This window comes from Cololabis saira, chromosome 18 (assembly GCF_033807715.1).
Source record: "Cololabis saira isolate AMF1-May2022 chromosome 18, fColSai1.1, whole genome shotgun sequence".
NCBI classification, from domain to species: domain Eukaryota; kingdom Metazoa; phylum Chordata; class Actinopteri; order Beloniformes; family Belonidae; genus Cololabis; species Cololabis saira.
The window spans coordinates 32,582,988-32,857,316 of record NC_084604.1 but is presented as its reverse complement, the minus strand read 5'-3'; the positions used below and the strand labels follow the sequence as shown (position 1 = coordinate 32,857,316).

Below are 274,329 nucleotides of genomic sequence, written 5' to 3'. Positions count from 1 at the left end.
ATGTATACAAATAAACATAATTAATGTTAATTTTTTCTATTAAAGATTTGTAACGAATCACTTTAATCTTTTGAGGGGGGGCTGGTCTAAGACACAAGTAGGGGGGGCTCCAAGGAAAAAAGGTTGGGAACCACTGAGTTAAAGCGTGCAGGAAGGCAGTCCCACCTCCCCTCAGGTAAAGTTTAAGGAAAATAAAACTCACTTCACCTTTTCACCACCTTTTTTTTTTTTTTTTTTTAGTTTACTTTTAAATTCCTTGTGGCAGTCATGGATTATGTTGTTTGGTTTAACCCCACACTAGATAGTGAGCCAAGATAACCACATTCAGGGGCGGAGCAGTGATTTTCAAAGTGTGGGGGTTATAGGAGACCACCACAACCTCCGGTAGGCACCAAAAAAGTTGATGAAGCAGCTATTCTGATTTACTAACAAATCTGATGTTCTTATACATTTTCTCAACTAAAAATTGAAAATCTATTACCACTCCATAATGTACAAAAGAACACGATTATTGTTTTGTATTTTTCTGGGTAAATGTATGTATGGCTTCGGTGGAGGTTGTAGCATACGGCTGCAGACTTCCCCACTTTCCCACATCTCCTGAGTTAGAAGAAAATCATGAAGAGTCTTGCTCCAGTTGGAATGCACAATCACAATATCAGTAGCAACCACAGCAAATCAGTCTTTACATATTGCCGTATGTAAAACGAAACAATCGGCATTATAAATAAGAACGAGTATCCAGGTACTTGGTATGTCCGATGTGCACGGCCCCTTTTAGATGAAAACAACGGATTAAATTTGAAGGCACATTTTGAAGTGTTTGCTTATGTAGAGGTATTTAATGAGAATAAAGTGTTGTTTTTGTAGTTTAAATCTTCAGGGTCCAAATCTGAGTATTGAACTGAAGCGTGCATTTAAATGGAAAAACTCATATTTATTGTGACAGAGGAATGTCATTCGGTCTTCTTCTATCAAACAGGACAATCAAATGGTCAGACATGTCACATCCTGACATTGGCAATTACTTTATTGAACTTTTTAGTAAGTGCGGTTACATGCACATCTAAATCAAGCTATTGGCAACAATCCATCTAAGGATTAAACTAGAGAAATCCAAGTAAACATGCGCGAGAAGACAATCGATTATTGAGTGAGGTGCGATCGACTCCGCGATGCTAGGTGGTGCCACACACAGGCGCGTCATTTCCGCCGGGGACGGTGGGGACGCGTCCCTACCACTTTGTCTGACGAGCAGATTTGTCCCCACCACTTAAAAAAAAAATTAAAATTAAGTAGAGAAAGTGCAAACGCCGCTTTTGGTGCAGAAGCTGAATTTTGGTTCAGAAGCTGCTCAACAACGCCCCTCCCCTAGCCAGGCCTCGCCCTCCTAGTGACGCAACACCTTCAGCAAGTCTTGAACAGAAGTGACTGGAAGTGGATGATAATCAGGCTACCCCTCTCCCCTCCACACCGAGTTTGGAAAACACGACACACGCAGTGAGAGTATGGACACACGTGAACATTTGATTTGAGGGCAGGAGCGCGGTGCTACTGGAACTGGAATGTGCGCGAATGTCTTGAAGAGTGATGCCGACGCTTTATGACACGACAGGAGCCTTAACAGGTAGGTGGGTTGTTTAATTTTGGAAACAATATTTGTGATTTGTGAAAATTGTAACGGTTAAACATGGGCGAAGCCTGTAGACGTTACAATTATGTTAAAAAGGTGCAGGTGGTTAGTTTCCCAGCTAGCAAAGTGCGCTAGGTAGCAAGGTTAACACGCTAACTATTTACGGTTCGCTAGCTAGATGTTGGAATATAAGATTTCATGTGTATTCAGGTGATGTATTTATGTATGTCAGTTGCAGCTGGTTATTGTTCCAGCTTCTTAAGGGCTTCTTAAGGGCTCTCAAGGGCTGTGCAATTACCGAAATCGTGTCTTGTACTGAAATGCGGATTTTGAAATACGAATAGGGCCTACCCATGACGAATTGTCCCAACCCATGATGATGTTTCCGACGACCTAAATAAGACCGCGCAGATGGCTTTTAATATGGGGACAATATCGCGTCAATACGCATCATCTAATGCAATGCCTATTATTTATCATGAAACCTCAATTCGGAAGTAATGGGCCTAGCTCGTACCCAGCACTTTTCAAACCTTACTCAGGTTTATGGTAAATGTCCCCAGCACTTCTGAAATCAAACTGACGCCCATGGCCACACACACTTTTGCGTTGGCGTTCTTCCGGTTCCTTCTTTGTTGTTGTTCTTCTTCTTCTCCTACTGTGTTGATATTCTGGCTTTCGTGGTGTCGTCACTTCCGGAAGGGGGAGTCCCGGGGCAGTCAGTAGCTCGGCTAAGTGTGGGTTGACATGCCGGAATAACTCGGATTAGGACGTATTATCTGGCACTAAAAGCTTGATCCCAAGAGCTTCAGTTCGGTTCGACTACAGTCTGGCTAAGGTGTATACATCGGTTTTAAAAATTCAATATCGGTCAGATTAAGACAACAATTCGACTTTCTGTTAGTGGATGTAAACATACTGAGTGACTTGTTTCAGAAATAGTTCTTTGAATGCAGCATCACATTTGAACACTATAAATTACCTTTGATAAAGTGATGAAACATGCTGCTATGAAATGCAAACCAGAATGTATCTTATTTTCATAATTTGATGAGCAAAAAGCCATGCAGCAGAAACATGATAGCACTCATGTTTCCAACTCGCCTTTTGTTTCTAAGCTTTTGGAGCGGCATACTTAGTCAATGTCTGGACTTCAATTCCATGGAGAATCTGTGGCGTGACGTGAAACAGACCGTTCATGCTGGAAAACCCTCCAATGTGGCTGAAATAAAACAATTCACCAAAGTGGGGCAGTGATGTAAAAGACTCATTACCAGTTTTGGCATTGGCTTGATTACTGCTCCCACCAAGAGTAGCACAACAAAGTTTTTAGCTTTTCCGCCTTAAGGAATGTGGGCTGGATCTTCTGAAGTCAGTATTCAGTATTCATCACGTTATGGGCTCGTCTCTCTTAAACCATTTAAACAAGAGTCATAACATGAAACATGATTTTTTCACATCAACTATAGCTCCTTTTAAATGTGCGTAATTATCCCTTTCTGTATCATTTTTACATTCTGTGTTGTCATTTAAAGAGTCAGCACTTGATGCAAACAATACATGTGGAAAAACACTTAATTTTGACGCAAAGAAGCCCTGGGTCATCCTTTTATTCATTTTTTTTAAATTAATTGCAGTTTAGTATTGTAGTATTCATTACATTTTAGAATGTTTTTTATAAAACAATCAATTGATATAAAGAGAAAATGATAGGCAGATGAAAAATTACAAACCTAGTAATGATACCGAGTAGTAATGATATTATATTATACATAGTATTCCAGCCACAGGCCATATTTTTCTGCGTTGACCATATTCACCTTAAATTAATTTATCTATTTGATAATTAGTAGCGTAATATACTTGTTGTTTAAGTGTTATTTTCAGTGCAGAACTTTTATTTTCTTGTTTAGGCTGTAGTGAAGTTTATTTCTTCTGTTTTCAGGTTTTTTTGTCACACTCATATGTTTCAGGCCATCAAACACATTTTATTATCAGACAAAGATGACCTGAATAAATACAAAAATGCGGTTTTTAAATGATTATTTCATGTAAAAAAAAAAAAGACCATAAATTGATCAATAAATAAATCCCAATGCATAAGGTTGGTCCTTTTAATATCACCGATGAAACCTAAATAACAGACCAGAAACACTGATCACTGCATTTAAATTTTGTTAGACCATCCGTGCAGCCTGTGCTGCACTGCCAACCACGCCATCAGGCTGACTTGTAGATTTGTAGATTTTCAAATGTAGTTGGGTTTCTATTGTCCTTTTGTGCTGAGGGGAGTCCACGTGTGCAGCCTGCCACCTTCTGGCTTTTCTTGGTAAAACTATATAAAAGCTTTTTTTTTGTCTGTATGTGTTTTGCTTTGGCTGATTCTTGAGAGCATAGCCTTATGTATGATAATTTGCCACATATATATGAGATTACTTCATTTAGAGTTAATTAGTCAGCTTCAAAATGAAGTTCAAGATCAAGTTTGATTTGTAAATAAACTCACAACATTCTTAATGAGAAAATAAATCCTGCTCTATGCCATGTGAGACCGTTTTTGTGTCTCACACAAGCCTTTTCTAGAAACTATTCACCAAACACAAATAGCTTTGTCTTTTATAAAAAGATTTTCCATGTACCTCTCCATTAGGTGTATATATTGTACAGCAATTACATCAAATTCAATGTTGTAGAATTGAAAATAAAAAAGACAGAGAAATAAAAGTTAAATATTCTTCTAATTACAGCTGCACTTTCATGTTACTGTCACAGAAAACAACAACAACATTTTGTCTGTGCTCGAGAACATGTATATGGATATCTGGAGTGACTATTGGCTTAAAAACTTAATGCAACCCCACAGTATTGTTTGGGGCCTCAATCTGAAAATGTCTATTTCAGTGAGACGTTCAGGTTTTCACGGTTTCGTTAGCTGTGCAGTGAATTATCCAATCTCCCTATCTCTATCGCCCCTCAAAGTGTCAAATATTTCTAAATGTGCTGCAACTTGGAAGTCAAAACTCTTCTGTTCAAATGTTTTTGTCTTTTACATTAACACGTTATTGCTACTTACTTCACTGAGCTTCAGAAAGAAATCAGGTCTATCAGTAATTTGGGTAACGTCTCATATCCTGACTTGGAAACCTGGATTCTCGTTGGCATTTCATTGCTTTTTTTTTGTGGTCAAAGTTAGAAATTCAGATTTTTTTCATTGTCGTTGAATGTGGCATCAATCCTTTCATGCAACAGTTTTCAAATTTAGACTAAAAATGTAAACAAAACTAAAACACAGACTGACTGTGAAGCCAGCGTGTGACAGAAGAAGTACGATGTGATTTGACTGGTTTTGTACCTCCTCTGGCTTGTCGTTATGTTAACTCTGTGTTTCTGTCTGCAAGGCATCGTTCTAACATCTTGGGTCAGTTCAATGCAGAACTTGTAACAACATTTTACTGAACAGTGTCTGTGGCTGATCCACAGATGCTATGAATCTCTGCAGTTAAATATATCAGTTTGTGGTGTACTGTGGTGTATCAAGGGCTACTGAGGGCAATTTGTGCACTGATTTATTATTTTTCCCATGTAAGAGAGTGATGAATTAGAGTTGAACAGGTCACTCCTCCCACTATAACTAAATACAACAAACAGAGCCCTGAAAATGTTGGAAAAATGGAGCTGCTGTACGATATTACGTTTTTCGGATCAAAGCATCCCACAAATATTTTGTAAAAACCTCAGAAAATTATCTGAACTTGAGAAAAAAGTCTTAAAACAGGGGCGCATATATTAATAAAAAATGTTTGATTGTTGTCCTTGGACTTTTACTTCAGTCTTAGCAAACTTATTACTCTTCAAGTGCCACATGGTGGCGCCATTTGCCTATACCAGAGTTGGAGGAGAGTGACATGAACCAGTGAATGCTCGCTTCAAATTTGTCTCTCGACACTGACGAAAGAAAGCTAAACTGACGCTTGTTGGTTAAGATCCTTCGTTCTTGACCGGTGAGCACTTTCCATGAACGTTATTTAGTACTCACATTCCTACACGTAAGGTAGTCTTCGTCCACGCTGCTGTCATTTGTGGTTATGGTAGGGGCACAAGTTACCAAATGCTATTACAGCAGGGGTGTCCATCCTTCCAGACTCTTCTGAAAACTAGTTTCTTCCTAGAATACCTCCTCTGCTAAGATGCCTAACACCCAACATGCCCAGCCCGAACTCGGTTTGCATTTCTAGCACTTAATGTGTATGTCAGGGTTTGCTGCTGTCCTGTGGTTTGAATACTCTTCCTCGCGTCAGTCTCTTTGGGTGAAAGCATCTGCTATATTCCCAAATTTAAACATAAATGGAAAAACAAACTAGCTGGTACCATAATAGTCGTCATAGTGTTTACCAATCTGCCCCAAACTTGTGACCTTCGGTGATGACTCATTTTTAATCAAATATTTGTTGATAAAATAAATTGGCCTCTTTATTTTCCTCGTCCAGAGAGAGAGAGAGGGCTGGTTTCTAACCGAGCTGCAGAAGAACCCGGCCTAAAAGTGGTAGGTTTTTAGGGACACCTCAGCTCGGTGGGTGCTTGCCAACACACTCAGACTAAAACACTCCAGTTCAAGGACACTTTCTCTGACCGTTTGTCCATTTTGACCACACCCTACAGAGAGGGAGTAGCAAATGTGCCTGTGAGTCTGTCTAAGCTCTCTGTCCCATCGGTGTGTTTAGTGCTGGCACATGGGGATGTCTTGAGCGCTTGCGTAAGAGAGGAAATGTAAATTCCATGACAAAAACAAACAAATAAACCCTGAACCCCATAAACTGTGACACTGGTGTAACAGCGCATGGAAAATAACATAATTTGGAACTGTCAGAACCTGGACACCCTGTCCACGTCATCGTGACACCTGTGATTGAAATGGCTTCTTGGTGCACGCAGTTCAAACTTGAGGGAAAAATGCAAACATGAACTTTTACTGCGGTGCCTGGGAGAATGATAAAATGCTGTCTTCAGAGTGATGATGAAGAGAGGGAGAGAAGGAAAACTCTTGGACTGTGGTTTTAGACACAATAAATTACATCTACTATCTGAAGCTGGTTTGAACGCACTTGGAAGAAGGTGGGAAACAACATCTGTAGAAGCCTTTGTCGGCGCTCTGTATTTATGGAAAGAGAAACCTCCTGGTGACCTGGGTACACGCTTACCCAATTAGCAGCCTCGTCGACGGATCAAATGGAAGTGAAAACATTCACTGCCGTGACGGAGACGCATCACAATGCTCCATTCATGCTGCCGAGCCCTAAGCTTTGGGGGTGAGATGAAGTTTGGGGGGGGGGGGCTGTTCTTTTAGAGATGTAGTGGTAGGTGGGATAGTTGTGGGGGGGAAATAGCTATAACATGAAACTGACTTTGCTACCTTCACTGCGGTCTTTGCTGTTCAAAAGTGCTGTTTAGTTCAGGCTACATGCACTTCTCATCTCTAGACTCCATATTTTGTTCACGTTAATTCCTGCATCCCCTTCGGATGCTGCAATCCAACACAAACATGTGTTTTTATTCCCCAGGGACGAGGGCTGAGGGAGTACAAAAAACCTTGAGAAACCATGCTAGGAGTGAATATTTGGACAGCACAGGACTTACAGGCTGGAAGGTGTCGCAGGTCTTATATACAGTTTCTTTCTTTCAAGCTGTTATACTCATGGCACATTGTTTTCCTCCAGTCTTTTCATGAAAATAGTTTTATTTTTATACCATAGACCTCCATAGCTATTATGGAGTTCCATGCCAAGTCATAAAAACTGGAGAAGAAGAAGAACCTGCACCTGGCAAGTTATTTGTTTTCCAAATGTCAGCATACCAGTAATTTGCAATTTGGCCATGTTGAGAGTCAAGACAACCCAGATGCACGAGCGCAGCGCTTGACTAAGTACTGGCCTGATGATAAAAGTGCATTCATTTGCCTGAACTATGTTTACTTCTCCTCGGACAGCGTATGTCGCCCTTGTATTCTAGTGAAGTCTGTAGAAATGTTTGTTTTTTAATGAAAATGAACAGATCCAACGCTATCTGAATTCTAAATAGTTTCATAAAAAGACTTCAAACACATAGGTTCATGCAATCATCTGAATTTTCCATTATATGTATTTTTTTTATTCACCTCTTGTTGCATGGAAACATCTGATAGAAATAAAACTTTTCACGGTGTCAGGTCAGATAGCCATAAATACAGGTTGTCAGTGCAGTGTGACCCTCACATCTAGAGGAGAGGCTGCTCTAAAGTGTGGTTTGGAACAGGATATCATGTGTTTAAATATTGTGCTTCTTTCTGAAAAGTGGCTACTGTAAAACAACTTCCATCAGAGTATCCCTTTACCTGTCACTGGCAGTATTTCATCTCCTTGCTGCCCAAAGGATAAACGGTCTGAACGAACACAGCCATATGGATAGTCGGTGATCACTTGCCTCAGACAGATACCACGCTCATCCAAAATTGAAAGGCGCACAGACAGATGACATTTCCAGATAATAAGCCTGATGAGCTCAGTGTCCTTTTGGCTGAAAACTCTGTCTGTACTTCTGCGTCAGTTTCAGCAGGTGTGCATGAAACCTTGAAACAGCTGACATTTCTGTCCATATGTGGAATAAAACTATATGCACTGTTCTGATGGTTATTAGGATTGACAGGGCGTGCAGACACACGATAGGAGCACAGCTCTTACTTTGTTTAAGACTTTTGTTGCAGGTTCTGTATAGGTAGGACTTTTGGAGGGAAGCCACATGTGCACGGAGGCATTTAGATCATGCCACCCATTCAAGTCCTCCGCTATAGAGCCACATGGCAGAAACAGCCGTTGACACTGGCCTTGAAGTTCCCATGACTGATCTCACAGGTACGGTGCAAGAGGAAGCAGGGTGTTGTGTTCCTTTCCTCACCACATCAATTTGCCAGCTAGTTGTGAATGGGTGCCATTTTGAAACATGCAAATATGGGTAGCCTCTACCTGTATCAGCTGATGCAGGCCGGTGTTGTTCTTGGCCAGACCTTAAAAGCCTGAGGGGGAGAAAGTCGTACTGAGAGTTAGAAAAGGTCGCGCAAACTCTAGCGGGATTACTTTACCAACACTTTCCATGGCTGAGATCCTGTGAATAGATCCATTGTGGGGTGGGTCTCTGCTCGTGGAAAGCAAACCCTGTCAGGATCCAGTTCATTAACACCTAGTTTGCTGTTTGAAGTTACTTATTTATCTAGAATCTAAAGGTCTATCCCATTCACGTGCGTGCAACTGTGCTCAATTGTTCTGGGTATGCATATTTTTGCATGTGGAGGCATTTAATACGTGTGATTGTACAAGACTCGTAGGATCCACGGGGGGTTTTTCCAGAGCAAATGGCTCAAGAGCAAATAAAACTTTCCATGGTGCAATGAAATGTATAGCGGACAAACAGGAGGTATATTGGTGCGGCTCTGAAGGTGGGAAACAACCCTGAGAATTTGCTGAAAAAATATGTACATAAGAGCTTGATATATTTATGATCCGACAGTCACTGACCTTGACTCTGTAAACAAAATAAATGTATTGCAAGGAAAAGAAGTTAAAAATGTTCAACAGGATGTATTTGTGTTGTTTTACTCAAAACTCGCTCAGGTGATGTGATGGAGTTTTATCTACTCAAAATGTAAAGAAATTAGTGTCTGTAAACACTACTACGATGGAATATCACCATAGCGGCAGAAATTGGTCTTCAAGTCATTCTATTGTATTTCTAACTATCATGGGAGATTACATGTGTGTGTTTTCTCTTTGCTGTTCTTTTGTGATCTGTTTTTGTGTTGGAAGGCGTCCCTGTGCCTTTGGTCAGACAAAAGTGCCGCGTTGAGCAAAACCTCCACTCCACTTTTATGGTCTGTGTGGGCTGTCCTATTTGTACATGCTTAGAGCAAATTAGACCAGCAGCTGCGCATGGCCGTCCTATTTCACGTTGGCTTTTCATGACAAAAATATGCTACGGTAAACCTCGCCGTCTGAATCCAGAAATATGCTGCCCGTTTCTTCTGGCACTGACACTTTTTCATATTTACAATCAGCACTTCCCTACGCTGGCCTTAAATGATACAGAGACGCACGCGGAATACAGTGCTTGGGATAAATAGAGAAGAGTGGAAAGAAAGGGACCTAGGGAGGTGGAAAGAGAGGGACCACCTATGCAGATGTTTTCCACATGTAGAGGAAAATTCAAGTGGCAGAGAGATACTTATGAGGAGATGGAGAAGAGAAAAGTGAGCTGCACCTGTTGTGAGGTGATGACCTGGCTATGAGAGGTGGCAGCCCTTAATATGTTAAGCTGCTCGAATCATTAACCAGCTACCGTCCTAGAAAGATGTTTTATCCAGATTTCAGAGTATAAATCTGGATGAATCCAGATGAATCCAAATGATAGTCCATTGAACACCATTACAAACTTTTTTGACAGTTTCACTCTGCAAATAATACAATAAATGACCATTCCTATGCTCTTACCTAAGAAAGCTAGCCATTGCATTTTTCAAAAGCCCGCATTCAAATCTAAAACCTCACATCATCTCTTGAGTACTAAAATGTTGTACTTTGTGAGACGAAGTGCTTTTTTTTTTTTTAAGTACATGAAATAGATATTGCACACCTGCTTGGCTTCCATTGATCAGTACAGCCTCCCTTCATGTATTGAGACAGTTTGGTAAAGTGGTAGGTAAATATATTTTCTGACAGTGTGACAGGAATAAGGAATAGCCGCCGCTCGGAATTGAGTTCTTAAGCTAATCATCCATGATTATACCGTTTGGAAGCCAAAATACACTTCATGTGAAAGAGGTTGTTTTCATCCGTGTGCTGCAGCTGAGCGAGCGGCTGACAGTGCTACCTATTCTCCTGAGGGCTCTCACTCTCCTTCTGCGTCCATTCGACTGGCCTTGCAGCAGGTCTCGTGGCCCCTAGGGACTGTCCTGGGAAACCTGGACAACATTGGCAGCGGGCTGCATAGTTGTGTCATTTCGCCATGGTAAGCTGAACAAAAGCATCTCTTGTTGTTGCAAGCTGTTTGTGGTACTGCTTTCCCAGCCCTGTGGAAAGGAGAGGACGGCCAACGACCAATGCAAAACAAACCTGCTCCAGCTCACCTGTGCAGTGAATGTAGAACCGAGTGACCCAGATCTGGATGGAAACCATTGCAAATATTTCCCAGCAAGGTCTGTGGAAGAAACATTTACCAGGGCCTCTCAGCAGGGAATTTAACTAACTGTAAATGACTTTGACTCCTTCTAGTTTGTGTCATCTGTTCCTAAGAAGCAGTAAACAGTTGCACTGCCATCAAATTCAGCAAATAAATCAGAGCATTGAATGGTGTGAATTTAGGTGTGATAAAACATCTTGGTTTATCTTATCACCTGTTTTAAAAATATATTGCCCAATTGAGCAAACAATGAGAAAGTCATTACATTTAGAAATGATATTGTAATTGGTGGACAGTGAATTTGTTTATTGCCATCTCTGTCCAGTGCTGGTGGCAAAACAAACCTCTTTCACCCAAACTACAGCTCCGTTTAGAGGCATAAGCCAAGCTGCAAATATTTGGCTTGGCCACAGAAATTGAATTATATTGGCTCAGAAAGCCTAGAAATGAAAAACAGCAACCTTGGGAACAATTATGCATGAAGTGAAACACGGTTAAACCAAGTGCTACTGGTTTTCCATTCCATCCAACCAGGAAAAAAGGAAAAAGCTGTTATAACAGAGTTTATCCACCTTGATAAATATGTAGAAGCATTTATCCATGACACTGCAGTTACATAGCTCATTCTTGCCATTTCTGTATAGCTTCTTTGTGTTGCACACAGCTGCGAAAGTGAACATATCTTCTGTTGAGTTCATTCATCTGAGCCCAAAGTTGTGGTGACTTGATGGTCCATTTCAGCCACAAATGAAACCATAGAAAAGATAACGCTAATAAATGCTCCCTCTGTTTCCTGAAAACCTTTCCCGCTCTGACAACACAACCAGACTACAAAATACAAAAACACTTCAGGAATGCTGCATGCATTGTTTGTCATTTCTCAACGTTAAGAATAAACAGAGGCCTGCTGCATGATAACGGCTCATCGCTCACTAAAGGCCCACCTGCAGAAGCGAGGAGGCACACGCTCCTCTGCTCTCGCTGACACAAACACTAAGGGGTTAGCCAGCTACCTAGCTAACGGTCATGCAAATCTTAAAGCCAGCTTGCTTTGCTCACAGCTGAGGGCTCGAAAGAAAGGCAGGACTGGTGCAGAAAAGGACCAGCTTGGACAATTTTCACACAAAGAGAGCACTGTTGGCTAACAGTGAGCGGCCTGTTTCTGGGAGGTTTGCACTGTTCCTGGGGCCCATTTCATGGAACAGTTAGCAAGGCCAAAGGCAACCTGTGGACTGGAGTGATAGTAACGGCTTTCAGGGCCAAACCTGGGTCTGGCCCTCTTGCTCTCTCCACCTCCCCCACCCCCAGCCCCCCCCAGCCGTTGCCCAAGCCTTCACAAAGCTGACTGGGGGGGCTGCAGGTGTTCTCTCATAAAGGCCCACATCACATGGCCTCAGTGAACGGACTCAGCTGGCATGGTTGTCTTTTTCTTTCCTACATCACAGGTGTCAGGAAAATCAAGCCACTGCTGAGATTTCTTTTATCATCTACAACACTAGAATGACTGTTGGTCGTATTATTCAGGTTTTTTTTTCTTTTTAGTGCTGTTAAAATATGTAAAAAATGAAAAAACAAACTCTCTGTAAAGGCACATTTTTGTGTCAGACTCATGCAATCGTGTCTGTAGATCTATAAATTAATTAAAAATATATTTGACTTAAGTAGTCAACACTGTAAATGAGTGTCATTGATTTATTTAGTTTAAACTAAGAGTTCAATGTACAGATTAAAACCCGGAGCCAAACATCCGAGTGAACTGCCAAGTTACGGGGGGTAATTGTTCCAGATACCATCCAGCTGCAGAAACTGTGTTTGGGGAGACGCTTCCTCCAGCTGCAATTGCGATTGCAGCAGCTATAGAAGGAACATTCTCCGCCTACATTTGATGTAGATTAAATGGGATTGAAACGCCAGATATACAGTTTGCGTGGTGAGAAAGGGGGAAGAGGAAGAAAACATGAGAGTAAAGACGAGAAAGAGATTAATATCCAGGCTTCCCTCCTTCTGACCACAGAGTGGGCATAAAGAGCCCGGCGCCTTATTGATGTCAGCCATAGCCGTGCCTGTCCTGTAGTTTTCAGTTTGGTTTGGACAGAACAGACGGCCTGGCCTACAGGAGTTGGGAGGACATGGCAAAGTCTTTCCCACATCACTCAAGGGCCTCTGATAGGCGGTCACACGAGCCGATAATGACAGGGTGAGAGATTTAGTATTAAAGTCTCCTCTGCTGCCTCCTCTGCTCCTGTCTGACGTCAGACTGTTAAATACGGAGATGAGAGCATGGCATGGCCTACAGGGTAGGGAGTAAGACCTGTCTTAAGTATAGAGTTTTGTGTGAGAGAAGTCTGGCTGGGTTCCCCCGGACTGTTTCTAAGGAATTGGGGAATTGGGGATCTCAGTTAATCATAAAAGGATTAGCATTTGCCATAAATATAAATTCAGTCAAGGTAAATGGTGATAAAGCTGAAAGATGGGAGACTTCCTACTAACATAATAACTCATTCAAAGTGGTACAAATTTAATGGTCGACTCTAGGTTAAAAACACAATAATACGGGCCAAGACTACCAGTAAAATGATTCTGCTCAGTCTTACGTTTTTTAAGTCAGATGTCTTGGCTTGTCATTTTTTCAGTTTTCTAACCACTATTCCACATACAATACTGAGGGGTTTTCCCTGGTTATTTGTGGACCATTATAAATTTTGAGTTTATGACTAATGAATCTGGAAGGCCTGGGAAAGAAAAACTCGGATGGCTGGAGGTTGGGTTTTCAAAAATGTCATATACTCACAAGTAAAAGACCTCTTTGTCTTTGCCAGTTTGCTGCTCAACCGTACAACCCAACATCCAAAGCAGCTCGGAAACATTAAAGCGGCCGAACGCTGCACCTGCGTCCACAGATCATCACACCATTGTGGCATTTAAAGAAAAGGCCTCCGTCAAACACGCCCCCTGACCTTCTCCAGCTAACATAAACTAATTAGGGTGGCTCTGAAAGGAATGGCCTACCATTGGATTAATCAGCCCCCACGTATTTAGACCACGCAATTCTGCTTGGGCCCGTTCTCCCCACTAGAACCTCATTATCACACGTTTTCAAAGGAGCACCATGGCAAATGGAAGGGAGCTGAAGGGATGCAGAAACAGAGGAGGTGGTCGTCCAGGAAGGGGCTTCCCCAGTTCCTCTTTTCTCACATTGGCCTCAGAAAGGAAATGTCAAGCGTGAAGTTCCAAGAGTGGTCAGTGCTGCTCAGTCCAGCAGGCAGCACAGAGGGGGCCTTTGTCCGCCATCACTTAGCGCCAATTACAGCCCGTCAAAATAGTTTTTCTGCAGTGGGGCGACGTGTTAATGGGCCCGGTTGGGTGTGAGGAGCGACCTTGTCCACACACACCAAACAGGGGTCAAGGGTTAATAGGGCCCCTCTGATGTGGCGGATGAGATTTTGGCAACCTTTAGCTGGCAAGGGAATGCCAGGACAAAGCTGCAGAATGTGATACAATTAGGCGGACAACTAGCCATCCTGAATGGAGTTGCTCCGTGGAAGTGGGATGGCTGCGTCAACTTGGTGCGGATTGGCAGCCAAGCATTGGCCAAGCAGGTGCCTTGGAAGGTCAAAGCCCTTCCTAAATGTGAAAGAGGACCCAGGTGAGGACGCAAATACCAGCCAAACAAGGCCTTTGCTCGAAATGAGCGGCAATTAAAAATCCTGTTGAACAAATGACTGCCTTTCTGGACACAAAGAAGGTCCTTTTGTACTTGTGAAAAGGTCAGAGACCATCCAGTCTTCCGCAGCGTTTCCCATCCCAATCCTTAGCTAAAGCTTGGCCCAAGCAGAGTACTGGGCCGGCAAGCCTGTAGGTTGCCTTCAGCCAAACTTGGAAACTGTCTGAGAAAGTGAACTTGGCATGATTGGCGTCTGACCTATACTGTGTTTCCTGAGTTTAAGTAATCAGTGATTATCTGATTTAAGATGAAAAAACTTAGTCTTGGCAAAATGAAATGTTCATAACACTGAACTGTGCTACGTGTGTTTGGTCTGGGCATACGAGCTCAAAGCCAAGCCTCCATATACACATTAAGTGTGGGAACCGCACAAATGCCGTACTGCTGATGGTCCTTTAAAGAGGTCATACCACCGCCTGGGAGTGCTGCAGAAATGTTTAAAAATATGGTGTACGATACGAGGCAAATCCAAGCGACTACAAGCCGGTGGAAACCAGCAGATGACATCTGTCCACATATAAATACTATCAAAATATGCTTGGGACTCATTGGTGTACAGTTCATTCCCCTCGCCCAATCCTCTTGGAAATTGTGACGGTGATTTGGCCCCCGGCTTCATCTTCTTAATGTTGAAATAAAAGGGGGGATTGAACTCAGTCTCCAAATTGGATTTGTGTAATCTGCATCAAGTTTGAACATCCTGTGTAAACACAAGCGTGTGCAGATGCCGGAAACACCGCGGCTGGAAACATAAATGCCCGTGGTCGACTTTGGCAGGGAATCAGAAGAGCAGAGGAGGGAATGAGGCCCGAACGCAGGCTGGAGTATGTCCATTGTTGCGAGATGGTCTTCAGTATACAAAAGATTGCATTGAGATTATATAAATTAACGGTAAATGATAAAGTAGAAAAGATTAAAAGGATGTTTCACAGTTTCATATGAAGCTGAAATACATGATTGCACAATTTTACTATCATTCATATGTGTTTGAGGGCTGGGACGTGTAAATCCTATTAGACTCCCAACCTCTGGGAACAGAATCTGCATCCTCCCCTCATAACCTTTACACCAAATTCTACTTGGCACAATGATGTGGAAGCAAAATTGAATAAACACAAACATCATTAGGAGTTCATGTGTTTCAGTTAGGCAACCCTTTCGTTAGACTCTCATTTCCTTAATGGCTTTGCAGTTGTATTTCATCCCTGCGCTAAGTCAAAAATCATTGGCAGCGAATGTGGTTTCTTTTGTTTTCTTTCTCCTCAGAGATAAGTGAGAATATGACTTAGCCTTGATAGGATTTATTTGCCTTACAGCAAAGACTGCACCCCTTCAAGCCCTACTCATTAGAGAGTGTGTTTTGGGGAAGGGGGGAGTAGTGAAGGTCACTAGAGGTTAATTCCAATCGCAGTGCCTCCTTGAAGCAGCATGACAACATGTCTCCTCTGCTCACAGGTTGGATGAGTGTTTGGTATCGGACTGATCTGATGACAATGTGTGCAAGATTAAGACTCTTGGTCTTACACACACACAGACACGCGTGCATTTCTTTCCTCTTGCATATATTTATGCCATGTACTCATTATTGAGGGGATTTGCACTGTGTGCACACATTTGTCAATTGCGTAAGTAACATTTGTTCATGGTAATAACGGTTGAGGCTGCATGACTGCTTCTGCCAGAACAAAGGCAAGTTCAGTGAACTAAATTCTAAAACTAATTTAGATGTTTTGACACTTTTATGTGATTTATCTTATCAGAGCTCTGGAACGTGTTGATATCTCATTCCGCTGCCCTTGTTCTCTCTATTGTCTTCTGCTGTTTTCATCACCCACGAGCTGCGGCTTTTGTGATTTATCAGAGTGTACACCTTGATCTCGCAAAAGGCGAATACAGCAAAGGAGAAGAATAGTAGAGAGAGAGAGAGAGAGAGATGAAGGAGACAAAAGAGCGAGTGGTGAAGACATAACTGCTAAAGAAAGACAGAAAGTATTTGGAAAAGAGAGGAAGAATGTGAGACAGAATGAAAAATAAGAATGAAAGGGAGAAAAAAGAAAACAAAGACAGGCGAGAAAGAGCGAGATGTGGGCCATTCATAAGCAGACTTCTCCAAAGGATCTCGGGCCAGCACACCTGCTACTATTCACTTCAGAGGAAATAGACACTCTGTGGAAGAGAGGCTCTTGGCCTCGGGACAAAACCGCTGCAGCGCCAAATTAGAAACAGGAAGGACTGTGGGTAAGGCTCAGATTAAAAACGTACTCCCCACATGGACTCAATATACTGCAGCCCTGATCCAGCTCTGGAAAACCAAAACCCAACAGCACTATTTTATGTCCCAGTACACAGAACGTCCGCTGTTTGCACAGTGACAGTATGGAGATTTAGTCCAATGTCAACCCTTGAATGTTGGTAAACTGTGGCCCTCTAAATGCAGCCCATTCTAATAAGAAAAAAATAGGTTTTAAGTCAACTTGGCGTACACTTTCTGCAGTCACAACTGTGGACAACTAATAGTGTTGCATCACAAATGAATTTTCACAATGGCTACTTTGTAATACAAGTGGTGTACAAACTATTAGTACGTGGGTTTTAAAGAAAACCAGGCGTTGCTTTTCTCTTGAACTCACCTTTTTCTGGATGATGTCATGTGTATGAACAAAAATGAGGACATAGACCTCAGTTTCCTATAGTTGATCATTAGGATAGCCAGCAGCAAGCAAGGACTGATGACCAATAACATATTTATACAAAGAAACTCCTCGACTTGGAGATCTGGAAATTATAAGACATTTTTTATATATTCACACAAATATAAGTTCAATCCGAGGGAACAAAAAAAAAGAAGGAAAGAAGAAAGAAAAGAAAACTTTTTTTCAGCCCAGGATGAGGGAAAAAATGTTCACTCATTCGCATCTAATATTTCCAGTTACTCCAGGCCTGTCCAAGTTGTGTGTTCCCCTCAATCTATCATTTTCAGTGTGGTCAGCGATGGGAGAGAGGCCTCCTGTAATTATTACAGCAGATACTGAGGACATCTAGAGGTTCTCTTGCCCATTGGAAAACAGAATTACTAGTCTCTTCAAAAGGACAAGTTTTCATTACGTAATGCTCAGTCAAAATCCCCAGGACAGTTTTGAGAAGCAACAAATACTCTGATGCAATGATGAAACAAAAGGGCAAATTTATTTCCAAGTTTAAAAACAAGCAAAAGAGAAAAAATATATATAATTATCCGGGTTTGGGAGTGTTTCCATGTTCCATCTACTACTGTCCTCCTCCTCCCATGTCTGTTTGATGTGCTTCTTTGCAAAATCTGGCCTCAAAGAGGAGCTCATCACCCAAGTTATGAAGGCCTGCATTCAGCACAGGCCTCCTGATTAATGTCTGTGCCAGGCACATGCTGATGTACACACATAAACACATGCATATGCACGCATTGACTGATGGGGAGTGTGCTCGGTAGTTTGACTCGAAGAGGAAAACCTAGTATGACATCACCCAGGGGAGTGCAGGTGCAGGGCCAGGACAGGAAGTGAGTCACAGGAAGCTTAGTGAGGCAGACTTTGCCATGCCAGTGACAGACTGTGGGAGTGCGATGTGAAGGACTGTGAGCTGCACTTTGTGGTCAAACTGGTTGGGGCCCCCTGGTTGTGGATTTGCTCCCATAAACAGACATCTTTCCCTCTAAAATCAGATGGCCGAGGCCTGCTCTCAAAATAACTGACAGGTGTGTGTACACTTTTTTTTCTTCACTCTGTACAACTGTGCAGGAAGTGGTGGAACAAAATTTTCCAGTGACCTTTTAAGAATTGCGTGGCATCTTGCGTTTCACCCATGAAGTGGGTGTGTAGATATGGCATCTGTGGACACAGCATCTGATCAGCAGGTTGCAATTTACGTGAAGAGAATGTTTATAAAAAAAAAACACTTCTTAGATGCTCCGTGTTTCAAAAAAGTGTTTTCTGTATTGAATTTAAATATTTTCGAACCAGCAATGCACCATCCATGATATGTGCAACAGATGGGATGGGTGTTATAGTTAGTAATCTTTATTTGTCAGGATACATCTCACAAAACGCCAAAATTAGTCCTTTTGCTTTTAACCCATCACTAGTGAGTGACACTAGGAGAAGCGGGGCTGCCACTTTTACCACACCTGGGGAACGGTTGGGGTTCACCTCTGCAGTCAACCTGGGGGTTTGTCCCACCGTTGTAGGCCACCACTCTGGACGGATGGCCAAACAGATGGATGGATGGACGGCTGGTATTGTGCGTGTCTCCTTGACAATGGCGGTCCAGCGGTTTATACAAAGCTTATTACACTAATGAGAAAAGTGTGGGGAATGGGTTGGTCCCATACCACCCAGGGAAGTAAAGTCTGTTTACCCTGGTGTACTGCATCTGGAAGCGGCCTCCTGGTAATCTGTTCTAAGTACAAAAGTTTCAGCCCCAGCTTGTTCTCATAGACCACCAAGCGAGACCCTGAACTCCATAACGGGTCGCTCTTTTTATAACTGGTATCAACTGATGTTTGGAGGATTGCGGTTCCTGGACTTTCCAAAATGCTGCATGAAACCTATAAAAATGACACTAATGGTATTGACTATCACATTATTCAATCCCATAATGCAGAGACGGTTATCAACGATGGCAGTACCCATTGCTGATAATCTATTATGATAGAATATCCAAAGTTATTGCAACACAAAATAAATGTTTTTATGTAGCATGAACCCCAAAATAAGGAGAAGATGTTTTAAAAAATATATATATATATTCTTTTGCATTTCAGGTTTATATTAAATTGCATTAATAAAAAGTTGCTATGGAGGCAATTTAGTGTTAGTAAGGAGGTGAAAGAGAAAAACATGTTTTTAGTCTAAAATGCCAATTTAGTGATTCTGTACAAAAGCAGCATTGATGAAAGGTCGAGTCTTTAGGAGCAGAGATAGGCAGAGGATCTATTCTCTGTTGGCAAATGTGTTTAAAAACAATGTTCCTCAAAGGCAGATTGGAAGGAATTTCTTCATTTACTTTTTAAATAATTTTTTAGGGGATTAAAATATCTATGTCATCTTAGCTTGAAGGAATATTCTAATTAAAGGCTGAAATATGGTTCTGCGTCAAAACGACTGCGCCGTCACTGACGTGCACCTCCCGAAAATTGTAAAGGCTGAATTAAGGTTCTGCGTCACACCAACGCAGAGCACACACCGCAGCCGTGACGCCGTCGTGAACCCTTCGGACTTCTCCGTCACTCCATTTCGTTGCGGTGCAGTATCCCCCGCGGCCGCTAGTTAGTGATCTTTTTCTGAATGGAAATGCGTTGCTTCCAAGTGAACTAATCACAGCCCTCTCTGTCTGCGTGTGGTCTGCGTCGCCTTGACGCGTAGTTACAATTTTTGAGAGGTGCACGTCAGTGACGGCGCAGGTGACGGCGCAGGTGACGGCGCAGGTGACGGCGTGTGGTCTGTGTGGACGAAAACCACATGCCGTAGGCACGGCGCCGTTTTGACGCAGAACCATACCTCAGCCTTAACTACGCGTCGAGGCGACGCAGACCACACGCAGACAGAGAGGGCTGTGATTAGTTCACTTGGAAGCAACGCATTTCCGGTTTCCGGTTTGAAGCAGTAGTGAACTTTCAGCGCTCTTTTCTTCGTTTATGTGTGATTTTTTTTTTGTTTTTGTTTTTTGCACAATAGTTGTCCTTATCTCTTTGATTCACTCTGACCGCAAAAAGTTGGATAAACCATTCAGAAAAAGATCGCTAACTAGCGGTCGCGGGGGGTACTGCACCACGACCAAATGGAGTGACGGAGAAGTCCGAAGGGTTCACGACGGCGTCACGGCTGCGGCGTGTGCTCTGCGTTGGTCTGACGCAGAACCTTAATTCAGCCTTAAGAAGAATAACCCAGTTCTCAAGGCCTCCCATCTTTATTATCGACAAAAGAACAATCCTCAAGGTAACTCTGGACTCCTATCCCAGTTGTCCCTCACAACAACTGCATTTGGTTTTATGACACTAACTCACACGTTAACAACGATGGTCACGGACGGCTTCAAATGAAGCAAGTACACAAGCTTTAGTGGACATGATGGCTTCGTGGAGTTGACTACGGGAGTCAAGAAAGTAATGACAAATGCAACAGAGGTAACAGCTGTCACGGTTTGGTTTCAGTTTTATTTTGAAACCCGTGTCTGTGTTTCAGTTCTGTCTTGACTTCCCTGGTTCCCATCTTCCCTGATTGTTTTCAACTGTGCCTCGTCAACCCTTCTGTGTATATCTGGTCTTGTCTTTCCCTTGCTCCCTGCTGGTCCATACTGTTTCTTCCCTCTAAGTTTCTGGTCTGGTTTTGTGCAATTCGGATTTTTTGCAATCCTGCTCAGCAGCGCTTTGGGTTTTGTTTAAGTTAATAAAACTCCTGGAACTCCTGCCTCCTGGTCTCCTGCATCTGGGTCCTATCCACGGCATTTGTGACAAACAGCTAGTTATCTTTCAGGTGGCCACCTTAGCTATTTACTTTACAAGTTCCTTTGAGTGGATTTAAAACTTGACCATGCAAAAAAAAAAAAAGCCAGTCTCTACTATGGTATATAGTTGTATTAGTGCCCTTGTCAAAGGTAGCTTACAGTTCTGGCGGCAACATTTAACAGAAAAATGCATCAAGATTTCTGGACAACATATGCCACCTACCTTTTATGATATTTACACAAATGTTAAACAATACACAACCACATAATGGACACACTGAAGGGCATAGCTGAGCAATAAGAGGCTGCGTTACTGGACTGGCTTTGCTGCAGAGAGGAAATGGTAACATTACAAAGTGGTGAAAGCTTTACTGTCCCAACTTTTCTTGGAATGTATTTAATGAATGAAAAGTATGAATGAATGCACTTTTTTTGTGTGCGTGTCTTCCCCATATCCCCCCCAATTTCACTAATTTGAGGTTGTAATTAATATGTGCACTGAACACAACTCTTGGCACCCTTGTTATGCAGGGACCAATAAATTAATATTGAATTAATGAACAATGTTTTGCTGTGTAAACAGGCTCCGGTTTAACTCTCCCCTCTCAATTGAGCACACTGCAAATACATGGACCAACAGAACAGAAGAGAGCAGCAGTGGGTCCTAAACTCTGTGCTGTGACACACCACTATCCCCTTGTACAAGTTCAAGAGTGGAATGGGATTTTATGTGATTATTGCAGTGTACAAGTACACAAAGAAGTCTATGCAACATGCTACATTCCCAAAACAAATGTGGTGAAATTATTTCTGAAAACTCTCCTCAACTGGAGCCTCCTTCTGTCCAAAAGTTCCTGAATGGTGGGATTTTAATTTTTTTTTTTTTAAACGTCTCAGGTTAACATCCTGGAGGAAACAAAGTCTTAGGGGAGAGAGAAAAAAAACGTCACTTTCTGATGGAGAATAAAACACAACTAATCACCAGTGGAGAGAATTTTCAAAGACAGATTCATGAGTTTTACCTGTTTTATGGCTTTGGACAGATTTAGTCAAAGTCAACAGCCCCTGAGCACGATTGTGTAATCGGTTTGCTGATGCTAAATCGGTGTCTTGCAAACAGAAAGGGGAGGCACAAGCGCTGGGAAAACCGATGCCTTTTCGGAGGAACTGGAGATCTTAGATGTAGCAAGAACGTTTGCTGAATTGTATGAAAATGTCTGATAAGGAAATCTCTGAAATAAAAGGTGCATCCTGGAAGATAATATTGCTAAGTGAAAACAATTTGATGCATGTAATATAATGTGCATTTACTCAAAAATACAATCATAGCAAGCATCAATAACTTGTCAGATGAATTTGAAACATCACAACACTGACAAAGAAATGACTCTTAACTCAACAACCTTGACCAAGTTCAGCAATGTCACATTATACCGGTAGTACCGCCCCCACTGGCACCAGGCATCATCAGTGACTCTTTTGACCATGATGTCCCTTTTTTGTTTTACTTTCCCGATTAGCCACAATGTGTTTTTTTTTTCTAAAGCTTCACAACTGTTTCGTCGCATTAACTTTCATTCTTCTTACATTGTTTGGTTGGAAATCCACTTACTGTATTTTCTGGACTATAAGCCGCACCTGCATACAATCCGCACCCGCTCTATTTAAAAAAAAAAAGATATGCAAACCACAGATATTTATGTTGTTAGATTAGATATTTACCTAAATAGATCCTTTCCTAAAAGTGTCTTTTAACACGGCAGCAACTTTGCTGATTAAAACGGGACAGAACCAAGAGAAAATAACCGCTATTTATTTATCTATTTATCTGTTTTAAATCTGCTTATACCTACTTCTATCTGCTAAAGAAGAAGTAGCGTATTCTTCTTTGCATTTATTTTGTCTTAGTTTTGATTCTAATTTCGGTTAGGGCGCCCCGAGCGGTGAAAGAAAAATCCACCTTTGTATAACCCACATGGTTCAAAACCTATGAAAAAAGTAGCGGCTTATGGTCCAGAAAATACGGTATATTTATTCTTTCTACCCTTTGATTTTCCTCGGTTAGATTCCACCCAACTTTCAAAATCTCCTGATCAATCAAAATTTCTTTCTGACCACTTTTCTGTCTTGAAGATGATGGTCTGGCGTTAACCTTCCAGTTTTTATTGATGGATAAAACCCAAGTTTAGTTTCATCGGTCTCCTTAGTTGTTTTGCTTGCTTGATGCAAAAAAGTAGCTAATTTTGGCTGGCTAACATTTTTCCATGAGTTATAAAGGGAGAAGCTGGATCATTCAATGTCAAATAACTTCCCTGCACTACTATTCCAATGGGAGGCTCTTACCTGTTGCATTTTCTCACTTAAATCCATAATTGTAAATATATAAATGGACGCGCTGGTTCAATTCAGAAATCAAGTCATCTTTTCTGTATTACGTGTTATGAGTCTCTACCGTGCTGTCATCAGACGAGACATCTGAGTTTAAACTTCTCTTTTCGTTGCCAGCTTTGAATATGAACACTGTCTTAAAGCCATATCCGTGGCGATGCTTGAGATTTACTGTGTCTGAGATTGACATTTATATAACAGGCATGCTGGGGGATGTCATGTAGCTCCCTTTGATTGATCTCTTCACTTCCTGTTACAAAGATGGAGGCTGCTCGCTTAACCGCACAAAGCCTTTCAAGCTCGGTGTGTAGGAGACGCCCTTCGGCAACGCTCCAGGATCAGTCGGGTTTACCCTTTACCCCAAACCTAACTGTAACCATCAGAGACGTAAACACGACACTGACCTTAGATCAGCGAGCGGAGGCGAATCTATCCTCGAACCTGTTTGCCCATATGTGGCCCATATGCTACTGCTTCCTGTATCCTCTGAGGAAATGTGTGAGTTCTCCATGTGCAATGTTCACATCTTGAACTCCATTCCTCTTTGATCATCGAGCTGAATAAATAAAAGTAATGGGAATTAATGTTATCAGTTATCTCTAATCAATCACTATCTTTTTCTTTATTTAAGTATTGGACACCCTACTAAGATATATCGCAACATGCATTAGTTATTCAATAAGAAATTAGGAACTCGTGTAGAAATGTTGCTGCTGGACCTCATAATTAATTAATGAAAAGTGTCTGGCCTAAGTTATTGTCCAGTCTGTAAAATTTCATTGCTTTGTTCTCAAGTGTATCATAATGGCAGACAGGCTTTTAATTCTCTGCTATAGTTTAACTGCAATATTTGTCTTCAGTAAGTATAAGACCATATAATGGCCTATTTCACCAAGTCCCAGCCGGAGGTAATGACTTCAGGATGTCCCTACATGCCAACTGCACTGTAATTGCATGGATGATTATCTCAGAAATGGCAGTAGCAGAACATAGTTTAGGCGTAAGTTGGTGATATTTCTTGGTGATGCTGTAATAATTTGTTACATGCCTTTTTTATAATGTGCGGATGCCTGCGATTACACGGCACACGCTCACAGGTTTTATTCCACACATGTGCTCGTCGTAGTACATATGGGGAAGAATGTATATTTGTAAAGGTACCATCATCCATGCAGTCATTCTGGAAAAGTCATTTCCATATTTTCTCTGCTCTGGAATCTGCGGACGCCCCTCTGTTTGATGTGTTCAGAGCTGCAGCACAGATGCCACAGTCCCAGCTATGCTGGACGTCATCTCACTGACTGTTCTCGGAAAACAAAAAAAAAAAACACCATGTAAACCACCTCTAAAATTAGAATGTGCAGCACACGATAAAGAAAACTTAAAAAAAGAAACTAAAGCGGCCACTGTCTCTCTTCACCTCTCCTAATTTTCATGGCCCACCTTGGCTCGGAGCTCGTCGAGATCTCTCGTGGCCTCTGTTTCATCAAAGTCACACAGCAAAACCACATACTTTCCAATTCTGGCCCAGCCAGAAATCTGGAAATCTGATTTTTCTTTTTTTCTTTTTTTTTTCTTTTTTTTTTTTTATAACCCTTATGATTTGGGTTGTTGCGAGCTGCACAGAGTTTCGGTGTGGTTTGCTGTCCAACAAAATGAATGAGCTCTGCCACGCTAGTAGGTCCCGGCTCCCAGTGTTATGTTTATCAGTTGTGCGGCTGTTCTGTTGTGCGTTTGCACATAAACAAACAGAACGAAGAATACCTTTACCAGATTTACCAGATGTTCATGGAGAAAGAAGAGGTTGTTTTTTTTTAAGAGCGTATTTAATGAAGTCTGTGTAGCAGGTGAAGAAAAATCTTGCCAAACACACGTATCTCATATGTTGGTAGCTCTTTAATAATGAAATCATGAAATTCACACACTCTATCCTTTTATTTTAGGTCATTATCATCTCCTTATGGTCCTTTCCATATAACAGATTACTTTAGAATACAGCGTATGACTGAGTTTAATAGAAATGAAACATAAACATGGTCTCTGTCTCATCCAGTGGCTGACCACACTTGAAGCCGCTAGTCCATGTTGACGTGATGAGCCTGGAAGTCAGTCAGTCAGTGAGGGTAGAGATAATGGGTCCTTATTACTTTGACCCCTGACCCTCTCCTCCTCAGTGAAAAGTTTAGAAGTGGTCCCTTAGGAGCTGTCTCATGCTAACACTGCTCTAAAACGAAAGAAAAAAAACCCCCAGGAGGTGGAGGAACAGTGGCCGACTCAGTAACAACTGGATCCGAATTCAGCCAAGACCGGGTGCAGGAGTTGAGCACTGGGAGTGTTGCCCATGTGTCACCCGCTCTGGGAGCAGTATTTCCACCCAACCCAATGAAAGCTTTATAGACTTGAACTATAAAGGTACTAAATCCAACACTTTTTTTTCCTGACACATAATTCCCCCTTATCCCTGCTCCGGACACTCCTACTGGAATTTGTAGCAGTAACTCCTTTTTTGTTTTAATTTGAAGTTACGCATTTTTTTTTTACGTGTTGATTTTTATCAAGAGTTTATAAAGTGTGCCAACAAAGTGACTTCCTCTTAAAGTCCATTAAAACTGTGCACCGCAACTGGATGAGGTATGTGCAGCTCATGTGCAGGGTTGCGGTATGGTGGGATCCACAAAGACAGAAATTGGCACCAGATGGGACTGAGGGGGGTGGAGATGCAAGGTAGAATAAAAACATGTGCAGAAAATTGTAGCTAAAATATGGGAGGAAGTGTGTGTGTGTGTGTGTGCTTGTGTGTTCTTGTTGGGAGGCTACAACGAAATTAAACAGTGGCATCATCCACGGTAGATGGACATCTTTTGAGGAGAAGAATAGGACAATTTTAACTTTTCTGACCTTGACATGTTTCAAAGTATCTGAGTAAAGTATCTGGGCTCCTTTAAATATTTTCATGCACACTTTATGTGTGTATATATGAGATATATATATATATATATATATATATATATATATATATATATATATATATATATATATATTTAAGGGAGAAGCATATCTTTGTTTGCTTTTAAAGAGAAAAAGCCCCTCAGGATAGTGAAGAAAAGAAAAAAAAGGAGGAAAAAAAAAGAAACAACCACGTTGGTTTTCCATGCAAGTGTATGCATGTGTCTGAGATTGAAAACCAACATTCCACGGTCCCAATGCGCACTCACATAAAAACATTCTATTTAGAGCATTTGGAGCTGCCTTGTGATCCCTCCAAACCCTTTCTAATGCAAACACAGCAGAAAGCAGAGTCACACAAGATCCGCAAAAAACTCGATGTTTCTCCCTTCTCTCGTGTTGCCTGATCTGCTGCTGTGGCAACACTGGAATCTCGTCGTTGTTTTTCGGACCGATTTCTAGCCGTTTAACTTTGATCTTGACTTTGAGCGTGCTGATTCCAATATGCAACAAATATCGGCAACTGGAAGACTCAGTCGAATCAGTTTCATACGTCAGACTTCCTGTGATGTATTACATTGTCTTGATGAATAACAACAGGGCTACATTGGCACTGTCTCGGCTACGCCTCACTATCTGCTGCTGGGTTTTCTACTTTTTTTGAGACAATTCTGTATTCTATTTCCTTAAGTGGTTAAAACAGATTGGAGCCTTAAGATTCAGATGGCAAGAAGGAGGGAGCTTAATTGTAAGCTGAGAAAAACCTCTCTGAGCATGTGCAGTATGCAGACAGGGCGTTTGTGTTTATTAATTAAAAGTGCTGCTAAACTCTTTCTTTCTCAGGGACTGTTGTCTCTATCTCTCACTGAAATGAAGCCCTCAGAAGAAGCGCTGCAGTTCTACCTTTTTTTCTCTCCATCTGCAGTAAGAGTTGGGAACACAGCAAACGTAGGAGGTGGTAGTTTGAAGCGTCTTCCCAGAAATCCTTGCAGTGACATGTATTGCATGAAAACATGCTTGGCTATTTTTCCAGTCCTCCCATGGGAGTCTGTAACGTTCATGTAAACTGTCCCGTGACCCTGCGCCGTCCCGCAGTTCATCACACCAGTGGTCCCGTCCTGTCACTTTGCTCTCCAAACTTCTATTGTTTTTTGGTTTCCAATTACATTTAACAAAATAGTGCATTGCTTGATTTGCAATTAGTGTGGTGTTATGTTTTTGCTGGTAATTACTGTCAGAACTTGAAACTCACGTTTATATCAACCACATATGTTGTCATACCCCCCCATCCATCCATCCACCCCCCTCCACCCCATCCATCCCCCCTCTCTGACACGGGCTGGATCTTGGAAAACTGGAGTCACCATATGTTTTTTTTTCTTTTTTTTTTCACGATAAATACACATTATTTATTTACAAATAAAGTGGTTATAATAGAAATAAATACAAAATAAAAATCTGAGCATTATACTTCATGTGGTATTGCACCCATTTCAAAATGTACATCAGAAATACATTTTCAAAACCAGTAAAGGAATATTCCTTTGATTAAAATATTTATTATTCCCAACTTTACGTAGACATAAATATATTTATATATATTTTTTCTTCTTCTTTCTTCCGCAATAGCTCTGTTTTTGAGTTTCTTTCATATAAATAAGCGTCTTCATTGGGAAACTGGGTGTCCGTAACAACTTGTTAGCACTTTCAGTCTCTGTTGCCCACTCTGTCCTCCGTACCAACGGTTTCTCACCGGCAGCCGCAGCCCTCCACCACCATGTCCTGGTAGTTTTTCAGAATGACCTTCTCATATTCGTCCAGGTAGAGCAAGGAAATGGGGCTGAGTTCAGTGGGCACACAGCAGGCTCTGGGGATGTTTGAGTTGACTGAGTTGACAAGAGTCTGCACAATAGCATGATTAGTTGCATTGAGGTGGTCTGCAAGGGGGAAAGGACATTCCCCGTGACAATAAAAGGCATGGTAGCCAGGGGGTGCCACTATCCACTCATTCCATCCCACATCACTGAAGTCCACATACAAGGCATGCCTCTTGCAGCTCGCCTTGTGCTGGTGCTTCCTGCGTTGTTTGCGGAGCGTCGCCTGCCGTTTTTCCCTCGTGTGGAGCACGGAGTCTCCGCGGCCGTCGTGGCCGTACGTCACCAACAAGGGCCGTGCCTGAGGCCATGAGTCCTGGTTTTGGTGCAGGGACCGGCTTACCCTGACGTGCCTATGTCTCTGGTCCCCATCCTTCTCCCCTCTCTCCGGGTGAAGCACCTCCACCATGAAGCCGTGATTGTGGCCTTTTCCTGAAGTCCACTTCGACACGGCGGGGCTCACGTCGAAGCTTTCCCAGCGGTTCAAAGAGTCCTGCACTAGCCGAGTGTCCAGCAGACGCACCAGAGGGTCCGCGCTGTCGGTGGCAGGAACTCCAAACATCTCGTAAATGTTGATGCGGTGGAGGCCGCCAGCAGGAGCACCATCACTAGTGCTGCTGTTGTTTGGGGCTGCATCTCTCATGACCTGATCCCTGTAGACGCGTAGTTCTGCAGAGGTGATGAGCTCCTCGTCGGGGATAGAAGTGAGGTTGAAGTAGAACTGCTGGGTTGTTTTGCCTTTCAGGCTGGCCAGGGCCTCTCTAGACTCTACAGAGGACAGCAGAGACAAGCACAGTGTAAGATGACAGCCCTCTGAAATACATGCCAAAGGCGGAAGCAAAGAATTTGTGCACGATACAAGTCCGGGAAACGTCACCTATGATTAAAGTCTATGCTTAATGGAGAAGGTTGCTTTTACTTCATCTAACGCCCCTGTACACTCTCACATCCTTTTTTTCTGTTTGGTCAGCCAAGTTGCTGCATGGTCATAGAGAGTGGGTGTAGGCCACTGTTAAAAAGGTATAAAACAAACCCTTTGCATGTAAAAACTCAGGCAAATGCTCATTGCAAACCGATGCCGTCATTAATGTCATGCTCTTAAAATCATCCGGTTAAATGTCAGGATGAAAGCGGTCCGCTTCCATCTACTGATTAGATCCAACAGATCAGCCAGCCTGCTTTTATATGGCTCATTTGAATTAAGAATTGGCTGCTGCACCCAATTTCCTTCAGTGTATACACTAACGTTTCATCAAAGAGGAGAATGAGCAGTGGAGGAATATGGAAGCCAATAAAAAGATGTCAAATTGTCAGATTATTTGCAAATTTTGCAATGTGAAATTGAATTAAACCCTACAAATCTTTACAAACTCATGGTACACAACTGATGTCTAGATTCTTGGGAGAATATTAAAAGAAAACGGAAGCTGATCACTATATACTATATATATATATATATATATATATATATATATATATATATATATATATATATATATATATATATATATATATATATATATATATATACAGTATATATTTGTATTTTTCAGCCATACAGCTCCTATAACTGTCATTGGCCACATAAAAATCACACATATACTTAAATTCATTGGCATTCCCCCCTATATGCTAAATTACAGAAGTGATAGTAACAGCTTCAATTTTCTTTGAGGTACTTTGAACTCTTACTTTATGATGATCATAGACAACGTATAGACACACCTTTTAATCTGTTTGGTGCGGCAAAGTAAACACAAACTTTGAACTCTTTGCTTTTCAAAGGAGGCATTTAGGAAATTCCACCATCTCATCCTAAACCTCCCTCCAGAGGCACAAAGACCTCAATTAGACCCATCACTCCTCATTTGATGTGGGAAAGCCCCATGTCTCTCATTCCCTCTCCTTGGTCCCCAATCCTTCTCTTTCTTTCCTTCCTCAGCACCCAAATCCCCTTTTCCCTCTGTTCTCTTTAACCCCAAATCCTCTTTTCTTTCTTTTATACTTCTCCTTCATCCTTTTCTCTGTTTCTCTCCGCAACAGTATTCTCAACTCTGTGTCTTTCGTTCCTTTAAGGGACTACTGTGTGAGCAAGTGTGGGCTTGTCAAAAACGTGTGAACCACAGATATGAGTGCATCAACATTCCTAATTTCTTTTTGTGCGGCATGCCAAAACAAAAGATAAAGGCTAATGTCAGGTCATTCATCAGGGACCTGTCTCTGGCAGCTACTTCCTGTGTAATGGTGGAATTGTTCCATTTGGCACGGGTAATGGTAATTTTTTGAAAACTGATAGCAGTGAAACTAATGAATGGGAGAGAAATGAATATCAAACAGCAGATGAGATGGACGATTAGAGATGTTTGCTTTGATGTGCTGTATTTACATCTGTAGACACATGCTTTAGTATATGGAGCTGCAATCAGGTACACGATATGAGAATGCTAATCACCCTGCAGCGCTGTTAGCGTGGGATGAAAGAGCCGGGGGGTTCGTGTAAACACAGTCTGAACACATCGGTAATAGCCGGTGGTGTAAAGGTGTGTTGGCTGGGTGCAGAGGTTTCCAGCAGTGGGCTCGGAGCGGCCGCTCAGCCCTGCTGCTCCGGCCAGGCTTGTTTGTAGTGTGTCAGTGTAGCCACTTGGTGTCATTGCACTAGGCCTTTGGAGAGCACCCAAGCAACCACTCAGCCACCCCTCTGACTCACCCCTGATGGAAACTTCTCCAGTCAAACACTTAGGACTCTGTGTAGAGCCCCTATGGACTCAGTCACTTGTATGCTGTAAAAACTACTTGCTCCTTGGATCATAGGAAGTTTTATGGCAGACACAGAGCTGCTATAGACTGTTTGTGAGTTGCAGTCTTTTTTATGATATAATACAAAAAAAATTGCATCACTATCATGCTGGTATATGAAGGAGTTATAATTTTGTCAAAATTTCAAAGGTTCGACTTCTAGAAATATAGATTGAAATAACCAGAGGTGGACAGAGTACTCGACCCCAGTACTTGAGTAAGAGTACAAATACTACTGGTCAAAATTTACTCCGTTACAAGTAAAAGTAGCTCAGTCAAAATATTACTCGAGTAAGAGTAGAAAAGTACTTGCTTTTAAAGGTACTTAAGTATCCAAAAGTAAATGCTTTTAAATTTACTTTAAGTAAGAGTAAGAGTAAGAGTAAATTTCTAATTTTCCACATCAGTAAATTACTATATTTTTTCTAAATTAATTTAAGGATCTTTTAACTCTTGTTTCTGAGAATTAACTCTTTGAAACCAGCTGCACTGATGTGCTGCTTTTAGAACCACAATGTTATATAAAACCTGAAGAAGAAAAAAGAGCAGACCTGAAAGTAACGAGTACTTTTCAGCCTTCCTAGAAATTTACTCGAGTAAAAGTAAAAATATTTGTCTTGGAAATGTATTCAAGTAAGAGCAATAAGTACCAAAGAAATCTAATACTCAAGTAAAGTACAAATCCTCCGGATATGTACTTAAGTACAGTACTCAAGTAAATTTACTCCGTTACTGTCCACCTGTGGAAATAACCTACTTTAATATTGTTAAAACATACTGCTTTTCATATTTTAACTATTTGCATGCCTTAACTTGAGTAAATGAACTATTCATCCTAACTGGATGGGTTATAAAATGGAGTTAAACTCACTTAAACGATCCGACAAAGTAAGTGAGCAATTACGGTGTATCTTGGACGTGCGTAATGGCGCACGGCGCGGCGAGAGGGATGATCTGGAAAGAATAAGGAAGCACCTCCTCCTCCTCCCCGCAGTTACCAAGACCTAATTTCAGCCTTGTTAAAAATGACTCAGTCTGACATGATGACTTTGTCATAATGCGCGTCGCTATAATGTCGCGTGTTCTTGGAGCAGGCTGATGTCTATCACCTGCGCAAAAAGGCGCAACACCGCCCTTTATCCTGCTCCGGTGGTGCGTGTCTGGAAAAACTGTTTTCAGAGCCCACGCAAACACCATCAATTATTAAGAAACAAATTACCCCAGGGATGCCGCCGGCTCTTGATGTTTTTGAAGCCCGTGACAGCTGCGCCAGAGGGATGTTTGCGTAAAGGTTGCATCATGTGCGAGAGTTAATTTAATTGTGCGTGCAGATGTTTGTTTATAAATCGTGTCACTGAGTTTTTAACCAACCCCAAACTTTTTTGGAGAGTCACAAATAGCTTTGGACGCGTGTCACCTGTGAATGACTAAACCTTCATAAAACAGTGAAGGGCTCTTAGGTTCAGTCTGGACGCACTGAGTCATGTTTAAATATAGGTTGGAGTATGTCTGAGCGAGCCGAGGAGCTCTCCGGCTGACAGGTAAAGGTATGTCACTAATACATACCTTCATGGTGAAAGCTTCTAATCGTGTTGGCCTTGCTGGCGGCTCTCTCTGCGTGTTTCCCCATGCTCTTGGGGCGTTTAGTGCTGTGGTCTCCGTTTGCAGAGTGCATGCGGTAAAGGTCCACCATGTACTGCGGCACCACGGCCTGCTTGCTGGGGGTCGGCCTGCGCCCCAGCCCGAACATATTGAGAAGCCGCAGCTCAAACTCGTTGAGGAAGCTCTCCGACTGCTCCGGGGTCTGCTTTCCAGACTCGCTGTATTTCCTCCGGCCGACCTCGGGGATAAGTCCCGCAGCACCTTCCAGCAACACCTGAGCGAGCAGCAGTACCATGAGAGAGCGGACCACGGCGACCATGATCAGTCAGTCCCTGTGGAGAAAGTTGTTTTGTGTCAATACGCTGGCGCTGAGGTATTGACATGAGGTAGACACTGCAAGGAGCTTCACTCCGGCATTTCCCAAATTGCGGTGTGACCTCCTCATATAGAGTCAAAGAGTCAGAGTGACTGAAAGAGAGCAGATTAAAAAGAGACGACACCTCTTCACTTTGAGGCAGAACACACACACTCTCTCTCTCTCTCTCTCTCTCTCCCCCTCTCTCTCTCTCTCACACACACACACACACACACACACACACACACACACACACACACACACACACACACACACACACACACACACACACCCTATACCAGCAATATTGAACTTCAAAACTAAATCAGAAGTTTGGGCTTAACATGAACCCAAACATGAAAATATCAAGGTGAGAGCGTTATGAACATGAGGTGGATAAGAAGAGGGACTGACGTGGAAAAGAGAAAAATCAAAGGATTTGAGGGGGTTGAGTGCAGACATTAAGTCTCCAGTTAGAGGAGATAAGAAATCGTGGTGATGTGAGAAAAAAAAAAAAAAAAAGAAAAGAAACGTGGGTCTCTCTCTGCAGAAGGAAAGATCACACGGAGCATTGAAGAATGCAGAGGAGAAAAGAGGCTAGAAAACAAAGTGAGACGGTGCTACGAGCGTCTGTTTGCAGAGGCTTTGACGGTCATGTATAATCATAAGGGATAGAGTTACTTCAAGAGACTCGCAGGTGTTAGATCTGACGTGCGTACCAGGGCCAGATGTAGCCTGGAACAACACACCAGTAACATCAAACAGCTAAATATCATCTGAGTGCTGCAACTTTTACCCGATTCTCCTTATTGCGCCTGACGCGTCTTTACGCACACACCCTATAATAACATATCCGAAAATAAACGCTGAATTCCGCTTGTAGAAAAACATTTTCGTTTTAAATGTTATTTTACAAGTATACAAATAAGGGCAAGTTCATTAGTGAGCATCTTGTGTTTTCACATATTAACAAAATCCATCAGTTTTTTTACCTGACGAGGAAGCGCTGTGTCCGGTCGTCGTTCCACCTTTGAGCTCCGATAAATTCCACATTAATTCGCCTTATATCCACTTTGCCTCTGCTTGGGGTACCAAAGACAGCCCATACTCTTCTCCGATCGCCCCTCACACATATTCTCACCAGCTGCAAGTCGGGTTAGAGCTTGATCAGTGCGGAAAGAAAGAGGGGGGTGAAATAGCCTATGTTAAGTCTATGAGGAAACGGCTTCGCGTAGGCATAACCGAACGAAGTGTAAAGATTCTTGACTGCACATTTTAAAAAAGAGAGAGGGAGAAAAACGAGCTCTGTCTGTTGGGAGGAAAGTGTAGCAGCGGTGTCTCCTCGGGAGAGATAAGCGCACTGCCGCTCCGGCTGCTGTGGCTGAGTGGCAGAGCGCGTCTGTGCTCCGAGCGCCGCGCACAACTTCAATTGATTGCTGCCTTCTCTTCTCACAGCGCCTTTTTTTTCGTCGTACAGTGATGTCACAAAAGGGGGGCTGTCAATCATTCCTCCACTGTAAAGCACCTCCTGCACATCTTTAACCGAGGAGCTCCAAAAGATTAACGATTCCAAATAAACGCGCGTTAAGTCACCCTCCTCTACTTTTGATAAAGTTTTCTCCGAGCCCTCCTTTGAAGCATATTGTTTGTAACTTATAGTTTACATCTAGTTGTTATTAAAAAAAACTATATTTCCAAGAGGGGCGTCAATTGGGTATGGCAAGGTATGGCAGCCGCCACACCTTGGCTTCAAGGGAAAATGTAAATGTTTGTTTTTTAAATACATTTATGGAATTACTCTGTCTATTTGTATTGATTATTCTATTACTCAATACATATAGAATAACTACAAATGCAAATCAGAACAACATGATCGATTTCACTAGTTATTTTACACTGTAAAAACTCAAAATCTTAAGAACATTTGTCTTATTTCTAGTTAAAATGTCTAATTTTTAGTAAAAAAAAAATCTCATTACATTTAGGACAAGACTCAAAAACAACCATTTTCACCTGTTTCAAGTAGACTTTCACTTAAAATAAGTGGAAAAATCTGCCAGTGGAACAAGATTTTTTTGCTTGTAATGAGAAGATAAATCTTGTCCCACTGGCAGATTTTTCTACTTATTTCAAGTGAAAATTTACTTGAAACAGGTGAAAATGGTCAAATAAGTTATTTTTCTGGTAATGACTCTTGTTTTAAGTGTAAAAAGATTTTTTGGCTAAAAATTAGACATTTTAACTAGAAATAAGACAAATATTCCTGGTAAGATTTTGAGTTTTTTGCAGTGAGCGGCTCTGCATTTGAAAAAGTTCCAATTTTCTTGACCACACAGATAAGCTACATAGCAGACTTCTGTGATGAGTATTCGCTGGACGTGTTGATTGATATTCTAGTGAAGTTCTGTGACTCAAAACCTTGCCATACCTTAGCTTCGACTGAATTGACGCCACTGCAAGAAGGCAACGTTTTTTGACTTGCTTTGGGTAAAATTTGCATTTTAACTCTGAATTTTAGATGAATTTTCATGAATCAAATGTGAAACTGGCAGGGAAAGCACTATGTACAGTACATGACCAGAGGCACAGTTAGGTTGAAAGTTTTCTGTATTGTTTTCAGCCTGTGGGGTGTAGTTGACAGCAATAATGTTTGGCCATCTCCATAAGAAAAGCTCTCATTGATTCCATCTAGTGACTTCCATTAGGGTGATGATGGCAGCGCAGGCGCCTGTGTTTAGGCAAAAGCACTGGGCCTGTTTTCTTTCTAAGATAAATTGATCAAATCCCACAGAGATCACAAGATATCATTGTCTCCTTTCAGTACAATAACATTTTATGAGGGATAATCCCAGATCATCCAGCCAGCAATTAAATACAGAGCAGCCCAAGGGTGCATGCCATTGCCTGAGTGACAGTGTGCATTATTTGCCGGCCTTCCCCCTAGGACTTTTAATTCTGTAGGTACATCCCAAATCCAGAATGCTTCTTTGTTTTTTCAGTTACCTATCCTCTTCATTTATCTTCCAGTCTTTTAAGGCTGAACCAAGTTTAAAATGCAATCTTTAAACTCAGTTCCGATGCGGTTCATCCATTGATAAAAGATTTTCTTTGTTTTCATGTTAATCTGTTGGCAGTGACAGTCGGGGCTGCCCTGTTGCCAAAACACCACTTGGCGAACCAGGTGCTCTCAACCCAAACCCAGGTAAAAGCTGCTTGGCATTTAGATGCTGCAGATTTGAGGATAAGGCCTCACGCAGCAAGCTGTGAGCATCTTTAATTACCCAAGTGAGAGGTTTAGACAAATAGTGTTATTTTTAATTTGTTTATCTATACACCCTCGCCTTCTTTTCATTTTCTTTCGGTATCCTTAAGTGTGTACAGGATTGCAGTGAATGAGCATGTAAACGTGGGTGTACTTTGAGAGACATGCATATAATGTGTGTTTTGTTTTAGTCCAGCAGTGAAGGATATGTCTGGCTAAGGCTGCTGAGGGACTTCATCAGCAATGCCCAGAGTGGTTTGAGAAGATCACGCAGCCCTGATACTGCATGTATCATTGTTTTGAGTCAGAGGCTTATCAAACCGCTTCCGCTGATCCAATTACCTTCTGATTGAAAGGACAGCATGTCAGAGCGATATCCCCTTGGCCAGAGAGGGCAGATAGAGATATGCTATCAGAGGCATAAATGAACGACCTGTGGGGGGGTGAGGCTCTGTGACAGGTTAAACTGTGACTCAGCTGTGACAGTTTTAATCCAGCGCAGCCACCAACACTACACGCCTCATTATTCCCATTTAAGTAAATAGTCTCTGAATTTTATGGCATGAAGCTGGATAAATAAAATTGGACAAACTTTCTGTGATATCACACATAGGTTTTCTGAAGAGTCAGTTTGAAGTCTTTTTTTTATATCGCTCTGGACAATGCCATATTGACAAGATGTGACCCTGTCATACTAATCTGAAAATGGACAATTAGACAGGAGCAACAAGCCCGGCAACTGCTTGGATCAAGGCCACCTGACCTCAGTGACCATACAGGGTATTTTAGTTTAGTATTGCGTGTTAGTCTTATACAGAGGTGTCAAAAGTATTCACATTCATTACTCAGGTAGAAGTATAGATACTAGAGTTTAAAAATACTCCTGTAGAAGTTGAAGTATCAACTCAAGTTTTTTACTCAAGTAAAAGTATAAAAGTACTGGTTTCAAAACTACTTAAAGTATAAAAGTAAAAGTAATGTAAGGGGGAAAAAGCCATTAAAGACAAAAGCCATTGAAAATGAATGCATCTTAGTATAATGCAAATATATTAAAGACCCATATATGTGTACTATTGAGCATTAACATGTGTTTCAGGGAGCAGGAGATATGATGACTACTTGCCTATAAGTATTGTAATGGTGCAAAAAGTCAAACTTCAGAGGCATGTTATCATTTATCCTAACCTTTATTGGAATGTACATCCAAGTTTAGTTGCAGGAATCTGAGGGAACGGATGTAAGAACAAAACTGGACAAGAACATCTGAAACAACCACAACCAAATTCACTCTATCCGGTTGGAGCAATTTAACTGGATAGTTTTTTTTTAAAGGCCGAAATGAAATAGAGTAACAAGGCTGTTTTTAAAATGTAAGGAGTAAAAAGTACAGATAATTGCGTGAAAATGTAAGGAGTAAAAGTAAAAAGTCGTCTGAAAAATAATTACTCCAGTGAAGTATAGATAACCAAAATTTATTTAAAAGTATTTGTACTTTGTTACTTGACACCTCTGGTCTTATATTCATTGTGAGTGAATCTGTCATTACAAAAATGATATCTGAAAAGAGGACAGAAAACAGCCCAAATGAGGCAATGAGAACAACGTCCACCAGATCTACCACAGCCAGTCGCTGGTATCCTAGCCTCAACTCAGCTAAAGAGGCTCAGGTAGAAATCCTGACAGCAGTGGGAGATGGACTGCAACCACCACCTGGACCCTTCCAGATCTGTCCTGAATGGTCTGTGGGTGAAGATGGTTCACCTGGAGCCGGCAGCTGAACCAGTGATCGGCTGGCCAGCCAGTTGTCTGTAGTAACCCCCAGCAGAAGGCAGATCCAACTGCAACCTCGGCTCTTGGACGTTTGTTGGTGTTTACCCCCAAAGTGCTTAGAGACCAACCCAGAGCGAACTGCAGAGGTCTGTTCGTAAGATTAATAGCACAACCAGCCATATTGTCTTTAGAATAAGAATGATTATACCAAGGTCTGTGTGAATACTCGATTCTGATTGGCTGGCAGGTGTCCATTAAAAGTGTTAATGGACACCATTAAAAGTGTTAATGGACACCTAGAAAACAAGTTTGGTCAAATTGCCTGATATCTTTAATACCATTGCGCTGGATCAACTGCCAGGTGGTAACCACGGCAACAGAGATTCAGAGAAGAAGAGCCGGCTACCGCAGGACGGCGACATGAGCGATTTTGTAATTTCTTTTAATTTATTTGGTGAATTTAACAATTTTGATGACTGGGATGCAGAAGAGGAGAGAAAAGAAAATGTTTATTTATTTGAATGATTGATAATATTTGTAGCTTAATGAAACGTTTATTTTTTTGAATGATTGATCATATATGTGTCACGGGTGTGGTTTGTTGAGGACCCAAACGCAGGAGAGCAGGAGGCAGGAATTGCAAAAAAGCAGGATTTATTGAAAAAAAAAACAAAAACCAAAAGCGCTGCTGGCAGGATCAAGAAACTGAACAAAAACAGGAATCCGAAAAACCAGAGGAGGGAACAAACAGTACGGACCGACAGGGAGAAGGGGAATGACAAGACCAGATATACTGTACACAGGGGATAACGAGACACAGGTGCAGACAATCAGGGCAGATGGGAAACAGGAGGGACAGAACTGGAACTCAAAAACTGGGGGGAAGTGTCAAACCCTGACAATATGTAGCTTAATAAAACGATTTAGGAAACTATCTGTGGTCTTAGATTGTTTGAAACAAATATATTTACTGTTTGTTACTGTACCATAGCCGAGCGGAGCTGAGCGGACTAGAATATCTCCCGTAGCTAAGTCGTATCTCAGGTCCGTCCTAGTTACTGGAGAAGTCAACACTCTGTCCATTGCATAAGGACCTTATGAGACGGTAGTGATTGTTCCAGGTATTAGTCAGACCCTCAGGTGTTACCAAGGGAACTGAGTTATGGCTTGTTAAAAAACTTTGTAATTTACCAGGTTGTAACAGCTGCAGACGAGAGATTAAATAGTCTGCTCAGTCGCTCAGCTGTGGTTTTTATAAAACTAATGATTTCAACTGAAAACACATTAAAGCATGAAAAACTGATTTAATATTTATGTTTTTTGGTAAGTGACCTTGGGATAAGCGGGATAATGCCCTTCGAGGTGTACATTAACATAAATATCTGGACGACGCGGGGTATTTATTTAATGGACACCTCGTCGGGCATTATCCATTACTTATGCAGTAACATCTTTATTTACAGTTCAGATAGCAAGTTAAAAACAAATGTTAAGCACTAAGTAGCTGAAGTGATGACAACTAACGGTGAACACTGCACACTGCAGTGCAGCAGCCGTTCAAAATAACATGCCTGTAATTGAGCTCTAATTTGTGACTGTGTACATTTTTAATTGATGAGCTAGAATAAGATGCACCAGGTTGGCTTGGGTGACCCTGGGTGACCCGTTAGTTATGCTGCTAGACTAAGACTACTGGGCGACTTCCCATAATACACTTGGCTCTTTACTCTCCATGTGTGAATACTTCACAGTTACTGCCATTTTCTTTCTATGCCTTTTTTTTAATCTTGAAGCAGATATCCCTGGCCGTACATCTTTGTGGTTGTTGGCGTTTCTTTCCTGTTCTCTCACCTTCCCAGTTACTTACTTACTTAAACGGGACCTATTATGGCATCTAATACCTATTTTAAACAGGCCTTGAATTTCTTGAAAACAAACTTTTGATTGTTTTTGCTAAATGAATTAGAAATTCAGCCTCTGAGCCATGTCTTTATCTTCTCATTCTCTAACCTCATTATCTATGCAGGATTCTGAGTGGGCGGGGCTATGATAATGAGGCACTGTGCTGATTGGCTGCCTGAATGACGAGATGCACCACTACGAAAAAATGGCGGAAGCTCCGGCCGGCGGAGTTAGTTGTGGGCGTGGTTTCACGCATCGCAGGCCAACATATGTAAATCGCATTTTTCGTTACGTAACGGCAGGAGCAGAATCTGAACGGCTCGTAGAAGTCACAGCACACTTGATGGCTCATCCGGGCAGCTGTAAAGACCCTGCAGAATTTGGTTGCTTTCCTCCTTCTCTGAGTTGGCAGGCTGAGGGGAGACCACTTTATATATGTTAAAGCAAGAGAAAACGTGTTTTTCATAATAGGTCCCCTTTAAATTTTATTTGAGAGGGACCATGTTCAATTAAAAACATAAATGTAAACATTTGATGCATTGCACCAGAGTTAGCCTTAGGCTAATTTGCATCTGCAGTCCCTTGGTACATACTGTAGTTAGTCAGCTGACAGTTAGTCAGGGAAATTAAAGTTAAAGTCTTGTGAACGGGGAGTTCTTATTTTCCTCTGTTGTCCCAATGGCTCCAGCATGCTCAAGCCTGAACCTAAAGCCCCTTTCACACAGCCAGTTCGAGGCGGGAACGTTGCGCCTTTAAGCCGCCTCGCTGTTCTGTGTGAAAGTCACGGAGGCGGAATGGGGGGGCCAAGTGGCCCCACCAATAAGCCGGCAGCGGAGGTAGTCACAGAGCCGAAACGGGGTCTGTGTGAATGACACAGCCGGCATGCCGGCATGCCACTAGACGCTGACGCTGTCGTCACGCCTCTGATTGCGGAACGCCGGCATGCTGTGTGAATTTACAGACGGGAGCGGCGTTATGCCGGCGTTGTATGGTTCTGTGTGAACCAACAAAGGCGGCGTATTGGCAGGACTTCTTTACACCAATATTGCGGAATCTCTGTGTGAAAGGGGCTTAAGTGAAAAATGTATGCAATAGCTGATTTTTCTCAGCTAGTTGGCTTAAAAAAAAAGAAAAAAACCATCTAAAAAGCCATGTATATGAACAAAAGAGTAGTGAAATTGATTATAAATGGATTTGATTTAATGAAAGTACAAGATGTAGCTTTGTGTGCATGCTCAGGAGTATGCGTATGCGCACGCACCCACGCACGCACATTGCAATCATTTTTGTAAATTTGATGGTGTATTTAGCTATTTATTTACTTTTTTTTTTTCCTTTTTTTTCCTTCTCTCTTCATGTGCTGCTTTTGTAAAGTTTGATTACCTTGTTTACTTATTTGTATTTATCTCTGGTGAGAATCCTTCATAAGCCCACCTTGGGTTTCTTTTTTCTCACCTGCACTGCAGTAATTATTGTATTGTCACTATTTCTTTGTATTCCTTTAATATGTGCGAATAAATAAAACTAAAAAAACTAAAACTACAATTTGATGGAATTTAGTTTAAAATGGACATGCATCTCTCTGTAAAGTGTCCTGAGATGACTTTTGTTGTGAATTCCCTATTTAAATACAGCTCATATAAAAAGTACACACACACTTATGAAATTGCAGGTTTTTTCAAAACATAAAGACAGAACAAACAATAAAAAAATAAACTTTAATTCAATATTTCAAGAAACAGAAATCCATATATATATATATATTTGAAATAAAAGAAAACCTACCACAGCTTGATTACACAAATCTAAACGCCCTTCTCATCTAATGATTTGAGGAAGCATTTTTTGTCTTTATTACAGCATCAAGTCTTTTTTGAATACGTATCTGCTAACTTCACACATCTAGACTTTTGATTTTTATCCCAGTCTCTTTTGCACAAGAAACGAATTTCAGTTCCTCTGAACTTTGAGGGGATCTCCTGTGTACGACTCTTTTTGGGTCATTCCACAGGTTTTCGGTGGGATTAAGGTCCAGGCTCAGACTGGGATGTTCCAAGACTTTGATTTTCCTTTTCGGTGTTCATGTCACGGACGACTTTGACGTGTGCTTTGGGTCGTTGTCTTGTTGGAATGTAAAAATTCTCTTTATTTTCAGCTATTCGAAAGAGGACAGTAGTGTTTTGCAACAAAAACTATTCACTCTCATCTACCTTGACAACTGCCCCTGGCCCAGTTGAAGAAGAGCTGCCCCAACCCCCCCGCCCCCCAAGCAATACTACAAACAACAGCTGGTTTTTATCTGGTTTTGATTTAATTGTTGGCACGTGTATGCCATTAACCCACAGGCCTAATTATAAATGTGATGGTTAACGCGGGGAACAGTTAGCGCCCCCATTATGAAAGGGCGTTCAGACTTATGCATTAAAAGTATTTTAAGGGTTTTTTTAAGGTATTTCTGTAAATTGAACTGAATTAGATCATATACAATATAAAAGGAGGGGATTTTGCTTTAGAAATAACATTTTTATGTTGCAGGGGGAAACATTGAAGCAATTTCTGTCAAAATGTACTTCTGAAACCGAGCTTAGTGTTTGGTTATTTCTTTGTAACGCTTTCAAAGCTTCCCTGGTCACACAGGTGGCTCGAAAAACAACACTGTGCAGCATCTGGAGATCCTCATAACAATCATTTAGCTATAGTGTGCTGTTATCAGATTAAACTGCTGTTCTTGGAAATCCTTTTGTCCCTCCACTGAGGAACAATACGGCCGGTCTCTGATCCGACCCCTGAGGCCTCAGCTATATACTTAGGCACAGCAAAACTGAACATTTTCAGACCGACAAGCCGTTATAGTCATTCTGCGTTGTACCTTCTTTGCATCGTCTTTTCTTCATTTCTTTCTTCATTTCTTCATTTACTATAGCACCTTTTTGACGTCATCTAGGTTTTAAAAGGCGCTTTATAGTGTATTTTTCATTCACCCTACGGTCAAACCATGGTGAACATGTCAGTGGCAACAAAGGGTTAAATGGGTTGATCTACCATACTATGTCATCTGACAGCAGGATTTACTGCTGTCTCTGAGACAATATAACGGTAAGACGGAGGTGACCTTTATGAAAAACACAGAACATCTATTGTCAGTATATCCTCCATTAATTCAAAAGTCAGATTTTCCTTTCATTCTTCTCTTTTAATGAAATCACCTGCAAGAGCCAAGAGAATGATATTCAGCAAAAGCATTATCATGAACCCATGCTTCGTCTAATGCAAGTATCCTTTTCTTGTACGGAAACTCCCCAGAGGAAGAACAATGTGTAATACATGAAGACATGACACTTACAACAGAAAATATAATGAATCTATTGAACTGGTTTGAGGTTATTTGAGGGAGATTTGGATAGAGAGCATTGTTTTGTTTGAGCCCATTGATGCTGATGTGGAGCTGAAGACGGCTCATTGTCCTCTGCAGGGGGTCGGACATGCACCTCGCTGAATTTTTCTTTTTTTTTCTTTTCTTTTAAGCTAACACAGTATGTGCTCTGTGTTTGTGTACCTGTTGTGGTGGACGTCGATGGCAATGCCCTGTCTTGTCATCGCGTACATTCCACGAGTCAGCGGGCAGAGAAAGCCCTGAGATGACACTGCAGATCCAATCATTAGCCTTTCACCTGTCGTTAACAGTTGCTTGGCTAGACACACAGGCTGCATTCCTCTGCTTTCAGACAGATGTAGTCCTAACATACGACAACATGCCAACAAGGGAGATCATCTCCAGAGATATTGCCCAAAAACCGGGAAGCAATTTGTTGCTGCGACGCCCTTCTTATTCAGCCCGTTAAACAATATTGTCTTCTTTAATTTGGGAACCAGTAAAGTCTTCATCAATCCACATGTGTTTGACAGCAGAAGCACGACTGCTGGAATAAGCCGAGCACGTGCTCGCGGTGCATGAAAGAAATTGCGGCCAAATGGGACACATTTTGTATAGGTCTGTCCCAAAATGGAAACCCACCAAGGTCAGAGATGGCCAACTGGAAAGCCAGAGTCAATATTTATGGTCCTGAACATGTGGCACACTTCTCTACCCACTAATTTGAGCAACAAGTCCACATCGAGATTATACGGGCTCTCGCAGATCACAAGAGAGGGTCCAAACCTGGTTTGCATGGTTCAAATATTGAGAGCTGCGCTGAGGTTGGTCGCTGACGAGAAGCCGTGCGTAATTTGGGAAATGGGCTTACTGTTTGATTGTACGTGTTTTTAATTTCCTGTGTAAATACAGATTTTTTTTTTCTTTTTGAGGCACAAAAAACCTTTGGATCAGACAGATTTATTTCCTTTTTTTTTTTTACCCTGGGCTGAAGTACGTAATTGTTTGTCGCATGGTTATAATGAAAAGAAAAAAGACGTTGCTCCCCGCTATCGTACACAGCAAAATAAACTCTAGTGCCTCCTGTGACTCTATGAAAGCAAGAAGACACATTCAATACATCAAAATATAAATACATAATCTGCAGTTAGCAGGCAAGTTGGGATGAGATGCATTCACTTCAATTTCAAAGAGGGAGTGAAAGAAAGACTTAAACATGGGGATCTGCTCTTTTGACTGCTCCTCCACTCGTAAAGACATCACATGTCGCTCAATTATACGTCTGCATGATTAGAAGCCTGGACTACGTAAACAGCCAGCGTCAAGATTTACATTTTACCGCTTAAGCACAAGCAGCTGTTTACAGGCTAAGGAGAGGAAGGAAAACACTCGGTAAGCATCCGTACATGAGACGGGATCATGGCTCGGGAACTCCGGCGAAGATGGTTTCAATTAATAGTAGTTTATGTGAACCTAATGTCGGACTGGATTGGAGTTGCAAATTGCTTTTTAAATCCTCGGCGCTGCTGCTTCTGGGTCTCAAAAATGTCAATATGAGCATGCAGCTTCGTCACACTGCAGATCGAGGGCATATTGATTCTCCTCTAATGTTTGGAGAAAAAGGACAAATAGAAACTTTTTGATTGCAGCGTAGTGTCCTTCACTGTCAAACACACACTGACAGCCTGCTTTTTAATCACATACTGCATAAGATGAAAGAGCAAGACTTCATCTGGGCTGTGAAGCGATAACACGCTGCAGCTTCGAATGCTCCTCACTTTCATGCAAACCACTCCAGCTACACCAGATGAGATTAGCCCAACTGCTGACGTGGGATATTGCTTTATTTGAGATATGAAGAATGTTAGACAAAGCTCAGCATCTCATATCGTACGGAGCAAGGTCAGTACACAAGCAATAAATATAATAAGGTTCATATTCATAATTAAACTGTGAAGAGTTTGTTTTCTCTTTGTTTTGTTTTTTTGGTGTTCAAATAATAGATAAATCAGTATTGTGGTTATATTTTCATTCTGTGATACCCCGTTGAAATTACAAGTTGTTCTTTACATCAACGGTCAGACAACCTGATAACAGTTTTTCATACTTTTCATTTGCTGCTACTTTCCAAATGTGTCTGGAAATATGTAATCTGTTGTTTAAAGTACAGTTATGTGAGGAGAAAATATCCATCACTGTGCAAATTCTTTAACTTTACAATCAAAGACATCTCCCGTATCGATTACATATTATTCTCAGTTCACTCATTTACACTTTAAACTTTGATTTAAGTATTCACACTGAGAGGTTACAGTTTCAACAGATTACTCTGCAGTTATTAAGTCAAACACAGCAGCAAGCAGAAATTACCTTACCTTAGGTGGCAGTCGGCTTCTTGCAAGATTTGCAAGACTTCATGAGATAATTCTCCTTACCGGGCTTCAAACTGTGTGTGTGTGTGGTCAAGCCCCAGTAGTTTGGATTGATTCATTATCTTATGTATATGCAGTAGCTGTGGTCATGATTTCAACATGTCAAAAAAACACGAATGATTAAAAAAAACTGCTTTAATAAAAACCATATTGAAGAGTGTAAGAAAATTGTAACACTTTCTTTAGTTTTTTCCGGGTTATGCAAAAAAATAAAAGAATATACGGACTGCTCGAGGTCGTAGAAATCACAATGTGCTCCTTTATTATGAAAAACAAACAAAAATGGAAACTTCAACTGTTGACTTCTGTGTCACACATGACAGCAAGCTCCAATCCACCCAAAAACCATGTTACTGAAGCAAAAAAAAAAGAATAATGCACAAAAGTAAAGCGCTATCACAAATGCTGCTCCGTGCCCACGAGAGAAAACGCGGCAGGCACTGCCTGATGACATCACTCACCAATCATATGGTTGTTACAGAATGTAAATAAGGAATGTTTGCTCAGGCATTTATCTGTGCAAAAAGTTTGATTTCACTGTTACCATACTGTCATTACATAATATTAGAAAAGTGAAATTATTACACTACTTCAACTGAAAATTTTGTTTTGAAATGTGTCGTCAGATAATGTTGTCAATGTTGATAATGGGTCTGAAGTCATGCAGGGACTGTGACTGCCGCAGTTTCCACCCAGAACTTTAACACAGAAGTACTGGAAGAAGCAATGATGCTGTGATACACAGTGTGCTAATGCTCCAATATGCAACTACCAGTTAAACCAAGTGGATGGATTAAAAACCGGATTTATGCTTCTCCATCAGTTCGATGCAAAGGGAGCGACTTCATGCCGATGGCGTCATGTACCTTTCGAAGTTCTGAATGAGGTTGTAAAAGTGGCACAAAGCTATTCACTGTCGAAACACTAGGGGTTGTCGGGTTTCGGAAGAATCTGTTGTGAACTCTCATTGAGTCTTTACCTTACAGCTTTGCTGCTCCTGTCACAGCAGACAATGGTGACTGAGCGAGAGAGCGTTGTTAGAGTTACTCGCTCTTCCACGTGATCCATTTCTGTTTACGCCGCCACTTACACTCCGAGTCCAACCATTTAAAAATGTTTTTCTAGCAGAAGGGACAAACCAGAAAAGGGAAGGGAAAGCGGACCAATCACAGGACTTGCGGTCTGCATCCCCTCGGTGCTTACCGAGTGCGATGCTCAGATGCTGCGGAGGGGGTTTATGTTGTTTTACGGAGGATCTAACTCTGTCCGATCTGCAGGATCTGTACCTACTTTTAAGAGCATGCTAAAGACTCAGCTCTTTAAGGAGCACTTCGGCATCTAGTAAGATGCATGCACTTACATCAAGATGGTGTCTTCTTAGACGTAGTTTTCTTAGATATATATATATTCTAGCACTGAAGTGACAGCACCTCTGTCCAACTGGACTCTCAGCAGTCTGACCAGCACTGATCCAGCTGGACCCTCCTATGTGATTTTGTGCTTGTGTTGTTCTCTCATATGTAAGTCGCTTTGGATAAAAGCGTCTACTAAATGACAGTAGTAGTAGTATTAGTAGTATGATCTGTGTCTCAACAGTGTCGATTCGACGAAGAAGCATAAATTGGCCATGAATAGGTCAACCAGAAAAACCTGATGCTAGCAAGCTGAAGGTGAGCACTAAAACCCCCTATTGTGGCACACTTTGGTCCGTAAATTGATTCCTTTTTATTTGCATGTAAACTGGGACAAAGAAAAAAGTCCAATTAAGCAGCCTAGCCAAGCTATAGCCATAACTCAAGGATACTGTTGGCGACCTGAATGGTTTGAAACTCTCCATGACGTTTTCGTATCTTCATTGTGACATAGCTAGTGGTGTGTCAGACCAGTTGTCCCCTACTAAACAGCAAATGGAGCAGTTTTAGCAAGTACCTGAGTCTCCTCCTTCTGCAACGGTTGGTTAGCTTGTTTGGGCTACTCTGTGATTGCTGTTGATGCATCTGACCTCTGCATTTTGCAGCCGATCACGCTCACACTGCAGGCTACTTAGCCTGCAGTGTGAGCGTGATCGGTAGCTGGAACTACTGTGTATTTTTTATAACCCAGGTCGTCCCAGCTGTTATCTGCTGTTGATAGCTCACTGTGAATGAGTAGATTATACAACCCCACTTAAAAATACACACATCGGAAATCTCTATCACAAACAGCGCACTTCCAAGGAAACACTGAGTTAGAAAGGTTAGAAACCTCCAGGCGCGTATGTAGGGGGGGGGGCATGGGGGCCGAGGCCCCGCCTGTAATCTGATAGGCCCCACCTGTAATCTGATAGGCCCGTGAAGTGCCCCTGTTCTGTCAATCAACGGGCAAGATGAGAATTTGATGATCACTGCTGCAGTTCCACCCCCAAACTGTTGGTGGCGCCTGTTGCCTCAATACAACTGAATAGACGAAGAAACAGCTCGGTGCACTCTAGGTGGGACAAACAGATTATGGTAGACGTTATTGGACAGTTTGAATTGGAGGGAGGGTTCACTTCCTTTTAAAGGAGCATGAGGCTCCTTTTAAGAAATGAGACTCATTAGCGCCACCCTTCACCACGACGGCCGCCGGGGGTACTGCAGCCAACAGTGAAGCCGGCACGGGAGAACGGGGAGAACGTGCATGCAGCGTCATGTGACGTCACATCCGCAGCCCAGCGCGGGAAATTCGGAGTCTGAATTGCAGCACATTTTGCAGCACACAGCCTGTTCAAGGCAACAGAGAGATACACTAGAGGGCTCATTCGTTTTGGTTTGGAACGCTTCACCTGACATTATTACTAGAAAACTTAAAAGGTATACTAATTTTTTTCATAAATCCTGCCTCAATCCTGCCTCATGCTCCTTTTAAGTGGTGAAAATGTGAACAAAAAGCAATGGACAACAAATTCAGACCTTTTTACTATAGAAATGTTACAATAGTCAGCAGCTGCTTGAACTGGTTTCTTTCGTCAGAAAAAGTTAAAAGAAAGTAAAAAAAAAGTTTTTCCGATCTGGCGCCCTTTTCCCACTCGTTTGGACGTACAGTAGCCTACAGCTCGGTTTGCAAAAGCTTTCTACCACTACCAAAAGTTTTCTACCACTTTTAAACATACCTGGTATGTCCAAATTGTGGGAGACTTCCGTCCACTTTTGTCCCTTTTTATTGAGGTCACGATAGGCCTGCAGTCTTGTATCCCACAGCTCCTCACACAGACTCACAGCCATAATAATTTTTTCTTCCATGTTGATCGTCTCTGATCTACAACCTGCAAGTTTTTTTTCACCCTCCATCACCTTCTCTTCTATTGGACGCGCCGAGATGTCGTCACAGCACGGCACGGACGGTGAAATTAAAAAATGTTCAATTTGGGCGCAGGCTGGCGCTGCAGGCGCCCTCTCGCGCCTCCGAGCTTGGCAGCTGAGCAGTCCGCTCTTGCGCCGCGGTAGCATATACATACACAATGAATGGGAAAGCCGGTGTTCTGTCGATCCATGCTACCCCTCGAGATCTGCTACTTTGTGGTTCTGCACACAGTCGATTTTCAAAGTCTGATTGCCACGGCCAGAATTTTTTACATCCCTTCAGTCCATGCTGCGGTTAACGGCGAGAAACAAAAGATATTTTAAGATATTTAGATAATTTTAGATATTTTGTGGCGCAGTATCAGGCCAGCAGAGATCATTTTAGATGCTTCCCGTGCCCTGAATGCATGAAGTGACTGGAGCATTATTTGATAGGATGTTACTGGACTATCAAATGATGCTACCCCTGATATATTGATTTAAAATGGATGAATTGAGGTATAAGAATGCTGAGATTCATCCTGCAGTGGCAGTGAGGTGATCAATATCTTACCTGAGTGCATTAAGTGACGAGAGCATTGTTTGATAGGATGTTACTGGATTATCAAATTATGCTACCCCTGAAATATTGATTTAAAATGAATAACATGGGATGTTGAGTATTTGATCCTTCAAAATAAACTACCCATGACATGAATTGCATTACACTTTGTGAACATTATACAATAAAGAGAAGAAAAAAAACAATTCTACCGCTTTATTTGATATTCATTCAGTCATTGGCCTTTATTTAACCAGGCAGGTCATTATGAACATTCTTATTTACAATGACGGCCTGGCAAGAGACAAGGATCACTTGGGGGGAAAAGGGCGTGGGCTAGGGAGTAAAACACAGTAAAATTGTAGCTCTACAAAGGTAGAAAACCATTAGGTAGCATTTTTGATAGGGTAGCAAAAAATCGACAGATAGACGCTATCGGTTTATGCGGTGGTAGCATTTTTCGACGAGGCAGCAGAACTCGACCGAACACCGGCTCGGTCTGCGCTCTGCGCCCAGAGCGACCGCTTCCCCATCGAGCTCGGCGGCGCGAGAGACGGCACCTGCCGCGGTGTTTGCGCCCCAATTGAACATTTAGACCAGGCGATTTTTTTTTTTGTTTGTTTTGTTTTTTCAGATCCGGGGCTTTTGGAAAAACATTCGGGGCTTGAGCCCAAGTAGCCACCCCCTAGATCCGCCTCTGGTGACCTCCCACATGGGGCACAAGTAGAGGTCTCTGTATTCTGCATATACGTATCTTAAATTATTATTTGCAGCAGTTGCTGAACAATATCCCTGGCTGTAAATGGTTGTAAACGGACTCCTTTATCCTGCTTAACTATGAATTTAAGACGAATTTAAGTGCGTCCACAGGGCAACATCCGGCAATGTTAAGTGAAACGACAACCTACATAGGCATTCCTGCATCTTCCAACTATCTACAACATTCCTGTATTACATAAACAATTGATTTATGTAAACAAGTATGTAAACAAGTCAGTAACCGTGGCTACAATCAGGCTCTACTAAAACAGAGTCAAAGTGAGTGAACTTTTCCAGGAGCTATAAACACCAAGTAAATGCTGATGTGTGTGAACAAGCAAATGTTTGCCAACAAGTTTGCAATTTCAAAATACTTCATCCGAAAGGAAAACGAGAGGTTATTAAATGTCGCCTGTGCTGCTGCTAATGTTGTAGCCCAACAGTTTGAAGTTATTGTCAAGTCCATTTTATATATTTTTTTTCCTTACTATGTAAACAAATCAAATTTGAAGCAGAAAATTTACTTTTGACCCCCCCCCCCCCTCCTCCTCGAGCTGAGTATTGGTCAAAGGCATCTGCTACTTCTTTATACAAAAATATGCAGTTGTAGGAAAATACACACAGTAGCTGAAGTTGGAGCGGCACGAACCCATTTCACTGTCACATCTGATTATTGTGGTGTCGTGCCGTGTCCAATCCCAACGATACAGCCTTGAGGGAGCAGAACAGCAGGCAGAGGGAGAAAGAAGGCTAGTAGGCTATAGGGAGGATCTGATTGTACTTTGGCATCCACAGAATGACATTATAGCTGTGTGGTTTCATGATAATAATAATCTTCAGTGCAGCTGTATAAACATTTAACTGACATCCACTCCTTGGGCATGCAGTATGTATCTTTAACTTCTACTTGGGCCAGTCTGATGCAACTATTCATATCTCCGCCCATTCCTGTCTCCCCTTTTTTTTTCGGTCTCTGCTTGTGATACATGGTCCATGTTAGAATTTGCTGCAGATGTCAATGGGAAATAAATGTCGATATCACATTAAGCTCTTGAGATCTGAGAGAAAATGTCATCGTGTTAGGAGAAGGAACTTAGTAAAATGAATTACCACTTGTAGCACAAGAGCTATAACAGTTGTCTTGTTCCATCTCGCGTAAAAGACAGGTTTAAAGCTCAACGCAGGTCAATAAATTTCGACAAACCCATTCTATGGCCTCTCACAATGTAGACTATTTCCTGGTAACATTTGTCTTAATTCGTGGCAGTTTGTGTAAATATTTATGCCACTAAACTAACTCTTCTGTATACAGTAAGCCCCCCAATCTCCACTGGAATGTGATTTAATTGGCGGTTTCCTCTGTTTATCCTGTTTTATACTGTTATGAGCAAGCTTACTGTAATGAATAATCAGGTCGACAAAATGTAGCCTTAAATTAAATGTTCTTGTTACAGAAAATCAAATGAAGGTTAATACCTGTTTCATGCCCCCTGTCTCTAATTCATGCTCTCTCATCACATGCCAGATTACCATTATGTGTCATTTGTAATACGATAAACAGACTCCAGATGGTTCGGATTCTGTTGAATATACACGGAGCAACAGAAGCTATGGGAGAGCTGCTGTATTTTACTGCGAAAGTCGCTTTACCTCAGACGGCCGGTCCAGCTCTCTTTCAGCCGGCATCTCGCGTCCTTAACTCCTGCTTCCGCAATACGTTTAAAGTGAGACAAGGGAATGACGACAATGAATGAATAATGTTCACAGACATTGGTGATTACTGTGTGTTTTTTCTCGGTTAAAATAAGATGAAATGACTAAGCTTTGAGCAGACATTTTTGAGGTACATAGGAGCAGTTTTCCTGAGCTTCTGATCTCCCAGGTCATCATTAGTCCTGCCTCGCCATCGCACACTGTGCTTTTTATATCCACAGCGTGGAGTTTTTGCCACAGCGCCACAAGCAGACGTGTGTGAAGCCTGGTTCATTTCCAAAAACACGCTGAAACACATGCATGACATATGAGATGTGAGCTGCAGACCGACCTAAGAACCTATGTTATGATGGCTATCTCACATCCGACAGTGATTTATCTGTGATTATTTGGCCTCTCCGCGTTCGGGGCAAGGGACAGGGGAAAAAAAAAAACCACTCGCCTGGTTTACGCGTGGATCACAGAGGAACACTAGGCCTCTTGTCAGCATGTCAAATTTTATACCCCAGAATGAAACATTGTATTTTCCTAACCTGGTTAAATAATCAAATTACCTAAGACTTCATAAAGTGGAACAAACAGTAGCATATAACCCTGGCTTCTTTTTATGTGCCTTGAGTGACAGATTGGCTTTCATCAAAGGGGCAAGCAAAGGAGTTATATAGTCATTTTGCCATGCTAAGAACACTAAATTGATCCTCATATGTAGAACATCTGGTGAAAAGCAATTTCCACCCAAGTGTTTTAGTATTTCCTCTTAATTAATTTCACATGTACATGACAAGAGGGAACAGTCTCCCAGAACCGAGGCACAAAAGCCAGCTTTGTTTCTCCATTAGAGAAGTCATCTGTGGTTCCCGGTTGAAAACTGGCCGACGCTTTGACACTTGAAATCAATGCTGTGAAAGCAGCGTTTTTTTGGGGGGGAGAGAAGTCACGTCCCCCCCCCCCCCCAACATCCACCCCTCCCCAAGTGACACAGTCGGCTCAAAGTTTACATTTGGGTTCAGGCGAGAAGGGTGACTCTTGGAGCGAGCGGGACATGTCAGCAGGAGCTGCGTTGGAACAGCCAGAGGTGGACAGAGTACTCGACCCCAGTACTTGAGTAAGAGTACAAATACTACTGGTCAAAATTTACTCCGCTACAAGTAAAAGTAGCTCAGTCAAAATATTACTCGAGTAAGAGTAGAAAAGTACTTGCTTTTAAAGGTACTTAAGTATCCAAAAGTAAATGCTTTTACATTTACTTTAAGTAAAAGTAAGAGTAAGAGTAAGAGTAAATTTCTTATTTTCCACATCAGTAAATTACTATATTTTTTAATTTTAATTTAATTAAATTTTTTTATTTTGTCTGTGGTTTGTCTGTGCCCTCGTTTTTTACTCGGTCGAACTCAAACATTGAGTTAAGATACGGCCAAGGATTTTGTGAAAGTCCCTGCTCCGAGTCCGGCTCATTATCAGACTCAGACGACTCAGCGGATTGTCTTTCTTCTCCTGACGCAGGCGTAGCCATTGTTGCGGCTCTGTCTTGACTTGTTGCAGCTCTGTCTTGACAAACGCAGGCTACTTTGGCGGTATCGTTTTGAGGAGGCTTGACGTATTTCCGCTTTACGTACATCCCAGTGGAGAGCGTGCACTGTGATAGGTTTCCTCCTTTGACAAAAACAGCTTGTGTCCAATAGGATTTTAGGGAAGAAGAAAAAAGAGCAGACCTGAAAGTAACGAGTACTTTTCAGCCTTCCTAGAAATTTACTCGAGTAAAAGTAAAAATATTTGTCTTGGAAATGTATTCAAGTAAGAGTAATAAGTACCAAAGAAATCTAATACTCAAGTAAAGTACAAATCCTCTGGATATGTACTTAAGTACAGTACTCAAGTAAATTCACTCTGTTACTGTCCACCACTGGGAACAGCCAAAGGTGAGGGAGCGAGTCAGACCAGAGCATGCACAGGAATGAGTAAGAAAGTGAGCGCAAAGCTGCCAGTCCAAGCCATAATGAAGGAGTGTGTGTTAAAATGCAGTCTATTAGAGGCAGGCCTTGGATCTGTGCATTTTGGAAAAAATGTCTGTCTTGCCTCACAGCACCTTAAAGTAACAATTATGTCAAAAGCGCCCGAGCAGAGGATTCCCCAATAAAACATAAACTTAACTTTTAATTGTGGCTTGCAGCACCTTTTCAGGGCAGAGCTGCAGAACATAAGAGAAGCTGATCGTGGGGGAAGATTAGGCATGGGTGCCATGAGGAGGCCTACTGTATATCACAACTGTCTCAGGGAGCCAGGCGGCTCAGCTTGTGAAGCTGATTTCAAGAACCGCTGTGAGACACAACACATCTTGTTATTACTTGTCCAGGTGACTCGTCAAAAGAGCTCGGAGAACACTGGCGTCAACAGATGAAAAGTTGGCGTGATCAGATTAACCATTGAAGTGGGAGATATGAGTCTGCTCCGGCATTGTTTTTAACACAGTCTTGATGCCACTCAATCTGAGACCTCTGTTGTGATAGGGCGTCTGGGACCACCTGCATGAATGTAACTTTTGTTTTCCCAAAAACCGCACACTTCTCACCTTAAGGTCTCCTCTGTACTCCTCCTTAAGGTCCCCCCCTCCCACACCCTCCTGAAAAGAGAGTCAGAGTCTGCGTTTCATCTCTTCAAGCTCTTCAACTTGAGAGATGATGTGATGACTACAGAAGAAACGACTGTCCAGAGGTTTTGCCAGTGGAGGTCTTGTCTGCACACAGGCAAACGGGGTGGTATTTACACGCACAGATGCAGAGTGGAGATACAAGCAGGTGTTTGCAGGAATGTTTGAAGCTGAGGGAGGAGATGGCGTGTTCCGGTTTTGGAGCCTCGAGGAAAAGGCTGACACTGTAGGTGTTTCTGCTGACACAGAATGAAAAGTCCTCATCCCTCCTCATCCTTTCATTTCTCCCCTTCATCCGTTACATGTTTTTACAGCTAATCGGGGACTTTCAACTCAATTGGGCACCGGGAAAGCTTGACATATTGCAATTCCAAACATGCTTCACCTTTTGTATGATTCCGGTGACAGCAAAAACAGCATCTGTTTGCCTTCTCTGCAAGGAATCCATAACAATAACCTCCAGGTCTGTGTTTCTTTTGTATGAAAAGGGATTTTTTTTTCCACTTTTTTTTCTTTTTTCTTCTTTCATTGTTTTTTCAAGATTGCTCTTGGTGAAACGTTGCCGCTGCAGCGAGCGCTGCACTGGCTGCACTGAAGAAGAAGAAGTCGTCCTCCTTTCTGGTGCGGCTTCAAAGCATTTTTCTCCGCGCAGCAGAGTTACAGGCTCTTTGTGGCATAGGTTATTTGACAAGAGGGTTTGCAGAGTGACTCGTTTCACTCTTTTCTCCGGAAAAAAAAAAAAAAAAAAGGCCAGTGCGGGAGTGCTTGCGCAGTCTTAAGTTACAGCCATGAGCCCCGGTATTACAACCTGATGACTGACAGGAAAAATGGGGTGAGCTCTTTTGCTGCGCTCTAACAAAAACACCAATAAGAAAGGAGAGGGAAACAACAGATTAGACTACTGATCTCAATCTGCTCTCCTTTGGTTATTGGGAAATAATAGCTCTGAAAAGGAAGTCATTTAAAAAAAGGGCCTTTAATCAATTCTGCTTTGACGAGCGAGCGGCATGAAAGGCTCCAGTGAGAGGGAGAGCGTGCTGCTGTTGCTCTGAACATTTCGGTGTGGGGGGAAGTAAAGGAGAGATGAGCTCTAATTTGTGTTCTCATGGTGTCCAGGCATCTCCAAGCACTTGATCACCACCACAGCAGGCCTTGATGCCATGTGTGAGTATAAATGGTTCCAAGGCTCCTTGGTGGTAAAATCACATTGCCAGAATGACCACCAACTCTAAATGAAACACTACCCTCTTTTTAAAAGGTCCCATTCAAAACCCTGTGGGTTTTTTTTTTTTTTTTTTTTTTTTTTAAAGGCACATAAGGTAGCAATTTCCCTCAAATATGGCGTTGCCCAATAACTGTCGGAGTAACTGACACCATGTCAGGGTGAATGAAAGAATTTTTTTATTTTTTTTTTAACGTTATGTGTGAAGCTAGATTTTAAAAAGATAATAAAAAATATGTTAAGTGCCACATTGTAAGTGTAAGTACACATAAGCAAGCCTCGAGAGCGGCGGTGTCCAACATTCCTGCCATCTCTTCGTTTCTTTACCTCTTTTTGTTTTCCCGTTGCAGCCGGAGAAGAAAAGGTCTGTGAACAGAGCGAGTACTTTCATCGTTCCAAAGCATGCACAAATCTGTTTTCAGTTCAAGAGAGGAGGAACCCTTTAATTTAAACCCTGAAATGAAGTCATTCATTCCCTGCTAAACTGCACTGTGACCCATAAGGTTAGGTAAACAAGTGTCCCTTGCATTACTGTCAAAAAAGACCCAGCCCCTCGCTCTGCTGTGATGTAAACTCCCACTATCTTGTTAGAGCTGCATGAGGAGGAAGCTGCCCCGGCTAGGATGGAAAGCCATTTATTCATATGTGCGTGTGTGCGTTTTTATTTTTTTAGATGACATAGGGAGGGGAAAGTTGCTGTCTGAGGCTGTTCTCAGGAAGGTGTCCTACAAGGAAAGACACTGTCTTGTTCTAAAGCAGAAAAAAGGAGTAAAGCAGGACAGGCCACAATGTGCTGAGCCCAGCAGGCCTGCTCAGATCTATTACCGGCTCCAGCTCCAGCACGGCCTGGAATGTGAAGAATCCTACTGGGCTGGGGTTCTGGTGCAGGGGTCCAAACCTCACATTACTGTTTATACTCGCTTTCCCATCTCTCTCGGAATTGTATTTGGATAGGTGATTGTACTGTAGGATAACAGTTTTGGGGGGAGAGCTGTGGAGGCTTGAGTCAAAATTTGTGCAAGGGATTTCTTTTCTTATAGAGCCTGATTATTACACAAACAATTAGGATTTAAAAATGTTAAAAAAATCTGACAAACTGACTTTGTTCAAAACCATATATACATACAGGAGTAGTAGCTTTGGCATGAATTTTGAAGTCTGGATGTCACTGTTGTGACACTAATTGCCTCTTAGTCTGTCAGAGGACACGAGAGAGAAGAGACGGAGAGACAGAAGATGAGAAAAGGGGGGGAGTACCAGGTGCTGAAAGAGGGCAGTAATGACTGCCAATGGAATGCCTACACCCATAATCCTCTCTGTCACTGCTGACAGATCCTCTTGACCTCTGAACTTCTGATGTAAGGAAGGAAAAGAAAGGAAGTCGCAACTTAATAAAACTACCTGGTGGTTAACACTTTTTTCCGTTATCTCTGGCTGCTGGACCACTGGTGACATTTCCCCAATATTCTACATAAAAAGCTGCAAGATAGCGTTTAACCCCCCTGCTGTTTTGGATATGCCCTTTGGCTGTTGCTTTTGCACATGCGTGCACTCCAACAAGTAAGGTGAAAGGGCAAGGATTTCAAAACGGCGGCAACGAGTGTAAAAACTGAGATTCACAAGATCTGACATACCGTATTTTCTGGACTATAAGCCGCACCTGCATATAAGCCGCACCCGCTCTATTTTTAAAAAAAATAATTAAAAAAAGATATACAAGCCGCAGATATTTATGTTGTTAGATTAGATATTTACTACATGTACAGAAGGATTTTGAACTGTAAATGATCTACATGTTTGTACCTAAATAGATCCTTTCCTACCAGTGTCTTTTAACACGGCAGCAACTTTGCTGATTAAAACAGGACAGAACCAAGAGAAAATAACTGGTATTTATTTATCTATTTATCTGTTTGAAATCTGCTTCTACTTCTATCTGCTAAAGAAGAAGTAACTTATTCTTCTTTGCATTTATTATTATTGTCTTAGTTTTGATTCTAATTCCGGTTAGAGCGCCCCGAGCGGTGGAAGAAAAATCCACAAAATAGCCGCACCTTTGTATAAGCTGCATGGTTCAAAACCCATGAAAAAAGTAGCGGCTTCTTGTCCAGAAAATATGGTATTATCTTTGTGTATCTCGGATAAAAATCCAGATATTCCTGCTCTGCCGGCCTGTGGTCAGCCGGGTTAATGGCTCAAATATTACCTGAGTATCTGCAGACTCTTGACAGTGGATTTGTGTGTTTTTGAGGTACACTGCGATCTATATGTCAGCAAGGAGGCTCGGTCTGAAGACGTGGGCCAAAGCTGTCAAAAGTTTGTCATCGATTCCCTCTGCCTTGTCATCAGTCTTATCTGATCCCGCTGTGTCGCTCGCTCCGCGCACTCCTCCCTCACGGCTAATGCAAACAGACTGTACAACACAGACTTGCTGTGTTTAAAACATCTAATGGAGGGTCTCCAGAGGGCTTTTAAAATGATTCATTCTTTTTATTTAGCTCTGTGCTCCACACACCAGCTTGAACTGTGTTAGTCTGACATAGTGTTTGCCTCTTCAGTTCCATATCAGTGTAAAATATACTTTTAACAGGATGGACTCGCCGTGCCGTACGGTTTCAGATAAAAATGATAATATTCAGTTTTTATGTTCATCAAATTACACATAACATAAAAAGAAAGTGGTTACGCATCATTTTAATATGATATTTATTAGGAATGGGCGATATTTTACCGTTCACGATATACCGTCAAAAAAATTCCTCACAATAAGAATTTATCTCACGGTAAAAACAATAAATTCCCTTTGATGAAGTTTTTGTGTAAAGCTGATTTATGGTTCTGCGTTAAATCCATGCACAATGTACGGGAAGGAAGGAAGGAAGGAAGGAAGGAAGGAAGGAAGGAAGGAAGGAAGGAAGGAAGGAAGGAAGGAAGGAAGGAAGGAAGGAAGGAAGGAAGGAAGGAAGGAAGGAAGGAAGGAAGGAAGGAAGGAAGGAAGGAAGGAAGGAAGGAAGGAAGGAAGGAAGGAAGGAAGGAAGGAAGGGAGGGAGGGAGGGAGGGAGGGAGGGAGGGAGGAAGGAAGGAAATGAGCCTGAAAGAAAGAAAGAAAGAAAGAAAGAAAGAAAGAAAGAAAGAAAGAAAGAAAGAAAGAAAGAAAGAAAGAAAGAAAGAAAGAAAGAAAGAAAGAAAGAAAGAAAGAAAGAAAGAAAGAAAGAAAGAAAGAAAGAAAGAAAGAAAGAAAGAAAGAAAGAAAGATAAATTCCCATTGATTACGTTTTTGTGAAACAAACATGGGCGAGATAGATTTAGTTAAAAAGATGGAGTTGAATTGGTATTTTTTTATCGTAATTTTTATTGTTATCGGGATAAATGCCGGAAATTATCGTGATACATTTTTTTAGTCCATACCGCCCATCCCTAATATTTATCATCTGACAGTATTTTTTGCAAAACTACAACTGGAAATAGATTTTTTTTTTTAACCCTTCCCTTTTAAATTCAGTTTTCTCTATTAAACTGTCAAGTTTCCAGCAGCAGTTTGGTTGTTTTCAGTGTCCCGGTGTAGTTTTTTTTTTTTGTGTCATTGTTCTTTTTATCAGATCACACAGATCCAACAAGAAGGTGAAACTGTTGTTCATGCTCCTTCTTTAAGTATGAGTGCGTCATCATCATGTTTCTGATCCCACTCCCTTCCTCCTCCTGAGTCCGCTCTGACAATTCGTTTGACAAACATGCAATCACCCAAGTCACAGACAGCCCCTTTAGTTAGGGTAGAGTCCAGCGTGAATTATGGTTGAGATGGAAACCTTTGAATTATGGGTGAGCTCTGACGTGCCTTTCATCCAGGGAAAGAAGAAGAAGCAGAAGAAGCAGAAGAAGAAGAAGATTAGGTAGAGGGATCTTTACAGACTTGTGCCACAGATGAGTGCTGACAAGAGGCCTGGCTCGGTAAACTGCTGCAGAACCAGAACAACAAGAGGCTAACCCGAACAAGGACTGACCGAACCGGAGAAACCCGGCCTGGCCGGGCTCGGATGCAGCGTCTTACCGCGGAACAGTGAAGGAGGTTAACGGCATGTAACCTCCTGCTATTCAAACCTCCATTTGCTCAAGCCAGCGCTGCGAACATAGGCTTGGAAAACAGCATTGCAGGCATTCCTGCCTAATTGTACATTTGTCCTCTTTCAAAGGGAAGAAGTGTTAGGCCAGATACAAAGAATCTTGGGATAGGGCGATAGCGCCAGCATCCGTCCCTTGCCTCCTGAGGGCTATTTAAAGGTACAGTAGGCTGTATTTTCCGCCGCACAGTGAGGCACCCACCCTTCCGCCTAGCTCCATATTGGAACCAGATGCTGCTTGATGCGAGGCCCCACTAATTTAAGTGGACAGGGCAGATGGAAGCGACTCGCCCTGAATGCATACCACCCCCTGTTGGCTTTCATGCTATGAAAAATCTCTGCAATATGGCAGGGGAGGCCCTTTTCGGTGATGCACACATGCACCATACTGGCTCAGGTTAATGCAGGGGGAACAAACATTGTCACATGCACATGTACTTGTATTTTAAGTAACTTTTGTACATAGCTGCAGAGACATAGCAATGGGACACTGTACACACTCTTGAAAGATAAGCTGGGGTTTTTCTGCTCGAGACAAGGGCATTTATGCACGAGGAAATAGCAGTGAAGTTCATTTCTGGACTTTTTTTTTAAATGTGCAAACTGACAGCAAAGTTTTTCACAATCTCAGAGAATGTGATATTGTTGGCAAGCACTTTGCCAGTAGTTTGGCAGGTTTCGGCTCACAATTTTTATTATTATTCCATTCAAATTCTGAATATATCCAGAAAAGCGTAGGCTGATCTCAAAAGAAAAACACCAGCCTCTCACATACTAGTAAAATCTCTTTTTCTTCCATAAAGGTAAAAAAGACAGAGGAAATGCTGAAGCCTCATTTGTTAACTTTGTATAATATTAGCAAAGGAGTCTTGCAACATAGTCACTCATCACCCGGCCGGGAGATAGTGGTGCGGCCTTGCAACAAGCCTGCAACCCTATCCTGCCATAAATTACAAAGGCACCTAGCAACCATAAGAACTATTGTATTGTTCCTCGTTGTGAGTAAGTCTATGCGTCATGTGCAAGTGTGCATGTGTGTGTGTGTGTGTGTGCGTGTGTGTGTGTGCATGCATATACATATGTGCATGTCTGCATAAGAAAGAGCTCTCCATAGTATGTTCTTTGTCTAGTGAGGTGACAGGTAATTGAGTCAAAGAGGATGGAGGAATTATGGCTGGGAAGCAATTTGAAACGTTGCAAGGGTTTACAGCCAAAACCTCACTGGTGGTTATTTGCTGTGTGACAAAGCTGCATGCAGCCCTTTTTTTGCTGGGTCTAGCTCAGCAGGAAATGAAAATAAAATGTTTATTTATATTGAAATACACTTTTTAAAAGCTCCACATCAAATCTTGTAATAAAAAGGCTCTAACTGATCTTTAAAGAGCTGAAAACTGTACATAGGGACTTTTTTTCTTTTCTTTTTTTTTTGTCATATGATTTCTTTTGGGGTTTTTTTCCAATCAGCAGAAATTTCCCTCCATAGACATGGACAGTAATTTGCACAAATCCTCTGGGATCATGTGTTGAATGTACACTGCTGTGAAGTGAAAACCTGCAGATTGGACAGGAAATTTCCTTTTTGATAGTGCATGTTTGTTTAGCTGGACTCGGTTGACCTGTGTTGACCTGTCTTCTCAAGTTCAGCAGTCCACCGCCAGAGACCTGCCCTGCACCGACAGCAGTCCTGCACCAACTAGCAAATATTACTACATTTCCTAACGCAGAGCCGTAAAACAATAGTATTATTAAAAGAGCATAATAAAAAAACTGCATTTATCTGAATTTGTAAATAATGGCAGTGTTTATTGTCGTGCAATATTGTCTTTAAATTATGACATGGTTAACTGAACAACATGCTTACAGTAATTCTCAGCATATCAGATAATCATGTGTTGAGTGAATACCCCCTCCAGGAATGCTTTAAATGCACCCAATCTGTGTGGATTCCTGCCCGAGCCTGATGCTGAGTCTGAGAAAATGAATAAGGTGACGTTTTCCGAATGAGCGGTCGTTGAATCCCAGCGTTAAGAATAAGGATGCCTTCGCGGAGATCCGCCTGCTGCAACAATGGGACACACACACATGCAGGTGCATACTTACATTAATGTGTATACACAAACGCGGGGGCTGCATTGTTATCGTGGGGGAGCCTCTGGCTGTGATTAAGCGCTGTTTTCACTATCCCTCCAGTATCCTAAAGCTTAGTAAGATGTCACAGCTATGGCAGGAATGCTTGAGCGAAGAGGCCAAGATGGGGTCACATCTAGGATGTAAACATCAACATTTTCTTTCTTAAAAGGATTTAGTCCCACTTGAAGGGAAAAAGCTCTACCACAGCACAGAGATTGATCCTTAGCACCTGGCCCTAGACACACACCTATGAGCAGTTTACCCCCCCTCACCCCCCCACACACCTAATCCTCATTTAAAACCGTTTCTGGGGCAAAAAACTGACCTGAGCTCAGCCTCTTAGTTTGGCCTAGATTTAGTCGGGATTGGTGGAGAAGATTTAGCTACAGATTTCAATCAGAGCAGACAAGAGTTTCACACCCTCCCTGGAAATCTGCCACAGCGGCCGTGGACAATACCCCCTTTATGCATTGCTGATTGGCAGATCTGATCATAACAAACAGGATAAATAGTAAAGTCACTGTGGGTGGAGAAATTATGACTTTTGCTTTGTCTTAAGATGTCAGTTTTGAAATGACAATTGAACATTGTGCAACTGAAAGATGACCAGGGGAATACCGTAAAGGCAAGCCATGACTTAAAAACAATGAACTGTTGTAAAGTGATGTAAAACATGTTTCTTTCTTCGGTTTATATCTCACCAAAAAAAAAAAAAAAAAATTGCATTCTTTTATTTCAGCTTTGTGGATTTGAATAATCCTCACCTTCTCTCTGCAGGCTCAGTTGTACTGATGCAAAACTAACGAGAATTTGAACAGCTCTTAGTTTGATGCTGGGTTTAATGCTTCGTGGATACTGTCAACTCACACAGGTGGAAAGAAGAAGAGAAGATAAAGGAAAGTAAGACACTTTCATAGTGGTACAGAGCTGTAGCCCCATCTGCTGTTGCATCACACAACAGGAGCAAAAAGACACCCAGAGGCACAGATGTCTGTCTTTTTATCAAAACAATACCACGCAGGAAGGGAGAAGTCAAACAAAATCACTAATGATTTTGTCCGGACATTTCCTTCTTGTTTAGTGTGTTGGGTTTATTTTTTCGTTATTATTTCACGGTAAAAAGTAGATTTCAGTAGCTACATCTCTTTTTTCCCCTTTTTCTCCCTCTGTCTCAGCCTCTGGCTGGAACACGTGACCGTGGTTATGCTAACGCAGCATGGGATGTGAACCATTTTTAGGCTGCGGCCACAACCATGGCATCTGCAGCCCTTCCGCTGGCCTCTTCTCTGGAAGTTGCAAAATCTGGATTCATGCGACGGACGGATAACGTTAGGCAAATATCAAGTCAAACACGGGAAAGCTGGACATTTGTTTGCAAACCACCAGTTTGCTGTGCTGATTGTAGTTCTTTGCATGCATGCACCGTTATGTAAATAAAACAATGAACATGACATCTTGTGACATCCTCGCTATCAGTGTGGTGAATGTTGAACCAAATCACTTCTCCTGAGTCCCTGCTGAGGGTTTGCAGACTTTATACCCAGGCCAGCTGACAGTCTTGCCGGGGCCCCGGACAAAATAATCTAAGATGGGCCCCCCTGTACCCGGATCTCTCCTTCTCCTCTTCCTCTCCTCTCCCTCTGCTCTTCAGGTTTTTATACAAGCTAATGGACGTTAACATTAGAGATAGCCAGTTAGGTTAAGTTACAAGGTTGGTAAACGTTGGCTGCGCTGTTTCTTACCTTGCTCTACCCTGACTTTATTAATTCCAGCTTCACCGTCACCACCTTTTTAAAATATTTGTGTAGAGAATCTCTGAGGCCTCTATTTTCTTCTTCTCTTCTTCTCTTTTATCTTCTTTTCTGAGCACCAGACTGGTGCTGACCGGACATGTTGACCATTCTAATGGTTGAATTAAATGATAACATCAAATTTTGATCAGCAGCCAAACCATTTTTGTGTTGGGGGTTCTTGACCACAAGGACAATTAGGAAGAAAACAAATAACAAGATTTTATGTAACTCAAATACTACATATTTTTTCCACAAATAGGCATATTTTGAAACATTTTGAAAAATGCTCTATATATATATATATGTATATATATATATATATATATATATATATATATATATATATATATATATATATATTTTTTTTTTTTTTTTTTTTTTTTTTTTTTTTTTTTTTTTTCAGTTCTGGGCCCCCACCCTACTCTGGGCCCGGGACAACAGACCCGTTTGTCCCCCCCTATCGGCGGGCGTGGTTATACCTGCGTAGTTACCTCAAAATCTGCATGGGTGCAAACTGAACAATCACTGGTGTTCGTCACTGGTTCGGAGAGGCTGTGTTTTTTTCTTTCTGTGATCATTTTGACATGCAGGTAATGAGTTCTTTCTGACGGAGTGAAACTGGCCCAGCTGCAGCTCTGCAGGTGAGTGATGTCTTCTACTTCCTGGCTCTGAAAGGACTCTGTGTGGTCCCCGCTTTCTTTACATCATACCAAAATGTGCACAGATTGAAAAGCTGTCATCCATGTTGCTATTTGATATGCAGTAATACTTAGCTGATTGTTGACATTACCATCTGACCTTTTTTTTTTTTTTTTTTTTTTTTCCGGTACTGCGAGTGTGCGTCTGTGTGAGCACGGTGTGTAAAGCTCCTGTAGAGGTGTATAGTATCCACAGTTGTAAGGAAACTGTGCCTAGCCTATAATCTGTCTCACCAGAACTGTGTAACCTGAGTTAGAGTGAGGTTAAGGGTCAGTTATTGAACTTGAATTACACTGGGAGAGGCCTCCCCTCAGCCGCTCACCACCCGTCTTCAACCACCCTGTGGGGTTTGTTTGTTTTCTCTCCCAGTCTCTCCCAGAGCTTACCCAGTCCTCTGTAATGAGTATTTAATGCACACCCTCAGACATGTTTACACTGCATGTAACAGCACAGGTTGTGTGATCTTGCACCACACTCAGAGGTGTGTCAGAGTTTACGCATGTGCATATATGTGCGCGCATGCACATTTGCATGGGTGCTCCCTTTCATCAGACACGCACTCTCTATTTTCCTCATTTCTGAAGTCTGTACCCTGAGGGGATGAACACCTGCCAGATTTTTTTTTTTTCTCTTTTCAATCTCAGATAAGACAACAGCAGTGGTAGAGGTGTTTGGTTACCGGCATAAACAGACCATGAAGGTATATTAAAACTTCCCATGACTCACACGGTTGCTGCACAACTCTAGGTGTGAAAGATTACCCCCCCCTAAAAAAGTAAATAATAATACCATCTATGCACGTTTCTGTGAGCAAGAGACACACTGGTTAAGAAAAGCGCTTCAGCATTTTTCTTTAATCTCATAATTTGAGCCGAGCCGCAAGCCCTGGGCCCCCCTCTGCAAGCTGTTAGATATTTTTAACGTATCATTTTTCACAGTACGTTCTGTGTTAAGTTAGTTACCAGGAATTCTGATTGAATGGACAATGGCGTTCTTGAACCTTGCGAGAAGGATCCCTCATAATCACTAGCAGAGGACGACCAGCCTTTACAGGTTACTGTAAAGTTATGCCACAGCACTCTCTGTTGGCGAACTCAACTCACTGCCCCATTAAAATCTTGAAAGTTCCAGTACGGCTTTGGTCTTTTTATAGGCAAAAAACCACATCCATGGTGTCTTTGAAGAGCTTGTGTTCGCTAAGTAGTAGCTAGGGCTGCCAGTACTTACTCACTATTTTATAAGCATGAGTGGTAGAGGAACCCTTTGAAGCGCACCCATTTATAATCCCAAAGTTGATGGCTTTATAATACAGAAGTAAATAAACTATAGTCACATAATTAGCAGGGATGATCATGAATTACTGTGTAGTGTTTTCCCTTGCACAGATGGGTAGAAATGGTCAAAATCACTTGGTTTCATCATGTTAATTATACGTCTTTGTAATTGGTACCTCACATACGAAATCCTGACTGCACACAAAGCAGATATATGCACGGATCCAAATTCTGCTCCTGACACACACGCCAAAGTCAGGATGCCAATGTGCAAAAGACGTTGTAGACACGTCTGAGCAGAAATGTCGGCGGACACATTCAGGGTTATGTTTCCCACATTAAAGCATTTAAATAATGAGAACTTTTAGACTTAAATGTGACTTTGGAAAGAAAATAGGATCTCATGTTTGAACACATTAAAATTCAGAGCTTTGGATGAATGAATAAATCAAACAGAGAACCCAGTAATGAATTGTCTTTGAGAGCACAATAATGTTTGCAGTGGGTTTTATGAGACCAAACACCTGCCTGAACTTTAGTCTGTAACAAATCCTCCCTGCAGAAGATTATCACTTTCCTTTTTTCTTTTATCCTGTGATCAAATGTTTAATCCTCCAAACTCCACAGCTGCTCTGTCAGCGCTCTGATTTAAATGTCAGAGAGCTCTAAACTGTGATGATGGAACAGACAAATGTCAACAGGGAGTAACAGCAAGACAGAAACTGAAGCTTTGAAGATTAAATGAATACAACTGACATCATACAAGATGGTAACTATTATCCGTCAAGGACAGACAGGCATTAAAAAAAAAACTATGCACAAGCAGGCTGACATCAGTCAGCCGTAAAACAGCGACTGCAGAACTCCAGCTCTGTTCAGCCTCCGGATGGTTGTCCTCTCCCAGCTCAGAGGTCACAGCTCCAAGTACACCAGCTTCCTCCAGTGTTGTCTTCACCTTCCACATCTTCTCTCTTTCTTCCTTCAACCTTTGGTATTTCTCTAGCTTCTCATGTCCTTTCTTCTGCCACCTGGGATTGCTACCATCACTTCTGCATACTGAGGCTGGTTGGCGCAGCGCCACTGTCACAGGTGACATACGGGAGTTTAGTTTAGTTTAGTTTAGTTTAGTTTTATTTAGCACATAACATAAAAAGTAACATCACACAAATAAGTGCAGTTACAAGAAACTGTGCAGGGAGGAGCGAGCAAGCCAGTAGGCTTATGAGGAGCCCCCGCCTAATATCAGTTAACAAAATAGTTATGAGGATATCATAAAATCATAAAAATAAAAATAAATAATATATCATAAAAATTGCATGCAGAACATGAATGAAAATAAAAGAAAAAAAGAAAATAAAAAAATTACTGTAGACATGATCATGAAAATATGAGTATTATGCTGAACAAATGGCAACACAGAATATGAAGTGCAAAAGAACATTAACAGGGGGAAAAGCAAGAGCTTTCTTGACTACATTGTTGAATTAAATGCTCTCTTGAGCGACTTTTGAAAATGGATAGGGACCTACAATTGTTTGCAATATGGTACCAACTATTCCAGACTTTGACACCGCTAAACCTAAACAAAAACTGGCTTCTAGATTCCAGACATTTAGGCGGATGTAGGGCGAGGGCCTGCCGAGTTGAGTAGGAATGAAATTGAGAGTTTGTAGCGAAGTATGACCTAAAGTGCTCAGGAACATTTCCTTCTGAGGAAAATATCTTGTAAAGAAAAATGCATATTTGGTAACTGTTGATGTCATTAATAGTAAGGATCTGTAGATTTTTAAATAAAGGAGCAGCAGTAGCATCCCAGACAGATCGAGATGCCATTAGATGATGACATACGGGAGAGCCAGGTGTTTGTACCGGTGTCAAAGCCAGGTTCCAGTCACATGCTTCAGCTACAAACCAAGCATGAGGGAGATACTAACACCACCCTGCTTTGGACTAAGTCCACATCGGTTGTGGGGCGGACCAGGTCTGGCTACATGAAGGCACAGATCACAAATATGTGAAATGGGAATCCTGGGCAATATTGGACACGCAACTTGAGGAAAGGTGTCCAGCATGGTCAGTAAAAAAAAATCTAGAATTTTCTGTCCAAAAGGCTGCACTTCACCAGAGTTTGTTTATGATATTACAAACCTGGAAAAAGTAGTGACTTTAGAACACAGGCAGGGTCCTATTCTGTTGACTCCACTTTGAAGACATGAGTCTGCACCATCTTATCAGCGGGACAACGCCTCCCTGTGACAGAGATGGGAACTGCATTCTCAGAATATAACTCAAAACCAAATCCACAGGCCTTTAGTGTGCTTCTATACAAAAATGGACTAAACAAAATTAGATAACCAAGTGTGAGCATGCTAGTCCCTGGGCAGAGACCCTGGGCATCCAGCCTCACCCACGTTTGCATAAAATCTGATCTGTTGATATTTTTTTTTCCCCCAACTGGTTAGTCAAAGATTATTATGCCCTTCACGCTGCATCGCTCCTGTGAAACAAACTGGGGGCAGCTCATGCTGTTGAAGGATGAAAAGAAACTTGAGAAGAATAAGGACGTGGAGGAGAAGAAAGTCGGAATCAGCCAGAAGTAGGAAATGCGAGAGGAGAGGTAGCCTCAGGGATGGATGTGACAAACACTTGAGAAGGTGATGAAAAAACATGAAAATAATGGAGGAGAAGTACCAGGATTTAAGAGAAGAGCAGAGAGGAAGTTGAAGAGAAGGACAGAGAGCTCCAGGGAGACGAGGAACAACTGGCCATGAAATAAATAAGATGCTGGAAGTGAAAAAAGAGACACTGGAGAAACAAAAATGTGAAGGAGGAGAAGAATTTGGTGGAGCAGAAGGAAAAGATAAAAGACAGAACAACAGAATGGAGGCAAAGCCAGAAGCTGGTAAGAACATCATCGGGAATGAAGAAAAGAAAGATGCAACTAATGAAGATAACAAATTGAGGAAAAATATTTTTAAAAACTGCAGACAGAGAAAAAGAGCGTCCAGCAGGAGATGACTGGAAGAGGGTTGTAAAAATGCAGAGATGGAAAGAAAAGATGGAAACACGAAAAAAGAGATGAAGAACCCAGTGGCGTCAATTCAGTCAAAGCTAAGGTATGGCAAGGTTACGAGTCACAGAACTTAACTAGAGTATCAATCAACACGTCCAGCAAATACTCATTACAGAAGTCTGATATGTAGCTTATCTGTGTGGTCAAGAAAATTGGAACTTTTTCAAATGCAGTCTCGCTCACTGCAAAAACTCAAAATCTTACCAGGAATATTTGTCTTATTTCTAGTAAAAATGTCTAATTTTTAGTCATAAAATCTCATTACACTTAAAACAAGAGTCATCAACAGAAAAATAACTTGTTATTTGACCATTTTCACCTGTTTCAAGTAAATTTTTACTTGAAATAAGTAGAAAAATCTGCCAGTGGGACAAGATTTATCTTCTCATTACAAGCAAAAAAATCTTGTTCCACTGGCAGATTTTTCCACTTAGTGAAAATCTACTTGAAACAGATGAAAATGGTTGTTTTTGAGTCTTGTCTTAAATGTAATGAGATTTTTTTTACTAAAAATTAGACATTTTAACTAGAAATAAGACAAATATTCTTGTTAAGATTTTGAGTTTTTGCAGTGTATAATAACTAGTGAAATCGATCATGTTGTTCTGATTTGCATTTGTAGTTATTCTATATGTATCAAATAATAGAATAATCAATACAAATAGACACAGAGTAATTCCATAAATGTATTTAAAAAACAAACATTTACATTTTCCCTTGAAGCCGAGGTGTGGCAGCTGCCATACCTTCATACCCAATTGACGCCCCTGGAAGAACCTGCAGTAGAAGATGAGAACTGTAGAGGAAGACAAGGTTTTATCAAAGTTTGACTAGCTTCCTAACTCGTGGTTACTGAACTGATGCCCTTATTCTCCAACCTAAAGTCCTGCCTTGTTTCTATAAAAAACTAAAAAGAAAGCATTAGTGAAAAGAGCGTTAATAAATGCTATCCACGTTGACATCGTCACGGCTGTTGGGAACCATAAGCAGGTGAGAGGTTTGTGTGTTTATCAAATGGTTCCTTGAGACTTCTTATGAATCAGCTTTGGGTCATTTTTCATGTTGGCAGACATTTTTATTGATTTCTTGCTTTATCCTTCTCATGCCCTTGCTGTATTTTCAAGCTCTCATATTTCCCCTCCACCCATCTCCCTCCATCTTCTCCTCTTAACAGCAGGGACACAGACGATGATTTGAACCATCATCTTCATCACTCTTTTTGTGGTCGACATGGTAATAAAGCTTCTGGCTCCCAGATGGATGCACTTTCGGGATGGAGCCATCGTTGACTCTGTCACTATAACCGTCCGATTCGATCTCATGCTTCTTGACTTGATTTAGCTTATTGCCTCATCCCTTAAAGTTATATCACACACAAGTTAAACTTAATTCTCACTGCGCTCTGCTTTCTCTTTGCAGCAAATTGGTTCATAAATCTTTTTGGGTGTAGGTTTTTCTGCAGCTTACTTTTCTGATCCACATTTTTTTTATGTTCTGGGTTAATTGGCCTCTTAAATTGTGCCGTCATCTTATTTTACCATTGCACGCTTTTTGGTGTGATGTATAAATATTTTGTCTGTGATACTGTTTCCTCCAGCTATTAAATTCAGCACTTTGGATGCACTGTTGATCATCATCTTTCTGTTCTTTTGTAACTATTGCAATAAACTATTGTAGCTGAACCTTTACTTGTAGTTGCTCATGCTGTTTTTTTATTGTTTTGTTCATGTTTTTAATAAAGCGAGGTGACTCATGTGTAAACCCAGTGAAGTAAAGTGGGGTTGAAAAGACTGACGGCCATCTTCATGTGGTCTCCAAAGACCAGAGGAGTCTGTTTTGTCCAGTGCCATGGTCCCACTGTGCCATGCCGAGATTTATAAATGTGTATAAAAGGAGAGGGAAATATCCAACTTGTATGTATTTCGCACATTCGCTATACCTCAGAGTACACTTATTTTTGGCCTCCATATCTCCTCAGACTTGAGCTTCTCACTACTCTCAGTCATTTGAAGACATAATGTGCAGCTGCAGATTCAATAATTCCCTAGTTTCTGCCTCCTGGAATTGGAATAGGAATAAATGTGAATGACTTAAAGGAGCATGAGGCTCCTTTTAAGAAATGAGACTCATTAGCGCCACCCTTCGCCACGACGGCCGTCGGGGGTACTGCAGCCAACAGTGAAGCCGGCACGGTAGAACGGGGAGAACGTGCATGCAGCGTCATGTGACGTCACATCCGCAGGACAGCGCGGGAAATTCGGGACCGAATTGCAGCACATTTTGCAGCACACAGCCTGTTCAAGGCAACGGAGAGATACACTAGAGGGCTCATTCTTTTTGGTTTGTAACGCTTCATCTGACATTATTACTAGAAAACTTAAAACGTATACAAATTTTTTTCATAAATCCTGCCTCAATCCTGCCTCATGCTCCTTTAATGGAAATAGTAGCTGAAATTGCTTATGGATTTGATCTGGACTGGACTGCAAACATCTTTACCCGCTGAGATGTTTAATGATGCAACAAAACTGACATACATGAAAAAAAGCAAAGCTTGACATGATTGGATAGTGGGACGTACACATTCCTTATACTAAGTTGTGAGGTGTTATAAACATTGAAACAATGAAAAATGAAAATTTCACAAAAGAGAAAACACAAGAAGCCAGCCCAGTGGGAGGAAGTCAAAGCACAGATGAAGAAGAGAGATTTAAAAAAACTAATTTTGCTCTTTTACATAAACAATAATGGGATTTCACCTTGACAGGGGTTATTTTCAGCTCCCATGATGCAGCTACAGTATGTATCAAGAACCAGGTCTATGCAGACATTTGAGCACTCTCCATCATCACAGGTGGCCCTGTCGAGTTTCTTATCTCTGGAGAAGGTGTTAGAGTGCTTATGGTTGGGACCTGCCAGCTTTTATAAGGATTTATGGGCATAAGTTGATTAAGTGCTGGTATTTTATCATTTTAGAAAGAGCGGTCTCTGGTAAATTAAAATCTTCCTCCTGTCTTTGCAGCAATGCTATACACACACACACACACACACACACACACACACACACACACACACACACACACATATATATATATATATATATATATATATATATATATATATATATATATATATATATATATATATATATATATATATATCAATATGTATATATATATATATATATATATACACATATGTATATATATATATGTGTATATATATATATATACACATATGTATGTATATATATACATACATACATACATACATACATACATACATACATACATATATACATACATACATATGTATGTATGTATGTATGTATGTATGTATATATATACATACATATGTGTGTGTATATATATATATATATATATATATATATATATATATATATATATATATATATATATATATATATATATATATGTATATATATATATATTTCTCTCATTTGAGCATCCAAATCATCATCCACAACCTGTCTGATGGAAGTTTAAGATTGCCCATAGCATTCTTGATTGGGTGAGACAAGAAACATTTTACGCTCTTCTAAGGGACATTATTATTTTATTTGGGTGATTCTGGTCTGAAGGTAAATGTAATCTTGTACTCCAGACGACCCCCTTTGTTTAAGGCCTTGAATATGACCATAAGCCTCCCTAGAGGCTGAAGGACATATATTTTACATTTTGTTGGTGCAAGATAAAGAATTAAACTATAAAACCCAAGGCTTCATGTCCTGCAACTAATTTCTCCCACAAGCAAACTAGTCTAGTTTGTGTTTGCAACACAACAAGTGACGTCCTGATTGTGGACTTTTGTATTGCTATATGGTAGATGCTGGGTTAAATACCTTAATACCCACTGACATTTGTGATCTACATGTGACAAAGCTTTTTAAACAATTTGTAGTGTGTTATGCTTAATTAATAGGATGTTAACAAATGATGATAAAATGTGCATTATGGTCCTTTTAATTGGGTAACTGATGTGGGATCTAACTTACATATTTTATCTTAATTGTCAATTAACTGGTTTTGATTATTTTTGTATCACATACTTATACAACTTCGCCTGACAACACTCTTTGGGTTGTATCTTGTGATTTAATAACTCAAAGTTATTGATATTTGGTATTTACAGACAGGACAGCATTCGTTAAAAGCAAACGAAATTTCATGACATTTTATCAATGTGTCAAAATGTCACAGAGCCAACTCCAACCACGAACCCAGAGATCGTCACAGATCATTGTTCTTCACGTTGGTGTTCTGGCCTGTTTGAAATTGTACATTAATATGTAAACTGAAACTCTTATAGGAGCTGACCTTCGAGGGTCCGAGTCATAGTCAGTTATACATCAGATGAGATACAAACATTTGTTCGGAATTAGAAATCAGTCTTAACTTGGTAATAAGCTGTGAAGGTGACTGTAACTTCAGGTCGAGGTCCGAGTTGATTTTGGTCGTAAACTTTATGATCATCTTCATCTGTGGTTTCCACAAACGTGTAAGTATTCCTAAAGATGTGTCCAAGGTAAGGTAATAAAGGGATAAAGAAAAGCTTCCCTTCTTAAGTGTCAGAACAGAGTTTTTCCCACCCTGTAGAAGGGCTTTGTGTTTTTTCTTAAAGATTTTCAAACCAACTGACGGAGACAAGACTGCTGAATATTTTCTAAGTAGAAAAAAAATTAAAAAAGTCTGCAGAGCCCAGTCTGGTTCTTGGTTTGATCTCATCCAATTTTATTTGTGAAATTACAACAATTACTTATACGGTAATCCTGTAAGGGATGGGTCTTCGGACATGACACAAAAATAAAACTCATTAGTTTGTTTGTTCGTTTGTTCATTTGTTCGTTCGTTCGTTCGTTCGTTCGTTCGTTCGTTCGTTCGTTCGCTCGTTCGTTCGTTCGTTCGTTCGTTCGTTCGTTCGTTCGTTCGTTCGTTCGTTCGTTCGTTCATACAACCAATTGAGACAAAGAGACTCCAAAAGAGCCAGAGGACAATCCAAAAGGGGCCCAAAAAAACGTAAATGTCCACAGACAGGATTAAATATCCAAAACAAGACCTTGTGTCATCTTGGACGGGTGACCCTGATTTTCTAGGAATGGCGCGCTGAAGAAGAAATAAAAGATTTCGAACTGGTGAAGCAGCGCTGAAGATCCAGATCAGGACTGAACACTCATTTCTGACCTGTGGATCACCTCATATCAACTCAGGAGCTTTTGAAGTTTCACCTGGCAGCGTTTGAGTTCAAAGACAAGGGCTTCGTTGATAACATCATGGGATCGTTAAAGGAAAGCAAGCAAGAAATCAGGAAAAGAGCCACGGACTGTCACAAGTCTGCTTCATCCTCAGGTCTAATTATAGATGCCAGAAAATAACACAAACAAAATAAATCCAAAAACTGTTTAGCAACGGTAAAAGAAGAGGGAAATATCCAACTCGTATGTATTTCGCACATTCGCTATACCTCAGAGTGCACTTATTTTTGGCCTCCATATCTCCTCAGACTTGAGCTTCTCACTACTCTCAGTCATTTGAAGGCATAATGTGCAGCTGCAGATTCAATAATTCCCTAGTTTCTGCCTCCTGGAAGCCAAAGACAATCAACCGATGGGGCAGGAGCAGGTTGTGAACAACTGTAATGGCATGATTGTAAAGCATGTAAGTGGGAGTGTAATGATATGGTGCTGCATGGTTGCTAAATGTGCTGGTGGGGAGATGTTTATAGATGCCACCTAAATGTTGGCTCTACAGAAGAGGCCTCTTCTGATGGCGATAAATCCAAAGTACGCCATAAAGCTACACAAAAGTGTCTAAAGAAATAAAAAAGATTCAAAGTACGATCTCGCCAAGTATGTGTCCTGACTTGTATCCTGTAAAATACCCAAAGTTGATTACATTTTGTTGCATTACTGTGACTGTCGTGACATTTTTGTTGTTTGTAATTGACTGAATAGTAATAAAACTTTAAATTTAAGGAGAAAATCAGAGCAACTGTATGGAAGAAACATCCACACACGTTGCATATGGATATGCCAAAGTCAGTATTGTTTCTGCATGAGGGTGCACTGGCAGGTACAATCCTGAAGATGGTGCTGATGTACCATCTTCGTATAATTTGACAGCGGCGTTGCTCCAGGCCATGTAGGACCTTTGTCAATCCCAGAGGTCTCACACATTTCTTCTTATCTTGCCCCAGCAGATCTGAAGGGCCATATGGGTTGCCATCAAACTTTTATTTCTAGTTGAAACGTTAAAACATGCCAAAGTGATTTAGATTGGTGCAGATGCTTGTGTGATGTTTAGTACTGCTGCCTCACAAAAAGACGTTTTGATGCTTTAACATGGTGGTTGGCGTCACTAACCCTGCACAAGTCTTCTGTAGTCGCTTCTTCCTTTAATACTAATGCATTACATTAATTTGTTCATTCTGCATTGACTGGAGGCGTGACTGTGGGCATGATTTACAGACTCTCCCTTTGACAGGCCAACCATCTATCCCCATAGTGGCCTGCCCCGCCTCCTGCCCAGAGTCAGCTAGGATCTGCAGAGTAAATCAAACATGGCAGCAGAACTAAAGGATTTTGATTGATTTTTTTAATGTGTGTCTGACAGAAAAACATTTCTTTCCTGTCAGGTTCAGAAAGCTGAGTAAAAAAATAACCACGGCTTGTCCCAACAGATGGCTTCTGGTATGCTAAAGTGTGGGTTGGGATAGCTCTTGGGCTAATATTGATTTTTAAAAGCACCAGGAGGCAGTCGTTTCAGAACACCTGTTTCTCACTCTGCATGTGTAGAAATTGTAGAACAGCTCTTCATTCTCTTGTTTGCAGATATGAAGTAAATTACTCATCTCACCAGCTTGTCAATACTGTTGCATGGCCCCGTGGAGGGCAATGAAGTAAATGTTCATATTTCCGACTCAGTATGCAGATAACACAATTCCCATCAGGTTCAAGTAAATGTTGATTTGTTTAGTGCAGGGGTCTGCAACCCAAAATGTTGAAAGAGCCATATTGGACCAAAAACACAAAAAACAAATATGTCTGGAGCCGCAAAAAATGAAGTCATGTATAATCCTTAGAATGAAAGCAAACACATGCTGCATGTATCTATATTAGTTATTACTGGGGGAAGATTTTCTTTTCATTATGCACTTCAAGAAAAAAGTCGAAATGTCGAGAAAAAAGTTGAAATGTCAAGAAAAAAGTCAAAATTTAGAGAAAAAAGTCGAAATGTCGAGAAAAAAGTCGAAATGTTGAGAAAAAAGTTGAAATGTCGAGAAAAAAGTCAAAATTTAGAGAAAAAAGTCGAAATGTCGAGGAAATAGTCAAAGTTTCGTAAAAAAAAGTCCAAATCTGGAGAAAAAAGTCGAAATCTCGAGAAAAAAGTTGAAATGTTGAGATTAAAATGGAAAGAAAAAAGGAAGAAAAAAATAGAAAAAAAAGGAAAAAAATAAGAAAAAACGAAAAATGAAAAAAAGAAGAGAAAAAAGAGGAAAAAAAGAGAAAAAAGGAAGAAAAAAAGGAAAAAAAAAGAAAAAAGGAAAAAAAAGGTCAAATATCTTTGAAAAAGCTCCAGGGAGCCACTAGGGCTGCACTAAAGAGCCGCATGCGGCTCTAGAGCCGCGGGTTGCCGACCCCTGGTTTAGAGCCCTAGATGTTGCCTTGAAGGCAACACAGTTACTCCATCTTCACTGTTCCAGACCTGCCTCCCAACATGGTCAAATTTGTAATTTGCAGTCTGATTCTCCTCTTTGATACCAATATGTGAACTTTATTTGCAGATCAAGCTCCAAAATTTGTGAAGTCTTTGTGACTTTTTCTTCGGTCAGCACTTTAGTTTGAATAGTGCAGCGACAGACAGTTTTAGATCGCTTCATACCAAATAAAGATAATGATCTTGACAGATTACTGTTTCAAAATGACTGAACAAGAGACAGAAAAGCATCTTTTATGAAGCAGTTTTATTGTGCAGAGAAGAAAGATGAACATCTCTTGACAGCCTCTTGACAGAACTGAAACCCCACCTTGAACAGGCCATCACATTTGTCTGTCTAACTCTGCAAAAAACTTGTTTGCTCAGATAAATGAGAAGCTTTATCGTGAAGATGAAACCAAAATCGATATGAAAATAGCTGCCTTCCAAATACAAAACTGACTAAAGGCTGGCTTGGTAAAGATAATCATCCCCTAAATCTATTAGATTATACGTAGATTGTGATGATTGTGTCTCACTGAGTATAAGATAAATGTCTTCCTACTTTTTTTTCCACTTTAAATCTTCCTAATATAGCAGTGATTTCTCTTACTACAGGAACAACCACAGTCATAGTTTCAACAAAAAGGATAAGTTGGATGTCTTAAAGGACATTCCAGAGCTAAAACATCCCTAGATCTATCATTATGGATCATAGACTTTTGTCAGGAATCAAAAAGATGTGAATCAAAGCATTTTTGAGTTTGAATGGAAAATGTGTTTGCCGGAAAAAGGAATTAATGTTAGGGCAGAGGGAAAATGAATTGCTTTTTAAAACCTCTGACAAGAGAGAAAGATAATTCCACTTAAGTTATAGTGTGGATAGAGTCTGTATAGGTAAACAGACCCAACTTTAACTTTGTTAGGGTACAAAAAATATGTATAAATATTTTATATATATTTTTTATATATTTTTTATTTCTGACTTTTTAGTCTTTTTACCCCTCCCCTGCATGTGTGTGCTAAGTGTACTGCTGCCAACAAAAATAAGTTTCCCCACTGAGGGAGAAAATAAAGGATATCTTATCTTATCTTATCTTATATGAAAAGAAAGGACTGTTACTTCAGGCCTCACTGTTTGGTTGCTGACGTTAGTTGGTACAAGTCGAATACCGATGTCATGCAAATTACTGCCAATAGATGCAAAAGAGGAGTTCATGACCTCTGCTTCTGACTCTCGTCGGTTATGTCATTAATACATACTGATCCAGTTCTGCGGAAACAGAAGCCACGAACTCTCCTTCTACTGACAGCTTTGCAATGTTTCGTGCACAAAGTAAAAAAAAATACATTTCCAAGTCTTGTCAGAAGCTTAAATGGCTACTTATTCTGGCCTAGGTGGATTGGTCCTTGTGCTACCATTTACTGGCATTTTGCTGCACACATATTCACTGAAAACTATGTAAATTAATCTAAAAATGGATCCACTTTCACATCTAAATAGCGTTCTTTTAAAATCAGACATTTTCCTTTGAAAGCATAAAACAAAGGTAGGCTAAACTTGTGGTCCCCGTGCTTTTATGTACTAGCAGTCCAATTATTTCTCCTTTTGTGTTTGAGGTGAGTCCTGTGGGTGATTTTGAGAGCTTGCTGAAACTTCAGGGCTGAATAAAGCTGGTGACTTTCAGATATGTTTTTTTTACCTTGGAATTCAGACTCATTAGAAAATATTCCTCTGTACTGTGGTTTCCTGTCCTCTCTGTTTCTGTCTCACACACACCTCTCTCTCCGATTTCCCTGAGCCGTCATTAGCCGCCGTGACTCATTTCAGGGCCTGCTCCTTAAACTGTCACAGTTAATTAGTCTTTAACAACCAGAGGCAATTTCAAACAAACTACAATTACAGCTGGCATGAAAAGTGGCAGCCAGAAGTTAACAAGTTTGTCTCCTTCGATAACTCGGTAACTGGCAAAGCTGACCTCGGAGAGACACAAAGACTCAACGGTGACTCGTACGACAAACAACCTCAATTTTTTCTCATGTTGGAAATTAAAGAAAATGCACAATGTGAGTGGTACAAAGCCCCAAGGAGGTGAATGTTTTATTAAATAAGAAGTACACTTTGGGGGAGGGGGGTTGCTGGATGTGGTTAGGCACTCTTGAATCACAACTTTGAAGTAGTCACGAGGAAATAAGATGCTCGGGGGCTTGTGAGGGCTCTGAAACACCAAGTTATTCTGGGCTCTGTTTAATGGATGTCAATTTTAAATGAACAGGTAGCAACTTATAATTGTACCAAGCACAATCAAGAGTTTTGAAATACTGAGGTCATGCCATCGGATATACATCACCTCCCCTTAACAATTGACATGGAAAAAATATATAGTTTTGTGCCACTTCATTTAATATTATTGTTCTTATAGTCTTACAACCACTTAAATAACATTGCTAGAATCAAGGGGATTCTGTCTAAACAGGACATGGAAAAACGTATTCATGCATTCATTTTCAGTAGGTTGGATTATTGTAATGGCATCTTTACAGGCCTTAACAAGAAATCTATCAGGCAGCTGCCGCTGATCCAGAACACTGCCAGAGTCCTTACAAACACCAGGAAACTGGACCATATTATGTCATATTAGGTCATGAAATCACTACACTGGCTTCCAGTGAGTCAAAGGATAGAGTTTAAAATCTTACTGCTGGTCTACAAAGACCTGAATGGTCTTAGACCAAAATACATGCTGGATCTGTTAGTTCCTATGAAGCTCCCAGACCCCTGAGGTTCATCTGGATCTGGTTTGTTGTGGTTCCCAAGAACCAGAACCAAGCAAGGTGAGGCAGCGTTCAGTTGTTCTGCTCCTCACCGGTGGAACAAACTTCCTGTAGACCTGAGGTCTGCTCCAACTGTCAGCTCCTTTAAATCAGGGCTAAAAACATTACTGTTTACTGAAGCGTACTCCTAAATTAAATACTTACCTGCTGTATTCTACTGCCCTTATTTTTAACAGCTTGTGCTTTTTATTATTTTACCTATTTTCTAATCACTTTATTACATTTATTTGTAATTTAAGCATACTCTTAAATGAGCAACTTGTGCTTTTTATTACATTACCTTCTTTTCTTATAATTTTATTTCATTTTATTTGTTATTTACTGTCTAATTATGTCTTGCCGCTTTTAATGTCGATGTAGGGCTGGGCGATATATCGAGATTTTAATATATATCGATATATTTTCAAATGCGATATGGTACGAGACAATATCGTTTATATCGATTTAAAAAAAAAAATATGATTTTGATATAGCTTATTTTGTGACAAATTGACTTGAATGCTTTATTTGAGATTTGCACAAATTTTTTGTTATTTGCACAACTGTCAACCTCAGTGGAAAAGTCTTCCTGTTACTACATTGTATTTTAATTTAATTGTTATGCAGGAAAGGGATGTTTGTTTTATTTTATTCAAGAAGCATTTTTATTCTATATATATGCAGGCAGTTTATTTTTATTTCATTTGTTTTATACATTTTGATATTGTGCAGACCTCTGTTAATAAAGGTACCTGTGTGACATTTGGCACGAGGCTTTGTATTAAAACTGACTGTTTTTTTAATGGTTTGCCTCAGAAAAAAATGAAGCTAACAGAGATGCTATGCTATAATGCTTTGGGGGAAACCCCAATTATGTCACAGAAAAAATATCGATATATATCGAGTATCGCCATTCAGCTAGAAAATATCGAGATATGACTTTTGGTCCATATCGCCCAGCCCTATGTCGATGTAAAGCACTTTGAATTACCTTGTGTTGAATTGTGCCATATAAATAAACTTGCCTTGCCTTGCCTTAAAAAAATAAGCCAGAGTTTTTAACACATGTGTTGCTTGCACCTGCTACAACAAACCTCGTTATTTAATGTTTCTTTGGCGTGTCATTTGTCAGCTTGCTTGGGGCACTGCATGCCCATCGCATTGGTACGGACGCACGGAGGCGCCAGATCACTTAAAGCATCGATCCTGTCCCTGTATTGACTTGTAGCTCCAATTTGAAACCAGACGTGCAACTCATTCAGATGCCCCCCCGCCTCTCTCTCCCCCTCTCCCCGTGTCTTGGCTGTACAGCACTCAGCCAGCAGTCAGTCAGTGGCTCGCTCCGCTGCGCAGCGTCCGTCTCCACAGCCTCTCCACAGCCGAGACGCGCCACCGCCGCGGTCCACGCAGCAGGCATGACACACTGGCAGCAGTAGTAGTAGTAGTAGTGCGCCTCCGTCCGCCCGCTTTCTGCCACATTACCGGGGAGAACAAGACACAGGAGAGAGGAAGAGAGTGAAGCCACTCGTCTCCTTCCAGCCCTGCCGTGCGTCGAGAAGAGTAGATGAGTCAATGGCCGGGGCACAGCCTGGAGTTCATGCGCTGCAGCTCAAGCCGGTGTCCGTGCCCGAGTGCCTCCGAAGGGGCAGTAAATTTATGAAATGGGATGATGTAAGTAATTGCCACACAGGCCAGCAATTATTATTATTTTCTTGTGTCATTGTCGGGTGACTTGTGCACGCGTTGTTTTGCATGCAAATGCCACCAGAATGCAGCCTGTTACACAATCTCATGTGACAATACCAGTCGATAGGTGAAATTTTCCGTAGAGACTCGTGGAAGGGGGGGGTGACAGCCTCCTTTGCCTCCCTGCTTACCGGGTTCAACAAATGCTTCAGCTCTCATGTGCACTGGCGTGTGCTTTGTTTACATTTTCCAATATAAAGTCTGAAAAATCTGTGCGCGAGCCGGCGAGTGCACGTGCGTTTTCTGCTGCTGCGCGCGTGAGAAAATTTGCTCTTCGATCATTAAATCTAATCAACCATTTGTACTAATCTTCCTCCTCTCTGGAAGCGTTTATCAATTAACTACAATTAGTAAATCAAGAGGAAAACGCGTTCATTGAGATGCGAGCCACCAGCCAGCTCCAGAGCCACTTTTGTTTGTTTACTTGAACATAACATGAGGTTTTTAGCCGAGGAGAAGTGACCTTGATTAAAACTGATTACACAAAGCCGGTGGGTATAACATAAGCCTTTCACAGAGAGCTATGGCTGCAGTGTACATTTTGTCAAGGAACACATCAACACACCCCTTTTAAAAAATCCTGTTGCGAATCCACTAAAAGCAGGTGGATTTCAAATTGAGTTTAAATCCAGACATTACTGTACATGGCATTTCCTTTCATCTTGTTCACAGTTGTGATTTTAGCTCTTAGGATCCTGCAAAAGTCTTTCTGTGGTGTTTGTTTCAGATCCAATCTAGTTTGAATAACTGGATGCTTTTCCTCTGGTCTTGACGTAGGTCTACTTTTATTTTGAAAGTATTCGAAAATGAACAGGTATTATTTCTTCACTGCTGAAAACAATTGTCTAGTTTTATAGATGATTGTTTCAAGGCTGGTCATATACAGTATATAGATCATACAGGTGCAGTCAGTAAAGTAGGTTTCCATGCTGCTCTTATGTGCACTGAAACCTGAATTCATAAGATGATCCTTGCAGATAAACGTTCAGATTCACTGAGTCCAGGTGAGCCGAGCAGAGCACAGATGGCTCTGGTGGATGAGCCTTACAGAAGTGTGAATGTGGTCAGTACAGAGAGCAGAGAGGCACACTCGCACACCTACCACTGTCAGTCATCTGGGAGCATGAGTAATTCGTTAACCACCACTCACTAATGAGTCTTAGGTCTGTTGCTAGAAGACCAGTGTTTATGCACTGCAGTTTGCACACGTGGGCCTATTTGCTGAACCAAATGCCCACCATCCTGCAAAATGCTCAGACACTTTCTCTTTGTCATTTCTCATGCGCTTCCTTCCTTTTTCCTTTCTGTATCATTTCATGGAAAGAATCACAGAGGGACACGGAGCCAGACTGAAAGAGATAAGCAATAATGAACCAGCGGTGGAAAAAGGATTACGTTAAATCATTTTCTTCTTATCCTAACTTTGGAGGCTGCGCCACTTTCCAACCTTTCAACACAAAAATTGTTTACCCTACAAAAGCGTACTGATATGTAAATTCCTGCTTGATTTATTGCTTTTTGTGATGTTTTTTTTTTTGTGTTGAAAAATCCATGAGACAAAAAAAGAAGCACTTCTTTGAACAAGTAGTGCTTCAATATGTTGCAGCTAAGAATAAGTTAATTAAAGTGGACATAGCGTGCTTTCCCGTGACTTTTCCAGACTTATCTAGAGTGCTGCAACAGGTACATTTTACCAAATACATCATTGTAGGCTCAAGAAAGAGATACCTAAGCAGATCTATCACAGATTAAAGTGGTGATGCACGTTAGTGAGAAGGACAGCTTCTGGCTTCGCATCATGATGTCACCGGCCCAGCCAAGGAGACGCGCAGATATTGCTGTTTTGATAGTCTTAAGATATCAGCGGGCAACTTACACGAGCAAAGGGGTTTGAAGTATTTGGTTACGAGGAAGCGACAAATGTTTTCCAGCTGAGCTTTTTGCGGCAGTGATAATCTTTGTTGTTTCAGTCCCGCAAGTTAATTGCTTCTGGTTCAAACATGTACGGATTCATAAAACACGGGATATGATGTTATCCAAAGTGCCGTGGACTCTGCATGGCGTGGGGCGCCCTCCTCCCTGAGCCAAGCTTGCGCCTGACCACATACCTTATCTGAGTGGGATGTTGGTACTCGAATCACCACTGTAGGGTGTTCAGGCGAGGCGAGCAATGGCACTCTAGGATCATCAGGTGGGCTTCCCTCCCTCATAGGTGTTTTGCTGATTTTTGGCACACGACACCACAGGAGGGTTCAGCAGCGAACCCAGCGCTTCAGGTTCGCCACCTAGCTGCCATCACCTCACCTGAAGGCCCACGTGGAGTCCTTTGTCTTTATCCACACCCACTTACTCCCCTGTTCGGCAGCCCTGGAGAGGTCTTTGACTGCCTGTCAATGGGCCTTCCCTCGCACTCCCATCTTTCTGAGTAGCCTCGTTGTTGAGGTGGCTACGAATCCTCTGCAACCTACTTCCACTGGGCAGACCTTTGCTTTCCAGCCTTGTTGTTGAGCATCTGCTGCGAGTTCTGCGTACGTTCGGTGTCCAGGTCTGCCAGCATCTTCCAGTCCTGTGCTCTGCCCAGCTGCCCAAAATCTGTTCTTGCGGTGGTGAGGCTGGCTTGCCTCTTGCCCTTTCGAACAAATGGTGTTGGCTTCCAACAGGAAGACGGGGGAGGAAGGGAGTTTGCACTTGTCCGGCGACTTTCCAGCACTGCTGCAACACACTTTAGCACCTGGTTGTGTACCGCCAGGTGTAGCGGCCTTGGGTGAGACTGGTTTTGCATCCCACTAAGATGTGCTTCAGTGTTGCTGGGCTTGGACATAGAGGACACGTGGGGTCTTCGCCATACCACGGGCTTAAGTTTGAAGGAGAAGGTAGGACATCGTAGGTAGCCCTGATGGTAAAGCTTGCTCTAAATGTCTCCATCTCCCACAGCTCTTTCCAGGAGATCTTCCTCTTCTCCACTCCTTCCCATGCCATCCACTGCCCTTGCTTTGGCTGCGCCACCGCTTTTGCGCGCCTTCCTGCTTCCTCTTCCCGACATACCTCCTGAACCACCAGCTTGCGTCTCTCAGATGGTTTCGCCTTGCTCCAGGCTGGTGTACTGGCCCCAAGGCCAAGACCACCCCCCCCCCCCCCTCCTGCACTCGGCCCACGATGTCCCTGTGCCTGCCTTTTGCTTGTTTAGTTGCAACCAGTTGGGTCCACTTCCTCCCAGTGGCCAGGATGGGGGCAGCTTGGGCCACAAATAGACGGCTGGATTTTTGAACTTGTCATTTTTGACAACATGATCATATCCTGGTTTGGAGCTTTGTGCTCTGTACCTGACTAGAGGCAGTTGTGCACCCTCATGATGCACCCCTACCCCACATGGAAAACCAGCAGAAGACATTTGAGAGCCTCCAGACATTCAGCCTATGAGAAAACATTAAGGACAACATTATCTTGTTTAATAAAGTAGCACTAACTTGGCTTGGAGGTATGATGGGTGCAAATCTAATGTGGAAGTTCTCTAGATTAGACAAAAATGATTAAAAATTGCCATCCGATGTCCACTTTAACCCTAACATATACAGCGTGTAGCTTCTTATTTCTTAAACGGCCACATCCTCATGTCATGGAAAACAAATCCCATTTCAGAAGGTTCAAGTTATTAATCCCGATCCTGCAAACAAATCAAGTCATGTGATTGTTGAAACCACAGAAATGGTGTGAACAGCTGTCCAGCACATTATCAGAAGTAGCAGTAGTGCACCATTATCCTTTAGGAAGAAATGTGGCTGGAAAAAAACTATCTTGAATTACTGTGAAAGATGATCACTTTGTTAAGTTGGCTTAAGAACGACACAATTAGACTACGGAGCAGTGGAAGAGTCTCATCCGGCGACTCACATTGCCTGATGAGTCCAGACTGACTGCATCAGGGTAAAAAAGAGCAGCAGATGAGCTGATGCACCATCCTGTCTCGTTCCTGCAGTGCAAGCTTGCGGAGGCAGCATCACCGGTATCAGTTGGTCAGGTCTCGGTTCAGCTGCGTTGTGCTGACCTTACACTTAATGATTTTACAAGTGATTTCAAGGTTGCAGACACATTTCTACTGCTGGAAGAAAATCACGAAGAGTCTTGCTTGCGTTAGGGTGCACTCCTATTATTTCAGCCTTATAAAGTTTAAGGTGGCAAACAGAGGAGGTACCCGCAGGGGGGAAAAAAGAAAAAACATATTTAATCTGTTTACAAGTCTTTAGTCCACAGTTTATGTTTGGGAAGCATCCCAAAGCAGTCTAGTTATAGTCGTGTAAACAGTGACAGTAAATAGTTTTTGCAGAATCGTCCACAAAATGGTCAGCAATACATTCTTACAGAATGAGGCCAGCTCTTTTCCTGAATGGCCAGGTGTTTTCATCCATATATCTACAGTATGCTTCTCTTCCCTGATGGCACAGGCATGTTTCAAAAGGACTATGCTCAGATTTGTTGGGCTCAAAGTGGGGAGCATGAGGCAGGAGGTTTTGTATTTTTTACACATACTCTGTCCTCCACAGAGTCCAAACCTTAACCTCTTTGAGAACCTTTGGGACCCTGGAGAAGACTACACATTTGTTCGACTCTAACCTCGGCTAAAGAAAATAAAATGAAATTCTGGGGGAAATAAACGTCATTGCATAAGCTTATCGTACAATGTTTTAGTGAATGTAATCTCAGACGAACGTGGTCCAACAAAATATGAGAGTACATGACTTTTGTCCAGCCAGTGTATTTGTTCACTCTGTAATAACGCTATACAGTATTCTAATAGAAGAACACAAAGTGCAAATTTTGGGGAAGCAAGGAGTTTGAAAAGCTGAGGAAAAGATTTGTACACTTCAGCACACAATGCTCGTTGGCTGGCTGCTGAAAAAGAATAGAAGAGCAATCACTACACACTTGAAATGTTTACAAAAGGTCCAGACCTCCCCAGCTGCCGTCATACAGACATGCAAAAGGGATGTGTGCGTGCGTGCGTGCGTGCGTGCGTGCGTGCGTGCGTGCGTGCGTGCGTGCGTGCGTGCGTGCGTGCGTGCGTGCGTGCGTGCGTGCGTGCGTGCTTGCTTGCGTGCGTGCTCAGGAAATTCCTAGTTCCATGTTAAAATATCACCTTTACTGTATCAGCCCATTCAAATGGCACATTTGGCATACACACATATATATATATTATATTACTGTTTTCATTGAGGATAGAATGGCAGTTAAAAAGTAACCCAAATCATTTACGTAAGGATCCCTACTCTTAAGAATCGCTAACAAGAGTGCTGAGATATTTCATATAAAAGATGAAACTGTCTCTTTGTAAACAGACATTTGCGTCAGATTAAAATGTGCCATGCGCCTTTGGTCTGATGCACATTCAATAAGATATTATCAAGCTCTGCCGGGGAGCTCGAAATCCCTTAAAAGTAGCAGAATATGTCATTAGTATACACAACCGAAATGTGCTGAGCTCAAATCTCCTCTGTAGCATACCCCCTTAGGTGGTGGCTAATGGTTCAGGCGCTTCACTTAAAAATAATGGTAATGTCTCTTGCCTGGCACCAGTTTCCCCAGGGCGCTTGTACTTTTACAGGTCAGTCACTAATCTCGTGCTCACTCTTCAAAAAGCAGACCATTTCTTCTGCGAGAAAATCTCCAAATAAGCGAATTGACAATTAGGAAAAAAAAGAAAAATCTGTAGTAGGTAACATAACACGGAGGTCTTCTTCTGTGTGGAGTTTGCATGTTCTCCCCGTGATTGCGTGGGTTCCCTCCGGGTACTCCGGCTTCCTCCCACAGTCCAAAAACTTGCGTAGTAGGTTAAATGGTGATTCTAAATTGCCCGTAGGTGTGAGTGTGAGTATGTCTGGTTGTCTGTATATACTGTATGTGGCCCTGCGATGGACTGGTGACCTGTCCAGGGTGTAACCCCTGCCTTTCGCCTGTAATGAGCTGGTATAGGCTCCAGCAGACCCCCGTGACCCTGCAAAGGATAAAGCGGGTATAGAAAATGGATGGATGGTAACATAACCTCAGCAGGCTACTCGTATTTGTTATACACAGTACTACAAACTGTTTAGTATCATTATTATTATTTGTTTTGTAAATGCGGAGACCCATGGAAATATGTTTGCCAAGAATCTGTAGCAGCTCATGTCGTGGTGGCTGTGGACATTAGGAGCCGGTGAAAACGATTCCTCTCTCAACATTAGGCAAATCCTCTGATACTGATACTGAACTGATAGAGCAGAGGGTGCATCTGCAACATCTTGCCAGCTGTAAATGTAAATATAAGCATGCAAATGTAGACATCTTTCTAGGAAAAGCAAATGTGTTCACAGAGAGCAAGAAGCAATTATTCATATTTGTATGCTAACTTGGAGAAATTGGACGGTGGACTGTGGATTAAGTGAGTATCAGAGATGAGAATCATTCGTGATAAAAGGCTAAATCCAAAAACCATTATAATACACTTAAGACTTTCTTTCTTTTCTATTTTTTTCTTGCTTTCAGGCTACCGTATGAACACTGCTTGTATGCTGCATGCTCTCGGTGGTATGAGCCACGTCTTTTGTCATTCAGTCAAGCCTGCAAAGATTGTGCAGTCATGTGAACGCAGCCAAAACGATTCCTTTTGAGTCTCTAATAGATTTCACAGGAATTCTGGGTTGCCATAGCAAACGTCACCGCAGCAAATTGCCTGTGATATGGCACTTGTCAGTCATTTACTTTCCCCTCACTTCCTTTCAGTTCGTTTTTTTTTACTCATGAATTTTGATGATTGTCTTTTTCCAACAGAGACCAGTGTGATGTACAACATTCCCCTGTGTCTTAGTTCAGTCTGGTCTTTCCTTTTCCATCTCCCAGCCCGACGTTTTCATGATGCGCAAGTCTCATGAGGTGGCTCCCAAATATGATGAGTGTGTAGCTGATGCAGACCATTAGCTCTGACTCCAAATGCTATGATAGGGACATCATTAGCAGTCTAATGAAGACACTTTGAAGATTTTGTTGCTCTGCAGCAAGTGCGGTTTCCGTCTCTGATCTTGCAGCTATAGCCGATTGAAGAGGACAATGTGCCACTGTTCAGCTGATCCTCCGCCACCGTGCACGCAGACAAAAAGGCATCGGCTCCTGCTTTTTATAGAAGCATCCAATAATATCTGGTGTTGCCATGTGTGCCTTGGAGGTCAACGTGAGTGTTATGCCTGTATGTAGAAAGGGTGGGAAAGGATTTTTGTTACAAGAAAATGGAAAAATCAGCTTTGAAACGACCTAAAGCTGTGACTACATGCATTGCAAATACTCTCTCCCCAGCTCGTACACATGCACACACACATACACCCACACACTCTCCAGACTCCTTGGTCATTTGTGGTGACGCCTCATCATGGCTTGAAAAGAAGTACCCTAAAAGGAAAGGATTGTGTGCACGCTACAGCATAAACAGCACTTTTAATGTCAAATTGGGGTTTGGAATGCAAGTGGTATTACAAAACTATGCTTTGATGCTGACAGATACATTAATTGGTTTACCCAGAGAATATTCTGCGCACTAAAGTGCACACTCACGGCGAAACCCAGACAGGTCAGGCCGCCGCACACATTGACTCTGGCTCTCTTTTCTTTATTACAGGACTCTACCGCCGTGACCCCAGTGACTCTAACAGTTGATCCAAAAGGCTACTTCCTGTATTGGACTGACCAGAACAAGGTAGGCCACTTGTTTGGTCTGAAGTTAGGCATGCAGCATCTATGGAAGAAAAATAAAAAAGATTCAGTCCATAATGAAAGTTTAACAAGGAGGAAGAAATCCTGCAGTGTTACTCTACATTGTTCTCAGACTTCATTTAACGTTATCACAGGAGTTGTAATTGTTTCTTTCATCTGTATTTTCAAATCTTACAATTTTTCTGGGAAGCTTTGATTTTTGTTTGTTGCACTATTATCATTTTTAAATGCTCTTCGTGACTGGTGAAGGATATAAACTCAGAGTTTAGACAGTCTGAGTTATCTGTTGTTAACAACCAGGTGATTCGCAAAGGGAAAGTACCAGTTTGTTTTGTATTTTCTTTTAGTGAAAGCCAAAACTGAGATGCAAATCTGAGCGGTTATTTGAAAAGCTGCGAGGTCAGGTACACATCGGCAGGCGCAGTTTAAAAATAGATTAGACCTTTGCGTTTCAAAACTGTAAACATTAGCATATCGAAGTTATCATCTGCTGCCAACTGTCTAAGGTTATAGTGAAGGTCACAACAAGCATTCCAGTTTTAATGTTCATGGTACACCTGGGATTATTACAGAGGGATCTCGATTCACACCCATTCACACAGACAGTTCGGGAACTGCCACTGTCGCACCTTTATTTTCCCCTTCTGTGCTGTGTGAACAACATGGAGGTGGAACAGTGTAACATTTCCTTCTGCTGTGACACCACTGTACCACCTTAGGAGGTAGTAATGAGGGTGAAACAAGTGCCGTGTGAGGGTGGGGTTGTGGAAAGGAGTAACAGTGGCATGAGAAGCAGAGACAGGCTGGACCGGCGACAACACGGATTTTGTCACTCAGCTTGCGGCACTAGCTACTTGCCATGCTTAGCAATCTGAAGGAGCCTCCACTAGCTGAGTTTGGCGGGCGCTTCCCTCCTGCAGTGGTGGTTACCAGGCCGTGATGTCCACCTTAGCTCTACGAGCTGATTTTATTCCTTTTTAATTGATGGTGACACAGAAAGCAATATGCCCTCATTGCGAAGAGACAACCAGGTCCAAATTATTTTGGATGGTTTTTGCTGCTGGTTCGGGCTCTGCATCCTTAAAGTAGGGCTGGGCGATATGGACCAAAAGTCATATCTCGATATTTTCTAGCTGAATGGCGATACTCGATATATATCGATATTTTTTCTGTGCCATAATTGGGGTTTCCCCCAAAGCATTATAGCATAACATCTCTGTTAGCTTCATTTTTTCTGAGGCAAACCCTTAAAAAAACAGTCAGTTTTAATACAAAGCCTCGTGCCAAATGTCACACAGGTACCTTTATTAACAGAGGTCTGCACAATATCAAAATGTATAAAACAAATGAAATAAAAATAAACTGCCTGCATATATAGAATAAAAATGCTTCTTGAATAAAATAAAACAAATATCCCTTTCCTGCATAACAATTAAATTAAAATACACTGTGCAATTAATACAATGTAGACAGTAACAGGCAGACTTTTCCACTGAGGTTGACACTTGCAAATAACAAAACATTTGTGCAAATCTCAAATAAAACATTCAAGTCAATTTGTCACAAAATAAGCTATATCAAAATCATAAAAAAAAAAATATATATATATTTTAAATCGATATAAACGATATTGTCTCATACCATATCGCGTTTGAAAATATATCGATATATATTAAAATCTCGATATATCGCCCAGCCCTACCTTTAAAGTAAGGAAACAATCGCTCAAATGAAATTGATATTTTAACTTTGAAAAACACCTTTGTAAGGCTTTGAACCTGTAAGAGAAGGATTGCTGGAAATGAGATGGAAGTCTAAACCGCTGCACCTGCAGCGACTAACTCTGTTTCACTGTGTGTGTGAGTGCGTATATGTGTGTGTAGTTTAATTTACAGCAGAGTTTCGTCAGGAAATACAGTCAAATCCAGTAAGCTCACCAAAATGTCCTCTTGGTTTGTAATTGAAAGTAAGAAAAAAACATTTCGGAGATGATTCCAGTTAGGTACCGTCTGTTTATTTGTTGTGTATGTAGACCTGAGTGCAGGTTGCTTATCCAGCGCCTCCTGACAGGTCAATAGGTATAATGTCCTCCTGCTCTATTTATGTGCATGACTGTCTCAGCAGTGGTAGTCTGAGTAGACTAATTAATAGCTACCATTGATTAGATGTTTTCCTGGATAAGAATCTGCAGTTATGCTAGAACAAAGACAGGGGTGCTGACCGAGACGTTACCTCTGCACACACTCCACTCCACTCCACGTGCATGTGTCTCCTGCTGCTCCTGCTTTGTACAATGAAAGGGCTCCATTATATTTCCAGCTCATGGAAAAATGATGGACTTTAAGTGGACAAAGGATGATGTCTACAGGACATGTAGACGGATGAACTAATAAATCTCCAAGGGAAGGTCCTTTTCCTTAGAAAGAGTATACAAGCACTAAGAGTGGCTTGCAATTAAGAGAATTGGCTTGGTTGACATCAATTTGTCATTATTTCCTGTGTCTCTGTCATGAGGAAGGGATGTTGAATGATGAGACTGTGTGTGTGTGCGCATGTGTGTGTTTATGCATGTGGGTGTCTGCTCTGTCTCCCAGCAGTGAGAACAGTCCTGCCACACATATAATAACTCAAATTGATACCAACCACAGCCTGGACAAAACTCTATTAGGGCATACAGAAAGGCTCTTACTATACTCCTCTGTGCCCCTGTGTGCACGTGTGTGTTTATAAAGATGTCTTGTCTTGTATTTTTGCTGGCACTTATTCACAATGTGATTGCACATCTGTTCAACAGACCAACTTAAACAAGCCGCGATGCTCTGGCCCATCGTCGCATGTGTTTGTGAGGTTCAATGCGATGGCCTGCAGAGTAAAAGCATTCCTCAGATTCTTCAGAAGCACAGCAGAACTGCACTCAGAGTGCCAACTGCGCAGACTTTTAAACACTCATTGCTAGTGATGGATAGAGTTATTTCCTGTATTTTATGTTCTTTTACTGTATGTACTGAAGACCTTGAGCTGAAGACTCATTGACCACCGCTGGAGACTTAGTTTTTTCTCTTCCTGATGGCTTCTTGAAGAGGAAAGCCCAGGCTTTTTTATGGAGACATGCTGAAACGATAAAACCTACAGGCTATCAGTATGTGTGAAATGTGGCATAAATCGCATTACTTATGCACCCACATCACTGCTCCATCCACCAACCATCCCCACCTCCACCTTGGTGGATAAACATTCAACACTGCTGCTTGTGAGTATTACAAGTACACAGAAGCAGGTGGAGATGAAGCATACGGTTGTCATGACTTGACGAAATGTAACCCTCATTGACTTTGTTGACCAAAACAAACACGGTTAGAGGTTGTTTTCTTTTTTTTTCTTTTTAGGTCATGGTTTCCCAAAATATTACACATTAAAATACCTGTATCACAGATGTCTATGAATAAAGGGAATCTTTATTCTATGGAGACCTATAAAAAGAAAAGAGCATTCAAGTGTATCTTTGAGGTTCTGGTTCCCTTACAGGACCTGAAGACATCATAAGAGTTTGATTCATGATTCAGCTCCCACCGTGTGATCAGTTTGAAGCATAAAGACATAGTTTTATGCTTTGAACATGTGACCAGATGATCACAAAAACTCCTCCTTTTCTTGAACTCTTTGGTTAACATTACTATTTAATTTATTTATTTTTCTTTAAAAAAAAACACATATTTTCTGCACATAAGAGATACTCCTTACGCTGCAGAAGCTTGAACAAAGGCAGACTTGTTTCATAGTTTTTTGTTTTTTTTTAATATTGGGCTTTCATGTTTCCAGCCTCCAGGATTCTGCTGCCTTTTGTTGTAGTCCCAGTTTGTGACAACCCCAAGCAAATAGTATTCGGTGAAAGAAATATAAGAAGCGTAATAAGATACTTTTATTGAGTTTTCATATGGTCTGTCGGGGAAATGCTGAGGAAATGGAGGTGACTTAACAATGGCAGCAGCTCAGGATATGAGCTAAAACAGTCTGGATTCAATGATAAGCTTAATTTAATTTTTCACTTCCTCCTTCTAGTAGTGGACCTTTGCCAAAACAAGAGCTCAAACAATGCTGCTCTTGTTGATATGATGCTGTACAGTAATCTGATGTAGCCGATGTAAACTCTCCCTGCTTTTCCTCTGGAGATACAAACAGGTGCACGCTGTGTCAAGTCCAGCGTGATGCGAGCCGTATTGGCCCGCCTGCAAACTGCTGAATTTTCAGCCAGGGCACTGCAATGTTAGTGTGTGTGTTAGCCTCAAAGTCCATTCTGTTTCTATTTGCTCCTTATTTCACATTAAAGAATCTTGCTCGTCATCAAACTGACGGGTGGAACAAAGACGATTGTCACAGTGCTGTTTATGGAAATAACGGCATGCTTGGCAGTGTTATCAACAATAAGATAAGAGGAAACTCAGATGGATGGTTTGATCTGTCCGGCTTACATTGAAATACATAAACAAGATTCTCATAAATGTTGAATTTGCCGTAGTTTCAACGATTTTTTTTACAATTAACCAACAATTTTGCAAAAATGGTAATACTGTAATTCCTTTTGTCTTTTAGACGTTCATGGGATGAGGTGGGGAGGACACAAATGCAGGAGAATGGGAGGTGGTAGGAGTATATTAAAAAAAAAGGTCCTGTATTTTAACAAAAAGAGCCGCATAGGCAGAAATCTAAAATAAAGACTAAAAGCTTATACTACAGATAAAATAAAATAAAAAACAATGGACACAACAGAGTCGCAAAGCAGGGGAAAGAGGAGAGACAAGACAATATGCTCACACCAGGGTGGTCAATCAGGAACGACTGGAACAAGGAAAGACAAAACAAAACTTAACACTCAAAGAAACATACTTTCAAAATAAAATAGGAAGCAAAACAAACCAGAAGATCAAGGAAAAATCTAAAAGAAAAGGGAAACAAAAACCCCACAAAAAGGTGAGATGCTTCCTGCTACACAAAAGGAAAGTATGCTCAAGGAACAAGGAACATCAATGTATTTATAGCTTTCTTAATGAAAACCTACAACACTTCCTTGTTGGTGTTATAAAAACAGGTTGGCAAACGTTTACAAGTTCTATGTGGAGTTTTGTGATTGTTTGGTTTCATTTTGAAGTGAATTTGCTTATGAATGGGAGAGGTGACGACAATGTCATCCCCTATGAGTTACTTTGCCTTACTGCCATGTTGTAACTCGCCGTCTTCACCATGCTGTACTGGGCGATTTTGGACAAAAATAAAATCCCGATTCTTTTTTTTTTTTTTTTTTTTTTTCTTTTTTCCTCTGAAAACCAGATTTTTCGATTTTTTTGGTAAAACTACAAAAGACAATTGAATAAATTGTTTCAAATATTTTATCTTTTATTTTTAAAGAAAAATAGCAAACAAATTTCCCTATTGGGAATGAAGTGCAATTGAAAAAGACTGTAAATCCTCCTTGAGTTTAGTAAAGTGACAACATTTACAATTTTCTTGACCAAACAAAGATGACTAGACGAGCTGTGTCTGTAATGCAGTCAGCTGCAAAAAAGGAAAAACGATTTTCGATCGTCTTAATAAATCCGATTTAGATTTAGAATCGATTAATCGCACAGCCCTATGCTCTACCTTACTCAATTAAAAAAGCTCTTTCCAAAAAGATAAAGTTTATGTAGAATTTTTTTTTTTTTTTTTTTTTTTTTTTTTTTTTTTCCCAAGTAACAATTCAATTTCTTCTTATTTAAATCTTTTTTTCCCTCCTGCTGGTTGAGTCCACTTCTGCAGTGGTGAGCTATGAAGCACCGTGAGGTGGAGTGACAATTGAGGTGAAATTAACAGCTTTTTAGCTCATTTGCCTCGGTTGCCATGCAACAGCACACACCTTCACAAAGCCACATTCTCTCGGTCCGCTCTCATATTCTGAGAAGCTGTTATTGCTTCCTTGTGAGTGTGCGTGAGTTTGTGTGACCGTTCGTGCGTGCGTATCCCCGTGAGCAAGTTGCAGTTATAACAAAAGGTTAAATGCTTTCTCTCAGGAGATTTATATTTCTGCAGTGTGCCAATTTCAGGACATTTGCTGGACAAGCACTCAGCATATGGCATTGAATGATGTTCAGAGGTGACGCACTGCCCCCCCCGAGCCAAAACCAGACTCACACAGCCGGCAGCGGCGATGTGAGAGTGTTTCTGAATGAAGCTCACGCTGGGCCGATGCACAGCAGGCGTAGTAAGCGCTTGAACAGCACACACCCTCTTCCCTCTGCTCTGCCGTAGCATGCTTCACACATCTGCCTTTTTTTTCCACCCCACACAGCAATTTTCTGTGATTACTGAGGTTGTTGCTCCTACACCTCCGTCAGCACTATATGGGATTGAGAGAACGAGCATAAATCCTCAGCCAATCTTCCGAAAGAGAATCGCGACCTCTGCCAAGTTATAGCCTGGCACACAGAGGCCGTATCTCATCCGCCTCAGTAGTCAAAGAAAGAGACTGAGCGAGAAGAAAAATAATGAGCCGAATATGATGACACTCCTGGTAAAAAATTATCACACAGCTCACATTTGGGTGACACAGTTTAGGCTGACTGTTCATTTTGTGAGAGATTGGAGCAAGTATATAAAATTACTGTGCCAATTAAAATTCAAAGGTTTGCCTCTGAACCCCAACTCGGCAGGTGATGCAAGGCTTGGGAAACTTTTTTTTTTTAAATCATTTAACCTTCCAGTCATGGTTGCGTATCCTATTTTATTAATTATAATTACATTGTTGATCTCATTTATTGTTGGCTATCGATTTAGTGCTAATCATCATTTACTGTAGCTGTGGTTTGCCAGGAGTGCCTCTTTGCCAAATAAGCTAACAATCAGAGCCAACAATGAATCAAAGTATTGTCCTGAAAGTTTTATGAAACTGTCATTGAACCATGAGAAGAATATTGACATTTAGAGCCGGAATTGTCACCTTATCTTTTGTTGCTGCTAATCAACATGCAGAGTGTTGGCGAGTTCTTCATTATAGTCACACATATCTTAAGGGCGTAGTGAGTGTATAATGTGTGCTGAATCTTATAATTTTCATTTGAACTCTAAATGAGATATTTTTAGGTAACAGGGTCCCCCTGCAGAGCTCGAGCCTGATGTTCATCTCCCCAGAAAATGTAACTCTGTGTCGTCATGGTTGATGCACACCTCTACAATTGAGACTGGACTTGCTTGGCAGCAGTTAGCATTGTATTTATTTCAATGTATTTCCCACTGCAACTCCATCTTTGCCATTCTCAACCTGAGTAGAAAGACACGTTTGTTTGTTATTCCTCATTCATGACCTCCAACTTGCATAATATGGGGTTTGTTTGCTTCTTTGCTATATCTGAGCTAACGGAAGGAAGGAAACTCTACACTGCAAGCTACGGTGATGCAGAAAAGAGTCAGCACCGCCACCTAGCGCTCGGTGGTGTAATTACAGCAGAGCTCAAACAACAACGGACAAGTACAATGCCGCCGCCGCCGGTCCCTTACATAGTCTAAATGCATAGAAGCTATATGGAACCTTAAATCACGCTTTACTTATTGTGGTTTTAGCTGATACTAGAGATACTGTAAGAACTACACAATTCCTAAAAATGAAACTCAAGCTGAAATTTGAACATGAAAATACTTCCTGGAGTTGATTTAACTGATTAGACTAAAGTTATAGTGGCCGCGTGACACACAGGTCTTACCTGCACTGCAATCTTGGGCCATCCAGACTCTTGGTATGTAGCCTGCTGTCACGCTTCACACAAATGTCAGGGAAGTGGGTCAAAACACCATACCTGCCAACATTGGGCTGCGAAAAAGAGGGAGATTTTCTGGGGTAGCGGTTGGAATGCTCCACTCACAACATCCCCGCCCTGATATAAACAAGACGACTTTTAATGAGCTTTAAATCCATAGCTACAATGAAATGTTCTAAAATGTACCTCCCAAAATGACTCCACAGCCTTATTGGAGCCAAATGTGTTTAATATTAATAACAATAAAATACAATATACAATTGTACATACAATAATAACAAAAAACAGACTTTGCAGCTTCAATCACTTTCTTGGAGGGTACATACTTGTGGCCAGGGCTGGTATGGTTTATCCTGCAAGAAAGGAGTGCGCAAAGAGTAGAATTATCCATACTCATTCTGTTTTCTGTGAGGATCTATTTCACCATGCTGAATGACCTCTCTGAGCTTGCATTGCTGTGAGGGATGCAGAGCATTGCCTTCATCAGTGATGTCAGATTTGTAAAGCTCTCCTCTTTCCCTAGAATGCCCCAGAACCTTCAACTCTCTCTTCCTGTGGGAGATCCTTGCTATGACTTGATACTCCACCAACTCTTCCCTCAGATTTTTTTCAAAGCATTTTCTCAAACAAAACAAATTTTAGATTTTTCAAATAACAAAATAACATATTTGAACCATTTTCCAGACAATAAAATAACACTTGAACCATTTTTCAGACAATAAAATAACTGAAAAAATCTGAAAAAGTTATTTTGTTAATTGAAAATTTTAAAATATGTTTATGTAAAATATGCTTTGCTGATGAGAAAATATGTTTCTCTATTTTTCTTTTTGTGAGGGGGGATATAAATTGTTTTTCGGCACTACCTTGTTCTCTATAGCTGATATAACATGAATTACTCCTATGTGGGATCAATAAAGTTCTTATTTTTGCCATCTGAGAAAATTAAATATATTATATTTGGTGCCTAACTGTTTCCCAAGTATATTAGTGCGTGTTTGAATGAATAAATGAGACGTAAAACGTAAATTTCTTTGTAGAAAGGCGCTTTATGAAAATAAGTCCATTTACTTGTATTAGTTTACAGCGCAGTCTTGCCACATCCAATATGGCGGCGACGTTGACCTATCGCAGTAGCTCTCTGGGGCGGATACGGATATCCCACTCATGTAGCCCAGGAATGGACGTGAGCTTAGACGTAGGCAGTGACGTATGGCACGCAAGGCATGTAGGGCGGGTGCTTTTGAGTTGGGTTGCCAGGTTGTCAGGTACCACGACACATGAAACACCATTGACTCATTTCACTTTAAAATCGGGAGATAAGCGCGAGAAATTACAAATCCGGAGCAGGGCGGGAGAAATGGTTGAAAATCAGGAGACTCCCGCATAAATCGGGAGTGTTGGCAGGTATGCTCAAAACACACAGCCCAAAATGTGACATTATCTTGACCTCATGGAAGCAATAATACACTTAACTATACTATTGTTTTGTAAAAAGTATGCCAGACTTTAAAATTATGTGATTTCTACCTGTTTATGAAGATTTGGTTTAATTAAAAAGACCAAAAATATTTCACGTCTTTTCCAGTTGTATCAATCAGGGAATACACACTGCAAGGCCAGGCCAGTTTATTTGTGTAGCACATTTCACATACAAGACAATTCAAAGTGCTTTACATAAAACCATTTTTTAAAAATGCATTAAAGGACAGACACAAGTTGTAAAGAATAAAACAAATGAGATGCAAGGAATGAAGGTTGTAGTGGATTGTGGGAGATTACTGAATTGCAGCAGTGAATGAAAAGGTTTTCATGACTTAAACCGATTGAGAGTTTCAGCTACCCTGATGCATTCTGGGATATTGTTCCACAGGTGAGGAGCATAAAAGTTGAACGGTGCCTCACCGTGTTTGCTTCTAACTCTGGGTGCAGAAAGTAGGCGTGACCCTGACGACCTGAGGGTTCTGGTTGGTTCATAATAGACCAAGAGATCAGAGATGTATTTCGGCCCAAGACTATTCAGAGATTTATAAACCAACAGCAGGATTTTAAAATCTATTCTGTGACAGACAGGAAGTCAGTGTAGAGATCTAAGAACTGGGGTTATATGGTCAACTCTCTTGGTCTCAGTGAGGACTCGGGCAGCAGCGTTCTGCAGCTTTTTGATGGAGGTTCTAGGGAGACCCGTGAGAACAGCGTTACAGTATTCCAGTCCACTGAAGATAGAGAATAAGATAGACTGGACAAGTTTTTGTTAAGTCCTGGTGAGACATAGATGCTTTAATCCTCAATATGGCATCCGTATTAACGGTGCCATCGGTGTGAACCAGAGTCAAGTTCTCTCGTCTGATTTATGTCTGACTTGGCAATAAAGCTTATTCTGATTCTGATTCTGATGTTCGTTAGGTGATAATAGGCTGACTTCACTACTGTTTTAATGTGGCTTTTAAAATTCAGGTCCGAGTCCAGAACCCCTCCCTGATTTCTGGCTTGGCTCTTGGATTTTAACTTCACTGCTTGAAGCTGAGTGCTGACTTTTCATATTTCTTCCTTGGCTCCAAACACTATTATTTCTGTTTTGTCTTCATTTATCTGAAGAGAATTCTGGCACATCCACTCTTTTTAATTCGAGCAATGCATTTGATCATTTGTATTTGATTATAGTTTCCTGGTGATATGGTTATATAGATTTCTTTGTCATCTGCGTAGTTATAACACTTTTTTTTTTTCATGTTTTGAGCGAGTGGGACCATATAGATGTTGAACAACAGAAGGCCAGAATTGAACCTTGGGGAAATCCACATGCTATCTTTGTTAGCTCCAATTTGTAGTTACCTAAAGACACAACCTGTCTTTTAGATAGTACTCCTACCATGGAAGTGCTGTGTCAGAAAATGTAAAAAATCCTTAAGGTTACATTTCTCAACCAGTCTATCCAGATCTTAAGCTCGACTGGGTCGAGCACTGAGACCCAGTAAGACCAAGACTGAAATGTTGCCACTATCTCTATTGGAGCAGATGTATTTAATTAAAGACCTTTACTAGAACTGTCTCAGTATTATGATGTGGCCGGAAACCTGACTGGAATACATTAAAACAGCCATTTAGTGTCAGGAGGTTATACAGCTGTTGAAAAACTCAAAGACAACTTTTTCCACGATTAGAAAGGGGAGGTTTGATATTGATATGGGCCTATCGATGTTGATGAGTGACCTGTCTAGAATATTCTTTTTTTTTTTTTTTTTTTTTTAAGTGGCAATGATGACTGTTTTCAGGCACAGAGGATAGATACCTGTGGAAAACAGAAACACGGTGTAATGTACTGTACATGGCCAGTAACCAAACGCTTGGCTGTGAAGAAGGATTGTGGAGGCAGCAGCTGCAGTGCTGCAACATAAAGCCCTGTGGTGTGGATATAAACACGGATCTGTGACGCAGCATTTTAGCAATGCACATGCAACACCTCCACCTTTTTAATATACAGAATACTGACATTTTCTTTTGTACCAAACTCGGATAAACAGGGTTAAGTTGTGGAACACAGCAATCTGCTTTTGCAATCCCTAAAGATTGCTTTGTTGCTTGGTTTGAATTTATTAAAGTTGGTGTAGAAATCAGGACAGAATGCTTAAGTTTTAAACCTAAGTCTGCGCACAATTTCACAATGTGTGAAAGTAACTACAGTTATCTAATTTAACAGCACGATGGTTTGAAAATCCTATCGTTTTCTTTTATTATTATATATCTTGGTTTGTTGTAAAGCTGGACCTACATTTAAGACTTGAACGTTTCTTTTCCTCTCGTGCATCTTCAAATCAGATGTCAACTTATAAACAGGTAAAATGGTAATTGATGAACTTGTTAGTGAAGACTGTTTATACTGGCAATTTTTTTTTATCTTTATTTTTCCATGAATGCTGAGGCAGGTTTTTCCACAAAGCACCTAAGACAAGGTGTTCAGACAATTCCACAGCAGATATGAGTCACCCGGAGAGGCTTAGGTCTTGTAATAAACTCTAAATGGCATCGGCTCACTGCAAAAGGTCAAGGTAGTGTAAACAGTTGCGACTGTAGTACATAAATATTATGACAGGAAAACCAACCACTCTATGCTATTTTATCAGGGAACAGCAAATGCTCTTATGGCACCAGATTAAAGAGGCATTGTTTGTTTTGTTTTTTTTTCATCTTAAAGTTTATATTGGCCTACATTTACTGTTTTTTTTTGTTTTTTTTTTATAAACTGTCTTCAATAAGGGCTTCAACTACTGAAGTGAGAGAATTTAAATGACAAAGCTGTCTGCTTTTCTGGGTACTGTAGAGGATCTTTGGTCATGATGTGGATATAGTTTTGGGACTCCAAAGTTGATACCTCTTGAGAAAAGCTGTGCATCAAAAGCAGAAAAAAGGAAGCCCTTAAACAACGAGAGACGCTGCCAGACTATTTAGGATTTGCAGTTCCGGGGGAGACTTCGACAGACTCTGTTTGATTCTGACTCTGTCGTGTGTTTCGTTCTGAATTCTGATTAGGACGTCTCTTTGCTGCCGGTTTGGTGAATACATGCTCCACAAACACAGACACACACACACACACACACACACACACACACACACACACACACACACACACACACACACACACACACACACATACTAAGGGAGAGGCGGAGGAGGGCCATTGCTCTTTTCATTTCCTTTACTGAATTACTGGAGCCCCTTCACTAAACTTGAAGGCACAGATCCGGAAAGAGGACTCTTTTTCTAGCTATTTTAGAGCCCCTTTGGCTTATTTAAGGTTTCCCAGTGCCAAAGCTGTTCAGCGTGAATCCCAAAGCCTCGGCAGAGTCTGCCAGGGTAACAGAAACACAGGCGCTGCAACAATAACAGCAGCTCTGATTGGGCAGCTCAGAAAAGGAGTTTAGACATTGAATTCAGGTGATAACCTTCACCAATCACATCACTGGAAGTAAATGATGATGCTATGGCAATTAAAGGGTAAAAGTTTTGGTTGAGTCATAGAAATAAAGAAGGCGAATGGCCTCATATATCATAAATAACTACAGCCTGGTCTTGGTGGATTTTTATTACTGTAGGTGAGGATAATGTGGCAACTTTAAAGGTAGGATAAGGGATTCTATGCAATCTTTAGCATAGAGCCTTTTTCGTGACCTTCATTGAAAATCTTCTCATCGTCCTCAAGCTGCTTATCTAATGACTGTAGTGTCACAAAAAAAACACTTTTCATACTCAGTATGGGCTGCATGAAACAAACAGAGGGCGGGGGGGAGGTTGCTCCAGCCAACCACAGACAGAGGGGGGGTTTGTGCTAATAACCTGAAGTAGGGGAAAGGGAAGGCTTTGAAAAGTCCACAAGGGGCTGTGTTGTCTCGGGGAGTGCCGTGACCTCATCCAGAGAATGCTTACCCTGCCTTTAAAGGGGACCTATTATGGCATTTAATGTATATTTTAAATAGGCCTTGAATGTCTTAAAAACAATCTAAAGCTTGTTTTTTCTACATAAATCAGAAATTCTGTGGCCCATGTCTCTATTTTTACCGCTTCTAAAGCCTTTTTTTGTGCTTCATTCTAAGGGGGGGCGAGGCTATGATAATGAGGCTCTGCGCTGATTGGCTCCCTTAATGACGTGTAGGAGGGGAGGAGAATAAGCGTTGCTCCGGCCAGAGCAGCCGGCTGCGTCGTACACAAACTGTGCCCCATGCGAGAAGCTTCTGCGACAAAATAAATTCCATTGCTTTATTTTTTTTGTATTGGACTGTCCTAACTGGCCGTGAGTTTAACGGTTTCAGTGTGGACAGAGAGCGTCCCATGTCACGCAGCTCGACACGATAGTCGGACGCTCTCATTCAGGTACACGCTGTAAACTGATCTTAAAGCCTGAATTACGGTTCTGCGTTAAATCGACGCGTACCCTACGCCGTTGGTGTAACGCAGAACCATAAATCAGCCTTTAGTCACCTCGTCTTCACACTAATTCACACAGGAAGATTTAATTTTTAATTCTAAACAGGTACACCACAGTTACTCAGATTCCTCATCATTTCATATGTTACAAGAAATCACAACACTGAATTTTCACAAATGGCAACTTTATTGTTAAAAAAATAACATAAGTTGTATATAAATAACATTTATGCACTATTGTTTGCTCAAGGAAGGACAGTGCGTCTTCTGAAGGTGTCGTTGAACAGCTCCAGGTGCTTGGAAGATCTGAAACCATAAATAAAAGAAAAATGTATTACGGTACTAATAGAGCCGCCGGCGCTCCGGGCCCGGGGCTCCTCACCGGTCCGGTCCGGCGTGTGGCCTCCGGAGCTAAGCTAAATACTTGTAGACAAATATAAATAACATAAAAATATAACGTCACTTACTGCTGACTCGTGTGCAGTTGTCGGGTCCTTACTGTGGGAACTGATCCATTTATGAGGGTAAATGTCGATGCAAAACCTCATTTTAACTGTCCCTCGTTGTTGAAACAGCCACCGCTGCTGAACAATGGCAGAGCTCCAGCCGGCGGAGCTGGTTGTGGGCGTGGTTTCAGCAGCGGAGGTGACCGAGGGCGTGGTTTGCATTTTGGTGACATAACGAAAATGCACAAATCTGAACGGCCCGTAGAAAGTCACATGACACTGGAATATTCAGCAAGGCGGGGGTACAGACCCTGCAGAAATTCATGGGATTTCATCTTTCCTGTGTTGGCAGGGTGAGGGGAGACCACTTTATATATGTTAAAACAAGAAAAAACGTGTTTTTCATAATAGGTCCCCTTTAACACATTAAATGCACACTGTGCCCTGCCTGCAGCTGACAGGACACAACCTTTTGTTAGTAAAAATTATTCTCACCGACTCGGGGGCAAGTACACTGCTCGTGTGTTGGCTCGTCTTCTTCCCAGTGCTGTCAAATTACAATCACTGTTTGTTAGCTGTGCACAATGTTGGCTTTAAACTGTGCAGGAGTGATGTTAGTTTTCAAACTCAGGAACAAGTCTATGAGCCGACCGGTAATGGCTTCGTTGGCTTCTTAGAAAATTAAGATTTTGATTGACAAAAGAGGTAAAATAATAATTAATAGTCTCATCCTTTTTTTGCCAGCAGGTGATCACAGCATAAGCAGGTGGTTAATGGCCTTTCATGGGTTCATGATCAGAAATAAATGCAACCATCCTCCAAGTCCTCCATTAATTCCTGATAATTAACATGTTTTTTTTAATGTACAAAAAATATGTAATTAGTCACAGAACATATAATTGATTTAATTAGAAAAAAACGATGATATTGTTTGATTGAGAGCGTGTGTGCAGTAAAACAACAGCTTGTGTTGATCTAATGAGCGAGGGTATGCCTGGCAGCCCGTTTAAAAATAAAAAAATGATTGTAGCACAAAAAGGATGATTGAGCTTCTCATCGTCTCGTGGGTTTAGGTATTTTTAACGTGAATCCTGGCCTGTTTTTATGCCACTTACTCAGCGCTGATCTCTGTTGTGTCGACTCCATTCGTTTGGCACAGTTCACACAGACTACAGTTTGATTTTTTTTTTTTTTTGCCTGCTAAGTATTTGTTCTGTACGACGGCGGTGCAGCAACGCCGTCGCAGGGGAACACGAACAGAGTGGGAGAGGATGAAGAAAGATAGAAAATGACTCTAATAATTACAGTCGTACTCTTTCGTTGTCTTATTTCAAACGTAATTCAAACATTTCTCTGGACCTTTTGGTGGCAGCAAAAGGGCTTAATGAAATTTTGATGCAGCGCACTCAAAAATACTGTTAAGAGTCTTTCCAGTAAATTGCATCGGTTGAAAGTGAAAGGTCTGTTTCACTCTCCCATTCGGTGTGTGCTTCTGTGAGGCTTTAACTCTGCAGGGACCTGCTGTCATCACTGATTGTGCTGGTCACCTCTTCAACCACTGTTCCTGTAGGTGTTTTGCAGCACTAATAAGATGCAATGCTCAGGCAAAATCATTCCACATCAGTATTATTTTTTCCCCTGTGAAATAGAAGTCTGTTATATATAACAGCAGCTAGTGTAAATATTTGCAGGAACCCAAGCAAATTGCTTCCTTTTTTTTTCTCGATGTTTTTTTCCCAAGACTAAAAAAATCCAATATTTATATGTTACATGTACCTCCCATTATCTTGCTGAGGTGTTGTCAGGCTGACTTGAACCCTGACCATTTGAACTTTGCTCATGGAAATTCGGGCTCTGTCGCCCATAGACGGGTCACGGGTCAGATTCTCCTGGAGTTCAGAGCTGTCATTCAGATGCAGCCAGCATTTCACTACATTCAAATGTGCAACGGAGCCCAGCTGCTTGTGATACACTTGCCCATTAGATATTTGCATGACTGAATCAGTCTGTGTCTGCCTGTTTATGTTTCTTCCTTTTGTTGTCTTCTTTTAACTATGCATGTCTAGCAAAAAGAAAAGAAAGACCTCAGCTGGACTCAGCTGGATTATTTTTTTAATTTAACATTTCTTCCATTTATGTGTTGAAGCATTCATTATAAAAGAAAAGAAAGACCTCCTCCGTGTGATAACACGTCAAGCATGATGTCAAGTGAACTTCAAGCACACAGATGGTGACCCCATCTCTGCAGCTCTCAACAAAGGATTGTTGTTTGCATTCAGCTGTAGCTCATTTATAAAATGTTTTAAGTTGGACATATTTTATATTTTCATATTTATACAAATAGGAGTTTATGTCCATAAAATGCCAGAACAAAACCTAATTTAAATTAAGCAGCCATCTGTTATGGAGGACTCAGTGCAGTGATCATAAACTGTAAATGCAACAAATGACAACTTATCCATACATCTATTAATGGGGACCTATTATGAAAAACACATTTTCTCTTGCTTTAACATACGGTATATAAAGTGGTCCCCTCAGCCTGACAACTCAGAGAAGGAGGAAAGCAACCAAATTCTGCAGTGTCTGTACAGCCGCCCGGATGATCCATCCAGTGTGATGTGGATCTACGAGCCGTTCAGATTCTGCTCCCTTTCGTCACGTAACGACGGGAGTGATTTACAGAGATTGGCCTCCGATGCGTGAAACCACGCCCACAACTAACTCTGGCCGGAACAACAACAACAACTCTCCCGGCTGGAGCTTCCGCCATTTTCTACGCGTCATTCAGGCAGCCAATCAGCACAGAGCCTCATTATCATAGCCTCCCCGCCCACTCAGAATCCCGCATAGATAAGGAGGTTAGAGACTGGGAAGATAAAGACATGGCTCAGAGGCTGAATTTCTAACTTATTTAGCAAAAAAATCAAAAGCTTGTTTTTAAGACATTCTAGGCCTGTTTAAGGCCTTCACTTGACACTTCAAACCTGGAACCGTCGCCCTGTTTTCCGACTGAGAAACATGGTCTCAGTTTTTAAAAGGTCCTGATTCTAATCTCCGCCTCTTCCCAGACGGCTATGAACCAGCTAGAGCTAAAGTCCTTGGTTTGATTACGCCCGCAGGACCACACCATCGGCAAAAAGCAGTGTTGGAGTCCTGAGACCATAACACTCTCCCCTCCTTGCTGATTCTTTTTGTCGTACAAGAATATTTAGGTTTTTAAATACCTGACATGTTTCGGCGATTACTTCCGCCTTTATCAGAGTAACCGCACTCTGACTCTGATGGAGGCGGAAGTAACCGCTGAAACATGTCAGGTATTTAAAAACCTAAATATTCTATCCGATGAAACGAGTATTAGGGCCAAACTAAGACAAAAAAAATGGAAATTACGAGAATAAAGTCATAATAATATGAGAATAAAGTCATAAAATTACGAAAATAAAGTCATAATATTACGAGAATAAAGTCGTAATATTTTGAGAATAAAGTCGTAATATTACGAGAATAAAGTCGTAATATTAAATATATTATGAATATAACTTCATAAGATGCTCAATATTCCTCATTTTAACACAGGGAGAAGACTGTTGAGTTCTCATGAATTATATTCTCATAATATTATGACTTTATTCTCATAATGTTACGACTTTATTCTCGTAATATTACGAATTTATTCTATTACGACTTTATTCTCGCAACATTATGACTTTATTTTCGTAATTTTACGACTTTATTCTCATAATATTATGACTTTATTCTCGTAATTTCCTATTATTATTTTGTCTTAGTTTGGCCCTAATACTCCGTCGTATCAAAGTATAATGCTTTCCACCTGATTTCTGTTTCTAAATCGTGTTAGTACTGAGGTCTCCAGGGTTAGAAATCAGATGTTCCCGGACCGGGACTGCTTGTCTGAGAAAGAAAATATGAACACTGTAGTTATTTTGATCATGTCTAAATAATTAATTTAGCAATTATTATCACTTAGAGACATAACACCGGGAGATTATATTTTAATTTTCTGAGGCCTGTGTTTTCTCCATCTTCTTCCAAGCTCTGCCTTCCACTTAAAGCACGAACCTAGCCCGGTTGCCATGACAATCCATAGTGCAAAGTACTCTAAGCCCCTCCCCTGCGCCCGCTGCTGTGATTCGACTGTCATCGCTGTGCCAAGCCAGGTGGCGGCTTTCCTCAGGGAGCCCTTTCAAAGAAAGGCATTCAGCCAAAAGACTTTGAAGTCCCACTGTAGATAAGCTCTCGGTAAGAGAACACACTTCCTCTCTGTTTCATCCCAAAGCTTTGACAGAAGATCCTAAATGCCTCGTGTCTGTTGTGGTGTTAATGCCGGCTCCAAAAAAAAAGAAAATTAAAAGCATCAAAAGCACAGTTCATTTCATGATGCAACAGGTATTTCCTTCCTCTCCTGTCTACACAGGGATTTGATCCAAATGGAGGAGAGCATCTAATTTTTGTTCAGCAGTTTAGTTTCACATTATTTTTTTAAATTTTTCGACTACGCAGCGAAGGCCAGACATTGCTCCCTGAAGTAATGAATGTCTGCCTCTCTCTCTCTTTCTTTTTCATCTGCGCTGTCACCAAGAAAGGAAAGATGAGAAATTAAATTGAAAGAATATTGAAGTCAGAACTTCACGGTTTAAATGATCCATGTTTCCCCTGAGGGATGTCTCATGGTATTAACTTTGAAGGTAGATTCATCATTAGTGGAATACCTTTTGTTAGTCTTACAGCAGCATCACTATTTTTCATCCTCCTGACAATTTGAAGCATCAAATAAAAAGTGACTAACTCCATCTTTAAAACCATTAAAAAACCAACACAAAGGAGTGAAGGAGTCGTGGTGTCTCTATGGGCAATTTCAAGAAGTGAAACAGTCTTCAGAGTTAAACTGAGCAGATCATATTCTCGCTGAGAAGACACTGGGATTTAAAGTCGGGGTTCAGATCAGCTTGAACTTCCTTACAAGACTTTATTCTCACTGCTCGTCTCAACCATGTATCACACACATAAGCGCTTTGTGTTAATTCATTAACCTCGTGTTATGTAAAGAGTTGTATTTTTCTCTCTTTTCCACTCCCCCGCCGTTGTCCCTGTCTCTCTCCCACGACTCGTGTTTCAGGCTGGTTTTTCCACCTTCATTAAAAAGGCCTCGGTAAGCTCTATTCTGCTGGAGGAATCAGGGCACTGGATGGATAACACTCAAGCCCCCATTTTTTTTTTAATAAGGTAATTACAGGCTTTTTGCTTTCAAACAATTTTCAGTGTTTCCTGTCCATAAATGAATTGCTCAAGTGAGGAACTGGGGAAAAAAAAGAGCTTTCAAAGACACCGAGCGGTCAATAAGCCGTAAAGTACTGATAACCGCGACAAGTTTTCTTTTTCTGCCACCTGCTCTTGTTAATCATTTGCGAGCAAGTTGGGAAGGGCTTGCGTGTCTTGTTTGTTCCCAGAAGCCCAGAATGTCTTCTTCTTGGAGTAACCCTGCTTTCCTGAGCAGTTTTTATTTTCTCTTATTCATTGCCTTGATTCAGACAAATTGCATGATTACATTCGGCGACTTTAAGGGGAGCCATAATTCCCAGCAGTTAAGGATCACTGGGTTTTCTCGCTGCTTTTCATTTTAAGATGAATTCCTAAGTACTTTGCAGCAATTATCCAGCTGCAGTGTTTCCATTTTCAAATGCTACACCAGAAATACTTTTAACAGCTTTGTGACCAACCAATTTTGACCTTTTCATGCCAATTATTGACATTTCTGCATAGACGTGGGTTAGCCACGGCTCGCTGGGTAGAGCAGGTCATCTTTTGATCAGGTTGATGGTTTTTTTTTGCTTATTTTCCATCTGCTTTCGCAGATTTGTCGTGAATCTTACTTTGCAGAGCTGATCTATATGCACAGTAGTAGTTCTTGGAGAATAAATAATCAAGTTGATCAAGCGTTCTGCCGAGTAATCAGTCTGTTGTCCACCCCCCAAATTTCCTTTGGCCTCCCCTCTTTCCTCTCAGTGCTCCACTTCTGCTGGAGCTACTAAGTGTGTCACAAATATGGGTCATGCATCTCGTCTCACTGCTGAGGTCTGTTCAGTTTGGTGGAATGATATGAAGGTATGAAATGTAAACAGGTTGGAGGTGCTCAGAGTCACGGCAAGAAGCACAACCGACTGCCAGACCTAAGACACCAGCTCCTCCCTGAGCGCCTTCCTTGAGATAGTAACGGGAGGGAGGGGAATGACATCCGTCCTGTTGGAGGAGAGTGATTTTTGAAGTGTATAGAAGCAGACAAGCTGAATTATGGACAGCAGTGAAACCTTTCAAGCATGTTTCGTATTCTTTACAGCCCCGTGGAGCTCAGATGATGATTACTGTCAATTCGTCTGTGGTTTTATTTACATGTGGTTTCACTGACAGGAAGGAGGATGAGATCCATCCAGCGTCTGACTGACAGTGAAATGAGAGGAAAGCACCATTCATCAGGGAATGGTGTTCATTTACATTCCAACTGATATGTTGCAGATTGTTCCGTATAGGGCTGTTCGATTTTGCCCAAAAATATAATCTCGATTTTTTTTTTCTCTCAAAATCCGATTTTCGATTACGATTAAGATTATTTTGTGAATTGACAAAAGGCAAAGAAATTATTTCAAATATGCTGTTTTTTTATTGAACATTTGCCCCATTGGGCTTTAAGGGCAAACTTTGCTCTTATTAAACCAAAAATGAATGAATAAAGTGCAAAACTCTGTAAAATAAGTTGAAAAAAAGTTTTAAAAAATATAATAAAATATAAAGTTTTATCTCTGAAAAAAAAAAATCAGCAAATCAGCACTTGCAAACATACAGTAAGTTATATTTCCAATTAAATAAAACAAGACATTTTCTAATTAAACTAAACTGGGTCTTTGCATGCTAAATAATAATGCAACCCATGAAGGAGGTAGAGGTGTGTAATGTCAGTCATTACATTTGCTATTCACATTTGCAAGTTTTTTGCAAGGAACACGAGCCGGTCTGTTACAACGCCCCCTCCTACACTAAAGAGCCTCTCTGATGGGGCACTTGTCGCAGGTATTGAGAGGTATTTCCATCAATCATTAATATGTGTGCAGACAAGGTAAAAAAAAAAATAAAAAATAAAAAAAAAAGTGAAAAATCGATTTTACGATTTTCAAGTTTTAACATCGTTCTAATTACATAATCGCGATTACGATTTAAAATCGATTAATCGAACAGCCCTAGTTCCGTAGTAAAAGTGCTGAAATTGTTCAACAAAACACAAATTACACTGACATTAATTTTGATTTTAATAAGAATTATACCTTACAAGTGATGTGGAAGTTGAATAGAATACAATTAAAAGTGGTTTTAAGGGAGTTTTTTCGACCAGGGGTGTGGAACTCCAGTCCTTGAGGGCTGCTGTCCTGGATGTTTGAGATGTCTCCGTGCTTCAGCACACCCTGTGCTGTACACCAGGACCAGAGTAGCAGTGATCCTTAAGGCGATAGGCAGAACTAACAGACCAGAACTTACTCTCTGAACATAACCTTGTCGAGAGCAGCTTTTGATCCACCAACCCTGAGATTCTCTCCCTCTCCTCCCTTTCATGAAGCTGAAACTGTTTTGATTTTATCAGGCAATCTATCTTGTGACGCACATTTTGGAGATGTCCTTTTATTGATTGATGCACTGGTTAGACGGGAGAGAATAAAGATGATCCAAATAGATAGTTTGGCCTAGACTACCCTGATGATTTTTGTTGGAGCATTACCTTTTTTCGGCACAGTTACTTATAGATGATCTCATTCATCTGTGAATCACAAATATCCATCTTATCTTCATCGTTGTGGGAATAAGATATCATCCATCATGCCTTTTTTCTCCATGAGCAGGACTTCACCTGCATGAAAAGTCAGTCTTATAATACACCTCCGTTCCACTACTTGTCACTCATACCATATTATAAGTCATTAAATATTTAAACTGTGTTTTTACTCGCAATCTTCCCCTCGTCACTGCAGCCATCTTGCTTTTCTGCAGAAAAATGTGCTTAAAGTTACCGTGTGATTGAGAAAAACAAAAGATCTAATTCAACAGAGAAAGTTCGAGGATTTTGTCCATTTACTGCCGTTGCTATGGTGATTCACAGAATCGGACCTCCATTGATGATTGCTTTTTATGGCTGTGGTGCATGCTCCCAAGCTCAGAGGTTCTTTTTTCAGGTTCTGTGAACTCTTGGTTAGATTTTTTTAAACATTTTTCTAACCTCCTTTTTGAAATAGACCCCAAGTGAAATTCAGTGAAACTGAAAATGTATGCCTAAATAGAGGCAGGTGTGTTTGTACTTTTTATGAGTGACAGCTGCATCACAGCTCGCCGTCATCACATCAGCTACTTGTTGAGCATTTTCAAGAAACTTCAGATGTGAATTAAAAGTTAAGAGACCATAATCACTCTTAGTTTAAAACAAATAAATCAGCTCAGTTGTCCTCAACGAAGTAGTTGACTGGCTCTGGGTAGCCAGTGCCAGTGGTTAGCCGACTCCTCCACTGGGACCGGGACGGCAAAGCGACCTGGAAACCAAGCAGAGCTCCATCTTTCACTTTTTAAAAAATTGTATGTGTTAAGAGCTTTCATTTGTCTTTTTACTGTACAGTGAGCGAAAATAACCGAGTCAAATTCCCTGTCTCGTTTGACCTGACTTGGCCAAATAAACCTGATTCTGATCAGAGCTGCCAGCGCTTATGTCGGATGTTGTTTGGATATTAACATCCGAAATTAGGATTGATGAACAAGTTAGTTCACACTAGGGCTTTGCGATTAATCGATTTTAAATCTAAATCGGATTTATTAATCAAAATCGATGTTAAAAATGGAAAATCGATTTTCCTTTTTTGCAGCTGGCTGCATTACAGACAGAGCTCGTCTAGTCATCTTTGTTTGGTCAAGAAAATTGTAAATGTTGTCACTTTACTAAACTCAAGGAGGATTTACAGTATCTTTCAATTGCACTTCATTCCCAATAGGGAAATTTGTTTGCTATTTTTCTTTAAAAATAAAGATAAAATATTTTAAACAATTTATTCCATCTTTTGTAGTTTTACCAAAAAAATCGAAATCGAAAATCAGGTTTTCAGAGAGAAAAATCAGGATTTTATTTTTGTCCAAAATCGCCCAGCCCTAGTTCACACCATAGATTACTTTGATTGGTGTTGGTCAGAAAACCAATGAACGGGTCACCAGCCTACCACAAAAAGAACAGGACAGCTTAAAAAAAAAATCACTATTTATTGAGATTTTTACATTTAGCACCTGTTTGGCACAGTATTCTGTCCTCCACTGCCCATCATCTTCCTACTGTAGTATTTATTTGTACATGTTCCACTCAAATTGCTCCTGGCAAAAAAAAACCCCAAAAAACAATGTGAAGAGGAAAAGAAAAATAAGGTTTTAAGGGAGCGCCACAGACAGCGAATGAGAGACAGAGTTGCCTGTAGAAAGAAAAATAAGAAATGTGTTTCTGCTTTTGTCCCGACTTCAAAGGTCCTGTAGTTCACACTTACGAGGTGTCTAAATGAGCTGATGTGAAAGATGAGAGCCAGAACTGAACTGTACATGCCACTGGCAGTCGTTCTCAAAGGACTTCAGTGCAGCGAAGACTCCCAGACGCACTGATTACTTTCAGCCCAAATACCTTTTAGTCAGTGCAGGAATACCAAGAATGAGTGCTGGAGCTGGATGTTCAGGCAGAGGTGGGAAACTGAGGAACAATGCAGATACGCTGTGCAGAAGCCGAAAGGAGACTGTATTTTTATGATTGAAAGAAACCAAGGTAAAAAAAAAGTCAAGCATTTTGTCGTTGTTAAAGTGCTCTGTAATGTGAAGGTGGCATTTAGACAACATTTGCACGTACCGTAGTATCTGTTTGTATCTTAACTGGCCTTAAATCACGTTAATTAATCCTCTCTGGGGATTTCATGCAGGTATTTTACACTTTATGCATCCCTGCACGCGTCACCCACGCCTTATCTATTGGGGATCGCAGACGTCCGTTCCACTGTGGCAGATAAGACCCTGAAAGCCTGAAAGATGCCAAACAGGCAGAGGAGCAGAAATAAATGGTGTGTTGGAAGGAGACGGCTAGAAGAAGATGGAGGAAAGAATGTGGGTGGCGTGTTAGCGTCTGTGTGTGTCGGTGGTGCTGGATCAGACGAGACAAGATGTGACCTGTCATCTTCAGAGCTGGCGTGAAGATGCGAGCAGACAGGAGGAAATACAGGTGGGAGAGAGGATGAGAAGAAACAGAGGAGGAAGATGTCCAGGGAGAGGAAAGATTAGACCAGCGAGAGAGAGCGGCACAGGTCCAAAACAGCAGAGATGGACAGGAGAGAACAGTGAAAGCGGACAGAATAATGGATCGAGTAAAGTGCCTTTTATTGTCTTCATAATCCTTCTTTGTTCTAGGGATGGGCGGTATGGACTAAAAAATGTATCACGATAAATTCTGGCATTTATCCCGATAACGATAGAAAAAATACCAATACAAAAACGTCATCAACGGGAATCAATCTTTCTTTCTTTCTTTCTTTCTTTCTTTCTTTCTTTCTTTCTTTCTTTCTTTCTTTCTTTCTTTCTTTCTTTCTTTCTTTCTTTCTTTCTTTCTTTCTTTCTTTCTTTCTTTCTTTCAGGCTCATTTCTTTTCTTTCAGGCTCATTTCTTTTCTTTCAGGCTCATTTCTTTTCTTTCTTTCTTTCTTTCAGGCTCATTTCTTTTCTTTCTTTCTTTCTTTCAGGCTCATTTCTTTTCTTTCTTTCTTTCTTTCTTTCTTTCTTTCTTTCTTTCTTTCTTTCTTTCTTTCTTTCCGGCTCATTCCTTCCTTCCTTCCTTCCTTCCTTCCATCCATAATCCAGCTTTACACAAAAACATCAACGGGAATTTATCATTTTTACCGCGAGATGACAAATTCTTACCGTGGGGAATTTTTTTGACGGTTTATCGTGAACGGTAAAATATCACCCATTCCTACTTTGTTCCACTACCACTAAGAAGTCCACTACTTCCAGGATCCTTCTCTGCACTTCGTCTGTCACTGTGTAGACAAGTGTCTGTCCAACATTTGATTGGTCAAGCAGGCTCCAATAAACGATGTGACCAGTGTGGGCTGAAGCCGGTCACGCCACCGCTCTCTGTCCTCGAGTGTTTAACAATGACTGACCGCTGTAGACACTGCAGATTGATTTTAGAGATCAGATGGAGTTTTCTTGAGTTTGTGTGCAGGAGAAGCCCTCATAGCTGTGTTTTTTGAACATGCACATGATTTGTGTAAACAGGAATGCATGTGCCAATTACAAAATAAAGATGCCTTCAGCCTTTATCTGTGCTCCGGTTGGTTTAAAGCAGCATGTTGGCTGCTGATAGCCATTATCAGCCAGAGCCACGCTCCTGTGTTGCTCAGCGTCAGTGAGATTTCTCGGAGCCATTCATCTCTTCTTCTCTGGCTTTCACCTTATTTGGGTTCTCGTTTTTCTTCTCGCTATGGATTTCAGTCTTGTTTTAGTCTGTCTGAGCACGACAACATCGTGTGTGTGTGTGTGTATTTATTTATGTATATGTGTGTGTGTGTGTGTGTGTGTATATATATATATATATATATATATATATATATATATATATATATATATATATATATATATACGTTATGTGACAATATGGGTATAATAGAATTGAATATGCTGTAATTTCAGTAACATGAGTTATTTTTATATTCGTACCAAAGCTTGAGGCTTCATGAAAGTGTAAATTAAAGAAATTAGTTTGATATTTGATCTGCATGCATAGTCCACATCTGTGATACGTTGTACTGTATGAATCTCTCCTGCACACTCCTGTTTTACCTCCAACGAAGAAAAAGTAGCTGTCTCATAATTCAAATGAATAAAATGGCGGAAAAACGACTTTGTTTCTGAGGAATGACTGAGCTTAAAGGGGACCTATTATGAAAAACATGTTTTCTCTTGCTTTAAAGGCCCTGACACACCAAGCCGAAAATCGGCCGTCGGGCCGTCGTTGAGCGTCGGTGCGTGTCTGTCGGCATAGTTTCCCCGGTGTGTCCCGCACGCCGCCTCAGGTCGCCCGCCCACCAGGAGCTTTTCAGTCGGGACGTCGGTCATCAGCTCACTCTGTTATTGGCTGTTCCCAGAATTTCCCAGAATGCTTTTCGTCGTCATTTGTGGACTGAATAAAAAAAAACACGGCGGACATTTCTTATGAATAAAATCAATATTTTGAGTTAGTTTCTGCATAAAAATGCGTTTTGATTACATTTCTAGCGAGAAATAAATATTTTACTTTCATAATATTCACCCAAGTGAATGTATATAATCACTCGCTTGTCTTTTTCAAACTGCGCCAGAATAAAGGCTGATTTATGGTTCTGCGTTACACCAACGCAAAGATTACGGCGTAGGTTACACGGCGACGCGCACCCTACGCCGTACCCTACGCCGTACCTTATGCCGTAGGCTCTGCGTCGATTTAACGCGGAACCATAAATCAGCTCCGGAGCCGGCAGGCAGGCAGAAATCCCGAAATGTTCGGAGCAAATTTCTTAACAGGCGTAGCTACAACTGTTAGATTTCATCTATTAAACCAACATTTATCTTCCTAAGTTATTTATTTCAGCCAGCCATTTATTTTAATTCTCCACAGAGCTGCAGGTGGTTGTGCCGTCTGGCCGTCGGGTGTCGTCTTTGCAGTGAGTTCAAAGAGCCCGACACAGGCGATGCGAGCCGATACAGCAGTCGGCTTAGAGCGGGGGAAGTCGGGTTGGTGTGTCAGGGCCTTAACATATATAAAGTGGTCTCCCCTCAGCCTGCCAACTCAGAGAAGGAGGAAAGAAACCAAATTCTGCAGTGTCTGTGCAGCCGCCCGGATGAGCCATCCAGTGTGATGTGGCTTCTACGAGCCGCTCAGATTCGATTTACATAGGTTGGCCTCCGATGCGTGAAACCACGCCCACAACTAACTCTGGCCGGAACAAACAACAACAACTCCGTCGGCCGGAGCTTCTGCCATTTTCTACGTGTCATTCAGGCAGCCAATCAGCACAGAGCCTCATCATCATAGCCTCCCCGGCCACTCAGAATCCCTCATAGATAATGAGGTTAGAGAATGGGAAGATAAAGACATGGCTCGGAGGCTGAATTTCTAATTTATTTAGCAAAAAAAATCAAAAGCTTGTTTTTAAGACATTCAAGGCCTGTTTAAAATATTTATTAGATGCCATAATAGGTCCCCTTTAAGTTCAGTTCAGACAGTTAAAATCAAATTGGGAAAGACAAAATGTCTGACTTGCACTTGCAAGATGAGATGAGATAAAGTGGTGACTCATACAGAAAATACATTACTCCTATCCATATATGATTCTTAAGGCTGCGTAAGAGCACGTCAGCAGTATTTTCTTTTAACCACCCTTGTGACAGACTGACAACTGCATTCAAATCTTTTCGATGTAACAGTGGAAGCAGAGCCAGATAAAGCTGCAGGGATGTGTCATGGCTTTGATATGCTCAGCGGCGTATCTATTGATAAGGATGTATATAAAGCACGTGGCAGTTCCGTGATGGGCATTTTTGCCACTTGTATCTTCATTTGGACTTATAAAGATGGAAAAAATTCAAACAGCATTTTTTTTGTCCTTTCATGACTGACATTTTTGCTGTTTTATGTAACACATGAAGAAGTGGAAAGGTGAATGATGTATGTAATGAATTTTTCAGTAATTGATGGAAATGCAGCCTTTAATTTGGCTTGAGAACATTATTACGTCATCCCCGATTTCTATTTTACTTTATAATACAAATAGATGTCAAATAATGTAATGCCCGAATCTTCTCAGTTTACTGAAATGGTAGGAACAAGTGGGTAAACTGTTGGTGTTATGTGCAATGTTGTCTGTTTTCTGTGTGCAGCTCTCTTTGCTCTGTCCTCCCAGCTGAAGAGTTTTGTGACTTTGTCGCCGCCACATTTTTAGAGCTGCTCTGCAGGAACCGGCGCGTGGCGCGGCAGAGAGCTTGTGATACATGTCCAGGCACAGCTCTCCATAAAGCACTTCCCCTTGTAGCAGGATTTTTCCAGGCAGCCGAGTGACACTAGAGGTCCACTCACAGACAGACACAGCACCGCCGCTGCTTCAGCGCGTTTTGAACTTTATAATGATGAACAGGTCACAGCATTTGCATAATTTTCAACCCAGATTCTGTGGCTCTGTAAAAACTTTTTTGCAGAGATAATAGAAATATCTTTCATTTACGCATCTATCCTTTCATCCATCTGTTCTTCTTATCTATCTTCTCGCCGATCTGTCCTCCAACCATCCATCTTTGCATCCATCTGTCAGTCATCTATCCATCCTTCCATCCATCCAATATGTCAATAAGTTCTTCCGTTCATCCATCCATCTATCCCTGTTTTCACCTGTCGCTCCTTTCTGCCCCAGCGTTTTTGCTCCCTGTTTGTTTTTTTTTCACCTCAGACCTTGAGCCCACTCGATTGTAACGTGAGCCTGGAGGCTGTACAGCATGCGGCTGGTAAATGATCATGCCAGCCTTTGGTTGTCATTTTCTCCCCACTTCCTTTTATCCTTATCTCAATCTTTGCTTTCCATTTCGTCTTACCTTGACCTTCAGCCCCCGCCCCCCTTTGTTTTTCTCTCATCAGCACATCCCTTCACCACTTGTATCAGTAAAGCTGCGAATGCTTGTTGCTTCAAAGGGCAGCAGGACTGTTATACAACCGCCCAGCCTGTTCTGCACCATTAGTTTCTCTGGAAAGACCGTTTTATTTAAAGCACCTAGCTGTATTTTTTTTTTCTCCATTGCTGCAAGTAAAACATTGCAGCCATTAAAATTAAAGGATGTCAAAGAATCCTCTAACATCCAAACATGTTCGTCGTGTTTGAAACAAGGGCAACACCTGTATCAACTCAGGTCAGTGATACATTGTGTTGATGCTTGCAGTGCTTTTTTTTGTTTTTTTTTCAAAAAGGAAGCACATTACAGATAATGCGCAAACTGTAGCACCACAGTAGAAACAAACAGGCACAGAAAACAGGGCCTTGGGCCAGTGCAGGTTAAGCATGTTCATTAATTTCTGTTCTTTCTTCCCCACTGGCCCTGCTTGCTTCCTGGACGTGCCGTGGATCTTAATAGGCTTTAGATGCATGCCCACTGTTTTGAGGCACACAGAAAGGCCGTGAGAGCTGGAGGAGAAGAGAAGAGAGCAAAGTAATGACTGGAGAGGTGAATGTGACCAGATAAATAACATATGTAATTTAAAACAAAAAGAATATGAAATTAAACATGAGGAATAATGGCTGGATTGATGGCTTGAAAGAAAGTCATTTAATTAACTTCTATACTTTTTGCAATTAAAACTCCAACTCGGCTAATAAAATGTCAGCAGTATTACCGTATTTTATGGACTATAAGCCGCTACTTTTTTCATAGGTTTTCAACCATGCGGCTTATACAAAGGTGCGGCTATTCTGTGGATTTTTCTTCCACTGCTTGGGCGCTCTAACAGGAATTAGAATCAAAACTAAGACAAAATAAATGCAAAGAAGAATAGGCTATTTCTTCTTTAGCAGATAGAAGTAGGTAGAAGCAGATTTCAAACAGATAAATAGATAATAAATACTGGTTATTTTCTCTTGGTTCTGTCCCCTTTTAATCAGCAAAGTTGCTGCCGTGTTAAAAGACACTGTTAGGAAAGGATCTATTTAGGTACAAACATGTACATCATTTACAGTTCAAAATCCTTCTGTACATGTAGTAAATATCTAATCTAACAACATAAATATCTGTGGCTTGCATATCTTTTTTTTTAAATAGAGCGGATGTGGCTTATAGTCCAGAAAATACGGTATATTTTATTTATTGTGGACAAGGAGTAAATAATCTACACCCTGGACGCAGCTACACATGGTGTGAGCAGCTTGCCAGATATGAGGAAGTTTACTTTTTTTTACGGGTTAAATAACTTTAAAGTTAAACTTCAGATTCTTTGAGTTTAGTTGACTGTATAAGACCAGAGGGCACAAAAAAGGACCCCACCGGCGAGCTGCTTCCTGAAGCCCCACTGCTCCACCAGGGCCCCATGTGGAGCTCCGGCTCTCTAAAGAGACTTCAAAGTCCTGGCCTGATGTAGGCGTTAACCTTTGACTCGGAGGCTCCCCGTGCAAACAGGGACAGCCTAATTGATGCTGCAGAAAAGGAATAACATAAAGTTGTAAATTACAGAACACAGCTGCTGTGCATTTTATTTTATATTTGCAGTCCAGGTACATTTATATAGCCTATGTGTGTGTGTGTGCCTGCGTTTTAAATCGATTCTCATATTAATTCCTAAAAATCGATTCATATGTCTAAAAGATCGATTCTCCGATTTTAAATCGATTCTCATTAATTCCTAAAAATCGATTCATATGTTTAAAGATCGATTTAAAAAAAAAAAAAAATGTTTTTGTTTTTTTTCATCATTACATTACAACTTTTGGTACTTTTTTGTTTATGCCCAAAAAAGGAATATTTTGTTGGACACGAGAATAACTGGTGCCATGTTTTTGCCTTTAAATATGTTTAAAGGAAGTTTTCAGTTATAATTGCATAAATTGTCTATATTTCTTTGCTTTATATACTGTCTTGGGGTTACATTTGCATAAATGTTAAAAACCAAATTCTCATGAATGGGTAAAAAATAAAAGCGATTTCTTTCGTCCTCTGTTTGCTGCCCTGGATCTGTTTGGTAATTCTGACCCACATGATGTTTCTGAAAGCAGTTCTATCAGCATTCTGGGAGCTGATTGGTCCTTACAGCATCATTAGCTGCCAATACTTGCTGTTGAATCTCAATATAATACTAGTAGTAATATGTTGCATAACTAGACAGTCATATAATTCATGCAACAGCTGAAAAAACAGTTTTAATAACACTAACCCAAATCAATATCGGATCGAATCGGATCGTGATAATCGATTCTGAATCTTAAGAATCGGAATCGAATCTATTCTTGATATTTGAATCGATCGCCAGCCCTAGCCTATACTAATTTGCATCAGTCTTAAAGATGCCTTAAATCCTGATATATATGAAACTAGTCAATATTCCTGCAGCTTGAGTCCTCTTCATTATGTGGAGAGAAGAAAAAACTGTTTTTATAAGTAAGGAGGGACACAAATAATACAAGTAATAAATCTGGGGAGAGAGGAGCGCTGAGGTAGATAAGGAAGACTGGTCATGTGCAATGTCCCAGCAACTTCATAGATGGTTAGATAGCGATGTTGTGGCTGGAGATTGAGTCACCCCGCTGCCTCTTGTCTCCCCAGATAATGGTGGGAGGACTTGCGGTTCACTCTGGTTAATTTTCCACCTCGTGCCCTGGCTCTCTTTCAGAGAGACGGAGGCTGTGGCAATTCGGACTGATAAGGGGTGTAGTGACTGAAAGAAGGTGCCGATAGCAGCCTGTGCTGTTGCATGTATGTTTATTGCCTACTAAATCACATATTGCGTAAAGGGTAATACATTTCCAAGTAAGCATGAAGGTGGATGGATTCTGAGATGCACAAAGGGACAGAACTGTTGATGGATGTATCACGGTACTGTGACACGAGACTATTAATGGATGGCCCAGCTGGTTAGTTTGTTGCTTTGGAGTAATGTCTTTTTTTAGGTTCATATTAAAGCGGTGTGTGAGTGCTGGCCACCTCCACTCTGTTTGTTTCCATATTATGGAGCCAGGGCTGTCAATGAAAATTAGATCCTCTTTCTTCTAGGGCTGGGCGATTTTGGACAAAAATAAAATCCAGATTTTTTTTTTTCTCTGAAAACCCGATTTTCGATTTCGATTTCGATTTTTTTGGTAAAACTACAAAAGACAATGGAATAAATTGTTTCAAATATTTTATCTTTATTTTTAAGGAAAAATAGCAAACAAATGTCCCTATTGGGAATGAAGTGCAATTGAAAGATACTGTAAACTCTGTCTGTAATGCAGCCAGCTGCAAAAAAGGAAAATCGATATTACGATTTTCAGATTTTCCTTTTTTTAACATCGATTGTGATTAATAAATCCGATTTAGATTTAAAATTGATTAATCGCACAGCCCTACTTTCTTCTTTATTTTCCTTTTTTCCTTAACATTGGACTTAAAACTTGTTTTGGGTTAGAAATTGAGCAGAATCTCAGACTATAACATGAGATGAGACGCTCTTAACAAGGTTTCTCTCCTCTACTGCAGTGGTGGTGCCACTTGTAGTTTAACAAAGATGGTTAAAATGCTGCTGCAGAGACCATTGCCTAACTATAATTTAATAATAATGTCAACATTTAATGTTAATGTAATTAGGATTTCTTATCTAATGCAACTCATACAGCTGAGACTAACCAAATGTGGCAAGATGCCTTTGCAGAGCATCATACGGCAGCTGCATTTCTTTTTCTATACAGTAGGGATGGGCGGTATGCACTAAAAAATGTATCACGATAATTTCTGGTATTTATCCCGATAACGATAAAAATGACGATAAAAAAAAATACCAATTAAACTCCACCTTTGTAACTATAAATCTATCTCGCTCTCAGATCCGCCATGTTTGTTACACAAAAACGTCAACAGCGGGAATTTATTCTTCTTTCTTTCTTTCTTTCTTTCTTTCTTTCTTTCTTTCTTTCTTTCTTTCTTTCTTTCTTTCTTTCTTTCTTTCTTTCTTTCTTTCTTTCTTTCTTTCTTTCTTTCTTTCTTTCTTTCTTTCTTTCTTTCTTTCTTTCTTTCTTTCTTTCTTTCTTTCTTTCTTTCTTTCTTTCTTTCTTTCTTTCTTTCTTTCTTTCTTTCTTTCTTTCTTTCTTTCTTTCTTTCTTTCTTTCTTTCTTTCTTTCTTTCTTTCTTTCTTTCTTTCTTTCCTCCTGCGTCGATTTAACGCAGAACCATAAATCTAGCTTTACAGAAAAACGGGAATTTATCATTTTTATCGCGAGATGACATTCTTACCGTGGGGAATTTTTTTGACGGTTTATCGTGAACGGTAAAATATCGCCCATTCCTACTATACAGCATCTGTAACATGTCAGTACTTTCTCTTTTTTTTTGGTTTCTGATATGTTGTCCCATAACAGTTTTCACTGGGTAACTATAACTCAAGGGTATTTATTGTGTTCCTGTGTGGTCATTAATCAGTGCTTTCATCATCGTGATTTGGCGCATTTGCAAAGCAGAGTATCACTTGAGATGCATTTGTCTTCACTGAATGGCTGCATGTCATTCAGAGAAGAAAGTGTGCGTGGCAGGCATGAAAATGGAAAGGGTCCATCACATTTTTACCATCACCATGCATCCAGGTAGCCTTCATGTGCATAAAATGCCTTTGTGCTTTCAAGAGTAGTTGGATCCTTTGAAGCAACACGTCGGTAACACTTCTAGTGATTGTTTTTGACTGACTGTGTTTCTTCCTCTTCTTCTTTGTAGGAGACGGACCTCCTGGATATAGCGTACATAAAAGATGCCAGGAATGGAAAGTGCACTAAAACACCCAAGGTAAGTCTACGATCACAAGTTCGGCTTGTTCGCCATGTCCGTGTAGTGGTAACGTCTACCACATACAACACCGTTTTTATTAAATCTAGGGCTGGCAATTGATGACATTTTTATTTGGGATCAATCAAATGATTTTCATAGTTAACTCACACTTTATTGAAATTAATTGAAAAAAGATTATATCTTTAATGTTCTGTCTACTTTACCAAGAAATAATAGAGGATCAGAAAATGATCCTTCAAAAGTATTTCAACAACAGAATAATCTCCAATTAACCATCGCCTGTTTTTTATAAAAACGTTTATAAACATATTTACAGTCTGTTTCAAAAAAGGTTTTGGTTTTTATTGTTTAAATAGAAAGAAATACACTTATTTATAATATGAAGCGTCACTTTTTGATTGACAGTCGGCTCAGCCAATGGTGAGCCATCATCACTTCGCAGCCAGCAGTTTATACTCCCCAGGTGTCGCTTAAGTGCAGCGGTAACTTCTTATTTCACCACCCAAATAGTGTGTGAAACGGGATATTCTGCTATAATTGTTCGCCGGCATCTCTGCAGCCCCTTAAACGTGGGTCGGCTGAAAGACCTGGTAGCTACATCTAACTGTGATTGACATGCCGTGGGCTTGTTCCTGTCAGGTTCCAGAGCAACATGATATGTCTTAAAATTGGTTGTTTTTGCACAGAAAAGAAAGTCATGCGTGGGTGTGAACCTGACTATGAATCACTCTGTATATATGCATTAAAACAAAAACTCCATGAAGAAGAGACTTAAATTGGTTCAGGTGGCTGTAATGTTGCATGCTCTGAGATGGCACTTGTTTGCACAGATGTAATTAAATGTGTCTTTAAAATAACCTTTACAAAAGTAGGTTCAAGCTTTATAGCTGTACTGTATGTAAAGCACGATGTGTGACTCATAGTGCTGAAAACATTCTGGTTGAGTCACTGTGGACGTAAATATCTGAGTAATATCAAGTCTGCATTTATTGTAAGCTGTTTTCTCGGGGGAAAGATATTTGAATGTACATCTTGGATCACAAGTTTTTGATGTCCTGAAATCCACACAATATATCATAAAAACTGCATCTGCAGTTACTTCTTACAATTCATTTAGTGGTTCTGAAAGTGTCTTACCAAGGCCTTATTACTTCACCTCCAGGTGAAGTAGGAATAACATTTACAGATGGAGGCTTCCAGGTTCCAATATAAAAAGCTGTGGAAAGACCCAGAGAACAGGTTTGGATGGTCGGGAACGACTCAAGTATCACCAGAGTACAGGTCTGCCATGAATGAAAAGCTACTGGAACAACTGTGTCACTGTTTATAGCAAAAAAGAAAGCATTACATCACCTCTGACTAGAAGGCTGCTGTTGGTGAATAAAGCCCCCGATTCAAATCAACAGTTTAAAACCCAAACCGCAAGTACAAACTGTTAAGCATGGTAGTGGCAGGATGATGCTCTGGGGTTCCTTTGTTGAATAGAATGATGAAGTGTGAAGGCTGTGGCAGAACCTCAAGCCATCAGACAAAAGAAACACAGACATATGTAGTGGACAAAGCTGTGCTGCAATAACATAAAGAGTATATAGAATTTAGTGGAATTTAGTAAATATTTTTTCAAGGGAGGCCAGACTGCTGCATTTTTGTAAATGCATGTTTGAAATAAAAGATAAAAGATATGCATTTATGAAAATATGAATTGCTCATATGAAGGTGATGAAGCAGAGGAAGCTTGTTTAGGCAGTCGACTGCGGCAACGTACTGCATTCACATACACTTTACATTTATTCTGATTACACCATCGTCTGTTTAAAGAGGAAAACTGGTGTCAGTCTGCCAACTGATGCACAGTTCCTTCATCCCCCCATCATCCACCTGTAGGCTCTGAATCTATGAATAAGAACTGGGATTAAGTTGCTGCTCATCACTCCAAATTATCCATAGTTGGAGCATTGTTGCCAAATTACAAGTATTTGAATAATAATAATTTGTTATGAAATGTTTGTTTCGACCATTGTGTGACTGGAGTGACAAATTCTTATATTCTGCCTGATTTTATGCTACTTTAAACATAATTATGGCTTATTAAACTTCTGCTTGTAGTTGGTATTGCCTGTCTTCATGCTGCTTGTGGTAAACTGGTGGTATCAATGTTTCTCTTGAGCGATTAAAGCCAGGATATGGCTCCTGCCTCCCTGTGACCCTAAACAAGAGGAAATAGAAAACTGATCAATGGATGATTCACACTATATGTTGCACACTTGAATGTCAAGCCTTTGGAGCTGCCTTCCTAAAGGTCTGCCTTCAATGACATCGCTGTACTTAAAAGCTGGCTCTGTGGTTGAAAATCCAACAGAATTAATGAAAGTAGCAATTCTGCAAAGTGGAACAATGAGAAATCCAACTTTGGTATCCATAAGCTGCTTCTTATGGAGGCTTGTTGAGTGAAGCTCTTTCTCTAAATGCTCTGTTACAGTAATAGAGAGAGGGTTCATGCATTTCTAAACAGCCTACAAAGTGATGTTGCACAAGTATGGGGAGGCATGACCACGTGACACGTTAGATGGTCGAAGCATTGGAAATCCATTACTGGATGATGGAATGGTGATGCACCCTGGGTGATGTAATGGAGGGACCAGTTACACTCAGCATCTGAGGAGTTGATGGGATGAGGAGAGGAAGACGGAAAAGGAAAGAGGGGGATTTGAAAAACGCTGTGTAAAAGGACATAAAAGATGACGGTGTCAAAGCAAATGCAAGGAAAGTTTTCTATGTCCATTCAGTTGACGTCCAAGGACGGGATTAGAGGATTAGAGGACAGATGAGCTGAGGTCGAAGAGAGATGCCAGTTGAGAATAACACAACCTACTTGTCATGGCTTGCCACTTAAGCACTTCTCCTTCACACCTTTTAAAGGGTTTTGTAAAAATGAAGGCTGTGTGAAGATCACGGCAACTTGAGCTTGAAAGAAATGAACAAAAGCAGGAAGATCTTTTTACACACCAGCTTTCTGAAACTGGAGGTATTGGTTATACTGTATTCTATAACTGAAGTGAAACTAAACATGAGGACCACAGTGCACATATAAATAACTGCATACATGTTATGTTGTGAACCTATTGGTTGAGTATGTGGCTGTCCGATGAAAAGTCATTGAAACAGAGCACTGACCCGTGCATGATATTGATCGGTGTCCAGGGATGCGTGAGGAAGTCAAAATGAGGAGAAATCGAATTATGAGAGGAATCCTATTTTTTTGCATGACATACCAATCTGAATTTTATTTTTACTGTGCTGTTGTTATGTCTGTTGATTTTTATATTTATTAGCTCTCCACTTTAAATCTCTCGCTGCTGCCTCCGCCTCTGTTATCCCTCAAGGATTCCGTTTGCAACATTCGTTCATTCATGTAAATTGCAGCAAAGAGCCCCGTGTCTCAGCTGAATATCATCAAAATCAAACACAATGGCCACGGTTATATGATGTTTTTTAATACGGAATTAATTATTCCGAATTAAATAATTCCGAATTAAACTATTTTCCTTCGAGTTTACATGGAAATAGTCATTCCAAATTGAGGTTTACATGGAAAACACGTTTGATCGGCTTTATCCAATTCCGCTTAAAGGAGCTTGAGGCAAGATTTATGAAAAAAATTTGTATACGTTTTAAGTTTTCTAGTAATAATGTCAGATGAAGCGTTCCAAACCAAAATAATGAGCCCTGTAGCGTATCTCTCCGTTGCCTTGAACAGGCTGTGTGCTGCAAAATGTGCTGCAATTCGGAAGCCGAATTTCCTGCGCTGTCTTGCGGATGTGACGTCACATGACGCTGCATGTACGTTCTCCCCGTTCTCCCGTGCCGGCTTCGCTGTTGGCTGCAGTACCCCCAACGGCCATCGTGGTGAAGGGTGGCGCTATAGAGTCTCATTTCTTAAAAGGAGCTTCATGCTCCTTTAAGGTCTGGGGGTTGGGAAGGGTTCTGATTGGATAGGGGGGCGTCTACCGGAAGTTATGTCTACCGGAAATGACAAATACCAGAAGAAAAACAAACTTAGCCGCTTTGCCGCTACAACTTTGAAAAGCTAAACATTTTTTAATGTTTCCTGCCATCTGTTCTTTTAATTATTTCCAGGTCGTCCAAGCTATTTATTAAATAAATCGTATCTGCTCTTGACCACTGTTTACTGCGTGCTGCCAAACTTGAAAACCAGCCCAGCGCGGAACATAAGCGTCATGGCGACAGACGGGCGAGGGAACGAGCAGCGCAGAAAGACCGGAATTAATTTAAAGCGGAATGAGTGTAAACATGATCGCGGAATTATTCTTTTGGGATTTAAAATTGGAATAAACCAGCCACTTACATTCGGAATTAGGTGTTTACATGGTAATTTTTAATCATTTTAAATCGGATTTAATTTTAATTCTGAATTAAAGAGGAATTAAACTTCCCATGTAAACGCACTCAGTTAATAGCAACATACTGATTTGAAAAATGTTCCAGATAGAAAAACCAGGTTTCACTCTGCTTCTTTTGAGTTTTTGTTCCCACAACAGGCGGACTCAGTTTGTGCTGTCGTTGAGCAGCTTCTGAATGTCCGTCTGATTGTCATTATGACGTGGAGCGCACTGCTGTGTTCGTCGCAATGTTCATCCTCTGATGAACCTTCGCCACCCTGCCCACAGGCTGGAGTCGCTCCGTTATGATTCATGCTTTTGCTGCACGGGGAACAAAACGCACACAAACACGGACGATGCAAATACATCACATGGCGAGGACTGCACGCTTTCATCCTTACACACGTGTTCACATGTACAGACTAAAACAACAAAGCCTGACAAAAACGGCACCCTTCATTTTACAATGCTGAGACTGATGATGCTAATTAGCATGTGTCCCCTTCCCATCACCACTGAGGGCGATTAGACTGGTCGCTTGTCAATAACATAAGAGGTGAGCTTGTTTGATTGTCAGCTTCTGGTTGGATGAGCAGGGCGTAGTGCCGCTAATCATCCAGTGTTCATGTAAACAGTAGCTGGGAGATTATCCAGCAGCAATGCAGAACATAGAGGACATAGAAACCAGAGGTGTCAAGTAACAAAGTACAAATACTTCGTTACCTTACTTAAGCAGAAATTTTGGTTATATATACTTCACTGGAGTAATTACTTTTCAGACGGCTTTTTACTTTTACTCCTTACATTTTCACGCAATTATCTGTACTTTTTACTCCTTACATTTTAAAAACAGCCTCGTTACTCCATTTCATTTCGGCCTTTAAAAAAAAAAAACTATCCAGTTAAATTGCTCCATCCGGATAGAGTGAATTTGGTTGTGGTTGTGGCACAGATGTTCTTTTCCAGTTTTGTTCTTACATCAGATTCCTGCAACTAAACTTGGATGTACATTCCAATAAAGGTTAGGATAAATGATAACATGCCTCTGAAGTTTGACTTTTTGCACCATTACAATACTTATAGGCAACTAGTCATCATATCTCCTGCTCTCTGAAACACATGTTAATGCTCAATAGTACACATATATGGTTCTTTAATATATTAAAGAACCATATATATATTATTATACTAAGATACATTCATTTTCAATGGCTTTTGTCCTTAATGACTTTTTTCCCCCTTACATTACTTTTACTTTTATACTTTAAGTAGTTTTGAAACCAGTACTTTTATACCTTTACTTGAGTAAAAAGTGATGTTCAACTTCTACAGGAGTATTTTTAAACTGTAGTATCTATACTTCTACCCAAGTGATGAATGTGAATACTTTTGACACCTCTGATAGAAACCATCTCAGATTGTTGGTGTAAAAAAAAAAAAAAATGTCAAAGGGGTGATTAATTGACTTTGTCTCTGAAAAGCTCGAGCCATATATTTGCCTGACTAGTGCTTGTGCAAATACCAAATTTATGGACGACGGAGCTTTGGTGGAAGTATGCAACAACAAATATTTGGAGCTTCATTTGGGGTGGGGTGGTGAGAGGGATGGAGGGGGCAACTCGTCTTACACCACAGCCGTGTGGCAGAGGACCATGGCGAGACCAACATACTGTTCTAAAGTTGACTTTCCGACAGGGTTGGACTCTAGCCCTCTGAGCATGTTGCTTCGGGTGGGGCACCCACTGCCAACGGATGGCGGACTAGATGCCCAGGCCGTGGCAGTTGCTACTCGGGGACCTTGGGGAGACTGTTGCTAGAAGACCAGCCGGAGGCAAGATAACTGCTGACTGTCTTATAAAGTTATTACTATAACACTCACATATTTGTATTTATTGTTGAGTGTTTACTAGGAATGGGCGATATTTTACCATTCACGATATACAGTACCGTCAAAAAAATTCCTCACAATAAGAATTTGTCATCTCGCGGTAAAAACGATAAATTCCCCTTGATGACGTTTTTGTGTAAAGCTGATTTATCGTTCTGTGGGAGGGAGGGAGGAAGGAAGGAAGGGAGGGAGGAAGGAAGGAAGGAAGGAAGGAAGGAAGGAAGGAAGGAAGGAAGGAAGGAAGGAAGGAAGGAAGGAAGGAAGGAAGGAAGGAAGGAAGGAAGGAAGGAAGGAAGGAAGGAAGGAAGGAAGGAAGGAAGGAAGGAAGGAAGGAAGGAAGGAAGGAAGGAAGGAAGGAAGGAAGGAAGGAAGGAAGGAAGGAAGGAAGGAAGGAAGGAAGGAAGGAAGGAAGGAAGGAAGGAAGGAAGGAAGGAAGGAAGGAAGGAAGGAAGGAAGGAAGGAAGGAAGGAAGGAAGGAAGGAAGGAAGGAAGGAAGGAAGGAAGGAAGGAAGGAAGGAAGGAAGGAAGGAAGGAAGGAAGGAAGGAAGGAAGGAAGGAAGGAAGGAAGGAAGGAAGGAAGGAAGGAAGGAAGGAAGGAAGGAAGGAAGGAAGGAAGGAAGGAAGGAAGGAAGGAAGGAAGGAAGGAAGGAAGGAAGGAAGGAAGGAAGGAAGGAAGGAAGGAAGGAAGGAAGGAAGGAAGGAAGGAAGGAAGGAAGGAAGGAAGGAAGGAAGGAAGGAAGGAAGGAAGGAAGGAAGGAAGGAAGGAAGGAAGGAAGGAAGGAAGGAAGGAAGGAAGGAAGGAAGGAAGGAAGGAAGGAAGGAAGGAAGGAAGGTTCCCATTGATGACGTTTAGTATTCTTTTAGAGCAGTGTTTTGGGGGCTCCAAAGACTGAATGTGGTAATAGATTTATAGTTACAAAGGTGGAGTTGAATTGGTATTTTTTTAATCGTCATTTTTATCGTTATCGGGATAAATGCCAGAAATTATCGTGATACATTTTTTAGTCCTTACCGCCCATCCCTAGTGTTTACCCTGAAAAAAAAACAACACATCCCCATCATATCAGTATCAGGAACGTTACCTAAATGTGTTTGCGACAGCTGCTTGTTCATACCATGACAGCTAAATAAGATCAACAACTAAAAGCATCCCGATGGCTTTAGTTCCACTGTAGCAGGTCAGACTGCACCACATACGTGTGTGGTCAGAAGATCCTGAAACATGATTCATGCACATGTATAGGAACTAAACATGTGGAACCATAAATCTGGTATTTGCGTTTCCACTAACACGAGTTCAGGATAAACCCGCCGGACAGGAACGTAAACTGTATAAAACAAGGGACCAAGCTTTTGGTCATGTGATAAGGAAGGGATAATGGCTAGCCGTTGTGCTACAAAGGGAGTGATATAACAGTGGAGGAAGGAGGAAATGTGTATAAAATAAACACAAACAACTTATCTCATTCAAATGAATCAGAATTTATTTACACAAGTGTTAAAAGATAATGAAACAACACTTGGAATAGATTCCGATCCGACTTGGTGAATGAGATTCCGTCTTATCTTGAGAGAACTAAAGAACTCAGAAGCTTTATGGCCAAGATAAGATGACTAAATAAGAAAGTAGAACCCAAGACAGTAGAATAACTTCTCACCACCAGAAGACCGAGCTTTCCCACACAGAGACGCACCAATGTGAAACTAACTTCACATGTGCGCTCTGGTCATTCAACTGGGAAATGAGGAAGGGCTTTGTTTTCTGGTGTGGAAGAACACGTCATCAAGATCCAGCTACGTGGATGCAACAGTAGACAAACGATAAAATAAACAAACACACTTAAGCTAATAAACACAGTTGTGATGGGATCAGCGGTCCGGCCCACAACGTAAAACTAAACTAGTTAAATGTATAAACTATGTGTTTCTGCCCAGACACAAAACAGCCTCTTACGTGGATCTTTGTAATTGAAGAAAAAGGTGGTTTGGTCTGGCTGGCCAGCATTCCTTGGTGAACAGTTGGATGGTTACGCTCTGCAGGTGACCCTGGTGAAGAGCGTCTCTCTCTCTCTCTCTCCTGCTCTCCTCATCTCAGTGTGGATGAGGGGATTCAGCATTGTCACAGCAGCTGGGCCTCCTTCAGCTCCAGGTCGGTCCGAAGGCGTTCACTTCATCGGGGCACGCAAGGGACCCTCGTTCGGCTCATCTGGGGCTCGGAACGTTTGCGGTCACTCGTTGCAGCGCTGCAGACTATGGTTACCATTTCAAGGCAACCAGACCAGACGTTTCTTCAGGCGCGATAATGGAGAAGGCCGGTCCATACCACTGAAGTCCAACTGTTGAGTGTGTGATCAAATTTAACTCACTATTCAAAGTTTATGTTAAATAACAGGTAATTGTTCAATAAAACACAAGGCCACAACATCACTTCTGGGATCAGCATCGATTTTGTTTCCAGTTATTTTATACAGATTGGATTTAAATAAAACATTTTCTTCCTTGTTTTGAGGCTCTTGGCCGCTATTCCAAACAATATATTCATAGTCTCTTTATTAAATCAGCACATTACTTTGTTCCTGCACAGCATGTTCCCTCCCCTCAGCACCAGCCGTACAGCTAATCACATCTCAGAGCTTTTATGTACACCACACTATATAATTACCTTCTACCTCTTGACAGCCAGGTAACTTTTTCAATCTGTTGTGCCATTTTGAATACTGTTAGGGGCATATTTCAAAGCTTCCTCTGTCCTTGTGCTATCTAAGTTGAGGGAGAAAATGTAATCAACATCTCACCATGCTGCTTACAGTAGATGTCAGATGGGCAAAATTACATCCTTCCTCCCCGTGTTTATTTCAAAATTACCAGTATCAGCTGTTAAATGAGCTGCCGCAGGTACAAAATGTAATATACATCTTAAAAATTGAAGACCTAAAGGATTTCATGTCACGTTCTGCAGAGTTCATTCTCAGCTCTTTTTATTTTAAGACAAGAGGCACGACCGCAGCCGGGCTGTGAGAGGGCAGACTGAATGTGGTCTGATAATTCTGATGTACTGTACGCTTGTGATTATTTAGTTTCCCTGCCAGACAGGATATAATGATCACATACTGTCATGTGCAAAAGAAAGTACAGGGTAATTAGGATGTGGTCTGTACTTTGGGCTGTCGCAGTACTTTAATATTTTAGTTTTTTCGGCCATTCTGTCGTACACTTGCTGGTGTGTTTGAGAACATGTTGCGTGAACCGGTTTTAGCTCTCAGAGCTAAAAGCTTCACATTTGACTGTATATCCCTGTTAAACATCCCCACCTTGTTATTCTCATCGGATTACCCAGTTCAGTGGGGACACTTGAGCATATACTTGCTGCATTTTTGTTAAACAAATACTGTATTAGTGTAATGCACCATATGAGGTTGCTGACGTTTTTAACTGTTATTGAATGTATCTTACATCTTTTTGATGGAGGGATGATCAAACTCATATTCACATGACAGACTAGATGACTAAATAGCATCTCCATATAGTTACACACGAGAAGAAACTGCAAAAGTATTATTTTTGGCCGTGATATCAGTCAATTTCACACATGAAGGTTTAGGCTTCGCCAAAAGGAGTAATCACAATCAGAGAAGCGAACAAACTGATAACTAGAAGGTGATGGATGATCTGGTTGGAGGCCATGGTGGAGAAACACATCTGTCAGCTTCAAAATAATTCTCAAAAAAATAACCAGAATCCTTGAGCTAAGGCTCACATTTGAAATCTACAGCAGTACTAATATCTTTTTCTTTTTTCATACGTTGATTTTCTCCACATTTATCTGCAGTGGGGACGAGGCCTTCCTTAAAAGCTGCTTGTTCTCTGATTTTGTTTGCGACTTGGAAGGAAGTAGTCACCAGCACTGCCGCTGTCAGAGCTAGCAGCAGGGAGGACTGCAGCTATATACGGCGCAGCTTGTGTGTCTCCAGACGTGTAACAGGATCCGGGAGAGGCCAGCAGGCCATTATTACCACTGTTCTTTTTGCCCAGTCAAGTTGACTAAAGCGCCGTCACCCACAGCAACAGCGAGGTCCTGTAGATGACACTTTATACATTTGTTTATGAAAGCAAACCCAGAGCAGATAATGATTACAACATTCGGACAGCAATTATGAAGAAGGGACGATTACTATCCTATCTTTAGGAAGCATTTCATGTTCTTAATCTAGGTTCTATCATAATCTTTGAGGTGCACAAAGTGTCTGTGTTTGTTCTGTGATCCATACAGTCTGATATGTGTTGATGAGAAGCAGCGTCACAACATGAGCACCAGCTGCAACAGTCGCAGTTCCCACATCCACTGATATTAAGACTCGGCAAGGCCTCTGTGTGACCCTGGACACTGTAAATAGGTGAGACAGCATGGAAATTTGAGATAACATGAGCCTGTTGGGCTTGGGAGGCTCTGTGTGCCCGAGTAATACAAGTGTCTGGAGTATTAAAAGAAAAAAAAACATAAGAAAGTGACGGATTATTAACATATTTTGTTGACAAGTGGAATTTTTCACATCAGTCTGGAGCACCAAGTCGTTTGCAGTGGCTGGATGTAAATGTTTAGAATTAAAAAATGAGCTTAAATTCTCAGAACATGTACAGGACTGTCTCAGAAAATTTCTTTATTTTCTGTAATGCAATTAAAAAGACAAAAATGTCATACATTCTGGATTTATTATAAATCAACTGAAATATTGCACGCCTTTTATTATTTTAATATTGCTGATCATGTTTTACAGCTTAAGATTAAGATTTCCAGAATATTCTAATTTTTTGAGATAGGATATTTGAGTTTTCTTAAGCTGTAAGCCATGATCAGCAATATTAAAATAATAAAAGGCTTGCAATATTTCAGTTGATTTGTAATGAATCCAGAATGTATGACATTTTTGTTTTTGTGATTGCATTACAGAAAATCACAATATTCTAATTTTCTGAGACAGTCCTGTATATAATCATTCTTCTGCTCGTGGTGGCCAAGGGGCAACCTTCGGTCAGAAGGCCACAATTTCTATTGATACCTAAATGCTGCCACAAAAATCAATATGTAGATCTTGGTGGTGGATTTAGGGGGCATTTACCTCCATTAGGAAAAACTCGTGAAACATAACGGGCTGGATGTTTTTTTTGACTGGCAGCCGCATTGTCGTCATCACTTTAACATCAAACAGCTTGCTGTCATCACTTAAGCTACTTAGCGCTTTTGATGAACTCGACCTCTGAGCTGTCAGTTAAGACATAATCATTCCTATTTTAAAGATAATATGCATACCCCCATACTTGTGAAGATTTACCCATTCCAACAGAGTGGTTCTCAAGTTGGCATCCGGATGAAAAGATAATTTACACGTGTGACCCAGGTAGTTTATTCATGTTGCTGTTTAATCCTACGATCAACAAAAAGGACGATAATCTCGTTAAGGCGGTTGCTATAACAGTCAGATTAGGGTGTTCTCAAACTGTGTTTGATGGTTATGATTTATAAACATGTAAATAATTGAAAACCACCCCCCCTCCCAAAAAAAAACACTGTTTCGACGCTCAGATCGAGAGCTGTCTGAAACTTAGATTACTACACTACAGATATCAAAGTTTTTTTTTTTTTTAGTTCAGTTTATTTTGTTTTGGTCATTTACATTTTAAGATGTTTGCATATACACCCTGTATATGTATACACACAGGTATAAATATATATATTATATATATGTACACATTTCCTTTTTTTTTCTTTTTTGACCAAAAAGATATAGGCTGAAGCCTCATGGCTTATTTTGCCTATCCTTTTCAACAGAAGACAGACTTCAGAAACAAAAGATACTAATAAGAAAACGAAACGAATGAACAAAACAAAGAAAATGAACAAAGAAGAGAAGAAAACAAATGTGGTCACTCACGATTGAGGACAGCTGCAGGAGGAAAGTTGCATAATTTAGACAGTTTAATATGAAGATAATTTATATTATTCTATATTTATCTATTATTTTAGATTTATAATTTTTTTAAAATTTGTAAATTGAGCTACTTTTTTTTTAGTTCCTCATCCAGGCGGTTCCATAGTTTCACCCCTTCGACACTAATACACCTTGACATTCTTTTTGTTCTTGGCCATTTCTGCTCAAAAATGCCATAGCCCCTTAGGTCGTGCCTGCTTTCCCTCACCTGGAACAACTCCAGTGTGGGAGCATCTGGTTGTGTGCCTTGTACATTGTTATTGCTGTCTTGAATTTGATTAAATCGTATAATTTTATGGTGTTTGACCGGATGAAAAGTGGATTTGTTGGTGCGTAGTATTCTGCATGGTTGACAATTCTGATTGCTTTTTTTTGGAGTAGAAATATTGGATTTATATTTGTTTGATAGTTGTTCCCCCATATTTCCACACAGTAACTGATGTGTGGAAGTATGAGGGAACAATACAGTAGATACAGTGAGTTCTGGTCCAAATTTGCTTGAAGTGAAGTTAAGATATTAGACTTGGGAACAAAAAGAACTGATGTACAGCTTTTTGGTACATGATAGTAAATCTAAAACATAAGCTATTGGAACAGATTTCCACATATTTTTATTTTTTTTACCTTGTCTGCACACATATTAATGGTTGATACCATGCCGGTAAAAACCTGAGGCATATATATGTGCATTATTACTGTATTTAGTATATATACATATATATATGCATACACACGCATACACATTTCCACATCTTTTAAACTCACAATTGTTCTGAGCTTGAAAATATGAACCCATTCAGAGGAATATCGGTGCGGTCCATACAGGGGATTCTGTCAGGGTTCGGATGAGTAGGACTTAGATGCAGGAGACGGAGGAGGCAGGAGTTCCAAAAAAAAAAACAAGGTTCATTAAACAAACAAAACCAAAGCTCTGCTGAGCAGGATTTCAAAAGATAAGAGCCTCAGCATGACCAAAAATCTGACATGACACATGGAGGAGAGAACGGTATGGATCTGCAGGGAGGAAGGGAACGACAGGACAAGACCAGATATACACAGAAGGCTTGACGTGGTGCAAACGATCAGGGCAGATGGGAACAAGGGAAATAAAGACAAAACTAAAGCAGAATGACATGGGCTTTCAAAATAAAACATGATATAAATACAAAAATGACAAAACTGTGACAGATTCAGCTGAGTGGGATAAGGATTGGATCACGTTACGGCTCTTTCCACATCTAATAGTCCAGTAGACTCTGTGCGATTGGGGACTTTGCTCGATAGTGATTCCAACTTTTACCTAGTTCAAATTTACTTCCCACTAGCCGTTGTGAAACAAACCGAACCCTTTAAATAACTATTCCCGTCCTCAGCTGTTGTGGTGCTGCACCAAGACAAACAACAAAGAAGAAAACTCGCTCATCTTTCGGGTTAATGCAGCGCTATTTCCTCGCTAGTTAGTTTGAAAACTTCCTTGCACTTGTGAAGGTTTGCCAGCAATTGCGATATATTTTCATCTAACCATAATTAAGAGCTTTTTCCTCATCCTCACTCGACGAGGCCAGTAGGCCATCTGACGGTGCAACATTTCATTTTAGTCAGGGGTGTCCAATTCCAGTCCTCTGGAATGTAGAACAGCTCTGTCCCGCATGTTCTACATATTTCCTCGAATCAACACACCTGAGTAAAAAAAAAAGCCCCACATCAGCTCGTCATCAAGGTCTGTGAAAGTCTGTTAATGACATTCTTTTGTATCAGGGTGTGTTTAAGCCGGGAAACGTCTAAAACATGCTGGACAGCAGTCCTAGAGCAGTGGTCCTCAACCTTTTTTCAGTGATGTTCCCCCTGTGAAATATTTTTTCAGCCAAGTACCCACTAACCAGCGCAAAGCACTTTTGGTTGTAAAAAAAAAGACCTAAAACAGAGCACTGTGCCATCAGTAACTGATTTATTAAACATAAAAATATTGCTGCTACGCTTCAACCACGACTCCATCGTTGGTCCAACTGATTGACAGGTGAAGCCAGGTGGCATTTGACAGGTTAGGTGGAACCATCCTGGTCTCTGGGGTTTTAGGATAATAAGTTGAATAGCCTACTCCTGAAGATAAAATTCATTTTATGAATTTAGACTTATATTTTCCTCAATTATTTATGAAATAATTATTTTTAAAGGATTTTTGCATGGATGCTACTTTTTAAATATAGTTGGGTTTTTTTTATAGTTTAGCTTAGTTTATTTTCGGTCATGACACAAAAAAAATAAAAAACCAAGAATAAAAATGACAACAAAAAAACGAATACACTGTTCAAAGAAAACATAACAAAAAAGTTACCAATATACAAATAAACAAATAACATCTAGTAGGTTGAAGCAAAGCTTATTATTTGCCTACCCTCAAAAAGATTAATTCAATTAATGAAATAAAAGCAAAAAGTAAGAGAAAGACTGCCAGTAAAACAAATTGCCTCTGTGGGGATAACAAACATTCCTCAAAAATTAAAAAAGATTTTAAAAATAAAGGTGCATCTACATGTTACCTTCATCCTTAAAAATCAAAGCAAATCACCAATTAAATAAATACCAAAAATATATGTATATTTTAAAATCTCACGTACCCCCTGCAGTGTCTTCACATACCCCCAGGGGTACGCGTACCCCCATTTGAGAACCACGGTCCTAGAGGACCGGTGTTGGACACCCCTGAGCTAAGTAGTTAAGGCACCTGCTTGAGGTAACCAACCAACTAACTGCCAAGCTTGTCCGTTAATACCATTTGCCTGTTTGGATTAACAGTGGGTTGGTTGGAGTCAGCTCGTGACAGGAGGGAAATTGTCCTCAGAAAAATTATGGGTGAGGTCAGAGACTGGTTTATCTGGGGCTTTTAGTGGTAGCACATGGTGTGTCTGTGTGTGTTTCGTCTATGAACACGTGTGTCTTTTCGGAAAGTTATCTGGTGGTATTTAGAAGGCGTCTCAGTGATGCCATGCCACGAGCCCGCGCTGCAGACGTAGCACAGTCATTTCCATGCAAATCCTCCCAAGCATGCACCCACACCACAGACTGTAATTCAAACCCCTCTGTCATCCGCACCACTGCCAGAGTCATCTTTCAGTCAAGTAGAAACAACTGTGATTTGTGCTTGCAGGCTGACATGAAGAGATTGCTAACACATAAAATTTAATCACATGGATCCAGGCAGCACATCCTCTACCGCTTATAGGCTATAGATAATCACCACGTGGCAGTATGTTGAAATAGGGGACTGGAGGGCAATATTATTTTGAAGCGTATTAATGATTAAATGGAAAAGAATGACTTTTGTTCCAATGTACACTGACTGGTTTGAGAGGTGAAAAGCTGGTCCTAAAACGAAATGTTAGGAAGGCAATTAATGGTAATGAGCCTCCTCGGAGGCTTGTCATAGAAAGGTTAGGAGGGTAGTGTGTGAGAGTCTGGGAGACAAAATGAGACAGTGAAGGCACACAGCAAGTCACCAGAACCTCCTCAAACCACAATTGCAAAATCCATTTCTGCAGGACAACTTTCAAACAGTCAGCCTTCTCCTATAAGAGCTGTAAACTCAGGAACTCACTGCCATCACTGCTCACTGCCAGAGTTGAATATGTTCATCACCAAAACCTGGTTAAAGAAAAATCAAAACTGTACTCCTCTGTAAATGGTGTGTATATTTGTGTGGAGAGTGAATGAGAACCTAGTAAAATTGTAAGCATGTTTAAAATAAGGGTAAGTAGATATGAGCTTCGAAGGAAACATATGATTGAAAAACCAAAGTCTAGGACTAAATTAAAGATCAATGTATTACTGTAAGGGTTGTAAATATATGGAATGCACTTGATGAAAAATTGAAGATGTGCCAGTCGATTCATTCATTCAAACGTTTGTTTAAGTTTAATGTGTTTGAAAAATATGAGGGATCCAGTAGATGATACTATTACGGAATTATGTTCGGGATTGTGTAAACAATATGATTTTTTTGTATGATGTTTTGTATGTTGCGATCTGAATAAGTTGATCATGTGAGAAGGGTAGGCGTAAATAAGCAATAGCTTCAGCCTATTCCTTTTCGGTTATGTCTCTTTATTATGTGAACTAATGCTTTCTGTTGGTGTCTACATTCTGAATGACCTGGCCGAAATAAATATATTTTCATTCATTCATTCATTCATTCATTCATTCATTCATTCATTCATTCATTCATTCATTCATTCATTCAATGAGGGAAAGTTTTATATCGTGTAAATGCAATATTGCATTATTGTATTATTGAATTATATGGTCTTTTTAATTGATGCATATTCATTTTATATTGTACTGCAATGTTGTGGAAGAGCCCAACTGGGGACTGGAGTTGAGAATTAGCACTAGCTATAAACTCTACATGCATTACATCAGCTGCAAGCTTGTGTCTATGTTTGACTGCATTGTCCATGTCAAATAAATAAATAAAATAAATAGATGACAGTTATTGTTATATGGAGTGAGAGTAAACCCACAGCTGACACGCTCCAAAGTCAAGTTTAAGAAGTAGTTTGCCACTAATTCGTTTTTCTATCATTCATATTCCCCCTCCATGTTTTTCTTTTGTATTTATCAACAAAAAATAATTCTGTAATAATGCATTTGGGTACGTTTAAATATGCTGTGAGTATCCTGAGCGCCCACGCCATGATGAATCAGTTTTTGTTTGTCATGTATGAGCTGCATATCTACCCCAAATTATCTGCAAAAGGAGAAAGCAATCCAACCCCTGCAAGTTTTGAATCAAACCATGAACTATCTGATCAAGAAATAAACACAACTGCAAGTGTGAAGGATGCAAGCGTTCAGTAGTCGTCACAGTTTTCAAGGACACTTATGCTCTTTTGTTGTTGTTTTTGTGTTTTTTTGACAAATTGTCCTGAAGCATAAAGATATGCAGTTTGAGAAGCTGGGTTCAGTTAGTAAATTCATTTTCACAAGAGATGCACCGATCAATCGGCAACCGATCGGTATCGGCCGATAATGCCCTTATCGGTTTTGATCGGCGTTCTCAAAACAATAGTTCAAAGCTGGCTGATCTGATGACGTCGCCGGTATGGGAGTTTTACAATGTCCGAATAGGACAACAAATTTGCAATTTGCAAAGTGTGTGCAAAGGAAATACCCCGAGGAGGAATGTTATAAAAGAATTCCAACACAAGGAAGCTGATAGGACAGGTTTCTCACATCAAGGAATATAGGCTACTGAGTTTTCAAAGTTGCCGCTAAGGCAGAGACAGAAAAAGAGCGTGCAGCAACGCCACTAACTCAGCTGAACGTAACAGACCTATAAACGACAGCAACCCTACAGCAAGAAAAATAAAGAAGTACATCGTAAGGTAATGAATTCATAAGCCTTGATCATCAGCTGCTTTCTGTTGTAGAAGACATCAGGTTTAAACGCGTCGTTAGCTGCTCGTATCCCCGGTACGCGCTGCCGCATCGTAAATATTTCACTGATGAAATCCCGCCGGAGTTATACCAGACTACAGTCACATCCAAATCCTTACGCAGGACGACAGACGTGTCAGTCGGTTTCACGAGTGACATTTGGAGCTCTAGTGTGAAGAGTTTTGCTTCACTCACAAGGGTTTCCTCACACGCGGCGGATGCTATCGCTAAAGCTCTCGCAAAGCTTAATAATTAATAATTCATTTTTTATTTTAAGATTTAATTCCTTTTTCCACAGGATGACTAAGATTTAAATACAACTTTTATCAACTCTAAGAGAGTGACATGTCTACTGTTGTGTGTGTTGGTGTACATGTTGTACATAATTATTAGCATAAGAAAGCTTAAACTAGTAAGCTACACTTACTCTTTGTAAGCGAGTCTGAGTCGTCTCTTAAGAGTCTCTAGAGGGGTAAATATTGCATATTGCCTCAGCCTGAAATAAAACAGTCAATTCATGATACTTTCTCATCTCCTAATTTTTATACCTAATTATACAATGTCAGTGTTGTGTACAGGAGACAACAATATTGAAGAATGTATGGATTTCACACTGTGATCGGTGATCGGCAATATCGGGATCGGCAGATACTGATTTTGGAGATCGGCGATCGGCCCTCAAAATCCTGATTGGTGCATCTCTAATTTTCACAATAGTTGCTGAATAACTTATTGTTGAAAGACTTTTAGATTGTACAAAACAATACTTTAAATGTACAAAACACATTATCCAGATACTATTTCTTTTCCAATTTCAACCTCAAAACGCATTATTTTGAGACTTTGAGACCCATACAATACGATTTAATGGTGAAAGGATAAAGAAATAGAAAATGTGAATGAATTGAATAAACCATAAGTCATCTTTTTTCTCAAGGGACGCTGTTCTGAGACAGTTTAGTTTACAAAAGCATGAAATGTCTGCGAGTTGACAGATCCTGGAGAAAAAACTCTTACGTATTCTCATTTTGCATAGTTCACACACATTCACACTTGCGCACACACACATGCATTCATTCATGCTTTTGACAGCCCTTGATAGAGGTCACTGAAATAAACATGCTTCACTCTATCCGAGCGTGCATGTTCCCCTCCCGTATGACTCTCTATCTCTTCATATTTGGTCTGTCTCTTCCCATCAGATACTCCAGTTATTTCAGTCAGTGCCAGTATGTGCAGAAGAGATTGGAAACGATTGTTCATGTCTGTCATTTTCATCAGGCCCTTTGGCCACAGGGCAAATGGCGGCTTGTAGCAAAAGGTGATTAGAGTAAACGGGCATATTGACTTTTTTGGTTTTCATGAAAGAAACTGGAGCACCATTTGTCATCAGATTGGTGATTGATCAGCGACATGCATTGTTGGAACCTCCTGGCGAGGGAACGACAATGGGTGCAGCGTTACACAAAAGAATGGGCGGGAAGGGGGAAAAAAGGCTGGTGTGATGAACTCTGATGGGTCTTGGTTCGATTCTTTAGTCAATGTCCTAGGCAGAGATGGGAAGTAACGAAGTACAAGTAACGAAGTACTGTAACGAAGTACACATTTTTAGTATCTGTACTTTACTGAGTATTTATTTTTCGGAGTACTTTTTACTTGTATCCGTTACATTTTTAACACAAGTATCTGTACTTTTACTTCTTACATTTGCAAAACAAGCTGGTCGTTACTCGTTACTTTTGTGTTAATGCACGACAACGATTAAATCATTAAAATAATATTTAGACCGGAATAAAAACATCTGTAGCCTAGCCTTTCTATGCTCCGCCAATCGTATGAAACATTACACAGGGTTCCCTACATCCCGGCTTGTGATTGGCTCTCTGTCCGTGTTCCTTCTTTTCATTGGCTATAAACCCGGACACTACCACCTCGCACACGGCACAACAACAAAGGCAACAGTTGTTCGCGTTGTAGTTTTCTATTGTCGCTACTCGCTAATTCGCTTTACAAACTTTAATAACTTGAACGAGAGATCCATTGATGTTAGCGAGAGCTATGGAACCGAACCAGGCAGCAGCATGTCCGACACGGAGGAGCAGGAGATTAGTGTTAGTGACGCTGCAACACTACCTGCAGAGAACACTACCTTCTCTCACCTTTGTTTCAGACAGAAAGTGTACAGTTACTTTCCTGTGCTGTTTTTTTTTGTTCCCCTTTCCATCTCTCCCCTATATTTGAAAGGAATGTTTTTGGTACTAAACATTTGCAGTAAGTAGACTATAAGCTACATCTTGTATGATGCTACATTCCTGTAGGCTACTTGCTCTGTTGTGGTTTTGTTCTCGGTTCCACTTATTTTGTTGTCTCTCCCTGAGTGAACCAAAGCAAATTTCAATCAACTGTTGTTGAGAAACTATGTTGAAATGGCAATAAATTCTTGAATATTGAATCTTGTTTTGCTTTTGTTTTAACAGGTCTACTTTTCCTAAACATCGATGTTTTAATTTTGCACAGAATGCATTATAGGCTACGGACCCCCATTTAATGGCATTTCTATCTCACTTTATATCGTGAGATCAATGTTAATTTAACTCTCAGACGTGTACAAATTACACTCTTGAGTTACATGTGCTTTCTACTGACTGCAGTTTGTGCTTTGTTTTCTTTTTGGTGTGGAGTCAAGTTTAAATGGTATAAGTGTTTAATCTAAATTGAGACTGATCAGGTCTTAACGGATGTTTGTTATGAGGTAAAATACTTTGTACTTTTACTTTAAAAGTACATTTCACAGCCTGTACTTTTTACTTTTTACTTGAGTAATTATTTCAATGAGTACTTTTATTTTTACCAAAGTCGTTTTTTTTCACAAGTACTTGTACTTTTACTGAGTACAGAATGTTAGTACTTTTCCCATCTCTGGTCCTAGGTAACTCCTGCACACAGATGAATTCCCTAAGTGTGAAGCAAGTCATCTCATTATCGGTCACTAAGAAATCGAAGTGGACATCGAAGTAGACCTCTCTTCGGACCTGCTCGGGAGCTGTCCTGCTCTTAGCCAATGTGGGACTGAGCTGCCGTATCAGGATGAATGAGAGGAAAACATCACTGAATGAATGAACAGATGAAACTGAGACTGTCAGGATGAACACAGAGGCCCGTGTAAGCGAGGAGGGAAAGCTTCCCATGTGGAGCCAGAGATTACTATCTTTGTGAAAAGGCCAAGGTGGGCACAATGGTGCACCTGTGCAGGTGAAATTTCCATCTTTAGCAGAGCCTTACCTGGAATCTCTTAAACATGTCATCGAAGGAAAGGGAATCCTTTCTAGATGTCGCCTTTGTTGATCTTCCAAGTGGGAATATAATCTCACACCAAGCTGTGACGTACAGTATTTAAAGACATTTACACTGTTTTCTTTGTTGCACATTTTCCAAAGTTGAAACCATTTCCTGCTCTAATAATACACCAATATAAGTAAATTCACAATAAACAACATATAAACCAAACGTCCTTGATATTTTGATGTGTCTGTTTATAACAGCCAGTTTCAGAGGGTGGAGAGAGCCACTAGAATGTGCCGTTGACTTCTGGAGCGTCTCAGATACGGAGCAACAGGGAGAAAAAGAAGCAGCAGGGTAGAAAAAAAATAAATGAGTGAAACAAAAGAAGCAAAATGATGAGAACTATCAAAGCGGAAGCAAATTAATTACAGCTCTGCTGGCATGCGATGAGCCTTTTCTTCATTCACCATGCTGGCGTCAGTCTGTTCCAGTGGGACAAGTCACTTGATGCCCACAGTGAAATCAGATGTGACATTTTGTTAACCCAGCAAAAGGTCGTCCTAGAGGAACTGGAGCTGATCAAATAAGAACCAGCCGGTACGGGAGCTTTCAGACGAGGGAGCGAGGCTCGCTGCCAGGAGAAAGTCAGTGTTTTAGCTGGTGAATAAAAAAAACTGTGTTTGAACAGATAGGTGTTCATCTTTCATTTAAATTCTCAAGGCTCACTTAGCGCCTGTATGCAACAGATCAACCTGAATACCTGTTCACTGACTACAGGAGTGATTTTTCAGCAAGAGGCTGCATCCAGGTAGATATGCCAACTAGGAAGGAAAGAAAATTGCGGTTCTGACCACAAGGATGAGCCTTTAAAAGAAAGCCAATCACTATTGAACCCAATGTGAAATTGTTTAAATTGTTGAGGAATTAACATATTTACAACCTCGTTACAGCTAGCTATGGCTGGAAGTGGTAAATGACTAGCTATCATCGCTTAAGCTGCTTAGACTTGACTTGTGAGCGGTAAATAAAGATCTAACAGTCACTCTTAATTTAAAGATATGTTTTATGAGCTGTGAACTCTACACCACTGCCACCAGCTGTGAGGTCCACTTTACCTGGACCAAAGACCAGCTAAAGTGACTGAAGTGACTGAAGTCAGTTAGCTGAGTGACGACTATCCTTTCGGTAGAGACATCTGAAATGAGTATGTTATATATGGATTTGATCTGATTTGATTGACTGTGAGTAGGGCTGGGGATCGATTCAAATATCAAGAATCGATTCGATTCCGATTCTTAAGATTTAGAATCGATTATCACGCTTCGATCCGATTCGATCCGATATTGATTTGGGTTACTGTTAATAAAACTGTTTTTTCAGCTGCATGACTTATATGACTGTCTAGTTATGCAACATATTAATACTAGTATTATATTTAGATTCAACAGCAAGTATTGGCAGCTAATGATGCTGTAAGGACCAATCAGCTCCCAGAATGCTGATAGAACTGCTTTCAGAAACATCGTGTGGGTCAGAATTACCAAACAGATCCAGGGCAGCAAACAGAGGACGAAAGAAATCGCTTTTATTTTTTCCCCATTTATGAGAATTTGGTTTTTAACATTTATGCAAATGTAACCCCAAGACAGTATATAAAGCAAAGAAATATAGACAATTTATGCAATTATAACTGAAAACTTTAATGTTTTCATACCTTTAAACATATTTAAAGGCAAAAACACGGCACCAGTTATTCTCGTGTCCAACAAAATATCCTCTTTTGGGCATAAACAAAAAAGTACCAAAAGTTGTAATGTAATGATGAAAAAAAACTTTTTTATTTTTATTTTTATTTTTTTTTTTTTTTTTAAATCGATCTTTAGACATATGAATCGATTTTTAGGAATTAATATTAGAATCGATTTAAAATCGGAGAATCGATCTTTTCAACACAGACCTAACTGTGAGCTAACACTAGTTAATGTCATAGTTTAGCATGTCGGGGCTAAAGTGGCATGTTCCAGCTGACTTCCAGGCTTGCTAGTTATGCTTATTTACACATTTTTAGATTAACCAGGGTTGGGTGGTGTCCCTCACTTCCAATAAGGCCTCTTTCAAAAAGATAATCATTTTTTAAAAGCATTCTTCAGGAAGTGTATCCAATTTGTCGCATCTTCACCTGCAGCCACATCTTGGTGAAACGCATCACGCTGCATTGCCGAAGGTTATTGGCTAACACAGCAGTTGGAGGTGCTGGTTTAAATTTCCTCTTCCTCTCTCTTGACTTTGCTCCTGGTCGACATCCACGAGTCTGGATCGTAGTCTGGCTATAATTGTGCTTCTTGATATCTCGATCACTTGGTACTATGGTTACTCATAACTGAATCAGAATCAGCTTTATTGGCCAAGTATGAACATGCCAGACAGGGAATATGACTCCGGTTATTTCGCTCACTGTACCCAGATTTAAATTGTAGCAAACAGTAAATAGACAAACTGGTGGTGAAAAAGAAAACGTAACGAAGGAAATCCCTCAAGCACTACTACCCAAACCTAAACTAAACACTAAGCACAGCACAAAACAAACAAAGAAGCTAGTATTAATCAAAGCAAGCAGCCACAATGAGTAGTGATATTCTAAATGTCAAATCATGATATATACATTTATGGTTTGTTAGTATAGAAATATTGAATTGTAAGCTTCTGATTATAAACAGTTGGACTTCAAACACAACAAATAACAATTTAAACAGCTCACAAAAGGTGAAAATGACGTATAGGCCAATCTACTTAAGTTGCTGTGGTAACAGCAAACAGAGTGGTACACATAATCTGAGCTTTTGTTTTAAAAAATTTGTCCTATTAGATATTCTTAGCAGCAAGAATGTATTCAGTTTACCAAACTCAAACACTAGTTTGAGTTTGGTAAACTATGAATACATTCTTGCTGCATACTGCGACACAGTTCATCCATCTCATCGTCACTCTTCTGTGAGATCTGGCGTCTTGCTTTTCATGGCTCTCATTCTGAAGCTTAATGCTGTTTCTACTGTTCAAATCATTGAATTATTGAGCTCTGCATTTGCACAGCATTAAGATTATCCCATGACCTCTGTGTTTGCTCAAATAGCAAGCATGCAAATCAATTCAGTACAAATCAGTTAATAATAATACTTTATTAAGTCCCAAACAGAAGTTATGTGTTGCACAGACTGTCATTAATTAAATTCTGCAAAGAATTATGGCTGGGAGCAGAAAGAATGTTCTGCAGCAGTCTGTGTTGCAGAGTCATCTGAGTATTTCTGCAGATGAGAGGACTCAGGTTTGTACTGGAAGTCTGAGGTCTATTTGTATTTCCCACAGGCTCATTTTAACAGTTTTTAAAATCTGTTTCGATAGTTCTTCATTACAAGTGTTTATTTTTTCTACACCATTTTTCCACTACTTGTAGCAAACTTCAGGGGCTTCTTTGATCACTAGCTCATTAACTCATTCGTATTAAGGTGGTTTTGTCTAACAGATACAGTCTAGTAACTTTTATTTACCAGACAGGTAGCCCATTGTCTCTGCCTGAGCTGTAGAGTTCACTATTTTATTTGGATGTTTGTTTTCCCTTTCAATACAAATGTCCACTTTTGTTTTAATTTTAAACATGCACAACGCCACTGTTTAAGGTTAGTTGAGTTACTTCAAACGTCCCTCGATAGCTGCACAAGTACATCTTTGATGATAAAGAGTCCCATCTAAGAGTCATTGCCGTTGTCTAAAGCAGCCATTAATCTTAACAGTAATTCATTTAGTCTTTTCCACAGACAGGTGATGCTCTGAAAGTCTACAATCAGTGGTGCTTGGCAGGCTCTTTATTGACTGGTCTCGATTTAGCTGCTCTTCCATGCAGTTCAATCAGCATGTTGCTGTCGATATATTGAACCAGCTGCTGTTTTCCAGCCACCAGGCGGGGATCCCAGTCCTTAGCTTCAAATGCCAGCGTTTGACTCCATTAGCTGTACTGACTCTAACTTCTTACATCTTGCCACTCGTACTGCTTAATCCATCTACTGGTAAATGATGTCCTGCCTGTTTTTTGTTTTGTAAAATAACATTAGGGTGACGGACCTGATTTCAAAGATGATGAGGGTTTCAAGCCCTCAATCAATGTAACTACCTCAGATTATTACACCTGCTCTTTAGTACGTGATGAGATGACTCCAGCCAGATGATGGAGACACGCACACTCAGATTAATGTTTGTCATACTTCCATATATGAGCTACTGTGTGGAAGTGTGGGGGAAAAACATATAAAACAAACACGGATACAATATTCAAACTTCAAAAAAGAGCAATAAGAATTGTAAATAAAGCGGCCTTTAGAGAATCAACAAACCCACTCTTCATCAAACTGAGAACACTCAAATTCAAGGATCTGGTCGACTTCAAAACTATACAAATCATGCACAAAGCAAATCATCATCAGTTGCCACAAGACATCCAGAAGTTGTTTCAAATAAAAGAAAATAAACACAAACTCAGGGGAATATGCCATTTTAAAAAACAGCATGTACGAACAAACATCAAAACCCATTGTGTATCAGTGAAGGGAGTTAATCTGTGGAACAACTGTAAAGATGAAATTAAATCATGCAATTCACTAAGTAAGTTTAAACAAATCTTTAAAATCATTATTCTGTATGGATACAAAACGGAAATGGACACATGAACTGACAGCCAGTGACCAAAGTGCCTTGCTCAGCTGAACCACTTTTTCTTTTCTTTTATGCTTTTCTTTTTGAAGTTCTGTGAAATGAAGAAATGGTAAAAACAGAACATTAGAAGGGGTAGGACTAGAAAAGTTTTTTGAAACTTCATCCTACACCCTTTCAAACAGGAAATATTTATTTACATATAGATTTGTCTGTTTAATTAGGGCCCGAGCACCTTCAGTGCGAAGGCCCTATTGTATCTGTAGGAATTTATTTTCTTTTTTTTCTTTTTTCGTTCTTCTGACGAAAGGAGGGCCTTTTTGCCCCCCTAAACGTGCCCAAAAAGTCACCAAATTTTGCATGCAAGTCAGGCCTGGCGAAAAATTTGATATTTAATGGTTTACATTAATGGGCGTGGAAAAATGGCTCAACAGCGCCCCCTTGAAAACTTTGTGCCTCAAGCCCCACGATACGGTTTGACGTACATGCACGAAAATCGGTACACACCTGTATCATGGCACAACTGAAAGAAAAGTCTCTTGGCGTCATGCCCTAAACCGAACAGGAAGTCGGCCATTTTGAATTAGTCGTGTCATTTTGGCGAAATTTATGCCATTCCTTCGAAAGTTAATTCAGCCCGAACCGTAACGTGCCCCCAAGTGTGTTATACATCAAAATGTGCGTCTCCATCCTGCGACAACACGCATTACTTTTCTCTTTCAAAAGCGTTACCGTGGCGGCGCTAGACGCCAAAAAGCGCACCCACCCTTCATCTGATTGGTTCGACAGAAAAAACTTTGTGCCTCAAGCCCCATAATACGGTTTGACGTACATGAACGAAAATCGGTACACACCTGTATCATGTCGCAACTAAAAGAAAAGTCTCTTGGCGCCATGGCCGAAACCTAACAGGAAGTCGGCCATTTTGAACATTCTGAATTAATCGCGAATTTTGGAGCAATATATGCCATTCCTTTGAGAATTAATTCAGCCCGAACCGTATCGTGAACCCAGATGTGTTATACATCAAAATGTGCGTCTCCATCCTGCGACTACACGCATTACTTTTCTCTTTCAAAAGTGTTACCGTGGCGACGCTAGACGCCAACAAGCGCACCCCCCCTTCATCTGATTGGTCCATATTTGATAGTTCCCCAAAAGGCACCAAATTTTGCATGCAAGCCAGGCCTGGCGATAAATTTGATATTTCATGGTTTGCATTAATGGCCGTGGCAAAATGGCTCAACAGCGCCCCCCGGAAAACTTTGTGCCTCAAGCCCCACAATACGGTTTGACGTACATGCACGAAAATCGCTACACACCTGTATCATGGCACAACTTAAAGAAAAGTCTCTTGGAGCCATGGCCGAAACCGAACAGGATGTCGGCCATTTTGAATAAATTGTGTCATTTTGGCGAAATTTATGCCATTCATTCGGCAGTTAATTCAGCCCGAACCGCAACGTGCACCCAGGTGTGTTATACATCAAAATGTGCGTCTACATCCTGCGACACCACGCATTACTTTTCTCTTTCAAAAGTCTTACCGTGGCGACGCTAGACGCCAAAAGGCGCGCCCCCCCTTCATGTGATTGGTCCATATTTGATAGTTCTCCAAAAGTCACCAAATTTTGCATGCAAGCCAGGCTTGGCGATAAATTTGATATTTCATGGTTTGCATTAATGGGCGTGGCCTAACGGCTCAACAGCGCCCCCTAGAATACTTTTATCTTCCATAACTTTTGAATGGTTTGACATAGGAAGTTGTGGGTGGTGTCATGGGACTCTGTAATGAGTCCTTAAGCTTCGTTGGCCTTAATAAGCCCCGCCCCTTTCTTCTGATTGGTTGTCCCGATTTTCATTGGAATGGTTTGACATAGAGAGTCCTGGGTGGTGTCATCAGATTCTTTATGGAGTCCTTGACCTTCATTGGCCAGAATTAGCCCCGCCTCTTCTTCTGATTGGTTGTCCCTTTTTTCTGCTATAACTTTTTAATGGTTTGACATAGGAAGTCGTGGGTGGTGTCATGGGACTTTGTACTGAGTTCTTAAGCTTCGTTGGCCTTAATTAGCTCCTTCTTCTGATTGGTTGTCCCGATTTTCTGCTATAACTTTGGAATGGTTTGACATAGGGAGTCGTGGGTGGGGTCATCAGATTCTTTATGGAGTCCTTGACCTTCATTGGCCTGAATTAGCCCCGCCCTTTCTTCTGATTGGTTGTCCCTTTTTTCTGCTATAACTTTTGAATGGTTTGACATAGGAAGTTGTGGGTGGTGTCTTTTCTGATATGCTTATGGGGGGCGGTGGCCGTGAGTGCGAGGGCCCGTTCATCGCTGCTTGCAGCTTTAATTTGCTTTGTTTTGCTTATGTTTTTTTTTTTTTTCAGTATATACATTTTATGTATTATGATTATTTTTTTGTTTTTGTTTTAACCTGTTTGAATAAATAATTAAATGAAATGTTCACCTTCCAGGTGAGTTTCACCAAACTGATAAGTATGTTACCATAGCAACAATACTGAGGGCTCACGTGGCAAGAAACGGCAGAGGATTAAACACTAATACGCTGTCTTCTCATCTACACATTTCACATGCTTTCTCTTGTCTTTAACTTTGTTTGAATAGCACTAAATCACACCATATGTTTTCTCTGAGCATGAAGAATAAAAAAAAAAATCCACCAATTCCCTCTTGAGCAACGGCTTTGCAACTTTAACAGGTAGAATCCTCTGATGGCTCCGGAGCCATGGTGGGTGGCCGTCTGCCTCCACAGATTAGTGTGAGAGGAGAGCGAAGAAAGAGCAAACATCAAACAATAAATGCTGAGCGGGTTGTTGGGCAAGTGAGCAGGGATCAGAAACAGACGGGGACAGAGAAACCTCCAGAAAGCGACGGGAGAAGACGAGGGAAAGGGAAAAGGGAAAAGCAGCAACTACGCCAGAGAAGACAAAGTTACCTAAGGCATGGCTAGCCAGGAGACTTGAAAAGTTTTAAAATTAAATATTTGAATACCAGTCTTAATAGACAGTCAGACTCCTGATGTCAAATTAGGAACTAGCTTGACAGGAAAGGGCTCTTCCTCTGAACCAAAAACTACCCTGCTCTTTTAGTTAAAACTGCTCCTTTTTTTGATAATGTGTACTGTAGCTTTAAAGTGTAGAAGACAGAATGGGGCTTTAACATGCACCTACTTCTATTTAATAGGTCTTAAACTGATGTTTATGTCCTGAAAAATATGATCCATCTTCCCGTCAGTAGAGTCAGGAATTACTGGGAAAGCTTTCACAATAAGACTGAAGTCGGAGTTGGCGAGTGTGTGTGTGTGTGTGTGTGTGTTCCTGTTTTAGATTTAACCGGAGAGGGCTCGTCCTCTGACTTTGTAGTTTGATCAAACGTGGCCTTCTGATGTATGAAAGGATAAGGGATACGGTAAGGGATTTCTGAATGACTTCACATCTGTTGAAATATGGAGGGGAAACAGAAACACAGGGAGCTGGCTCCTCCTTCCCCCTCTCCAGTGCTCCCTGACAAAATCCATTAGGAACTCTACACAAACGCTACTCCTCCCCTCACTGACTGCATTTACACTAATACAACCCTTCCCCTGACAGTGATTGACTGGAGCAAGATGCTCCTCTAGTAGATGATGATGAGTGTTCTGGTTGAGAAATCACAAAGTATCCCTTACCCTACCTTTAATCTGATATTCTGAGGTGTTGGGTGATGCAGTTGTTAAAAAATAACGAGTAATCAGTCTGATTCATGGGACCGCCTCTCTTTTTATATTAATGCTTTGTACGCATTGAGAGAAGATGGCAAGCTGCAGTACAGGGAAAACTCCAACTAACACACGCTCGTTGGAAAATGCAGCAGAAACAGGAAGGAGCTATTTGGTGTGTTTTTGCTTTTGTGGCAACAATGGCAGAGCTGACATTTTCTCTTTTTCGACTGTGACAGCAGAAAATCAGATTCTCTAAGCCTTTTGTGTCAAACACAAAAGATGTTATACCGCAGAAGAAGTGGATTCAGCTCATCTGTGAGATGTGGCAGTGTCCCATCACGAATACTGGCGAGGACGGGGATCTGCAGTTCTCACTCTGAACAGCTTAATTGCAAATTCGACTCAGAAACGGGTCTGTCGAAAGCAACAAGAGGTTACGCGTTGAGTTACCTCAGTACTGGAGCTGGCATCAGTGTGGAAGAGTTCTGCAGATTGAAAGGACAGAGGGCAGTTTCATCTTCTGATGGGTGGCGTCAGATTAGGATATTCATAGACTCCAATCCAAAGATCAAAGGAAAAGGGCCATATGTTTTTATTTTAACGTACAGGATATACATTTTTTGTGACAAAAACAATGTATACAATCTTCACAAATGCAGATTTATTAATAATGATAATAATAATAATAATAATAATAATAATAATAATAATAATAATAATAATAGTAAGTGGGGATTTAATGCAATATTTTTTCTTTTTTCTGCAAGCTGTTTCACGCTTGTGACTGATATACATGACATTTTAATCTAATTTCTGATGATTCATAATCTTATCTTCAAGAGGCATAATCTGTTGATGAATTAAACTCAGCAAAGTCAAACTTTAAAGATGTGATTAACATCTTTCGTTGATAACCTGAATACCGCGGTGTGCCTTATTTTTCACATGCTGCTTCTTCATTTGGGCATAATTTTTGTTGAATGAATAATATCATGCTATAGTGACGTATTCATTTGAGTTTGCATGCTTTTTTTTTTAGATCCAGTAAGGACTAGGTGATTGTTTAGGATGTCTTGATGCGTAAAACCGTAGAACTGGTGGACTTTCTTTTTTTTTCTTCTTTTTTCTCAAAAGACAATGGATCAATGCATCTCATTTGGGAGCCAGAATCTGCAGTAGATGGTACGATATATATTCAAACATGCCTTCAGGCTAAAACAACATTCTCTCCTTCCCTTTTTAATTTGCCTGGTTTTAATTGGACTGATCGGTATCTCCTGCAAAATTTCCACTATGTTGTCATCATCCATCTCTTCGTAACAGAAATACGGTGAAAATAAAATAAAAAATAAAAAATCTTGAAGGATGGATGAGATGAGATGCACAGCTTTTAATTGCTGCCTTGGTTACACAAGTCAGCTACCAACCCCATAAATCCCATAAGTGAGATCACTGGATGTAGCACATGTGGATGTGCTAATTTGATTGTTTTCTAGCTGAATGCAGAAATGTGTGTGAGTAACTGCGTGCGTGTGTGTGTGCGTGTGTGTGTGTGTAAATGGAGGGACCTCTCTTGTGCCAAGACATAAAGAGAGAGGTGACCTTTCTCACTCCCTCCAACAATCCCTTCCAAGCACATAAGCACGCCAGAGACTTAATTGGTTTTCGATGGTAAATCTCAGGAGGTTTAGTAAAGAAAATGTCTGACTCTCAATGGTGCTGCCCCAGAGACCGCAGAGCTGGCTTGAACTATTTCCAGACCAAATGAAGGTGAAAGACAGTTTGGGTTTGGATCCAAGAACTGACTTTGGTTCCTTGTATTATTTCGTATTCATGAATGTGTTCTTTTACGCTTATTCTCACTTTTCCTTTTCCTTTTTTCACTTTTTGTCAGGAAGCTGTGTTACTTTTGCCATTTGTGTCGTTGGACAAGCTCCTCCGCTTTCATTGTGTGCACCATCTGGTTTGGAAGCTGACGGGATGCAATCTCGACTTTATTTTTTTTTATTTATTTTTTTTATTTATTTTTTTTTCCTTGTCTGCACATATATTAATGGTTAATACCATGCTGGTAAAAATCTAAAGCATATATATGTACATGATATAAAATACATATGATATATTTTCTTTTTTAATATGTCACATATATTTATTTTTGGGGGGGGTGAGGGGTGACATCCGCTGCTAATCCTGGACGCGAGCACACACATGGAAGCGCACATCGGGCACTGGAAAACTGAGGTCAGGGTATCATATTTGACAATGACCTCCCCCTCCAAGACGCTAAGTATCCTTGTCAAGTGTATCTATTAAATGTTGAGTGTGCAATGTTATAAAAATCGTGGGGCGGGGAGTACCCGGGCACGCGGGACAGTGTCCCCCACGCTCCGGACCCCCCGACCCCTCGGACCTATGTATGTGTGAGTCGTGTAGGGGGGGCAGGAAGGGGAGCGGAGGCCGAAGCCAGGAGGCAGGGCCAGCAAAGCTGGCCCTGGAAGGCACCCACGCTCCCCTGTTGGCCATCCAGGTCGACGGGGGCCGGGCCAGGGCCCCACCGCACCTCCAGGAGCGGCCCCCCGGCAAACTCGACTTTAGATGTTTAACACTTTCCAGAGATGCTGAGGACATTTTTGTTGTTTTTTCTCCCTATTGTAATCACCATGCTTTGTTTCCTGTTTGTTTTACATGCTTTGAATACAACGGTAGTCTCTTTCTGCTTTTAATTCAACGATCTTTCATCAGCATTCAGAACTAAACCACACATCAATAAAGCATCAGTAAAACACTGCCAAACAATAGGTGGAATAATTTCATCCGACATTGTTAGACAGCATTTCTCCAAGTGTAGGTACTTATTTCAAAGGCCTTTGTTAGTTACCACATCTCCTCTACAAGTGTACAGTATACACCAAAATATATTTTAGTCTCTGTGTGGCCCCGCTATTCTCAAACACAGTCATAACAACATCCAGCAGTTGTTTGCTTGTCCGTTGACCTCAATGAAAGTTTAATTTGATGAATAATGTGTTGCTTTGGTTGGGAATGGCATACCAAACAGTAAAGAGATAAACATTTTGTCATATCGAGACACTGCAGGGAGGTCACACGATTATCCTCATGCATATTCTCAAAATATGAGCGAGAAGCATCAAGTGCAAAATAAAGGTTTCAGAGAAAGATTATACGTTCAAGTGCATACAACTTTTTTTAAAGCTGTAGATGTTTGTTGAGGGAGATTACTGCATTTGGAAAGTATAGCGAGTGAGTCTGGTTAGGGAGTCTGGATTTGATTGATTGGTGGCGTCTACCGTAAGCAGCGCTTGGAATGGATCACGACCTGGTTGAAAGTGGTCTTTAATGATGTTTTGGTCTTGGTACAGAATGTGGCTGTTTGCAATGTCTGTGAGGGAACAAGGAGAACTACCAATTATTGTTTGTGATCCTCTAGAGAGGCTTTTTTGACTGCTGCAGAACATCCAGCGGACCAAACAGTAATGCAGTAAGCTTACATGCTCTAGATGGTGAGTCTGCAGAAGGACGCCAGCAGAATTTCACTCGGATAACTTCAAACAGATTACGTTTGTGGGCGTTTAACCCTCGGGTCCCACTGGGATGGGAAAGCAGTTTGGCTGTGGTTTTGGTCCATCCACAGTGGGATCCCAGGTCCCACCAAGAACCTTTTCGAAAGGGGACTTCTCCCAATCCTGCCTGCTCGGGATTACTATTACTCAAGAATTTCGAGATCATATGAGAATCACACAGAGATCTGCTCATTTAAAGGCATATTTTGCATCACAAATTGTCCTCTGCTATTATATAGATCAAAAGATTGACTGGGGTCAAAGACGATGTGCTTTTCACCTTATAAAATTAACCTCTTCTTGCACGTGGATGACATGTCTTAAGACCGCTGAGTCCTGATTCGCCCACGGGCTTAGAGAACAGGCAGTTTATCTTAATGTTGAAGTTGGGGTCCACTTTTGGTGTTTTTATATTTTAAAATGACTCTTTGGGTGCGACTTCCTGCCAGCTTGATCTCAAGCAGCAAAAGCGTCGCTTGTGGAGCACTTCTAAACCACGCCACAGCATTCCTGGTGATATAACATTTGAATTGAAGTTATTTTTCATTAAAATACCTTTCATGCAACATAGTGACATAAGTTTCACTCAACACTTTTGCAACATTTCTTATCCACTACCAGAAGAGGAGGAGCAACAAAAAGAAGAACATTCGGATCAGGGCTGACAAAATGACAACAGACTAGCAGGGGAGAAAGTAAAAGCAGGACAACATACTCTAAAGACACCGAGGCTAATGGGACACAGCTGTGAACAACCAGGACACAGTTGAAACAGAGGAAATCAAACTGCATATCAAGACAAGGAAGGACACTAGTAAAAGGAAATTCCTTGCAAAGTTTAAATTCATCTTACCTGAGAACAAAGACTTCACCAAAAAAGAAAAACTAGAAAAACACGAGATCAGAAGAGAAAAGACTCCACACACAATGGCAGGAACAACAGAAAAACCTGACCAAGGACATTCCCAGATTTGTAAATATTTAAATAAGATCATTCTCTTTCTCCACATCTTGCTAACTTGTATACTGTATACTTGTATACTGATTCGATACTGGTGCCATGTCAGCTATGAAAATGTATGGCCTGTAGTCAGAAAAGATTAATTTCCATTTGTTTTATTTGTAGAGTTTGGTGTGTAACTCTAGCTGTTAGTCAAGCTGTTAGTAGAGTTTGGATTACTTCTTCATTATGGGGTATGACTACTGTAAGTAGTGTTTTTTTTTTTTCAATAAACAAGCCTCTACTTTTAAGGTGTATTTTCCAGTTTCTTAAAAAAAAAAATAAAGTGGTGGAAAAAAATAGTTAATTCAAGAGTGTCTAAGCATCACAATCCAAAACAACCAAAATTCCTGCAGAATTACTAAAAAACACCTTGAATCAATCAGTTTTTACTCTAAAACCGATGCCGGTCTTTCACCCATCCATCAGTGTGTATTCTGCATCCCTTGGTACTGCCCTCAACACTGACCCCAGTCAGTGCACTTGTAAATGCTCAACTACAAAGAGGGTACAGTCTTTATTCTGCACTAGATATTTGCATTATTTTGAATTTGTGGTTGAACGGGACAAGAACAGCATCATCCCAGTGAAATGCAAATTGTACCTGAACGATAACATGAGTTGAGCAACTGCAACGGTTCTATGTCAAACTCGAAGAAACATTTGCAACTAAGCATACATTATGTAGTCAAGCACTAACAACACTGTTTACAAGGCCTTTCAAAGAGCAGGTGTTGGTCTGGAAATAGCAACAGCTCCATTAAAGTTTGGCTGGGACTGCCGCTGGAAGGGAAATTAACAATTTTGTTGCTAGTTTCGTTGTGGAGGAGATGCTATGTTCAGAGGAGGTTTGTAATAGACCATATACCTGCTGGAGAACTTAAACCAATATAATACTGTTTATCAAACATGCACAAGAAAGTAAGAAAGGGATTAACTTTTGATAATACCAACGTACTCTGAGTAACTTTTCCTTAAGATTCAAGAAGTTTATTTATCCCGAGGGAAATTACTGTGCAAAAGTTTCAGTACAAAGGTAGGAAAGTAACACAGGGTTAGAGTAAAAATAAAAATAATAGTAAGCTAACATAAAATAAAATTAGATAAATCATAGAATAAAGGCTAACATGACATAAAAGAATTAGCTTAGTATGACAAAATGCAACAGAAATTGCAGTTAAATGTTGGTATATACAATATACAAGAATACGAACAGTGCAGTTTAGCAGCATAAATTTAAGTAAAATAAGTACAAACTGAAAAAGTGATAATGACTGATTGGATAAGTGGAAGAGTGGTAAAAGTGATAAGCAACATAAATTAACTATGATACTGTACAACTAAATAAAGTGATGAAGTGAAAATTGGTTACAAAAGGATGACGTGACACTTGGGGGGGTTTACGCAGCATCCTCCTCACAGACACCACCATCAGAGTCCAGTTGGACCCCCTGGACGGAGCCAGCCTTCCTGATGATCCTGCTGATCTTGTTGGCATCTGCCTGCTGCCCCAGCACAAAACAGCAAAAAGAAAAGGTGCTGGCTACCACCGACTGGTAGACATCTTCAGCATGATGTTACATATGTTGAATGACCGGAGTGTCCTCAGGAAAGAGAGACGACTCTGGCCCTTCTTGTACACAGCCTCAGTGTTCTTGGCCCAGTCCAGTTTGTTATCCAGGTATACTCCCAAGTGTTTTTAATCCTGGACAACATCCACAGTCACGCCGTTGATTGAGATGGTTGTGGGGACAGATTTCCTCCTGCAAAAATCCACCACCAGCGCATTAGTCTTGGTGGAGTTGAGATGCAGATGGTTAGTTGCACACCACTCGACTAAGGAGTCCACGACGCCCCGGTACTCCTCATCCTTCCCCTTACGGACACAGCCAACAATTTGCAGAGTCATCCGGAAACTTCTGCAGGTGGCAGGACTGAAAGTCAGAGGTGTACAGGGTGAACAGAAAGGGGGGAAAGAACTGTTCCCTGTGGAGCCCCAGTGCCGCTGATCTAGTGTCAGACCTAAAGTCTGACATACTGTGGTCAACCTGTCAGATAATCCCTAATTCAGGAAACCTGGACAGGGTCCACTGCAACGGCCGTCAGTTTACTACCCAACAGAGTAGGCCGGGTGGTGTTGAACGCACTGGAGAAGTCCATTTGTAGATGAGGCAGTAAACCTACCTTAAAGTAAAGTTACTTGATACTCATTACTGTACGTTTTTGAGACCGTTGAGGCTACTGTGATGTTTCAAGGTGGAGAGGATCATCCATACCATAAGTTGCTCAGTTTTGAGTTTTCCTGGATTTCAACTTCTCTGGCTTTCTGATTAAGGGAAATAAATAAATAAATAAAAATAGCAGTTATTATCAGGTAAAGATTTTGATGCATTTTTGCCAAGACAGGTTACTCCAGCATTGACGCTGTAGGGGTCTATGGTGTATGCGAGAAAAAACAAACCAAAACGATGAGTTCATAATTTTCTTTAAGCAGTGATCACTCACACATGAGTCTCTTTGTTGTTATGTCAAACTTCGGGCATGGGATAAAATGGTCACTTGATTATTGTCACATATCCAAAGGCTTGTTTAAACATTTGGTAAGTCTTTGTAGGCAGATCACTAGAGCACACAGATGCCATACCAAATGGGGCGTTATGCGAGGGTGGTGGGTGGCTGGTGTGGCTGGCATGGCCTTGAATTGGCAGATGGTCCGGAAATGTCGGGACGGGGGGCTCGTGTGTCACAGTGGAGCTAATGATGGCAAAGGATAGGATGAGGATTAAATCACAATTATGACTACGCAGTGCTTAACAAGGATCTTAAAATGTTTGCTGAGTAATGTCGAGGCCAAAGTGGTCTTGTTTATTAACAAATCAAATCAGTCAAACAACCCTCTTTTTTTTGCATGAGTCTGAAGGAATCAGTACGGCATATTGTCTGATGTGTTCAAGTTCACCGTACTATGATAAAAAGTGTAAAATGTATTTGGCAAGTTTAAGATTTCATTACAATATGAACTCTGATCCATAATTTTTCTTTTTTAAAAGCATCTCAATGATTGTTTTTTTGTTGATGTAAACATTTCCAACATTAGCCCACTCCATCACTCAATCTTACACTCAATCATTATTCAGCAGTTTTGAGTGTCTGGCCAAGTGATATCATAAATCAGGGGTTTGTGTGTAAACCAAAGCTCTGCATTTCACTACAGTCCCATATCACATGTCTCTGTTTGTAGAACTTAACGGACCAATTCAAACGCTCTGATTATTCATTCCCTCATATCGAGTCAAAATGTAGCTTTTTTGGACATTAAAACAACGTCAGCCCACCAAAGTGCTTTATATGTATGCAAACATTCACTAAAAGCACAATGATAACCAGTGTCGCCATCATGTAGAACAAAAATCGACTACATTTTTCAACTGTAATTTAACTTTCAATTCTCTGCAACGCTTATCGTAAAGGGTAGGCTGATCTACAGATTAGGGCCCACATCTGTGTTTAACAACTGACTGACGCCTAACGTATTGCGGGCCCAGTAGGTGCCGCTCACGGCCCCATGGTCAAGAATTAGTGGCCTAGTGGAACTACCTGGTAGGGGGTCTTTGCTGATTGGGTATTTACTTGCAGGACATTCTGTTACCCTCATTACCCTCTCACATGAACATAAATCAGGTTAACACAACTCAAGTTGAATTCTTTTAATCTCAATTGCTACCGTTGCAGTGTGTGCTAAAAAAGCAAAAAACAAAAAGAAAACTCTCTGTCCCTTCCATGTTTGCCTGTTTTCTTTTGGTGCATTCTTCTTTTCCATCTCCTTTCATGCTGTTAGCCAAGGTGGGAAATGTTCTTAGTTCGGGCAACCCCCTTTTGTGTGGTGCTACAGTGTAATGCAGACAAGCAAACAGTTGGACCTGTTACAGGTTCCACTCTCGCAAGTTTACTCTCATAGTTACATCAGTGGAAACACACCTTATGTCACTATGCAACCAGTGTTTGCTCTTGTTTACACTGCAAATACCGTGTGTACTGTATGCACTGGTTATTTTGGTATCTGTTTCCGAATAGGACTATTTTTAGAAACAGAATCAAATTGCTCATTTTGGATCTTTGTACTTTAATATCCTGTTTTTCAAAGATATCCGTGTTCATGTAGACTAAAGCAAGAAAAAAAACGCTAAAAGGCATCTTTAGTGCAAGACTGCTTTATACTGTTAGACTACACTATTACATAACACAAACTAAAACATTAAACCAGGAAAAACAACATTTTTTCTCTCTGTATGCTTCTCTCAGCAGAAAGAGAGCACAGTTCCCCCTCTTCAGCTTCACGAGCATGTTGACCACTTTTGATGCTACGCAGCCCTCCAGCCCTGCAGGAATGTTCCCCAATAAAACCAATTGCTTCTGGTCAAAATTATTAAAGCTGTCATCGGGTGCTCAAATCTGCTTTGTGTCCTCTATGCAGTAACAGAATAATGCATGAGAACCGGAGATAGCGTAAATTAAGGATGAATGGAAACGGCTAACAGGGGAGGACATATGCTCCATCCTTGGAGCAACAGGAATGGCGGAGCATCCACAGCCTCAAGGCTGGACTCCACCAACAGGGACTCATGAGCTATTTATTCCTGGATCCATTTGGGGGTCTACTGGGCTTGTTGGGCCTGTCTCTAATTGGCCCCTGGGCAGTGGCAGGGGCCTATCAGGGTGCCAGAGGACTGAATAGTGGAAATGACCCTGAGCACTTTATAAACATGAAACTTTATATTCAAAATCATAGAAAGGAATACAGCAGCTCAGTTGATGAATGGATTTACTTTTCCTTGTCATTGTCTGGAGCGCACCGGATCACGGTGCGTCATTTTTCAGTCTAATTTTGTTCGTGTTCACAAGCGTTGTTTGCACCAGAAGCCGCGTTACAAAGGGCGCTGATATCATTGATCAATATCAGTGGTGGTACAGCTTCATGTTTCCATGGCAACTGGGCGGCATCGAGAGCAAAAATATCGGTGTAATACAAAAACTACATATTTTAACTCAGAGTTGGCCATTTTTCTGTATTATTTGTATCATTCCAGGCAAACTATAGTTGAGTTTAATTTCCAAACTGTATAGTTTGTCCCAACAACTATACAGTTTGTAAATGAATTTACTACGTTTTTTTTCAAGAGACATAACTGTCTCCAGAAGAGATTGCTTCAATTTTTATTTTTTCGATTTCATTTTAAGACTTCATGTGTTTTCATAACAGTTGGACGGCCGGACTTATTTGTACAGAATTTATCAAGTAAAACTGACCTAGCAGGCAAATTTTATGTTTAAGCGTGTGTAGCCTACTCGTGCTACTGGGCTCAGCCGACAGGAATAGGACACGAGTGTAATATTATATTAAGTTATGAAATCTCATGGGATGTTAAACTATAGTATTATTATATTGTTATATATTATAGTATGGTGATATTATTTGGTTATATGTTATAATATTTTATGAAAATGATGTTGTATTAGGATATTACTATATTATTATGCTATATTTATATGATATCGTGCTACACCACTCTATATGATAATTATTTGTTTACTCTCGAATTAATATTCTCAATTTATGTGTCTACTTTCATCATATTTACCCACACACACACACACACACACACATACTGATGTCGTCTTTTGTCGTTGTTTGCACTTTATGTTAATAAATAAAACATTTTAAAAAAGGAATGGGGACACGTGTTTTTAACGGAGAAATGGTTTATTGGTACCTGTCGGTCACCAGACACACACCTACACACACAGCTGTCGTCGTGACAGACTCTCCGGCAGCTCTGTGTCATCCCTCTCCGTCTCCAGGGCCCGCACACTACTGAAGTACACAGAGAGTGATTAGGCACACCTGTGCACCATCAGCTGTTCCAGCCGCGCCACCTGTGCGCTGCTCCCCCGCACTCCCTCTCTCCCCTGCAGACCACGCCCCAATCCTGCACCCTGCCACAGCGTGTTTTAACTGTTTTTTATCACAATTCTTTTTGCCTGAAACTTAATAGGGTTGCGATCTGATGCTTTAAAGTGAGGGTTCAGTTTCAGATATATGGATCCTTGCTTCACCAGTGACTGTTTAACTGTTTCTGTTCTTTCCCGTAACTGTTTTTCTTTTTTTTATTTTGCATCAACTTTGTTCGTTAGTGTTTGTTTTGAGATGCATCTGCTCTTTCCTGAAATGCGTCATTTCATCTTTATCTGCATTTCTCTACGTTTTCCGCAGTCTAAATCAGAGTCTCCATATGAGTCTGTGATAATTACCATAGTAATTACTGACGTACCTGTCAGTTTCCTGTGCCTGCGATCCGTTTTTAGCACCGACCTTGACGGAGGGGCGCCGGGTGGAAAGCTTGAACAGAATTGGCTTCATCCACCTCACCAAGTGATGAGAATGAGTCACAAAAGAGTGGGTGGAAGTAATGACCAGAATACCTCAGACACACTGAGATGCAGGCAGAACTTCTAAGTGGCCAGAAGTGGATAGTTTTACACCTGTTTCTTGGGCTAAAATGGAGCCATTTCCATGTAATTTGGGCACGATGGATATCACATGTTTTCCTTTAACAATTTTCTCTTTTTGCATTTTTTTTTCTTTTTCCTGATTTGTTATTGGCATCATTTTATCACTCAACACATTTTTCACCCTTCACTAAATAAGTGAGCCATTTGATTTGATTTCCAGTTCAGCCGTTTGATCTGAGCGCTGAACTTCCCCGTTTTACTCTCTAACGAGAGGCGCCGAGCTCGTGAATCACGGCAGCTGATAATTTTCTTTCCTGTTGCTGGAGTTCATGTGCTGTCTCTGAGGTCTGCTCCCTCCGGTCTTTACCTTTACCTTCCTGTCTGCTCCGTGTGAGCAAAGCCATCTAGATGAAGAGCGCATGCCGGGTAGACTGCTTCCACCTCATCGGGCCTGCCCCTTGCCCCCTCTGTCTCTCCGTCTTTCCCTCAAGGTGATTCACACACAGTGTGAGTTGCCCACTTGCCTCTTTTTCTGTTTATTTTTCTCTCACTTTTTCAAAGGCTCTCTCCTCCAAACACAAGCCCGGCGGATCACAAGTTCTCACGTGTGTACACACTTAAGTGTGTGAACACCGACGGCTTCGTTTTGCTGCTGCACACATGCAGAGAGACTGTCCTTGTAGGGCTGGGGATCGATTCAAATGTCAAGATTCGATTCCAATTCTTAAGATTCAGAATCGATTATCAAGATTTGATTCGATTCGATTTCGATATTTATTTGGGTTAGTGTTATTAAAACTGTTTTTTGTGCTGTTGCATGAATTATATGACTGTAGTTATGCAAAATATTACTACTAGTATTATATTGAGATTAAACAGCAAGTATTGGCAGCTAATGATGCTGTAAGGACCAATCAGCAATGCTGATAGAACTGCTTTCAGAAACATCGTGGGTCAGAATTACCAAACAGATCCAGGGAGGAAACAGAGACGGATGAAATCGGTTTTATTTTTTCCCACATTCCGTTTTTATTTGTTCCATTTTCGGTCTATTTTGGTTTTTAATTTTTGAGCGTTTGGTTTTTAGCATTTTTTGCAAATGTAACCCCAAGACAGTATATAAAGTAATGAAATATAGACAATTTATGCAATTATAACCTAACACTTTAATGTTTTCATACCTTTAAACATATTTAAAGGCAAAAACATGGCACCAGTTATTCTTGTGTCCAACAAAACATTCCTTTTTTGGGAATAAACAAAAAAATAACCAAAAGTTGTAATGTAATGATGAAAAAAAAAATACACAAATAAATAAAAAAAATGATTAAAAAAAAAATCGATCTTTAGACATATGAATCGATTTTTAGGAATTAATATGAGAATCGATTTAGAATTGGGAAATCGATTTTTTCAACACAGGCCTATGTCCTTGTAACAGTTTTTATGCAGGATCCGAGCGACTCGCTGGAACAAAGATGTGGCTGTTTTATTATCTTCATTTCCTGCCTTCCAAACTTAATCTGAGCTGGCAGTCTGCTTCGCCCTAGCTCCCTTCCCCTCCTTGTTGTTAAAGAATCTGCCACAAAGACTGTTTTTGGCTACATCTTGAAAATATATAGTTGCCATTTATGATTATGATTTAATGGACATTAGTGCATTGTTAGCCGGGTGGTGAGAATGAGGCTCTTTATGTAGGATTCAGGACTTTATTTCAGATATCAAACTGCAAGTGTTTTAACAGCTCGATAAGAACAAAACTGAGATTTTGATATTTGACCTTGAAGATCAGAGAGAGAAGCTTAAATTCGGTTTGCAAGGCGTGGCGCTGACTCCAAGGAATCGAGTAAAACGCCAGGAGTCTTTCAGCACCTCGGGTTGAGCATCATATAAAAACTGCCACTTTAACACCTAAAAAACATTTCCAGGGTGACACGTCTTCTCTTTTCGAGCCAACACGGACACACATTAATGATGTATTTCCTCTTCTCCCTGAGAAAAATACCTCGCTATTACAGATACATTAAAAAAAAAAGAACTGAAAGAGAGCACATATCACACTGACGTTTAAATCTTTGCCGCTTCCTTTCAGGATTGATTTTTAACATCCTTTCACTAGTTTGTAAAACTCTTAATGGTTTTTGTCCTCTTTTATCAGCGGTCTTGGACCCTCAGGTCTTCTGGTGGCAGATTTTCAATTATTTCCAGGATAAAAACATGGTGATGTCTTCTCCTGCATCTACACTTCACATCTGTGAAACGACCAACTTATAAATGAGCTTTTACTTTTGTTGTTTTATGGTTTAGTTTTAGTGTTTGACTTTCATATTAGTATTCCTTTATTACTTAGATTTTTGTATTTATTTAATGATTGATTTATTGTCAATTTATTTATATCCCACGTTAAAAATGTGCCTTGTTAGTTATTTAACTGCTAAGTGTCTGTTTTATGTTCAATCGACAATCTTCAGTATTTTGTCTTAAATTAAGCTCAGTTTACTTTAACCCCTGGTCTGAGTGTAGGTGTGTATATGTGCATGACGTCTGGATTTATGCATGTAAATTGCAATATTTGGATAGATTTTGGTTGCAGAAGTAGGAGAGGGGCTTTTTCTGTCTTTCCTTTTTTCTACTTTATATGTTGCTTCTGTTTTAAACCCATAAACCATTTTTTGTTCCACAACTTATATGAAAACTGCTACCCAAACAACATTTATTTAATTGATCAAGATCAACGTTCTTTAACCAAACACAAGTTATTATATGTAGTCCACTACACTTGATATTGTAGAATACAAATTAAATATTCACACAGGAACGGGTTGGTCTTTCAGAGTTTTTGCACCTGTTGTTTTTTTTTTAGAATATTTTAAACCAGGGCAATCACTCATTTTTTAATTTTGATTTTGTTTTGTTGTATACATGCACATCCTCTTTGGTTCAATGAATTATTTCTAAGTTATGAGAGCTTAATTAGAATATTTATACGTGCCACTTGGAAATTTTAACTAGTTATCCAGCTCACTGATCACGTATTCTGAGGTGTCAGAAACTGATTTGCCGCGGTTACGTGTATTAACCAGCTGTCTGTCTTTTTTTCTAAATTATCCAATCCAATTATTGTAATTTTATTTTAACGGTTCATCAAGTTGACCAGTTGATCATCAAGTATTAATTAGTTCAGTCTGATTAAACTTAATTCATATTTTAAGTAAATTTGGTAGAGTTGGGACTGCTTCAATCCAACACTGGTATCAAATACTAAATCATGTAGTGAATGCAGAGTGAATGCAGTCCTTTGGATGAGAAATACATTTGTCCAGAAATGGAGGCAGGAAGCACCTATATTGATTCAAGAGTAATGTTTTGAAGGTTGCGTTGCATCGTGCAGGATCAACTGTTTAAAGCTTGTAGCAGAGACGTGTTGATGCACATCTGAGCTTCCAGCACACAGCAAAAAGTAAACTGTTTCAAGTTTCTTTCAACCTTTGATCAATCTGTTGAGGAAAATGTCAGATTCTGAAGGTTGTCGGATCAATTTTATCCGAGCCACTCTTTAATATTCCAGAATATCACAAAGTTGCATCACAGTTAGTGGCGCTAGATGAAAAAAAAGGACTTTATAGATGTCAGAATGTTTTCCATTTACAGTGTGTAAACCGTTTCTGTTAACTTTTATACTAGCAGGCTTTATTTGACAGATTTAAGTCATTATTGTAATCTGATTTTACCAATTCAATCCTTTTTCTCTTCAACCTCTCTAACACACATAGAGTACATTACATCTCACCTGACAAAGACAGGAAAGATCAGTTTGTTGTTTTCAATGCGGTGGAAAAATGTAACTCTAAATTTACAAAGTAATTATGAATGCTATGCAGAAGCTTCGGTGTTGATTTTGAACATTAACAACTGTGTGAAAATCATTTTGAACCGTCCTAATGATGGGGACATTGGTGCATCTTTGACTGTTCAATTATGAGAACTGTATCCCCTCCTCGTGTGCTTGTCATGCCATCTTGATGCCAGAGAAAAGCAGATTGTCCAATTTCCTTTCCGTTTCTGGAGGATTATTCCCCACAAAGCCCTTCAGTCATCATGCACAGCGAGTAGAGACGCTCTTCTTTCTCTTTTAGGAAGAATGTGTTGTCGTCTAATAAATGCAAAGCATTTGTTCAGCATGCTGGAACGTGACACGTTGGTTTCAAGGGTGCATGGATACGAAATGAACTACACATTACCTTTTATAGCGCAGCTGGTTTTGAATGACCAAAGACTCTGAAGAGATACTTTCTTCTTGGTGATGCATGACAACTCAATGCTTTATGACAGTGACGTGTGACAGTTTAATCAGATGAGTTAGTTATTGTGTGTCTGTGATTTGCAGTCAAATCCTTTCAACTGTCCCCTTTTGTTTCTAGAACAGGGTTTTCTTTTTCTCACCGTGATAATAAAGCAGCCTAAATGAGATGTTGAGAGTTTTTATATGCAAGGTGGCAAACTGAATAACCAGTTTTTGGCTTCTTTTCTTTTTTTTTTGTGGCCGAGGCTGCAGACAGGTGTCGGCAGCTATCAGACATCTTCTGAAACGCCGTGACTTCTGTCTTACATGCTTTCTTTCAGACTTTTTCAGAGGCTGGTGGTCTGTAATGTTTCAACCCCACAATCTTTTTGATCATCAGCTCAGAATCTAAGAAACCATTAATGGAAAAATAATTTAAAAAAAACACCATCATTGTGATGAATAGCTTTGTATTGACATAAATATAAAAAGACAAAAGAAAACATAACATTTATAAATATATTGTGCTTTATTGTTGTAGTTTAGATGCTGCAACTATTAATGAAAACTAGATCTGTACCAGCTGGAAAGGGATTGTTTTTTTTTCTGTTTATGTCATTTTTGGGGGCTTCTGTTAACAACCGATAAATCCCAGCCAGCTCAAGCCCCCTACTCTGGAGAGTTTGTACGTTCTCCTTGTTTTCTGCAAGTACTTTCACCTTCCACACTCCAAACACATGTTTGTAAGGTCGATGAGTGCACCTCACACCCCCTTGAACTGTAGCAGGTATGGAAAATGAACGAATAAATGAATAATCGGCTGGCAAACACTCGGAAAGTTTCAAAGTTCAAGCACGGAAAGGTGCATGGTTGAAATCTCCAGAGCTGACACATTCACATGCCGCTGCATTAATGGAGGAGTTTGAAAGCAACTGAAAAAAGATGGCTGCAGATGGTTTCAACATCCTTAGCCATGAAATTACAAGTCTTTGGAAATGAATGAAAAGCAGTAGCTCAAGGTGTTTCAAATGTGGTATTGCCTGGAGTTTTGAATGCAACTGCCCCCGCAGATGTTATAAACTTGGAGACATGCAGTGGAATGAAGTCTGATCAGTTAAAGGAATTACTCTAATAAGTTTGTGGAGTCTGTGTTTTAAAATATTCAAGATTAAATGAGACACATTCGGAAGCTTTTTAACTGGTTGAAAATGAGTTTTTCCAAGTTTGACTTTCAAGTCTGTGATGCTCTAAGTTCCTCTGTACGTGAGGAGATGATTAGTGCTTGCTGTGAATGTTGCTGCTTACCCAAGACGTGAAAAATGAGCCCCTGTCAGCAAAGAAATTATTGTCGATGTTCTGGCATTTTGGATACGGAGCGCTATCTACTCTTTGGTCCCCCGCACCCACCCCCCCCTCTATCTCATGTTTCACGTCTCACTGATTCGAGGTTAATGAAATGCTCGTGTTGAAGAGCTGGAACGAGAGATTGCTAAGTCCATATGAGCTTTCAACCCTCTCCCACGCATTTTCTCAACCTGGGCTCCGACGCTTGACTGAGCGCCAGTGACTCACCGCCGCTGCTAAATGTATTCAGTTGGATCGCTCGTGATCAGCCCAAGCGTCCTCCAATTAGGATATGATGATTTTTTGTTATTCTAAGTGGGTTCTGTGTACCTTTTTTAAATCAAACACGTCCAAAGACAGATGGAGAGCAGTCAATAACGGAGCGTTGTGAGTGAGTAAAAACATGCACACTTTAGTTGCAAATCAGAAAGCCAGCTGGTTCGGGTCCGTGGTCGGAGCAGGGTGGTGACCTTTTACTCCTACACTCGTGGGCTATTCTTTACCTCGTGTAACTCTGCTTTTGCCTCCTCTGACGCTTGAGGGCTCACGTGACCATAGGAGACTAATAAAAAAAAGGGGTTGTGGCATTGTAGAGGGGTGAGAGCAAGTCGGAGATGGATCCGATTCTCTTCCTCCGCTCATCCCACCGCCTCCTGCTCTCATACGCATTCTTTAAGGGTGTTTACAGCAAAATAGTTTGAGTCTTTTATCCGCGGCTTATCCTTGGGCTGCAAACGACGTGTTGTGTACAGGAGTTTTCTCCCTCGGATGCAAAAGTGGGAAAGCAGTTTCCACCACAAGGAAGTTTTAAAAAGGAAAATGCACAGCTGTAACGGGAGTAAACATTTCTTTCATGCTCATGTGAAACGCTGCTGGTATTGAGGCTGAACTGGGGAGTGTTTGATCAGCAGAAAGGCTTTAAAGCTCAACTGTAAGCTTTCCCTCTGCAGCAGAAATGCTTCACACTGTAGCTCCCATATTTGAAGATGTTTTTCTTCTTTTTTCTTTTTCCTTTTGTTGAAATTAAATGCACACTGTTGCTTTGTGTATAAGCATGTTTTATGATCAATTTGGCTTTTAAACAATAAAAAAACCACAGATTGACAGATTGCCATTGTAGAAGAGGACATAAAACTGCCATCACTGCTGCTATGTGTGTTTTTGTGTTTGGAGACTGCGTTCTGTGTCTCTGTGTGCTTTAAGAATGCGATTAAATGTTTTTTTTATGACTGCACATGCTTTTTCTGGCGCACGTGACTGCATGGCTTCTGGGTGTTTAGACAGGCCGTTTGCAGGAACCAGCTACAGCGCGGTGACGAAGATGGGGCTTTCTTCGTTTAATGGGATTGGTGTTTCAGTGCTTTCTCGTCTGTGTAAGTTATGATGAGGCTAATGTTTAAAACATGCTCTGCAGATGCAGCGTGACCCTCTTAAATAAATGACTGCATCGCCAGGAGAGGGACTCATCTTAGGATTAGCTCTGCTGAGAGTGAAATGGTCTGTAGACTCTGTGAGTCACCCAGGCTCATAAAGAGGATGTACATAGCGGCTAAAGACGGGCATGAACACAGACTTTCAAGAATAAAATAACCCAGTTATCAGTATGTGCATTGTGCTTTGGCTGTATTTGCACAGCAGCGTAATCACAGTAGTCTGAGGCTGTTTCCCGCCCCCGCCCCCAGCAGCCTCTTGCCGCTGTGTTAGTTAACAAGGCCGGCCGGCTGCAGGGGAAGTGTTGCCTTGCTCATATAGTAACCCGCAGTGCTGCTCTGCAGTGTCACGGCTCCAAACATTAACATGCTCGCCTTCAGATGCTGACGTGGGAGACTGATCTCCAACGCTCCAGATCTACTTCTCCTGTTCTGTGTGCCTTATAAACAGGTGTTTTTTAGGGTGAACAGTGGAAAAAATTCATCTTTAGTCTGTGCTTGATTGTATTTCAAACTTTGTTGTTTTTTTTTATTCTTGTTAACAGACACTAGATTTAGTTAAAATGATCTAATATCTAATAGGGCTGGGCGATTTTGGACAAAAATAAAATCCCGATTTTTTTTTTTTTTTTTTTCTCTGAAAACCCGATTTTCGATTTCGATTTTTTTGGTAAAACTACAAAAGACAATGGAATAAATTGTTTCAAATATTTTATCTTTATTTTTAAAGAAAAATAGCAAACAAATTTCCCTATGGGGAATGAAGTGCAATTGAAAGATACTGTAAATCCTCCTTGAATTTAGTAAAGTGACAACATTTACAATTTTCTTGACCAAACAAAGATGACTAGACGAGCTCTGTCTGTAATGCAGCCAGCTGCAAAAAAGGAAAATCGATTTTCCGATTTTCCTTTTTTTAACATCGTCTTGATTAATAAATCCGATTTAGATTTAAAATCGATTAATCGCACAGCCCTAATATCTAATATTCTTGGGCAAAACACTCAAATTAATGGATAAAGATGATTCATCTGAATCAAGGTGAACACCAAAAGCTGGAAAACTTTTGTTTTCAACAAGTAATCCGTGAAAACATAACTGAGCCTGCCTTAAACTGCACACTCAAAGTTTAACCATGCAGCTAAAATTACATTTTCTTTTCTTTTTACAAGCTGTGCTGTAAAATGGAGCCCTTGAGCACTGATTGTAGCCCAAATACAAATCTGTGACAAACCTGCATTGTATTAAGGACAGATGTGTCACAACACAGAAGGAGTTGCAGCATCAAACATATGGCTTGCGTGGTCGCAGTAGTAAAAACGCTACCATCAGTTTCCCGGCAGGTTGAGGCGTAGCTGCAGCGGTCACGGTTGGAATCCTGACGAGATCTTCTCCAGCTTTTCCTTTTTTTTTTCTAAATAAATAATAATGATGATGTGAAGGAAATGAAAGGAAATGTCTTCCTTTAAACAGCTTGCTCAGACGTTCCTGTTCAGTAGCATATGTGTAGATACAGTAGTTGGGTCGCCATCAATCATTCATGTTCTCTTTGATCTGATGTCCCCGTGTGTATATTAAGTAGCACACACGGCTGCCTTCAATTGTGTGTATCTTAATCCGAAGCAGTTTTCTGCCTGTGAAAGAGTTTGCACGCACGACTGCGTGAACGTGTGTGCTAATGCAGACTTGTGTATAAGTTTAGACAAGCACCGTACTGCAGGTTTAATGACCTGAGGTGTGTCTCACTTCCTTTTGCCAGCTCTGAATCGCTTCGTCGTGCCCAGCAGAGTTTGACACGGCTTGAACGCATGACCGGTGGCAGGTGGGGACTCGTGACAAACTGAAGCAGGCAGAGGAAGTATGTGTTGTTCCTCCGGCTGCAGCTTCACCTGAATGCTAAGTGTCTGAGAGGAGTTCACATGTTGAACTCCTCTCAGACAGCTGCTCACAGGTACCGCGAGTGCTGGACTCGACGTACAGTACTTGCAAGGACGAATACACGGATACATGAGCCACACTCACACACGTGCACTCTGGAGGTAGTACATAAATGTGTTCATGCCTCTTTTTTTTATTTAATTAAAAAAACCCAATAAGAATCAGTTGATCGTAATCTTTCTTAGACAAGTATGATTTAATATTTAGAATAATCATTGATTATAAGGTCTGGGAATACATTGCAGAAACTGATTTCTATGAAAGTAAAAAATTCTTCTTTAAAGATAAATAGAAGACTATTTTAGACTATTTTGCTTGTTTTGAGAATTCTTGTCAGGAGAGTTTTTTTAGACCATTAGCAAAGATATTTTTGTTTAAAATAAGACACTTTTGACTTGATTAGTAAAAATTTGACTTTTAAAGGAGCTGTTTTTGCAGTGTAGCTCTTTGATTGTTATGTCTTTGACCATTTTATACTTTGGCTCAACTTTGTGAGACGTTCCCTCCCTTAAGGCTGAGTTATGGTTCTGCGTCAAAACGCCGCCGTGCCGTGCTGCGACGCAGACCAAATGCAGACCGAGAGGGCTGTGATTGGTTCGCTTGGTAGCAACGCATTTCCGGTTTCCGGTTTGAAACAGTCGTGACCTTTCAGCGCTCTTTTCTTTGTGTATGTGTGATTTTTTTTTTTTTGTTTTTTTAGTTTTTTTAGTTTCGGTTTTTTGCACAATAGTTGTCCTTATTTCTTTCATTCACTGTGACCGGAAAAGTCTGATAAACCATTCAGGAAAAGATCGCAAACTAGCAGTCGCGGGGGGTACTGCACCGCGGAGAAATGGAGTGACGGAAAAGTCAGAAGGTTCACGACGGCGTCACGCAGTACATTTACATGCAGCAGTTCAATCGGGTTACTGATCGTATAAGACACTGTTTGGACTTTTAAACTGCATGTAAACACCTGAACCCGATCTAGTTCGGACCTATATCGGTCATTTAGTAATCGGGTTGCAGCACCTAGATAACGCCATGTATACGGGGACATCGGATATTGCAGTCTGCGCATGCTGGAGAATTTCCTCTGGAGGGGGTTCACTCTGGCCAGTTATCTGATCTCCGAACAGCATGTATACTCAGACAAGTGATCCGATCTTCTGCATGTCATTATCTTATACGATCAGAAATCCGATCTCTTTGCTGCATGTAAACTCACTGACGGTGACGGCGTAGGCATGGCGTAGGAACGGCGTCGATTTGACGCAGAACCATAATTCAGGCGTTAGTTACTGCCAGCGCCCACTTCTGATTGTTCTCTCTCATGTTGAACCCCGAATTGTATGGAAATGGTTTAGTAACCCTTTCCAGGTTGATGCATTGCTTATGTCTTTCCGCATTGGCATTATGTTAACACACACCTGAGTGCTCCATACCAGCAGACGGCCAAAATGACTTATTTAATAGAAGTCTGCACACGTTCTGATGATGAGCTGGCTGCATCTTACTCTCTCTTAAATCATATGAAGAAGCATGGGTGTGATTTAGTATTACCTACATTATTTTATTTTATGTTTTGCTTCGTTGCTATTTAAAAAAAAAAGTAGTGTGAAATTAGTTATATGTTGTGTTCATTCTGAGGTTGTCATTTCCTAATACTAAGACCCACTATGACTGGATGACAGTTTTTTTTAATTAAAAAACAGGATTAAAGATGGGTAATGTTTGCACACTGTATTTAATAAAGCGTGCAGTACATTTTTGTCTGTTTTGTTTTTGAAGCAAAAAGACCCGATCCTCTTTCCCTAACCACACAATCATCTCATTCCCATCCCACCCACCACACTCCGCCTAGTTTGCTCTAAATCTCCAGTGTTCGTGGTAACTGGGGCTGCAGGCATGCCTCTAAAGGCTCGCAGAAAGCACAAACACAAATTACATTTCGCTCACATGGCTAAAAGCCCTCCTCTTATTTGTTCCCGTCCCGTCCCTTCCCTTCATTTCTGCTCCTCTCTCCTCTCCCCTTCTGCTTCTGCCCAACTTCATTCTCTCCGAGTCATTTGGTGATGTGCTACAGTACCTTCTAGATCAGCCTCACGTCTGATGCATACGAGGAGATAAGCTGCATGTTCAGCTAATGGCCACAAGTAGCATCAAGCAGTATTAAAGAGTACTGACCTGTACGAGCTGTAATGAATGAAATATACATTTTACTGTCATCTTGTCTGTTTTGAGAAGCCTTTCATCTCTGGCATCAGCAGGAGCAGATCTCTCTGACTAGGGTGTGTTTTAAGTGGCTTTCATACTTTGACATGCAGCAGGTGGCTTTCGGAAAGCATAAGTGGACATTGATGGATTCCCATTCAGGGTACTTGTGTCCATTGATCTGTGGACAAGTCGAGGACTGCTTGAGTCTCCCTTTGAGAGCGATGCACATCACGAGCTACCTTCAAAATTTCAATATGAAGTGGTTAATTTAAGATTCTCCTGTTGTGTTATCAAACTGAAAATGCTGATGTGAGAAGCGGAGAGCCTGACAGGCCGTCAAAAGGGGGATATTCTGCAATAGGGGAACATCTCTCGTCTTAAAACAGTCCAGCGTGGAACATTTTGCCCAAATTTCTATTTTTGTTCCATTGTCTTCCACTTTTCTTACCGAAACACTTTTTAAAAATAATTGATCAAACTATTTCTGAATTCTTATGGTGTGGGAAGGCTCCTAGAATCTGCAAATCCACACTTCAGAGATGTAAATTTAATGGCGGACTGGCACTTCCGAATTTCCAACTGTATTATTGGGCAGCACAATCGAGATTTTAATATATATCGATATATTTTCAAACACGATATGGTACGAGACAATATCGTTTATATCGATTTAAATTTTTTTTTTTTTTTTTTTTTTTTTTTTTTTACATTTTTTTTTTTTTAAATGATTTTGATATAGCTTATTTTGTGACAAATTGACTTGAATGTTTTCACTTGTCAACCTCAGTGGAAAAGTCTGCCTGTTACTGTCTACATTGTATTAATTGCACAGTGTATTTTAATTTAATTGTTATGCAGGAAAGGAATATTTGTTTTATTTTATTCAAGAAGCATTTTTATTCTATATATGCAGGCAGTTTATTTTTATTTCATTTGTTTTATACATTTTGATATTGTGCAGACCTCTGTTAATAAAGGAACCTGTGTGACATTTGACACAAGGCTTTGTATTAAAACTGACTGTTTTTTTAAGGGTTTGCCTCAGAAAAAAATGAAGCTAACAGAGATACTATGCTATAATGCTTTGGGGGAAACCCCAATTATGGCTCAGAAAAAAATATCGAGATATATATCGAGTATCGCCATTTAGCTAGAAAATATCGAGATATGACTTTTGGTCCATATCGCCCAGCCCTAATGCCATGGTGTAAATTGGAGGCACAGTCATGCGTTTCATCCTCCTTTCCTGCTCTACTTACCTCATCTATTCCATCCAACCTCTCTGTCTTTACAAATAATCAAGTGGTTCACTCCACACTTAAAATTTGGTATCAATTTAGGAAACACTTCAAATTTAAGTCAGCATCTACTTTAGCTCCATTACTGAACAATCATTTATTTCGACCTGCACTTACAGATTCAACCTTTGTCATATGGCATAATAAAGGCCTGAAAAGTTTTGAAGATCTTTACAAGGATGGCATCTTCCGCAGCTTTACAGATCTCTCAGGAGAATTTCATCTCCCACCTTCTCATCTCTTTCGATACTTTCAGATTAGACACTGCGCTAAAGCTTTGTTTCCCGTTTTTCCATCCTCTCCGCCGACTCTACAGTGGGAGGTGCTTTTAAACCATGATCCACTTCAAAAATCACTGATCTCCAAAGTTTACAATGACCTTATATCTTTCGATCTCTCTCCAGTTATTAAAGTTAGGGCTGCCTGGGAAGATGAACTGGGAAGATTTACACAAGTTCATCCTGCGCTCGTCTTACACTTATACAGTTTAAAGTACTGTTTAGAGTCCACTTTTCTAAAGCTCGACTCTCACAGATCTATCCCAGTGTCACTGACAAATGTGACAAAAGTCATGCCTCGTCCTGCAATTTAACCCATATGTTCTACTCTTGCCCACTACTTTCTCGCTTTTGGTTGAATTATTTTGACACCATGTCAAAAATACTCTCGGTGAATATAAAAGTCTCCCCCCATGTTGCCATATTGGGGCTCCCAGAGGACCATGGCCGGTTTACTTCAAATCAAATAGACATTTTGGCTTTTACTTCCTTACTGGCAAGACGCCACCTTCTTCTCCACTGGAAGTCGACTAAGGCTCCTTCTAGTACTCAGTGATTCAACGACACCATGTTTTTTTCTGAAGCTGGAAAATATTAAATATTCACTGAAGGGTAGTTGTAACACATTTTATAATAAGTGGCTTCCCTTTCTTACATTCTTCCACTCTCTCCAGTCCCAGCCTCCTGATTGACGGATCCCCCATCCCTCTCTTCTCTCATTCCTCTCTTTCTTCCTCCTTTTTATCTATTTATTTACTTTTCCTTTGTTTTTGGGGTTTTTTTTTTTTTTTGTTTTGGGTTTTTTTTTTTCTTTTTTTTCTCCCCCTTTTTATTTATCTATTTTTTTTAATTTATACTGTGTAGCTTTAATACTTAAATATTACTTAAAATAATTTTCATTTATTTGTCATTATTTTGTGTGGATTTTTTGTTCTGTTCTTGAATCAAAAAAAAAAAACATCCTAGGAAGTAGAGTGTATATCTTTTTTTTGTATTCCTGTTCTACTGTGCCTTACCCCCTAATAAAAATATTAAAACAATAAAACAGTCCAGCGTGGAGCTAATGGGCACCAGTGAGTCCCACAGTTTGATTTGGGGGCGTGAGGGACATGCAGAGGACATTTATCAGCATAACGCAGAACACAATGCTCTTCTTTTTTTTTTTTGATTGGTGAAATTAGTGGGAGCTCATTTGCTTTCTCTGCAAAAATCCTTTGCAGAGCTTTTTGTGGTATTAATTAAGCCAGAGCGACCATTTTGTATGCCACTTGCGTACTAAGTCACAAGGAGGAGGGGGGACGAGCTGTGTTATTCTGCACCTCTGAGGCATAGTAGTTTGTTTTTAATGATTTGGGCCAAAGATGAGCTGCTTTAATATACACTCGCTAAAATGTGTTTGATTTAGTTTCCCTTGGACAATTACCTCCACAGAGCTGGCTGGACGGCTGCCAACACCTGTTGTTTTCCTACGAAGGAAAAGACACACATGCAACGTAAATGTGGAGGAAGAAAACATCTGATCTCATTGTACGTTTTTGTCACATTTTTCTGTAAATGCAACGAAACAGACGGATCTTTTCCAAATGAAAAGTTTGAGCCAGTTTGAAAACCATCGAGCTGTCAGAATTTCAAAAGGCATGGGGTCGATTTCCTGCTTCCAGAGTTTCTTCGATGTCTCACCTGCTGAGTTGGATTTTGTTAGTGAGAAGTGGAACAGGAGAAAGGAAACTGACTGTGTGGTGTCACAGCCTCATAGCTCTGAAAACATATATTCAAATGGTTCGGTTGTTTCTTCATCGGTTATTTTTGCCGTAAAGAGGTCGGCTCCTCTTTAGTCCTGGCTAAAATCTTCCACATCTTGCACATGCTTCTCTTTATGTGCCTTGTTAACCCCTTTAGCATTGCTACACTCAACAAACACTGTTTGTTAGCTCAATTTAGGGTGTTACCAGTACTCGAGTTGTAAAAAAAGATCAGGGGGGATGGTGGATTTTATCATATGGGGACAGATAATTTGTGCTGATTACAAATAATATAATATATTACAAATAATAGCACTGACCAAAACACCTGCAGAAATACTGCAGGAATGACACAGCAGCAGTTAAATGCAGCCTTCTGTAAGCTTTAAATATCCACTGGGCTTACATCAAATACATCAAAACACAAAACAATAAAAAACAGTTTTCTGAACTTATCAATATGACTCTGTCCTTCACAGGATAAGTACAATGGATCACTGCAAAAACTCCAAATCTTAACAAGAATATTTGTCTTATTTCTAGTTAAAATGTGTCATTTTAGTAAAAAATCTCATTACACTTAAAACAAGACTCTGGAAAAAACAACAATTTTCACCTGTTTCAAGTAGATTTTCACTTGAAATAATTAGAAAAATCTGCCAGTGGAACAAGATTTTATTGCTTGTAATGAGAAGATAAATCTTGTCCCACTGGCAGATTTTTCCTACTTATTTCAAGTGAAAATTGACTTGAAACAGGTGAAAATTGTCAAATAAGTTATTTTTCTGGTGATGACTCTAAATGTTGAAATAGCAGTAAAACCACATTCATTGATGAAATGACATAAGGGATGGAAAGGGGGGATGGCAGTTTTACAGGGGGGATGATTTGGACTGTTTTTATTTCGGGGGGGATGCCGTACCCCCTCATCCCCCCTCAACTCCAGTACTGGGTGTTACATTAACTGACACAGGGTTGGGGTCATATTTCCATGTGTGTGACACCATTTTGGTGGGGGGGGCGCAGGCAATCCCGTTGCTTACCAGCCGGTCCACCTCCTGCCTCCTCTCCATCAGCCAGCCCTTCCCATGTTAGTGAAGGTATAGAGAGCTCCCACAACTCACCTTCAGGCACTGGGGAGGCAACAACACACCTTGCATTTGCAATACCCAGCATGCATCAAACACAAGTTCCTTGTCCAGTTGCAGTGGTAGGAGCCTAAGCAGAGTAGTCCATTGGCCAGAGCCCAAAATTTCACTTGTCAGTAACACTCAAGGTGACCAAACTTACTTATGATTTTTGAAAAGTTACCCAGCCCGTTCAGAACATTACATTTTAGATGCTGGTGTATATCCTGGTTTAGACTCATGTATAGGATATCTGTCAATGTGTCACAATATTGTCTTTGGTATCATTTTAAACGGGACCTTTTAAGCATTCATTCAAGCTAAGATGTGAATCTTTCTGACCATCATAGAGGTCACTGCAGCTCTAAATGATATACTATCTTTTAGCCCTGTGTCAACTAGGAACAACAGAGACATAAAATACAAAAACTGGAATACTCACAGGACGATAAGGATTCCGGACATGTATAATATACCCCATACTATATTGTTGTTACCGGTCATTGTGAGCCTTAAACTAGAAGAGCATCATTAGGCTCTTATGAAACTATAATAGCCACTTGGCTAATGTCACAAACTGGTCTTTATCATGCAAATACACAACATAAAGGAAATAACAATGAGATAAGGAACCAGCTTAGTTTTATAAACAACATTAGAACACAAAATACAAAAAAAAAAGTACATAAACGTGAATACTCACAGGACCATAAGGATTCAGGAAATGTATAATACACCCAATTTAGAATCATCAATTAACCTGAAGGGGGTGGGTAACTTCATGAGCTGATAACTATGATCCAGCTGTCACTCAGGAAGGGTTATTATACCAAAATATCATCTATATAGACATGGATCTTTTCAAAAATCATAAGTAAGTTTGGTCACCTTGAGTGGTTCTGATATCTGGGGCCTCATGTACTAAGAGTGTGTGGATTTCAACGTGAAACCGTGCGTGGAATTTACACGAACGCAAAAATTCCGATGTACAAAACCCTGCGTACGCCCAAATCCACGCAGGTTTCTCTGTACATACCAATCAGCGTGGATTTGAGCGCACGTGCGGGAGCACAACACTCCGCCCTGTCCCCTCAAATAGTTTGAATATGATAATGAAGATAATTATCCATTAAAAACCGCTCATCCTAACAAGAAATGTACAAAAACAGACAAAACATATTAAAAAAAAACATCGGCTCTGAGCTGGAATACATTTATTTGGGGGCATTTCTTCCGATTTCAGCTGCATATGGGTAATGCTGTTCTTTGCTTTGCGTTGCGTTCCGTGAAGAGTTTTGGTTTTATAATGATCGTACGACGAGTTTGTGACTGCGGTCACGCCATCTCCGCTTCGGAGAGGCGCAGTCGCGCTATCTGCGCTTGGAAATCAATTGCCCGTCTACAGCGCGTTGTACGGTAAAGCGTGTGGACGGCTTCAAAACGGTTATTATTATTATTGTCATGTCTTGAAATAGATACATATGTCATTCCTTTTTGTAGTTTTACTAAAGTCTAACAAAATGATAAAAAAAAGCAAAACCAATCGCCCATTCAGAATCCCATTCATTTCTATATAGGCAGATTTTAAATATTCATTAAAAAAACAAATCAAATTGTTTTCAGCAAACTGCAACGTATTCTTGTATCATGTCCCCAGGTACCTCTGGCATCATTTTCAAGTTCTTTTACTGTAGCATTTTCTAATAATTACATGCTAAAATCATACCCAATACACAGGTATATAAGCAGATTAAAAAAATGAATTACTATTAGTTTTAGGCTATATTGGGTATGAATTTAGCATTAGAAAATGCTGCAGTGAAAGAACTTGAAAATGATGTCAGAGGTACCTGAGTGAGGACTGAGTACATGATGAACAAGAATATGGTGCAGTTTCCTGAAAACAATTTGATTTGTTTTTTTAATGAATATTTAAAATCTGCCTATATAGAAATGAATGGGATTCTGAATGGCCGATTGGCTTTGCTTTTTTTATCATTTTGTTAGACTTTAGTAAAACTACAAAAAGTAATGACATATGTATCTATTTCAAGACATGAAAATAATACTAGCCGTTTTGAAGCCGTCCACACGCTTTACCGTACAACGCGATGTAGACGGGCAATTGATTTCCAAGCGCAGATAGCGCGACTGCCTCTCCGAAGCGGAGATGGCGTGACCGCAGTGGTTTGAATGTTTATGGCAGCGTTAGTGCATCATTACACTCTGCTTTTGTTGTCTCTTGTTCGTTCTGCTGTATTGTCATGCGTATTATATACTAACGGATTAAGACCAATGCAGCCTATACGTTTATTGAGTCTTACACATTGTGGATGTCCGCGATCACCTCTCTCATAAGTATAATAACAATGTGAACAATATAAACTTATATTTAAAACATGAAGCATCACGATCTGATTTATCTGCTGCAGAAATAAAGACAACTTGTGCCAACGGAATTATCGAGGTGCAAACGCGAGAAATAAAGAGCAAGATTGCTTAAACTCGGAGTGTTGCATCCGCAGGAGGAGAGACCGGTCTAGATCCTGGTCCATCACCGGAGAAACACTGTCAGGAGTCCTGCAGCACTTGCAGCCGACTCCATATCAGACTCTGAAAGTTGCCTAAACATTCAATAAAAACTTTATTCATTCATTGGATCCTGGACCAGCAGATCAGTCTGGTCCTTGAAGACTCGCTCCTGATCCTGCCATCAGCAGGTTCCTCTAACGGAGCCAAAGCTCCATCGGGATTTGCTGGTTCAATCGTTGAGCTCCTTTAGTTGTTTGTTCAGATCATGTGGTTGATTGTGAGATTGTTGCAGCTCCACTCTTGTGTAATTTATCTGGTGATGTGGGGACTGTCATGTCCTTCACGTGCTCGTGAACTTATTGTTGACGTTACGTTTCCTTATATTCTGCACTGCATCACCAGTGAGTGTCGCCAACGGGCAGAACCTCAGAAAAGTGCGTACAACAGCCTTAATGTGTGAGTGACGGACCGCAGCTTTCTACGCTCACGTCATTCTTTGTACATCCGACCGTGAGCGTTGAAAGTGGCGTACGCACGTTTTTTGTGCGCCGCACTCTTAGTACATAAGGCCCCTGGTCTGGCCCATGGACTAGAGAGGCCCAGACACTTTTCTCCTCCTCCACCTCCTCCAGCTCTTCATAGGGGGATACAGAGGCGTTGGCATGCCCTGGCTGGAGGTGGAGGACCGGTGACTCCACCCCTGAACAACCTGACTTCTCACCCAATTTCCAAAGCAGAGATAGGGTGAGAAAAGCGTGAGAGTGACATGTTCAGTGCGGTAATACTCAAAGATATGCAGGGTGAATGTTGAACTTGAGCTTGATAATTGCAAATTTCAATCACAATTTTGGTCAGCAAAATTGCAGGAAGATATTATAGAGAAAGTCGTAAATATTTCCCATCATGCTGCTTACCGCGCCGTTGGCCGCTTTTATAGCCTACTTTGTGAGCCTTTTTTGTCACAGTGAAATTGAATGGGGCTGTGGCCTTCCCACTCGCTCCCCACACTGTCTCTGTCAGACGGCTGGCCTCTCATTAATCATCCAAATCAGCTGTCAGGAGAGGTTTATCCTCCAAAACGCTCGCTTGTTTTACTTCAGTGCATTCAGAGAGCCGTTTTTTTTCTTTTTTTGGGTCTAAAAGCCAAAATATCATGACACTGTGCAGCACTGTCTCTCACTTCCTCAAACAAAAACAAAAAAAACAAAACGCATTCCTGTTCTTTTCCACGGTCTGTTTTATGTCACCTGACTTTCCCGTGAAGTTTTGTTTAGCCTGTTCGTTTTCGGATACATGTCTGGATGATGGGAGCGCGAGATACTAGGGGTCGGACGATGAAAACCCTCTCTGCGTCTCAACTTGATGTTTACACAGTTGGTTCTCTGCAGTGATGAGATTTCCCTTCTCTGTGTTGCATTTTCAAGGATGCGAAGCTGCGCGAGCTGCTGGACGTCAGCTCGCTGGCGGGGAAGATGGAGAACAGGATGCTGACGGTGGTGAGCGGCACCGACATGGTCAACATCACCTACCTGAACTTCATGGCCTTCCAGGAGGAAATCGCAAAGGTGAAAAGCAAGCATATGAACACAATAGGACTAATACCTTTTGTATTGCACTCGTAGTTTGCATAATTGTGACCTCTCGATTTATCACCACATAGAAAATAAAAGAACTGAGATCCTATTATTGCTGTTAAGATGAAAGGGCAGGAAAGCAATTACAGGAGCTGCTTCTCAACTTGTGTTTTTTTACGTTGGGATGAAGAGGTGAGATAAACAAAACAAGCTCCTATTCATCATTTGCTGAGTTAGAGTTGAGAGTGTAATCTGTCACCGCTTCTTCTACTTTTGGCTGGGGATCGATTCAAATATCAAGAATCGATTTGATTCCGATTCTTAAGATTCAGAATCGATTATCACGATCCGATTCGATTCGATCCGATATTGATTTGGGTTACTGTTAATAAAACTGTTTTTTCAGCTGTTGCATGAATGATATGACTGTAGTTATGCAACATATTAATACTAGTATTATATTGAGATTCAACAGCAAGTATTGGCAGCTAATGATGCTGTAAGGACCAACCATCTCCCAGAATGCTGATAGAACTGCTTTCAGAAACATCATGTAGGTCAGAATTATCAAACAGATCCAGGGAGGAAACAGAGATGTATGAAATCGCTTTTATTTTTTCCCCATTTATGCAATTATAACTGAAAACTTTAATGTTTTCATACCTTTAAACATATTTAAAGGTAAAAACATGGCACCAGTTATTCTCGTGTCCAACAAAATATTCATTTTTTGGGCATAAACAAAAAAGTACCAAAAGTTGTAATGTAATGATGAATTTTTTTTTTTTTTTTTTTTTTTTTTTAAATCGATCTTTAGACATATGAATCGATTTTTAGGAATTAATATGAGAATCGATTTAAAATCGGAGAATCGATCTTTTCAACACATGCCTACTTTTGACACATGAAGAATTGGACCTGGCCCATGTCGTCCCGCCCGATCTTGACCCTGTGTGTGTTTGTGTTTGTGTCCGTCTACTCCAGGAATGGGCAGAAGAGCTGTTCAAGCTGGCATCCAACCTCCTGATGCAGAACATGTCCAAAGAGGCCAGCCTCGAAAAAGCGTAGGTTGTCCACACGTGCGCATAAAACACCGTGCAGGGCAAGTGCATGAGATGTAAATCCAGGAATCCACAGAGATAAACATGGAAATCAGGTCTGCCGGCACCACAAACGTGCCACTCACGGCAAAGGTCGCAGCAGGTGCACGTTGTACGTTACATAAACAGGAAGAGCAGAAAAGGCAAATGACACACCTCCTGTAAAAAAAAAAAAAAGGCTCTTTACTGAGCGTTTACACTACATAATAAAAGGATGACAGGTCTGTTTTCTCATGTTCCAGCCCGACATAAATCACCTCTCCAGCTTATCAATGGCTCTGCCGGCGTTGAGACTGCCTCTGGCCCTGTGGGATAACCGCGTCCAACGGCCCGACTGCGGCGCTGATCTGATTGATTTATTTCCCGAAGCGAATGGCTGAATGAAGCAACACGCAGAGAGACTTTAAATATGAATCTGAGATGCCGCTTTTTACAGAATACCCAGGGGTCTGCTTGGTGACAACTCCCGGCCGTCTGCTGTTTATCAGCAATGAGAAGCCATTAACTCGCACCCCCGAGGACGCTAATTGACTTATGAGACAATAAAAGTGGCCATCGACCACATAGCGCAGAGAGAGTTGAGCAACACTGAAGGCAGCGGGTTTCATGGTCATGGCGGCGGCGGCTGTGCGGCACTCAGACAGCCGCTCGCGTACAGATAAGACGGCGTTCCTCCCCGCTGCTGCTGCTGCGGCGAGAGCAGGCCTCATTCCTGAACTGATGTTGATGCTTCTCCGCATGTGGTGGCCCAGCTTCAGCGCCGAAGGCTGATGTGTTGGTTTTTTTTCTACGGACAGGGTGTAATTTCCCAGAGCAACAGGAAACTTGTTTTCAAATGGCTTCTTCCTAAAAGGTGTTCTCCCGTGATTATTATAACAGAAGTGACGATTTGATTACATTGCTCTCAGTCGCCATTAATCAGGACTCAATTGGATTACATGGGGGGGGCAATTATAATAATAAACACCTGAATTTGGAAGCGCCAGGTAGGAATGGGCGATATTTTACCGTTCACGCAAACCGTCAAAAAAATTCCCCACGGTAAGAATTTGTATCTCGCGGTAAAAACGATAAATTCCCGTCGATGACGTTTTTGTGTAAAGATGATTTATGGTTCTGCGTTAAATCCACGCACAACGTACGTGAAGGAAGAAATGAGCCAGAAAGAAAGAAAGAAAGAAAGAAAGAAAGAAAGAAAGAAAGAAAGAAAGAAAGAAAGAAAGAAAGAAAGAAAGAAAGAAAGAAAGAAAGAAAGAAAGAAAGAAAGAAAGAAAGAAAGAAAGAAAGAAAGAAAGAAAGAAAGAAAGAAAGAAAGAAAGAAAGAAAGAAAGAAAGAAAGAAAGAAAGAAAGAAAGAAAGAAAGAAAGAAAGAAATGAGCCAGAAAGAAAGAAAGAAAGAAATGAGCCAGAAAGAAAGAAAGAAAGAAATGAGCCAGAAAGAAAGAAAGAAAGAAATGAGCCAGAAAGAAAGAAAGAAAGAAAGGAGCCTGAAAGAAAGAAAGAAAGGAGCCTGAAAGAAAGAAATAAATGAGCCTGAAAGAAAGAAAGAAAGAAAGAAAGAAAGATAAATTCCGGTTGATGAGTTTTTTGTGTAACAAACATGGCGGATGTAATAGATTTATAGTTATAAAGGTGGAGTTGAATTGGTATTTTTTTTATCATAATTTTTATCGTTATCGCCCATCCCTGGCGCCAGGTACAGTGGAAACTGCTTTCCCTCTCCCGCCTTCTCACGAGGAATGACCTCGACACTTATCCGGCATAAAAACACCTGTTTTTGTTCATTTTTGACATTTTTGTTCATGTCTTTTTAAGCATCATACCTCGCATAGCTGCTCTGGTCATTTTTGAGAAAAAATGTTAAGAGACAAAAACCTGCGTGCCCCTCCTTTAACCATGAAAGTCGTCTGTGACTTTGGCCGTGGCCGCCAGCCCGCCCTACGAAGTGGACACTGTAATGTAATGTAATTATTAGCCAGCAGCCACTTAAAGCTCGGCCTGTAATGATAGCTCCTGTTCCAGCGGAGCTATTTATAGCTCAGGTTGCGCTGTCCGTGCCGCTGCCGCTGCTGCTGCTGCTGCTGCCGCTGCTGCTGCTGCTGCATGGCTCTGCAATGCCAACACTCCAGACTGCCAGGGATTGACCTCAGTTTTAACCCACCGCGTAAACACAGACAGACATGGTATGCACAAAGAACTCTGCACACGCAGTCAATGACGAGATGTTTGCATGCGAGTGCATGGATCATGGAGACACAAAGGCACATGCACAAAGATCAATCCGTCAGGAATGATACACAGAGAAACTGCTTTTACTGTACGTGTTTGAGACGTGTTCTCTGTCCACTGCAGCTACACTCGGCTCAAGTTGCAGCTCAACCCCGAGGGACGGATCCCTGTCAAGAAGTAAGTCTTTCTGACTCAACCCTCCACTCTTTTGATCGCTGCGTAGCTCCCGCCACCATTTCCCTTTACGCGTAGCATCTATGCGCTTCAGCTCACACACATGTGTCTCTTTTATGTGAGAATAAATTATCCCTGGCCTAACCCTCTGCCATTGCAGAGACCTTTCTTTTTATTATCTCACAGTTGTCCTGTGATCATCTTCAGAGGTGTCAAGTAACGAAGTACAAATACTTTGTTACCTTACTTAAGTAGAAATTTTGGTTATCTTTACTTCACTGGAGTAATTATTTTTCAGACGACTTTTTACTTTTACTCCTTACATTTTCACCCAATTATCTGTACTTTTTACTCCTTACATTTTAAAAACAGCCTTGTTACTCTATTTCATTTCGGCCTTTAAAAAAAAATATCCAGTTAAATTGCTCCATCCGGATAGAGTGAATTTGGTTGTGGTTGTTTCAGATGTTCTTGTCCAGTTTTGTTCTTACATCCGTTCCCTCAGATTCCTGCAACTAAACTTGGATGTACATTCCAATAAAGGTTAGGATAAATGATAACATGCCTCTGAAGTTTGACTTTTTGCACCATTACAATACTTATAGGCAACTAGTCATCATATCTTCTGCTCTCTGAAACACATGTTAATGCTCAATAGTACACATTTATGGTTCTTTAATATATTTGCATTATACTAAGATGCATTCATTTTCAATCGCTTTTGTCTTTAATGGCTTTTTCCCCCTTACATTACTTTTACTTTTATACTTAAAGTAGTTTTGAAACCAGTACTTTTATACTTTTACTTGAGTAAAAAATTTGAGTTGATACTTCAACTTCTACAGGAGTATTTTTAAACTCTAGTATCTATACTTCTACCTGAGTAATGAATGTGAATACCTTTGACACCTCTGATCATCTTTATTCCTCATAAGTGTTTTGGCACGTGCATGTGTTTGACTTATGCAAGAATGTTCTTCAGTGGATTTCAATTAAGTGAAATGGAGTTTGGCTCATTTGGGAATTTGTCATCAGCTCATTGAAAATCCACCTGTCTCCACCTCCATTACTCATGTTTAGCTTCCAGGAAGGCAGGCGGCGGCGAACGCCTGCGATAACCTCCCTGAGAGCCGCAGAGGGAAGCGGTGGGTGTCAAAACAAAGAGGCAGCGATGCACTCGCTGCTGCTTAGGGAATTAACCTCCTCGCTGAGAGGACATGTCTGCTTGACTAATGTCAGCTCGACACGGTTCTCCCCCGCCGAGCCTACTCACAGCCTGCTCACAGACTCGCATGGACGTACCTCAGCAAAAAATGAGGCAGACTATGGAAATGAAAGCATTCCTAAACAATCCTGCAGTGGCTGGAAGGGAGTGGAGTTCGTAGTAAATCACATTTATTGTCTATATACACAACAATAAAACGAAAGACAAAGGGCGGACCACACAGATGAGCACTGCGGGATACTGTACATGCTGCTCATGCCATAGTTTTACCGTTGTTTGTTAATATACGTAAAAGTCTGCAGCTGCTGAGATTGGGTTTGTGGTGACGTGTGCTGATTACTGTTACATGAGAACAATAAGAGATGATACCATTGTGGGTGCGGGTTTTCAGCTTGATTTCTGGAGCTCAGACATGGTATGATTCAGTGGAAGTAGTTCTGCCCTTTTCTTTTTGTGCTATTGTCATAAAAATGTGTTTAATTTACTTACACGCAGAGGTGGGTAGAGTAGCCAAAAATTGTACTCAAGTAAAAGTACTGTTACTTCAGAATAATATGACCCAAGTAGAAGTAAAAAGTAGTCATCCAAATAATTACTTGAGTAAAAGTAAAAAAGTACTTGGTGAAAAAACTACTCAAGTACTGAGTAACTGAGTCTGATTTATTTTTTTAACACAACCATTCAAACAGACAAAAGTACAAAATAATCATTTTCAGGCAAATTAAATCAATAAAATTTTAAATGAATAAAAAATAGCTTAAATTAAAATAATCTTAAAGTAAATTCAAGTACCTTAATAAATAAATAAAATAATAACAGAATAAAAAAAATAAATTAAGCACAAGTAGCACAAAATTTCAAGCCTTTGTACTTTTCTTTTTTTAACCAGGCAGAACTAGAACAAGCCCATGAACTCATAAAAAACTCTGTGTGTGTTTGAGTCTGTGTAAATGTGACAAAACATGCAAAAACAAACATTTTTCCCAAAGAATCACCCAGTGATGTCATGAGATTGACATGTACGTGGATAAAAGGGATAAAAGAAAAGTAACAGCTCAACGTAGTCTAATGTAGCGGCGTAAGAGTAACAGTTTATTCACAAATCTACTCAAGTAAAAGTAAAAAGTATAGTGATTCAAAACTACTCCTAAAAGTACAACATTTCCCAAAACTTACTCAAGTAAATGTAACTCGTTACTACCCACCTCTGCTTACACAGCATCTTTGTAACATTTTCCAGTTAGACAACTCTTACCCTGATGACTTCAGATGCTTCATTAGCGATAAAGCTCTGGGCTGTGGTGTCTAGGTGTCAGTCTAATCGTGAGGAACGGGAGATTTTAAGAGCGGCGGGGAGTTTGGCGGCTGAGAGACAACACAAGGTGTGGGAGAGATGGGATCTTTGAACAGACCGATGAGTGAGGCGGAGTAGCTGGAGTAAACCACTCAGAGGGGTGAGAGCGAGCAAAAACCCTGCTCGAGATGCCTGCCTGAACTCGCTCCCAACTTCTGAACATACGTAAATGCTTGAATATTCAAGCAGAATTATTAAGCGTAATGAGTATCATTTTTATTATTGTTAGGTGTTATTTTATACCAAAAGAAATCTACTGTATTTTCTGGACTATAAGCCGCTACTTTTTTCATAGGTTTTCAACCATGCGGCTTATACAAAGGTGCAGCTATTCTCTGGATTTTTCTTCCACCGCTCGGGGCGCTCTAATTGGAATTAGAATCAAAACTAAGACAAAATAAATGCAAAGAAGAATACGCTACTTCTTCTTTAGCAGATAGAAGTAGGTAGAAGCAGATTCCAAACAGATAAATAAATACAGGTTATTTTCTCTTGGTTTCTGTCCCGTTTTAATCAGCAAAGTTGCTGCCGTGTTAAAAGACACGGTTAGGAAAGGATCTATTTAGGTACAAACATGTACATCATTTACAGTTCAAAATCGTTCAAAATCTAACAACATAAATATCTGCGGTTTGCATATCTTTTTTTTTTTTTAAATAGAGGGGATGCGGCTTGTATGCAGGTGCGGCTTGTATATCTTTTTTTTATCATTTTTTAAAAAATAGAGCGGATGCGGTTTATATGCAGGTGCGGCTTATAGTCCAGAAAATACGGTACTTACTTGCACTGTTATCTCATCATGGCTGTCTCTTTTTCGTGATTTCGTGGGCAAACAGTATTCAGGAACAAGACTGATTAGTTCGTGACCATGAGTTGATCTCGTCCCGGAGTCGAGATAGAGCTTTTTTGCAGCCAATCATATTACAGCTTAGATTCCTCATCCAGTCTCCCATTGACAACTGTAAAGACTCAATCAGATGCTTCGGACCCCGGGCCGCCCGGTTGAAGAGAAAATTCAAACCATTTGCTGCTCAAAAATGAAGGAGAATTGAGTGACTTTAATTTTGGTGATGTCGGGAGATAAGTATTTTCAGTGGAAGTAGAGGACGTAAACGTCCTGCAGGCCTAAGCATCGATGGGTCTCGGGCTGGGAACGTGGAGGAGTTTGTCGAACATAAGCCATTGAGTGAGCAGATTTGTTACTTGCATATAAGTTTTTTCCCCAACAACTGCTGAACAGAACATACAGTAGCCTCTCTTGTCTCGCCCACCCAGTCACAAGGCTGATCATTATCAAATATTATTTACTTTTCATCAAAACCACTTTTTAACTTTTGCTTCCTGTTGTTTTCCTCCCACTGAGCTCTGCACATCTTTTGACTCCTGCTATCTAATGCTATGTTTTTTTTAAAAGAAAGATTGTTGTGTATTTTCTGCCCGTTTATGATGCAAAACAACTAGTGGCTGCGTTGCTATAGTAACCCCTTCTAGTCCCCATGAAATGTCTGGCTAAAACAAATAGTCGGCGATGGAATGTCAAAAATATTTTCTCATTTGTCTCATGTGCCCATCAGAGTTCAGCAGACAGACACCACAAAGAAATAAGTCATTTCCAAATCTGAATCCAATCAGTCGTCATTAGAAAGCCGGTTTAATTGAACAGAATCAGAAATGAGGTTTTGTAGAGTCCAACATTCATATATGCAGAACTTATTGACCGGCTGTTAGACTTCATTAACTTCTTCTACCTCTGCATGCTTCATAACATGTTTTCAATTTTCAGACTGGCATTATTATGGCCTACTTTTTAATCGCCCTCTTTTAATTGTTTTTAGCATTCTTTTCTAGTGTTTCATTTTTGGTTTTGCTCTTCTTTGCTTCTCTCCATCGTGTTTTCTGTTTTTACTCACAAGAATGTGTGTTTTGTCCCTCCACAGTATCTTCAGGATGTTCTCGGCAGATAGGAAGCGAGTGGAGACAGCACTGGAAAACTGTAACCTCCCTTCTGGCAGAGTAAGACAACAAAATTCTGGCGGTCCCTCTTTCTTTCTTTTTTTAATTTATAAATATCTATTCCCGTCTCCTCGTATTTCCTCTGTCTCCAAACCGTCTTCCGTGTGTGTTCCTCTTCTCTATCTCTTGCTTACTATCTTAGTCTAAAATTGCTTTCATCTTCTACATACGTCCATCAGTCTGTCTGTTCACCATCTGGCCCGTCGTCTATTCTCCCGAAGCAGCAGCTGACTCCTGCCTTGCTCGTTTGTTTGGAGTCGTGCTCTCTGGAAGTCTGCGTGGCTTCCCACTCAGAACTCACTGGGTCTTTGTTGCAGTGAAGCCAACAGACCAAGTCAGTGTAATAAAGGTGACACATGTGGTTTAATCTCCCCTTCATTCAAGCTGCCCCCTCATACCAAGAAGTGAAAACAGTCCAATAACATTTTATCAGACTTCTCTGAGTTCAGCAGCGATCATCTAACGCAGTGGTTCCCAACCTTTTTTCTTTGGAGCCCCCCCTACTTGTGTCTAAGACCAGCCGGGCCCCCCGACCCGAACGTACTAGCACCAAAATAGTCTTTAATTGAAAAAATTAACATTAATTATGTTTTTTTGATACATTTCTCTTTGGTTTACTCTGTATACATATGACTTTGTTTTTCTCCAATGTCACCAATGTATAAAATACGCACAAAAGAACATAAAAGGACATAAAAATATTTCTAAAAAATGTCTCTTTTAATATGAGACCAATATTTTTTTACATTTTTCCTTTAACAACCTGTCGGAGTAGATTAAATGTTGAGTAATGATATAATAATAAGGAATGGAATCATTTCCTGTGTTTGTCACCAGTGTATAAAAAACACAAAAAATATTCAAGACATTCATAAATTATTCCTAACAATGTCTTATGAATGACTCATTCGCAAATATATTTTTTACAACTGCATAATTTCAAAGCAGACAAAGTTTCGCGCCCCTCCAGAGGTCTCTGGCGCCCCCCAAGGGGGGCCCGGACCCCAGGTTGGGAGACACTGATCTAACGTCCCTGGAAGTGGGTAAAATGTTGTTTAATGAAGTTCTGGACAGATACTGAAAAATAAAGACATAAAGGAGGGCATGTACGTAATTTTTATAATGAAAACCGTATGTATAAAAATACAGTGAACACACACACATACAGAGCAGGCTGTACGTAATTAGCACCAGGAAAAACGGCGAGGGACGGAAAAAACTGTATGAAGATCTTTTGGGATTTGCTGTTATTCCATTGCGCAAGTAATTACAGCTAAATGGTATCGCCGCTAATCCCTCAAACGCACACATACACACCCACAGGCCAAATCCCATCCACAACTCTGTTCACGGCAAGGTCTTTTGATTGACTCAGTGAGTTTCAGCAGGGCTTGACCCGCGTCTCCCTCCCTAAGCGCATCCTTCCTCACCTCCCTTTCTCCCAGTCCTTTCTAATACTCCGTGGTTCTGCTCTGTTTCCTGCTGGCATGGTGTTATTTCCTGCTGCTGAGAGCAGCGTGTCTTTATCATACCTGTTTGGCTCCGATAGCGCCGCGAGGAGCTCGCTCTGCAGGTGCAGACTGCAAGCAGTTCTGTTAATTATTTGCTTTTATAAGATGGCTGTGATGACAGAGGGTGGTCTGCCATCGAAATTCCCGTGAATGAACCAAAATTATGTTACTTTTAGACCCATAAATTACTTTGATTCATGGGTTTAATTGAACCCATTGCCGCCAGTCGCTTCTGACTCTCGCAGGTGTTTCTACTGCCGCCTCCTCCCTTCTTACCCACTCAACCTCCCAAACCTTTAGTTTCTTCCTAAATTCTGTTTCTAAAAGATATGGCTCTGGACTCTCTGAGCTGAAGTAATCATCACCATCTGATGATTGCACGTTGAAAAAACGCTGCAGTAGTAGGCAATCACAGTGGCTGCTGCAGGCGGTCACTGTGTCCAGGTCCCAGCACTGGCCTGAATGAGAGCATGCTGTAATGCTTGTATGCACTCGTGTAGATAGTCGTGTACTTATGTAGCACAAGTCGATGTTTGGAAGTTTATTTTGCCACTTCGGCTGGGTGAAACGATCCTTTTCCAGTGACCATGCTAAGCTAGGTTAGTGGGGGATTTGTCATACTGTGCTACTGCATGAGAAGAGAAAAGTAGATACACTCTTTCAAAACATTGATGGTAGATTGAATTCAAACTGATTTAACATTAAAAAAAACCTGGTGTAATGTTCACAGAAATGTTCATATGTATAGTATAGTAACAGGGCTTTTTTTTGTTCTGCAGAAGAGTTTTATTATACTGTAGGTTGTTTTTTTTGTTTTTTTTTTACCCAATAGAATCTCAAAATGATCAAACTTCTTATAGATTTTCATGTTTACTGGATTTGTGGCATGAGATCGTTAACATTTTACATGAAGGTGTAATACTGTATTTTTACCTTGTTTATCTATTTGTTTTTACCCTAAATTAAGTGGCCAATTAAGATTTTAAAAACTAAAAAAAGCCTTTCAGATAAATTTATTATAAATGTATTATATTTAAACTATGTATGTGTGAGTACTTGGGGATTGTTACGGTTGTGAAGTGTCAGGGAAAGGTGCGAGTACTGTAACTGCAGAAGCATTTAGACAAATCAAGTGTAAATCTGACGCCTGGTATTATCTTGTCCCAATATGTTGCAGAAGTACAACCTGTAATTATAAATGTAGGATATGAAATGTCCTACTCTGAACACTTTTGGTCCAGCACTAGCTGCCCAGCTCTTGACATCTGAGTGTTTCCAGTAACTGGACCCTGCCCCCCAGAGCCAATCACAGACAGGGGGATAACTGTAATAATTTGGGATGACTGTAGAGAGGAGCTTACTCTTGGTGTTTTGGTAATGTTTTGTCTCAAACATCAGCAATACATAATAGGAGTGTAACAATATATCGTGCCACGAAATTTCGCGATACAAAAACTTCACGAAACGCGTCGTGGAGGTGACAAAGTGTATCGCGATATTGGGTTATTAATCCATTGTGTTGACTAGAAACGCGCATCCGACCACAGGTGACGACCGCGCCTCGACTTGCGGACCAAAGTCTTACTACGCTCTAGAAACTAGTACCGTTTTGCAGTCCCGTTTTGAGCTCTGAACCTTTACTTATGTAAGGCTGGTGTAGAGTTAAGCCTTACCTTATTAAATTAAACCTTTTTCGGGTCGTGAGTAGATAAACACGGGGACAACTTCTGCTGAGTTCCAGTGTACTTTACTGTCCGCTCAACAGCGTAGGATTTAAGAACATCAACACAGCAGCTAGTGCTGTATCACTCCGCCCAATCTAAAACATACTAAGCACTACAGATAAACTGACTAGTGTAATTATAGTCCCAAAATAACCTTCTTAACAAAAATAAATCTCCTCTTACACTTATAAGGTGAGCATGAATCAATCTTTTTTATGATGTAAAATTGTATGTATTTATTTACTTTTATTTATTTATTTAATTTTAGTTGTTAAATTTCTGGAAAAGAAAAAAGTCAAATCATACATGAGAGAAACTATTCAGTTTGTGGTAAAATATTTGTACTTGTATGAAACTGAAGATGCATAAAGCAAACCTGACATTTACTTTTAGTTGAGTTTGTGGAAAATGGTTGGCCTGGCTTTCTCTTTAAAACTTAAACCGTTATAAAGCATTACAAACTGTAACAATAGGGCAAACGTACAGCATTGTTTTGTACTTTGTGTCTTTCAAATAAAAGACAATTTTTTCCAGTCACATGTTCCTCATTCAAGGTTGTTAAAAAAATACTTCTATAATATCGTATCGTTATCGTGACCTCAATATCGTGTATCGTACCGTATCGTGAGATTAGTGTATCGTTACACCCCTAATACATAATGTAATCCAGAAATCACTTACCCTGTCTTTAAAATCCGAGTAATGTAGATAAAGAATACCAAAATGTTGTATTTTTTTGTTTTGTTTCTTTAAAAAAGCTTTAATATAACACAATTGCCTCACAATAACTCTGCAAACCCCCTGTCAAAGAAAGAGAAAAACGTCCTTTTTTTAATTTTCATGTTTTCACATCAATAACATGCTTGAGTGAAAAAAAATAATTGTGTTTATTCATCAATAAAATTATTTCACACTGATCCACTGTGGCTAATAACTGTGCATGGGGTGTAGCGTCTGTGAATCACACTGAAACAGGATCAGATCATTTTAGTTAACATTCAGTTTAGCCTTTTCCCAAAGCACTTCCGAAATGGAAAGCAGTATTTTTTTTATTACAATGTGCCTCTAAATTCCATATTGATGGTTTGTATAGCGTTGTCTAAGCCCACAAGCGTTTCTGTATGTCGTGGGGAGGATTTCCTTAGCAGACATGTATGATTTCTATAACCATTTTGCTGTTCCATCTACAGAGTGACTCCTTCCCTCCAGAGGACTTTACTCCAGAGGTTTACAGCATGTTCCTGAACAACATCTGCCCTCGACCTGAGCTGGACAACATCTTCTCTGAAGTGTAAGCACATTATTAGTAACAATTCCCACTTGAAAATATTATTTGTGCTTTTTTTTCCTTTTCCAACAATCTGTTGCTGTTTTCAGTCAGTATCTCGATGATGGCTGCAAGCTGTGCTGCTGCAGCACTGCAGCTTTGAGCAACCTGTTCTTTACCCATTAAAGCCATCGTAAAAAGTTATTTAGTGCAAAGATTGTGTGGTAATAGCCCCGGTTAGGACTTCTGGAGCTTTGCTGTTTTTAGGCTCATACTGCAGAAGCAGAACGGTATGGAGCTAGAACAGTCTCATAATTGACAAATGCACAGGACAAGTTTTACAAATGCACAGACCGATTTGCAAATGCACACACCGTTTCACACATGCACAGAATAATTCACACGTACGTAGGACAAGATATACAAATGTATTTTTGATGCACACACAAATATAACCTGATTTACGTTTTTTTGTCTGTGAGCTGCGCTGGATTTGACTTTTGACAAACCATCTCCGATCGCGCTGTTTTCTTTACTGGGATCACAAGAAAAGCAGAACAGTGATCTCCTCTCCATCCTGTTTATTTATCTTTTATCTCCTGTTGCTGTTTATTTATCTTTATTCCTCCAACTTGAAATATTAATCGCTTTTCTAAGCGAACGGCGCTAACGCAGTTCAAACAGCAGGCGTATCCGCCCCTTTAATCTGATTGGTTTACGAGTAAGTCGTGTTTTATCCACTGCTCTGCGTCCCCCACGTGGGGTGCGCTCTTATGATTGGCTGAAACAAAGGAAGACATCTGATTGGTTGCAGATCCTTCCGTGTTAAAAAAACGTATTTGTGGATCGAGTCACGTCAGAGGAGTCTCAAAAGTCAAACGCAAATCCAGCGCAGCTCACAGACAAAAAAAAAAGTTTGTAAATCAGGTTATATTTGTGTGTGCATCAAAAATACATTTGTATATCTTTTCCTACGCACGTGTGAATTGTTCTGTGCATGTGTGAAATGGTGTGTGCATTTGAAAATCGGTCTGTGCCTTTGTAAAACTTGTCCTGTGCATTTGTGAATTATGAGACTGTTCTAGCTCCATAGAACGGTCCCTCCGTACTGAGAGACTCAGGCCAGCACAGCTGGTGCCCCATCACGTCATAAATCTACACTTTGATCACAGTTAAGTAAAACGGCATGAAAGCCAAGATGATATAGAGGAGAACAGCTATGAAAGACATTTTAATCAGATTTTATAATTTGCTCAACACCAAATGTAATCATTTGCTCCTTTACTGCGACTACTGTTCTCCCTCTCCAGATCTCTTTGTGCTTTAATTACAGCTCCTCCCCTCCGTGTTCTTCCTCTTGTTTCATTCTCAGATTTGCCTCTTCCTCTCTAACACTCATGTTTTCTCTCCACTTGTTGCCTCGGCTCCACCTCATCCCCACCTCTCTCCAGCGGGGCAAAGAGTCGACCGTACCTCTCGGTGGAGCAGATGACAGACTTCATCAACAACAAACAGCGAGACCCTCGTCTGAACGAGATCCTCTACCCTCCTCTCAAACCGGAGCAGGTTCAGCTGCTGGTGGACAAATATGAACCCAATACGTCACTGGCACAGAAAGGTCAGTACACTGTACACTGAAATACACACTTTTTTCGTATTATTATTATTATTATTATTATTATTATTATTATTATGATTATGATTATGATTATTATTATTATTTTTATTATTATTATTTTTTTTATTTACAAATAATTAAAAAACACAAATACAGATAATAAAATACAGATTGTAAAATGGGACTCCCCAGAAGCTACTGTAGCTTATGAATAGGGGCCCAGTTACACAGCAGTATATAAATTACACATATAATACATATACATACAGTATAATAACCTTATATCCTTATAACCTAAATAAGAAGAAGAAAAAAAAAAAAGAGATCTAGATAAAAATATATTCTTATAAAAATAATACATCAGGTATTGGTACATAAAAAAATTAAGAAGAAACATAATTTAATAACAATTTTTGTTTTAATCTTTTTTTTTAAATTGAGAGAGATCCAGACTCTTTTATAGCACTACCAAGCTCATTCCAAATTTTTGGACCTTTGCAGGCTACACTGAAACTTGTACATTTTAGTTTCCTTTTCTTTCCCTTTAAAAGTTGTTTTCCCCTTGTGGCATGTTCATGAGTGGGAGCATAAATGGGGATGAGATGACAGAGTCTATAGTCTAAAAACTACAGTATACATTACACAGGCATTGTGGAAAATGTTACACTCAGTAATTTTCAGAAGCTAAAACCCTAAAAAAGAGGATCAGAGGGAGCATTAAATTTGCTCCATGATATAACGCGAATCACTTTCTTTTGTAAAATCTGTAGTTTGTCAACATAACTTGGGTATGTATTACACCATAAAACATTACAATCATTTAAATGAGGCTCAAATAGAGACCGGTACAGAGTTAGGAGAGCTTCGAGAGGAAGAAAATGTCTCAGTCTATAAAATAAGCCGACATATTTAGATCATTTCTTTGTTAATTCATCAATATGTTTTCTAAAGTTTAAAAATTCATCCACATATATTCCTAAAAATTTAATAAATTCTACCCTCTCGATAGCTCTACCATTTATCACTATTTGTATATGTTCAATATTACTTCGGTTTCTATTTGAGCGAAACAAAATTAAGTTAAATTAAGGTATCCACCTTAATTCAATTTAAACTATAAAGTGGTTCATTATAGTTAATCAAAACTGAGCCTTTATCCTCATCCAAACAAATTATCCAGACTAAACCCTTCACTCCAGTACCAATACATTTGGCAGGGATGTTCCCATAGAGGATGCCATTTAGAGTCAGAAGTTGTAGAAAAGCATGTGAGCTGCCAAAAAGGGGATTAGTGGTATGTAACTACAGCACAATTACAGGAAAACACTCCAAAACAAGCGCTTACCGGCTCCTGACAGTGATTAATTTGAAGGGGACATAGTTTGAAACAATCAATCTCTGTTTGAGAGCATGTATTTAGATGTCCGAAGTGACATCTAACTAAAAAAACCTCAACATAACACAACTTTGTCAGTTTCAGGCTGCATCAGAATGAAAAGATGTCTTTCAGAGGGCAGGTCAGATTTGTAGGTGACTGTGGCATCGCCGGCCAAGATCAAAGTCTAATTGCCAAGCCTCCTTATCTCTGCAGGCGGGTTTCCATGGGTGGTGGGCAAGACGGGCCTGGCAGGATCCACTGGCTTACCAAACTAACTAAACCTTTCTTTTTTTAATCATACGTTCCTTTAAAAAAAGAAAAAAATCAGAACTCATGTTGCTACGTTCAGCCACAGCTGTAAAACGGCAGGCATCAGGACACAAGGTCACATATGTGCTAATGTATACTTCTATTAATGTTCTCTTCATAGCCAAATGTCAAAACATGATTATTTTTTATGTTAGACCAAAGGCACTATTTTGCATATGTACTGTGTACGACTTTTACACATAGTATTTATCTAGTTTGAGTTTATTTCTTCTTTCAGAGCCTCGAAAACACCAAAAATCCATGTAGAGCCATGTTTTTGTCATCTTTGTAATCTTGTAAAAAAAGGCAGTTGACCTACAAATACCTCTTTCTTTTTCTTCAAATGTGACGGAACACATCATACATGCTGAAATTAGCTGAAGCCAGGCTCTCTGGTCGGGTTTGACCGCCTAGCATCCATCTCTGATCACGGAGCTGCGCCCCCGCTGTTACGTTGTGTGTTCATCCTGTCGCAGGCTCTCTGGAAGCATGCCCTTCCCCGTCCCGGTGACAGATTTCCTCCTTGTGAAGTATTTATCTAGCCCGGGGAGATGCTGCCATCTGCTCTGCAGAGAGGTCCAGAGCTCCACATGCCACCTTCACACTCATTTATGCAACATACACATAGCTTACTGCTCTCAAGGACGTGTGCAAATAAAAATGTTTAGGAAACTTTGCTGACATGGCATTTTTCAAGTTTGCATACCAGGAATTTAAATGACACTAAAAAAAACCCCCACCAAATGGATACTTTTAGAGTGGATATGCATAAAAACATATACTTTTATTGGAGAGTACCCTGTAAAATTGATGAAAAGAAGCAAAAAACAGCGAAATTCTTGCTTTTTCTTGCTCTTTCTTGCTCATTCTTTTGGTCGCACTTTCTGTATTCTCTGTGAGCTTTTCAATATTCTTCTCTCCATTGATCTTTTTATGCTCTGTCTTTGTTTTTGACTTCTCCAAGTCTGCACTCGCTCAACTGTTATGACACCGTTTGAAGTCTGATGAATAAAGACACTTCAAGTCTTATCCAAAGAGAAGCCCTTCGTCAGATTTCGTCACACGCTCTCCACCCTTTTCTTGACTTACGAAGCATTTTGTGGAGCTTCGACCTAAAATGTACCCTTTTTTTCCCACTACTCATATAAAACATTTTGTAGAACTTCTCGACACCTGAAGGCTCCGGCTCCAGCACACCTGCAATGTGTTTGTTCCTGCAGAGCATGTCGAGGACTGGGGAGACTTGTAGACCTTAACCCAGCAGAGATGATGTCCCGGCAGTCTGCAGGGACTGAGGCGCCGACTGTGACCCAGCTCGGATGGCACACGCAGCAGCCAGCGTTAATTAGCCAGCAACTCTGCAGAGGGCGGTGCTGCATTAATTAGCATAAGGTGGCCAGAGGGACTTGCAGCACCCGTCGAGCTCGCATCACCAAGCATGTTTGGCACAACGTCAAGAGAGTGTCTGCCGCTGGGGGAGAGGAGGCCGTTTGATTTGAGATGTAATCCACACCATGTGTGCGTTGTGATGTGTATTTCTGATTATGGAGATAATAATCTGGGTCGGTGTAGATTTCCGTCGGCCGTTTATGACTTGTTTATCTTCTGCCACTCACTTTGTGGAGCGTGCTCGGCGGTGGCAGCGAAACGGCGAAGCTCGACCTGAGTGACAGTGACAGAGAATCAAAACAAGGAAACAGCTGCTCGGAGGGCGGTGGAGCTTTATCAGATCACTCGGAGAGGAATTACGGACCGTAGCGGTACACGTTGAAGCCAGAAGAGCCTGAAAAGTAGAAAAGAGTGTTTATTATGTGACCTGCAGAGGTGTCAAGTAACGAAGTACAAATACTTTGTTACCTTACTTAAGTAGAAATTTTGGTTATCTATCCTTCACTGGAGTAATTATTTTTCAGACGACTTTTTACTTTTACTTCTTACATTTTCACGCAATTATCTGTACTTTTTACTCCTCACATTTTAAAAACAGCCTCGTCACTCTATTTCATTTCAGCCAAAAACTATCCAGTTAAATTGCTCGATGCGGATAGAGTGAATTTGGTTGTGGTTGTGGCACAGATGTTCTTGTCCAGTTTTGTATGGAGCTAGAACAGTCTCATAATTGACAAATGCACAGGACAAGTTGCGTAGGACAAGATATACAAATGTATTTTTGATGCACACACAAATATAACCTGATTTACAAACGTTTTTTTGTCTGTGAGCTGCGCTGGATTTGCGTGTGACTTTTGAGACTCCCCTGACGTGACTCGATCCACAAATACGTTTTTTTTAACACTGAAGGATCTGCAACCAATCGGTTGCCAACCGTTGCCCTAAGATTCCTGCAACTAAACTTGGATGTACATTCCAATAAAGGTTAGGATAAATGATAACATGCCTCTGAAGTTTGACTTTTTGCACCATTACAATACTTATAGGCAACTAGTCATCATATCTCCTGCTCTCTGAAACACATGTTAATGCTCAATAGTACACATATATGATTCTTTAATATATTTGCATTATACTAAGATGCATTCATTTTCAATGGCTTTTGTCCTTAATGGCTTTTCCCCCCTTACATTACTTTTACTTTTATACTTTAAGTAGAATTGAAACCAGTACTTTTATACTTTTACTTGAGTATTTTCTAAACTCTAGTATCTATACTTCTACCTGAGTAATGAATGTGAATACTTTTGACACCTCTGGTGACCAGCTACAAAAACAGTGGAGCATGTGGTTCTTTACTTCAGCTTTTATGTATTTTATGTAGCGGAGGAGTTTGTGTTTGTATACACTTACAGTGAAGAATATTTTTATTTCACACTTTTACAACTGCTGCTGGCTTTTAAAGTGATTTAGGCGTTGAAAGTGAAAAAAATAGTTTAGATCAGTCTTGCATAAATTAATAACTATAGTTTCTGCCCTCAGCTGTGTCCAGACACCAAACCTGTTTAAAGCTTGACTTCAAGGTTTAAGCAGTGGTTGTTTTCAGCTGCTGCTCTAGATTTCTGGCAGACTCTATCTCTTTATCGCCGCCTTCTCCTGTGTTTTAAACTTAGGAACTTTGATTTTAAGAAACACCAAAAACAACTTAGACACAACTCTAATTACTTCTCCCTTCACAGACCATTTACCGTTTACTCACTCAGAGTTTAACAAATGCTGTTCGCTCCAGATTAAATACTTCATTCATTGGGAAACATTTCGCCTCTTTGATTTTCTACTTTTTTGAGCCATAATTATGGAAAGCCTTTTGACATAAAAGAACAATCTCTGTTAAGCCTCAGTGTCTTACAGAGTGCTTATTACAAAAGCTGGTTTTCTGCCTTTTATATGGATATTTTTTACACCTGAAGAAATTAAACGATGACTTGTCTTTAGGCGGTAGAATGTATTTAAAAGTTTGGACCGAGGTTATAGACCACACGTGAAGGATGAGGAAGATGAGGCTCACCGCTGTCAGAGTTTTACATTATTCCATCCACATTTTTGTTTTTTTTTAATCAAATAATAGCTGAAACCAGAGAGGGTGAACTTTTAGCTAGTGGCACCCTAATAGCTATAATCTTCTGGTTCTTATGAATTTTTTTTTCCAACTTTTAATATGAGTGTATAATAGCCTTGAAGAGGCAAGAGTGTTATGAGACTGAACATCTTTTGCACGCAGGTCACGCTCCACACAGGACTTGGGGCTTAGGATTCCCTCTGGACTATTTCCTCATTTAACCTCTGACTGCTCGCCGTCTTGTGCTCGTGCAGGTCAGATCTCGATGGAGGGCTTCGCCAGGTATCTCAACGGGGAGGAAAACTGCATCATTCCTCCCGAGAAGCTGGACCAGAGTGAAGACATGACCCTTCCCCTCCCCCACTATTTCATCAACTCCTCACACAACACATACCTCACAGGTACGCCGCGCACGTCCCATCAGACACGAGTCAGACAAGAGCTCGCTCCGTCTGGTTTCCTCGTGAGAACAACCGGCGCTCCGGCTGATTTCATTCCTCAGCGCCGACACGAGCGCAGCTTTCTTTCATGCAAATGAACTGATCGATGGTTTGTTTAGAGATGTAATGATGGCTGGAGAGGTTTATAACTCGAGGGTCAGACCCCCGGAGACGCTGGTGCATGTGAGGCTTCCTTTCTTCTGGGAACCTTCCGGAGGTGATCCAATGAAGCCATACCACAGGACTCATTTCATTGATATTCATGAGCTAAATATTTCTTTGGAAGGTAGTCACAGTAACTGGTTCCCAGCAGTGCCCAAGCAAGGCATTCACAATACCGAGGCTATTTTCTCAGCAATGGATATTAAAATTCATCTATTCAAATCTATTCTGAGGGCGGATTGGAGAGCATTGAATCTTTCAAGTGGATCAGATTTCACCAGCGATGGAAGAAATGGATTTTTTGTTATAGGCCGAGCCATTAGCTTGAGAAATGGAGAAGTAATGAAAAACAAACAAAAGGTCCTTGGTTTTCTCCTCACAAACACGATCAGTTTTTTCTTGTTTTCAAGCTGGCAGATATATATATATATATATTTTCTACTCTAATGACAAACGGAGCCTGTCGGTTGTTGTCGTGCTAATACTGTTTACATACCTTCCGAAACAATCTTTACAAAATAATCACCCTGACGCCAGCAGGAGCAGCTTTTACAGCGGCGCGTCTGGTAAACACTCTTAGTTTGTAAAGGATATAAATCACACGGAGAAAGAAGAAACTGAGGTTGGAAAGATGGAGAAATGACACAAGAGGCTGATTTGCATTTCCCAAATCAACCTCTTATTTGTGTGTAATTCTAAGTGATAATTGTTTTGAATTTATGAATGTGGCAAGGTGCGTGCCACGGGGGCCCGACCGAAGGACGGAGAGGACACAGAGTTTCGTTCAGACCCTTTTATTTAACACCCAAAACGTGCAGGAACACACACAGCTCCTCAGCAGCAGCCTCCTCCTGAGTCTCTCAGTCCTCTTTATCAAGGCTGGCAGGTTGGAGAGGCTGATGGGACACACCTGTGTGATTGCTGAGTGGTTGCAGCCACTCCAACCTGCCACACACCCCCAACGCCAACCTCGAGCCGGGGTCTGTCCGGCCGAGCATACTCCCCCCCCCGCCCCCTCGGAGCGGGAGAGGAAGCCCAGAACCCCCCGGGCCTTCCTGGTCGGGGGGTCGTCCTCGGCGTCGGCCTGACCTGCGGTCCCGTCGTGGGGGTCGTCCCCGGCGTCGGCTCTCCCGCCGTGGAAAATGCGCTCGGGGCCGGGCCCATGGTGGCCTCGGGCCACACGGCGCGCGCACGACCGCCTCCTTCCCCTCCGCGACGCAGCCCTGCGCGGGCTGCTGGTCCGGCCCCGTCTCCGCCGTCGCTTGCGGCTGCGCCTCCGCAGCCGCCTTCCCAGCCAACGCCGCCTCCGCCTCCATCTCCGCCTCCGCCCCCGGAGCCGTCGCCTGGCGGCCCGCAGCTTCTGCCTCACGGCCTCCCAGCTGCGGCGCCACCAGCGCTGCCGCGGCAAACCTCAGACGGGGTGCAGGGATGGGCCGCTCCGCGGGTCCCGCCGCCTCGGGAGCCGTCGCTTGGCGGCCCGCAGCTTCTGCCTCCCGGCCTCTCAGCTGCGGCGCCGCCAGCTCCTCCCGCGTTGCTGCGGCGGCCCTCAGACGGGGTGCAGGGATGGGTCGCCCCGCGGCCACCAGGGCTTCTATCGCGGCCAGCTGCCGCTCGCCCTGGTCCCGGAAGGCGGCCGCCATGCCCGCCATGGCCCGGGCGAGCGCGTCCAGGGCCCGCTCCATGCCCCCCCCTCGTCCGTCCTTCGAAGCCCCACGTTGGGTGCCAGTGTGGCAAGGTGCGTGCCACGGGGGCCCGACCGAAGGACGGAGAGGACACAGAGTTTCGTTCAGACCCTTTTATTTAACACCCAAAACGTGCAGGAACACACACAGCTCCTCAGCAGCAGCCTCCTCCTGAGTCTCTCAGTCCTCTTTATCAAGGCTGGCAGGTTGGAGAGGCTGATGGGACACACCTGTGTGATTGCTGAGTGGTTGCAGCCACTCCAACCTGCCACAATGAAGTTATGTGATTTTTCTGCCTCAGACGGCAACATTGGATTGATTGATTAAATGAGCAAAACAATCAGGAAGTTTACTATAATAGGTTTCATTATTTAAAAAAAAAAAAGACAAGTTCTGCTCTGAGACGCTAGAGCACACTAGCAGGAGAGGGAGAAACTTAATTCAGCTGTAGTTGTTATTCGCAGCTGTGCATTCGTAATCCCAATGATTTCTAATTTATTTTTATGTCAAGTTAATTTAGTTATTTCTGAGAGAGTTTTCAAAATTCCTGGTGAAAAATGGGACCCGTTAGCAGCGACTCTCTCATTTCTATGAGCCGAAGTTGGTTTTTCACCAACTAATTCCATGGCCTGTAACCACCAAAGGCTTTCACGTGTGGTACACCCCCCAACAGCTGCAGGCGCAGTTCTTCTTTTCATTTATTCCTTTGCATTTGAAGGAGACATCCAGGGAAAATACATTTCTATGATGAAAGCAGGATATCAGGATAACTAGTGATCAGATACATCAGGTGGCCAGTTAGACGGTATCATGGGCTGCTCTCAAAACAATACAACGTTCAGGACAGGCCAGCTTTTTCCTTACGCTGAGTACTCGGCCCACTGCATCGTCCAGCCTCGATTTAGACCCGCACTAAAGACTCTTTCTCTTTCCACAACTCGGTACAACAGTATGGAGGACCAAAACTAACATAAGTAAAAATAAAATCAGAAATATGTATTTGGTTTTTCCTTTTCCTTATACATGCATTCCTTCTTTTTATATTCCCTCGTCTCCTCTTTTTACTTTACCTTATGCATTTCTGCCTCATTATGCAAATGAGGAGGGCTGCCCTGCTTGGTGCAGCTCCTCTACTATTGTACAATAAACAGGAAGAGGCAGGATTGGGACAAATTAAGACTATTGCGCAACTTGGAGACTAAAACTAATAATATTAATATCCAGATTTATAGTTAATATACTGTACACTACCTGCTTTGTTGGTTTTATAATGTCCCCATGATCATCCCTACACCACATAACTTTAATAGATCCTTTTATTAATTCACCCATTAGACAGTATTCAGTAGGGGCTGATTGTGTAAACAAAAAGACACGAGAGCATCATCATACATACACTTCAACGAATGGGAGGGGTATGTGTGTCTATCCCAGTGTCACTGCCGTTTGCGCAATAGTCTTGATTATGGTCCTATGCTGCTTGTTCTGTTTATTGACCATTAGTAGAGGAGCTGGACCAAGAAGGGCAGCCCTCCTCATTTGCATAATGAGGCAGAAATGAATACGGTAAACAGGAGATGAGAGAATGTAAAAACAAGAAATGCATTTATAAAGAAAAGGAAAAACAAAATGTATGTATATTTCTGCTTTTATTTTTAATTATGTCAGTTTCGGTCACGTATAAAACAGGCTGGTGTTGTCAGTGTTTCTGAATTATTTAAAGAAACTGTAATTAAGTACATAAAACATGTTCCCATGCAAATTCTGAATACATTAGTTCACCCAGATTTTAAGGAACACTCCAACAGTGAGACCAAAGGCTTTTGAGAGGAAAGTAGCAGCCGACTGAAGCTAGGGCTGGGCGATATATCGAGATTTTAATATATATTGATATATTTTCAAACGCGATATGGTACGAGACAATATCCTTTTATATCGATTTATAAAAAAAAAAATTATATATATATATATATTTTTTTTTAATGATTTTGATATAGGTTATTTTGTGACAAATTGACTTGAATGTTTTATTTGCGCAAATGTTTTGTTATTTGCACAACTGTCAACCTCAGTGGAAAAGTCTGCCTGTTACTGTCTACATTGTATTAATTGCACAGTGTATTTTAATTTAATTGTTATGCAGGAAAGGGATATTTTTTTTATTTTATTCAAGAAGCATTTTTTTATTCTATATATGCAGGCAGTTTATTTTTATTTCATTTGTTTTTATACATTTTGATATTGTGCAGACCTCTGTTAATAAAGCTAACTGTGTGACATTTGGCACGACTGTTGTTGTAAAACTGACTGTTTTTTTAAGGGTTTGCCTCAGAAAAAAATGAAGCTAACAGAGATGCTATGCTATAATGCTTTGGGGGAAACCCCAATTATGGCACAGAAAAAATATCGATATATATCGAGTATCGCCATTCAGCTAGAAAATATCGAGATATGACTTTTGGTCCATATCGCCCAGCCCTAACTGAAGCTGTGTTTACGTGTCGTACAGCCGGCCAGCTTGCTGGGAACTCTTCGGTGGAGATGTACAAGCAGGTCCTCCTGTCTGGGTGCCGCTGCATCGAGCTGGACTGCTGGAAGGGTCGCACCACAGAAGAAGAGCCCGTCATCACTCATGGGTTCACCATGACAACCGAAATCTCTTTCAAGGTAACACAAGCAGAGCAGAGCGATGGTGTGGTGATGGAGGAGGGCTATGGTTGGGAGACGGTGGAAGAAGCTGAAATATGTTTCTCTAAAGATGCAAAACACTGTTATTTAGCTTTTTTGTGGTCTATTCCCACAAATGCTTCAATGTTCTGCAAAATGTAGGAGCTAAATATGTTTGATTGAAAACAAAAGCAGCAACAGGTGCACGTTTCCTGCTCCGCTGCATCACCTTTTATTTTAAAAACCTTGTGTAAGGAACTAAAACAACCAGCTTCTGTAGTTTTTTAAAGCAAAATGTTTGGCATGAGAGCTTCTGGGTGAAGAAGACGAGGTAAATCTGATGGAAAGTAGATGAAAGTAGAGAATGAAATGAAAGCATAACTCAGGCAGTGGTCCGGGACGTCGCAATCTTATATTCTATCTTCATTTTCATGTACAAAGACAAATATGGGTTAAGATAAGAAGACACAAGTATGAGGAAAGATTTAAGTGGAACGGGGGGGAAGACGAAAAGTGGGGCAGTCATGCAGCAGATGGTAAATTGTAAGAGACAGGGATGCACTGATTACCCCCAAACTGAAACGCTAAAGGGTGATTCATTGAGGTCCCAGAAGTGGGAGAAAACAAAAAGAGAAAACATGCTTTTAAAAGGAAAAGAGGAAAAGAGGGAAGGAAAGTTTAAGTGCAGTGTAGGTGTCAGGAGAAAAAAAAGAAAGAAATGCGGGAGGTGATTGATGGAGGAAATTTAGATCTAATGAGTAACAGAAACAGCAGAACGAGCTTAATGAAATTGGTCTAGAAGTGAAAACCAAAAAGAAGAGCTGTAGAAGCTGGAGGAGAAGGTGGCTACAAAGATTTTTGTCAGAGGAGATGCTTCAAATGGAAATGAAGGTTTTAAGTGAGCTGACACTGTCGTTAATGATGCTGTAATTGACTCTAGACCAGGGGTGTCAAATGTGCGGCCCGCGGGCCGCATGCGGCACGAGAGAGGTTTTCATGCGGCCTGAGAGAAGTTTCCAACGCAAAAAAACGAAATGTTAATTTACTAAAAAGGAAGGCATAAATAAATGCCATGAATCACAGCATATTCGATAGTATATTTCTTCTACAAATCCATCGTTATTCCACAAAGAGAGCAGTTTTCGAAATTTTTTTAGTTTTCTAGAATGCATTTGCTGATTTTATTTCTTTGTAGACGGTCGTTTATTTTTATTAACTGACTACTATTATATATTTTCGCAGGAAAAATATCACTGCTAAAAAAGATGATAGAAGATATTTATTCGGAGAACTTCAGTTTTGAATACGAGGATAGTGACAAAGTAAAACAGTTAAAAGAGAAGTGCTGACTTTTTCGGCACACTGGCGTAAATATCCGTGTCAATTTTTAAAAATAAATACACTTAATTGCACTGGAAAAATCTCTAAATCACAAAGAAACACTCGGGTGTAATAAGAAATAAATTTCCTATAAAAAAGCGAAACATAAAAAAAACTTGTTTCTGTTTATCTTTGTAAAATTATATTAAAAGAAAAGATCCTGAAGAAATACATTTTACATAATTAGAGTGTAAACAAAGTTCATATTTCCTTTAAAATTAACTAAACTGATATTGGATTAGATAACAATAGTAAAAAAAAAGAATTAGAAAAAAAATTTCGCACCGTTTTTGTTATTTTGAGTGTGCGGCCCGCGAGAAAAAAATTGGTCAAATCCGGCCCGCCAAGCAAAATGAGTTTGACACCCCTGCTCTAGACTGTCGGAAGCTGAGCGAAGTGATCTTAGATATTAAAACGGAGCTGAGCGGAGGCTCTCGACTCATATCTGTAAACATATCTTCAACAAGCAGTCCCTTTTTCTTCCTTTTTTCACTTCAGCATTAAACAAAGTGCACTCATTCAGCATGACTTAAGTTTGTGTTATTAAATGTTTTTTTGGTCCCGTTTGCTTTACTACTCAGGAAGTGATCGAAGCTATCGCAGAGTGTGCCTTCAAGACCTCGCCTTTCCCGGTCATCCTGTCCTTTGAGAACCACGTGGACTCGTAAGTCGGCAGTTTGTTTTGCGTTCAGCCGCCGCGATCGTTGACCTTTTTTTGAAGAGCGCTGTCGGTGAGACGCTGTCAGCTGTCAGTAGCAGAGCCAGGGAGGAGATTTGGATCAGTTGTTTTATCTTCAAATGCTCTACAGGGAATCAGATGAGGAGCATGCATATTCAACATATTGACATTAAGCAGAGAAATAATGTGTGTGTCTGCATTTTTTTGTGTATCCACGTGTGTGACGACTCCCAGACCGAAGCAGCAGGCTAAGATGGCTGAGTACTGCCGGTCAATATTTGGAGACGCATTACTGACAGAATCTCTGGAGAAATATCCTGTGAGTACATAAATCCTCAAACACACGCTAACATGTGCATGCACTCAAACTCACACATTTAGACACTTTTTTTAACGAGCACATAGATGCATAAAACATGTGTAGCGGCGAGGGAATCAGAAGATGTTAACACACAGACGAATGCACTGACAAGACGTCCTTGGACACTTCTGCCCCGCATGCTGTCCATGTAGAGTACATTTATACGGCAGAGAGCCTCAACTGACTCCTCAATCAGACGTACGACTTATTTTGATCTGGTCTTTTTTCGTTCAGTCTTTTTCGTGTACAGCAAAATATAGAGATACCCTCCTAAAAGGGGCAAAATGTCTCTCGATTTTTCTCCCAAAGTTGCTCAAGGAACTCCTAAATTCTTTTTTTTTTCATTATATTAATTCACAATTACAGATAAAGAGAACTGAAGAAGTTAAATAAATTATTGTAATTATTGAGTTTTATGTAAAGCGATTTGCGTTGCATTTTTTATTTTGTAAGAAAGGCGCTTAACAAATAAAGTTTGATTTGATTTGACTCGTCTTTTTTTTGCAAGCTGCTATCCAGCGTTGTCTGCTCTTGACGGGGGGGGGGGGCGCGCGGCGCTCTCTGTTCGTGTGTTTTTGCTGCAAATGGTATTTGAGACTCGACGTACTTCGATGGTCATTCATTTCAAATCGACATGCAAATAACTTCAGTCTTGTCCAGCGAACCATCTGGCATCTTTTGGAAAGTGAACTAGCCGTTCAAAAATCTGTTTTAATTCTCCATCTTTCAATCTACCATACTTTTCCTCAGGCTACGGGTGCCGTCGACCGCCAGAAATGATGTCATGCGCCTTTTTTTTTTTTTAATCGTGCGTTAAAAAAATTGTCGGCGTTAAGAAGACGTTAAGTTAACGCGACGTTAACGCGTTAACTTGGACAGGCCTAATATATATGTATATATATACTGTGTATATGTATATATACTGTGTATATATATATATATATATAAAGTCTGGACCAGAAAAGGTTATAAAACCCCGTCTTAAAGTTTGAACTCCCACGGACTACAATCAGACAGATAGACAGATTTATAAAATGAGTTTACAAAATGAGGAAATTCAAAAAAGATACAAAACCCAAAGAACTTTCTTTAAACAACTTGAACTGTTTACATCCATTCTATGCATCTGTTACCATAGTAACCATGCGGATTAAGGACTGTCAGGAAGGACACGCAGATTAGATAAGATCTGATCCCTTATAAAATACAATGGTCAGCTTCAAAAATCAGATCTGATCAGATTCTGATTAAAATCTGGGCCAAGTCAGCCATGTCCACTTTAGCTCTGCGAGCTAGCTCCATCGTTGCTGGTGTGGGACAGAGGCTCATAAAGACATGCACGGTCACGAGAAGAGACGAGGAGGACGGGAGTCAAAGTTACCGTGGGTGGTTTTTCCTGCCGACGAAGGCCCTAAAAATACTTCAGAGCTAAAAAAAAATTGATTGAAAATGATATTTTACCCCGAAAACAACTTATCCGTATAATGTATAACTCCATTACTTGAATATAACCTCAACATCAGAGTGTAAAATAATCTGTTAAGCAGTGGTTTGAGGGGAAATAAAAAACAAGACTGCTGAGGACAAACCGCAGAAGCTTTTGGAAAATAAAACTATATTTAGTTCAAACATGAAGTGTTATGTGTCATGATTTGAAAGCCAAGGATTCTGCGTGCTGACCTCATACCATCAGTGTTATCTGGGTTTTGGTCTATTTGGAATATTTACGCCTTTGGAAAGTAAGAGAAATATCCATCAGAGCAGCGGTGGATCATATGAATCAAAACAACAACCACAAACATTTAGTTTTACCGCCTTCTGCACAACGAGGTCAGAGCCACAGTAAAAGCTCACAGGCTTGTTGCTTCTCACAGATGTGCAATATGGGACCATTTTCCTCAACAAAAAGATCATCAAGTGAAATATTTCTGTCCTGTTTGTTTAACTGAGTTCTCTGCATCATGTTTTCAAGCAGCAGATTTCTTAAACACATACTTGGGACTTTTTACACGCCACAGAATCCGGCTTCCGATGATTCATCCCACAGTCGCTCTTGTTTTTTGTTTTTTTTTCTCAACCCCAACTGTCGTTATGGAAGAAACTGGGAATGACAGCTGTTTAAGATAAAATGGAAGTGGTTTCTGATGTAATCAAAACACTTTTTTTTTTCTTTCTTGGCAGCTCTTTATCAGCCTTTCCTCTGTTGCCATGACTACTAGTCAAAAGCTTGCGTTGTCCCCCTTGTTGCCAAAATCCCCTTTTTTCCTGCCCGTGAGGCATTCATGTGTAATGACGCTGGCACTTGTGTGAGGTAAACACGGACGCTCGTAGTACAAACTCTCACAAGTGCACTCGAAGAGCTCTCGAACATGAAAACACGCCACGCGGACCGCCCCGCACACGCAGTACAAGCACTTTGACACCAACATTACACCTCTAATTTTATTGACTGGGGATATTGCTGTCCTTGTTGGTGTAACAGTATAGGGCAGCCAAAGTTCCCATCAGTCTGATGCAGCATTATCTGGCACGCGCTGGGAGCTCCTCCAGCCCCGCTGCCTGCCAAAGACACAACCCACGGAGAATTACAGCCCTCTGACGGGATCCGACATTGAAATATTTTCCAGGAGAAGCTTTGTGAATGGAGGCACAGAGGGAAGGGAAAGGTTCGGGGTCTGAGGAGTAGGCCTGTGTTGAAAAAAACGATTTTCTGATTCTAAATCGATTCTCATATTAATTCCTAAAAATCGATTTGTATGTCTAAAGATCGATTTTTTTTTATTAATTTTTTTATTAAAAAAAACTATATATATATATATTATTATTATTTTTTTTTTTCATCATTACATTTTTACCTGGTGAACTTTAATCCCAGTAGTTTTGAAAACTCCTGAACTACCGTAAATGAACTTTTCTTTAGAGAAAATGCTGGACATTTCAGCTTAAATTTCTAAATGTTATATTAGTTCAATGAAGTTCATATTATTTATATTTACTATAGCTTGTTTGTTTTCTTTGTTATCGGACACGGTTTTTCATGAAATACCTGAAAAATGCCGGGTGCTTCATGGCAAGCTGTGTGTCTGGTGACAGAATAAATCAGACAAGCTAAAATAATTTGTTTACTGCTTGAGCTGTTGCAATTTCTTTCTTTTTTTGCACTTTGAATGGATATTGAAATGCCTATTTGAGTTATTTATTTCTTAGTTATTTCACAATAATTATTGTGAAATTATTATTTCAATAGTTATTTTACAGTCATATAATCCAGGCAACACTAACCCAAATCAATATCGAATCGATATTGGATCGAATCAAATGGTGATAATCGATTCTGAATCTTAAGAATCGGAATTGAATTGATTCTTGAAATTTGAATCGATACCCAGCTCTACTGAGGAGACTGACGAGGAGGGAGAAGCTGGCAGAGACGGGGAGAAGGAGTAGCACTGAGGAATGAGATTTCTACCACTGAACTTGTAATAACTTGGAAAGGTGAGACCAATGACAGCCACTCCCCTCTGGCAGCGAGACAGCCGCGTATGCAGCATATCGAATGGGATATCAGCTCCATAAACCCACGGGGGCAGGGGCAGATATGCTAATATAGTCAGATTGGTTCCAGCTCAGCCAAGGGTTGGAATAAAGTGGATTTTCACAGAAAACCTGAGGTCCTCGTTCGTCTCCACTTCACAAAATTGACTTTAGCAGCAGAAAAAAAGATCTCAAGCAATTTATGGATTTGATTTCTTGTGAACGTGTTTTCTCGTTTTTCTGCTGTGGTTCTTCTCACCAGTGCATTAATTATGCTGGGAAAGGATGAACATATGTGAAATATTATCAGAAATGAAACAAATGCATTTTTTCCACTTTGTTTTAATCTTATTGAGGATTATTTTTAATCCAGAGACGAGCAGAAATTGGCAAAACGAGATGTACTTTCATGACGGAAACAGGCGGGCTGGGAAATAATAAAGGCGGCAGAGCAAATATAAGCTGTTGGAGCGCGTGCAGAAAGCAGCCTACCAAGGATCTTCCACAGGCTGAAGGTGGACAGGGAAAACCGGATGATACGATAGACAAGGTGTGGTGATTATCGTTGCGACCCCTGATAAATCAGACTCCTAACTCATGGCAACAGAACTGAGAAAGCACTTTGGACTTTAATCAAATGGAAGCACGCTCGCTAAACTTTTGGGAAAACAGTGGGTACTTTCCACCAACATGAAACTGGAATAGTTTGGAGCCAGGGCAAACAGGAAGTCTAATCGTTTTACATCACTTCCCAACGACAACAGCAGAGAGGTGCGGTTATCTGCTGGAAAATAAGGAATCAGATTGAATTTGAAGGTTTTTTTTCTCACAAAAGCAAGGAAGCAGTGATTCACACAAGTGAAAGTAAGAAGTGTGTGTGCCTGTGTGTGTGTGTGTTCAACATCATAGCAAATTTTGGTGAATATTAATTATTGATATTCCTAAACACAGTGATCCAAAAGCAATGCACTCGATAAATAAATCAGAGCTCCTATTTCAGGTCTGCTCTCTTGAGAAAGGTGCATGTTAGCATTTAATACCGGATTTCCCCCTCAGGTGGCTGAATCAGGTCTTGAAAATCTCAGCTTTTCCACCGGCAGAATTGGTGATGCTCAGCACTGATTCTCATGATCTCTAACCGGTCGCCCCTCTCTAAATCTGGAACTGCTACTTTTTTTTCCGTCCATTTTTTTGGGGGTATTATCAGAAGATCAGACTGATCATTTTTCCATAGCGGCCTCTCTTCATCTGTGTCTTTTTGCCCTCCTTGCAGCTGGAATCTAGTGTGCCACTGCCCAGCCCGACGGAGCTGATTGGGAAGATCTTGATTAAGAACAAGAAGAAACACCATAAGAAGGACGGAAGCACCAAGAAAAAGCTCTCCGAGCAGGTGTCGAACACCTACAGTGACTCTTCCAGTGTGTGTGAGCCCTCCTCCCCAAGTGCGGGTATGGCACACCGGAAACTGAACTCATCCATCCATCCATAGTCTTTAAGGCCCAATCCCAATACACCCCCTACTTTCTTTCACTAGCCCTACTTTCTACCACTAGCCCTTACCCCTAAAAAAGAAGGGACAGATTTTAGGGCACTTGAAATCTTCCCAGGGCCTTGTCCCAATACTCCCCCTACCCCTACTTTCAGCACCACCCCTAAAATCAGGAAGCTGAGAGCCAAAAGCTGTTTTAATTTCAGCTGTAGCGCTGTTAATATGCCACTTTATTAAGTTTTAATATTTTTTCAGGCGTAAAAGTAACCGTTAAGATCCCCAACCTGGGCTCAGTTTATCCAAATAACGGCTGTTAAGAAATTTGACCCGATGTTTTCAGAGATGAGAAGAGCCGCCGGCTCGGAGCAGCAGCAGCAGCCGGAGTACGGAGTGATCGCCGGGTCAACCTGCGCCGTCGTCCCGGGGGAGAAACCTGCAGCTCTGTTGAGAATTACGCTGGCTGAAATAAATCATTTAGGAAGATAAATGTTGGTTTAATAGATGAAATCTAACAGTTGTAGCTACGCCTGTTAAGAAATTTGCTCAGAAAATTTCGAGATTTCTGCCTGCTGGCTCCGGAGCTGATTTATGGGTCCGCGTTAAATCGACGCAGAGCCTACGGCGTAGGGTACGGCGTAGGGTACGGCGTAGGGTACGGCGTACGGCGCGCGTCGCCACGTAACATCGACACAGAGCCTACGGCGTGCCGTAGCCTATGGCGTAGGTTACGTAACCTACGCCTTAGGCTCTTAGTTGGTGTAACGCGGAACCATAAATCAGCCTTTATTCTGGCATGATCTTCGGCAAACGGGCAACGAGTGATTATTATGTACATTCACTGAGTGAATATTATGAAAGTAAAATATATATTTCTCGCTAGAAATGTAATCAAAACACATTTTTATGCAGAAACTAACTCAAAATATTGATTTTTATTCACAAAAAAATAAGAAATGTCCGCCATTTTTTTTTTTTTTTATTCAGTCCGCAAATGACGACGAAAAGCATTCTGGGAAATTTTTCTGTCCCTAGATCAACTAGTGAGCATCGGAAAACACTCGCTCCGTAGGGACAGATTCATAGCCACTACCCTAGTTTTCTTCACTACCCCTAGGTGGAAAGAGGAATTGGGACACCACTACCCTCACGGGAACGCGCAAAATTTAGGGGTAGTGATGAAAACTAGGGGTAGTGAGAGTATTGGGACAAGGCCTTAGTGACGTCACAAGTGACCATCGCTCACACTTTAACAGCAACACCCTCAGCATCGTTGTCCATTGACTTTGAAGGGTGTGTCAGGTCTTGGATTGTGGGCTTAATGGGGTTCTAAGGTAGTTTTAGATGTTGTCCACAGTTGCTTGGTAGCATCCACTGGCCTTTGGTAATGATGTAATCACTCTCTGACAATTTTGACTGTGAAATACTTTCTTTGCCACCATTTCAACACAATGTCCATAGAAACATCCAAGAAACTGATATGGCTTCACTTCTGTTTGTGGTGTTTGTATACACAGTGATGATGTCGATAAAAAGAGAAAAGAAACTCAGAGGCAGAGGTGTCAAAAGTATTCACATTCATTACTCAGGTAGAAGTATAGATACTAGAGTTTAAAAATACTCCTGTAGAAGTTGAAGTATCAACTCTAGTTTTTTACTCAAGTAAAAGTATAAAAGTACTGGTTTCAAAACTACTTAAAGTATAAAAGTAAAAGTAATGTAAGGGGGGGAAAAGCCATTAAGGACAAAAGCCATTGAAAATGAATGCATCTTAGTATAATGCAAATATATTAAAGAACCATATATGTGTACTATTGAGCATTAACATGTGTTTCAGAGAGCAGGAGATATGATGACTAGTTGCCTATAAGTATTGTAATGGTGCAAAAAGTCAAACTTCAGAGGCATGTTATCATTTATCCTAACCTTTATTGGAATGTACATCCAAGTTTAGTTGCAGGAATCTGAGGGAACGGATGTAAGAACAAAACTGGACAAGAACATCTGAAACAACCACAACCAAATTCACTCTATCCGGATGGAGCAATTTAACTGGATAGTTTTTTTTAAAGTAGTAACGAGGCTGTTTTTAAAATGTAAGGAGTAAAAAGTACAGATAATTGCGTGAAAATGTAAGGAGTAAAAGTAAAAAGTTGTATGAAAAATAATTACTCCGGTGAAGTATAGATAACCAAAATTTCTACTTAAGTAAGGTAACGAAGTATTTGTACTTTGTTACTTGACACCTCTGCTCAAAGGGGATATTTGAGCATCATCTCCAGACTACAGCATACCCAATCAACACCAAATCCATACCTCTTAGTGCTGCGCTGAGGAACCCAACCCTGTAGTATTTCCCTAAAGACCTAAGGTCCTGATGATAGTGACATAGTGACCATAGTGCACCCTGCGAATGGACATTTGTACACTTCCTCAGGATTTATTTCAGCCCCAAAAAAGACCACAGTCACGAGTACGTGCTGTCTAAGTAACAACGGTAGTAACAACTATCACCGTTCAAGCAGTTTCAATCAACTGAGAAAATATGAACTGCAGGGGCTGCATTAGCTCCAACAGCTTCACTACCGTTTAAATGACAGTCACTACAGAGATGTCCAGTGTGAAGAGATTTTGAGTTAAAATCAGCTGGATTCACTGCTCTGTGGGCTGCTGTGACCAGAGCAGCTCCAGCTTGATTTGACGTATCACACTTCAGTAGAATAAATTTGCCTCATCTATCCAGTACCTTTGACCTCAATAGAAATGCAAAAAAAAACAAAAAAAAAACAGAGCTGATATACTTTTTTTTTCTTTTTTCTTTTTTTGTAGCTCTGACATTTAAATTCTGGGTTCAGTTGATCCAAATGTGCCTTATTCTTCCCAGAAGCTGAATCACAGGAGCAAAGACAAGCTAAGGTTTAGCGTACACCATGGCCCTATCAATATGCTGACATTATTCCCTGCTGCATACAACTCTTTGCAGGCTTATAGATTGTTTGATACTGGAGCAGTGTAACCACTAGCCTTCACTGGGCCTGTGTACATTATGTTTTAACCGTTTCTGTCTGTTCTCATGCTTTGTTTGCCCTGTTAGTTTCATAGCTACATTATAGTGTGCGTATATTTGCTCTTTGATATGTATGTGAGGATGCTTTGGTTTTGTACATCTCGTATTTTGCATATCCACGTCTTCGTTCTATGTTTAATTTAGTTGCATGAGAATGTAATCTCCTCATCCTGACTGTGGACAGTCTTAACGCTGGTACACACTGCCCTCTGGTGTTAGTAAAAAGGTACTGCGCCCCCCTCTTAACTGGCGCCCGCTTGAAATCTGAGCTGGCTCCACTTATGCTGACACATATTCACACAATCAATAACCAGTGCAGGAGCAGCAAGAATTAGCTTTCTGTGTTTTGACAGCTTAACAGTAAAAGACCTCTGTTTAAAGGTATTTTGATAATTAAATCAAACTGCAAGGCGAAAGTGGTGGACAAACAAAATAATGGCAAATTGAGAGGAATTCCTTTGTTTCCTTCACAGGTTCAACCAAAGAGGAGGTGGCAGATTCCTCGCAGCCCTCCGACGGTGCTGAGCTGAGCCTGAGGCCGCAGGGCAGAAAGTCTATTGGTGAGTCATTTCTACAGACTCAGACCTTTAGACCTCATTAGGCTGGAGCTGTAGGTCACTCGGACTGCTTTTTTAATAATTTCCTTTGTCAGTGTGACCTCAAATTCAATGGTCGATTGTAAGTCAATCTTTCATTTCATTATGTGGGTGCAGAAGGTGGATCATTTCCACCAGTATTGAAGTGTATATCATCTGTCCATGAGCTCAGGGAGTTTGGACCTGTCAGCATAAGTCTCACAGCCTCTCCACGTACCAACACCACATCTGACCACACGGAGGCCCATAGACCCGCTGAGTTGACAAAAAAGCCATTAATATTATTAGAAAAATAAGTGGGGGGAGTCCATAGACTGTAAAATTGATGGACAAAGCATTAGGTAGCCCACTGTATGTCAATCAAAGTTAGCTTTCCTCCCTGTTGCTTTAGCCAAACCCTGTTGAAATATCTGCAGAGCTGGCGTCAGACATTTACAGCAGGATGTCAACTCGACGACAAAATCAAAAATCACCGACACTGGGTTGATACAAACAAGAGGTTGTTTCACTAAGCATGGTGGCCTGACGATTACAGATGAGGAACTGATAACAGCTCGCTATTGGCTGAGGCAACTGTCGATCAGTCATATTAGAAATAAATGTATTGCTTTATATAATCTCTCCTGGCGTGGTACTAAAATATCCACCCCCATCAAAGTTGTCATGGGTGTAAAATCAAAAATCAAACCACTGAGACTAAAACGTTTTTCTGAACCAGGCTGTAAATATGTTTATTTCTGCTCTAAAGTTAGATGTTTAAACATGGAGGTCAATGGAGATTATCTCGCTTTTGGAGCCAGCCTCTATTAGAGGTGGGTGCAATTCATCGATGTGTCGATGCATCGCGATGCGTCATGTGACGATTTGGAATCGATTTCGTTTACACTAAATAAATTCGATGGAAGTACATATCTTGTTTACTTGAATTAATGAACTCATTAAATCCAGGGCTTGACCGTTTTCAGTGTTTTCCGCCAATAGAGGAGGCTCTCATGCAAGTGCAGCTTTCCCTGGTCAAAGTTAAGTAAGTCAAAGAGCAAATGTTTACATAGTCATGAAATAAATGATTTTGTGTCTTTGAAAAATACATGTCAAATGTTCAAAAAACCTTGTTATTTACTTAATGAGTGTTGTTAGAGGAACTGAGTTAATTGATTGGCTATTTTACAAATGTAGCCACAGATGAAGACAAAATCAATCTTGTATGGAAAAAAGCATTAAAAATCCCAATAATCGAAGAATCGAAGCTCCAATAATCGAAATCGAATCGTGAGGTACCCTTGTTTGCACACCCCTAGCCTCTATCGGCCAGTTGAGGAACTACAAATAATCTTTGTTCAGCATGAGACTCAACCCGGAGGTTAGATGGTTGTAGCTTGGGACAGTCCAGCATGTCTTGTAATGCCACTTTGTCCCACTAGAGGTGCAATTTGCTGTGTTATGAACTCACTTCAGATATGCTGCCCCCATGTGGCCAGAAGTGGTATTGCCACACGGAGTAGTTTGAATGTTGCTTTTTAAATATAATGGAGGTAACTTATCCTGAACAAAGATTTTTGCAAGGCTATATACTTTCAAACCTGTTATTTGCACTGGAATTGGGAAAACGTCAGTAAAATATAAAATTAAAGTATTTCTGTGTGATACACTTGCATGTATAACTTGTGTTTCAGGTGAGGTGGAGGCTGAAAGCGACGATGACGACGATGATGATGATGACTGTAAAAAGGGTTCAATGGATGAGGTGTGTTCATTTGTCTGTTCGAATCTTTATGATAACCAGCACTGACTCTGTTTTTTTGTTTTTTTGTATATATTCTCATGTTGTAAATTTTGATAACAGCTATTGATAACAGTTCTCTATGAATGAATGTTTGAATGAATGAATGTTCTCATGAACAATGAGGCTTTTTGAGATTATATCATGCATATAATTCTTCTCTTCTTGTTATAAATATATGTAAATATTTACATTCGATTTTAATTTATGGCTTTTTCAATGATTGTAGACAGTTTTTTTGTTTGTTTTTTTATTATTCTTTTATTCTTCTATTTTATTACTTGTATTTTGCACCGTGGGTCAGAGAGGACTGTAATTTTATTGGTGCTGTATGTTGAACATATAGCATATTGACAATAAAGCTTGAAATTTAAAACTTGAAATCTCACTGCTTTGTATCAATTAATATTGTATGCGTCTGTTCACCTGCAGGGCACGGCTGGCAGCGAGGCATTCGCCACAGAGGAGATGTCCAACTTGGTCATCTACATCCAACCTGTCAAGTTCAACAGCTTTGAGGCTTCTAAAAGTATGTAGGAACATTAAACATTAATGCGTGTAGTACATCTCTGACGGGGGAGTATAAACTGACAGTCAGTTGGCGTCTGTATTCCTCGTAAAGTACATTGGCCACGCTATATGGAAATGCATTTCAGTGCAGATGAACGCAAACACCACCGCCACAGGAGAGAAGTTAACTTTGGTTGTTTCTTGACATTAGGATTTGTGGAATATGTGTGTGGAGCTCTAAGACAACAAAACAGAACTATTGTATATGAGGAAAAAGGAGGGGTCTCAGACATGATAGGGGCAGTGCTCGAGTTGTAAAAAAAAATCAGGGGGGATGGTGGATTTTATCATATGGGGACAGATCATTTGTGCTGATTACAAATAATATAATATATTACAAATAATAGCACTGACCAAAACAGCTGCAGAAATACTGCAGGAATGACATAGCAGCAGTTAAATGCAGCCTTCTGTAAGCTTTAAATATCCACTGGGCTTACATCAAATACATCAAAACACAACAATAAAAAACACTTTTCTGAACTTATCAATATGACTCTGTCCTTCACAGGATAAGTAAAATGGATCACTGCAAAAACCCAAAATCTTAACAAGAATATTTGTCTTATTTCTAGTTAAAATGTCTTTTTTTAGTAAAAAAAAATCTCATTACACTTAAAACAAGACTCATCACTGGAAAAAACAACAATTTTCACCTGTTTCAAGTAGATTTTCACTTAAAATAAGTAGAAAAATCTGCATGTGGAACAAGATTTTATTGCTTGTAATGAGAAGATAAATCTTGTCCCACTGGCAGATTTTTCCTACTTATTTCAAGTGAAAATTCACTTGAAACAGGTGAAAATTGTCAAATAAGTTATTTTTCTGGTGTTATTTTTCTGGTGATGATGTTTAAATAGCAGTAATACCAAAATCATTGATGAATTGACATAAGGGATGGAAAGGGGGGATGGCAGTTTTACAGGGGGGATGATTTTGACCGTTTTTATTTCAGGGGGGGATGCCATCCCCCCTCATCTCCAGTACTGGATAGGGGAGTTCGTATAGTATTGTAAGTGGAGGTAAAGTGGAATACTTATTAAAACAACTTTTTCACTTTCCCCATTTGTACAGAGATCAATCGCAGTTTCCAGATGTCGTCCTTCGTGGAGACAAAAGCTTTGGAGCAACTGACCAAGTCTCCCGTGGAGTTTGTGGAGTATCCTTTTGGATCTTACAAAAGTGGAGGTTTCTAAAAACCAAACAGTGGTTCATGCAACTTTTGTGATTCTTTTGTTCCTTGTTTAGCCTCTGATTCTGTAGAATGACTTTATTCTTCATTTAGTTCGACTGGGGCTCAATGAGCTCAGCTTGTCTGCCTCTTTTGTCACTCGTCCTCAGTGACACTTTGATTAATAACAGCAGTGATCAGATGACATAACTGGGTCTGTTGACATCGTTTCTGCTGTTATAGTAGAGTCACTTGAATCTCCTAGTCTAGATTACGCAGGTCTGTCCTCAACCAGCTGTGCTCAGATACAACAAGCTGCAGCTGAGTAGGATCTACCCGAAAGGCACTCGAGTGGATTCGTCCAACTACAACCCTCAGCTCTTCTGGAACGCCGGCTGTCAGCTCGTAGCTCTGAACTTCCAGACCATCGGTGAGGGAACATAGCCAGAGACATTTTCTTCAGATGTTTAGCTTAATTAACTCTTTTTATTTCATGTCAAATGAAATGTCATCCCGTGTACCCGCTGCAGATCTATCGATGCAGCTGAACCTGGGCATGTACGAGTACAACGGGAAATGTGGCTACAGGCTGAAACCGGAGTTCATGAGACGGCCGGATAAGCACTTTGATCCTTTTACCGAGAGCACAGTAGACGGGATCGTGGCCAACACGCTGTCGGTTAAGGTGTGTGTGTTCATGTTGATTATGTTGTGCTTGTGTAATTCTTTCTGTCATCATGTTACAAAACTGTAGAACAGTAATTACTCATGGAAACACCAGAATGAAAACCTTACTGGAGGAGAGGCATGGTCCAGTTTAGAAGTGCTTATGTTTAGGCCTGTGTTGAAAAAATCAATTTCCGAATTCTAAATCGATTCTCATATTAATTCCTAAAAAGCGATTCATATGTCTAAAGATCGAATTTTTTTTTTTTTTTTTTTTTTTTTTTTTATGTATTTTTTTTTTCATCATTACAACTTTTGGTTATTTTTTTGTTTATCCCCAAAAAATGAATGTTTTGTTGGACACGAGAATAACTGGTGCCATATTTTTGCCTTTAAATATGTTTAAAGGTATGAAAACATTAAAGTGTTAAGTTATAATTGCATAAATTGTCTATATTTCATTACTTTATATACTGTCTTGGGGTTACATTTGCAAAAAATGCTAAAAACCAAATGCTAAAAAATTAAAAACCAAAATAAACCGAAAATGGAACAAATAAAAACGGAATGTGGGGAAAAATAAAAGCGATTTCATCCGTCTCTGTTTCCTCCCTGGATCTGTTTGGTAATTCTGACCCACATGATGTTTCTGAAAGCAGTTCTATCAGCATTCTGGGAGGTGATTGTCCTTACAGCATCATTAGCTGCCAATACTTGCTGTTTTATCTCAATATAATACTAGTAGTAATATTTTGCATAACTACAGTCATATAATTCATGCAACAGCTCAAAAAATAGTTTTAATAACACTAACCCAAATCAATATCGGAATAGAATCGGATCAAATCTTGATAATCGATTCTGAATCTTAAGAATCGGAATCGAATCGATTCTTGATATTTTAATCGATCCTCAGCCCTACTTATGTTTTAATGTCAGCCTGGATCTGGGTTTGTCCTTCCTGGGTGTGGGCATGCAGCGTTTACACTGCTCGTGTTATTTTACTTTTTTTTTTTTCTCTCTTTTTTTTTTTTTTACATTTTCCTTCCAGATTATCTCGGGTCAGTTCCTGTCAGATAAAAAAGTAGGTACGTACGTGGAGATTGACATGTTCGGCCTGCCGGTAGACACCAAGAGGAAAGCCTTCAAGACCAAGACGTCTCAGGGCAACGCCATCAACCCTGTCTGGGATGAGGAGGCCATCGTTTTCAAGAAGGTGAAAACTGGGGGTTTGTGAATGTTTTTAGGGGACAAAAACAGAAAGGTTCATGTTGGGGAAATTCTCTTTTGTTAAATTGGCTTGCTGCCCCTCCCATTCACAGCCATTTTCTCTGGTACAAAACGTACCGAACCAAGAAAGAACCACAGTGGAGCAGAATGAGTGACTGCTTGTCTATTCAGTGGCGTCGAGAGGTATTTTCTTCTGCACCCCGTTAATGCAGCCCCTCAAACATAGAAGCTGATCTTACTCTGAAAATATGCAATGGACTTTTATAAATACTTGAAAGATTCCTATTCTCCATTTTTTTTAATTTTTAGATCAGCAGGGTTGTTCAATAAGTGTCTTCACTGGTTTAAGATATCACCCAGATCACTTGCAATGTCTTCCTTAAGCACGCTGCTTCTTTTCTGACACATGTTTAAAAGTGTATGGTTCAAGCATAAATTCCTCCAAAGGTAAGCTGAAGCTGTAAATCTGATCCCTCGTGTGGGGCTTTTCTCCAGATACTCTAGTTTTCTCTCTGAGTCAGAAAATATGTATTTTAGGTTAATTGGTGGTTCTAAATCACCCAAAGGAGTGAGTGTGGGCATGTGTGCGGTTGTTTTGTTCGTATGTGGTCATGTGATGGACCGGTGACCCGTCCAGGTGTATCCCTGCTTTTCACACAGAGACATGCATATATGTTTATTCATAAAAGTAAAGGCTCTTGCAGTCTGTCACCACATCCTGTAAAGTATTTAAAATGACGAGTGCTGATATTCTGTCCAGGTTGTCCTTCCCACGCTAGCTTCACTCAGGATAGCCGTGTTTGAAGAAGGAGGGAAGTGTATCGGCAACCGAATCATTCCTGTTTCTGCCATCCGTCCAGGTAATGTTGCCTGTCCATCTCTTCCTGTGAGCCAGATTGAGAGAAAAGAGAAAGTATTTAACTCTAAAATGTAGGGCTGGGCGATATGGACCAAAAGTCATATCTCGATATTTTCTAGCTTTTTTTTTTTTTAGCTTTTTTCTTTAATTTTTTATAGCTGAATGGCGATACCCGATATATATTGATATTTTTTCTGTGACATAATTGAGGTTTCCCCCAAAGCATTATAGCATAGCATCTCTGTTAGCTTCATTTTATTCTGAGGCAAACCCTTAAAAAAAGCCTCGTGCCAAATGTCACACAGGTTCCTTTATTAACAGAGGTCTGCACAATATCAAAATGTATAAAACAAATGAAATAAAAATAAACTGCCTGCATATATAGAATAAAAATGCTTCTTGAATAAAATAAAACAAATATCCCTTTCCTGCATAACAATTAAATTAAAATACACTGTGCAATTAATACAATGTAGACAGTAACGGGCAGACTTTTCCACTGAGGTTGACAGTTGTGCAAATAAAAACATTTGTGCAAATCTCAAATAAAACATTCAAGTCAATTTGTCACAAAATAAGCTATATCAAAATCATAATTTATTTTTTAAATTTTTTTTAAATCGATATAAACGATATTGTCTCGTACCATATCGCGTTTGAAAATATATCGATATATATTAAAATCTCGATATATCGCCCAGCCTTACTAAAATGTATATAATACCTTAAAAGGATGTATGGAAAACATCAAGATATTAAATGGCGGAAAATAATTGGTTGAGAATCGGAACATCTAAGATTTTTGTAAATCTTGACTCAGCTTACTTAAATGTTGGTTAAACTCTTTAATTTTGGCTCAAATCCTCCAGGCTATCACTACATCAGTCTAAGAAATGAGAAGAACCAGTCGCTGACGTTACCCGCCCTGTTTGTGTACGTGGAAGTAAAGGACTATGTTCCTGACACGTTTGCAGGTAGGTGTCAGACAGAAAGAAGGGAAGGTTTGATGAGGATGCTGATCCTGCGATCGGCGGTGCGTAACCGTTTTCTTTCTGCTCCCCAGACGTCATCGAAGCCTTGTCCAATCCCATCCGCTACGTCAACCTGATGGAGCAGAGAGCCAACCAGCTGGCTGCTCTCACTCTAGAGGAGGGGGGAGAGGAGGAGGTGGATAAAGAGGTGGGTGGATGCTGACGCTGTTCTCTCCATCACACCTGCTGGTCTTCCCACAGAGGTGACTGCTCGTTCATGAACAATCACCTGATCAGCCGCTGATGGAGATTTAAAACGTCGCAAACGAGTTTTGTGCCATCGCTTCCACGAAAGAGAGTAAAGTTGTGGGTGTGAGTGAGTCAGTAGAGGGGAGTCGTAGAAAGTAAAGCAAGACGGTTCAGACAGAAATGTGACAAAATAACGAAGTGCGACAGATTAAGGTGAGGGTCAGGTGACGCTTGGCAACGAGGACGAGCGCTCTGAGCCAGCTGGGAGATGTCCCCTGGGTCTCCCCAAGGACTGGCTGGATATGTCCCAAAGAGCTTCTCAGAGAGGCATCCAGGGGGCGTCCTAGACAGATGCCTTAGACCAGTGTCTCCCAACCTGGGGTCCGGGCCCCCCCTGGGGGGGCGCCAGAGATCTCTGGGGGGGCGCGAAACTTTGTCTGCTTTGAGGATATGCAGTTGTAAAAATTATATTTACACATGTTAAATAAATAAAAAATCATAATAACACACATAATGGAATACAGTAATCCAAGTCTGTATAAATCCACTTAGAAATATATTTTGGTCATTTTAAAATACTAAGTTATTTATCAGGATAAAAACTTAAAAACGTATTATTATATCATTATTCAACATTTAATCATACTACTACTCCGACAGGTTGTTAAAGGAAAAATGTTAAAAAAATGTTGCTCTCATATTAAAAGAGACATTTTTCAGAAATATTTTTATGTCTTTGCAATTATTTTTTTTGCGTATTTCATACATTGGTGACACAAAATGAAGGTGAGAAAAACAAAGTACAGGGTAAACAAAAGAGAAATGTATCAAAAAAACATAATTAATGTTCATTTTTTCAATTAAAGGTTTGTAACGAATCACTTTACTCTTTTGGTGCTAGTATGTACGGGTGGGGGGGCCTGGCTGGTCTTAGACACAAGTAGGGGGGGCTCCATGGAAAAAGGTTGGGAACCACTGCCTAAATGTACCGTCAGGGAGATGTATCATCGTAAAAGAATGCATTTTATGGGGGAAATGTACTGAGATAGACACGTGGAAGAAGCACACCTTATTTACCCATACCACTTGCCCAATAGATGATGTCACATGACACATGTTTTAAAATTATTATGATATAAATAAGCATCTTACTCAGTCATGTTACTGCCCTTTTGTCACCTTATCTATTTTCAAATTGTCCTCCAGTTGTTTTCTGATTTTTTCAGTAACGTTTCCAGCTTTTTGCCCCTGTTTCTTTTTTTTTCTTTTTTTTAAATGCATTGCTGCCATCAAACTCAAAATTAGCCAATATCGTCCATGAAATATTGTTTATGTACTAGTGGGAATATACATATGGGTTTATAAATATAAATATGGGTTTGTGACATTTGCAAATCACGGTTTTTGTTTTTTATTTACATTTTAAAGCGCCCCTTAACTATTTTGGACTCAGACTTGTATCAGTACTCTGTTACAATACATTACTGCTTACTGTGCCTAGGGTATGTTGTATATTTCACTGTGGTTTAACATTAAATAATAAATAAGTAACAGTGGAAAAGATTGTGTTTGTTGTGGTGACCCCTCCCCCCCCCCCCCCCCTTATATAATAATACGATATAACGATTATATATTATATAATAATATCACATTATCATTATGGCCTTATATAATAATACAGTGTAATAACTAAAAGATTTTCAAAACAGATTGTCTTTTAAGTCGCAGGTCATTTGGACAAAAATGGATACAAAAATGTCTACAGTTCTCTAATCAAAGCTAAGAGGAGGAGATAAAAGGGTTAGCGTCTGCAGGATTTTTAGATTAAAAGCCCCGGTAATGCTCAGTCACTGTTAAACTATCAAATTAAAGTTCCCCAATGTTAACACGAGTTTACAAGGGCGATGTGATTCATGTTGGCATTCCAAAGTTAAGCAAACGGTTGCATTACTTTTCTCAAAAATTCATACTGTAGATGGAAAGCAAGGACGTTATATGCAGAGCTGAGACAAATTGTAAGGAGAAGATGAAGGATTAGAGGTGAAGCAGAAGGGGGTTATCTGAGGTCATTAGTGAAAGAAGGATCCTCTTTATCTGTTTTGTCAGTTGATATGATTACCAGCAAGGATCGCTGACAGAGAGATGCTCCGTGCTGTGGCTATGGCAACAGTAACAAAAGGAGGCTGAGTTTGGAAGGCAGGCCACAGTGTGGAGAGTTGAGAGAGAAGTGAGCAGAGAATGAGAGGGGAAGATCTTGTTAGCGTGAATGCAAGAAAGATGATTTAGAGATACATTATCCTGCAGGAGATATCGGCATACTGTAAGCGGGATGTGCTGAGCCTCGAGTCCGGAAGTCATGCTAAGAGTGGGTTACCAAAGTTATGTCTACCATCTATCCTGCAGGACTCAGGTGCGACAAGTGGGATCGAAGATGGTCTATTACGGGGGTCGGCAACCCGCGGCTCTTTAGTGCCGCCCTAGTGGCTCCATGGAGCTTTTTCAAAAATGATTGACCTGTTTTTCTTCTTTTTTTCTTTTTTTTTCCCTCTTTTTCTATTTTCTTTTTTTCCTTTTTTTCTTCTTTTTTTTCCTTTCCTTTTAAATCTTGACATTTCGACTTTTTTTCTCAAAATTTAGATTTTTTTCTCGACATTTTGACTTTTTGCACGAAATTATGACAATTTCATCTACATTTCGACTTTTTTCTTGAAATGTTGACTTTTTTCTCGATATTTCGACTTTTTTCTCGAGATTTTGACTTTTCTCGACATTTCGAGTCGATATTTCGACTTTTTTCTCAAGATTGTACTTCAACATTAATCTCGACATTTCGATTTTTATCTTGAAATTTCGACTTCCGATTTTTTTTCGACATTTTCACTTTTTTCTCGAAGTGCATAATGAAAAAAAAATCTTCCCCCAGTTATAACTAATATAGAAACATGCAGCATGTGCTGCCTTTATTCTAAGGCTGATACAAGACTTTTCATTTTTTGTGTTTTTTGTGTTTTTGGTCCAATATGGCTCTTTCAACATTTTGGGTTGCCGACCCCTGGTCTGTTAACTCTGTAGTTAAAAAAAATGTAAAGAAAAGCTTTTCATATGTGGTATTAGGCCGCTCAGTTTTCATGGATTAGAGGTTTGAACTTGTGTAGTTTTACTGCATTGATCGCTCTGTGCCATCTTTAAACCCTTTGTGGAGGTCTAAGTGCAGAGTGAGTCAATGAGTTTGATCAAGATGTTTGGTTTTCCGTGTGTTGAATAGGTGGAAGCAGGAAGTGACGCTCCATCAGAGTCTAAAGTGGACCAGAGGGCAGCGTTGCCTGCGGAGAACGGACTGAGCCACACGCCCATCATCGCCCCCAAGCCGCCCTCACTGGTCGGCCACCAGCCTCAGTCTGCAGGTACTCTGTCTGTCCACCGCTCACCCCGACTGCCAAGGCTGTGCTGGGAAAGGTACATCACTTAAACCATGTAACTGACTGGAAACTCCAACTTGTTTTGACAAACAGGGTCATTGAAACCGTCAGTGAAGACTGAAGACATCATACAGAGTGTTCTCACCGGTAATATGTTGTCTTTTTTATAACTTGAGCTTCTATCTACCCCATTGATTAAGTGTTACTGCTCTTATAGCAGGGGTGTCAAATGTGCGGCCCGCGGGGCGCATGCGGCCCGAGAGAGATTTTCATGCGGCCCGCGAGAAGTTTCCAATGCAAAAAAACTAAATGTTAATTTACTAAAAAGAAAGGAATAAATAATTGCCATGAATCGCAGCATATCCGATAATATATTTCTTCTACAAGTCCATCGTTATTACACAAAGAGAGCAGTTTTCAACATTTTTTTTGTTTTCTAGAATGCATTTGCCGATTTTATTTCTTTTTAGACGGTCGTTTATTTTTATTAACTGACTACTATTATATATTTTCACAGGAAAAATATCACTGCTAAAAAAGATGATAGAATATATTTATTCAGAGAATTTCAGTTTTGAATACGAGGATAGTGACAAAGTAAAACAGTTAAAAGAGAAGTGCTGAATTTTTCGGCACACTGGCGTAAATATCCACGCCAATTTTTTTAAATAAATACACTTAATTGTACTGGAAAAATCTCTAAATCACAAAGAAACACTCTCGGATGTAATAAGAAAGATTTTGCTTTTAATTAAATTTCCTATAAAAAAGCAAAATATAAAAAAAACATACTTGTTTCTGTTTATCTTTGTAAAATTATATTAAAGGTATCTTACGTAATTTGAAAAAAAACAAGAAATTTCAAGAAAAGATCCTGAAGAAATATATTTTACATAATTATAGTGTAAACAAAGTGCATATTTCCTTTAAAATTAACTAAACTGATATTGGATTAGATAACAATAGTAAAAAAAAAAGAATTAGAAAAATTATTATTAAAGTTATTTTGAAAAATTGGTCAAATCCGGCCCGCCAAGCAAAATGAGTTTAACACCCCTGTCTTATAGGAAAGTTTTTAAGCAAAAGGTTGTGGCAAGAATGGTTGACATGTATTAATTATTTCCCACATTTATTAGATTATGAGTCATAATCAGAAATATCCTTAGCCCAGGAATCAGAGTGAATTTAAAGAAGTTGATGTCCTGCAAATTAGTTTCTTCGTCTTTCCCTTTGGGCGCTGGCATCGCAGAGCTGGAGGCTCAGACTGTCGAGGAGCTGAAGCAGCAGAAGGGCTTCGTCCGGGAGCAGCGGAAGCAGTACAAGGAGATGAAGGATCTGGTTCGGAAACACCACCGCAAGACCAGCGAGCTGATCAAGGAGCACACGGCTCGCGTATCCGAGCTGCAGAGTCAGCAGCAGCGCCGGCGCAGCGCCCTGCAGAAGAGCCACAAACGAGATGGTAAGAAAAGGTAGGTAGCCCTCCGCTTCCTCCGTTCAGACTGTCATGCGCTTGTTTTCCCCTGTTTCCCTCAGCCGTCTGCAAACAAAGTCCACCAAAGAAGAAACAGCTAAGAGACGGTGTAATGTAACCACGGTAACCAGCAGGTCACATCTGGAAGTGAGCACTTTCTCATAGGTATTAAAATGACTTAAATGCCATAAAAACAGAAAAAAAAACCTCTCAAGGTGCTGCAGTGGCAGGTATTCAATAAACAAAGAACATTTTCAGAAGAAAATACAACCTATCCGAACAAAGACGAGATCTGCAATCATATGAGAAATGGCAAGTAATCAATAACATGATCCAAGTGCAGCACTTAGTGAATTAACCCTGATGAGTCACACACAAAGGATATAAAGTTAAACACAAGGGATTCTACAGAGTACAACAGGAATAAATTTTATTTATCCTTTATTTATCCAGGAAAGTCCCATTGAGATACAATATCTCTTCTGCCAGGGAGTCCTGTTCAAGATGGCAGCAGAAAAATAAATTCAGTTTCATATAAAAGAAAATACATACAAGGACAAGTAACTTTACAAAAAATAAAAAAATATCAAAACAAGAAACAAACTAACATAAAACATACAAGGATCAGAAAGCTAAAAAGAATTCATGACAAGAATGACACTTGATTAAAAACAATGACATTGTTCTGTGAAAACTGATTTTAACATATGTTTGAACATGTTAATAGAGGGTAAATATTTCAAGTTGAGTATGTGTTGTAGCTCATTCCAAGCTTGCGGTGCATAAAAGGAAAAGGCCGATTTACCCAACTCTGTTCGAGTGCTTGGGACCTTGAGGAGAATTTTCTCTGATGATCTGGTGTTATAGCTACTAGAGTAATATTTTAATAAATTGGATATGTACAGCGGTAGTTTACCCAGTAATGCTTTTGCAATAAATATTAACATATGTGATTTTCTCCTTAGACTCAGTGAAGTCCATTCAACCATTTGATACAAATTACAATGATGTGTACGTGCACTTGAGCCAGTTACAAACTGCAAGGCAGCATGATAGACTACATCCAGTTTTTTCAAAAGAAATGAAGATGCATGCATGTAAATGACATCACTATAGTTTAATACTGACAAAAAGGTACTTTGTACCAATCTTTTTCTAGCAACAAAAGGAAAACATTTTTTTGCACGAAAATAAAAACCTAACTTTGGTCTGAGCTTTTTTAGGAGGCTATCAATATGAACATCAAAGGTCAACTTATCATCCAACCAGATCCCAAGGTATTTATACGAGTTAACCCTCTCAAGGTGAGGGCCATCTAGTGTTAAGATCTCACAATCAGAATGTAATGACCGGGAACGCGTAAAAATCATGTATTTAGTCTTTTTAGAGTTAAAATCAGTTTTAATTTAAGAAGTGACTCCTGCAATATATTAAAAGCAGACTGCAAGGAATCCATTGCCTTTTTTACAGATGGTGCCAAAGTGCATATAATTGTGTCATCTGCATAGAGATTTAGATCTTTGCTGGATTTAGTCCTAAAATAAAAAGGAATAAAAAGGTGTAAAAGAAAAAGGTAACAAAATAAAACCTCAAAGTTCTGGTGCTACATGCAGAGGTTTCCCTCCTCAGAAAGGGAAGAAGGTTGCGCTGTGTGCAGAATACGAAGCAGACCTGCTCCAGGCCTCAGAGGGACGTTCAGATGAACGCAGATTAGTGCTGAGCTAGCAGCGAGGACTTGAGCCGGTCTGGACCTCGCAGGGCCACTGCAAAAGCTCAACAAAGCAATCCAAGCAAATAACTTTGGCAGTGGTCCCTTTCTCTGTGTTTGAAAGAACTTCAAGGACATCAAAACTTATCTCCCCCGAGAAAGTGCTCTGCAAACGCATGCATTAATGCGTGCACCCGTGTGTCTGTGTTCAGCCGCTCAGAACAATCCCTGTCGACGCTGGACCGGGACCTGCTGGAGCTGGACCAGGAGTGCGGCCAGAGGCTGGCGGAGCTGAAGGAGCAGCAGCAGCAGCAGCTCCTCACCCTTCGCCAGGAGCAGTACTACAGCGAGAAATACCAGAAGCGGGAGCACATAAAGCAGGTACGCGCGTACGCAGCGCTCCAAGCAGCAGGGGGTCGGCCCCAGTACCAGGAGTCTCATTCTGCGTTTTACTTAACACAACTTTATTTTCAAGGGACACCGCAGTTACACTTTTCTTTAATCAACATCGGATCCCAGGAGTACTTGTGTACCTTTTTTTTTTTTTTACTATTCAGTTATTATGGAGAAACTCCCCTGACAGTCCAATCACTTACACTTTTTAAGACCTCAAACTAGGCCTGTGTTGAAAAAATCGATTCTCCGATTTTAAATCGTTTCTCATATTAATTCCTAAAAATCGATTCATATGTCTAAAGATCGATTTAAACAAAAAAAAAAATATATATATATATTTTTTTTTTTTCATCATAACATTACAACTTTTGGTACTTTTTTGTTTATGCCCAAAAAAGGAATATTTTGTTGGACACGAGAATAACTGGTGCCATGTTTTTGCCTTTAAATATGTTTAAAGGTATGAAAACATTAAAGTTTTCAGTTATAATTGCATAAATTGTCTATATTTCTTTGCTTTATATACTGTCTTGGGGTTACATTTGCATAAATGTTAAAAACCAAATTCTCATAAATGGGGAAAAAATAAAACCGATTTCATCCGTCTCTGTTTCCTCCCTGGATCTGTTTGGTAATTCTGACCCACACGATGTTTCTGAAAGCAGTTCTATCAGCATTCTGGGAGCTGATTGGTCCTTACAGCATCATTAGCTGCCAATACTTGCTGTTGAATCTCAATATAATACTAGTATTAATATGTTGCATAACTAGACAGTCATATAATTCATGCAACAGCTGAAAAAACATTTTTATTAACAGTAACCCAAATCATTATCGGATCGTGATAATCGATTCTGAATCTTAAGAATCGGAATCGAATTGATTCTTGATATTTGAATCGATCCCCAGCCCTACCTCAAACACTTTAAATAGTGAAATGCTTTTCATAATTTAATCTCTGGAAAGATTGAGACATAATGACTAACTCTAAGGGCTCTGTGACTGATTTCTACGCCGTTGTTTCTTTTAAACTCATCACTAGTGAGTGTTTTTCGTTTACTGCTGGTAGCAGTGTCCCCACCTAAACCCGACATGTGAAGCTACTTCATGTAAACAAGAACATGCTGTTTATTGCGCTGAGAAAAACAGACGCCAGAGACACACGGATGGCGGCGTGCCCCGGCTTGTCTTGGATGGATAATGTGCTGACAGTCTCCTGCTGTCCTCCGGCTCGGCAAAGCCAGCACAAACAAGTGAACGCCGCAACAATATCCAGGTCATTCGCCTGTAGAATCTGACAGGCATCATTTCTGCCGCCCGTGCTCACTCTCTGCCGCGTGGTGTGGAAAAATGAATGTGTTCCGGACCAGTGGATCTGCACCGAGGGGCACGGCTGGCTTGTCAGTGGGGTTTAGTCAAGCAGAGGGCAGCCAGCGTAACCGACGATGGGCTTTTTTTTTTTCTTTTACCCGATCTGAATTACAGCATAAGGCCTGTGTTGAAAAAATCGATTTCCCAATTCTAAATCGATTCTCATATGAATTCCTAAAAATCGATTCATATGTCTTTTTTTTTTTTTTTTTTTTTTTTTTTTTTTTTACCTTGTCTGCACACATATTATTGATTGATACCATGACGGTAGAAACCAAAAGTGTATATATGTGCATTATTACTATATGTAATATATACATATATATACGCACACATATGCGTACACATACATAAATATACACATACAAACCCAGTGTTTGGTTTTTTTTGTTTTTTTTTGGGGGGGAGGGGGTGGGGGGGGGGGGTGACGACATCCACTGCCAATCCAGGAAGCAGGAACACACGGAGACACACGTCAAGCACTGGAAATCTGCAACAAAAAAACCACAAACAAAGCACGAAACCGGCACGGAGCCATCCAAAACACGAACAGCAATCGACCTAAATCTTGAGATCTGATTGCAGTCTGAGCTAAGCTACCGCTAACTAAACCCAAAAACTAGAGAGCCAGCATGCAGGTGAACAAGCCAGTGTGTATGTCTATGTGTGTGTGTGTGTATGTATATGATCATGCGTGTGTGTGTGTGTGTGTGTATGCATGTGACTAAATGACTATGTGTGTGTGTGTGTGTGTGTGTGTGTGTGTGTGTGTGTGTGTGTGTGTGTGTGTGTGTGTGTGTGTGTGTGTGTGTGTGTGTGTGTGTGTGTGTGTGTGTGTGTGTGTGTGTGTAATAAACCAAACAAAGCTCCACCTGAAGTGTATCTATAGTGGGGGAGGGGGGGGGGCAACCCCGCCTGCGAGCCCCCTGCGAGCCCCCCCCCCCACCCGGCGGCGGCCGAGGGGGCCCGCGGGCGGGGCCCCCACGGCGCGGAAAGAAGCAGCCAGGGATCCCGCGGCGGCGGACCGCGACCCAGGCAATCCCCGGCCACCCGGTCCGGGCCGGACACGCGGCCAGGAGGCCCTCACCCTTCAGGCCAACGACCCCCACCCGGCAGGGGGCCAGCCTGCCCGGAGAGACAGAGCCGCCCCGGCCGCCGACGCGGGCAGGCGCACCCGTCCCCCACGAAAGTGGCCCTCCAAGACCAGAGGGGCGCCCCGCCGTAGAGGCAGCGGGGTGACCGGAGACGGGCCCGGAGAGAGGGAAACCCCCAACAAGGCGACACCCGCGCAGGCCCGACAACGGAGGGCCCCAGACCCAGGCATCCCATTCATTCATCCATTCACCTATCCGATACCTATACTAATAATAATATAATATACTATACATAATAATAATAATAATACTAATAATAATAATAATAATAATAATAACCATCTTTGTATAATATAATATTGATAAATTATTAAGTTTTTGATGTCCTGCCAATGGAGGCTCAAATCCTCCATGGCAGGACCCTTCCATACCGCATTCTCACCGACACAGACATACAATCACGCACCGTTTCCCCCTCCCCGGGGGGATCCAGCACCGCCAGAAGGCACCCCAGGCTGCACGGCGGGCCCCGCCAGGCCCGGGTAACCCGACCCACCCGTCCCAGGCCCAGGCCGGTGAGGGAACGCGGGTGATGTGGGACCCCCTCCCGCCCCTTGTGTTGAGTGCATGTGATTAATGCCATAAAAACAGGGAGGAGGGAGGGCCAAGTATCGATTGACACAGACCCCCCCCCCCCTCCCGAACTACGTGTCCTTGTCAAATGTATTTATTAAGTGTTGAATGTGCAGTGTCTATTTTGCTGTTAAAACCGTGAGGCGGGGAGTGCCAGGCCCCGCGGGACAGTGCCCCCCACGACCCGGACCCCCCGCCTTTCGCCTATGTGCGTATGAATCGTGTAGGGGGGGCAAGAGGGGGAGCGGAGGCCGAAGCCAGGAAGCAGGACCAGCAAAGCCGGCCCTGATAAGACACCCGCGTCCCCCCACCGGCCGTCCAGTAGACGGGGGCCGGCCCCCCGAGCCGGGCAAGGGCCCCACCGTACCTCCAAGGGCGCCCCCGGCGCCGCCGGAGCCCCCAGACGGAGGGGGAAACGGTCCAACATCCTCCCATTCATACTGACAACATAAGACATAGATACCTGGGAATGGTGCCACCCCGCCGTCGCGCCCGCCCGTGCACCCCCCGGTCAGGGGAGGCCCGCTCCCCGGACCCGGCCCCACCCCCCCCCGAGGCCACCCCGGCGGACACCCCAAGGGTCCCGGAGTCCCCACATCCGCAGGGGCACTTGGCCCCCGCCCAGCGACGGAGGACCAAGGCAGCAATGCCCCCCCAGCGCAGACAGCCACCCCCCACCCAGGCAGGGCCGGGCCCTCCGGGTGGGACCCCCACGTCCACGGCCCCGCCCCCCCCGGGAGGCCCGGAGACGCCCCAGCCACAGCCCCCCGCCCGAGCCCTCCCCAGCCACCCCCCCCCACCGCCATGAGGTAACCCCCCCCACAGGCCCCCAAGGCCCCCACCGGCTAGGGACAGGGCCCCGCGGCCCCCCCCACCGCCCCCCAGGGGCCACCAGAGGCCCGCGCCCCAGACCCCCCAAGCCGACCCCCAACCCCAAGGGCTACGAGATCACCACCCCCCCGCTCCCACTAGGTAACGAAGCCAATAAACGGGGACCACAGAGAGTGCAATTCAGCCGAATGTTGTTCAGTGGAGGCAGACATTATCTCACTACTAATATGATCTGATAAAAGATTCCTAAAATGGTTGATACATAAACTGGATTTTTGTTTCCAATTTACTAGAATGGTTTTCTTTGCGATACATAAGGCAGTGAGAACCCGGTGTGTCCAATTAGGATCTATTTGAGTGTCTCCCAGGTGACCTTATATACATACCGTGGGGCACACTGGGATTCTGTGGTTGATCCATGTGGATAAATCCTCACAAATCTCCTTCCAGAACCTCTGTACCGGTGTACAGAACCATAAAGCATGCATATAATTATCTGGGGTGTTCTCTGTGCACTGTGAACAGATATTAGAGGTGACAAAGCCCATCTGGAACATCCTTTGTCCAGTATAATGTATTCTATGAAGAACTTTGTACTGTATAAGTTGTAGGTTTGGGTTTTTAGTCATAGTAAACGTATTTAAGCATATTTGTGACCAAGAAAACTGGTCGGTATTAAGAGAGAGATCCGCCTCCCACTTAGAGATCGGGAGAGAGACTGAATCGTCCAGTTTAGACACTAACCTGTAGAGTTTTGATAACAACTTTAAAGTGCTTAGATTCAATAAATCTATTATCTTAGCGGGAAGTTGTAAATCTAATTGGCTAATTTTGTATGTTTTATTTATTATTGCCTTAAGTTGTTGATACTCTAAAAATGTATTCCTGCTAACTCCGTATTGAACAATAAGTGTATTGAAAGGTACAAACTGTCCTCCTACAATTACGTGCTGTAAGTACCGTATTCCTTGATCTCTCCATTGAACGAAGTTAACCATCTTTTTATCATTTTTCACGATGTCTGGGTTGTTCCATATGGGTGTATGGTCACATGGAAAAAGTGAAATTTTAGCTATTTTAAGAAATTCCCACCAAGCTGATAAAGTTGTGCTAATATTAATGCTTTTGAAACATTGATGACGTTTGATACTTTGACTAATAAATGGTAACTCTGAGATTTCTAGTTCATTACAAAACACTTGCTCTGAGTCCAGCCATTGACTATCTAAAGGATGATCTTTTGACCATTTTACAATATACTGTAACTTACTGGCTATGAAGTAATACTGAAAATTAGGTAATTCTAAACCTCCATATTCTTTGGATTTTTGCAATGTCTTTAAACTAATACGTGGAGTTTTATTTTTCCACAGAAATTTTGATACATATGAGTCCAACGATTTAAACCAGGAAAGAGGGGGTTTGCATGGTATCATTGAGAAAAAATAATTTACTTTTGGTAAAACCATCATTTTAATGGTGGCTATTCTACCCATGAGCGAAATGGGGAGAGAGCTCCATCTGGAAAGATCATCTTCTATTTTCTTTATAAGCTGAACATGATTTAATTTTATTAACTCTGACAGCCTAGGGGAGATGTTTATGCCTAAATATCTAATGTTCCCTGATTGTAATTGAGTATTGGTTATATTCCTAAAATTGCAGTTAACACACAAAACAGTGGATTTAGACCAATTAATAGAATAATCAGACAGAGATGAAAATCCCTCTATAAGTGCAATTGTCTGTGATAGTGAAGATCGTGAGTTCTGGAGGAAGAGGAGTACGTCATCCGCATAAAGACTTATTTTGTGCTCTAATATTTTACATTGTATACCTTTAATATTTTGATTTTGTCTAATAGCTGCTGCTAAAGGTTCAATAAATATTGCAAATAATGAGGGAGAGAGAGGGCAACCCTGTCTAGTGCCTCGATTCATATGTCTAAAGATCGATTTATGTATTTTTTTTTTTTCATCATTACATTACAACTTTCGGTTATTTTTTTGTTTATCCCCAAAAAAGGAATGTTTTGTTGGACACGAGAATAACTGGTGCCATGTTTTTGCCTTTAAATATGTTTAAAGGTATGAAAACATTAAAGTGTTCAGTTATAATTGCATAAATTGTCTATATTTCATTACTTTATATACTGTCTTGGGGTTACATTTGCAAAAAATGCTAAAAACCAAATGCTCAAAAAATTAAAAACCAAAATAGACTGAAAATGGAACAAATAAAAATGGAATGTGGGAAAACATAAAACTGATTTCATCCGTCTCTGTTTCCTCCCTGGATCTGTTTGGTAATTCTGACCCACGATGTTTCTGAAAGCAGTTCTATCAGCATTCTGGGAGCTGATTGGTCCTTACAGCATCATTAGCTGACAATACTTGCTGTTTAATCTCAATATAATACTAGTAGTAATATTTTGCATAACTACAGTCATATCATTCATGCAACAACTCAAAAAACAGTTTTAATAACACTAACCCAAATCAATATCGGAATCGAATCGGATCGAATCAAATATTGATAATCGATTCTGAATCTTAAGAATCGGAATCGAATCGATTCTTGACATTTGAATCGATCCCCAGCCCTATACAGCATGTGTAGTTTTAGTCAAATGAAGTACAATGAACCACTCACGTGTTCTCGACATTAACTTTTTTTTTGTTCCCCAGCTGGTTGAGAAGCTCACGAGTATCACAGAGGAGTGCCAGAGTGCTCAACTCAAAAAGATGAGGGACATCTGTGAGAAGTAAGCTTGTGTACGGCTCACAGATCACATACCCAGAGTAGAGAGGATGTCCTCTTGACGGTTAAACCTCTCATGTCGCTCACCCTGCAGAGAGAAGAAGGACCTGAAGAAGAAAATGGACAAGAAAAGGCAAGAGAAGATCAATGAGGCCAAATCTAAAGACAAGAATGTAACGGAGGAGTAAGTGTATCTGAAGAGTTCAAGCAAGCACAGTTTCAACCACATGATGTCACTACAGACTAAAGCTTTTGTTCGTTTGTGTCCGGGTGGACCTTTACAGGGAGAAGTTGGAGATCAACAGATCATTTGTCAATGAGGTGGTGCAGTATATCAAACGAGTGAGTAGTGTCATGCCTCTAACTTCACACTGAACATCCATTAAAGCAGTGTAGCTGCTTTATTTACAGGTGTGTGCTCCAACGTGTGGGTGCATAAGCCTCGTATAAGTCGCGTAAAATGACCTTGTACTGTGTGCTTGTGTGTGTATGCAGCTGGAGGATGCACAGAGTAAGAGACAGCAGAGGCTGCTGGAGAAGCACAAGGACATTCGGCAACAGATCATGGATGAAAGGCCAAAGGTGAGGCTGGACCTGGGAATGCTGTGCTATCTCACCCAGCAGCAAGAACTGGTGCTGCAGAGGTGGTTGCATTCCACCTACAGAAGGGTTTGACTTCACGCATGGTGGTTCATTGATATGATTTGCAGGGACTTTAAAGACAGGGTAAGCAATTCTACACCATTTCCGCCTGCTATGGCTCTGGGGTGTAGTATTATATGCAGTATCGAGTTGTAAAAAAAAAATCAGGGGGGATGGTGGATTTTATCATATGGGGAAAGATCATTTGTGCTGATTACAAATAATATAATATATTACAAATAATAGCACTGACCAAAACACCTGCAGAAATACTGCAGGAATGACATAGCAGCAGTTAAATGCAGCCTTCTGTAAGCTTTAAATATCCACTGGGCTTACATCAAATACATCAAAACACAAAAAATAAAAAACAGTTTTCTGAACTTATCAATATGACTCTGTCCTTCACAGGATAAGTGAAATGCATCACTGCAAAAACTGAAAAATCTTAACAAGAATATTTGTCTTATTTCTAGTTAAAATGTCTCATTTTAGTAAAAAAAAAATCTCATTACACTTAAAACAAGACTCATCACTGGAAAAAAAAAACAATTTTCGCCTGTTTCAAGTAGATTTTCACTTGAAATAAGTAGAAAAATCTGATTTTTTTTGCTTGTAATGAGAAGATAAATTTTGGCCCACTGGCAGATTTTCCTACTTATTTCAAGTGAAATTTTACTTGAAACAGGTGAAAATTGTCAAATAAGTTATTTTTCTGGTGTTATTTTTCTGGTGATGACTCTAAATGTTGAAATAGCAGTAAAACCACATTCATTGATGAAATGACATAAGGGATGGAAAGGGGGGATGGCAGTTTTACAGGGGGGAGGATTTTGACCGTTTTTATTTCAGGGGGGGGTGCCATCCCCCCTCATCCCCCCTCAACTCCAGTACTGATTATATGTATAAGGGGTAGCTAAGTGTTGCAGAAAAGCATAAATGGGGTATAAGGATGGGTTCAAACTCTCAGAGGACCTTCATCATCCAGGTCTGCTGTCACAAAGCCTATGACAACCAATCACAGACACTGGAAGGTTTCGTTTTATGCCCATGAAGTGGGGTGGGGGGGGGGGGTCGGGGGGCAGGAAGAGCCATGGGAGGACTCATGAGGGAGCTGCTAGCTCTGCGTGTTATGTTTATGTTTTGCATCAAACATCAACAGAAGTGTCGTTATCCAGAAATGACTTACCCTGCTTTTAAAGGTAACAGTCACCATTAATGTAATACTCACTTCCACTTTCTCTGCCTCCATGAGTCAAATAGTCTTCTGTGAAAATGCTCTCATATCTAAACCATATTTTAATGACTGCAATCAATTTCTGAGCAATTTCTTTTTCTTATGCACATGATTTGTTGAAGGGCAAGAGTCCTCGTAAGGATTTTAAGCGTGCGAGGCTGCAGTATGAGGCTCGGCCTTGAGCTCTTGCACAATTGAATCAGATAACTTGCTTATTTCATTGGTTTTAAGTGTAAATGAGAAGTACTGTGGCTAGAAATTCACAGCATACACAAATGTATACACCCTTGCTGGTCCACAAATCAACCACTAGATGGCGACCTCAGCCAGCCTTATTGTGACGCTCAGTCTGCAGGTTGCGTACATAAATGCATACAGGACATTGCAGGGGAAAGATTTTGCAGTGGCTACTGATTTCAAAATCCTTTCTGGCTATTATGTGACCTCTTGCATTGTTTTGCTGATATAAGAGTGTGTTTTACCCAAAGTTTGAAAGCAAGCTCTTGCTGCAACTGATTTATTGCGTTATACCGAGGATTCTAGTTGCACTCTTGTTCATTATTAATGAGCTCTTTGATGTCAGGCTGTAATACTATCATACTCTACTGCTCAAGACCACTTGTGCATGGGTTTATCTGTGGGTCAAGTGCTTTTATGTTCTTCTCAGAGGGTTGATGGTGTCTGTATGTTCCTGTATGTTTGATTGCCGCTGCCATCGCGGGATGACAGAGCTGCAGAACGTTGTAAAGAATTGATTGCACCGCAGTGTTGAGCACTAATACGGCATAAGTATTACCATGCAGGCTTACACCCCCGGGCTGCTGAGTGGCAACAATTAAATGCCATCTTTACATTAGCTGAACCTTGTCAAGCGTTGTTCTGATGCAGGATACTCCATTATCTATCACACGTATCATTTGCTGTAAGATTTGAGGTGAAATCCGGACAGCACGGCGTCATTAGATCACATGGGGCAGCAGATTGGCGTCCGTATTGTGAGATCACACCCCAGCCGTGGACTTGGATTCGCTTAATATTTGCTTTGGCAAGATCATCCATACCAACTGCTTATTTTTGCTCAGCACTACTTTATAAAAATGTTTCAGGACAGTACATAATATTTTATAAGTTTCAGGAGCATCAATGTGCAACTATATCTATAAGGAGATACCGTATATCATGAAGTCGTGTTTAATTATACATATACACACATATATACATAAACATATATACATACACACATATATTATATATATATATACATACACACACACACACATATACACACATATATGTGTGTATGTATGTGCGTGTGTGTATACATATATATATATATATATATATATATATATATATATATATATATATATATATATATATATATATATTAGGGCTGTGCGATTATTTGATTTTAAATCTAAATCGGATTTATTAATCACAATCGATGTTAAAAAAAAGAAAATCGGAAAATTGATTTTCCTTTTTTGCAGCTGGCTGCATTACAGACAGAGCTCGTCTAGTCATCTTTGTTTGGTCAAGAAAATGGTAAATGTTGTCACTTTACTAAACTCAAGGAGGATTTACAGTATCTTTCAATTGCACTTCATTCCCAATAGGGACATTTGTTTGCTATTTTTCTTTAAAAATAAAGATAATTTCAAAATATTTGAAACAATTTATTCCACTGTCTTTTGTAGTTTTACCAAAGAAATCGAAAATCGGGTTTTCAGAGAAAAAAAATCAGGATTTTATTTTTGTCCAAAATCGCCCAGCCCTAATATATATATATATATATATATATATATATATATATATATATATATATATATATATACATGCATGCATGCATGCATACAGAAATAAGAAGTTTCCTGCTGGAGACGGCTCCATAACCACCCACACCTGCAGTGACAGCTCCTTGTCTGTTTGAAACCTCTTGGAGTGGAGTGTGGGTGGTGCAGCATAGACATCCAGCCACATACAAGAGGTCCCTCATACTTTTCCATAAAGCTTCAGTGGAGATAAATTAAGCACTGAGACTAAACCGTTGCTCAGCAGGTAGGATGCAGATGGGAAATAAAAAATCAGATTGGACTCAGCGATGGTTGTTTGTGCACCGTAAACCATCTGCTCATTGCCTAAAGGGGTAAAGTATTTGAAGTGCACTACTTTTTATGTGCTCTTGTGGTGGCGACCGTTATCTCTCCGATAATCTTTCTCCAGCTAGAGTAAAACACCTGAGCAAGACTATTATACGGTAATCGGTCGTCTCCGCAAAGTCTGTTCTCATGAACGAACAGTCATCCGATGCAAAATAAACTGATGTCAAACGACACAACTCTGGAGACAGCGAGCAGAAGATAGCTCCAGGGATTATGTTTATGGACTAAAAACTCCAGCAAAGGATGCTTTTCTGCAGGAGATTATATTACTGAATGGCGTTCATGTTAAATCCTTTTAACAAAATGTTACAAAGCGTTTTGGCGTTCTGTCTCAAAACCCCCGGAGAATCGAATTACAGGCTGTAATCAGTGAGAGCCCGACAGTGTTGTTTTGTTTGGAGCAGTTTTCATTCCGTTTGTCTCAGATTATCACCGGCGGCTTCTGTCGGTGCGTGATGACTGGCCTGATTTCACGTTTCACGATACGCAGGAGTTGTGTGAATGGATGTTGGTTGAATATCTTTCTATTTCCACTGTTAAGTGCTGTCAAATACGATGTACTTATGTCCTCGAGTGAGTCTCCTGGTCATAGCAGCCACGGCAGCTGCATTTGTGTTTGAATGCGAGAGCTTTGTCACAATGATGCTTTTATGGTGTTATTATTAATAATGATGAATTAATGCTTAAAGCTACTCCAATTTGTACTTAAGTGCAACAGCTTCTGTTAATAGTCATTTCGACCTTGTAGGTCCCATATTATACAATTTTGATTCCCGTTCATATTGATTGGGCATCATGACAGAGCCGTTTAACTCTCTGGGTCTTCTAGAGCAGTGGATCCCAACCTGGGGTCCGGGCCTCTCTGGGGGGGCGAAAAACTTTGTCTGCTTTAAAATTATGCAGTTGTAAAAAAATTATATTTGCGAATGAGTCATTCATAAGAAATTGTTAGGAATAATTTATGAATGTCTTGAATATTTTTTGTGTTTTTTATACACTGGTGACAAACACAGGAAATTATTTAATTCCTTATTATTATAACATTACTCAACATTTAATGTACTCCGACAGGTTGTTAAAGGAAAAATTTAAAAAATTTTGGTCTCATATTAACATTTTTCAGAAATATTTTTATGTCCTTTTGTGCGTATTTTATACATTGTTATTGTTATTGTTATGAATCTTTATTTCGGCTTGTACAGAACAAGATGAAAAGGAAGAAAAAAAAAACAACATTTCTTTTGCCGAAAAGGTGTAGGCTGAAGCCATAGCTTATAGTGCCTACCCTTTTTTCTTTTGATCAGCAAAAAATATGAGACATTAGCTTTTACTCAGTGAAAACAAACAATACATAAAGAAGAAAAAAAAAATAAGTAAGACAAAATATAAAATTGACATTTCACATCCTAGAATGTTTTTGATAGTATACTTTATAATTATAGTGTTTTATATTTATTTACAATATTTTCTTTAAACAATTTCTTAAACTTGACGATAGAGCGACACATTTTTAGGTTGTTATTACAACTATTCCAAATTTCTCTTGCCTTAACTGATGTACTTTTCTTTTTAATATTTGTTCTTGCTGTCGTCATCTCAAACATGAGTTTCCCCCTCAGGTCATAGCGGGTTTCTTTTATCTGGAACAGGTCCTGAATGCAGGTCCTGAATGCATTGGTGGTATTGGAGAAAAACAAAGTCATATGTATACAGAGTAAACCAAAGAGAAATGTATCAAAATAACATAATTAATATTCATTTTTTCAATTAAAGACTATTTTGGTGCTAGTATGTACGGGTCGGGGGGCCTGGCTGGTCTTAGACACAAGTAGGGGGGGCTCCAAGGAAAAAAGGTTGGGAACCACTGTTCTAGATTGTTGTGAAACCTCTATTTTCTGAGTGCTTCAGTGAACAGCCTCGTTAGCTTCCTTTCCCCACTGCTCCCTGCTCACTCTGAGCTTATTTGTTACCTTCTTAAACCAGACCTGTCACGTCACTGCCAATCTTCTGCCGCTGTGACAGAGACGGCGTCTTATTTTAATCACATGTAGCATCACAAGTGACTCAAATCGAGGAGAGTTGGATCTAAGCCCATGCAGGGATAGATGCACGGGCCGGGTTGATCTGTGCTCAGAGTTTAGAAGGCTAATCTGCAGATTGCAGAAGTTGTTTTTTAAGAAAGTCATTTTGAAAACTGTATGTTCCAGATGAAGTCAGTTTGGAACCTTGGAGCATGGTATGTGTGCCCTTTACATGAATATAGCATATACAGCATATTGTAGTGTATCAGTCTTTCAGACTTTCTCTCACGTGTAGTTCTGACCCACTTTCTTCTCTGGGATCCTAACAGTCACTCACGGGCATCTATAACAATCTCTGGTTGAGACTTAGAGTGCTATGTGGCCTTTTACGGTAATGTTTGCATGTGCACATGCGTGCACTCACACACATGATATCCCAACCTCAGAACAGTGCCTTTAATGTGAGGATAAGGTGGAGATGAGTGGATGTGAGGTGAGAAACTCCCCAGCACTCACACTCAGCAAAAATCAGGACCTTCGATCTGTAAGATTATCACGTCCAAGTCAGGGGAGGTGTTGTGCACTGGACTGAGAGAAAGAAGAAAGGGCAAAAGAGACCTGGCAGGGTTTGTTGGCGCTCCCAGGATGTGCACGCAGGTGTCACTGTCCTGTTAATGAACCAATCAAAATGCGCTCCGGGAATCAGCGGTGCACAGCGTGGTGACAGAAGCTGCTTCCGCATGTTCCTGGCATGTTGCTTCTTCTTCACCTCATCTGCTGTTTCAGGTCACATAGAGGAGGTCACAAAGCAGCGCGTCCAGATTTGTGCCACCTATAACCTTGACCTCTACAGTTTTGTTTAGTGTTAATTAATGAATAAATGCACAGATGACTAGGCCTGTGTCGAAAAGATCGATTCTCCGATTTTAAATCGTTTCTCATATTAATTCCTAAAAATCGATTCATATGTCTAAAGATCGATTTAAAAAAATAAATAAATAAATAAATACATATTTTTTTTAATTTTTTTTCCATGATTACATTACAACATTTGGTACTTTTTTGTTTATGCCCAAAAAAGGAATATTTTGTTGGACACGAGAATAACTGATGCCATATTTTTGCCTTTAAATATGTTTAAAGGTATGAAAACATCAAAGTTTTCAGTTATAATTGCATAAATTGTCTATATTTCTTTGCTTTATATACTGTATTGGGGTTACATTTGCATAAATGTTAAAAACCAAATTCTCATAAATGGGGAAAAAATAAAAGCGATTTCTTTCGTCCTCCGTTTCCTCCCTGGATCTGTTTGGTAATTCTGACCCACATGATGTTTCTGAAAGCAGTTCTATCAGCATTCTGGGAGCTGATTGGTCCTTACAGCATCATTAGCTGCAATACTTGCTGTTGAATCTCAATATAATACTAGTAGTAATATGTTGTATAACTAGACAGTCATATAAATCAAGCAACAGCTGAAAAAACTGTTTTATTAACAGTAACCCAAATCAATATCGGATCGAATCAAAGCGTGATAATCGATTCTGAATCTTAAGAATCGGAATCAAATCGATTCTTGACATTTGAATCCATCCCCAGCCCTACAGATGACTGTAGGGCTGGGAAACAGTCTGTATTTGCTTCTTGAGTCATAGTTTAGTGATTCAGGAGTTTTGTGTTGTACAGGATTGTTAAGGGTAGCGTTAACCTGTTGGATGTTTTTTGCGTCTGATGTCCCCGTTGCAGCGAGATCACATATCTGTTTGTCCTAGACAGAAGACAGACTCATGGATTTGGTCCACTTTGAAGGTCTAACAAGTGGAGCAGACTGTTATTACCGAGTGGTACCCATCCATTTGCACCTTTTTTGGGTGTGAAAGAGAGTGTAATGCTGTAGGGACAAGACAATATGTTGCGTTAGAGTGCGTGCGTGCGTGTGGGATGTAAATGTACGTTATGCTGTCAGAGGTATTATGGTTCTCTTGTACATCTTAGGGTGTCTCCCGACAGTAAAAGCCTCGTATAAATACACAGAGTCACACATGTAGGTGCGCGCACACAATCCCCTCCTTCGTCGAGCAGGAGTCCTGTGCGGTCGTCATGGAAACTCGGATCCCCCCCACTCGCCCCCTCCCCACATCTCATATCCTGCCCCATCCTTCATGACGCTCTGCAATCTGTTAATTTGGAAGCGAGTTCTCATGGCGGAGGAAAGCAGCAGCAGGGGGGAGATTGAAGGGGGGGGGGGACAACAGGTTGGAGAAGCCATGGAGGTCTCTGGTGCAGTAGACAGGGGGGGGACCATGTTCCCTCGTCACAGACTTTGATCTGCATCATTGCTCCCCGATGCGATTACATCAATAATGCACTTGTGTGTGTGTGTGCACACACACAAATGCACACACAATACCCACAGGGAACACCGAGTACAGAGCAGGGACAGTGAGGTAGGATCCATGGAGCATGCGTGAGTGCGCGTGCACCCTGCACGCTTGGTTACTCCTGTGGCTCTATTATGCTCGCTCCTATTTTAGACCATGACTGTCCATTATGTATGCCCACATGTGTTAATGAAGCTCTGCAGGGATGGGCTCTGTCTGTCTGAGGGCCGTGCAGCTCACGAGTCCACGCCACTACGCGCTTTCAGGAACCTTTTACGTACTTGACATATACTCACAAGATGCTATTGGAAAGTAAAGAAAAGCTGAAAGCAGGAGAGAGACTTGGGAAGATGCAGTAAATAATGAAAGGCGCAATGATTCATAGATAGATAGATAGATAAAGCTTTATTTATGTGTCACCCCCCAGCGTACAATATCATTATACATTAATAAAATTGGCAATAATAAAAAGTTGAGGGCCACTCACTAAGAGTTGTGAGACACAATACATATTCATATCGATAAAAAGTAACATACATTAAAGTATTAAAATCATTTGACTGTTACAAAAATCACAGTCATATTACAATAAAAACTCAATGGCTTAATCAATTAGGTCTACAATAAAAGGAGGAAAAGGGGAAATTAAGGGCCAGTACATATAAAAGCTGCTCTACGCTTTAGGATGAGGTGGCAGGCTTTGGCTGATTCGTTAAAGAGATGTTTAGCTGCTAAAATGTCACATACTTTATTAACATCATCGAGGTCTTGAAAATGTTCCTGATTCTTTGAAAATGAGATAAAAAGGTCCTCGCGAATGTCTTTGTAAAGTTCACAGTGTAGAAGGTGTAGATGATTGGGATGCATAGCAACATGAAAGAGATCAACGGGAAGCCGCAAGCTTTAAAGCTGCTCTGATCAATTAAGATGTTACGAAATGAACCCCCAGAGAATAAGTCAGTCTTTTCCTCATTTCCCCTTAAATATCTTTTGACTTCTTGTTTTGATTCAAGTTCTTATAAACCCGGTGCCATCCAAGCTCTATGGGATACCACCAAGACCGCACTAATGGATCCGAGGCGCCAACTCCAGCAGACGCTGCTCATGTATGTGTTCATGAACGCTCAGTTTCCTCGAGACAGCCACAGAAAAACTCTAGTAAAACCTCTACATTAAAAAAGAAGAGTGCATCCGGTCATTAGCTCTGCGGTCCGATGAGACATAAACCCAAGTGTTTGATCGGGGAAGAACCTTTTTTCTTTATTTTTTTAGCCTGTGGTTCAAGTCCCAGGTAAAACTCAAGTCAGCCCAAAGAAAACGCTTGATCTTGGGCAGCGTTAAACCCTCCCAGTCTGTCAATGACGCGAAACACGCCGCCCAAATGATTAACGGAGATCATTGTTGAACTTGCCCTGCTTGTGTCCAGACCTGAATCCCACACAAGCTCTGTGGAGGAAACTAAAGACCGAAGCGTTGCCAAGAATGCCTTCCAGCCTGGAAGACCTGGATATTGTCACAGAGAGTGTGTCATAATTCCTGCGGGGACCTGCCGAAGCAGCATTTGATTGCTGTGAAGGCGATTTTGTATGAGGTAGAAACATGTTTTTACATCTTGCATCCTCTAGTTTGGATCCACACCTAAAGTATAAGAATTTAAAAAGACACTGAGCACATTTCATAAATATTTTGCTTATGAACCAATCCTTTTAGGGGAAACACTCATTATTTGCACATGCACAGTAGAGATAGGCAGGAATGTTTTTTCTAACATTCTTGGACCTGAAGTAAGGAGTTGAAGCAAAACTGCTGCAAAGCAGCAGATAAATTATCTGAAAGGAGTCACAAAAGGGCACTGATACAGCACCGCACACAGGGGGGAGAGATTAAAAAGACGCTTCTTCTCACCAGAAGGGACTTTTGTTTCTCTTTAATTACGCGTAGCGATTTTATTCTTGCAATCGAAACCCTAGCAGTTACTTTTTATAGTTATGACCAACAGGGTGGAAATTAAGAAATGGTGTTCTCTGCCCTCACTGCTCCTCGTCCAATTGGGGCACACGTGTCCAAATTGAAATGTGCACACAACGGCTTTTTTATTCTTTTTAAAAAAAGATGTAAAGTCGACACAGTCGGGAGAGCGTCTCATCTCTCACATGTGAGCTCTGGGGTTTAGTTGAACCGGACTCCTTTTGGGTTTCAGATCAGGACACGGACATCTATACCCATGGCAGTTTAAGTGTGGGCTTTAAGGGGTCTGAATTGTTCTAACGCACTGCAGTCGTCACCTAAATTCAAATGCACGAGAGAAGACGGAATATTTCAGGCGAGGCGCCGCTGCCATGCTCGTGGTGCAGCGCTCTGCTGGTCGAAGGATTTTTTTTTTTCTTCTGATGCAGCAGCAGGCGTTATGTCACAGCTCAAAGCAAAGAATTAATTTGGCTCTTTGGAGGCCTTCTTTGCTTCCCTCGATAGCTTCTCAAAATGAGGACAGCTGGTGAAGAAGGTCACCGAGCGCTGTATTTTAAGAAAGGCAGAAACGTGTGCTTGTCTTTGTGTGCAACGTGTGTGCACGTGTGTGCACGTGTGTGCACGCGTGTGCACGTTTGGCTTGTTGACAGATGACAACTCTTCAGAGATGAGATACAGATTGGGAAGCTGGCTGGATAATTGCTGCTGTTTCCTTGGTATCCAGAGAGAACCCCCCCTTAGTTTCAAAAGTTTGGGCACCCTTGGGTTGAATTTTTTGTCACTTTGAGTAGTTAAACGAGTAAAAGATTACCTGATTTCCTGAAAGCATGAAGTTAAAGACCATTTTAAAAATATATTAGGCAATATTATATTTCCTTTTTTTAATCTCTTACAATTTTGAAATAACAAAATTACAATAATAAAAATAAAAAGCATCTCCAAGGGAGGATTTTGGACCCCGTGCATGGTGAATAAAGCCCTGTTTCAAGTGTTTCAGGTCTTTTTTTACTCATTCATCCAGATGTTTCCATGCACTGCTCCTTTAATGTTTCTCACAGTTTTTAAGATGTTTAGATTAAAACTGTGCGGGCCATGGCATATGAATAGCTCATGGAGTTTGAGGTGTATTTAGGATCATTGTCATGCTGTGGAAACCATCCTTTTTTTTCTTTTAATATTAGCTCTTTCACAGATACTGCAGGGATGCTCCCGTACTTTTTCTGGGAGGTAATTGAATCCATGCTTCTCGCCACCACTACAGTAGAACGATCCCTGTGTCAGTGGATGGAGCACGAGCACAAGTCACCATCAATCTACAGCCACCGTGCTTCATTTGGAGGCTTGTTTTTCTGTGAAATGTCGCCCCTGTTATGTTTCTGCAAATGTACTTTTGATTCCTGGAGTCCCGACCCTGTATTTTAACTTCATAAATTCACAGGACGTCTCTTTAAACTGCATCAGGCGTTCATTTGCAAGTGAATTTTGTGGTGAGGACTAAACGCTTTCCTGTTCTGTGAGCGTTATATTTGTGCAGGTGTGGCTGGAGGGGGGGGGTTCCTAGTCATAAAACTGTCCAGTCACATCTGATATTACATCCTATATAAGCCTGCACTCGTATGGAAAGTGTAAAACAATATGTAATATGGACGTCCCTTGCTACCGTCAGCCAACTTCTATCACACCTCTCTCTTTTCCTTGGACTATGCACCTCTCTCTCTCTGTCTCTGTCTCTCTCTCTGTCTCTCTCTCTCTCTCTCTCCCTGTGCAGTGAACCGTGAGGCAAACATAATAACCAAACAGAATTTACATCCTGATCAGTGAATATCAGGTTGTTGCGGACAAGGCGAGCAGCTCCCATCACTTTGACCGTACTCCCTCAGCCAAACTAGCTTTGCCTTGCTTCAATATGTAAACTCATTACTTATATCGCACATTTAATATACCGTAAATCCAGACTATCAAAATAAAAGACAATTTGACAACATTTCTGAATATAATAGAGTGCAGCAGTGTTGATTTATTACTCTGCAGTCGAAGATGCTGCATCTCTCTCTTTCTGCGACACCACTTGAAGATGCACGCCATGCAGCCAGAGATCGGACCGCTGCTCGTGCAAGCGTGCACACTCCTGCACCAAATGAATGCAAGACACTTCCCAGACCTGGACAGTATAGTTCTCCCCACCGCTGATATTTTGAATCTGACTATACTGTTTTGACATTGTGGACTGGTAAAATCTCTGCCAGCTTATAAAACTAATAGCGGTGCCAGGTCTGTCTGGGGTGTCTTCATGGCTGCATTTCTTCCTGGAAATCTTTTGCAGTCAAAAGGGTTTTGATTCGGCTTTCAAGCGACCCTTTCAACACATCTTTTAAAGTGTTTTTTCGGTCTTGGAGATCTAAACATGAACGCCAAACCTCCATTGGGGGTTGGAGCTCCTTTTAAGGAAGAAACACCCAACCAAAAATAGTTTCTCTAAGACAATACCTTATGTCTTTCCCTCTTAGCAGTGTGAATGCTCCAGACCAGAAAACAGACAAAACATCTGCTTATACAGAGACCAACACAGCTGCTGATAGGTAATTATTCAAGTGCTGATAATAAGCAGAACCCGATGGATGCAATTACTATCTTCAGTCCTATGGAAGCAGTAAGGGGGTACTTAGTGTTGCCCACAAGATTTCTTACCTACCTGCTTTTCTTTTTTATGTAAATGACACTATGATGCAAATACTCAAGTTGTTGTCCACAATGTTGCTTGTGCTTGTGCTAATGATTTATATAATAGGATTTAAAGAGAGGGTACTAACTTTTAAACATGACTGTAGCTGTTATTTCTTAATTAAATATGGATACACTTTGCTCTCTTACTTTAACCTTCTTGTAATTTGCTCCTAATATATATTTTTAACATCTGCTTTTAAATGATGAAGCAATGCATTGTTTTGGAAGGTTATATCAAGGCATGGCCTCAACAAAGCAGACTATGGTTTCAGGCTGGGATCATTTGAGTTATTTGATAACTCTTTGGGATGAAAAAAGTGGGATGTAAAAAGTGTTGTCTTTTTTATTCATCAAATTTACTCAATCGGGATCTGAAAAAGTTCAGTTTTTAACTTTTTGCCTTTCAGGCATCAGGTTTTTCTCCATTTACTGAGCTAATCACAACAGTGGCTCATGTTTCATTTACAAACTTGCAGCATTCAACAGTAGAAGCATGTAGTAATAAATGAGGACGTCTACACTCAACTAACCCTGTAATTGTCCTTTCAGAGCTAAGACAGAGTCTCCAAATGTTGCAGATCTAACTGTCCCTAATCCAGACATCTTGCTGTTATTCAGTGAGACTGTTTATAACTCAAGCTGTCCGTCTGATGAAAGGAAAGTGTCTATCACTAAGGACCCCAATATGACCAGAAGGATGTGTCTGTTTTGGATCTAAAACGCATACATGCATGTAGTGCTGGGTGGTATGACCAAAAATTTATATCACGGTATTTTTCAAAATTATATCGGTTTCACGGTATGTCACAGTATTTTTTTTTTTCATGCACAACTGGGTGTTAACCACATTTTCTAATGATTTGGAAAGGAATTGCTGCAGTAAATTGGCTTAGAATGGCCTTTTTTACTGTCATGAGGAGGATGCATAAATCAAATAAATTTGATTTAGGCATGCTTTTCAAAGAAAAAAATCTTTTACAAAATTACAAAGTAGAAAATATTTATTGGACATAAAAAAAATGAAACATTTTTTAATTTCCCAGCATTATGTTGTTTTGGTTCCACCTCCTGGTGAATGTTAGGTAAAATTCTTATGTGGTTACTTTTTGGTTGGCCAACGATTTATGTTTGTGGTGCACAACCGGTATCGGAGCGGCCAGTCTATTTCCTTATATTACAACGCCGTTATTAATTGTTCAGTTTTTTTCCCACTTATTCCACCGAACACCGAAAGTGTTTTTTTTTTGCCATTTTCGGCCGAACAATTTCGGTTACCGAACAATCGGTGCATTCACTACTGCTAAACAGTCCCCTCACAAACAGTGTCCAGCGGCGCTACGTTCCGCCGCGCGGCGTTCCCAATGTTGTGTACGCTACTGTACATACTCACCCGTATTACGGTATATGAAAAATTCATATCATAAGAAAAATAAACACCCGTATTCGGTATGAACCGGTATACCGCCCAGCACTACATGCATGCTGTAAGAGGCTCCTGGTGACCGTCAGACCTCTTTTCCCAACGACCTTCTCGAGAGCAAGGGTGGCATCGGATGGGAGGAAGATGGGGGCTTTAATCAGAGGTTGTGTTTGTGCCTCAGCGGGCCGGATGGAGGCAGTCTGCACATGCACAAACACACAACAGCACACAGAGAAGATGTGCAGACTGTCCCACCCTCAAGTAGGTCACGCGCAGAGCAGACCAGAGCAGAGCAGGGGGCCGGAGTAGAGCTGCGCTGCGTCTGCAGCCATCTGGTTCTGATGTGTTGGATGGCCGCTCCGTGAGACCCGCAGAGAGACTGACAAAGAAAGACGAAGAGAGAAGGAAAGAAAGAAAGAACGAAGGAAGCAGGAGGGTACATTTCTGAGAAGGTGACCTTGAAGTCCAGTGCTTGGGGGGGTGGGGAGGTTGTGAGGAGGTGCTTCTGCGGGCCGCCGCTCCAAAACATCAGGGAGATGAGGTTTCAAGTCAAGAGCTACTTCATTTCACAGCGAGACGATCTGCATCGTTCAGAAGCTATTTGGCCCAGCTGCCTGACTGAATCTGCATTTTCATTTCTCACCAAACACACTTTCAGCGTGCCGTTGTCAGGTTTTATAAACAGACAGAGGTGTCAAAAGTATTCACATTCATTACTCAGGTAGAAGTATAGATACTAGAGTTTAAAAATACTCCTGTAGAAGTTGAAGTATCAACTCAAGTTTTTTACTCAAGTAAAAGTATAAAAGTACTGGTTTCAAAACTACTTAAAGTATAAAAGTAAAAGTAATGTAAGGGGGAAAAAAGCCATTAAGGACAAAAGCCATTGAAAATGAATTCATCTTAGTATAATGCAAATATATTAAAGAACCATATACTGTATGTGTACTATTGAGCATTAACATGTGTTTTAGAGAGCATGAGATATGATGACTAGTTGCCTATAAGTATTATTATGGTGCAAAAGTCAAACTTCATTTATCCTAACCTTTATTGGAATGTACATCCAAGTTTAGTTGCAGGAATCTGAGGGAACGGATGTAAGAACAAAACTGGACAAGAACATCTGAAACAACCACAACCAAATTCACTCTATCCGGATGGAGGAATTTAACTGGATAGTTTTTTTTTAAAGGCCGAAATGAAATAGAGTAACGAGGCTGTTTTTGAAATGTAAGGGGTAAAAAGTACAGATAATTGTGTGAAAATGTAAGGAGTAAAAGTAAAAAGTCGTCTGAAAAATAATTACTCCAGGGAAGTATAGATAACCAAAATTTCTACTTAAGTAAGGTAACAAAGTATTTGTACTTCGTTACTTGACACCTCTGTAAACAGACAATAAGACAGAGGCAAGCAAGGTGAAAATATTTTACTAAGATTCAGACCAGTGTGTTTACAAATTGTGAAACCACCACATTACCAGTGATTAACACATCATCATACTGGTAACAGCATTTCCGCTGCTCGGCCGGTTGCAGTGACATCTGTAGCTCGCAGCTCTGTTTTATTTATCTGAGGTTTGATTTGACCGCTTGTTCTCAGTCCGATGACGTCATGTCGGAATGCTTTGGACTCAAAACATCCATTTTCTGGACCTGTTTTCTCGTGTGCAGGGTCACGGGGGTCTGCTGGAGCCTATCCCAGCTCTCCAAACAATGCAAATAAAAGACCAAGTGAAATGGTGAATTCCATGTGCCGCCAGCACATAAGATGATCAGTGTGCTGCAGGATATTTTCCCTTCCTGAATCAGTTTGGGGGCTTTGGTTCCCGAACTAGACCTAAGCAGGAAACTGTTTGACCTAAACTTAAAATAGATCTGACTAGGAATGGGTGATATTTTACCGTTCACGATAAAGCTGATTTTTGGAAGGAAGGAAGGAAGGAAGGAAGGAAGGAAGGAAGGAAGGAAGGAAGGAAGGAAGGAAGGAAGGAAGGAAGGAAGGAAGGAAGGAAGGAAGGAAGGAAGGAAGGAAGGAAGGAAGGAAGGAAGGAAGGAAGGAAGGAAGGAAGGAAGGAAGGAAGGAAGGAAGGAAGGAAGGAAGGAAGGAAGGAAGGAAGGAAGGAAGGAAGGAAGGAAGGAAGGAAGGAAGGAAGGAAGGAAGGAAGGAAGGAAGGAAGGAAGGAAGGAAGGAAGGAAGGAAGGAAGGAAGGAAGGAAGGAAGGAAGGAAGGAAGGAAGGAAGGAAGGAAGGAAGGAAGGAAGGAAGGAAGGAAGGAAGGAAGGAAGGAAGGAAGGAAGGAAGGAAGGAAGGAAGGAAGGAAGGAAGGAAGGAAGGAAGGAAGGAAGGAAGGAAGGAAGGAAGGAAGGAAGGAAGGAAGGAAGGAAGGAAGGAAGGAAGGAAGGAAGGAAGGAAGGAAGGAAGGAAGGAAGGAAGGAAGGAAGGAAGGAAGGAAGGATAAATTCCCGTTGATGATGTTTTTGTGTAACAAACATGGTGGATCTGAGAGCGAGATAGATTTATATTTGAAAAGGTGGAGTTGAATTGGTATTTTTTTTATCGTCATTTTTATCGTTATCGGGGTAAATGCCAGAAATGATCGTGATACATTTTTTAGTCCATACCGCCCATCCCTAGATCTGACGCTTGAACCTCATGAAAACACAAATGTCATCAAAGAAGGTGAAACTTGTCCCAAGTTGGTCTCGAGTTCACGTTTCATAATTCTGTATCACTTCCGTTTTTCTACCACCCCTCTCCATCCTCCTTGTGAGTCTATTTAATCTGTTTATAGGTAAACTATGGAGAATAATATTGCAGCGTTTGCTGTTAGCATCTAATCTAATATATCCCTGGTTGCTATAAAACCAGAATCATTTTAATCTTTTGCATCCATCAACGGTGTCAGTGGGTGGGGTTTGACGCCCTGATCAGGGAACAGTTTTATGCCTTATTCCTAATCCAATCAATCAAAAGATTTAAAGGTTCCCCGTGTAATCAAATTCCCTGTGATACCTCTCCGGGTTGTGCTCCATCTTTCATCCAGGGACAGCTGGAACAGCCTCTCGTTCCCCGTGACCCTGACCGCACCCAAGCAGGTACAGCAAATGGACGGCTGGGCGGACGGATACCATCACATTCAGTCTTTAAGCATTTTTGAATGAAATATAATGCACTCTGTGATGCCGGTATAATATAAAGTCAGTCGCTGAGTTATAAGCATGAAAGTGCGTTGGAGTCATGTACTCTGTAAGTGTCAGGCTTTCCCATTCAGCCGTGCAGTGCTCTCTAATGAAACGGCTGAGCGTCTCTTCAGCTGAAGTGGAGAGGCCTGAAAAGTGTGAATCGATAGCAGGATGGAAGTCCTTGACCTCCGCTGTCTCACCTCCCTGTCGGCCGTGAATATTCCAACTTTTACCGGCTGTAAGGTTTCCTGTAGGGACGTTGACGGGGGGGGGGGGGGGGCTGCAGTAGGTTTAGTTGTAGTTGTCAGTTAATAATCAGCTCTGCATTAGTGTCTTTTCTGTCTCCTAGGTTGGTTTATGGCGTCAGGATTTGCTCTGAGCTTATCTCTTAGTGTTTGGTTAGTGGGTGGGTGCAAACTGCTCGACTGGCTGAGGGCTCTCAGGCAAGGTGTGGATCGTCTGTGATCGCTCCCAAAGCTCAACAGTAGGGGTGGGCAAAAATATCGATATGGCAATATATCGCGATACTTTTTCAGCTGATTCAATATCGATATTCAAAATTTGAATTTTTTTTTTTTTTAATTATTTTTTATCCCCGATCTTTTTCCCATTATATCACCCAGTGCTCCTACCTAAGTGACAGTCCTGGGCATTGCCACTCTCTACCAACCCCGGAAGGGCCCTGCACTGAGCTCAGGTTTTATTTCACGTTTTATTTAATTTTATAATTTATTTTTTATATAACACAATTGCCTGTCTTTAAAAAATGAAAAAATAATGGACAGAGGTTTATTTATTTATGGATTTATATCTATACTGACTGATCACTGTGCCTGTCCTTGGTTTTAGTTCCCATCTTTCTTGTGTTTATTATCATTTGCCACATAATTAAAGCAACCTCATACTAAATTTAATATTAATTTCAAATGATGTAGATAATATGAAAAACATATACAAATATGTTGTAACTTTAGCTTGTATAGTTATAATAAAACATTGTTTTGACTCAGTTTGTCCCATGAATTGTCACTATAATCTGATGAACGGGCAACTCGGATTTTAAGATCCATAAACCTTTTTACAGTTTTCAGTAGGGGTGGGCGATATGACCTAAAATTAATATCACGGTATTTTTCATCTTTTGAACGGTGACGGTATAATATCACGGTATTTTTTGGTACGTTTTGGGAGGAGTAGCCTGTCCTGTCCCTTTATGTGAATAAGGTTAATATTTTTATAATATAATAAGTAAATGGTAGTATCCTTATCAAAAAGAGACATGGGAGAGTATTATGCATTCTCAACATATTTATTTGGCAAAAAACCTAAAGATCTTACATATATATATATATATATATATATATATATATATATATATATTATATTATATTTATTTTTATATATATATATATTATATTTTAAATATTTTGTAAACCTGTCTTAAAATGTAATACTGGACCTCGGTTGGGCTGGTTGGACAGCGGGTGGTGGAAAAATTCCCTTAATTATATTCTCTAATTTTCTTCTAAAGCCCGCGGTACAGGTGCTTTTTTTCGAGAGAAGAACATGGTTATGGGTATTTTTTTGTCACTCTCTTTCTTTTGGGCAAAAAGATTCTTTTAAACCGACATTCATTAATTTTTTCTCCATCTTGAAGTCGGTGACTGGTATTCCGGCAGGTTGAAACAGCGCTCTGCGCTCCGCTGCCGTCAAAGACCCGCCCCGCTCTACTTCTGATTGGCTAGTGTTAGTTTGGTTGAGCCAGAGCTGCTTTCCTCTCATTCCATTGGTAGACGAACTCGGTTGACTCAACCTTTTTTTTTCTCTCAAACCTTTTTATTTTTTTTTTTTAAAGCACTCAAACTCGCACGCCGAGAAAAAAAACTCCGTACGCCGGAGATCCGGCACGGTGCCGGAATACTTTAAGCCCTGCATTTCTTACTACTCTTGTCGTAAGGTGTAGCAGCATAAACGATGCCTGCAGTGAAAGCTGTTTAGTCTTGGGACGTGCTCCGCTGGTGCTGCTCAGCAGCACCAGCGGAGCAGCGGTCCCAGCGGGACCAGCTGCTGGTCCCGCTTGCGCTCGTTTTGGCCCGAGTTGCCTCTTCATATTCACGGGCGTGCGTGTTTTTTAAGTGATGAAACAGGTTGCTTGTGTTTCCACCTCTTGCTGTCACAACACGGCAGCAAACCTTGCATATCACCGACGTTTTTAATTCCTTATTTAGGCTTATTATTTTATAATTGATTTATTACGGTATTGACGGTATTGCAAAATCCATGTCGTGGCGCAGTTTCACACCGGTGATGACTATGACACCGGTGTACCGCCCACCCCTAGTTTTCAGCAAACTTTATATATCGCAATATCGCAATATATCGCAAAATTTGGATATCGCAATATCATATCGTATCGTGACTCAGGTATCGTGATGTGTATTGTATCGTGAGGTCCTTGGCAATACCCACCCCTGCTCAACAGGTAGATCCGATCGCTCATAATGCTGACGTGAGCTGTGGGATTCTGACACCATTCATCTTAGCAGCTTTTCTTTTAATTACTGCCCTCCCCTGGGAGCCGGCCGAGTAGTTAAACAGAAATCAGCATTGCAGCAATTATTGGCTCACAATGAAATGAATACAATCTTGTCATCTGTAATCATTGGGGGCTCCTATGCCTCGGAGAAAACAGCTTCTCCTTTCTATTTGTTAGAGAGGGTGGGTGGGTGTGTGGGGGATATATAACACACGCCTGCAGAATGGATTCCTGGTCTGCGTTAGAGGACTTTACTGGCAGTAAAGCACGCCACGGATGAAGGTCACTTTCTATAACACTTAATGTTCTGTTCACAATCTCTCTTTTCACTCTATTGTATATTCAGGAAAAAAAGCAGGATGCCTTGAAATCTTCAGGTGATGGGTATGAGAGGCGGAGTTCCTGGATGCTTCAGCAGTGACTGTTAATGTTGCTGTAAAACGTGACATCTTTAAAGCTGCTTTAATGAGGTCTATCATCCTGACAAACCCGCAGAGAATCGTGACAGAACCGTAATCCCCCCCTCAGCTCTTTCAGATCACTGTTGTGGTTGTAAGTTCCACATTGTTAAAGTGAAGTTCACCCTCACGCTATCATGATTTCCAGGCAAACAGGTCGCCGTTTCAGCCCCGCCCCCACCGGCCTAGACAAAGACCCCAGTGTTCATCACGTCTGTCAAAAGTCTAGAAAGATAAAAAAAAAAAAAAAAAAAAGCAGAATCATTTGGGGTTGTTGATCAAAGTGCTACGACGGAGTATTAGGGCCAAACTAAGACAAAAAAAAAAATTGGAAATTACGAGAATAAAGTCATAATGTTGCGAGAATAAAGTCGTAATAGAATAAAGTCGTAATATTATGAGAATAAAGTCGTAATATTATGAGAATAAAGTCGTAATATTATGAGAATAAAGTCGTAATATTATGAGAATAAAGTCGTAATATTATGAGAATAAAGTCGTAATATTACGAGAATAAAGTCGTAATATTACGAGAATAAAGTCGTAATATTACGAGAATAAAGTCGTAATATTACGAGAATAAAGTCGTAATATTGCGAGAATAAAGTCGTAATATTACGAGAATAAAGTCGTAATATTACGAGAATAAAGTCGTAATATTACGAGAATAAAGTCGTAATATTACGAGAATAAAGTCGTAATATTACGAGAATAAAGTCGTAATATTATGAGAATAAAGTCGTAACATTACGAGAAGAAAGTAGTAATTTATGAGAATAAAGTCGTAATATTACAAGAATAAAGTGTTAATTTATGAGAACTCTTAACAGGAAGAGTGTGTTAAAATGTTGAATATTAAGCATCTTGTGAAGTTATATTTATATATTTATAATATATTTAATTTTACAACATTATTCTTGTAATATTACGACTTTATTCTCGTAATATTACGACTTTATTCTCGTAATATTACGACTTTATTCTATTACGACTTTATTCTCACAACATTATGACTTTATTCTCGTAATTTTACGACTTTATTCTCATATTATTATGACTTTATTTTAATAAATTTCTTTTTTTTTTCTTAGTTTGGCCCTAATACTCCGTCGTAAAGTGCAACCCTGAATCTGCAAAAAAAAAAAAAAAAAAACCTTAACATTTGCAAATCTCATTTGAATGCAGCAAAAAAAAAAATTGGACACTTTGGATTTTACCACCATGGCATCCCTGTTTTTATAAGAGCAGTCGCTAAAAGTCTGGTAACCAAGGAGACCAGTTGCTGGAGTTTCAGGAGAGGAATGTTGTCCCTTTCTTATTTTCTACAGGATCCATGCTGCTCGCTGGTCCTGAGTCGGCTTTGTTCAATTGTTGTTTTATGATGTACCAAATGTTTTCATTTGGTAAAAGGTCTAACCACAGGCAAGCCAGCTCTGCACCCACGCTCCACGACTACAAAGCTATGCTGTCGTAATGGCTACCGTTTGGGGTTTTGTATTTGTTCCCTGAAAAGATGTCTGGATGGGAGATTTGTCTGACCACAGGACAGTTTTCCTCAATCAAATTTGAATTCTGCTTGGGAGAAGTCATGGCGTGATCACAAATGGTTTCTCTTTTTTAATAAATGTGTTTTAAGACTCGGAAGTGTCGCTGAGCTCATGCCATGATTTCGATTCCAGAAATATGCCTGTTTTCAAAGCAGTGCCACCTGACCGATTTAAATATCAACCATCAGAGATTTCTTCACATTCTCTGAATCTTTTGACGAATATTAGCTGCTTTCATATTGAGGCCGAACCAGACCAGTTACTCGTCAGTTCCAGTGCTCAACAGAGTTAATCCAGCCAGTATCTCTTGTTTATTTTATGGCTCCTCTTATTAACGATGTTTAGAAGAGGCTTGTGTTGCTTACAACTGTCATTAGCATCTGTCACAGACACGGCCGATTCAGCTTCTGTCTGACTGCAGTCACCTTTTGCATCATCTCTCAGGGTTTACCCGCTCAGTCCCTTCATGCCGCTTGTGTCTGATGGACATGGCTGTTCTTTTCATCGTACTATATCATTGGGATCAGTTCATTAAAAAGATTTGTTCACTAACTTGTTCTGTACTTGATCAACGCTGAACTCGTCGGACTCTGAGATCAAACACTCCTGAGCGATTCATGGTTCTTGGCTTCCAGCATTGCTGTTGCTTTGACATTGAATGCTTGGACAGTGTTTTTTTTTGTTATTTTAGGGTCTTTTTTAACTGCTCTAAAGTTCAACATTGCTTTTGGACTTGTTGAACCCGGAGCAGTGATCACTGATGAGACCCTTTCCTTCCTTAAAGGGGAACTATTATGAAAAACACGTTTTTTCTATCTTTAACATATATAAAGTGGTCTCCCCTCAGCCTGCCAACTCAGAGAAGGAGGAAAACAACCAAATTCTGCAGTGTCTGTACAGCCGCCCGGATGAGCCGTCCAGTGTCATGTGGATCTACGAGCCGTTCAGATTCTGACGACGACGGGAGCGATTTACATCGGTTGGCCTGCGATGCGTGAAACCACGCCCACAACTAACTCTGCCGGCCATAGCTTCCGCCATTTTTTCGTAGCAGTGTATCGTGATGGCGTCTGTTCGAGCTAGACATGCGAATTGCTCTGTTGTTGGTTGTAACAACCAACACAAATGTCTGTATTCTGTCTTTGTGCCCTCTCCTGCTACGTGTCATTCAGGCAGCCAATCAGCACAGAGCCTCATTATCATAGCCCCGCCCACTCAGAATGCCGCATAGATAATGAGGTTAGAGAATGGTAAGATAAAGACATGGCTCAGAGGCTGAATTTCTAATTTATTTAGCAAAAAAAAATCAAAAGCTTGTTTTTAAGACATTCAACGCCTGTTTAAAATAGGTATTAGATGCCATAATAGGTCCCCTTTAAATTGAAGGCTTACTATTTTTGGATGTAATCTGTGGGTTTCTTTACTTATTGTTTAGAAAAGTGCTGTATAGATATGTCATTATTGTTTTTTTTGTGATCAAATTTTTATTTCTTTTTTCCTTTTTCTGAAAAAACAACATGGTGCATGTATATGATATTTTAACAAAAAAACACCAATACATAACAACAACAAATGAATAGATAAATGTAATAACAAAAAGCAAATACAAAACAACAAAAAAAGTAATGCCCTTATTATTAAGTATAACAATGCAAAATTAACACATAAATTAAGGGCAAAGATATATATATATATAATATATAAATAAAATCATAACCCCAGACATTACCCACCCACCCCCTGGATCCTATTGAACAAACCCCATTAAGCAGTTTTAATTTTTGCTTATTGAGGTAAAAGGGGGACTTTAGTTATACATTTTAAGCATAACTGGATAACATGAATGTTTCACATCAGTAAAGCGATACCTAAAGAACCGTAATCACATTCAAATTATGTATAACATTAATTTATATGCAACATCTCCCAAAATAACCTATGATTCCTGAGAATATGAACCCATAAATGTTATAGTCAAAGTTCCTCTGGTTAGTTTTGGGTGCAAATTTCTCAAGAAAAGCAAATTTACATAAGAGATGGCAGTTACTACCAAGTCATTTAGACAGACCACTAGGAAATAAAAAATTACTACAAAAGTACAAAATATAAATATGAACATTTAGTAATGCACATAACCAAGAGATTTAGAGTTATTGCTGAATAATTTAAATCTAGGCTTTAACAAATAACATTAAACATAAAAGAGCCTAAACAAATCTTCAAGGGAGTCATTAGTCGGCTTGCTTTGCTCCTCTGCAGATGTGGACACCTTCTTTGGAGCCTCTTTTACTAAATCATCCATGGCTCTAGGCTACTTTAAATCACATCAATGTGTTTATAATATAACTTTTAACATGGTATACTTAGTTTTCCTTTATCACACTAAGGACATAGAAATGATGTATAATGAATAGTTCACTATATCAAAATATAAACACAACAGAAACTAAATAATTCCTTTATTTCCTCCAGAATAATGACAATATGTCATTATTGTTATCATTCATTTTGTGTCAATTTAGAAAATCAGTTAAAAGAACGGGAGACTAGAAGGTGTGTGTCTGTGACTTTGTAAGTGTAATCATCTTGTATGACCAATAGCCTTAGCCATTAGCTCAGGGGAGATGTAGGTGCTGATTCATTAGTCATTTGTTTGCAGAGAAAGTATTACGCTTTTTTTTCTTTTTTCTAAAATGTTCCCTGACTCATTCACAACTGAGCTCAGCTGAACTTGTGAAGCGAATGGATGTTTTCAGTAAGTGAATCAGTTCAGTTCATTCATCCAAAAGATTTTTTCCCTCATTGGTAACCCACACTCGGATATCCCACCAATGATGCAACAGGGTCAGGAGGGCACTGCAGCGGGGGCTATCAGGCCCATAATGGGAATGGGAATGATTTTTCTGCATCGAATTCGGGGCTGGGGGCGATTAGCGTCTTTAAGCTTTGGTTCAGCCTGATCAATAGTGGGAAAAACAGCTGTTATGTACTGCAGATGATGGAATATTTAAAAATCTTCACAATTTTGCAGAACATTATTCTGAAGTTGTTTTATGACTTGTTGACACAGTTTTTCACAGACTGGTTTGTCCCTGCCCTTCCGAGAGACTTTATAACCAGTCATGTTGCTAAGATATAGTATCACCGATAGATAGGATTATTTCCTAGATTTTCCTCCATATATGTCTTTTCTGTGCTCGTTCGTGCTCCAGTCTTTTGGCTGCCATCAAATTCAAAACCGGCTAACACTTTTCACAAAATTGTAAGATCTCTCACTTTCGCCTTTTCATTTGTTTCCTGATTTACAATGTGAACAAGATATGGCTTCATTAGATTTTTGCATTCTGTTTTTACACAATGACCCAACTTTTTTGGAGATGGGGTTGTATACGTTTTTTTATAGTCTAATTATTATAATATGAACACATTCCAGGTATTTTGTCTAATATCTTCAGGATCTCTTGAATTGCTTCTCGATTCGGTTTTTAATCATGAATGAATGAATGAATGAGTGTGTAGCAGACCTTGGATTTGAAGAAAGGTAGAGAGTCTCGACTGATGCGTAAGGTTTGTTTTATTGAAGTCGCATCCAGAATCATGCCGACAGAGTCCTTACGACACCGTGAAAACTATATAGGAAAAGGATACAAACAATTTATAAAACTAGTTTCCACAGCGCGTATAGAAAACTCATAAATGAAACAGTTCTTAATTTAATAATACAATGTTAAAAACATACACAACTATATCGAATTGTCAAAGGAAACAACCAGAAAACAAAAACAAACATCGTACCTCGCTGCTCTCCAAGGAATGCGAAACAAACTGGTTTCCTCTTGCACAAACAGAGCAGACCCTGAAAAGGTGATTGTCTGTTCATCACCATCAACACCAAAAAGGTATGGACTGACCGGCACAGAGCCACAGATGACAAAAAGGGACCCAATCCTGTATGAAAGCCCAGGGAAGTTTTAAGGTTTACCCGGCTGTCAGAAGCCAGCTGATCATCAACAGCTGGAGCCGCCCCCCGGACCTTTTAAATAATGTGGGCGGATTTCCGGTCAATTTACATACAAATCATATTAAATACAATATATACACAAAAGAAATTACAATTTTAAGACACATCCAAAGAATAATCAACTGAAATTATACTCATAACAAATCCCATGTTTATCATAAAGAAAAATGTATCAACTAAACAAATTGGCCCAATACGGTCCTTTACAGAGTGAATGAATGAAAATATATTTATTTCGGCCAGGTCATTCAGAATTTAGACACCAACAGAAAGCATTAGTTCACGTAATAAAGAGACCTAACCGAAAAGGAATAGGCTGAAGCTATTGCTTATTTACGCCTACCCTTCTCACATGATCAATTTATTCAGATCGCAACATACAAAACATCATACAAAAAAATCATATTGTTTACACAATCCCAAACATAATTCCGTAATAGTATCATCTACTGGATCCCTCATATTTTTCAAACACATTAAACTTAAACAAACGTTTGAATGCATGAATCGACTGGCACATCTTCAATTTTTCATCAAGTGCATTCCATATATTTACACCCCTTACAGTAATACATTGATCTTTAATTTTAGTCCTAGATTTTGGTTTTTCAATCATATGTTTCCCTCAAAGCTCATATCTACTTACCCTTATTTTAAACATGTTTACAATTTTACTAGGTAACAATCATCTGTTGAACATTTTGTACATTATCAATGCTATTTTGTATTCCACTAAATCCATGAATTTAAATGCCCTTAATTTAATAAATAATTCATTTGATGGTTCTCTATAATTTGATTTTGTGATAATCCTTACCGCTCTTTTTTGAAGAATAAAGATCGGTTTAGTATGGGTAAAATATGCACTCCCCCACATTTCTAAACAGTATGTAATGTAGGGAATAAACATAGTACAATACAAAATATATAAAGCACGCTGGTCATGATACTATATTTATAAATATGCTGTATATGTGACTGGAACATTGGGATTTAAACATCCCACCCTGTGCTGGAGGGACAAAAAACTGCTGTTGTGACCATATCGACCCAGTTATTGTACTCACACGGAAATTCTAAGCCGATGTTTTCTTCCTCCACAGCTCCAGGGGGATCTGGACCAGGAGTACCAGGACAAGTTCCGCCGGCTACCCGTGGAGATCCAAGAGTTTGTTCAGGACAGCAGCAAGGCCAAGCTCAACGACGACGGCATCCACGGGAACCTCGTTGCGTCCTCGACATCGGAGAAGATCAACCACAAGGCGTCTCAGTCGGAGGACGACATGGAGGAGGGCTCGTCGGAACAAGTCTACGACACGGCTCTTTAGAGATTTAACCTGTACTTCACACTGGGGACACTATTTGGTGGATGTGGTTGACCCTAGGATGATTCTAGGATGTGACTGCCCCACCATTGGTCCAAATTTGTAACCATCGGGAGGATTAGATCAAATCTGAGCTGGAAATGGTGAGTGGCATCTTGTCCAGAGAACTGTTTTTCGTGTAAAATATATTTTATTTTTTTGTGTGTGTATTTGTACTGTCCCTGTATGTTGTCGTCTCTTTCGGTACAGCCACAGGATGTGTTACACGACACTAATTATTTGCAGGAAAAAGACTTACTTGAACTATTGCACAGAGATTAGTTTCTTTTAATCATTAAATTTTCCCATTGATGTGGTTAGAGAGGCGATTTTCAGTGAAGTCAACATGCACTGTAAAGGAACTCCTTCATATTCAGCCTTTAAAGCCTCCATCTTTACATGTTTGCACTGACGGCTCGCTACAGATAGATATGTGTCTTTTATTTTAACCCAGGGGCACTGGTGGCTTCCTGGTTCTTCATTTTGTTCTCACAGAACTAAACCTATGTGTTGCTGCTGATATATATATATATATATATATATATATATATATATATATATATATATATATATATATATATATATATATATATATATATATATATATATAATTTTTTTTAATGCATCATTTTAACTATTATTTGTTGAGAGTCACTTTTGTGATAGTAATATGGCGCAGAGTGTTCAGTCATTGTTGTTTTGTTTTTGGCAGATTTTTAACCACTTTGCATTGTTTGTGGGCGACTCTGTCCAGAGAGGGAGAGAAGGGAACGTGCATTGTACAGTGTCTGCATGTATATGAACAACTGTAACTGTTACAGTAGCTCTGTAGCAGAGATGTTTATCCATGTAAATCTATTTTCTCTGGTACATGAACTGAACCTGCTAAATATTTGAGCTGTCGTGGCTTGATAAAAGCATCACTGGAATAAGTGAACACGCCCCGTGTTGTGGAACCGCTGACAGCTGCCTCACGTGAACGTCCAGGTCGTCCACTGCGTTTCTTTACCTACCTTTCCCCCCCGTTGAAGTCAAACAGACGAACCAGGACGTTCAAACAGAAGAGGATCCTGTTGCGGTTTATTGAAGTGGCCGCCCCCTGTGCTTTACCGCTCAGGGGAAGGTGGATGTACTTCCCTAAAAGGCCTCCCGGTCCCACTAGTGGAAGTTTTACTACAAGGGAGGAAACTGTGGGGGGAATAATTCCTTCCAGTTTACAGGTGCCGAACACCAGCGTTGACTGGACCGCTTCCTCTTTGACGTGTGAACTGTGTCCATTCAGTAACGGAGGGAAGTGCTTTGGACTTCCTCGCCGCCCAGTGCCATTCAGCTCACGAGTGCGTCACGTGATATCAGATGTTAGTGAATGTGAAGGAACACCAGGCATGCAGGTTCAAAACCACGTTTCAAAACGATGGCGTCGATGTGAGAGTCCTGTGTCTCTGAATGGGTTTGCCTTGTTTGATGTAAAATGTGCAAGATGCATCACTGTTTAAGCTGCAGCTGTTATATTACATGAAGTTGTCTGGTATTGAATAGACCGTGTGCACTTTTTTTAGTACAGTACCACTACTGAGTAATGCTTGTGACGAGCAGTATTTGACAAGTGTCTCATGAGATAAAGAGAGACTTTTCTTTTTTTCTTTCATTTTCTTTTTATGTCTTTAACCGTTTTATTTAACAAGTCCCTCTCCTCAGTTTTAGTGTATGCACTCTGGAAATGTAAATGTATGTATGACACAGAAGATAAAATATGAAGTTGAGAAAAAAAATATAGTGTAAAGGGAACTTGCTTGTAATTAAAATAAATGTGGTTATTATTGTACTTTGCCGGAATGGAGTTGTGTGTCTTTTGATTTTTCATCAGTATGTTTAATGTTGTGTTTTCCTTCTTTTTTATTTTGCATCCTAAAATCATGGGTCTATGTTAGGGCTGGGCGATATGGACCAAAAGTCATATCTCGATATTTTCTAGCTAAATGGCGATACTCGATATATATCGATATTTTTTCTGTGCCATTATTGGGGTTTCCCCCAAAGCATTATAGCGTAGCATCTCTGTTAGCTTCATCTTTTTCTGAGGCAAACCCTTAAAAAAACAGTCAGTTTTAATACAAAGCCTCGTGCCAAATGTCACACAGGTACCTTTATTAACAGAGGTCTGCACAATATCAAAATGTATAAAACAAATGAAATAAAAATAAATTCCCTGCATATATAGAATAAAAATGCTTCTTGGATAAAATAAAACAAATATCCCTTTCCTGCATAACAATTAAATTAAAATACACAATGTAGACAGTAACAGGCAGACTTTTCCACTGAGGTTAACAGTTGTGCAAATAACAAATAAAACATTCAAGTCAATTTGTCACAAAATAAGCTATATCAAAATCATTTAAAAAAAAATGTAAAAAAAAAAAAAAAAAAAATTTTAAATCGATATAAACGATATTGTCTCGTACCATATCGCGTTTGAAAATATATCGATATATATGAAAATCTCAATATATCGCCCAGCCCTAGTCTATGTATGCGATTTATTTAATAATTGCATACATGCAGTAACTTTACTGTCCCTTTTCAGTCCTTCCAACAGTTCTTGAGTTTGCATTTTGTTGGTGTTGTTATTGTCGTGTCATACTTTATCTGATGAAGTTAAGATTCTCTGTTGGCCTCTGGGGCTGGATTAAAAGAACACGGTTAAAGAGCTACTGAAGAAATGTGCTGAAAAAATGATCATTCAAAAGTGTAAATGTGCTTCAAGAAAGCAGGTGGCTCATAAAGTGGTGGGCAGTGGCGTTACAGCGTTTAGCAGCATCCATGACAGACATATCTGAGCTCTATGTAGGTAGGTGTGTGTACAATTGCCCTGCATGTTTCAGATTATTTTTACTCCAACACACCTGATTCAAAGAAACAACTCATGAACAGACTTGTGGAGATCACAAGCAAAAATTAATCAATTCGTTTGAATTGTGTATGCTGGAGCAGGGAAACATCTAAAACATGCCACGCAGCGAACCTCAGGGACCACTATTGTTGTTATTGTTATCACCACTGTTATTTTCAAGGTAAAAAAAGAAATGAAATCTCTTAAATAACCCAAGAGGAATACCTTCAAGCTTCAATAACTGACCACCACATGTATGGAGCCAAATCAAGGCCAAAGGTTTTGCTAATTTGAAAATAAAATTTGAACCTGAAAATTATTTTTTACAGTTTAAATTTTTTTTTTTCGGTCTCAGAACTTTTTATTTCAGTTTCAAATCTTTTTTTCAGTTTCAGATCTTTTTTTTCAGTTTCACATATTTTTTTCAGTTTCACTTCTTTTAAAAAAATAAATAAATAAAAAAAAATATTTAATTAAATTAAATTAAACTGTAAAAAAGAATTTTCAGGTTCAAATTTTATTTTCAAATTAGCAAAACTTTTGGCCTTGATTCGGCTCCATACACATGACTTTGACGCCTGAAAGACATGCATGCAGACACCTCTGAGCGATGTGTATTTGCATTGATACCAAACGATAAACTGCAACTGCCCAGTTTATTACGACTACGTCAAAGTATGCGGCTATATTTATCACATACAATCCACTGTTTAGCGTTCTGCGGTGCCTGAGAGCATTTTACATTCAAATATCATCATATCCTGGAAAGGACTATAGCTGAGGTGTCCGGCAATTCATTTTTGGTCGGTGGCCTCCGTGTTGCAGCAGGTCTGAGTATCGGAGCAGCTTGTGTATGAGGACTGACGAGGGAGAATCTTCAACTGTGTTTATCAGTCTCTGCTGCTGCTCCTGTGTGTGTAAGTGTGCATGTGTGTGTAAGTGTGTGTGTTTTCCAGACTTTTCAGTAACAGCTCCTCAGCAGAATCCCAACAGGCAACAGGAGATAAGACGGGCCTAGTCGCCCATAACAACCACCGTGAGCGTTCGGAGGGGCCTCCATGCATGCCGGCGACTAGGAAGTGAGCTAATTAACCCAGAGTTCACAACGGAAGGAGTGTGGTTTTTTAATAAGATTCTCTGGGTTATATAAACAGTGACGCCCTCTTCGAACTCCCTGGAATATTATCGCCCTGTGTCTGTCCATCTGCTGCAGTGATGAAGAGGAGGAGTCCTGTAACTGGGCTTTAATGAAGCGCACCAGGCAGCAGAAGAGGAAAGGACCACAGGGTGCCACTTGGCAGGTACACTGGGCACACACACACACACACACACACACACACACACACACACTTGGGTGGACGTGTAGAGACTCACAGACATGTGGCTTGTGTGCTTTCAGTCTTTGGCCACTACATCTAATCCTAGACCCCTCCTCTCTGCCTCAACTATCCAAATGTAAACCTAATCCAACCTTAATCCTAAATGCAGGAATGTAACGCCAACATAAAATCTAACCTTAATCTTAGCTGGATGAAAGTCCAAGTGTAATTCTAACATTTGCCCTGACCATGCTAGACAATTAGATCATGCCCTAAAACCTAAAAATATCCCCTTTAGAGAGGTGTTTTCCTTTCTCGTCTTTCATTGGATTTTTTTCTTTATTTTTTTAAAGTTCCACTGATTTTTATTCATTTTTTTCCCCCTAAAAGTGATGCTTTCATTTGTATTCTGTTGCACTGTTGTTTTGGAAACAAGTTCATTGCTCTGGTCACCGACTGTTGAAGGGGATTTGCTTTAGTCTAGAGAGGAACATCTGTTCATGACTGATTTAACTGTTAAAATAGTTGCATGGTGTCCTCTGCATCTCTGGACGAAAACCAGAGACGTCATCGGGGTTGCCTGGACTTGTTTCTCAACAACACTTGAGGCTTGAAATAGGAGGTAGTGGGAATTAAGAGAACCCACAATTCTTTAAACTTTGTCACCCAGTTTTTTTTTTTTTTTTGTTGCTATTTTTGATTTTTTTCTCAGAAGTGCAATAATGACTTGTGGGAAATTCCTTTCCCACAAGAGGCAGATTATGAAATAAATACTTCTGACAGTGCTTGATAGCCTATAGTAGGGTTGTTGCTTGGTTTTGGCCGGCCAGAGTTTGAAAGCATGGCTTTCAGCGAGCTGTCCAGATTTATGGGGTTCAGTGACATCATAAACTCAGCTCTGAGTGAATTTATCCATGTTACTCTTTATGTCCTCCCATATTCGTATAACGTTGCATTTTCTGTACAGTATAGAGCAAAGTTGTAACACCAGTTGTCTTTCAGCATCCACTTTGGTTCGGTTCTAAACCACTTTTATGCCAGTTCTGACTGGCAGACAGAAAGTCACGTCTGCTCCCGAAGGCGGGGTTCACACTGCGCAGATTTTGCTGTTTTATAAGATTAACGACTAGGATCTCATCAACCTTAGCTAAAGAACGTGAAGAACGGTGCGTACAGATTGTACAATGGTGCCCACTTGTTTTGTAGGTTACAACCTGATGCGGCAGGATTAAGCTGCGTCATCAGCACGCAGAGTCGTAAACAAACAATGAAGTGAAAATGAACCCGCCTGTAGTCTGTGATAGCTTTTATGTGTAAAATTAATCAGCAAAGTGGAATGTGTTCAAATAAATAAGTACCTCTGCTTCAAATGAATCTCGCCCATCGAGTTCAATGCTATAGAAAACGATGTCTACTTTCATTCTTGCGTTGGATTAAGTTGTGGAATAGCTTGCCAGATAATCTTAAACAAAGTAAAAACCTCATACAGTTTAAAAATAGTTTAAAACAGACCATGATTGGTAAATACCAACAAGATTGAAGGATAAGATGCAAGAGAGAGAATGATGGAATTATGCAGGTAATATTTACTGATCTTTTTGTCCTTGTTTTAATCGGGACTATTTATTATTTATTTTTCCTTTTTTCTTTTCTTACTGGTTCTTTGTTGTTACATATATTTTTTTTTGTGTTTGTGTTTGCTTCTTTTTTGGGTGGAAATGCTAAAAAGCATTTGTTGTAGAAAGTTTAAATAATAATAATGTGAAGGTTAAAGGGTAAGCATTTATAAGCTCAGAGCTTCAGCCTATTCCTTTTCGATCCAAATGATTACACGATATGCTATGAATGAGTTTACCATATTGAGCACATGATCGAAATAAATAAATAAATATAAAATATACATTAATTTGTATATAATTGGGCCCAAAAAATGCTGCCCGTCTGCGATACTTTGTGTTTATGTTGACGACACCTTCTGACCTGGGAACTGTGCAACTTGAAGGATTTGTCACATATTTTAGAGAACATAGACCGTATAAGATAAAGTGAACTAAGCCTTGTGATGTCATCCATATGTTTTCTGAAGAGCGGTTTTGAAGGCTCTTTTTCCTCATGTTACAAGGTTCCATGTTGTAAATGGGTGGGACGAATAGACCTGGGAAGATGGCCTGAACACACCAACCTGATGTCAGTTATAGTTGCTATTTTAGCTTTACTGACTTCTCTTATGGTAACACATGATATAAATTACTATTGATTTGCATTCATTCTTATCAGTTTTATCAAAATTTCCTCATTTTAAGTGTCGCTATTGAAACAACATCCAAAACAAGTGGTGGCAGAGCTGAATTGAGAACTAGCCGAGGGAGAAACGGGACTCTCTGGCACTTGGTTTTCTGCCTATTGCAGTCTGGCAAGCCTGGCTTTGGCTCTGGCTTTGGATCCCGGTGAACCTCTGCCTGGAAATGCCCTGAATTGATCTGGCGGGGCTCCCTGCTCCTTCAGCCAATCCACACTGGAGGAGCTGCACAGTTGCCAGTGAATATTAGCACTCAGACGTACCATTTCAGCTGTTGCTTCTCATGGCAAAATCAGAAATAAGCGCTGTGTTTAGCAGCTCTTTATAATCTTACCTCTTGCTGTACAAAAAAAAAAAATCAACCTCCCGCACAGTTGTCATGGATGTGAAATCTAGCTATTAAACGTTGGATATTTTTAAATGGGGGTCATTGGCGATGGACTTGCTTTTGTTCAGCCCCCAGTGGTTGG

General features: G+C 40.6%; 2 protein-coding genes and 1 long non-coding RNA gene across 4 annotated transcripts; 1 reads left to right on the top strand and 2 right to left on the bottom strand.

Moving 5' to 3' along the window:
• Positions 1-27,763: 27,763 nt before the first annotated feature.
• bmp2b (bone morphogenetic protein 2b) lies at positions 27,764-34,408 on the bottom strand. Its single transcript, XM_061706947.1, has 3 exons — positions 33,989-34,408; positions 32,606-32,973; positions 27,764-29,011 (listed from the first exon to the last, which is right to left on the bottom strand). Exons 2-3 carry the CDS (start codon positions 32,958-32,960, stop codon positions 28,119-28,121), a joined length of 1,248 nt encoding a protein of 415 aa, XP_061562931.1. The 5' UTR covers positions 32,961-32,973; positions 33,989-34,408; the 3' UTR covers positions 27,764-28,118.
• A 46,472-nt stretch (positions 34,409-80,880) lies between these two features.
• Positions 80,881-267,862, top strand: plcb1l (phospholipase C beta 1-like). Of its 2 annotated transcripts, XM_061746295.1 has the most exons (33): positions 80,881-81,221; positions 88,939-89,016; positions 122,721-122,789; positions 182,885-183,025; positions 184,019-184,098; positions 186,487-186,540; positions 191,054-191,129; positions 195,555-195,655; positions 197,083-197,249; positions 202,702-202,848; positions 207,241-207,398; positions 209,360-209,442; positions 209,692-209,776; positions 214,626-214,800; positions 218,379-218,465; positions 220,175-220,245; positions 220,714-220,810; positions 221,926-222,010; positions 222,328-222,452; positions 222,553-222,707; positions 223,740-223,904; positions 224,679-224,778; positions 225,647-225,751; positions 225,841-225,956; positions 229,263-229,401; positions 229,510-229,563; positions 230,666-230,885; positions 232,808-232,976; positions 239,608-239,684; positions 239,775-239,864; positions 239,965-240,022; positions 240,176-240,262; positions 267,088-267,862. In XM_061746295.1, exons 1-33 carry the CDS (start codon positions 81,123-81,125, stop codon positions 267,310-267,312), a joined length of 3,738 nt encoding a protein of 1,245 aa, XP_061602279.1. In that variant the 5' UTR covers positions 80,881-81,122; the 3' UTR covers positions 267,313-267,862. The 2 variants fall into 2 exon arrangements, 1 of the variants encoding a protein (XP_061602279.1); XR_009784478.1 differs by lacking the exons at positions 239,775-239,864; positions 239,965-240,022; positions 240,176-240,262; positions 267,088-267,862 and having other exon boundaries at positions 230,666-230,875.
• LOC133464381 (uncharacterized) lies at positions 230,368-265,956 on the bottom strand. Its single transcript, XR_009784479.1, has 4 exons — positions 265,759-265,956; positions 265,488-265,592; positions 239,717-239,787; positions 230,368-230,850 (listed from the first exon to the last, which is right to left on the bottom strand). It is a non-coding gene; the product is annotated as an uncharacterized LOC133464381 (long non-coding RNA).
• Positions 267,863-274,329: the final 6,467 nt, after the last annotated feature.

What these genes read in the sequence shown, in the direction of transcription:
- plcb1l (XM_061746295.1), top strand. Translation starts at nt 81,123, where the DNA reads ATGGCCGGGGCACAGCCTGGAGTTCATGCGCTGCAGCTCAAGCCGGTG. An exon ending in GGACGGATCCCTGTCAAGAA is followed by an intron (nt 186,541 to 191,053) that starts GTAAGTCTTTCT and finishes GTCCCTCCACAG; the next exon opens with TATCTTCAGGATGTTCTCGG. An exon ending in CATACAGAGTGTTCTCACCG is followed by an intron (nt 229,564 to 230,665) that starts GTAATATGTTGT and finishes CTGGCATCGCAG; the next exon opens with AGCTGGAGGCTCAGACTGTC.
- bmp2b (XM_061706947.1), bottom strand. Translation starts at nt 32,960, where the DNA reads ATGGTCGCCGTGGTCCGCTCTCTCATGGTACTGCTGCTCGCTCAGGTG. An exon ending in TAGAAGCTTTCACCATGAAG is followed by an intron (nt 29,012 to 32,605) that starts GTATGTATTAGT and finishes TGTCCTCTGTAG; the next exon opens with AGTCTAGAGAGGCCCTGGCC.